The sequence below is a fragment of the Silurus meridionalis genome, chromosome 18 (genome assembly GCF_014805685.1).
Source record: "Silurus meridionalis isolate SWU-2019-XX chromosome 18, ASM1480568v1, whole genome shotgun sequence".
In the NCBI taxonomy this organism is placed as follows: Eukaryota; Metazoa; Chordata; class Actinopteri; order Siluriformes; family Siluridae; genus Silurus; species Silurus meridionalis.
In genome coordinates this window covers 7,326,216-7,554,554 of record NC_060901.1, presented here as the reverse complement: position 1 = coordinate 7,554,554, position 228,339 = coordinate 7,326,216, and the positions used below count along the sequence as shown (strand labels likewise).

General features: G+C 37.1%; 6 protein-coding genes, 1 long non-coding RNA gene and 1 other non-coding gene across 27 annotated transcripts; 7 read left to right on the top strand and 1 right to left on the bottom strand.

Moving 5' to 3' along the window:
• Positions 1 to 48,714: 48,714 nt before the first annotated feature.
• Positions 48,715 to 64,003, bottom strand: LOC124401256. Of its 2 annotated transcripts, none has more exons than XR_006928550.1 (4): positions 63,966 to 64,003; positions 59,172 to 59,272; positions 51,239 to 51,338; positions 48,715 to 50,355 (listed from the first exon to the last, which is right to left on the bottom strand). It is a non-coding gene; the product is annotated as an uncharacterized LOC124401256 (long non-coding RNA). The 2 variants fall into 2 exon arrangements; XR_006928549.1 differs by lacking the exon at positions 63,966 to 64,003 and adding an exon at positions 60,661 to 60,803.
• Positions 64,004 to 64,099: 96 nt separating this feature from the next.
• Positions 64,100 to 94,967, top strand: sema3aa (sema domain, immunoglobulin domain (Ig), short basic domain, secreted, (semaphorin) 3Aa). The gene is made up of 17 exons (XM_046873405.1): positions 64,100 to 64,632; positions 74,463 to 74,623; positions 77,279 to 77,341; positions 82,314 to 82,433; positions 83,370 to 83,463; positions 83,555 to 83,674; positions 84,632 to 84,774; positions 85,236 to 85,350; positions 85,448 to 85,517; positions 86,335 to 86,479; positions 87,367 to 87,586; positions 88,066 to 88,157; positions 88,257 to 88,298; positions 88,399 to 88,556; positions 91,175 to 91,242; positions 91,330 to 91,475; positions 92,372 to 94,967. The coding sequence occupies exons 1-17, from the start codon at positions 64,521 to 64,523 to the stop codon at positions 93,050 to 93,052; spliced, it is 2,550 nt and encodes an 849-aa protein (XP_046729361.1). The 5' UTR covers positions 64,100 to 64,520; the 3' UTR covers positions 93,053 to 94,967.
• An 11,050-nt stretch (positions 94,968 to 106,017) lies between these two features.
• pcloa (piccolo presynaptic cytomatrix protein a) lies at positions 106,018 to 169,328 on the top strand. 18 transcript variants are annotated; one of them, XM_046873004.1, is made up of 27 exons: positions 106,018 to 106,222; positions 115,737 to 116,298; positions 120,161 to 121,072; positions 132,138 to 132,467; positions 134,764 to 138,976; positions 139,279 to 140,822; positions 141,514 to 143,572; positions 145,281 to 145,349; positions 146,737 to 146,813; positions 146,973 to 147,048; positions 148,450 to 148,596; positions 150,938 to 151,046; positions 151,156 to 151,220; positions 152,540 to 152,739; positions 152,833 to 152,883; positions 153,003 to 153,133; positions 154,530 to 154,556; positions 154,907 to 155,000; positions 157,448 to 157,519; positions 157,606 to 157,837; positions 158,852 to 159,040; positions 160,211 to 160,372; positions 162,259 to 162,400; positions 162,620 to 162,678; positions 163,796 to 163,930; positions 164,431 to 164,576; positions 165,871 to 169,328. In XM_046873004.1, exons 2-27 carry the CDS (start codon positions 115,921 to 115,923, stop codon positions 166,012 to 166,014), a joined length of 11,763 nt encoding a protein of 3,920 aa, XP_046728960.1. In that variant the 5' UTR covers positions 106,018 to 106,222; positions 115,737 to 115,920; the 3' UTR covers positions 166,015 to 169,328. The 18 variants fall into 18 exon arrangements, with proteins under 18 accessions (XP_046728960.1, XP_046728952.1, XP_046728950.1 ...); XM_046872996.1 differs by lacking the exon at positions 106,018 to 106,222 and adding an exon at positions 111,326 to 111,820 and having other exon boundaries at positions 141,517 to 143,572; positions 148,471 to 148,596; XM_046872994.1 differs by lacking the exon at positions 106,018 to 106,222 and adding an exon at positions 111,326 to 111,820 and having other exon boundaries at positions 141,517 to 143,572.
• Positions 169,329 to 171,787: 2,459 nt separating this feature from the next.
• ankrd16 (ankyrin repeat domain 16) lies at positions 171,788 to 177,650 on the top strand. The gene is made up of 7 exons (XM_046874391.1): positions 171,788 to 172,282; positions 173,890 to 174,110; positions 174,840 to 174,882; positions 176,005 to 176,113; positions 176,242 to 176,403; positions 176,487 to 176,565; positions 177,399 to 177,650. The coding sequence occupies exons 1-7, from the start codon at positions 171,948 to 171,950 to the stop codon at positions 177,560 to 177,562; spliced, it is 1,113 nt and encodes a 370-aa protein (XP_046730347.1). The 5' UTR covers positions 171,788 to 171,947; the 3' UTR covers positions 177,563 to 177,650.
• Positions 172,682 to 172,767, top strand: trnay-gua. Its single transcript is given in 2 exon segments — positions 172,682 to 172,718; positions 172,732 to 172,767. It is a non-coding gene; the product is annotated as a tRNA-Tyr (tRNA).
• Positions 177,651 to 178,645: 995 nt separating the features above from the next.
• gdi2 (GDP dissociation inhibitor 2) lies at positions 178,646 to 189,858 on the top strand. The gene is made up of 11 exons (XM_046873428.1): positions 178,646 to 178,802; positions 183,738 to 183,845; positions 184,453 to 184,552; positions 184,855 to 184,989; positions 185,642 to 185,840; positions 185,964 to 186,095; positions 186,189 to 186,288; positions 187,038 to 187,209; positions 187,293 to 187,437; positions 187,545 to 187,599; positions 188,300 to 189,858. Exons 1-11 carry the CDS (start codon positions 178,758 to 178,760, stop codon positions 188,453 to 188,455), a joined length of 1,347 nt encoding a protein of 448 aa, XP_046729384.1. The 5' UTR covers positions 178,646 to 178,757; the 3' UTR covers positions 188,456 to 189,858.
• A 2,558-nt stretch (positions 189,859 to 192,416) lies between these two features.
• On the top strand, positions 192,417 to 196,306 carry asb13a.1 (ankyrin repeat and SOCS box containing 13a, tandem duplicate 1). The gene is made up of 6 exons (XM_046873534.1): positions 192,417 to 192,657; positions 193,604 to 193,791; positions 193,929 to 194,085; positions 194,530 to 194,664; positions 195,290 to 195,481; positions 195,820 to 196,306. The coding sequence occupies exons 1-6, from the start codon at positions 192,618 to 192,620 to the stop codon at positions 195,945 to 195,947; spliced, it is 840 nt and encodes a 279-aa protein (XP_046729490.1). The 5' UTR covers positions 192,417 to 192,617; the 3' UTR covers positions 195,948 to 196,306.
• Positions 196,307 to 197,307: 1,001 nt separating this feature from the next.
• Positions 197,308 to 212,572, top strand: asb13a.2 (ankyrin repeat and SOCS box containing 13a, tandem duplicate 2). Of its 2 annotated transcripts, none has more exons than XM_046873536.1 (6): positions 197,308 to 197,450; positions 198,918 to 199,105; positions 200,175 to 200,331; positions 200,434 to 200,568; positions 200,834 to 201,025; positions 202,446 to 202,471. In XM_046873536.1, the coding sequence occupies exons 1-6, from the start codon at positions 197,408 to 197,410 to the stop codon at positions 202,454 to 202,456; spliced, it is 726 nt and encodes a 241-aa protein (XP_046729492.1). In that variant the 5' UTR covers positions 197,308 to 197,407; the 3' UTR covers positions 202,457 to 202,471. The 2 variants fall into 2 exon arrangements, with proteins under 2 accessions (XP_046729492.1, XP_046729491.1); XM_046873535.1 differs by lacking the exon at positions 202,446 to 202,471 and adding an exon at positions 207,711 to 212,572 and having other exon boundaries at positions 197,309 to 197,450.
• Positions 212,573 to 228,339: the final 15,767 nt, after the last annotated feature.

The following is a 228,339-nucleotide window of genomic DNA, read 5'->3' as shown; positions in this document are numbered from 1 at the left end:
CCTTTTCCTCTTTCACAAGATTAAATCGTTTAAAAAAAAAAAACGTATCCAGACAGTGTGAAAGAAAGACAGAGAGCGGCGAGAGGGAGATGGGAAAGCTGTGACAGGGTCCAAGGTGAGAACAAACCTGGAAAAACTGCCATCCTGCCAAACTTTTTTTCAATCTGAGGTTTTTAGAGAGCAGCTATTCTGTATCATCAGGAGCATCTCTCATACAGTCTTATAGTTCCTCTAGCATTGATAGTGACAGATAAATAAAACACTGTTCTGACCCCTCATTTATTAGGAGATGAGATGGTACTGCTGTTGCTATGGACACGCTGTTGCTAAAGGATTTAGCCATTCATTTTTGCCTTCTAAAAAGTAATGGAGGTTTTGAGGCTACATATTGACATGTAAGTTATATTCATTCATCTCATTTCATCTCATTTATTTTGAATTCATTTCTGAATAGACCTGCCGCAAAAGCCTACATGCAAAAAAATCGTTATTTTTATTTTTGCCGTGAGAGCGGTGATTATGCCTGCTCAGCTTGCAGAAATAAAGGTCTTATATTTCTTTAATTACCAACTGAACTACTCACTGTAGTAGTTTCATCTTGCGCCTAAAATAAAGTCTCGTAATCCAGCACAAGCTGCCTTAAACTTAGCATCAAGGAAAATTGCGGTGGCATTTGAAACCGTTTCTCATCCAAAGGTCACAATCTTTTGCTTTAAGCCCTCAACCAATGACATCTATGTATTAAATTTTGAGTGTTTGCCAGAGAGGTCATCAGATGTTATACAAGCAGCTATAGGTCAGTGTCAAAGAAACGAATCCCAATTATGCTTCGATTCAACTTCAGCACCCAAGTGCAATGCGAGACTGCCCTCGAACCCCCTCCTTCACACTCCAACAGTTTCACACAGTTCCCGGCATGACGGTATTCAATGGAGTGTTTGTACAGTGATGTCAGATTGTTTGAGCGTCAAATGCTCTCTCGTTTTGTTCCTGTTTATAAGATATCACATGTTTGAGCACAAACGGTTCTGTTGCTCGTTATTTATATCTCAGCAGTGCGCAATGCTGTTATGCACAAATAAACGCACACACACGCATTCAATTTGTTTGATTGAGTCTTTTTTTTCTTCCTCTCATGCGGTTGCTGTCTTGTCACACAGAGTTGCAATTCTCTGCTTTGTGCTGGTCGGTATCCATGCTTCCTCTGTCTGCATTTGACTGCAGGAATGACCGCCTTCATAATACCCCTCATATTTTCCCACTCATACCCCTGCTGCTGTATGTATGAAAAATGGACTGTCTTTCTGGCTCGCTCTCACTTGCGCACACACACACACACACAAGTCCTCAAAACCTGCTATCCTGTAGTCCAGTGGGGCATGAGCCAGCAGCCCCAGAAAAAAATCTGTTTGGCCTCATGGAGATTAATGTGTAGAAAGAGTGGGATGACATTTATGGGGGTAGCAGAAACAGAAAGAGAGAGGGCACATGGGTACTACAGTCTATCAATTCATAGCCTCTTCTCCATGAAACTCTCGGAGGAGTAAGACGAGATGCTTTGCTGTGGTGTCGGAAATAACTTCCCTTTTGTTCCAGTGCAAGTCTGCGGTCAATACTATCGACGAGGAACTTCGAGAGGGAATCAAGCGTTAACGTCAGCGTAATCGAGTTATTCGTCTTTTTAACCGCTTGTATCGCATCCATGTCACACACTTAATTGGCTCAGCATCCGATATTTCCTATAGTCTGCATATCCTTTCTCCTGTTTAATAAAGTGAGGGGCCTCCAATTATAAGCAAGCCTTTTCAGGAAGATAAATAGGAGCAGGCTGTGTGAAAGGCCACTTGTTTGGTGTGTGCAGTCCTGGGGTGATGGGGGTTATCAATGCAAGCTAAATTACAATAATTATATGCTAATTAAAGGAGTTCATAATGTCCAATGTCCAATGTTCACAGTTGGGCCCCTTTTATAAAGGCGCTCAGAGAGGTGGACTAATGCAGTTATAGATAACTCACAATGCAAAGGAAAATTCCAAATGCTCCCAGTCCCATGGTTTGTTTGCCAAAAAACCTGGTCATGGTGAAACTTTGGTACATGAGGAAAAGTAATAACATAAGCAAGCTAGCATCAATACAAACAAAGGGGAATAAACAGGTTTCGGATTATTTAGTATATTGTGCTTATATACAAGACATAATTGAAAATGCTTGTCCAGCAGGCGTCTAAGAGTAAAAAAAGTAAAACAAAATACTAGTGCTAACATGAAGCCTGCTTGTCCAGGACACCCATGGCAAGAAAATAATTTGTATGTATTATTTTTATTTCTTTTTTAATATTCTAATCACTTTCTGGTGAAAAGAGACACTTGAACTTGCAACCTTCTCATATGGGATATTTGCACCTTATAAAACCTTTGCAAAATGTGTCAGATTAAAAATTGCTTCACAAAGAATTGAAAATTAAGAATGAAAAAAATGTTTCCCAGCTATTCAGGTTCATTTGCCTGTTCTGCCATTACAGACAACTTCCTTGAAGTGATGCCAGTAATCCACACTATTCAGTGAACCTCCTGTCAGTGCAAATCAGTAACCTATACAGAATATAATGCACCTCAATGGCTATCAGTCTTGGACTGGTTTCCTCTGCAGCACTGGAATTCATTAAGGTATAAAAGAACAAGGTGATCCCACATCAGCCGTAGCCTGCTTCAGAGGGTTTCATGCAAACAATCCCAGAGGACATTTCTGGAGTATATTGCTTAGCTTTTGGAAGCAACTGTTGCAGGAAATGTTCTGTTCTTTATTGTTGCCTTGAGTGCCTTGATAGTCATGTGCTGCACATATCAGATTGATAGGATTTTTCCTATTCAGAATATTTTTGCCATTGTGCCTTGAATAGATTTTTTTTTTAAATCATCCACAAATTATACATATTTTCCCACAGATTCTGTGACACCAAACTAGTTACACTTCACTTCACATTTATGGTGAGGAGCAGAGTAGCTTGAAATCTTTTAAGAGCAAGAAATTATGGGAAATACTAATACATGTCAACTTCCCCAGTCTGTTAAACCAGAATCCCCCTCACTTCCCCTTTCCTTACTCATGTGGGACGTGTGCAGACCTCATAAACTGCTGCATGCTGTAAATATTCAGAAAGATCTTGATAAATAGGAACTTAAAACTCTCGGGCAGATGTTATGACCAAGAACGGATGGTCACTTTGACTGGGCGAAGACAGAAAGTCGATATTGATTTGGTTCTGGCAGAAAAGGACACCTTGCACAGGGACCGTACTGGAGCATAGATGCGCTCTTGTTTCATTTGACAGTTGGGGGTTGTCAGGTTTTTAGTCCTGTCCAGACCTTGTTCAGGTTGTAAAGGGAGAGAAAGGAGATCCATGGGGGCTGGAGCAGAGACATTTGGACAGGCTGTGCTGCTTAATAAGGCCACAGGGAGGTGGAGACATGAAGCATCGCTCATACACTTGCAGCAAGCTGGCAAGAAATAACAAGCACCTTGACATCCACATAGCTGTTAAAGTGATGCATAGCTTTTATTTAAATAAAAATGCTGTTTTATTTACTATTTGCATTTAAAATAATACTATAATAATATAGTACTATAATACTAGACAAACTACCTATGCATATTTTACACACACAGATACTTCTTTACATTAGGAATCTGCATCGACCCAAACTTCCTCTGCAGGACTTTGCACATGCCATTCTATGATGGCACACTCCATGGCACATTGCAAACTCCACACTTTATACATGCACACATTACTTATTTTTTATTACATATAGGTTTTTTTTGTTTTTCTTATGTTATGAAATTATATGACAGTCTGATTGGAGGAATCACAGTGTGGGAATTTCATTGTATGATATAACAGACTGAAGATATGACAATAAAGTCATGAATCATGATTCAAGATTACAAGATTTTTATTTGTCACAAACAGTTATATGCAGAATACAACTTGCATTGAATTTATTTTAGTTATTTATAGTTATTATTAGTTATTAATTATTGTTCTAGTATCTAATATTAAGTTACTTATCAGTCATGTAAAAAACAATAGCGTTTGTATGCTATACTATATATATATATATATATATATATATATATATATATATATATATATATATATATATATATATATATATATATATTCTGCATGATCTCTATCATCTCATCATGTATAAAACAACAATACAACATTAATAATTATTAATTTTCTGTTTCATCCATACACCAATTTTGTCTTGGTTTTAAACATACTTTTTTGAGAAACGCAAAAACAAAAAAAATCGAATTCAGAAGCTGCAAGTACACTTTTATAATGCATTTCTTATCACAGTCTGTTCAGTGCCGCCGTGTCAGCACCCTCATCTATAAACAGCTGACACTGCTGTACTGAACAGACTGCAATAATGCAATCAATTTAAAAAATGTGTGGGGAAGAATAATTAATTTTTTCAGTTTTCCAGAATTTCCCATTTTCTAGTTGGACTAAAAAAATACAATTCGGGACATGGAGCTGTGTTACAAAGCTGCTATTTGCTTTCTTTAGGCTTTTGCTATTGTCTCAGTATTTAGTATTTATTTTATTTTTTTCCTTGGTGTGCATGAGTCTTGGTCATTAAACAAATGGTCTTCCCTACATTTTTTAAAAATAGATTTATATGTTTAAGGCAATTTAAAATGCAATATAACCAAAAAGCATGCTTTGATTTAATGTGAGTCATGGGTTATTTAGAAGATACTCTCTTTCAGTATGCAAATAGTATTAATAAATGTGATTAATATTCAAATTACTGAAGCCATTTTGTCCTGCATACCTAAAGTACCATAGGCAGCAAAAAATCCATACTCCATAGTTGTTTCCACAAGCTATTTCTCATAATATAGGCACACAACAGATGTCTTCCTCAGCATTGGTGTGTAGGAATTAGACGGGCGCTATGCTAATGAAATGCCATTATCTGAGCGAGCGTGTGAGGCAGGAGAACTGTGGCTTTCTGAGTGCTTCACTTTAGCGCTTGTCAGATGCACTCATGCTGTCACTTTCCATCCAATTTCACACACATAATGGTAGGAGGGTGCTTAATAACAGGCAAACACTTTAAAATCATTTTGCTCTTTTATTTTCTCCAGGGATTTCTCCATGGACACAGGACATAAGGAGGTCATACTCATTACACCAAATCACTGTGTTTAAAGGAATACTCAACAATTTTTAACCTAATCTCTACCCATTACATATGAAGCATAATGTTATACATCAAACAAGAATTCTGATATATTTCACTGCACTAAGAAATGAACAAAAAAATATTTTTAATGGAAACTCTAAAGGATAGCTGTTGGTACAAAATGTTTAAATTATGTAATTATATGTCACAAAGCATGATAAGAAAGCACAATTACTGTGTACTGTACACATATAAAGCTTTATAAAGCATATAAAGCATTATTGTTTTTTTTTGTGTTCTTTTCTCTGAATGATCGAAATCAATCAAAAGTATAAATCAATATAGATGCTGTTTTAACAACACACTGTACATATAGGACATTGTTCATTAAGACATGTTTTTAAACATTCTTTTGCAAGGCAGATGAAAATTCTGAACTTATAAGGACGCAGCATGGTACTTGTTCTGACTCTTTGTGCTACTTAATAACTTCACCTTTAGTGTCAGAGCACGACATTAAAGTAGGACATGGGCTTATAGGTCCCGTGGGCTGCTGTAACGAGCGGACTGACCTTGAGATGGTTTGTAAGAGTTTGGCATAGTTTGCAGTGTGTGTATATGTGTGTGTGTGTGTGTATGTGTGTGTGTGTGTGTGTGTGTGTGTGTGTGTGTCTCTTTGTTCAGGTATATATGCTGAATCGACATAGTAGTGTCAGACATCGATCCTCTGCACTGTGTAACACACACACACACACATACACACACACACACACACACACTTACCCACACAGAGAGATGATATGCTTGGAGCAGCAGCAGGACCAAAATCGCTGAGATAGAGGTAGTGCTCACTGATCTGTGTAAAATCTATTGGTTAAGACTGCATGATCTGTGTGTATCCACAAAGTCAATATTCAGCTCTTTTTTCCCTGTGTGTGTGTGTGTGTGTGTGTGTGTGTGTGTGTGTGTGTGTGTGTGTGTGTGTGTGTGTGTGTGTGTGCTCTGTATTTACTTTTAGTATTCACTAAAACAAGCCCAAACCACCAAAACATGTTTTCATAGTGTCTCTTTTAGAACTAGACTTAAAAGGTGTATGTTTGAGTTACTGTCAAGTTCATGACCTTCCATATAAACAGAAATGTGTGTGTTTTTAACATTAATGTACCTGCTCATGTAAAGAACCAGGCCATTACCATTGCATTTCAAGCAGCTCTCACATCCCTTAACTCTCAGTACCCTTTTTCTATGAATGTAACACAATTACACACATGCGCACGCACACACACACACACACACACACACACACACACACACACACACACACACACACACACACACACACACAGAGCCTCTCACCACATGATATGGAGTCATTTTCTCCTGTTAGGCAGTAATTACCTCAGATAAGGGGCAATTAGGGGTGGTATTTGGTAATGACCAACACTGGATGTGTTTAATTACAGACCCCTCCAGTGCAGTGTCTGATTCCTGTAATGGAGACTCACCTTCATATAATAGCGCTAAGAGACCCACAGGGTGAGAAAAGAAGCCAAGAGAGGCAGAGCAAGCACGACAGAGTGAACAGATTGGCAACAAAATCAGGTGCCAGCATTTTTCCGCTTCACGTTTTCAATCCCGGGTCATGACCTAAGTGCTGATATGGGAATACGCTGCGATGTGCAGGGCAAAGGACAAAGGTTAGCACACAGGGGGAAGGAACCGGAGCTGAGGCGCAGGCTTGGAAAGATGACCCCTGTTCGCATGCCGTCTCTCAACGACACCTGAAATAGGCAGGAAAATCCCGCCAGGCATAAACATGGTAATCTAACAGCTCTGCTCAATCCCTCTCTATTAATAAATCATCACCCTACTATCAGCACCCAGGCTAAATAAAATCATTAAGCCACGGTATCTCGCTACACTATCTTGCCTTAGCGCTGCCGCCAAAGTGTCTGCTTTCCTGATTTCTATCCGGGTGCACTTGTCCTGGTTTAAGTACTCCATGTCCACTCTTTAACACTTCCATCTCTTATTACATGCTGGTTTTCAGGCTGACGGAGGGGCTTATTAAGAGGTTCCAGTGTAGACTGTACATCTCATATTCATGTTGACAGTAAAACCGATAACTTAACACTGAACATCTGATGAAGCCATTGGTAAGGACCAAGCACATGTGATGACTGGCCCTGACCTGCCACCCACATGACCCCTGACCTTGTTTCCCAAGTTTCAGGCTCCATTTTTAGATGCTGTTTGTAGACGTTCCCAAGGAAGCCTACTGTAGAAGTATGTGTCCTTTGCAGGGCTTTGAAGCTTTTAACATACAATGATGAACGATGACATATCAAAAGTGACTTTTTGGAAAATAATGATAACATCCAAGTTAAAAAAAAAGTTTTAAATATTGTTAGTGAATGTACAACAGGGAGATTTTTATATAATATTAAACATTCATCTGTAAAACTTTATACGGTTGCTGGTTTTATTCTGAAATTTTAAATATACTATCTTTGTAATTTGGAAGTTGCAGATAAAATCTGGGTATATCCTGGCTGCTTGTACTAATGGAGAAACATCTGTTCTTTATTTGCTATTATCAAAAACCATATCACTCGAAAGTGCACAAGACACTTCAGGATGTCACAACTATTTTAACTTTTCAAATTTAGAATTTTCATAATTTAAGTTCATGTAATATTAAGTTTTTCTGCAAATACTGCTCATGTATGCTTTGCATTTACAAAAGATTTTCTCTATGTAGTTCAGGTTCTGTAATATTTTCAAGATAAATTAATTAACAACTGTTGTGAAAATTCAGAAATGATGTCTTTGCATCGGATAATCTCTAAAATATAGTTGATTTTTAAAAATAATTATTTTACAGAAGGAAGCAAATTTACAGGGCTTGAAACAGGGTTTTAAGTTTAAGATTAGACACAAATGTTTTAATAATCATTCACAATCTCATATTTAAAACTACTGTCCTAAAGAAAATTACTATAGTCATTGTTGCTAATGAGTTTCTATTTTATTTTGTTGTGTTTTGTGCTTGTGGTTGGTGTAACTAACACTTGTAGTCTGGAAAGTTTAAGATTCTCCTTCTGTCACATGCTCTTTCCATACCTTCAGCCTTTGTCTTTAAATTACCATTGCCTCATTGAAACAAAGCAACTCTTAATCTCCATCACCTAGATCTTTTCCCTCCCATTCTTTGCTGCCTCGCTCATTACCATTCATTAATACCTGTCATAATTCTGACAGTCCTGTTGCACTTTTCCTTTTTGAAAAGCTATAATTCCTCCTGTCTCTTGCTTGCTCGCCCTCTCCCAGCAAACATACAGTCAGAGGCAGGGGCATGTGTTCTTGATAGCATCTTCAAGTGCATGAATTACAGTCATTGCTCCACATGTGACATGTAATTATTCTTCAGGCGCATTGGCACATGTGGCAGATGCTGTGGCATGATGCCAGAGTTTGATTTGAAGCAGGAGCATGACACACACACCACACATACCGGCCCTTCCTGCACATGATGAACTGTTGACAATAGGGCTTATTTCCTGACCGCCAGTCGACACAGTGGACACGACTTCACAACCACATGCACGGCTTCTTGACAGCCTCGTTTAACTTTTATTGTGCTGGTTTATACGCCAGGGTTAAAGGCTTTCAGTATGTCAGGCACTGGATGGCAATTATACGAGTGTAAAATGAGGAGGCTACAAAGATCAGGGACAGTACTATTTATAGCTGATAGTACAGTCCAACACCCTGAGGGCTGACAGAAGGAGGCCTTACACCTTCCACACACACACACACACACACACACACACACACACACACACACACGCACACACATATACACACACAGTCATTGCGTTGTCACCTCTGACTCAGTGGTGAAGCCAGAAAGTAATTTAAGAGGGTGATAAAGATATATGATATATAAAATCAATGCATAATCTATAAAGTTTTGGTTGGATGCCAAACAGAACAATTTGTTCAGTATTTATTTTTTTTAAAAATTTGCTTGCCTTATATCATACTATATGGACAAAAGTTTTGACCTGTTTCTTACTGCCATATGTGGTTCATATTCAATATTCTGCAGTGTCAACATCCCTATTTTCAATATAAGCAATTGTATATTGTCCATGTAAATTTTTTTGTACAAAAGTTCAGATTCCTCATTACTAATCTCTTCTATTGAAAAGAAGTTTCAGACAACACTATGATTAATTTGTCCTAAAATTAATGTCATCTGTTTGCATATCACTACACACCCCAGAATTCCACATAGCCTACAAATATGACTGCAAATTATATTACAGTATGCAAACTGTCTAAAGTTCACACTCACCAAATTACTGATTACACATCTGGACACACTCACACCTTGCACATATTGCAATGTGTAAGGACTTGATATCAAGCCTCTGATTTCTGTTTGCCTTACTTTTGAAAATATAGTTCTGGTTTTCTCATTTGTGTTATTTTGTTTTGACATGTTATTTGTGCATTGCCTGACCCTCAAGTTTCTCTGATTGCATCTCTGTCATGTTTGCTACAATAACTAAGACCACCTGCACCTGCATCCTCAACTTTTTCCTAAAAGAATCATAAGGTTTTTCACAAGCTTGTAAACTTCGGTAAAAACTGTCAGTAAAGCAAAACGCAAAAATGCAAAATAGACCCATTTTCTGTAGTGCTTTCAGACCTCACTATATTTGCATCTGACCTACCATTCCTACTATAGCTAATTTCTGGTAGCTACTATATAATGTGATAAAAAATATTTATCTGGTTAAATAGAGAAACATTAAAAATACAACACTGGAAAAAAGAAAATGGACAACACTGTACTACTGATTAATAGTTGTAATGAATGCTTTAGTCTGTAACTATTTAAAAATTCTTCAAATATTTAATCGCTTCTCTGTCTTTTCCAGACCATCATAATACATCTCCACTGTTCACGCTGTTCATGTTTTTTCCTTATTATTTGTGAATGCTAAGTCCCCACTTTACATTTGCATGTGTGGCTTGGGGAGGGGAGTGTCCTTTTTTTTATGTCATGTTACCTGGCATTTATCGCTATGGTTGCACGGTCTCCACGGAAACAAAGCATACCAGATTTAGTGTTCTGGAATCCATCTCTAAAGAATTACACACATATATTAGGACAAAAGAAAAATGGTCCATTGTGTCTCTGCTTTTTTTCTTCCAATTAGGGTCTGAGAAAAAAACCTTCACTGAGCAAAATTTGACATCGCAGTTTTCACCCTTTAGCACAAAAAAAAACACAAAAAAAAAAAACCATTAAATTGTACATCAAAATTGAATCAATTGAACATTAAATCTGGAAGTGTTAGTGCAAATGTTTTCTATTTTTGTTAAACAAATGTAACAAAATCACATTCTAATTCAATTAAACACCAGTGCCACTAATGAAGAAAAATGTCCCTATAAAATAATGATAACAGGATAAAAAAAAAAAAAACCTGAATAAGGCTAACTGCTAATAGACCGAAATATTGTATAATACATTTAAATAATTCAGTAAAATAATTACAAATAAAATTAATTAAATTAATATACATGTACATTTTCTATGATTCTATAATCTAAAAAATATCTAACTTCAAGCAGTTAAGATTTGCTGATGCACCATTTTACTATCACTGTTACATTAAAATCTAATACACTTAATAAAATATAATTAAAAAAATTTATACTAGTAATAAATATTAAATAATAGACAGAATAAAGCTTATAGGGACAAATAAATGATCTGTAAAATAAAAATAACATAAAAAATAACCTTATATATATATATATATAGAATATAACCATTGAATCATTGGTTCTTGGTGACAGGACAAGCTGCATATTTGTCATATTGGTGACTGAACAGCTGTTATAAGATAAGAGATAAAATAAATTAACTTGCTTCACAGACCTTCCACAACAATAAAGTCAAAAAGAAAAGAATTCAAAACATGATGATGTTTCTTTTGCCAACTGTTATCTACCAATTGCTAGCTAATTGTTTTATTTTACTTTAATGCAGGCATGAATAAATGGCCAGATACAAAGATATAAAATATCTGTCCATTTGCTGGTCAATAATTCATTCATTCATTCATTCATTCATTCATTCATTCATTCATCTCTAATAACTGCCTGTCATGGTCATAGTGGTTTAGGGTTTTTTTAGTTTTCCTATACTAGTATACATATATTTGGAGCACCAAACAGATACAGATGGACAATGTGTCATTTTGTTTCACACATTTTGCTTTTACTTATGAAATATATCAATTCATAGTTTAACTGTATTGCTCTGTTTGCACCAGAGTGTGATATGTACACTTATCTGTTTTGTACAGCATACAGAACATGCCAAGTTAAGTGAAGATGACTGATTATATTTTATTGTTATAATTACTTAATACTTTGGTATATGTAATACACACTTACAACTCCATAATATCTGTTTTATTTTTGTAAGTTGTCAAATGTTGTAACATATTTGTGTTTTTTAGTGACAGGACAAGAAACATATTTGTCATACTACTTGCTGGTGAGTGAATAGTTATAATCTAAGGGAGAACAGAAAAAAAACTTGCAGATGTTCCAAAGGAAAGGAAAGAAAAAAAAAGGATTTAAAACATGCCTTTTTTAATTGTTATCTTCCTATTGCTAGCATAAAACAATGGTTAAAGTTAAAAGGATTAGATATAATTTATTTTCTATCTCTCTCTCTCTCTCTCTCTCTCTCTCTCTCTCTCTCTCTCTCTGAATAAACAAAAGAAAATTATCTAATCTAATCTCCTATCAAGATTAATTAGGCACAAGGACAATTTTCTATTCTTTACTCTTGACCTTGTCTTTTAGATTTCCTTAGTGTGCATTATCATTATTTGAGAAATCTGTTAACGCTGAAGTTTGCACGGTCTGGGACTGTCATCAAGTTCTTCTGACTGACAGCAATGACATCTCAGATACGGAGAAAAGTTTGAAACTTGGTTTCAAATGTAGATCTGGAACGTCACCTAATAGCACAGTGTAATAGAGTTGGTCATGGTATCCCCAGCCACTGAATGTCCTGGGTCTAATTAGCTCCAATGTGCAGATCGTTGGACTTGTAGATGTCATGACTATCCCTATTTAAAGCCTCTGAGCAAAGTGTGAGACTGCAGAACAGATCGCTTCTGCTTACTGCTGCCTTCTCAGTAAAGCATATGCCTTAACTCATTGACCAGATGACAAATTAGGACGTTTTTGCAGTTCCTACATGCAGCCACTGGTTTCCGATATTTGAGATGAGAAGCTAGGTCTTTTTGAGTGCTGTCCTGCTTGGTTGGAAGTGTGTGGAATTAGAAAGACAGCTGACCCATGTGAAAGTGGTCCTGGGGGAGCCATTTGATGTTTTCGTCTGTGATCACTCAACCATTTGTGTCCACACATTGGTGTGTCCCGTTTGTTTCTGACTGTCTGGTGTGCGTGCACACACACACGCACGCACACACACACACACACACACACACACACACACACACATACACACACACACACACACACACACATATACATACACAGAGATGTAAAACACTATATTTGGGCAAACTGGGTGACTGTGAGGACATGATGACATAATATTTGGTCCTCAGAAAGGCTCTAAATACATGTCTATGTACTCAATCACACATACACAAGCACACACTTCCCACACTAACATCCTCTGAAGTAATAATGACTGTATTTAAAAAGTGTTAAAAGAAACACCACACAAACACACACACACACACACACACACACACACACACACACACACACACACACACACACACACAGACTGAATGCTTTAACACATGTTTATCTTTGCTGCTCAATTAGTTTCGCTGGGTGGGCATTCACAGGTACATGATGCAGAGTATGTATTTTTAATAGGTCTAGTTATTGGGGAGATACACTGGAGACAGACTTTTTGAACATTTGCTTGGCCTTTCTAAACAGGTGGAAATTTATCTTCTAATGAGCATGTCTTGCAATGTGACTGATACATTATTTAGATGCATGTAGACATTTAAAGATTTATTGTGCATTCAGAAATGGCTCCAAAGACATTTGGAAGTCATCCTACCTTTAAATTGCATGCCAAATCAACACAGATAAAAATAGCCTACAAAGAAATGTCCTTATTTTAACTACAGTGAAATCTAGCCTATTTCTATGTCAATTTAGAATTAACAGGTGCAAATATAGATGCAGTATGAATAAAAACTCTTTTTTTTGTTGTTTTCTTTTTCTTTTTTCTTTTTTGGAAAGCTTGGTTGAAAAAGAATCTGGTTAAGAGATATACAACAGAACTGAGATCCTGTGTGGCACAGCCAACAAAGTTGCACAAATAGGAGGTTTTATTTTACTTTAATGCAGGGATAAATAAAGTGAGTAACAGCCTGGTCATGGCAATAGTTTTTTAGACTATTGCATACCCAGGGTTGTAACTGTGATTGAGGAACTGCAGAGACCCGAGGAGTTTTATAGTAAGGCATAGTCTTACGGTTTATATTAATAAAGTTCTGGTTTAGACCATACCAACTTTGAGTTTAAATCTAATTTAAGATACAAATATTTGGAGCACTAAACAGATACAGATACACACTGTGCAATTTTGTAACATTCTAAAATATTTTTACTTATGAAACGTAAGTTCTTAGTCTAACTTTATTAACCGATTGTTGCACCAGTGTTTCAACTCCACACTTATCTGCTTTATATAAAGAGGATATAAGACGTCAGAAATGACAACATGAATGACATACTTGTTACACCTTTAATGTGATCTTCTACAAAAATCCTGAGAAAAAAAAATATATTTCATTATTATGAATACAAAAATCTACTACAGGTTGATTACAAGTCCATTGTACATCCAATAGGGTTTTTTTTATTACTAAGGAGGAATGAATAATTTAATGAATGAATGAATAAATGAATGAATGAATGAATGAATTATTTCATTAATGTTCATTAAAAGGATTGTGGATATTTTGTCCAGCAAATTAACAAAACACTTTACATTGTTATGTTGTAGTAGTCTAATTTAAACCATTATAACAATGACTAAGTAGTAACTAAGGATGAATAAACGAATGAATGAATTAATGTATGAATTAAACATTTTAATGTAAATGATTATAGACTTTTTTTGTCCAGCAAATGGACAAAAAACACTTTATGTTGTTTCTGTTTTTTAAACTGCAATTTTATAAGGGTGTGTAAACTTTTTAGATCCACTGTACAAAACATGTCTTAAGTGAAAAATGCCTTGCGACAAATCATCCTTTTTTTCATAATTACTTAGTACTTTGGTCTTTGTATTACACACTTCTCTCGTCAATACCTATAACCTTAGGGACTGTAAGAAAACTTTACCACACCATATAGTCTGTTTTATTACTCCTGTATAGTTCTATTTCAGTATAAACGCTGAGAACTGTAATAAAAGTCTACTCTGACTCTGTTAGTGGTTTGGTCTTTGGCCTGAAACAAGTCTGTACAGAACAGGTGGTTTGAATCACTTCTACAGTGTCCAGCGACACAACACATAAATCATTAGATCAGACTATATTTTCAATTTTATAAATTCATACAGCTCGACTGGTCCAGCACTGGGCTATCATCTGGAGTTGGAGGTTACATTGCTTCAGACAATACAGACATGTCCAGTTGGGTAAAATCATCGTCCTTGAACCAGTGGCAGATTTGTTTGACAATCCATTAAATAACATGCCTTTGTATTCGGTTACATGTAATCATCAGCCCCCTCCAACTAACCACTCGCTGACAAACTGCCCATCCTCAAAGGGATGCAAGACACTTATTGGTTGGCTTTCTGCCCCCTCTTTCATATTTTACCCCTCAGGTGGCTGTCGCTTTCTGTCTATCAGGTTTTGGCTCTGTTTCTGCCCAGTTTATGAAACACTGATTATGCCAGAATCTGTAATGATAAACAGCCAGGGAGATCCAGACTGAGCATTTGTTAGGGTTTCTCCCATGTGGATCAGATAGCAAAGCATGCTGGGTAATGGCTCTCAGATGGACCATATTTGTTTCAAAGGGAGCATGCTTTCAAGGATTCTGAACTACTTTCAAACAATGCAGTTAAGTCTGCTCTTTTTTTTTGGTACAGTGGTAGGAAACATTACTGACCTCACAGTTCTTTAGGACCTGCCTTTTGTGGAGGGATAACAAAAATGCATTTATCATTGATGCTCTAATGCATTAAGACATATTGTTATGTCTCTTTGGTGTTTTTGGGCAAGAGTTTTGCTAAAGCAGGAACTAAATCAAATTCTGTGGTACCTGGGACCCATTTGCTTGTCTGATGAGATAGTGGCAAGTAGTGTGAAATGAACCACCCAGAACACTTGAACACTTGAAACCAGCAGCTTTCATGGATCTGATAATAATTGAAGCTGATGTGACTGAATGTTTAGGAAGTCTGCTAATGACGCAGCATGGTTTCGATCTAAACGCAGACACAAGAAGCAAAGCTTTACTAAAACAATAGTGTAAATAATGTCCAGCTGATCAAACTACTCAGGACCTTGATATATATAAACATGTTCTAAGCTCACCCATCTGCATAGCAGTTTTTTAAGCCATGTTACATACAACATGATCATACAAATCTTGGAAAACACATGTCAAGCTTTAACAGCTTTGTGTAATTTACTGTGTGTAAGTTGGAACATATGCGTAGCTACAGAAATCAGTATTGACCGAAAAGAAAAGTTTACTTCATCAGTAAAAAGGATATTTGATTGTGTGAGTAAGGTTAGTAAACAAGCAAAATATGTTTGGATATTGTACAGATTCAGCTGTAAGTTCGATTTGCCAGTAAACATCCTGGCCTTCGGACAGGAACTTGCTGATTATAGCCTCTGAGTAATGAAAGTCTGGTCTGTGTTGTGTCTGATACAGAAACACTGTTTGTTCCAAGACTGTTAACACATTCCAAGAGGCCAGATGAATGGACATCCAAAAGAACCTCAACTTAATTATCAGTTCATAAATTCTTATGGTTTTATTATAGATTGCCAACACTGAGGTCTCACCTTCCTCACCTGAGGGGTTGTAGGGGATTTTTTCCCTGTGGTTATTTTATAATGTAGTTCTTTGAAAATTCCTCATGATTTATGAGTCAAACACATTGTTAATAATAGTAGTTAATTTGGACATTGACAGCAGCATCAATGGCTTTTTTCATGGCATCATGTTTCTAGCTAGAAATGCAACGAAATACAATATGCATTACAGTACATGCTATATTTTAGCCTGCTGTCTGTAGTCTGTTGTACCATTGTGAACTCTGTGTCAGCGCAAATCCGAAGTTTTATGTGCCACGTAATGTAGAAGTGGAAATCTCATGGAATTAATAAGCTTTATATTCAATGGTAATATATCTAGTTATTTACACTTATCTTCTGGTTATATTTACTAGACTACTACTTTAAAATACACTCTGAATGCCTCATGATGCTATACATTTCTGATCTAAAATGGTCATTATGTTTGTGCAAATTCTATTCTAAATAAAATAAAACCCAACTAAAACTAACAGAATTTTAATTAATCTAATTCAATCAATTAACCCACAATTTGCTAGCATTTATTTACAATAATGTATTGTTACTTATTCATATACATTGCCTATAATTTCTATTAATATACACATAACCAAGCCAAATACCAGCATGTTTTCAGGGTTTTAGAGAAAACTGAAGAATCCTGTGGATTTCCCACACAAGAAAGAACAAGTTAAACTTACACACCAGAAATGTGAGTGCACACAGAATTAAAAACCCAATACCCAGTGCTCATTTTATTGTAATCCTACAAAAGTATGCAGTCATGTTGATGTAGTAAGGAATCTTTGGACAGCACCACAGCAGCGCTGGTCACGTTGTAAAGGCCAGCGGGAAATCATGTGCTGTTTAAGTCAAGTGGAATGTCTTTTGGCAAGTGCTCCACCTCTTTTTGAGAGCCCCTGCTGGCTCGATGGTGCTCTTTTCACTCTCTTCAGTACCCGTGAAAACGTCTGGTCTGTTCTCCAAGGCTCCAATCTGATTAGGCAGGAGGGTGCTTTTTCAGATAAGCACTCCGTGCTACTTGTGGTTTTTAATTCAGAGCTCTTGACGAGCATTCAGATCATTTTGTTATAGTTGTAGAATAATTTCCACTCTAGTGGGAGCTTGCAGGTGTGGAGAAAAGATGTTTTTTTTGCCTGATTCCTCTTAACATGATTAAAGCAATCAGCACCTAGGAGGCCTAGGAAGAGTAAACATTGTTCCTATTTTAGAAGTGATTTTAATCTTCACCTAAAATGTGAAACAGTTTACTGCACTTCATTTATATTTTTTGTACATAGGACACAACTTAAACTTAAATATTGTAAAATCAGCTAGAGCGATGGAATGAGAAACTGAATGAATCATTAATTTTGCAGCTATTAGTAAGTGATTTCTTCTACGCAGCTAGCCAGAGATAATTACGCAGGTGGAACAAATAGCACATCCCTATCCAAAATAATTTAAACTTACTTAGACTGCTTTTGATTTGGATTATATTTTTTCCTGATTTCAGGAGTTAAACTTTGGGAAAATGCGGTACATACCAACAACTCTATTTTTGCCATTAAACTTTTATTTGGTCTCTCTTTTCATTCACATTGTGGTTGTGATGTAGTGAACCCACCAGTCACTGGAAGAATTGCCTAGTGCAGCAAACTGGTCTGTGTAATCAAGCCAAACAAATACAATATATTTATTTCATTTACATTTTTTCTACTGGATCCCATCAAAAACCCAGGTTTGGTAAAACTTCACCGTTTTTATCAGTGAAAAACAACTCTCATGGCATGAATCAACATGTTCATAAGACTGATGCCTAGGACATTTACAATTTCTCACCAGCATTTGCATTTTCTTTTTAGTTTTTGCTACAGTTATATTGAAGCAACATTAAAAGTTTGGTGTTTCTACTTTCAGTGCAAACAAAACTAAAATACACGGCTTATGTGAAAAAATCTGTAATGATTATGGGTTTTTGTGTTTTTTCTCCCTAGCCAGTTGGTTTTGCCTCTTAGTTATTAGTTTTAGAGAGAAATTTATGGTCTACACACAAAAATTGGTGCCACTATTGCACTGGGAGTAATAAAAAAAAAAAACAAAGCGAACACGCTACACAAAAACTATATATTTGATGTAGTAAACTATGAGGTAAATTACTTTTTTATTAATTCATACATTGTAATTTTTTAGTTATAATTTACCTAACCAATTTATGAGACTTTTGTTTTAAAATTCATGTCTAGTATGAATCAAATGGAAAGAGTATTTGCGTCACTAAAAGCGCTATATATAACAAGACCTTTTTCTCGCACACCTAAGCATTTATTGTGCCATTTGTATTATTGCCTACATGCAAATACAGCACTTCACTTTTTTGTTGGTGTTGATTTCATAATCCACTTCTTTGTTCTGTTTTACAAATGACAGTGTCCACTATGTTCTGTTTCTCTCACACACATACATGTACACAAATGGAAGCTTTGCTGATTTTCCGAGGCCATGGTGTTTTCTTCAACTGAGTGTGAAAGCCAAAGCTCTCGAGCAGAGTGCAGAGGGAATGCATTAGGAGAAATAAGCACAGATATTCAACATTGTGCACAATGTAAACTAAATAAAGGCCTGTTGGATGTGCTTCAGAGGATTGACCCACACCCTAATTATGTGTGTCCTGGCTATTGTTGAGAACAGGATTTCATTCTGAAATATTTTCACTGACCCATTAGACCTCTTTTCAGGTCTGTTTCCTTTCCTGTTTGTTTACGTGGACACATTATGTTGGTGTAATACTACAACTGTTTTTGATCATCTGGCTAGACTGTTGGGTAAAGCCCTGGTGTGAACAGGGTAGGCTGATTGAGTATGAAATGAGGCAATTCAGCCACAGGATATCAGGATGGTTTAATGGACATGTTTGAAACCCTCAGGGGCCAATTGTAAGGGGAGGGGTCACTTCAGGGTCATGTTTGCTCAGGGTGTTCAGGAGCGTGCCCGAATACTAATCCATTTTACACCTGGTTGAGCATGTGCAGCCCTGCATCTGGTTGTGATTGGGGTCTGACAGAGGCCAGTTCAATACTAGATTTATACAAATTTTATGTAAGAAAAAGCTCCAGGCTTGATCAAACTATACAAAATCTATGAAATCTGGATTTTCTGCTTGAGGCAGCTTTTGTTATCCAGATTTCCTCGACATCACAGGCTTTTGTCTTTAATACCCAAAGATGACATATTTATATTGGCACATCTACTGATTTAGCATTGAAGTGTGAGGCAAAAGGTATTTTAATTTTAACCACACTGTAGCTGGAAAAATATACAGTCATATCTCATTAAGTTTACAAGAGTGGTTACATTTATATCAGGCCATGCTGTTAGTAGAGAACAGAAAAAAACCCAAGTGAGACACCCACTGTGTGACAAAAGGAGAGAAGAGAGGTGAGAAAACCCACTTCTCAGAAGTCCACCCAATTCTGCAAATCATTCAATACAAGGTTTCTCCTTCCAGCTGCCATTTGGCACAATTAGGGAATGAAACACTATCCAAAATCATTGAACTATAACTCTTTAGTCATAACCAATTGTTGAAAAAAATGTCACTTAATCATAAAATTATGACCAGACCTCTAAAGCTTTTTATACTGTCCCCAAGATGACAACATTTCTTCATACTGCACTACTGTGTTGCATGCTAGGTTTAAAGTGACACTGTAGAATAATAATATGAACCAGGAATTTAAAACAAAGGCAGTCATATAGTATGGAAACAACTATTTAATATACCAGAATATATCAGCTTGTGCAGGAGTGAATGGACAGAACTATTTATCATAGAAATTGTAGTTACCGTACATTTCAAGTTCCATTCAACAAAGTGCCTTTAATTTGTATCATTGACACATTATAACTACATGCATATGCAATGCTTATGAGAAGCACCATTACAATTTGTAAGGTGTCATTGTGTGTGTTTGCACATTTGAATCTTATTGTCTGTTATTTAACATTTGTATACAGACTCACTGTTTGCTGCGCCTCTCATTTCTTGTTTTTCTCTGGTTTGTTCATGCTCGTTTTAACCTTGTTCCAAGTTTCAGGTTTTGCTTTTTGTTTCATTGTTGATTGTGTGTTTCGTTTTAATTGTGTTTGTTTTGTCCATGTGCACTTTATTAAATAGTTTACACTTGCATCCGCTTGCTTTGTATTATCATGACACAATGTAACTTGTTGAATATATGGTATTTAATTATAAAAAAATTCTGAATAAGCACACTTATTTAAAAAGTGTTTAGTCACCAGACGAACTGCTTCTTATTTAATCAGTATTATCTTTGCAGACAGATGCTGAGGCACTGTTTGCTCTATTATATTTAGTATTATATTATTTTTAATATTTGCACAAAAGATTTTTAAAAATCACAGTTTTGGTCTGTTTTCCAAAATTTTACCATAGCATCATCTGACACCTCCTCGAACCTGTCACACACATATTATTAGGGTATCGGGTTATGTACTTTTTGTGAGTTGGTTGAAGCACAAAGTAACTGGCTGTTAATAATTCAATTCAGTCAGACTGATGATGGCTGAAATTTCTGGATCAGCATCATCAATTCCAACACATGCAGTTTACTTTGGAAAGATCTCTAGTGTCTTACCGTGGGTAGGGCATGTGTAGACGCTCTGTCCGTACCTCTTTTGGAAACTGGAGGAAGCCATAAAACTAAATTTGGTGAGTTGAATGTTTTCTCTTCCAGGGATGCTTCCAAGTCAGTATAATGAAGTGGGGTTTAATGGAGGTAAATACTTTAGTGGTGACAGTTTCTCCTTGTGGACAATCATTTGAAAACTACTTTTACTTTCACTACTAATTATAATATTCATAATAGTAATAATAACAACATGAGAACATATACTTTTTTGACATCAGTCATGGATATAGAATCAATTTTGATTAGGCTGCTTTATAACGTGATACTTGTGTTCTATGAAAACAGGTTCGTTCAACATTTTTGTTCAACTTGTTTGTTTTACATTTTTTGAAGGAGTCAACAAATATAAGTTTTTAGAATCACAGCTTAACCTATACATGGGAAAGTGTTCAGAATCGGGGATGTTGTGTAGAGGGGTATAACAGCATGCTAAATATAACAATGTGAGGCTTCATGCAAAGCTACCACCCTTATTTTTTAAGACTATTTGATATGATTGTATGTTCTCTACATTTAAAAAAAAAAAAAAAAGTAAATATATTATTGTGACATTTGATCCATTCTGTAGAATGTGTTTTTGATGCATTGTAAATCAACTAACTGCAGGATTTTTTTACACCTGCACATTCTGTCACAAGAGGTATCCTGATTGGGAACATGAGAACATTGGGAAAGGTTTGTGATTGTTATAGTTGAAAAAAGTGATGACAGCTGAACTTGGCTCTGATGTGACTGCTGGAGTCTGAGGTGCTTGGACGTGCCAACCACACGCATCCTCTATCGAGGTGGTCTTGATTTGTGGGGATGATAGAGAGTGTGGTGAGATTTGGGGTGCACATGTGGTATATGAGAAAACTAGTGTGCAAAGTCTTTCCAAGTATCAAGTTTAATCTAAAAACAATGTGTTAAACTAAGAGCTGGTGTCAGTCCACCAGTTGAATTTTTATTTTGCATCCCAAAATGTTTTATTCATTCTATACCATGCCAAACAAGTCTGAGTCTGAATATTGAAAGTGTGTAATATTGCTACATTTAAGTAAAGTTGGAACATTGTGTAACAATCCCTTTTTGTTTCCCTCACAAGACGTCACAAATAATGCTAAATTCTATCAGGTTAGAGCATCTGCATCCAGGCCTCCCATGTTGAGACCTTTAACCTCACTTTTTTGGGAGTACACTGATGAGGAGCAATAGGGATCAGCAACAGATGCCAAATTCCACTTTCTAATTATCTTAGTAATGACTGTGTAGAATCCTCATCGCATCCTAAATTGAAAGTGAGTTAATTCAGCTTTCATCTGCTGTGAATTTAGAGGAGAAATCTGTGTAGTTAGGAAAATTATTCCTCTCCATGAACATTTTCCTTTTTCTTCTGTCAACCAGTTTTCCTTGTTTTTAATAAGCACAGATATTCTCACAGCAGGCACTGCATCGACTGGTGCTGCTTCCCCATGTCAAATTCACCAAGCCATTTTCTTATTTATTACTTCTCCGCAGTTCTCATTACTTCTCCACAGTTCCCTTAGATCAGCATAGGACATAGCCAGTGTTCTTATGTAATGAAAATATGTCTTTATTTAAGCCTGACTTTAATAGTGCCATTATACTGTATACATTATAATGCAGTTTTTATGAGTGTCTTCACCCTTTCCTCCTGTTTGCTCTAGGATTTCATTTTCATTTTTGCAGAGATGCCCTTTGCATTGCGGATGTAATTTCATGACTCTGTGCTGTTCGGAATTCTTTATTCATCTCGCCTGAGATGAAACGGGTTTATTATTACAACGGGGATGTAATATCAACCCATGTGTTTCCACTGGCCACGAATAATGGTCTGAGCCATGGTGTCATGCTCTCCTATACCACATGGATAAATGTAATGATGGTAAAAATCAAAATGCTTTCGATTTCCCATGGGTCTCAGTAGTGCCCTGGTTGTTTCCTGAAGTGCTAAGACTTAAAGCCTGTGTACAGTTGTTTATTGTGTTTAGGACATGCATTGCATCAGTGGTTCAGGGAAGCCTAGCAGTCCATGAACAAAGCTTTAGTAACACTGGAATAACCAGTGTATTATTTAAATCATTGAGTTCTTTTAGTTATTAGGTTGTTAAGTTGATCCAAATAAATAATAAAAATAAATAAATAAGAATCTCATAAATAATCCCAATCTGAACCTAATGTGAACCTGAATTTGAACAACCCAGTATTTATCAGTTAAATAGTATACTGGCTACAAAATGAGTCTTTGCTTTTAATGAAAAACTATCACCAGGCTGAAACCCCCAGGTTTTGGAACTCCTTGTAATCTATTTACTTTGTTTCTTCTGGCTATTTGCTTGGTGCGGATCAGCTTAGAAGTAAATTTCAGTAATCACAAGGTCACTCATGGAACTGTGGTACCTATAGATGTCTCATCAGGTCCAGATGTGCAGTGCAAGTCCTGTAGGTAGTTTTATCTCACTCGGAGGTCTGGTAATAGTTTGTTCACTTCCCTTGGCAATGGAAGGAGGACAAGGGAATAAGAGAGGATTTTTGAGCTTGAACAGAAAAAGAGGAAACGATTCTGTGAGAGACAGATGAGCTCTGTGCAGCTGTTGCATAGCATCACTTCACACTTACCTCACCCAGCAGCAAACCAGAGCGAAATGCATGAAACTTAACTTTACAGCATTCTCCATCAGTGTGTGTTCCTGTGTATATGTAAAGACACATTTTGGCAAGGGTATGTTCTCTGAGAGAGAGTCATCTGTTGCTCTGTGGCTTGGTTAATTAGAGGTACCTAGATAAAGCGAATTAATTAATTTTCTCACTCCTTCTCAGAATTAGTGACAGGAAGTGGCTTATCTCCTACATGAAGTATAGATAAATGATTTTGTCTTTCTGTTGTAATTGTTCTCAGCACAGTCATATTGTGCGCTAGAGATTACAATGAAGTCAAGGCTGAAAGACTTTAGATAACCGCCACTCACATATCCTCTAACCACTATCCTCCTGACACCTCAGCAGCTTTCTATCAATGTTCCCCCCCCACTCTCTTTCCTGTCTCATTTTTAATAATGCAGAACCTTACAGAAAACCATTCCAGCCAAGCTTTAGACCACATATGTGTAGGATTTTAATTTACAGTGCGGTTATGAACCGACCTCAAACCCCCATGTAGGCTCAGGAAGAAACATGCAGCTTTATACGGTCTTGACGATTCTGCTTTATTGGATCCATGCTGATCTGAAATATGCCTGGTGGTTTTCTGTCATTTGGCAGAGCACAGTGATGCACACTTCCGCCAAAAGGACCGGCCTGGTGGTTAATAAAACCGCAGTGTGAAGTGCAGATGGTGGCATGGCAGTTAAGTCGATTGACTTGTGAGACAGCGAGACAGATTTGAAAACTATCTCCTCAGTGCCGGTGTGGCCTAGGATGGGCTCCCTGATTGAATAATCGAAGATGCTCTTGGAGGAAATTAGAAAATCACTCTGCAAGAATTGGGTTATCTAAGTAGAAAATTACAGTATTGATTTTTGCTAAGCCCGTAGCACGGCCCGTGAGAGTGAATTCACTTTAGATGCATTCTCAGGCTGTCCGGATCGAATTGGCCAAGTCTACAGATTGTGTTCCTCCATTTTCTGTACCAAACCTAAAATGAGCCAGGCAGAACCCTGAAGAACCAGTCGTAGAGGAGTGTGTGTGTGTGTGTGTGTGTGTGTGTGTGTCTCATATCACTATGAAACCATCATCACACGTTCATGAAGATCTTAGCACCTCTCCCTGCTAAGGTTTCGAGACTTCAAAGACATTGTGGCATTCCTTTGTATTTGCCCATGTATGTTGACTGAACACCGTTCCCACCTCAGCATTCGGTGTCGTGTTCCTTGCTTTTACAACCACTCTGATGAGTCTATAATAAATGACAGAGCTGTATTTACCTTGTCAGGAGCTTTCCACTGAAGAGAATAAAAACGCCTGTGTTTGAATTTCTCCATGGTGACACCAATACTAGAGGCAGCCTGGATCTGTCACAGGAGATTATACCCAAGCGCAACTATGTTGGAGAAGGATGAAAAAGTTCTTTAACCTTCTTCTTACAGGGCATCGAGTTCAGCGCTCCTTATATAAAAACAAACATTTAGAATCTTGTGTAAATTTTCAATTTTTTCTTACCGAACATTACTTGCTATAATTCTCTATTACTTTAATTTTACCTTAAGTAAATACAAATGAAAGTTTTTTTTGTTTTATCCTCCAGCTCCTTAAAACCAGCCCTCTTTTATCATATGACAGGTACCAGTCGAGGAAAATGGAGAAGCTAGTTAACTACATCTTTAGACCTGCTTCTCATGCTGCATCACAGAATGGTACAATTCTTGAGGAAAGGGCTATCTATTCTCTTCTTCATACATGAGCTCACAGATGCTCCTAGTTGGACTTCAGGAGTCCAACTTGTGATCTCCTGATTATAGAGTGAATGCTGTGATGTTATGACCCTTGATAGACCAATTCCATGTTACTTGTATACATACAGTATATGTACGGTAATGTTTTATTTTTTTAGGGGTGTAGCTTAGTGGTAAAGATGGACTTCTGACCAGAAGGTTGTAAGTTTAAATCCCATTATGACTAAGCTGCAACTGCTGAGCCCTTGAATAAAACCCTTCACCCTTAACTGCTCAGTTGTATGGATGAGAAAATAAATCGCTCTGGATAGGGGGCGTCTGGCAAAATGCCTTAAATCGGTTGTCCTTTGCAAAAAAAATGTAAATAAAATGTTCTTGTACTCTTAACACATTAACACTTAACGCATTGTCACATTCAGAAATCATCAGAAATGTTATAATGGCAAAGACAAAACAATCTAATCTGAGATGACAAGAGCGAGAAATCATAACAAACTCAAAAGAGAACTCACTTTCTTCAGATAGTGGGATTATAAACCATTACAGCATCCAAATGTTAGAGTTTTAACACAGTACTAAGTTGCTGAAATGACATTTGTTCACTATGTGGAAATTTCCAGGTCTAAGTCCCAGGAGGAGTAGCAGTCTTAGTTCAGTTGCAAATCTACAGTGTACAGGTAAGGTATCAACAGTATCAACTGAAGTAGGGTTGAAACCTGAATGTGAGGTCATCCATAACAGAAGAAAATGAGTCATGAACAGTTGAAGTGTGTCAGGATCTCAAAAACAGATAAATAAAGGACTCATTTGTGAAGTCTTGTTTGCACATGGCTAAAACAGATTCGTCAACTGCACTTAATTCATCACTCGTGATTTTCATTGCAATAAATTGGTTTAATAGCATAAAAGCCAGTGAACCAGTTCTAGAATCACTGATCTACGAGGGAACTGAAGAGACACAGATGTGAAGTATTTGGCAGAAAATAAAAGAACATAAAAGTGAAAAACCAACAGAGGGAGTCAAGGAAGGATGGGAATAAAGCACTACAAAAATAGGATTGCAGACTGCTCTGAGTGGTAGGGGAAATAAATGTGAGGTGAATGAGGAAAGAGAGACAGCACAGTGGCAAAGAGGAGAGAAAAGGAGAGAAACAAGGGAGAGATGCATTTTTTAAATGCAGCGTTAGGTTTTGAGATCAATCCAGACAGACAGGAGGCCAATGCATTGCAATCAGCATGGTGAATGAAACGCAGCCACGGCTGCTGAGGCAGCATTAAAGCTGGCCTTCATCTACTCTCTACACCTTTGCCTCATCCTCTGGGCCACAGTTGCACTTACTTCATCTTCCACTCGCTGTTTTTTCCTTTTTAGAGTGCACGTACCATGTCCTCATGGTATTTATGAGTCAGACTTTAACAGACCATGATGGATGGATTTTGTTTGCAATTTTTGCCAATTCACAAAAAAATATACTGAGGTGTGCTCATGTATTCTATAAAATCCAAAAATAAAAGAAAAGTATAGCAGTTACATATAAATAAATGTATGATATACTGCTATGGTACATTTATATGAAACACTAAATGCTCTTATTTTTTCTTTTTTTATTATTATCAAATTGATTGCATTTAAAACTATTAATGTTGCATTTTTAACTAAAATATATTTTGAATAGTTTAATGTATATGAAATTATTATGTTTAATATCTAGAATATGATGTCATAATACAATTGCTAAAACAATAATAGAAATAACATAATGATGATAATGATGATGATGATGATGATGATGATTATTTACAGGGGAGTGTAAATAGATTCTAAATTATATATTATATTAAAAAAATAATAAAAAATGTTAGCAACATATTAGTATTATTCTACATAAATTCATAGAGAGTTAAGTCCTAATTAAAATAATTGTTTCTTTCTGAACTTTTCAAATCAAATTCCTTTTTTCTTCTGAAATATTCCAAGCTATTTATAATATATATAATATACTATAATATGTATATAATATATATATACATTTTGCAAGAATTTTTATCTTCTTTATGATGGAAAGAAATCATATAAAATATCAAAAATAATGTCGATAACTGATAATGATAGCCTTTTTTCTCTCTCCAGTAAATTCAAACATTGGCTTTTCCTTGATTTTTAGTACTCCATCCTTTTGTTGCTGTTTTTCAGGCTGTAATGTTTTTTACTTAGGACATCATTTACAATTCCGGATACTCTTTTGAAAAATGAGAAGTCAGACTCCCAACAGGAAGTACTACTGTAAAGTGACATTTTCTCAGCCATTCATTTTTAAAGAGCAAAATTAAACTATATCTGTAAAAGACCATGAAATCATTCTGCCAAAAAATATCCCCACAATGATACCATTAACCTCTCAACCAGCTTCCTGCTCATTCATTTCATGGGTGTTAGAGATGCTTAGAAATTGCAGCACAAAAACAGCCAGAGTTGCTCCTGAGTGTCATTCTGTTATTGTGGACTGCGTCATTTGCAGTTAAGTAGCCAAACGGTGTTAAATTTTACATTTTCCTTTCAGATGGAACAATTGTTCTGAGACCTGCTTGGCACTTTGTTTCCATTGAGAATGATTGTTTTTGGAATCCATTAACAAATACATACTAAAGGCACCCTTTATAAAGCATATAGTTATATTGTATAAAATTAAAAAATATTAAGAAAATTTTTGTATTTGGAATGTTTTTTATTGTTTATCTTTGTTCTAAATCATTTTAGAAGTAATATATTGTATTTGAGTGTAAACACCTATAGTCTGAATTAAAGGACAAATCCAGTTGCACAAACTTAAGAAAAAAGTGTCTCCACTTTATTAAGGAGTGGACAAAGATTTATCTAAATGTTTTTCAAAATGTGTATATTATAGAGTATTATTCTACAAAAATAAAATAAATATTCTGAGAAAATATTAATTGTGAAATTGCATGTAATAAAAAAAAAAAAGAAATGCACTGCTTTAATAGATAATATAGATATATAAACATGTGAAAAACAAACAAACAAATAAAGTTTAGGCATTCTCTGCAGTACTCCCCTATCTCAGGCACAGGCCATGGTTTTTAAAATGTACCCTCATTGAGCACAGAGTGTGTTGTGTACTGCAGGTCACATTCTCATTACAGAGAACCGTTCCGCACCAGAGACTCTAAAAGGACTCCGCCAGCTCCAGAGAACTCAGACACAATGACATTGATGTTAGTGGAACACAACCTCTGTTTTTTTTTGTACTATCAGGGTTAAAGAACATTTGTGTTTCATTTCCTTTTCCCCAGGCAGAGCAGCAACCACCAACAAAACATTTCACTGAGGGGAAATTAAATTTTTTTTTGTTTGTTGTTGTTGTTAGTTTGTTCAACTTAAAAAAAAATCTTTTAATTTGTTGTATATTTAAAGTTTGCAGATGTGAATGGTTTCTGATAATAACCGTGAATTCTTATTAATTCCCCACTCTTTGCAAATGTGTTGATCAAAACACGTCTAAACCTAAGTTAGACACCACACTGAGCCATGTTGTGCATTCTGCCTTTTTTCTCACCACGGTTGCAAATAGTAGTTATTTTCTTATCAACAAACATCAAACCATTTTTGTGTGAATATCCCAGAATTCTACACTGTGGAAACACAATGAAATCTACTATAAAAGCAATGACATGCTGCCAATCACTACACGGCATTTTATTCTATACACTCATACATCATTTTCACTAAAGCGATGTTTAAAGTCTGCTAGTTTCAAGTATTTTTGGAATGAATTGAAGTCAGCATCCTGAGCCACTGATTTAAACACAATCTGTTGATGACATCTGATTTGATTCTTTAAAGTCACTTGCTTCAGTAACTTCAATCAACCAGTTCCCTGCATAATAAACAAACCCGCTGATTTACACCTAATGAATTACAGCTCCTTTGCATGAAAAGGGAATAAAGACGACTAGTGCTGGTGCCCACAAACTAAATGATGCAGAGAGGCAAAGTGGTTGCGTCTTTACAGAGCGAGTTGTTGGCTCAGCAGTGTTCAATTTACTGCTCGAGGGTGTAATATGTCACAAAGCAATCTTTCAGCCAGTGGCTTGTAGCAAACATTGTTTAATGGAGGTCGATATTCTCCACTACTTACTGTATGATCTAGGGGCTGCATTTGCCCTTATGGCTATTACTGCCTTGAAATGGTCAATACATTACAGTAGCCAATACAGTGAGCGAGTCATTAATTCAGAATGGTCAGTGCAGAACTAAGTCTTAGGGGTATTTCTGAGGCTGTGCTATTTATTCAATGTTTTATACAAGGTCTGAGTAGGATTCATTTCTGTGTAATATTTCATACCAGGGTTCTGTCTACTAGCTGGAATACAAAACAGGGAATTTACACTGCCACTTTAATAGGAATACCTGTATCCCTTGCTCATGCATTCATTTATTAAATTCAGCATCTCATGTGGTAATAAATAAATGTATCCCAAAATATATTGATATACAAGATTCATATCTTGTATGTTAATATTAAGCATCAGCATGAGGAAACTGTGAAGTTCAGTGGCTTTAACCTTGCCATAGTTGGTGCCAGATGGGCTAGTTTGTATATTACCAGAACAAATCCAGTGAGCAGCAGTTCTGTGAACAAAAGCTTCTTGTTGATGATAGTGGTTAGAAGAAAATGCATTGAGCATTGGAGGGATCCCAAAAATAAAATCTCAAACTGTCTCATACACTCATACCAGTGTAACACACTCTCTTATTTGCTGAGAAATGATCCACCACACTATAAATATCTGGTCAGTAATCTGGTGGTGGGTCTTTTTTTCTTGTTTACTGTTGAATAGGGTTCAGATATAAGTAAATAGGTTCAGATATAAGTAAATAGGTTAAGAGATTAAGCACGATTGAACCAATGAAATGAACATTTCCACATTTTATAGTGTTACAAAATAAAATTTAAATGGAATAAATTTGGATAATAAATCAGGTGTTTAAACAAAATAGATGCATATCATACAAGACTGGGCAAAGAATATTCACCTCTCTTTGTGTAAAACCCTTAAACTAGTTGCAAGCCATTGATTGGAGTTAGCTAATAGCAAGTTGATTGGAGTCAGCCTGTGTGCACTTAAAGTGCAGTATCAATACACCTTTTCCTGGAACTAAAACCCTTCATCAAAACAGCATCATAAAGAACCAAGCTCCAAACAAAGATGTGGAAAAGTAGCAGTTAAAGTTTGCAGTGAATATTTATGCAAGGCCCTGTATACTGTTATATCAAGGTAAACTCAATTTCTCTTCTGTGACCAAACTTTAAACTTGTAATGTTAGATGTAATGTAATGTTAGTTGTCTGTGTGTGTGTGTGTGTGTGTGTGTGTGTGTGTGTGTGTGTGTGCGTGTGTGTGTTTTATTGGGAGAACTGTACTTCTTATAGCTTTCAGATACATCTGTATTTATTCATTTCTTTTCAACAATCTGGACTTCCATTCGAATAGTTTTGCCAATATGTCCTTCAGTATTTTGCTTCTTTAGTGTTTATCTGAACCTAATTGGTAGTGATTCACATTCTCAGCATTAGTGCTTATTTCTCCAACATCTGCCAATGTATTTGTGCAACTCCTGTGGGTTTGTAAAGCACATGCAGGAGCAATCGGCAGAGCAGACACCTGTCAATAAAACCTGATACTATATGCAGTGGGGGTAGGGAAGTGTAAGTGTGTGTGTGTGTGTGTGTGTGTGTGTGTGTGTGTGTGTGTGTGTGTATGCATGCACTTTATGGAGATGTTCTTAAAAGTAAACCCTACACTAATTCACACCTCTTGTTAAGCTGAACAAGACAATGGCGAGCTGAACTCTAACGCCACTGACACCACTCACGTTTGAGTATGTTTGACTATTATGTTATAATTTTTACCACCAGTATTGGTAGAATAATTGTAAACAATTGTGCTTGAGAAACCGGATGTCTGGCATCCTTCACTGAGTAAGGAATAAAATGGACAATGGCCAAAAAAGAATGGTGTAATATGAACCCAAAACATATTAGAGCAACATTTATTTAAAAAATATATATATATATATATTTTCCTAAAACTATATGTGCTTAACTGTTCTATTCCTCTCATCCCACAGCAATATTACAGTTATCAACTGTCAATTGTCAATTGTGTAATGATATAAAAAGATAGTCTTTATTGCTTAAAATGATGAGAAAAATTTTTCTGTGATTTATCCAAGCAGAGGTGGCATATTCATATATGAGTCTGAGAGAGGTATGTGCCTGATGATGGATGTTTTCCCATGAAGAGACTGGGCACAACTGTCAGGTGGAGACAGATCTGGACTCTCCCTTGTTAGTGTGATATGAACTCAGGATGTCACGTTGTGACAGTTTCCGCCAAGAGTTCTGCTGTGTCATGGCCTTGTGGTTATAAATATTCTCCTTCAGAAGGAAAAGGCGTCTTTTCTAGTCCTCCCCTTGGACCTCAGCTCATTTTCTGGTGTTCACCTTTCTGTCACCTCCACACATTTCTCATATATGTTTCTCTAATACTCTCTCTTTTCTTGTTTTTTTCCCTTTATCTTCTGCTTTTTCTTATTTTTTGTCCTTTTCTCTACATTTTGCCTGATATTCACATATTTTCTATTTGTGTGAATTTTACTTCACATTTTTGTTTTAGGGCTTGATGTGGCACAATCATAGGCCAGTATGTTGTCACTTTTTGAATTGAACAAAATGGCAAAAGAATTGTATTTTATAATTTAACATTATCTTTTTTTGCATTACATTATATTTAAAATTGTATTTGGCTACTTGTTTTCAGATTTTGTAATCAAGAGTCTTCAAGTAAACCTAAATGGCCTGTTTATTAGGTTTTCTCCTTACATAAAGTTCAATATAATGGTACAATAATGGCTTGTGTACTCCATGCATAGAATAATGTAATTTAACATTCATACACACAAAATGTTGGGCTCCCTTTTGTTGCATTTTCTCTGAGTATTGGTCCTTGGTCTTGTTTGCAGGTCAACAAACGTACAGTGTTCAGTAGTTCACTCTTAGAAGGATGAACTATGAACTACTTATGCCTGTTTTTTTTATTAACTGAATTTCAACAATAAATTTATATAGAGTTTTATTGATTCTGTCAGAGATCATGTAGTGTTATGTTACTGGTAACTGTCATTTCTCATTTCTCAAATGGACATGAACCTGAATGAATATAAACATTCCTTATTTGGGTCAGTTACTGAGCCATACTGTGCTGTTTGGCAGAAAAAAATTGGTTTATTCCACTTTGTCCACTTTCTTCACAGTTTACTATATTCTTCTTCTTCACCTTCTTTTATTGTTGTTTTGTTTCTGGTGACTTCTTTTCTACTACTAACAAACAAACAAACCAGAAATCCTCCTGCACCCCAGAATGTGTTGATGCCTCCTGTGCTATCAACATTTTACTCACTTACTCTCTAAATTGTACCTCACTAACATGTTTAAAAAACACATGCTGCTCCGAAATCAGCATCCATTTGCTGGCTGACCTCACTCTCATACACATCTGGCTTAGATTTCAAACCAACTCTTGTTTTCTACCTTCCCACACCACACAGTGGTCTTTTCCAACTTGATTTCCAAATAAAGCTATAATTTAAATACGATATGGCACTAAGAGAAACACTCAGTCATCTGGACGTTTATCATGAGTTGTGTGTGTGACATGACTTGCCAGTGGTTGAATGGGTGACACGCCCCGCTCGAGGCTACATATCTTTGAGAGATGAGAAATGGCAGGTTTACACACCTCTCAAGACTGCCATTTCGAGGTATGGGCAATTACCATCAATCACTGAGAATTCTATCAAGGAAGAAGTTTATGTCTTTACTTTTAAGGGCCTGAGGGAAATGTAGAAAGAGATGGATGGGTACGTTGGCCTTTGGGTGAAGGTGTGTGTGTCGGAGGAGCTTATTGGGTCAGGGAGGGGCTAAGTGATGTTTATGATTGGTTGACATGATGTCCTTGAAAGGCCAATAAATGCAGTCTTTGGCTGAAGTGAAGCATGAGGAGAGAGAGAGAGAGAGAGAGAGAGAGAGAGTGTGTGTGTGTGTTTCTGTAACTCCTGAGGGGCTGCTTACTACAACAGGACAGTTCTCTCCATCAGTGAGATCATTCCTTTTAATGTTTACAGTCAATATGCCCCAGGCTTCTGTTTAGCCCTTAAGCCAAAGGCCAATGACCCCCATTTCTCCTCACCTCTACCTTACATAAGGGTAATATGTCTAACTCATACACACCATCTTGCTCTGTCTTTTGCAGCTTACACACATTCACACACACGGCTACATAAAGATAAGTTACTTAAGCAAAAGTCTAAATCTTCCTCCAGATCCTTTTCAGAAGAGGCTACATTCCAGAAACAGGAGGTGTTGAGTAATTAGCAAGCAAGTTCTGAGGTTAGAGGTCAAATGTTTGCTCTAATATTATGATCCCCAGGCCTCTATATATATATATATATATATATATATATATATATATATATATATATATATATATATATATATATATATTTTTTTTTTTTTTTTTTTTTACTCAAGAAATCTCAAACACTAGGGGCATCCCTTGACTGCTAATGTTTAGGCTTGTACACTTGTAGCCTCTGACTGGCATACATTTACATTTGTCATGAAGGCAAGATAGACAGATTTAGTATATATTCTGTCCACATAGGGTAGAAAAATTGTTTTAAAAATAGTGCATTCTTACAAGACCTCGATTATGGATTCAGATACAGAGAAACAGTGATAATGATAGGGGCATATTCATGAAAATAATGTATTATTTAGAGTCCTTTTCTGTACCATGCAAATTATAATTTGGCTAAAAAAATGTGAAACAGTTTCTGTTAACTAAATGAAGAATGTACAATGAAGCTAAATGCTTAAATTAAGGTTTCTTTCCTTTAGATATTACGAAAATATGAACATTCAAATAGTGTTTGCACAGTAAAGGTCATTCTGGGCCATTTTGACAGCCATAAAACTTATTAATCTTTCTCTCCTGGTAAAGTTATTTTGGAGTTTGTGAGGGTTCAGGTGTGTGTGTGTGTGTGTGTGTGTGTGTGTGTCCTGGATCTGTGCCTCTGTGCTCTGTCTTTTGCCTCTGTGTTCTTGTAGCAGAGACAGCTGAATAAATGGTTTATTTAAATAAAACTCATACATAAGTTCCACTGAGCTAAAGCCACATTACTCAAACTTTCCCCAACTCCATGTCCTGCTGTCTCTCTTTGTGCCCTTGTTACAAAATATTGTATCCTCTATAAAGTACCAGTAGCTCAATTCTGCACTCCCTTTTTTATACAAACAGAGCCACTGTTAAAAATTCTCGGAACCTGTGATCAAGGTGTTTTGCACTTTCCATTTCTGATATTTTTTCCCTCTTTTTTTGCAGTACATGTTTTAGCCGCATTTACATTTTCATGAGGTGGTCTTGTGTACAAGCTGCTGTACTGCGTTGTACTGCTTAGTCTGGTAAGAACGTTTCAGTGCTGCATTGATCTGCTGTCTGCCACTGCATTGCTGCATTGCTCTGATTTGTGTGTCAGTGTACAGAGGATGCATCAAATCATTTCCACAATTACAGTCATTTTACCAACAGGTAATGTGTCAATGGGAAATGTATCAAGAATGCTAGAATATTTTAGAAGCTAATTGGTAAGGACCGCTGTATACATAGTACACAAGATAGCTACAGCACGTATTGGGCTTTCATTTGGTAGACCAACTGTGCACATTTAAAAAGCCTAACGTGCATGAGCATTGTGCCATAAAAGCATAAAGAGCAGGGGAATTAGAGTAAAGCGTTGGACTAACAAATCTGTGAATGGCTGCCATTGTGTGTAATGTGATACAGAAGAAAAATAAAGATGACAAGAATAGAAGCCACTACAGAAAATTAATAAATAAATAAAAAACAACAACAAACTACTGCAATATGTGTTTTAAAGGGACATTTGCAGAACTAACCACATTTTTATAATCTTGCTGTCCAGCAGAAATAGCTGAAATGAATATTGTTGTGCAATATTGTTGTGTGTGATTATATCATTGCCACTGTGCATTGTGCCAAAGTGCATTGATGCATATGTGAAACGTGACAACATACTTGTCACTGTAGTCCTAAGGCGTGTATAAATCCCATCACAAGGGTACTTACAGCTGTCATAAATGATTACAGAACAATAATGAAGGATTTACTTCAAGTCCATTTTTGGTTGTTATTGGTGTTTGACATTAGATTCAAATTCAGTGTCAAATAATAGATAGATCTTGTGATTATATCACAAGATCTCACTGATGACATAATATGTAATTATTTGCAAACTTAGAACTAATAGTTTGTGACGCCTGCCCTGAAGAAAATACCAAAACGGAGTCTCTTAGCAGCATGATCATGGGTCCAAATCATAAAAAATGCTTGATTTATATGGACCTTTTTGACAAATAAAACTTTTTAGGACCCTAATTGTACTTTTGAATGCTTGGGTGTGTATCCATTATACTAATTTGTGCAGGCAAACAACCATCAGTGTTTAAAATGCTACGAGACATAGTAATGAATAATTTGACTTGTGTGCAACCTTATATTTACACCCCAGGGAAACAGAGCATGGTGAAAGTAAATTGTAAGCTGTGTTGTATTTGTCACTGTTTGTCTGTTTATAAATTAATAAACTAAATAACTGCTTACAATTATTTTTTATAATTTTAATGGGATGTTTATTAACTCTGTATTCTTTTTAATAACATTTCTAAAAGCATCAATAAATGTCGGGAGGGAGGGGGCACACTGCAGTCTATGTTGAAAGTTATAAACTAATAATAATAATAATAATAATAATAATGTGATAAACATTTACCCCTAAATAAAGATCCACTTTGTTAGTACACATTACTAATTATACCACACAAGTATATTCTTTAAATTTACACCAAATTTTTTCACTTTCTACTTTTGGTTCTACAAACAGATTCACAGCTAGACTCCATGGTGAGTGCATTTTAAAAGCATTAAACCTTATTAGTCCCTTACCATGATTAGGCATTTAAGTGAATGGGTTTCTGAGCTGTGTTTTATGGAGGTCGGGCCCACACACACAGTAGGAGAACAGATCTTTGAGTGATTGGTGTACTTCATTAAGAGCAGAAGAAGAGAGTGAGCCTCAGGAGACACATACCACTCTCTTTGATGGATGACTATATCATTCGCAACAGACTACTTTTACTGTCATGGACATCTGCTTTAATAACAAGCGAGGGAAAGAGAAACAGAAAAGCACATAGAGTTAGAGAGGAAAAAGAGAGCAAAAGAAAATAGAAAGACAGACCGAGTAGAGAGGTGTCAGATGGAAAATAGTCTTGCTGAATGACCTACAGCTCTTGTGGAGATGGGAGGTAGGGCGAAACAAAACAAAAACAGAACAAGGAGAGTTTTAAGGGCAATGTAGTTTTGAGGCCATAGATGTGTTAAAAGCTAGTGAAGCGTTTCCTAATTAGCTGGAAGTAGTTGATGAGTATTTCTTTTTTCTTACACTGAACTCACATGACTTCTATCTTTTGAGAAGTCAGTGGAGTAGCACAAATGAGTCAAGAGGAGAGCAGTGTAAAATCTTGTAATATCTAACTTGCATGTTTCTTGTAGTATCCTGTAGTCTTCATAACTATTGTTGCTTGTTGGTATGCACTGTCTGATTAGCTCCACTAGGAAACAGAATTCGCTATAAATGTAGCTGTATATAGCTAACTTGTAAACTTGTTTGATTTAAATGCTCAGTTTAGTATGAGCTTTATTGGCATATTAGCTGTAGAAGTGTTTTTACATTTGTAGCATTTTGCAAATATTCTCCAGAGTGAGTAAAAGAAGCACTTTTGTTGTCTTCTATCAAAAACATATTCTCCTGCTAGTTAAATAGGTCAGAGTCTAAGAATGCCATTTAGAAAAAAAAACCTGTTAGTACAGCAGGAAAAATAGGAAAATGAAATTAAATGCAAATTCAAAAGGGTGAAACTAATTCGACTTGCTCAAAATATTTTCCAGAGGTACCAACAATCTCTACTACTTCATTTTGAGCTTAATGTTCCTTTATAAAGTCTCTGTACATGTTATACGGTTGTATACAGTATGATAGATTAAAAATGAAACCTCACGTATAATTTTTCTTCTATTTTTGAATGTGTCAGCTAGTAAATTGCAAAAAGGAACAAATTGCAGGTAGAATCTGAAGCTGTTAGTGTGGAACTGAAGAAAGATCAGACCGCAAACACACACAATTAAACTTGTCCATGAAATCTAAACTGTCTATGACTGCATTTTTAGAAGCATTACCAAATGCTACACCTTTTGCTTACAGAAAGGAAGAAGAGAACCTGCAGCAAAACTCTGAATCTGTTTTAAAGTACGTGACTGAGTCTGTGCTTCATGGTGTGCGACTCCAGGGATCGATAAAGAGAGGTTGTGTTACCAGACTCTGGTGGTTTGACAGGAAAAGGGGATTTATTTAAGCTCTAACCCTTGCTGCTGGCTTTTCATAAATAAAAGGTCAAAGACTCAATACTTCCACCGTGTCAGTAATACAAAGCCCTGGCATTCCTTTATACCCTGGCTGAACAGCAACGGTGGCAATCATTCTCTGATGAACATTTGGATGCGCACATAAGGGACATGTCCATTGATCAAGCTGATGATGAGTTGGGGGATAAAGCTGCATTAGAATGACCAATAATTGTTTGTGTTTGGATCTGTCTGGGTATTGATCAGAAAGAGATTCCATGCTAATACATGACTGAATTGATTCTGCATCGGAATTGAACCATGGGAATGTGTGAAGGTCAGCTGAGCTTACTTCTTAGTCTGGTTGTGTACTTTTATGCACCACTGTATGGTCCATATGCGCATGTGTGTGGCTGAGAGTGCAAAAATTCCAACCTAATTTCCCCCTCATTAGGTTCGGTGGTCTCATTTTTTGCCCCAATCCCACAGTAAATAAACTCAGGGTGGTAGATTCTCACCACATAGGGCTTGGCTCCGACCCCCGGGAAATAGCTCACTGAGACACACCATCAAATGTCCCATTCACCACTATTAAAATGGAAGCAAACAAGTAGAAACTTTAACCATAAGGAAGTAATGTTGCTCTCCCCATAAGAATATAAACTGTCAAAGATGTGGTGAACCTCACGCATCCCAAATAAACATTCCTGACATCTCCTCTGCAAGATGGCAAGCTATGCAAGTCCTGGAACAATAATGAGAGTGGGAAGAGACATAAACAGTTCAGGACAGAAGAAGAAGGGTGAGAATGAAGGACCAGTGCAATGAGAAAATCTGAGATATGTGGACAAGAATGTCTAAAATATATTTTTAATGTTTAAGTAAAGCAGGAGAATTTAAGCATTTTTTTTTTTTTGTGAGGACCCAAAATCTATATACAGCCTTCACCATACTTTTGGGATAAAATTTTTGCGGGCTCTTTTGAGAACTCAGGTGCTTACAATTCTTTTTTAAATGTATTTCCCAAATCATAGCCACGTTGCAATGGAATGCAGTCATATCCAGAGTGTATCCCTGCCTCAGGCTGATTATTCCAGGCATAGGCTCCAGCTCTACTGCAAATCCTACTGTGGAAAAAAAATAAACATAAATTATTGAATGAATCACTTTGGGGTTTTCTGAAAAAACAATGATCCATGTATATTTTATATTTATATTAAAATCAGTATTATCTTTATGACATTTTGAGATCTATGTCACTTAATAGCAATCATTTGGCCCTTTCTAATGAACTTCTATGTATAATATTTTCTGAAAGAAATCTGTTGATTTTTATTCAAAGAAGTCATTTTAAATATCATTTTACTTTCTTGCCTTTATCTCAGAATCAGGAAGTAGCACGTTTTCCTATAAAGGTCTGGGGTCATGGTTAATAGAATAAGCCCCTTAAAAATGTTATTACTATGGAGTTTTTATTATGGAAGCTGACCTTCTAATCGTCATCCTAGTCCACATAAGTCAGAAGCCGATAGCCATCGCATGCCGGTGACATAATTCCACATTAGTAGTGATGAACTGGGCTTGGTGACAAGTAGATAAATTCAGCAAGTTTGAATACTTAGGGCTGTCTTGTGATTTCTAAAATATTGTGACAGTTGTTAGAAATTGGCTGACCGTCACCCTTGTGGGATTCGAAGAATAATATGAACATCAATTGAATTAGCATGGCGGTTTTAGTGTCAGGTGATGAAAAACCACACTGGGAGAAGCTGACTTGTGTTTTCTCTCTCTGTGTGCCTGGCCCCTAGCAGAGTTCATGTTGTATTTAAGCCATATTAATGTCCAGAGGCTTGACCTCTTGCACCTGTGTGTGGGGAAAAATGGTTTCTCTCTCCCTTTCTCTCTCTCTCTCTCTCTCTCTCTCTCTCTCTTCTCTCACTCTCACACCTGCAGTAAAGGGGCTTGGTGGGAGTCATAGCGGATCACATGTCTCCCCATCTGAGCGGCAGTAAAATAAAAATGAGGTGCAATTTCCGGAGCTTCAATTAGCAGAAAATTGGTCTTCTATGTTCTAAGCCACTCCCCAAGACCTGCAGAAGGGTAATGTGTGTGTGTGTGTGTGTGTGTGTGTGTGTGTGTGTCTGAGTGAAATGGAATTCACAAGACCTGATAAAATAAAAGAAAATAAAGAGCTAAAACACAAAACAAATATACAACAAAATTCATGGTAAAATAAATTCTGAATAAAACTATATAAATATTTTAAAGGGTGACATTTTATTCATTTCTTTTTCAATGGTTTTAACAAAACAAGTCACATTTTTCTGATCAAGTTTTAAGTTTATAGTGCTCTACTCTACTGGATTTATACTGTTTTCTAAAATACTAAATTAATTTGCCTTATTCTAATATTTTATTCTATAAATATTTGATTATAGTCTGCCTTATACCAGCAACCTTTGCTGTATTGTAGAAGCTTCTAGAAGATCAGATATTTAACAGCCTCAGTAAGATTCAACTGAACTCCCATGGAGATTAATGTACATACCAGTCATTACATTGCTTTGTGGGTAATCTGCTTGATGTGCAATTTCCAATTAACTCAAACCGAACTGGAAAAAAAGGACATCAATACCATTGATGGGTCAACTTCAGCAGACCTTGGAGCTCAGGACAATGTTGGGTCTGCACCAAAATGTATCAATAGTGTCTGATGGACACAGCAGTAATACTTTGTTACAGATGATAATCTGCAGAACAGCTCAGCAGCAATGTTCTACTTTGTTCATTCAGAAATGAAGTTAAAATAAAAACGATTGTAGGAAACCTGGACTTGGGTTTTATGATTATATAATTGTAAAGATTTTGTTATAAATCAGATGGAGATTTCATCAAATAACTGTTCGCTAAGCAATAATCATAGAAGGAATTCATGGAATTATAATTAATCATGTTTAAACGTAAATACATTTAGCAGTACTATATATTTATCTCTGGATTAAGCATACCCACTGACAAATGCAGAGCACTTATGGATTCCTCCATTTGTCTATCTGAGAGAACAAAACTGAGTGGTTCCTGATAAATTAAAGGGTTTCTTGTAGAATCCCTTTAAATTTCCAAGAAACTTAAACTAAGGAGTATAATGTTATTAAAAATTGATTTTCACATATAGCTACTAGTTCAACAACCTTCAACAAATGTGTTCCAAAGTTGCTGTTCAGTGCTTTTCATGGGTTAGTCATTAGTCAGGTTATACCACTACACACAACTAAATCAGTTTATATGTATGTCTTTGGCATGCCTTTCTTACACAGCCTGCTTTACATCACATGATAACATTTCAGTGGGAATGAGGTCAAAACCTGGCCACTGAAACATGACATTTCTTCCATCTTCACTCTGTTGTTGATTTATTTGTGCATATTGGAACACTTATGTTATGTTGCATGACCAAACCTCATTTAAGTCTCCCAAAAAGAGAGAATGATATACAGCTACACACAATTTCAAAAATGGGTCTTTGAATACTGAAACATGCAGCAGTTTGGAAAAGACTATCTCTAAACCCGAAGTGACAGCTTATCTCATGAATGATGACTTTTTTGAGATTTACTGAAACAGACAACATTTTATGCAATTTGCCATTTCTTATAAATATGGCTTTATAGTTTAATAGGTACGTGCAATCCTAGCTCTCAAAAAGACTTTATCTAAATTAAGTTTTTGTTCATACTTATGACATACTCATATACAGAACAGTATCCTTTTAACCTAGAGATTACTTTGAATTCTGTTTTTATTTATGTCCACCCATTTTCTGCAGAAGCCAGATTAATCAGATTGATTGATGCCATAATCAAAACATGGTCATTTTCTTTAATCGCAATATGAAATTAAAGGATTTTCATTGAATATGTGACATGGGGAACAGGATATGCAGTGATTTGTTACAAAATTTTGTGAAAATTCTATTAACATCCTTTTATACAATGTGACAAGTTGAATTCTTATGAGAGCTGATTTGCTGCAATATAGACATCTTGTTCATGTACTAGGTTTTTTTGCACAGCCTGAAGGCCTGGGTGTGGATGAGCCTGTAACCTGTTATTCCGTCAACCGACTGACTGATGGCCCTCAGTGATTGATAGAGGAGACCAATCAGGACAGTCTGTCAGCACCTTATTGTCCTCTCTCCCTCTGCACACAATGATAAAAACCAGCTTGCTCATATATAACCTCTTTCTGTGTCTCTGTCATTGTTAACTCTGTTTGTCTATGTCTCGTTCCTTCCAGCTCGCTCAGTGTCTTGGATCCATCTTCTTCTTCTCACTTCTTTCATTCACTAATTTCTTTCTGTGTCATTTCTTTTCTTTCAACCTGCTGTTATTTCCCTATCCACCCTCTCTCTTATCCTCTCTCTCATGTTGATAAGAAGCAGCTTGTCCAAATGTGAGATCTTTCAGCTCCCTGTGTCTCTTCTATTGGCTTGGCGTGTTATGATAAGCCCCAGGCACAGCAAACATGACATTTTGACCCTCACTTTTTTGCCCTTTGTCCATTATGGGGTTTTAAGGTGAACCAGTGACCCCTGTTCAAATGCTACTGAAGGACTTTGTGGTGAGGACGATTTCAGCAGGGATACCTTTCCGGCAAAAGCATCAGTCATTGAAGCAGCATGCACACGATGAGCTAATTGCACGAAAACAAGAAAGAATGTACTTTAGGCAATTTTTTTAAACGGTGAGCATTTACCCGCAATTAGTTACTATTTACTGTTTGCCGCACAAACCGTGAAGAAAGGTTTAACTGTGGTGGTTTCATTTTATTCTGTCAAAATCACTTAATGTGTACAAATCTAATAAAAAGAAAAATCAAGTTTGGAAGAAAGTAGCAGAGATTCTTAATATTTCTAGTGTACCTTTAGCTTGCTTAATTAATGTGATGACAATTTTCATACTTATGAGCATCTTTTAAATAGTGGCATTTTGAACTGATTTTGTTGTTGAAATAATAGAAAACATTTTAAAAACATAATAATTGTACAAAGACAAAAATGCAACATAGCATTACCCAATGGGTTTTTTGTTTTGTTTTGTTATGCTATTTTGTTGATTATTAGGCTCCATTCCTACATTCAGGTCTCTGTGATAATTAAAAAATGTAAAGAAAATGAACTTGTGCACTGGAATTTCATTTAAACCTGTTTTTTGAGTCCCTTATGGGTTCTTTCCAGGTATTCAGCTTCCTCCTAAATCCCAATCCATGTTGTTCAGTGAATTGGCTTTAATATATTGCCTCTACATGTGTGGTGCAATGGAATCCATTCCATGGATAGACTGGGATAAACTACTGATCTACTGCAACCCTTATTAGGATAAAGTGGTGACTGAAGATGATCTGATATTTATTGCACTTTCAATGTTTCTAATATATTTATTAATATATATTAGAAAACTTAGAAGTGCAATAAATATCAGATCATACAACATAAGTAAATGTGAAACAAGTCAAATATACAGTAGGCCTGGGCTTCTTTGGAAAATTACCAATTGTTGGCTTTTGCTGTCTAGAAAAATCAATAACACCGAAAAGATAACTTTGACTCTCTGTACTGTACCAACCACAAACAATATGCCTAATTTGTAACAAAACAAAAAAAAAGGAGCATGCATAAGTTTTACACAAAATACTCTTGAAAATCCAATTAGTTCAGAAAAACACACATCCTGTAAGAGCTTCCAAGTTTGTGTAGATTTTAATTTATGGAGACTCAATTAAAGCTTAAATTAAAGCTTGATTGAACAAATTATATAAATTCAAATGTACTATGTATACACAAGTTATTATGGCAAGTTTAAAAGCCTAATTTATTACAATCTTACCATTATTTATCAGTCACTTGTTCCGTTTTCTGTGTTCACTACAACTTAATGAGCTAATGTATCTTGCGTGTTTAATTCGATCTTTGGAAACTTTTATACACCACTTTACAAACAGATTGCTAAATGAGATGCCTATTCTTTTTATATATATATATATATATATATATATATATATATATATATATATATATATATATATATATATATATATATATATATATATATATAAATTTATGCTTTATTTAAGGAACCATGTACTGGAATTCCACTACTCCTACTGTAAACAAGCTATCATTATTGACCCGTGGCTCAAGCTTCTGGAACGGTGATTTTTGAAGAGTAGTATAATGTTCAGGTTGCCTAGTGGGGGGTAGACTGAAAGACTGGCGCTGTGGCCCCCATGTGTGGCTCAAGATGATGTATGGCTTACCGTCTGCCAGGCTGCGACACCACATCAAAGGACAATGAAGTGTTTATATGAGCTGATTTGGGCTTTATTAATGTCAGGCCCTCCACAGCCACATGGGTCTCCTCTGGAAGCTGCCACACACATATCCATACATACACACTCACTTCACGCAAACATTCACACAAGCACTCACACACACTGACTTGATATCTAGGTCTTGCAAACCATGTGCTGCCCTAAAAGGTCAAATTGATCCAAAAGGGTCATTGTTTAAAGGGTCAGGTTATTTTTCCTGATTCTCCATGCATTCTGGGTGATATAAAACAGAGCCCCGGTACTTTCTAATAGCAGAATTAGTGCCAAGGGACATTTTGTTGCTTTTAGAAACCTGGATTCCACATTAGCCTTCAAGTGGATATGAAGTGCTGCAGAATGCACTCAGCTGAGATAAAATCAGCATTCATGCATGACTCCATGTTTGGTCTGTGAAGCATAAAAATTATCTTGCACAATAGAAAATCTTCAAGAAGGTCTGTTGTTAATGCTTCTGTGGTATATTATTATTTCTGGAAACGGAGTTAGATTTCACACTTGGGTGTATCCTCATCTGAGAATGTAGTGCTTATAATAATCCTGAGCTATTTCTTTGTGGGTGATCTCCATGGCTGCCATGAGCCTGGACCTCTAGAGGTTAACAGCTCCACACCATTAGTTGCAGCACACTGGAACATGGCCATCTGAGCTACGGATCATTGTGTTTCTATCTCAGCCACAAAAACAGGCAGACTGGAGGGAGGAGGGATTGAATGAGTGTGGAAGCATGTGTGTGTTTTCTAGCTGAGGTGAGAAGGAAAGGGTTGCCTGAAGTGCTTGAATTGGGGGAAAGTTAGTATCTTTCGTGAACAAATTTTTGAATGATGGAAGCTGCAATCTTTCTGGTGTCCAAACCTATGTATTTAGGACATCAGGAAATCCAACTTTTGTACAAAAAGAGACAATAATATTTTAAATACAAGGTCACTAGATTTGGTTTTTTTTGTTTTAAGAAATACATGGTTGGCCATTTGCAGTGTCTTTTAAAATCTAGTGGTCTTTGTTCACATATAACACATTTCACAAGTAAATTGATGGGTTGGACAACTAGCCAAGAGAAGAGAATAAATGCAATTGAATCAAAATATTATTATTTATTTATTTTATATATATATATATATATATATATATATATATATATATATATATATATATATATATATATATATATATATGATTTAATTCATATCATTTATATATTTTTTTTACCAAACATAGTGTATTTTTACAATTTTAACAAAAGTAAACAATAATCCTTAGTGTGGTGTTAAAATCTTTCCATGCTTTTTTTAAATAGATCTCACTTCTAAATTATTTTGATTGGATTTCATTTCATTTCATTTCATTCATTGGGTCAGGGAAAATAGAAGGACAACTAGCCAGAGAGTAGAAAATGAGAAGGGTAAAGAAGTGAAAAATATGATGATCAACCTGAAAAGTCGTGGTGTAGGCTTGTGGTTATTCAGTAATCAGGTTATAGGGACAGGTTACACATTACAATAAATCTCGGAGATCATTCAAGTTCACCTGCATACAGTATCTGCTCAGCAGTGACTATCGACTGGTAATGTTTGACGCTTTCTTTTAAATGAACAGGGAATGTTATTAGATATCGGTGCATTAGCGCGGTACGATATTGGCATACCCAAACACATTATAGTTATTGAGTGGAGTTGGACTGTATGGCAGTTCTACATTCATTACAGTGAGGGGAGAAAGGGTCAGCTCAGTCGAAGACACATTATGCTGATTGAGCATGGGTGGGGGTGCACGTGACATATCTAAACACATTATGGTAGAAAGGAGATGGCAGGCTTAAACACTATGTTAATGGAGATGGAAAAGGGGCAAGCAAGGTCAAAACACACTCTGCTTTGCCTCAACAAAGTTATCCAGTTAGCAGTGCCTTCCTAAAACTCTTCCCTACTAGCTGAATTTTGACAGGGCTTACCTTGCACAAACAAACAAGTTCATGCACCGTTAAACTTGTGTCCTTCACCTGGTTTTTGTTAACTGACGGAAAAGAAGAAAGGCTTTTTTTATTGGGCTATGTATGTGTGAGCAGCTCATTTAATCTTAAATTTAATTTGAACTGCTGAATGATTTATTACATAGTAGCCATTCTACATACTCATAAAGGATAATGAACACTCTTTGTATTCAACATGAATGTCAATGGCTCAGGGGGTTAACTGTAACAATTCTTTATTTATCTCGAAGATCACTGAGTATCCCAAACATTTTACCAGGAATTCAGCCTTCAGCTTATTCAGTTAAACTAATATGGAAGGTATGTAAGACTGAACCTGTCTTGGGTGTTTATAGCAGGTTGAAACAACAAGAGATAAAAAATAAAAAAAAACTAACAATTGGATTTGTTTAGCATGTCCTCTCTTATAGCTACACTTGAGAAAATCTTTTCTTTTCAATTAGCCTGGTTGACTTGCATGGTTAATTAAGTCCTCAGGTTGACAGGTTGTCGGATTTCTCCAAGCCTCTTATGAAGGGCTTAGGGCTGTGGGCCAGGCCGAGACGGATTGGGTGCAGCTGGGGTTAGATTAGTTGGAGGGCTCAGGGCCTGGAACTGGTCTTTTAGTGGGGCTCCCTGAATGTTTGGCATGGGCAGCTTGAGCTAATCTTTCACCCTATAAACCACCTCCCAGTAAGACCAGAGAGCTTCAGACCTCCGATTAGGCGAGGCTGGGTTTACAGGTGGCTGAAATGTTGTGATATGTATTCCTTCCTGTCTATGTGTATTTGCTTCAGTGCCAATAATATCACAACAACAGTTTTGCTTTCTTTTCTTTTATACTCTTTCCTTTGCTTTTGCTCTATGGCTTTTGTGATCATCCTCAACTTAGTCTCATCCTTTGACAGTCATTATAGAGAGGAGATGTTGACTCAGGGTGGTTTCCTATACACGCTATGTTAGACAAGCAGGTGTGCTGTCTTAAAGCTATAACTGTATTAACATAAACGTGTTTTATTAGACGTAGTAAATGCTGTATAGGTAATGGGGCAGGCCCGGCCCAGCCCTTGTATTGCAGTTGCTGAGACATTTTTCCTTGACAGATGTTGTTTTAATGTAATCCTACCATGTACAAATCTGAGGCTTTGCTAATCTGAAAGGAATTACCTGAAGTAGGAAAACTTGTCCTCGACACAACAAGCGTTTACAATGAACAGCTTGTTTGGGGTTCTTAAAACCTATTTAAGAGATTACGAGTGAACACACAAAATTCCACCACCATGTTCTTCCAAAACACACTTTTCATGTTGAAACTTGATCATCTCATTTCGTCTTAGGAAAAGAGCTTGTGGGAGAAGAAAACTGTTGTAAATCTGCCTCAAAACATTGCACTTTTATTATTATGGTTTCAATAGTTAAAAGTGGGTTTCGAAAATGCTGCTGAGCCAGGCTTTACATCCTCAGTTTGGTTTACAGCCAATTTATATTACATTATTGGCATTCTTCCCATTATCCTATTCTACAAGGTTTTCATAAAATTCAATACTAACTAAAAATGTTGTTTATCGTAGCGTGATCATTGAGGATGTCTTAGATCAAAATCCCTCATTACAGCACTGAGAGTTGTATGAACCCAGCCATTAAAAGAACTGCAAAGCAAAGGACAGGGTAATCTAAAATTAAACTGTTTCCCTAACAAACTTGCTACACCACAGGTCAAGCAAGAAAACTGTAATATCTTAGGTAATTTGTCTTTTTACAAACACTGGTGCACATACACATCCTTTTATCAGCAGTGTCTTCTTTAATGACGGCATGCTGGTTGAGTTTCACCGCCTTAGGTTGCTACTGTCATTAGAGACACAGACATACCTTACATGCCTCCTGCTCTCTGTCTCACTCTCCTAAAAACAAAACAACAGCAAAAAAAATAAATCCTGACCCGGATGCTGCTTTGTAAACACGTGAGATAAGATGATGAAATGAAGCAGATGTCAAAAACCTGTGTGTTTTGTAATATTCAGACAAAGTGGACAGGGGAAGCATGGAATGCACTTTGGGTGCAGTTAAGATTCGTCCGTCTCAGGGTTCACTCGCACAGGTGATTGATGTGGCTTTCTTGCCCCAAGCACCTTCATTACAGCATCTTATTTTACAATCAGTAGGGACTCACATCAAAGTGGCGTCCCACATGCAAAATGCCATCTGAAGTCAATTAATCCAGTAAAATAATGGCTATAAAGAACTGAAGGCTCTGTGTCATTGTAAATATTTTTAGGACGGAACCGAGTATTGTAATAACCTTAGTCTTTGTGGTTGTATTATGTGCAACAAATGAAGTTGAAGAGTCACGATTTAAGGATTCAAAAACTTTATGGTCGTATTCACAAGCATTTTTAGTGTGCACATGCTCATGGATGCTTGTCAAAAATTTTTAACATTACATGGAGTTGTTTTGGTCATGTACAATATAATCCTATTTAAAGACTGTATAGACTCTATAGGCTTGTAGTTTAACATATTCCATTATCTTATTTCGGAATTAAAAAAATATAGACAATCAAAATATGAATTAATGGTCAAATTGATGGTCCTTTTCAGGTATTCATATGAACTGAAAGACTTTGTTGTAGCTCCAGTACCATTTATTATAACCAATATACAGTGGTGCTTGAAAGTTTATAAAACCTTACTAAATATAACCCTATATAAACCCAATTATACAAATGAGACATAAATATTACACTTGGTCATTTATTTATTGAGAAACACAAACAAACAATCTAATTTTACACAACTGTAAGTGGCAAAAGTATGAACAAATGGCATTTCACACAAATAACTAAGCACCACTGTAACTAATCAGAGATATCATTGATGATTAGCTTTTTGCAATGTCTGGTTTATAAAGTATTTATAATTGAAAGAGATTTAACACTGCAATATACTGTACTATATGAACCCAGGAGTTGCTTTTGTAAGGAAAAAAATGTTTTTGCTCCCTCAGACAAAAATTACGATTACTCTTTTGTGCTATCTCTTCATTACAAGCGCTTCCACTTTGTGGCACAAAGAACTACGAACTTGTTCATACTGTGATATACTGCATATATAAGGCAGTGTGCATATTATTAAATGTATTTTTATCTCTGTTTTAAATTCTGAGCTTAATGCTTATTTTGCAGCATGAAGCGTTACAATTATGTATTATGCTGTATTTAGAAAAGAAAATCATGTTTTCTTTGGCTGTTAGCAACTGCAATATAGCTGAATTGACTATTCAGTGCTTTATCAAAATGTATAGTTATAGAGCAATATATAATTCAGATTAATATCAATTTAATGTGATTAATTTCTGTTTTACTCGATGCTTGCAAATATGTGCTACATCGTATCAAAAATGACTGTCACGAGTTCAAGAAATGTTCACTATTTAGAAACAAAAAAAAATGTAAAAGCCTATTTTGTACTATTACTACACACTATAGTTTGTTATTTTAATGTGACACAGGCAGTATATTATATTCACACCCTAGTACTTATTAAATAAACAATTCTTGCATAAAACACAAGGCGATATGTACAGTATATGTATATATTTGTATAAAATGTTATAAATATATTTGTACAGCATCATATATAGTAAATATCTATAATGCTATATACAGTTGAATACATTGATTGAAAAAACTAAATAACAACTTTTGCACAAATCTCTAAATGTAAAAGTATATAAAGTTTAATAAATACACACTGGCTCTTAATATTATACACAGATGTTGTCTCTTATACCATTTAATACTATAAAAATATGAAATATGCCATGTTGGTGTGTACAGACATGTCACTGTCAAGTCAAAACTAATGGCTACTCTGTGAATAAAATGCTGCAATTTTCATGTGTGCTCTTGCCAGCTGTTGAATGGAGCCCTTCTTTGTTTGGCTAACATAAACTGTATAATGGCTCCAAGAGGTCCCAGATGGATGGAATGACACTGTGGAATGAATAAAAAAATATCAATTTTTTAACAAGTCAGCAAACCCGCTGTGACACACACCAACTATAGTGCACTTTTCATTGCAATTACCACCCACGATTGATGGCAGGATAGCAAATCAATGTTCCCTTCACTCTGATCACTGACTACTTCTCTTGTACAATGTGATGCATTAGTTTAATAAAGGAAATAGCAGCTGTTTTGCATTTATGCTCATATACTATAATTGGTGCTGAGGGAACTTTAATTAAATGAATCCGTGATCAAGAACTTGCAAATTATTCACAATTGAAGGATGTGGAAGGAAATTAAATTTAGTAATGCTTTTTAGTTAGCACATGATTATAAATCATGATAAATGTACTGTTTTAATTCCATAATTCTTATTACAATACTATAAATCTTATCATTCTTAATTAGCAACCTATTTTTTTAATTATTTTTTTCGTAAGCATTTCAAGTCTGGAGGCACCCAAACTCTACTTTATCTGCTTACTGCTTCCTGCTTTGTCTCATTTGTGCACAAGGATTTAGCATTTCATTTAAGGCATTTAAAAGAATGTATTGATAAAAAAAAAAAACAATGCAGCCAGAACTGTATTTAGAAGCAAGCATGCTATCATTGTTAACATTGTTTTCTAATAAGTGGTTTGAATATTAATAGCCCCATGGCAGCCACTCTTCTAAAAGGACTTTGTATAAACAAGTTAATTGGCCTTAGGGAATATTCAAAATAAATAGCTAAATATAAGTTAGTTTTTTATTAAATGGCTGTGCATTATATCACTAAAACCTGTCAGTTATGCTGGATATGCAGTGTTCACAGTGAATTTGTGATATTTAATTATTTATGAATGCAAATAATTTACCCTTCCATTACCTTAAAGATGAGGACATAATCATTTTTTCCACTGCATAATTTTACTGTGAATGGCTCTTGAGGTTGGCGTTGTTCCTGTGTGGGTTTCACATGTCCAGCACTGGAGATTAAATTTGAAATAATTAGAGCAGATTTTTTCCAGTTGCACAATTCCAGACTTTTACACTGGTGTGAGGCACAGGTGGGAAACCTGTGAACTTGTGAAAAAAAAGTGTTTTTGATGCAGACAGATTCAGAAACTACACCTGACTGTCTGGGCACTATGTGGTTTTAATAGATACTGAGACAGAGCATGATGCCTGTTCTTACCTGATTGTGATTATGATTCTAATTAATCCCAAAGCCTACCTCTATAGCTCTCCAAGTCCTTAGTGTAGGATTGTATATAAGGAAAGAGATGACAGATTTCACCTACATCATATGGAAAGTAGATTAGGATAACAAATCAGGTTACAGATTTATGCTTCTGATAAACCAGTGAGCCTGGTTTTAATATTGAGATATCACTTTCCATATAGTCCGTGCATTTTAAATGAAAATAGATAACCTATACAGAGTAATTATGGGGTTATTAATGATAATTAAAGCAGTTTAATGCAAATAAATCCCAGATATGTCCTCACATACAAGGAAACATGCCATCCTGTGGTTACAGCTGCATCTCTTCTCCATAGCAAATTAGTCAGTGAGTCATCGTTGTGCCATTGCACATTAATGGATTTCTCACAGGAAATGTTCAATGTGCAACAGAAAGCATAGCTTGATATTTTCCACACACCTATATATTTAATCAGATGTCCCCAATTCATTCCGTCCTGCAATTTTAGGAAATGTGTAAGTGTGTCCACATGTCTTGTATTTTATTTTAAAAAAACTGTATACAGACTATGCTCTACTATACTTATTTACTATACTTTTATACTATACTTATAGTCTATACTATATTTAGAATCAGGGGTTGAAGTAACAATCACATGAATTCTTAATAACCGAATACCCAGTTCACTGTAACATTATTTATGGTATAATTCAATAATTAAATTCAGTGCTTTAATTGTTTTTCTTAAATAAATTATTTAACTTTAGCTTCATCTACATAGTTAAAGAAGACCATTTGATCCCAGAAGACTATCAGCCAACAGTACAATTTCTAAATAAACAAATCTCCAATCTCAATAAAGCAGTGTCCTGACAAAAGTCTGCATCGGTGCAAAATACTTGGTCAGAAGCAGCAGTGTCTGAGACAGTGGAATAAGGATGAATATTTCCAATTCATCTCATATATGCTTCCAAAGATCTGCAAATTGTGAGTTAAAACACTGTTCAACATCCTACCTGTGAAAACATGTACGAAATGCCAAAAGCTAATTCGCTGAGCTCGACGAGTTAGCAGATCTTTTGAAATGTTATGGTATGGAATATTTGTATTTAAGTTTGGTGATAATTATCTGTTGTATATATCTTAGTACACCTACAGCCCAGATGTAATAATCAGATTAATAGCTGACTGTGTAGCTAGAAATATTAAAATTTACCACCTTTGATCAAGGAATTATTTAAATTTAGCCAAGTAATGCCTTATATTTTTATTGTGTTAACATTTTAGAGATGTTTGCTTTAGTATTGCTTACTTAACATAACAAAATTGATCAAAATTGCATTCTTCAAACAATGGATATTTTTGGATTAGCTGTTACCAATTGTATACAAGTTATTTCACCAGTATAACGTATACTCTCACTTACAGTTAGATTTTTCTTGGTCGCTACTTTCTACTTTTACACAAGTAGATAGTTACAGTAAATTTTCAATTTCAAATTTTTTCAATTTTTTTACTGTTTGTGTAACCTGCTGCAGCTGTAACATAATAATTTCCCTCACGGTATCAATAAAGTTTGTCTGAAAAGTATAAAAAGTAAACAAGTATCTATTATTGAAAACCAGAGATTCCACTGATAGACTGAGTACATGCAGTAAAAGGGTTTAACTACAAATCCCCAAGTTTCAAAAATCCCTTCTCAACCGCACAAGTGAGCACCTCCCTCCTAACCCCCCTCCAAACCCCCCACCCCCTCAGCTCTTTCTGGATATTATTTTTTCAGATTTCCCTGTACAGCAGTAACCTTACTGCTAGCGGATAGTTCTTAAACATTTCCAAAGTGTGTAAATTTTTAATGGTGGTCCAAGCCGGCCTGCAGCATCAGTGTGTCAGTTTTCCGAGCTCTGAAGTGCTGAGTGCTTAACAATAGTAATATATATACCTGCAGAACCTAGAGAGTAAACTCACAGCAGTTTTCTAAAGTTTCTCATGTAATAAATTCACCCCAGATTCTGGGTTAGTGTTCAGTTTCTCCACTTGATTTTTTACCTTTAGGAAAACAGAGGAGGGAATGAGAGCCAATAGTTAGGAACAGCCTTGAGAATGTTTTCTTTAAAATGGGCAGAAATGGCTTGTGAACCCTAACTAATCTAAGCTTATACAGATACTGTATTTCCTTCTCTCTGTCCAGTCCAATGTATTAGGTACGTTTTTAATGGCTGATTGGGCTGAGGAAGAGATAAAGAAAACAAAAAATATTTTATACTGTGGTCAGTTTCACATATGTACTGGTCTGTTCAAGATCTACATTCAGTCATTGCTGTTCTGTTAAGGGCTACTATATCCAATAATCAAATTTGTCAAAAAGGACAAATATTAACCAGTGACTTATTTAGAAAGTTAAGTACTAGTTTAGATTCTCTGCACACCATCTGAATACTGTTGTGAACTAGTCTATGAATTGATTCTTACCAATATATCAAAATATTCTATATGTTATGTTTTTTATAAAGAATAAAACATGACATATTTTTTTTTATTCATGCTTACCCACCCCGAAGGTAGATGTTCCAAAAACAGCATAACCTAAGTGATTTATTCTTATTCAAATAAAAACACCACTAACATGTTTGTATTTATTAAAGAAGCACAATATTTTAAGATTCATTTATGCTTATGTTTAATGTGCTTGTAATATGGCTGGTAATTCTACAGTAGATATTGTCAGCTATTTGTAAAACCAAAAAATAGTGTTTAATCTTGATTTAATTTAAGAGGCTAATTTATTATTATTAAGCCAATGTCCTTTTCCAGAGTGACTTACACATGTGCAATTTCAGACTTCCAGGAAAACGTATTATCTTGCTAGATAAATAGGTCAGGATTTTAAAATATGATTGAGCTAAAACAATGGTACAGGAACTTAGTACAGCAATAAAGGAAAACACAAGGTAATTTAACTACTATCTATTAATTACAAAATAAGAAAAAAATTTAGCCCTACATATTACTGAGAAGCTAGCGAATGCTTTTAAACCTTCTAGGCTGAACTGTAGTAGCAAGTATCTGACTGATTGTTCACATTATTTACCTCGCTGCATTAACGGAGCTGCTGTTAAGCGTGTACCCAGCTTTAAGTTTCTTGGAGTCCACATTCCTGAGTATCTCACCTGGTCTCTAAACTCTATCCTTATCAGAAACACTCAAAAGTGACTGTATTTCCTGAGGAGACTTAAAAAAAAAGTCCCAACTGTCCTATAGGATACTGGAGAACTTTTACCGCTGTACCTTTGAAGGCACCTTCACTAACTGCATCTCAGTGTGGTACAGCTGCTGCACTGCTTCAGACCATAAAGCCTTTCAGACTGTGGTTAAAACTGCCCATCGAATCAGTGGCACTCAGCTACCCACCTTGGAGGACATTTACAAAAAACACTGTCTGCAAAGGGTGCAGGGCATTATCAAAGATATCTTTCACCCTGACCATGGACTGTTCACCCTTCTCCCATCGGTTACAGGTGCTACAGGTGCCTCAGAGCCGCACAAACAGGCTAACGAATAGCTATTTTCCTGTGGCTGTTACTGCACTAAACAGCTGATAATCATACAATTTCTGGGGTTTTTTTAATTTAGATTTTTTGCACTGCTTATCCACTATGCATTTTTGCACCATCCATAACTTGTTTATCACCGCACTACTGTATATTTCACCCATATTTATTCTGTATATACTGTAATATACAACATTCATACTTGTACATCATATATCATGTAATTTGAGCACGTTATCTCCCAACATCTATGAACAATATTTGCACAGTCTCTTCTTTATAACTAAATACACATATATTGTTACATACCGCACCTTATGTACATTATTTACCTTCACCCTTGTACATATGGACTCCATACCCTTATTTATCACACTGCAATTTATTTATTGTAAGTAGGCCACTTATGCACTTATCATTAGATGCTAACTGCATTTCATTGGCTCTGTACATGTACCTTGCACAATAACAATAAAATGTAATGTAATGTAATGTAATCTATTATAGTATTTTTCATGGCATTTTAAGCTCTGAATGGCTTACCTACGCTGTATCACCCATCTCAGGCACTTCCCTCGGTCGAGGCAGGCCTACACTTAGTCCTGAGGATCTGTCATGGCTCAGCCAATGAAATATTTTACTGGCATTACCCATAAATTGTTAAATATTGTTTCAAAGAACATTAGAACCCTAAATCACTGACTGTTTTTTTTTTAAATAGTCTTGGGGCTTGTTCTGTTAATGTCTTCATGATTCATAGTACACAGGTTGGCGTAGAGACTTGCAATGCATATATTTGTGATTTACACATTGTGGGTCTTGAATGTTTTGGTTTTTATTTATTTTTTATAAATACCTTGCTTTTCATCTATTCTTTAATAGAATTAAATAAAGATAATAATTATGATAACGAAATAACGATAGTGATTATTGTATTTCCCTATATACATTATAATATAAATCTATTATATAGATATAAAACTAAAATATATATAATTATGCCAATAACTGACTTTTCACAGAAAATTTGTCTGTAAATCAAAATAAAACGAGTGAAAGAGTGATTTGCATTGTTACAAAGGAAATCATGTTTCTCAAATTGAACCCTAGATATATGTACCTTTGTCTTCACTTGTTTGAACTCCACTGTATGTAAAGTGCCTTGGCATTTGAATTATCTTTCTAAGGTTTCCTGAAAGAACTCCTGCTTTGTTCTTAGCAGAGCCTTTCTAAATCTCAAAACAAGTCCATAATGCATTGAATGCTATCATTAACCCAAGCCCCAGGATACACTGCACTTGATTTGATTAAGTTACATTTTAATTACACAGGCTAAGTGAGAAAGTTAAATCTCTTTGCCTGTTCCTCTGAGGTCCCATTCACCTTGATAGGGAAGGGGGAAGGCAGATTTTCTGCAAGCCTAAGCTTCCTGATTGGGTTACACAGAGAGAATAATGAGTGCTTTTCTGTTGTCTCAGCCGATCTCGAGTTAAGCTCTTGAGAGCGGGCATTCAATGACGACGTTCTACATTTACATATACATGAGATTTAAAAATAAAGGGGGCCTTTTGGCACTTGGATTAGTTCAGCCTCCTCAGATGGCCAGGCTACCTTTCTGCATCACTAATGCTTCATAGTGGAGCTTGATCCGACAATAAACTTCACGGCCTTTGATCAGGAGTTTAGAGTCAGAATGTCCATTGTAGTGTTAAGTGATGGTATTTGGTTGTCGTTAGAGAGAATCCTGCTTCCTAGAATGCTTTTTTGTCAAGATTGTCATATCAGATGATGCGGATTGCACATTTTTATACATTTATTTCACACAGCGTTTACAAGCGATTTGGGTCCATTATGGATGTTGTTCGCAGCTGTTGTGTCTGTTTATTCGGCTAACTAGCAACCCAAAATGTCACAATCAAGTAGAAGCAGGTGTGCAGATGGAAGTTCAGTCCCACACATGCTGTGTAAAAGTGCTAGAAAATCTCTGAACTCCGGAGAACTCATCCTTTAAGCATCTCCTACTTCTCCATTGATGCCACGTCACCTGCTAGGCAAGTCCTGTCAAGATACTGTCACATTTACTGAATCACACAGAAGGTTTTTTTTCTGTTTGCCCTCACAGTGACTCTGTCGTGAAACTAAAATAAAGCGCTGACTCACTGCCAGAATAGATGCATCTGCAAAAGAGACACTGAGGGAATAAAATGGATGGAAACAAATTGCAGACAGATAAATTAATCTGCGCTCGAGGCAATCCATCCTCAGCTGCTGTTTACACAAAAACAACGGTTCTGTCCCGAAGCTAGAGTTGTTTATACGGTTGATTGCATGTTTATTGCTATGTGATTTCTTTTGCCCTGATTCATTGTTTAAATATGCCTGGAAGGGGATTTAAAGACTGAGTTTGAACTGGGGTGGTGGGTGAAAGGGGATTATTAAATCTTCGTTCTGCACATAATGAGGGCTTGACCCTTTTTATAAAACGGATATTGACCTCTGACCTGTGTGCAATTGATGAAATGGGGGTTCGAGGACACTAGTTTTTCCTTTGTATAAAAGGACATGTGGTGCAGAGAAAATCTAACATTCCATAACATTTTCAGAAGCCCAGAATATAAGTTCCTTTTGTTTTCAAAGGCACATTTAACCAATTCACCTATAATTCTTGCAAAGCATGACTTTGGGTAATTTCACAATTATGCTACCATTTGCGTCTCGTGTATATTACATTTCCATGAAATGTTTTAAGCAAGTAAAGTGTCCACAGCAACTGTGCAGTTTTTAGGTAAATATCTTCATACAGTGATTAAAAACCCCTACATCATTTAGGAAATCATATTTTTGTTTGTCTAACCTAAATATCACTAACTTTCCTTGAAATGTAATTATTAGCATACCTCAAAAATTTATTTATCGCTATATTTATATATGTAATTATCTGTTTTGCAGTAAACTGTAGCCTGAGATGGGATTTTGAATTGCTACATACATGTTTTTTAGGCATATTGTTGAAGGGCTAAATGACACCACAAAAAAAAAAATTGGTATAAGTTAAATGAGCTCCAGTTTAATGAGATAGCAATGTTTAGCTAGAACATGTTTAGAGGAATTTCTGAATCTCTCTGTTTGAGCTGTAGTGTTGTTTGAGCTTTTAAGATGCTGCTTCATTATATTCACAACACAGCCAGGGCTCATTTTCAGTACCATCTCTGGTGATATATATATATATATATATATATATATATATATATATATATATATATATATATATATATATAGTCATAGTTGAGCTAACAAGAGCAGACACAAGTGCAGAATGAACGCTAGCACTGATTTGTGCTACAGGCAGCTACAAACACAGCACACATGGCAGGATTTGGACAGTGAATGTAATATGTGCCTGGAGAGCATGTAGGCCATGTCAAAGAGACATCTAGCTATTTCTAGGTGACATGATTGTCTTGTAGGTATCATGGAAATGCTTAATGATCAACATTATTGGCACATAGTGGGCATGCATTGCCTCTACTAGTACGGTGCAAAGTTTGAGTCCTTTAAGCTTATAGTCTTTACCAGACTGCACACATTCACACGGTGGAGGTTTGCGCGTTTCACAACTAGGCCTTCAGTGGTGTCCTACCTGAATCAATCCACCTTAATACCATCATGATGATGCCACAACTATAGAAAACATAAATATGCATCGCAAACAGGTATCTTATACAGCGAGAATGAGAATGACATTACTAAAGCAAGAAACCCCGTGAACACAATTCAACAAGTCTCATTTCACTGCGGCCACAGCTGTGCCATCCATATATATCATCTTTATCAGAAAAATCAATATTAAACTCATAAAATGACAAAAATATTATCCACCCAGGTTTTCTGTGCATTTTTGTAGTACCTTTTTTTTCTCCTTAAGCCCCTGAGATTATGGTTTTTCTGAAATTTAAAATGAAAGCAAATTGTGTTTTTGTTCAAATTTTCCAGGATACAAAACGAAAAAGTAGAAATGGTTCATGAAAAAGCTTAATAACTGTTTTGAACTGTTTTGACTGACCTTTTTTTTTACAATGTCCAGGGTTTCTTGACAAGTCTGTCTTGAAAATGGCCTTGCAAGTATATCCGTGACCAAATTAATTTCTTCTCCTTTGTCAGCCACTGAGGAATGAAAAAAAAACAACTACTGCTAAGTATTATATATTATTATGTCTCTGACTAGTGCACTCTCTAAACATTCAATCAAAGAATGTGAAAATGCTTAGGTTAATGTACGCCTGCTAGATGGCCCTGGTGTCTCTAATTCTAAATCTAAATAATTGTAGACAGAAATGGCAAAAATGCACACATCCTTCACTTAAGTAGAAGTACAGATACTCATATTTTAAAATACTCGAGTAAAAGTTGAACTACTGACTATACTTTTTTTAATCAAGAAGAAGTAAAGAAGTTTGAGCTCTGACATGTAAAAAGTACCCTTTACTACTACCTGTTTTAGTGTCACGCTGATAATTAGATGTCACGACATATTAATATAAGGGTTGGCAATTGATTAAAATATTGAATCATTATTAATCTCATGATGGTCATGAGTTAACTCACGATTAATTACAACATAATTGCACAATTTATCTGTTCTAAATGTTCCTTCAATTTACACTTTTCAATTTTTTTATACTCTAATCAGCATGGGCATGGACAATTATTGATGTTTTATGCAAATGCAGGGTTTATTATTCATGAAACCAAACTCAACATAGAGCATGAAGACTAAATATTGTTGGAAATGTTTTAAAGTAATTATGGTGTTTTAATTTCCGTAAATCGTCAGGACACCAAACGGAACCTTTGCTATGTTTCCACACGGACGGTTAATGAGGTGATACTAGAGAAACTGCACCTTTTATAACTTTCATTCTAATTACATAATCAGAGACTATTTGTATTTGTTATGTGAATTGGTTTATTTAAACATAGACGTTTCGAGCTTTCTATACATATATTTATTATGTCTGTGAGGCAAATATTCACTGAGATTCAGGGTGTTTTATTTGTGTCTGTGAAGAGAGGAGAGAGAGACGGCAGAAAGCGCACCCTGTCTGTTTTTTTTATTTTACAAAGCACAAAATTTTTTTGTTATTATGAGTGTGTACAAATAAAAGTAGACCCTTTACATAATCGGATGATGTATTGCTCTTATCTGTACAATCAATAACGACACAAAAATGCCACAAAACGCGCCTGTGCGTTTGTCGACCCCCAAAGGGAAAATTTTGTAAAGGTGGAGCTTATTTTTCTTTTTTTTATATATATATATATATATATATATATAAGCAAAAAAGAGACATTGTGAATAAACGTGTTGCACTGAAGATTTAAATTTTGCTTCAGATTTATTTATTTATTTATTTATATTTTCATAGAAAATTGTCAAACAGAAATGCATTGGATTAATCGCGCGTTAATAAAACCAGTGCCGTTATAATGTACTAGCATTTTGACAGTCTTAATTGATATATTAATACAAAACTAATTTAAAATGTTGTTACCTAATAAATGTATCCAGGCTGAACAACCACCATATAGAACACAAGCAGAGACAAGAAGACGATGATCATGTGATCGGGAATGTCTCTGTTGATGTCGCTGATTCCCTCTGTCTCATCCACATCAACCCCATACTTCTTGTTGCCTTCTGACTGCTCATTGTGAGCTTCATAAACTAGTCTACATAAGTTCTGTGTGAGAGCCAGGAAATGATTAAAAAAGCCTGCACAATGACAGGAAATAGGTTGATGGTCTGAAAACGGCTCGCAACGAGAATGAAAAAAATTGACATTTCACCAAATAGATTAAAACTAAAGTAACAAGCCTGTTTTGAAAATGTAAGAAGTAGAAAGTTTAGACATTTGTGTGAAAATTCAATGAGTAAAAGTAAAAAGTTGTCTGAAAAATATTTAGTGAAGTAAAGTACTGATACCAGAAAAATCTACTTGAGTACAGTAATAAAGTATTAGTACTTCGTTACTTTCCAAATCTGGTTATTGCAACCATTTCATTGTCATGAAATTTGAGGAATATTTAAAGCTAAACACTAAAGGCGTCCACACTTAATTAAAAAACCTCATGGAAGATTTCTCTGACCCTGGCAACAAATAATGGCTGAAATATGACTAAATAGAAAATCTAACAGAAACATACACTATTTGAAGCAGCACAACCAAAAGAAAAGCTATAAAATAAAGAGAATAGACTGTTAAAGTAAATATTTTGACATTCATATTTAAGTCAGTAATTCACATCAATAAAGATTCCAATTATGATTCCTATTCCATAAAGATTCCTATTATAAAAGTTTTCATATCACCTTCTTATTATATTTTCTCATAGTCTGATATTGACTAAATGATGAGGCAGTGTTGTTCATCTGACTAAGAATTTTGTCTTTCCATGTAGTTGTCAGAGGTGTTTTTTTTTTCTAGCTAAAGCTATTGCCTCTATATTATTTTATTATATCTATTGACTATATATTATTTATTATGACACTATGTATCGTGTGAAAATTTGTATCAGATATCATCCTAGTTGGTTGGCCTGCCAATTATCCAAAAAGAAATATGTTTGAAAATCTTTGCAATAGTCTATTCTCTTCATTTCATAGCTTTTCTCTTGGTTGTGCTGCTTCCAGTGGTGTATCTTATAGTTTCTATCCAATCATATTTCAGCCATCACTGTATAAGTTACTTTTAGATTCCTATTAATATTCCCAATTGGTGTAAAAAAAGTGTCTTCTTGAAAACATGGCAGGGCCACAGAAATGAGGTACTGCTATGAAGGTGATTTTATCAAGTCTCTGTGTTCTTCTTCATCTCTGACACTCACACACACAAACACACACATTACACTGGAGTATTTGTCGAGTGAGCAGGCTGTAAAGGCAGAGCTCTCATCATCACGTAAAGAGACGAGTGTGTTGTCTGGTGCCAACCAAATCTAACACCTCTCTCTCTTTTGGCGCTTGTCTTTTTTTACCCACTTGTCTTTCCTCTTCTTGTCTTTTTCCTATTACACAGCCCTTATCCTAGTGTGTGTGTTGATATCTGCTGATTCAGTAAGCAAAGTGGCCTGACCTGTGGGGGCGATTAGATATTACAATGACGTCCTACCCGAACAGGAATTGCTCCTCCCCTCCCTAAACAGGAAATGGATAATGGAGGACCTTGACCAAAGCGGAACTGATGATAATGATGAGAATAAAGCATCACTCTCTTCCAAACAAACCACCCCTCACTGACACATACACACACACACACACACACACACAAACACACACACACACATACTGACACATACATCATGATAAAGGGTGTATCAGAGTTTGAGGATGTGATGAGGATATTTGAGGATGTTAGGATGTAGTTTTAGCTCTTATACTGTAAAAGGGCAGAAGGGTGGATTTCTGGATCTCCTCCGAGGTGTGTGTGTATGTGTGTCCCCATTTGTGTGTGTATGCAAAGTTGGTCTGAAAACATGACCTTGTATGTTCATATGAATTTGTTATATTTGTTTTCTCTAACACACACATACACATACACATCCTGTCAGTCACACAGCTCTATTGGCACAGCTCTGACTGCCCCTGTCTGTATCTTGTTTCGGGCGCTATTTTTACTGCCCAGCCGCTGAAAGGCCTCGAGATTCAGTGTGTCAGTATCCTCGCTCCTTTTAGTTCCACACTGCCACGTCTTTATTTATTAAGACATCATTCATTCTCAGAGCGCCGATCCTGGACCTGCTTCTGCAAAGAGGTTAGTCAGGAACATAGGCCTCGTGCTTAGCCAAAAGACTCGGCTATGTTTGATCAATGCTGTTCAGGCTGCTCTTAACCTCACTATTGTTCTAGGAAGTTTGGCAGGGAAAGAGGGTTTTTGGAGGTGTTGATGTACACGGCCTGCCTCTCATCTCATCGCATCGCATCTCCCTTCGACACTTCATTTGGATTTTGTGTAAACAACCATAACGAGAGTTTGGAGCCGGAGGTTATCAGATGTTTGTGGACATGCTCACGCAAGCAGGAGGTATACATATGTGCACCAATGAAGAGGATCTACTCGTCATGCTAAAAGGGAAGGAAGGAAGGAAGGAAGGAAGGAAGGAAGGAAGGAAGGAAGGAAGGAAGGAAGGAAATATATGTAGTCAGGAAGAAACAAAATATAAGGCAAAAAATGACATAAAAAAGTTGTAACAAATGAATAACAATTCAGGCTAAAACAAAACGTAGGCTAAGAAAACACAAGAAGTGCCAAAATACACATAAACAAATAAGTCAGGACAAAAAAATGCAGTGCTGGAAGTGTTTTTAGTGTGCAATAGATAGACAGACAGACAGACAGACAGACAGACAGACAGACAGACAGACAGACAGACAGACAGATCGATTAAATATCAACAGCCCGAAAGAAAGAAAGAAAGAAAGAAAGAAAGAAAGAAAGAAAGAAAGAAAGAAAGAAAGAAAGAAAGAAAGAATAAAATCACAGAACAAGAAAGAAAGAAAGAAAGAAAGAAAGAAAGAAAGAAAGAAAGAAAGAAAGAAAGAAAGAAAGAAAGAATAAAATCACAGAACAAGAAAGAAAGAAAGAAAGAAAGAAAGAAAGAAAGAAAGAAAGAAAGAAAGAAAGAAAGAAAGGAATAAATGATAAACACTACAAAGAAAGAAATTCTCAATTCTTTTAAGGAAATGAAAAAATTCTATTAGAAATGAAGTGTAATAAATAAAGTGGATGTTCGGAATAAAAGCTACAGTCAGAGACAGACTAACCCAGTAGAAGTATTTGAAACAGAGAGAGCGTCAGACCTGTGCAGAGAGGTTCCTTTGCTTCACTCGTTTACCCCCTCCTCCACCTTCAGCTGCGCTCCCTCCTTTCTCTCCTCCCCTCCCCTCCGCTCTTGTGGATGGTGTAGTTCTCTGCCTTTCCCTCTCAGTCTGCCCGTGCAGTGGACAGGATCAGAAGTGTGTGTTAGAGTGTGTGTGAGTGAGCGAGTGAGTGAGTGAGTGTGAAGCGTGGCTCTTGCAGGATCCATGACAAAGTCTTCGGTCCCTGGACACCGATTCACACTCAGCGCATTTCAGAACCAAAGAGGAATACACCTTCAACCCTAACACACCTCACACCCCCTTATCCTCCCTCCACCTTCCCAACCACATGGAGCCATGTGAGCTCCTGCCTGCCTCACTGGGAATTTGACTCGGATTGCCTCCTGCAGAGACGTTCACAGCTCTGGATCTGCCTCGGGGCGCAGAGAGAGGACAGGAGCCACTGCATAGATCTTCACCCAGGAAGGAAGTACTTGTCCCCAGGTGCTGTGGGCCAGGACCCCCCCGTGGGCTGGAGACCAGCGCTCCAGCACCATGGATTACCTGCTTGGGATTGTAGTCCTGCTGGGCTTGGCGGCTCTGCCCGGGAGAGTGGCCCTGCAGAACCCCAAGAAGAATGTTCCACGTCTGCGGCTCTCTTACAAGGGTGAGTTTTGGGTGAATGTTGCCTATTAGAACTTACAAACAAATTCAGACATATGTATGTATGTATGTATGTATGTATGTATGTATGTATCTATCTATCTATCTATCTATCTATCTATCTATCTATCTATCTATCTATCTATCTATCTATCTATCGACATCATTTTCTCTGCTTGCTGACTGTACAACTCAGCCATTCTGTATATTTTTACCTCTCTGATTTAACCAGCTCCACTCTGTCTCTCTACTCTTTCATTTCTGTCTATTTTCTCTCTGCCTGTCTCTCGCTCTCTCTCTCTCTCGCCCTCTCTCTTTCTCTTACTCTCTTTTGCTCTCTTGCTGGAGTATGATCGTCTATTCTCATTTCGCTCTGACAGATTGTTTCCATATGTTCCGGGAGGTCGCAGGGAAATTTAGCTGTATGCATTGGCCTGTGTTAGGATTTCTTCTCAGGTTTGAACTCTGTGCCCAGTCCCTTGTTTTATACCTGCCATGCATAACTAAATGATGTCTCCTGCTTGATCAGTTATCCAGTGCTTTGGCGTTAAATGGTTAAGTTTAGGCTTAAAAAAAACAAGTCACACAGATTCATGTGCCTACATGCACTGGTGTGGAAGTGCCCTCATACCCTCATAAGCTCTCATGCATCTCTGTTAATGCAGTGTAGTATGAGAAACCTGACATGAAAGGTAGCGGTGGAGAGGAACATTATTCTTGGGACAGAGCGCTATTTTGCATGGAGACTGTGGAGAACCCAAAAACTAGCACAACATCTTCTGTGTGCCAGCCCCTTTCATCTTGAATAGAAATAGGCACCAGCATTTTTGCCATATTTTTGGCCGTTTCTCTTTTATTGTCAGCTAGGCAGGCCGCTGCGGTTCTTTGTCCAGACACATGGCCAAAAGTATATGACTCGACATAGGGTGGCAATCTCTCTCTCTCTCTCTCTCTCTCTCTCTCTCTCTCTCTCTCTCTCTTTTTCTCGCTCTCTCTCTTGCGCTCTTTTTCTTTTCTTTTTCATTCTTAGTTATTTTTTAACAGATCACGTTAGAACGTATACTTCTTTCAGCACTGGTGTTGATTGTAAGGTTGGTGTGAAACCTAGATTGACTCCAGTATGAGCTATTAAAACACCCTCTCATTACTTTTATGGATAGCACAAGTTATTTTGATCCCCCGAGTCTGTCATCTGAAGTGCGCACGAAAATGTGATGGTGTGAGAAATCACACACATGCGTGCCGAGATTTTCACAGAGAGTACTAGTGAATATACAGAAAACTTTACTGTAGCAGACCTGGAATGTGGTCGGGATCTGCACTTCAGCATGTGTTTTTTTCCAGGGGAAAAAAATTGCTGTAAGGATTTAATATGAAAAAGGTGCATGTCCACCTGTAGCCAATAACATGTTTCTTAGAGCAGAATACCACTACTGGGATGGCCTAGGATTGTGGGAATATGTGTGCTTTCTAATGAACAAGAAAATAAAAATAAATAACCCTTGTCTGCTGCCTTACTTGTCATTCATCTTTGACATAACACAGGCGATGAATTTAATTGACAAATAACTTCACATGTTAGGAATCCAAAAGGACTATGTGGATGAGGGTGACATGCGAACACACACACACACACACACACACACACACGCTCAAATCAGTGGCGTGTTTGGAACAAAGATACCCAGTCTGTGAGAAAGTGGACAAGACAGAATGTGTCTGAATTAGAGTGAGAAAGAGAGAGAGAGAGAGAGAGAGAGAGAGAGAGAGAGAGAGAGAGAGAGAGAGAGAGAGAGAGAGAGAGAGAGAGAGAGAGCGAGAGAGAGAGAGAGAGAGAGACAGTGGATCGGATGTTTTTTTGGCGAGTGAGATGTGAAGGTAGAGCCAAGCTAAGATAATTAGACACCTGGCCACAGTGATAGAGTTATGTGTATTTGTATGTGTGTGTGTGTGTGTGTGTGTGTGTGTGTGTGTGTGTGTGTTATTGAGTGGTCCACAGGTGTTTGATGGCTCTTTTGATGCCTCAGAGAGTGACAGATCGGCATTCACACCCACACACTGTCTAAGTGCCAGTGAGAGAGACGGATGGAGGGATGGAGAGAGAAAGAGAGAGTGGCTTAATGAAAGGAGCCGGCAGACAGTAGTTGGCCAGACGAGGCTGGTCGTTAAGTGAAGTGTCATTCATTCGCACTCCCCCTGTGAATACAGCATAGTAATTAAGCCAAATAAATGTGCCGAGCCACTCTCGAGGGACACGCTCTTAAACAAGCGCGAGGAGAACACGCTCTCTCGGGAGGGCTGATCTATTTTTCTTCGCAGACACATACAAACTACGCAGATTTATCATGGCTTGTATCATCAGTGACAGCCAGTAACGGCAGTGCTCCCCAGGGGAAGGCCTGTCAAACAGTTTCTGAGATTGTGCTTGTTGAGCGATGGCCAGGTGATGGATACTCTCTTCTCTGTCTGCTGGCCCTGTAATTATCCCACCAGCCTTTTCTTTTTTTCCCTGTTCTTCCTGTTGACTGGGGCTGAAAATTGCTCCTGTCAACATTATTGTAGCATTGTTTCACACAATTGTGCATGGTGCACCTCTCGCACTCCTACATTAAAACCTCACCCTGGGGTTTGTGTTTTGGTACTTTGCACAGGTAAAAGGTTTTTCCCTTCCAACCTGTGTTGCCTTCACATAAGTAGAGCAGCTCCACTTGTATGCTCTTCTCTCCATAGCTGGCTCTCACTTAGTGCAAATGAAAACAGTGCCCCCTGCAGGCAGCAGCATGTGTGCACAGCCCAGTGAGACGGTTTATTTAACAGGGCAACCCCGTCGCCGAGGCCTGGCCAACTAGCATGCGCGGAGGAGTTTAAAGAGCTTGTGAAAGAACCTGATAATTACTCACTGTGAAGTAATTATGCAGAGCCTCCCATCTCATTACCCTGGCCAGCACCATCCTGGGATTGATTGGGATGGCGCTGGAACGATGAGCCTCTGTTAGTCATCAGAATTCAGCCAAAATCCTTTGAAATAGACACTGGGTGCAGTCTGGACATGGTCTGTGATATCAACTGCTCTCTTGTTGACAAAGGAAGTGCCGGATGGCACCAGCCCAGACTTTAGGGATGGAAGCGATTATACAAGGAGGCATTTGTGTTGTTCTCTATTTCTCCCAATTCTCTTTTGCTCTCTCACACACACTCTCTTTTCTGAACTGTTCACTCTGTCCCAGCCTTCACCACTAAACCACAGCAGTTAACAATATCAGTTCAGTCTGTCTTCCTTTCTAAGACTCTTGCTCATTTTATCTCAGTTGAAGTGTTTGTTTGTTCTACATTATCTGCATAATAGAAGAAAAGTCTCTCGATAGCCCACCATCCACTTTGTAATTCATAGTTCCACAAAAGGAATGTTGCTGCCTTACAGCTCCAGGGTCTTGGGTTTAATCCTGGGTTGGGTTACAGTCTTTGTGGAGTTTCTGCATCTCTGTGGGTTTCTTCCTACTGCCCAAAAACATACTGATAGGTAGACTACTGGTTTCACTGCAACCCTGACCTGTATAAAGAACTTTGTGAAGATGAATGAATGAATGAATTATAAGTTCACAATCCAACTATAGTGTACATATTAATTTTATTTAATAACTTAAATTGGTTTTCATCTACAAGCAAATCTTTGTTATATAAAGAAGTACAGGTATGTTTTGAATTTAAATTTTACCAATCATGGAAAGTTTGACAACCTTGAATGTGGCATCCTGTGAGCTTTGCATCTCAAACCCTTGCTCTTCCCTCACCCACTTAATTATTTTTGGTCTGACCTCCAGTTTTGCCATTTGTAGAAATATAGCATGCCGTTTTTGCCGAATGTTTTGAGTAGTTTTTCGAGACACCTTGATAATTCTGTTTCAAAATTTTCAACAATGCATTTGAAATTTTATTGCAATATTCTCCTTTCTTTTTTATTTAAAAGTAAAAAAATGTACCTCACCCCAACAAGTTCATCTAGTAAATCATTTTTCTTTAAAGACAACTGATGACTTGGCGAACAGGTGGGTTTGGTGAAGGAGGGACTTAAAAGAAAGACTGGTCAGGTTTTTTTTTACTGCAATCACAATTCACCTCAGGCAGACAGCAGGAAACTCTCAAATTACAAATGACTCCTTAGATTAAAAATGCAACCTTGTGCTTTCAGTTAGTTAGGTAGGTAGGTAGGTAGGTAGGTAGGTAGCTAGCTAGCTAGCTAGCTAGATAGATAGATAGATAGGCAGAGAGGCAGAGAGGCAGTCAGGCAGAGCTAATGATACTTCTCTTGGTTTAGGAAGTGGACTGGAGTTTATGTGTATGTGTTTTTTGCATTTGTGCAGAGCATTAGCATGCTCCTTTAAAGATCTCATCTTCGGTCTTGACCTTTTCATTGAACTGTGTGATGTTCAGTTCAAACGTATCAGCCCCTATTTGGCTTAATTATATAATTTGCTCCATAAGGCAGACATAGAGATGATATAGCTGGTAGTGTGTATTAGTATGTACACCTGTGTTTCATGTGTTGATGATCGGGTTACAGACTGGACATTGGGTGCAGTGTGGCAGGAAATAGTGCACCTGTCTGGGAATATCAATATCCATAGAAAAGCACTTTGGGAGTATTGAATGTCACAAGGCTTGTGTGTGTTTGTGTGAATATGTCCTAAGTAAGAAACTTTTAGCTTCATCTTAGTGAGAAAAACCTATGGCCTCTCTCTCATTCTTTTCCAAACACAGATTTTTCTTCCTGTAGCATCCATTGGTGATATTAATGATGTCCTGCACTCTCTCTCTCCATGAGTCAGTGTGTAATCTAGGACACTAGGGAGGAGAGTTAAGTTCTGTCTCAGCAGTGTCTGGCTACATGCTCTGTGGCCAGAGGCGTGCTTCGAGCAGTCTCTGCGGTTTCCCTGGCATGTCCAGGGCACATTCAGGAGTAATTAAACACTTCCACACTCTCTCCAAGCAGGAGCGCCTCGGGATAACATGCCAGTACTGTTTCACAGCCGTAAAGAGAGGCTGAGACAGAATTCTGTTCAGCAAGGAATTGAGGATTTTTAGACACACTAATGAAGGTGTATGCAAGCAGAGGAATGCATACACACATATAGACTAATTATTTTTGGTACAGCCTTTGGATCCACTGTTGATTTTGCCATAAATTAGTTTGGTGTCTTGTTTCAGAATCCAGCCACATTTGGAATTCTATACTTTTTGGATACATTGTATAGAACAATAGCTTTCTTGTGTGAAATGCAACATGTGAGTACATGAACGCTATGCACTACATGTGAAAAAAATGTGTGAGGGTGCGTTACCCCGTGCTATTCTCTAAAACTGTATAACAGAAGTAAAGTTATGTGAGTTAGTATTTTACCCAGAATCCATGGAGGCTGCACTCAACTGTATTTACCTCCAGGTAAATAGACCCTAAGCTTTACCTCACTGATTGCACTGTTGCCTCGAGTAATCTTTCCAAAGCCATAAATCACTCCAACTCGTACACAGTGCCTTTTGGGGGCTATCTGCTATGCTGATTATGTTTCCTATTGGTGTCATTGGGAATCGAATGACTCTGCGGGTGTCTGCTTCCGCTCAACTGCCTGTCCTGATCTGTCAATCAAATCACCCTCGTAGCCTAGCGTACAGCTTCGTTACCGAGGTTACTGACACAAACCTGCAGCCAGAGCATGATATACGAAGAGTGGTTTAAGCAAAAACAGGGTCTAAGCCAAGCCTAGTGAAGCAAAATGCAAGTTTTAGAGCGACAGTCAAACCAGCATGTTCAGCAAAGGTCCAAGTTTCCGAAAGCTTAGTGAACTCTGGCATTGAACAAACACTGAACAAAACCGCACCACACACTTTGCCTGCTGAGCGCTGGAGAGGATGTGAGTGAGCTGTCTGGCAGTGAGGCTGGGGCTAAAACCGGGTCAGGGGCTGACGCGTGGTTTGAAGTAGGCTATTGTTCTGACTTAAATAAATAGGTAGCGCCCAAAACCATCTGAAATACTGTTTTGCTTTTTATTCTTTTTTCATCTTTCTCTCTCTTTCTCATCAATGAATGGCCAGTGGCAGACTATTCAGACCTCAGACACAGAGGAGCCCAAAAACATACAGCACACAACTGCAAAATGGACTGTTTTGACTGAATGAAAATGTCCTACAATAATCGTGTGTGTAATAGCACTTGTCTGTTTTGTTCTTTCAAATATTAACAATATTAGTAAAATAATACAGTTGTAGGAAGTAGGAACCTTCTGTTTCAAGCTAAATGGATCAATGTTTCGATATTGTTGCAGTGGTAGAAATCATAACTAGCTATAAAGTTATTATTTTTATGATAACTTAATTACTATTGTTTTATGTTTAATGCACACCTTGCAAAAAAAAAAAACAAGTAGATCTAGAAATAAATAAATAAATATTATATATATATATATATATATATATATATATATATATATATATATATATACACAATGTATATACAATTTTAATTAATTAAAGTTTTTTAATGAATGAAAATGTGTTTTGTGTCGGTAAGTCTTTAGTGGTTACATTACAGCAAATTATGCTTCAGACTAATTGATTGGCTTTGCAGACTTTATTTACCCACTGTGACACCACGACCTTTTCAGAGAGCCATATAATTATTGACACAATTTCATGACATGCTATTTGTAAAAGTTATACAAGAGTCTGCTTGAAGCAGTTAATGGTGAGTAAACATGAAAGTAGGCTGTTATTTGCTGTGATTGCTAACAAAAAGTACCAGAATTTATAGCAAAAGCTGGCAGCTAAGTTGATCAGACACCAGATAATTTGTGGTTGATTGATTTGCATTGTGTTAATTTCCTTTTTTGGCTGAACAATTATTATCTTAAAATCATTTTATACCAATAAAGGTATATTCCAAAAGTGTCTGTGTGTGTGTGTGTGTGTGTGTGTGTGTGTGTGTGTGTGTGTGTGTGTGTGTGTGTGTGTGAGGCTATGTTTAATCACAACCCATTTACAGGCCATCTCTTGCGATGACCTTTTAGGAAAAAAATGCCTTCTTTCTGAAGTTCAAGCAGCAGTCACACTCTCACGCTCTTTAGGCTTAGAAACTCACGAAGCTGACAGATCTTGTGCCAGAAAGGTGTAAGGCAGATGATGGAAGGGAGGCAGAGGGAAGGAGAATAAGAAAAAGAGGACGCAATACACATTACATGTCTTAGTTAAATGAATAGTAATGAAAATGGCTGAGTTTGTAAAAAAAGAATAGAACAAGAAAAAATACATTGTTCATAAATACTCTACAATGCTTTTTTTATTTGTTGCCAGATCTAATGTGATTAATTAATCTTGAATTATCTGTCAAAACAAGGTCTTTCTCAAAAAACTGTTACTTTTTTCTCAGATCAGCGATAGTCATCTAATAGATAGATAGATAAATATAACATTGACATTGCACAGTATTAGTAATCATAATTGATCAGATTAACTTACATATTTATACCGATATATTCCAGAAAGATAGGAAAAGTATATTAGATTCTACTCAGATGTCTGGAGGCAGTTCCTGTTGCTAGTTTAAAATTGCATTTCATAATAAAGGCTGTGTGGTTTTTCTGAAAGAATTTAATTTAATAACAGTGTAGTTTAATAATTTGATAATGTCATGGTCCAGTGTGTTTGTGCTGTGTTATTTATAAATGTAAAAATATGGTTTAAATTTGAAGCTCAGTAATCAGAGTTCAGTTTGGACTTTTAATGATGATGTGATCAGTATTTAATCATCAGTTATTATTAACAGTCATAGTTAGCTAGTGGCTTTGCAGAAAAAAAAAGTAAGACTCAAAGTATTTACTTGTAGTTCTTAGTCGTAGGAGTAACATAAGTATTAAAGAAGATCTACTCCATCGTTCATGCTTAGTTCCTGGATAGTAACCTATGAATTATGGAATGATATTATAAAGCCTTCTGGCTATCCAAGGTCAAATCTTCCTGTAGACAGACATACAAGACTTGATGACTTCTAAACCAAGATGTAGGTCTATTAGGAAAATGTTCAAGGTAATCTATTTCATTTCAATCACACTAGAATAAAAAATGTATTAAACAGTATTTCTTTCACTCTTGAGCAACTGTTCATGTTTCTGATTTCATTCAATGAAGTTTTTTCTTCTTCCTCCTTTTGTTTTATTTTATTATTCCCTGTAATGTTTCTAATCCCTGTGTATGACACCATTTGAGTTTTATTTGGGAGATCATCATGGTTTCTATTTACTCAAGAACATTTAAACAAATGTTTGTTCAACTATGAGATGGATCATTTGGGGCCTGTACAAACCCATTCCAGCTCTGTAACCACACGAAATACATTTGGGATGTTTCTGTATTGTATGTACAACCCGCTTAATGGCTACTGCCACATATACCGTCTAGTCAAAAGGCTTATTCCAGCTTTTGTTCTGTGATGTACTCACAATTGTCCCACAGTCCCTATGGGAGCATTTACTTAACCGGTGATAGATGAGCTCTCACTTTCTCTCGCTCTCTCAATCTCGTTCAATCACTCTCTTCCTCTCTTTCCTTTTCTCCAAGCTCGCAGATGTCCAGAATCAAATGCAGATGGCTACTACAGCAGCACGTCGATCTGAGCTCTAGAGACTCACTGCAGGCTCTACGTGTCACTGATCATTATGATTCATAGACAGTCTGTGCTGAGCGCTGTCCAAGCATTGCAGAAATGTTCGTCTCTTTCGGAATAGGCAGAAATGCCAGGAACGGACCTAGTGGGGAATTTTTCACAGTCTGGCAATGATTACAGAGAGCCTGGCTTTCCTTAACTTCACCTCATTTACCTTTCCTGCACCTCATTCTCCACCTCTCTTGCTCTGCCTTTCTTTGTCTTTGTGCTTTGGTAACCTTAGTGTCTCTAAGAGTAAACCAGAGTGTAGTTTAGTTTCACTAAATTAACTTGTTCTTATTCAAATATGTACAAATTCCAATGATGTGGTCAGATTTAATTTAAATTTACGTGAAGAAAGTCTGAATATATATTTCTATAAAGTCTGTGCTATATATAGTGGACAGAACTACCAAACTTAGAAATGTTTCTCTTGTGAATGTAGTTTAGCTACAAGCAAAGTTTGGCAGTTTCAATCTGATCCCATTGCAACTGCAGAGGCATCACACACATTTGGCGGCTAGTGTCTGATTACAAAATATATTCAACTAAGCTCATGCCCATTTCCCTTCAGAGCAAAGCTTTTGATCAAAGTCTGACATTTACATTTAAGCCTGAAGAAATCATACTTAAGTAGCTAGGGTTTCAACGTCTTTTGGCTGATTGACTGAAACAAAGTAAAGTTAAAAAGTAAAAAAAAAGATAGATAGATAGATAGATAGATAGATAGATAGATAGATAGATAGATAGATAGATAGATAGATAGATAGATAGATAGATAGACTTAGAAAACTAGACAAGTACATTGTGAGGAAGTGACTGAAGCTTTCATTCATACAAGTCATTGTGCAACATTGTATGTTCACAGTTCAGGATCATTCTTCATCCATGTATTTGGTTTATAATAATAGGTAAGAGATTCAGACAATGGCATGCAGGGGCACATTTTGAGTCCTGCAATTTTTCCACAATGCCTTTAAGAATCAAAAATCTAATCACTAAAAAACTTTTAAAACTCACATAAAATAAGAAATGCTGAAGAAAGATGATGTGGATATAAAACTTCGGTCAAGTTATTAAAGAGTCAACGATATTGTCCATCAACTAATTTGTCTTTCTCTCTTTCTTTTTCTTCATCACAGAAATGTTGGATTCCAGTAATTTGGTGACTTTCTCTGGAATAACAAACAGTTCGGGTTATGATACATTTCTAATGGATGAGGAGCGAGGGAGGCTACTAGTAGGAGCAGAGGACCATATCTTCTCTTTAGACCTCGTCAACATTAACAGAGACCTCAAACAGGTAATAACCACACACATACACACAACCACAACCATACACACACACACACACACACACACACACAGAAAATGAGAATGAAAATGCTTCTTTGGCTTACCGCTGTTAAAATAATATTGTATAGTAAATAATAGTATTGGTATTGAATGATTTGGGTTTTACAATAAATTGCATTGCGTTCAAGCTAATGAGCATTTGGTATTCCAAAACCTCTGTGAAGAATGCTTAATTATATATTACTTCTGAAATCATCACTAGTCATGCAAAAGTTGTGTATACAACCTCATTTTTGTGCACTGGGATATCTTTATAATTGCCAAAGATTTGTACCACACCACCAAACTGGTATGGGTTCACCACTTTGTCTAGAGCAGCATAGTAATTCAAATACGAGTCTGTCATTTCATTGTAGCAAATCGTGACATTGGTAAAACCCAAAACAGGCAGGGAGAGTTCAGAAGAACTCACAATTTGAACTTTATGACATGTGTATTCAATCAGCCAAGACATGAATAGGGTCTAAAGTCCAGAATGTTTGCTCAAAAATTTCATAGATGATGTTTCATTTGGCAAAAAATTTTGAGCTGGTTATTACTACCCGGGTTCGATCCCTGGTCAGGGAACCAACCCCAGCCACCCTCAGTGCCGGTCCCAAGCCCGGATAAATGAGGAGGGTTGCGTTAGGAAGGGCATGCAGCGTAAAAACATGTGCCAAATTAAACATGCAGATCATAAATACAGATGATCCGCTGTGGCGACCCCTAACGGGAGAAGCCGAAATAAAAAAATTTTATTACTACTGTACAAATGTAAATCTAAATCAAATCTAAATCTTGCAGCTTTCTACTTTTTTTATATATAAAATAAAAACAAATGATTATTAATCAAACCGTATGCTTTCGGAAGTAACTATATTTAAACTATTTGCTAATATCTACTTTGAATATTAATTAATTATTTTTTTTAAGAACGTCATAATTTTTATCAATTTATAGTCAAATTAAATGGGGTGGAATGTCATGAAACAAGTTCCTGTTATTGCAATACTAATACTTACAATACAGGGGCTATAAATGGCCATTTCTTCACCAGCCTCTCTTTCTTGTTTCTCTTGAAGTTAATAAAGTTGTTCTAAATATTTTCAATGTGTAATGGTGTAGATTTTGGATTGTACAACACTTTCATTATATAAAAGTAGTTTAATTATTTTTTGCTAAAAAAAAAAGAAAACATCAGCCACCATTCAGGTTTTGGGAATATGGATATGAGGAAGAATGCTAGGTTGACTTAACTAACAGATTTGGTTTACAAAATGATACAATAGTCTTTAGGCAATATCCAGGTAAGTTCAAAAGAAAGGAGTAGGTAGACATTCATAGACGTCCATATCATGAGTTTAAACCCTGGATTACCACAGCTCTTTCTCTTGCTTATCAGTCCAGCTCCTTCTTTCTTTTGCTTATCAGTTCCATGTTTTTCCGCAGCCTCTTTTTTTTCAACTCCATCTGTACTCAGGGAGATCTGCATTCCATCATTCTCTTTCCTTCTTTCTTTTCCATCTCTTAGGGTTTTATTGATTAACTTTCTCACATTATTTTCTGTCTCTTTGTGTATTGAGAGTCTGTTAGTCTGCATTACAAGTCCATTAGTTGACTGAAATAGGTTTCAAGTAATTACTTTAGTGTTTAAACTAGTAGTGTACAGATGATCACCATGGCACGTTTGACCTTTCGTTGAACTGATTAATTTATAGAGCAAGGACGTACTGTAGCACTTGGAAATTCAAATATGTTGGATCTGTTTTTGTTGTATCCAAATGCTACCAGAAAAAAAACAGGCTAGTTCCACTTGATATATAAAGTACTTCATCATGCACTTCATCAGCATCATGACATGATGGATCCAGAGCTTAAAAACTGTGCTTGGTATTCACATCTAGGGCCAAATTAGCATAGTTGCTTCACCTACTAGCATGTTTTAGGGGATGCAAAGAAACCAAACAGTCGCCTTTAAGCATTCTATTAATTAATGTTCTAGTCAAAACCTTTACTGTTCTTCTCTCATAAAAATTCTTGTTTGTTGTAATTATATCTACATGACAGATACTGTAGAACTATGATGTTGACATTAGGGTTAAAAAAAATTTTTTTTTAGGAGTGTTCCAATTACCTTTTGACACAGTTGTTATTTTTTGCAATATTTTTAAAGAGCAAGCTGCATTTCACTGTCTCTTTCTTTATTACGTCATATTTTCGCAGGCCCAAATGACTATTACTTGCTTTTGTGTGAGCTAAAATTTAATGTTATGCATAAGCTGTGTTATGCATCCTTTCTCTTCATTTAATTATAGACTTCTGTAATGTCAGTATCCTTATTTATGTGAGAAAATAATTACGCTTGAGGATAAAAGATCTTGTTAATGTACGTGATAAATTATCACGGTTTTTGTATGTGTGTTTGTGTGTTTATTATCTGCACTCCTGAGATTTGTTCATTGGTACATCCCACTGGATCTTTTTAATTTATTTGCCACAGATGGTGGCAGCAGAAGGTGGCAGATAACTAATCTTAATTTTTTACAGCCTGCATCATGTAGTAGTCAGTCATTTGCAGTTCTTTGTGTTAGTGGTTTACATATTCACATGCTCTGTCTTGCAGATTGCCTGGCCAGCCACACCTTCAAAACGAGACGAGTGCAAGTGGGCAGGAAAAGACCTCGGAGTAAGTAGCTGTGTGGTGTATACAACAGAAAAACCGCAGGCAGGCGTACAGTATGTAGAGCCTGTGATTTACCCCGATGACATCACTGTGTATTAACGTTGTATTTACTGTATGTGTAAGTTCCCGGTTGGTACCTGATATGCATTTGACACAAGAATGTCAAGAATGGGAATTCTTGCTGTCTTTGTTGTGTGTCTGCTCTGTCGGTCCTGCCGGACGTTTATTTACCCAGAGTGCCGTGTTTGGCAGCCAAGCCAGAACGCTTGGGGCCTACCCTTGATCACTGACAGTTTATTTACTCAACCAGCAAATCGAGCATTCTCTTGCTTTCTGTTTGTGTGTGTGTCCATTTGTGTGTATGTGTGTGGGTGTACATGTGTGTGTGTTCATGTGTAGTGTGTAGTATCTAATGCCAATTTCACGCATGGGTTCCTTTGTAGTGAAATGAGGGGCACCAGGGGGGCATAATCATCAGCGATAACACATGCCACCTGCTCCACAAACACACACACACACACTTGCGCACGTTCACAAGTTAATCATGCACCTAATGAGAAAATGTTCATACTTGCGTTTCAGAGATATGCATATGCACTGTAGTTTTAAATTCCAGCCCGGACACATTAAGCCTAATGCATGCAGTGAAACTATTCTGGAAAGAAATATGTTGCAAGTAAATGAGAATATTTGATTAGAACATTACTAAGCTATTTCCTTTTCTGTAGTCAGGAGTCTCTTGATTCTCATTTTTAGCTCAAAGCTAGAGAGAGCTGACCTAAATGTCCTTTTTTGTGGAAAACTCAACACTTTTGAGAGTGAAATCTACCAAGAATGGCAGTTTATTAAATGTCTACTTCTTGTACAAATGCAGTTTCTGTCATCCCGATTCCCATCTCTTTTTTAGCTTCCTATTGTTACGTCCCTGGATAGTTCATTCGAATCTGTTGCACACACTGATATCTCTCAAATGGCACTTGTCTTCTTTTCTATGTGGACAATTTCCCTATTGCTTTTAAATTCATTTAACGTTCATCCAGTGGGAACATAATACACTATGTTTGGGGGGAAAAAAAGATTTTCAAACATCTTTATCATGTACATTTGGTTTCAGAATAATTGACATCCTTTATGGTGATAAATGGCAAAACCATCTGACATTTGTAACTTAATATTTAGTCACAAATACACTTCCAAAGATCCTGAGATTCCAGATGATGCCAAAGTCACCTGCAAAGAACAAAAATTGCCATTTTCTCTCCCTTTCCTGCTCCTTGTCAATCTGAAGGACACTAGCCAATCATCAATGTCTGTGAGCTTGTGTATGTAGAAGAGGGCAGATAACACATTCCTTCCAGTGTTGTACATTTCTCTGTAGTTGTGTAGTGACTTCAAATATCTTGGAGGAAGAAAACTTGGCATCAACCGCTGTGGCTATTGTAAAAATAGATTGAAGTATGTTGTATTTCTTAAAAACCATTTATGTTTTTATTTAAAAGCCTTCATCAGAGATTATTTCTGTTAGAAGCTATGGAATATTTACCCTTATAAATCACAAGAATGATGATGTTTACCCCGTACTGGTTCTAATTTTTTGATCAGATTTGAGAATTTAACAGCACTTTAGTATAACAATTTGATTTTCAATGCCATTTCCCTCCTTCATTGACATTGCGGGCGTATTGTGTACGTGTGATTATGCAGTAATTAGTCATTATTAAAAGCCTACTAGGTGGTTCTCATTGTGTGTTGGAGGTTTTGTGTGTTTAGAGAGCAGCAGGGAGCTCCAACAGAACAGCTCACTGAGCCTGAATCCCACCCCTGAGTGCTGTCTGGCAAAGCACACGTGGGCTGAGCCTTTCACACAATAACAGCTACAGGAAATTTCAAACACGTCAGTCAACACCTAAACAAGTCGTGTGTTTATGTGTCCAGAATAAATTTGAAAGGAATGTATACACACATTTGTATCATTTTGTAAAGGAGAGCTAAAAATTCTCAGGCGTTTTGTGATGTTTTGTGGCATTTCCTAAACTGATGAAGGAAAATCAGGAGGTAAAAAGCAAATTATACTCTGTATGTGACTGTAGATATTGCTAAAGGCACACTAATGAGCACTGTTAATGCCTAGTTTGGTTGAATACAGTTGGCAGAGCTGTTAAAGTCAGGGTTAAGAAGCACAAATAAATGTCTGATGGTTTGTGGTTTGTCTGACTGTATATAAATGGTACCTTTTAGGGTGACTTTTTAATCTAAGAGCTAAAAGAGTACTGTTAGTCCTAATGATGTCTGGAAACTGATTTTAATACGCAGTTTCTGTACCTCAAAGGTGGAGGAATCAATAATTTATAGCACAATGACACGTTGAATTGCAGCTATAACACAGGTTATATTAATGCATTCAATTTAATGAATACCTTAATACATGAGAAGTGAATCTAATATTCTAAATTTTTTAATCATGACTATGCACAAGACTCATGAACATTATGAACAAAATGGTGATTGTGTGAAAAAGATTATACACTTTTGTGTCGCCTTTATTTTTTTTAATAAGCAATGCAAATGTGTAGTCCGCATCGCACTAGCCTGTTATTGGTTATGTTCCTGTGTTTATTCCTTACATGATTGTAATCGGTTGTTATAAACCAATGAAGCATAAAATTGGCAAAAGTTACCATTTATATAATATATATCTGTATCTAAATGTCATATCTATAGACATTTTTAGACAAGAATGTTCTTGCGAACCATTAGCATCCCTTTCACAGCCTTGTTCTCATTTACAATCCAGTGGTTGGGGATCTGGAGATGGCTGGAAATGACTGGAAAAGTGGTAAAGGATGAGACCAAAAGAGGAAAAACATATATACTGTACATACAAACATAAATACACAAGCTGTTATAAAACTTAAAAAAAAAATAGCAAAAATACCAGGAATCTTTATCTTTATTCTGGGTCTTTGTGAAAATATTAGAAAATGTGTAAAATTATACTAAAATTATATATATAAATATTTGTTTATTGGGTACATCACTTTAAAGGAAATATGTTTAAGTCTTTTTTTACTGTTTTATTTGTTTCATTTTGGGTTTTTTTTTTCTTGGGGACATAAAGCATGTGTGTATATTTGCTGAGTGGAAAACCTTAGAACTGCCAGTGACTCTGTTAACATTGTTAGCGTGTTACTGAACTCTGCGATCACACCAATTTACATTTTACAGCTTTTTTTTGCACTTTTTCATACTGCCTTTTTGGCATGCTGTGTATGTTTCAGCTACTCAGAGGATTTTGTCCATATATTGCCTACTTTTACTTTCCATATCCATTCTTGTTCTCACCCCATATATAAAAAAGGAGAGAAGGATAATGGTGAGAAAGAAATAAAAAGAGGCAGATGGCAACATCACTAAATTAGATTTCTGTCAACTTCCTCCATAGACATCACACACCACACACCACACACCACAACAGCCGGAATTATTGTTGTTTATACAGATGGGTTGTACTTTTTTATTTAACAAGACAGGTTTGTATATGGTATGTGGATGTGTGTTTGTGTGTGAATATGTTTCTTTGACCTTGTACACAAAATAATGTATACCCCTGTTCCTATGACTGTGTATGGACATGTGTTAAGCACACATCATTACATGTATAATCATCGGGGTTTGTGTGTTTCCTGTGTTAAATGGGTGTTTGCACTGCGTAATGCGTGTTTATTATTGTGGAATCCATCGTTCATGTATCTGTTAATTAAATGAGCCTTGAAGCCATACGAGGACTAAACAATCACACGCACACGTTAGTTTCTTCTCCGACTCATGTATACCACAACGGGATTATCCACATGTGCTGTCGATTTAAGTCTCATCAAATCCAGATCCACGCAAATGCGAGTGACTAAGACGGCTCGAATGGGTTGAAATTAATCAGTTCCTCTGTGGGAATTTACAAACATTTTTTAAGAACATTTCAATCTAAAATATTAGGTAGAGGACACAAAACTTTTTGTGCTGTTAGGTATAAACTGTGTTAAACCATCTGCTTATTACTATGTGTTATAACTAGGGCCGTCAATCAATACAATTTTTAAATCGCATGATTGTCGTTAGTTAACTCGCGATTAATTGCAAATTAATCGCACATTTTTATCTGTTCTAAATGTACCACCTTAAATGAATATTTTTCAAGTTTTTAATACTCTAATCAACATGGGCATGGATAAATATGGATGCTGTATGTAAATGTATGTTTATTATTAGTGAAACCAAACTCAACATAGAGCAGGAAAACAAAATATTCTTGTAAATCTTTTAAAGTAATGATGGTGTTTTAAATGACGTAAATCATCAGGACACCAAACAGAACTTTTGCTATGTTTCCACACGGATGGTTTTAATTGCCGGATGTGCTCACTATGGCGGATTTTGGGGTTCGATTTGAGAATTGGCGCATCAGTAAAACAAAGGAGGGTTTTTTTTACTAACTTTTTTTATGATTAAATGTGTGTTGTGTTAAAGGTTTTAATTTCGTCTCATATTTATTTATTAATATTTGTAATAAAAATGGTCAAACAGAAATGTGCGCTGCATTAATTGCGCGTTAATAAAATTAGTGCCGTTACAATGAATTTGAGTTAATGTGTTATATAACTATTAATAACATACTTACAGATCAACCACTTATTGAGGATGAATATTAAATTTTTATAATTGAGTTTACACAACCCTCCCCTTTTTTGGAATGGAGGAAAGCAAAATGTATATATATATATATATATATATATATATATATATATATATGTATGTGTGTATATATTTGCAAATAAAATTAAACGTCCTGCCAACAGACAGCAGTCCAAATCCTAATGCACAAACCTGTACATTAATGCAAAACTATAATGTAAAATTAGGTCACATCATGTACAAATGAAATGGGTTGTTCACAATCAGTGTTCTATGTCTTTTTCAGAAAGAGTGCTCGAACTTTGTGCGGGTGCTGCAATCTTACAACCAAACACACTTATACGTGTGTGGCACGGGCGCGTTTCATCCGATATGTGCCTATTTGGAGATAGGCAAAAGAGCAGAGGTATATATATTTATACATTTCCACACACTTACACAAACATGTAACCTGCAGAGCTGCAATATTTGATCAATAATCTTTTGAACAAGCTATTTTATCTTCACTGCTTCTCATGTGACACATCTCCCAGACATTTTGCCTCTATAAGAATAAGGATTAATTATTCAGAGGATATAATCTCAGGCTAACACTTCCACTGACGCTTCGTGAATGATTTCACCAGTGAAGTGCAAAATGAGGGGGGGCACATTTGTTGAGAGAGTGATTCATACAGTATGTGAAGAGTGAGTTAGTTCCTTCTCTAGAGAAATAGCTGTGCCTGATATTTGGTAATTTTGCCAGATTTTTTGGGCTGGGAGGCATTTTGAGTAAGTTTTATACACAGCTGGATGTTTAAATTACTGAAAAAAATAGGGTATATTGTATAGTAACTTACATATTCTGTATAAACTTGACAAAACTTTGTGAACACCTGAAAATAAGAACAAGAATTTTACACATTTAGTCCCATTTTCTGTTATAATAAGCTCTACTCTTTGGGGAAGATGGATATGGTTTGAGTTTGGGTCTACCACATCTGCATATTTGTGTCTAAAGACAAAAAGTTTGTGTGCCGTGTGTGTTTGGGTGTGTGGGTATTTTTTGCCAAATAGCATTGCATTCCAAAGTGTTCCTCTCCTCTTACACCACAGCAATTTGTCAATTTTTTTTATTTATTTAACAGTTGCACAAATTTTCTTTAACAATGCACAACAGCTTTCACCACATCATTGATTATATAGATTTTAATACTACCCAACAGGACAGCCTAGTTTAACTTAGAAATGAGAACCACAGACAAAAAAGTTGTAACAGAGGTTAAAAAAAACGAATGTAAATCCCAAAAAATACACATTATTCTGGTACTTTTTATTTCTAAATGTTTGTCATATTTTACAGGACAATATTTTTAGGCTAGATATGTCCCACTATGAGAATGGCAGAGGGAAAAGCCCCTATGACCCGAAGATGCTGTCATCCTCTCTCCTGATTGGTGGGTTTCCACAAAATGCTTCTGATATTCTTGATAATTGATAGATTAATATATCTTGAAAGCCAACACTGTTTTTCTCCATACTCTATAGATGGGGAATTATATTCTGGAACTTCGGCAGACTTTATGGGAAGAGACTTTGCCATTTTCCGAACCCTCGGTGCTCATCACCCGATTCGGACAGAGCAACACGATTCCAGATGGCTGAATGGTAAGGCAGACCATGTGTTTAAAAGAGACAGCTGATGAGTGAGAGGAGAAATAGTAGGAGGTTGGTGTGTGTATGTGTGAATGTCTGCAGATGAGATCAATTGCTGGTGAATGTTTCCTCTGACAGATCATCTGAATTAGTAGGGACTTAAAAGACACAAAAGGTCATTTTGTCTTTAAGGGGTGGCATCATTTTTTTTCCCCAGGATACTAATCCCCCTCTCATCTGGCCCTGTTATCAGTTCTTATTTCAGCCATCAAATACCCAGGCCCTGGGTCACCATCACTGCCATAAACACTGCCATATTGTCCTGAGAAAAGATGCTTTTGTGAAAGTATTCTTCGCACCCCGATCCCAGTCATCTGTTGCCAGGGATACATCAGATCTCACCTTTATTGTGCTTCATTGAATGCTGTCTTTCCATCACAAAAGAGCCAGTGCCTTTCACAGGATTAGTCCAATGGCCATTCTATCAAGCCCTTATCAACAGACACACGGTCTCTTCACAAAACTAATGCTCTGCATTCAGGAGCTATTGGCTGTTTGAATCAAAGAAGCTTTCTGTCTCTTTTTTTTTGGTTTGTTTTTCAAAGAAAAGCTCTTAACCAGGCTTTCAGGATTCAGATTTTTACAATGTTCTAATCAGACTGTTATATTTCTATGTTCTATGTCATTAATACATTTGCTAAGGTAAAGTTTCGGCCTCTAGAAATATTTGTGCCTCTTTAAAATATTAATATTCAACTGAGCCACTGAGGTTCGGAAACTCTGGGTTGGTCTTTTTTAAATACATTTACTGGTACGGATTTACATTTTATGTTTTATGACTTTGTCCATCATTTAAATGTGGTTTCATTATGTGGTCCAAGCATCCAAGATTTATCCAATGCTTGAGTTGAGATAGTTATAATGATACAAATGTTGAATATCCAATATTCCTTGGTATGTCTTTGCCAGATCCCAGGTTTGTCGGAATTCACCTCATCCCAGAGAGCGATAACCCAGAAGATGACAAAATCTTCCTGTTCTTCAAAGAGAACGCGATGGACGGAGAACACACAGGCAAAGCCACCATTTCCAGAATAGCACAACTGTGTAAGGTAACAATACACATAACTCTACACCTTAACCTAAGTAAAACATTATGAGAAATCTCTGAGCTCTTGGCTCCCAAGTGGGGAGTAAAATGTTCACCATATTGTTTGAATCTGTCCACAAATTTCCTGTTCTTTCTGGGGGGAGGGATGGCATAATCTCCCCCCTGAAAATCACAGCAACATTAGCCATATGTGGGTGTCTGTAAGCTCATGAATGTGAAAGAGGGTGAATAGCACTTTACTCCAAATGTGTTAAACTGCCATGTGATGCAGCATGCGCAGCAGTTGGACAAGATGTGAAGGTTGGCTTAGTCTTTGCATTTATCCTTTCCAGTTAGTTACGATGAGTTAGCTACTGGATTGGAAATAGCAGGGAAAGACCAAATTGCAGTAAAGAAATAACTTCATTCATTATATGTGTGTCTGTATATATAGGGTATGTTTTGTGTCTGTGTGTTATCCAGAACGACGAGGGAGGACACAGGAGTCTGGTGAACAAATGGACAACGTTTCTAAAAGCCAAACTGACCTGTTCTGTCCCAGGGCTCAACGGCATTGACACACACTTCGATGAGCTCCGTAAGTGGGTGTTCATTTTTACACTCAAAAGATCTACACAACATAAAATTATTCCATATCGAAGTGGAATGAAGTTTGCAATGTCCTACCCTTGCAGAGGATGTCTTTTTAATGAGCGCCAAAGACCCGAAGAACCCGGTGGTCTATGCGGTCTTCACTACTTCCAGGTAAAAGCAATTACTCAACTTTTCTCTTTTTCTTTTACCTTGCTAAATACATGCATGTCAGATGTGCACTATGAAGCAGCTCAGCTCTTCAGGCATGCTGAAGGAAAGTCTCCTTTATTCCACAAGTCCTATTTACTGTATCTGCAGCCTCATCAGCAGCGTCTGGAGGAAATGCGATTAAAATGGGAAGCCAAGTGGAACAAAAGCAGATAAACTAGTTACACCACAGGGCCAGACTTTGAGGATAATGGATGAGCAAGCAGCACTTTCACACATATTACCTGTGTGCATGTTTATGCAAGCGAGATATGAGGACAAGAGCAAGCACATCATGATTAATTACTGTCAAGCAGCAAGAAGAGTAGTGCGGTCGCCAGAGCGAACTCAGCACTCCCGCCTGCATATCTAATGTATTCAAAGAACACGGCCCTCAAAAATTCAATTACCAGCTTTGAGGAATTAGACCGCTTTAATTGGCTTTTTAAGTGCTCTGTTCTAGAGATGAACAGAAGTGCATTCTGGGAGACTGGCATTTAATATTACTACTTAATGAACCTCTGGGACTATAGCACTGGATCAATGTTTTATCTGAGTGTGTGTGGGTATATGTGTGTATACATGTCTATGACCTTGACTGCATAGAAAAGGATCAGTATATTTTTATCTGAATTGATTTTGTGTGGCTAATGAACCTTTTATGAATAAATTCAACTTGCTTTCATTTCTGATTAATCCTAGTAGTTGCAAAGATCTTGTCTTTTGTTTTGTCTGTTTTATTGTCAAACTTAACTAAATTTTTTTTTGTTCTATTGCACAGTAACATCTTTCGTGGGTCTGCGATCTGTATGTACAGCATGGCTGATATCAGGAGGGTGTTTTTGGGCCCCTATGCTCACAGAGATGGTCCAAATTACCAGTGGGTGCCCTTCCAGGGCAGGGTACCATATCCCCGTCCTGGCACAGTGAGTTCCTGCATGTATTTAACCCTAGTGCTGCTGAATTCTCCATTTTGATTGGCCAGAAAGTGTTCAGACACTTGTTTAAATATATTAACGTTTCTAAAGAAACAATAACTAATGTGCGGATTTGAAGATGATCCACAAATAGCTTTAAAAAAGTATGTATATATGAGTGATATTGTCAGATATTCTGAGAGCAGATATCTATTTGACATTCCTGGAAGTCTCCAGTATCAGCATTTGGAAAAAGGTCCGAGATAAAGCTATTTTGTTGTCTTTCTTACTCAGGAAAGTCTTCCTGAAAGGAAAATTTGCACTTTGAATTTTTAGTAGCTTAGCAAGCTAAATGATTTTTTATTTATTAACTTTAAAAGTGAGAAAAAGAGCCTGCTCCGGGAACAGGCACAATGTTATATTTATTATATGTTCACACAAATGCTAGACAAGAGCATCCCCAGTATCAACAGCCTAAATATCCATGAAGTCCATTAAGAAACTTAAGAAATTAGAGGAAGGATTTGGACTTTAATTATTATACAGCCTACTAAAGTTGCTCAGGACCACAGGTTGCATGAACAGTCTTGCATTTATGTGCTCATCACTGAACCGCACACCTCAACAATAATGGACCTGTGACTAATGGGCATTGGGTGCCACCTAGAAGAGGATGGTTTCTTCCTCATGCCATCTCAGGGAGTTTTCCATTCCACAGTTTAAAATGATAAGGAACAAACTTATAGACACTAAACGTATACATTATTTTATACAACATTATACTGTAACAACTTTATCTCTGTAAAGCTGCTTTGAGACAATGTCTATTGTTAAGAGTGCTATACAATTTTTTTTTATTATTGAAGTAACCTGATTACCTTTTCCACCTTTCACAGTGCCCCAGTAAAACTTTTGGTGGTTTTGACACCACCAAAGACCTTCCAGATGATGTTATTACATTTGCCCGTCTGCACCCTGCAATGTATAACCCAGTCCAACCAGTTGGGGGACGACCCATTGTGGTCCGTACCGATGCAGAGTACCAGTTCACCCAGCTAGTTGTGGACCGTGTGGAGGCTGAGGATGGGCAGTATGATGTCATGTTCATAGGAACAGGCGAGTAACTATTCACATGAAATATAACTTATTGTCGGACCAATCATACAGTTATACAGTATGTTATGACCCATTTGCTGTAAATTCTCAAATAAGTTCTGGTGCAACCAGTAATTGGTTGTGTTAGTGAGCTGCACTATTTTCATGTTATGTGATTCTAATACTAGAAGGCTCCAAATTATGTTAGAGAACATGCCTATACAAAGAGTATCATAAAGACCAAAAAGCTACCAAAGAAATCTGGTACAACATCATTGGAAAGGTATTTAAACAGGGTGTGGCTACCGACCAGGTGAAGTGGTGATTTGTCAGAGAAACAACAAAGAATCCAAAGATACTTCTGCACATATTGCTTTCACCACCATGCTTCACTTTTCTGAATGGTACAATCGGCTGTTCTGATCACCACTAAAAAACAGTTGGTGGTTAGTGGTGGTTGTGACTTTCTAGTAATTGTATGTATGTATATGTATATATAGATATGGGGACAGTACTGAAGGTGGTGACCATCCCCAGAGAGAGTTGGCACGACTTGGAAGAGGTGGTGCTGGAAGAGATGACCGTCTTTAGGGTATGCTTCTCAACAGAGACACAGTTACATTTCCGTAATATACAATATTCAAAATATCAAGTGAAAATGACCAAACTCAGAGTAGATTTTTCTCTGTAGGAACCCACTGCTATCACTGCTATGGAACTGTCCACTAAACAAGTAAGTCTACATATGAGAGCTGGCTAAAAGTAGTTTGCATGCGGTTCATAGATTTTAAACTTTGGTCCAAACTCATTGGTTTGTCCTTGCGTTTCAACAGCAACAGCTATACCTGGGTTCAGCAATGGGAATATCACAAATGCCACTGCATCGCTGTGAGGTGTATGGCAAAGCGTGTGCTGAATGCTGTTTAGCAAGAGATCCATACTGCGCCTGGGATGGCACTGAGTGTTCCAGATACTTCCCCACTGCTAAGAGGTCAGGACTTGCATTCAGACCTACTTACAGTTGAGTGCAAAGCATTGCATACCCTTTGGGTAAAATGAATCAGACAGTAAAAATTTGTACACAGATGATTTGTTTTCACATCCATACAAGAAACAAGCATCTATCTGTACAGTCTATCCAATAAACCAGTTTGGAAATATACCAACATATACCAAGAGCATTAATTCAGTCTTTCGCAGAATGACCACTACACATCATTCCACATGTACTCATAAGCCAAACAGTACAAACTCTTTCCCTAAATATGCACATTATGCCCTATATTTCCATACTACCAACCTTACATTATGCCCCATATTTCCACTGCCAACCTAAGAGTCCATTTCTGCAGTTTTTAAATATAATCTACCACCTACATTGCTCATACCACAGGATAAATGATCCACACATTCCAGTAAAAAATTGAAGACACACACAGAGTTCTTTTGGCTCTTTATCCCAAGCACATATCTTCCTTTCTGTAAAGTATACACCTCTTTTCGTCCTGTAGTGTGGATACCACATGCAGCCATGATATTAAGGCATTTCCTCTTTGGCAAATGTGGGCATGGAGACGCCCTGCTCATCAAATACTACAGAAATATTTCGTTTCATCAGTCCAGAAATGAAGATCAGACTTCTCAGGCTTTACACTTGTCCTCTTATACATTGTGAAATGTGAGAAGTGTAAGAAGAAGGCAGATTTATAAAGTGATATATTCAGAAATAGAGATGCAACAAATGGGGAAAGAGAGGGGACTTGACAGAAACCAAACATTTCCAGCTCTTATTATTAAAATATAATAATTTAGGTGGGTAAAAGAAAAAATGCTATACACAATGTTTAGATATTTAGAGGTAACAGATAATGTGCTAGAGATTTACTGAAGGAGGAGGGAAACATGGGTGGATCTCGCTCTTTATTGGGTGCCACTTTTCCTTCTTACTAGCTTCTTATTTTAACTTTTTTCAGTGGACCTCTCGTTAAAGTCTTCCTTCACACATTAACGATATTGATATGGAAAGTTTGATTGATAGTAGATGAGAATCATTATTATTGCAGACAGGGATCTATGTAGCTCTTAGAAACATCCAAAGCAGAGATTTGTTTTATGAACTATTCAAATATTAAGCTCATTGAATCGTTGCTGAGTTATTGAGAGTTGAGCTGAGACCATTAAATCCAAGCCATCCATCTAACAGATTAATAATTGTAGGAAATTAAACATTAATACAACTTTGATAATGGTAGAATGTGATTTCCATGAGTGTAACAAAATGAGAAAAAAAACATTACAAACCTCCTGGCTATGCTTCAGAGACCGCACTCTAAGAACCACTGCCTTAAATAATTCAAATAAGAAATAATGAATATCATCCTCACACTGCATGAGCATGTCACATTTTTCAGTTTAATTGTACCGATCATGCTGTGATTTTATTTTCCATATTCCCTCACCCCACCTCCCCCGAAATTAATTCCTAGATATGCTACTGGTCTAATCTCTGGATTTTGCATGAATTGCTGTTTGAGTCTTCCTTGTGTATTATCAGTTACATGAAAAAACAATCCAGGAGGTATCCAGTTATTTATTTAGTTCAGGAACTCCTTGTAGTTTGTAAGCATTTTTAAAATATGAAGGGACACAAGACTGTGTGAGACCATGTTCTCCAGTGTGTGGCAGCACAAAAATAGCACAAAACTGCAATAAATGGGCAAACTTCTTCGTAGACCAGTCACAAGACTGAAAAAGGCTTCCAGGACGGCAAGTTCCCATTTTAACTGGACATCAGAAGGGACTGCAGAGTGGAGGCCCGTAATGAATCAATGGAAAGTCTCCCAGCCGTGAGTCATTTTGCTGTGTGCACCAACTGGCCTTCCAGAATTGTGTGTCTATGTTTGTGCCAGTGAATCTTTTCTTTCCCTGGCTGAGATTAAGTAGTGTGCGTTGTTGAAGTAGATTTTTTTTAGATTAGTGCAACAGTGCACTCTAGTGGTGATGGAAAATGTGATCCAAGTACTGGAACCTTGTAGATCAACCACATGTCTGCTGAATGCTCGGTTCTGAAGGTCTAAAGGTGCTGATAAATTATCTATAACAGCAGTTTTGAGGTTTCAGCTGCTGTACCCTTGTTCTAATATATTATAGACTTGTATGGCATGTTTGTATGCTGACATTTTCAGTGTGGAGATGTTTGTTTGGCATTTTGGAAGTTTCCAGTCTCATTTTTGTGCAACCTACAAAGATACAGCCAGAACTTTGGAAATCAAGTTCTGATTTGTCTGTTACACGACAAGCTGGGTTTTGTGTGTTTTATTGAAAATTACAAATAGAGATTGGTGTGGGAACGACTGTTTTTGGCTGCTATTACACAAGGAGTGAAAGGAACTTGCTTGTTTTGTGACTATAAATGGAAAAAATGTGTGGTGAATCATTCTTTAATATACTGAAAATAAATGATTAGCATACGCACAGTTCTGTTGCGTGCCAACTTACTGTTTGCTTATTTGGTAACTACTATAAATTTCTCAGAAATTACAGTGAAAGTAATTGAAACCATACGCAAACGTTTGCAGACTTAATATCATAATTTATCTTCTTCTGCAGGAGAACAAGGCGTCAAGACATCAGAAATGGAGATCCTCTGTCCCAGTGCTCTGATCTGCAACATAATGGTAGTCATTTACACATTTGCACAAAAAAAAAATTTTTTTTTAAATGCATGACTGAATGTGCATGTGTTTCTGGCCTGTTTGTTGTAGATGACCTGGAGGGATTTAGCAGTGTAGAAGAGAGGAACGTTTATGGGGTGGAAAACAGCAGTATGTTCCTTGAGTGCAGCTCTAAATCTCAGAGAGCTCTCATCTACTGGCAGCTCCAGAAACCCAATGAGGAGCGAAAGCTTGAGGTATCACTTTCACACACATTCATAGGCGATCCATGATTTATGTAAATAATTATTTTTAAAGGTTTACTATATACATATTTTGTTTTTGTTTGTTGGTGGTGCCAAGCAGACTGGGTTGAGTAATTCAGAAATTGCTTTTCAGATTTCCACACATAGCAAATCTTTACATGGAAATGTGCAAACAATTCCAGCACTGATTAGTATTTAATAATGTCAGTATTCATCCAAATTAACAATAGAAATAAGAAAAACAGATAAATAGCCAACTTTGCCTCATATATGTTGGTAGATGCTAGAAGAAACTCTGCAATTCCACTTAGCATCAACTGTTATACTAAAAGTGTGAGTTCAAATTATTTTTTTGTAATATTTTGCTAATATATTGTTTTTTTAATTGAAGCTTTAACTGAAGAGAGTTATAACTTATTAATTTACTCTATAACTAGTAATTTAGTTATATGTCTTAATGACTTTAAAATGGCTGATATAAGGATATACACACACACACACACACACACACACACACACACACACACACACACAGCTGTGTTGCTCTTACTGATAGTAATCTCAAACAGTGCCCCCCTCACCTTGAAATAGTAATGATGATAATTTAATAAATCTCCGTTTACATCCCTCCCTTCTCAGTGAACCTTTACACAACCTTTTACCCCTTGGATGAACCTAAACCCCTCAACCCAACAGGCAGAATCAGGTCTACTTACAGAAATGAGCTTACAATAATTCATTAAATTACACAACAGTGCTTAAACTAAAGATTTGTATACAACCTTTATAGCTCACTGTAAAGAGTAACCCATAAGCAACTGTGTTTAATATGTTTCTTTGTTGTTTTATGAACTTCTGAATTTGTATGTCTGACCTTTCTGTTTCAGATTAAGTTGGATGAGAGGGTGAGTCACACCGAGCGTGGTCTGTTGATCCGCAGCCTAACACAAGCTGACACCGGAGTGTATCATTGTCATGCTGTGGAGCATGGCTTCATCCAGCCGATCCTGCGTCTCACAATGCAGGTCATCCCATCTCAGCGTGTTGGAGAGCTGCTCCTGCGGACCAGTGCTGCAGAGCGTGACTCATCTGTCAAACAAAAGATTTGGTACCGAGACTTCCTTAGTCTGCTGGAGCACCCAGAACTCAACAGTGTGGATGAGTTCTGTGAGCACGTCTGGAAAAAGGAACGCAAGCAACGTGGTAAGAAAGGTCCAAAAGCAGGCGCCGGGCTTGCTCAGGCACAGAAGAGCAGCCAGAATCTCCAGATTTCACCTCAGGTTCAAAATGATGGCCCAAAAGCAACAAATGTGCCGAGTTTGCCGAAAATGCAGAGAAGCCAAGTCCCACAAGGGACCACCAGCACGAACAACCAGAACCCCAAGCCGAGTCCAAGCACCACCTTGAAACTAACAAGTGCTCAGGCAAACCAGAATCAGGGAAAGAGGAGCAACTCAGCAGCCCGAAGAACACCAGCCAGCACAGCCAAATGGAAACAGCTCCAAGAGAATAAGAGGGGGCGCAACCGGCGCACCCACGAGCAACAGAGACCACCACGCAGTGTGTGAGACAAGCATACAAACACACATACATCAAACCCATCCATTCACACATCCCAACATCGATTCAGCAGCATTCAACATGTGTATGTTCCAAACGAAAGCACACATTTCCATTTGACTATTTGGAGAAATATTTCACCGCCTTACCAGAGGAAACACAATAACAGTGACATAACAACGAAAAAATGAATCGGTTATGTGTATAGTTGTGGACTGGTACAGTTTCCTGTACATAGAAATGTTTCTAGAGTATGTGAATCCCCTAAGACTCTTTTCTTGAGAAAGTGGGAAATGCCATTTTCAAAACTGCTTCCTCTGCTGAAACATCTGCTCCGGAGTGGTGAAAACGCTTCCATGAAAACCAAGATGATTCAGGAATCAAAACAGAAAGTAAATAATTATTTACTCAAATTCTTTATGGAGGATTGGACCTGTTACTATTGTTCTGGAGCAGACAACGTGGGCCACCTTCCAGGCTCAAAGATAATAAAAAAAACCCTGCAAAATTGGAGTGTCATCACTCCGATTCACAATGAGAGTGTTATAGAAATAACAATAGAGGACACTGTATAGGAAAATACCTGACTATCCATGCATACAAGGCGTGGTTGGCCAAAACTTAGGCATGTGTTGCTACCAGCCCGTCTGACCCTTGTAACCCTTTGACTTAAATGTTAGTCTGATTATTTGTTGTATATTCATAATCAACCTGTCAGCCAAATGGACTAAGAAATCAAAAGTTGTGAAAACTATTTGCCCTAAAGTACAGAATTCAAGTATGTTGTGCATGATGTTTAATTGAATATCTTTTTTTCCCTGAATTAAGTTTTAAATTACAGGGGGTCAATTTTGACATTTTCATTTAATTGAAAATAAAAAGAAAATGTCTTGTGCCAACAGTTGCATCAAGGGTGCTATGTTTGGTTATTGCCACATCATCATTAAAAAAAAAATGTTTTTTTAATTTTTTAAGTTATTTTTTATGCCTCATACGATTGTGCTCTTGCAGTCTATGTTGTAGCTTAGGCTGAAAGTGTAAATATATACAGTCAGACATCACATGACTATTTATTGCTGATTTTTAAAGGGTAACAGTTATTTTTGATATTGTAATGTTTTGAGCTCAAATGTAAACAAAGGTGACTGAAATATGATAAAGCACATGGATGGACCAATAACCTTAGCCTTTTTTTTTTTTTGTTATTTTTTTTTTTTTGTTAACTACTTTTAAGAACCCAAAATCAAGCAAAAAATTGTTTCTTTTTGTTTTAAAATGCCTTTTTTTCTTTCTTTTACTGACCTCTATGTCCCTTTTTACTCTTCACATTTTCTCTGTAATGCCCCCAAACGAACATGTCTATATTTCTGTAGTTGTATGAATGACTCAATCATGAAATTGCAAGATATTATGGATCTATGAACAAATTGTAAGAATGCTGTTAGATGTGAGACTCCTGTAGAAATGTGTAGGCATTTGACTGACAGCCACTGAGTACAAACCGCATGTGCATTCGAACCCTAGTGTATCTCCTTTACTGTCAGTGTTTTGTGTGTGAAAACTTCCTTTCCATTAATATAAAAGATGTGAATATTTTTTGGTTCATTTTAATAAGATGATAATAATAATAATTATAATAATAATAATAATAATAATAATAATAATAATAATAATAATAATAATAATAATAATAAGCAGCCCCCTTTTGTGCATTATAAAAGCTGTAATCTTTTGTACAAATACTCTCCCAGAACTGTACAATGTGTCAATGCAATACAGAGCGCTCCTAGTGTTTCTTGCTTCAGACGTGTTTTGTCTGGTGGGAATGGAGAATCTGAAGGGGACAGAATTACTGTCTTATAACTGTCACTGGGTGTTTCTGGCATGTTTTTGGTCTAAATAAATATTTCCTCTATCATTATACGTTGGTCTTTAATGTTTATATGTTGCCAGATTTCTTGCTTTTGTTCCTGACGTTCTTACTGTGGTAAGGCCTAGTATAGCTAGTCAGTTACACATCATCTGGTGGTTACGTCTACATACGTGTTGACCTGAGCATGTTCTCTTCTACTTCTACAGATAGACTGTAAAGTTTAATAATAACTTTAAAACAAATGCTGATTTAGACCCAGATACTGTATACACTGACATTTAGTGGTAATGATGACCAGAAATAAAAAGGTGGTTATACACCTATTGGCCAACCCAAGTGTTTCCTGCCACATGCTGATGCTGCATACAAGTTATAGTAAAAAGATGTTTTTGCCCACCAATAAGATTATGTTTGAATTTTTGCACTTGTATTAGCATGCTGTCAGTCAGTCAAGTCAAGTCAAGCTTTTATTGTCATTTCTATAATATATAGCTGACGCAGTACACAGAGTCCTGAGACGACATTCCTCCAGAACATGGTGCTACAGTAAACAGCATAGAGCTACATCACACACATAAAGCTACATAACAGATCACAGAGCAAAGACTAAAGTAAGTGACCTCGCCACATAAAGTGCACCGTGTGCAACCGAGTGAAAACAGTGCAGACAGAATGCAAGACAGTGTGGGACAGATATCCAAAATACAGTACAGTAATGTACAGTAGAGTACAGTAACAGTAATGTGCAAAAGAGGACTATAAACAAGAGTGTATTTGTAAACATAAACACAATGTTGTGCAAAAACAGCAGTAACAGCAGGCGAGAGGTGCAAAACACCATGTAAACAGTATAATATGATTAAATATAAATATAATATAAATATAATATGGGTGGTGGAATTGATTGAGATGAGAACTGATTGTGTGTTGAGTTTAGGTTGTACAGTTCAGTAACATACAATTGAGTGTGTGTGTGTGTGTGTGTGTGTGTGTGTGTGTGTGTGTGTGTGTGTGTGTGTGTGTGTGTGTGTGTGTGTACAGTTTTGTGTTAAGGAGCCTGATGGCGTGAGGGGAAAAAACTGTTGCACAGTCTGGATGTGAGGCCAGAATGCTTTAGAACCTCTTTCCTGATGGTAGGAGAGTCACTTTCAAGGCTGGGGTCACTATCAAGAGATAATTTGAAAGAAAGCATTGATATCAAACGAAACAATGGTAAGTTCAGCCAGAATGGGGCTATCATCAATCTTGGATGTATACTTTGTCAGATGCACTGCAGTGTAATCCACAGTTGCATTGTCACAGCTGCACATTTAACCAATACATCCTGGCTCACTCTCAACTTCCCCCAGTCTTGCTGAGAGACAACCGTTACTAGAATCTCTTCCTTTTCAGGGAGAAGACTGAAAGGCTCGCCCTGAAGGAGCACACAAATGTGAGCTGGACCACATCACATCATGGCTGAAACACTGAAATTTATTTTAGTCTGAGGTGCAACACACTCATCCATACTGCTGGACCTTTCACCACCAGCATGCCTGTCAAACATGTCTGTCAAGACGGCTTGTCTAGCAAACAAGTTCAGGTTTATGCAAATTAACACGACAGTCATCAAGAGTCAGATAACTCTTTGTAAACAACCTTTTTTTGTCCAAGTAATTTTGCATGTGTGTGGACTGTACAGACCTTGGCCCTGCAAGAGCCCTAAAGCAGCCTGTATACACATTTTAAACAGCCTGAGAAACATCATTCCGTTTATATGTAGGAGCCATCTGTGTTCCAAATCAAGTAGAATCACTACTTTAATTACATTTGGAAGATAAGTTATTTAGGGAAAAAGTCTTAAAAATAGAGTGGGTACTGTTTCTCTTTTTTTTTTTTTGCAATCAAACATATTTTGAAAAGAACACTGTCAGTCTGGGTCATGTACTGTTGTATTCTGCTATATATCTGTTGCCTGGTTTTATGGTGGTGTATTTTTTTGTAGCAACTGCACTAGCAGTCAGTATAACCAAATGGTGTAGGTCTTGCACCTTTGGGCTGATGGTCAACAGTAAAACTGTAACTGATACCCATGAAAGTTAGCATTGTGGCGTAGGGTGACAAAAGATAGGACAAACACTGGTGTGCAACCAAACAGAGGGGTCAAGGATTAAGAGACATGCTGGTATTAGCTGGTCCTCAGCGTCATTATTAGATGTTAACATTGAAGTCTGTCAACCAGTGCATTAAAATTTTTCCTTTCACCTGATGCTGGCAGCAGACTTCTCTCTTACCTTCAATCACAGCAAACAACCTTGGGGTAACTGTTGACAATCAAATTGGACAGACCTTCTCTTCTCACTCATGTCAATTTCTCTTTTTCAACATCAGGAGCATTTGTCCATTTCTATCCAAAAATGTACTATAATATCTTAAGTCTAAACTAGGATGGCAACTGGCTACTAGCAGGTCTGTAGCTACTTTGGATAATCTAATATATAAAACATATTCTGGGTTGTTTAACGTTTTTTGTTTATGTTTAACGCTTTTTGTTTATAATTCCATACGTGTTCTTTCATCGTTGGGATGTTTTCAGTATTAATGTACAAAGTAACATTAAATATATAGCAAATAAATAGCATCCACAACTCTGTGTATATATATATATATATATATATATATATATATATATATATATATATATATATATATATATATATATATATGCATTGTAAAGTTTGTAAATGCCATTTCATTTCACATTTAATCAGTGGCAGGACATGCATTTGGTACCTTCAGTGGGGACTTACCTGACTTAATCAATCTCTTAATACCACCACTATCACGTCATGATTATAGAAACCATTAATACAATACAAAAACGCAATATAACAATGCATTACAGAGAGAGACGCATTTCACATAATGAGGGTGAAAACCATTTTACTAAAGCAAGAAACCCAGTTAAGACTCCAAAACTCTACACTATCACCACAACTGTGCACCTACATCATCTGGAGCAGTTCAGAATCAATATCTAATGATGTCTAATTACATGACAAAAACATACAAATTTAATTAAAATACAACCTACTCACCAGAGATGCATACTCATATTTTGCACCACTCCTCAGAAGTCAGTGGTACCACTCGTTTTCACTGGTCTGGAAGTGGTGAACAAACCCTTACCCGGGCTGAGACAAGCTAGCTAGCTTCAGGGTTGGCCGACCTCCTCATGATGTCTAGCTTTTATTGAAAATGTATGTCTGAGACCAAATCAATTTCTCTTCCTTTGTAGGCATAAAAAGGTCTAACTCAGATGTATTAATGTGTGCAAAGCACTACACACATGTTTTGCTACTCGAACTTGGCTGTAACAATTTCCCTCTGACCAACCAGTCAGAGATCAACCCATGTCCCTCCTCTGCACATGTCCAAACCATCTCAATCTCAACTTTCTCACCTTGTCTTCAAAACATTCTACATGCGATATCCCTCTAATAAACTGGTTTCTAATCCTGTCCATCCTCCTTACTCCCAATGAAAACCTCAACATCTTCAACTCTGCTACCTCCAGCTCCACCTCCTGTCTTTTACTCAATGCCACTGTCTCTAAACCATACAACATTGCAGGTCTCACCACAGTCCTATAAACCTGCTTTTCCACTCTTGCAGATACTCTTCTATCACAAATCACTCCTGCTATCACTCTTCTCCACCCACTCCACCCTGCCTGCACTCTTTACTTCACTTCTCTACTTCTCTACTTCACTTCTTTATGCAGTTTAACCTCCACCTTGAACCAGTCTGTCTTTCCTACTGCACACTTCACTGCTGTCACATTGTCCTCATGCATATCCTGCACCACCCTCACATACTTCTCTAATACACCTGAGTTCCTCATACAATACCACACCTCCTCTCTCGGCACCCTGTCGTACGCTTTCTCTAAATCCTAAAACACACAATGCAACTCCTTTTGACCTTCTCTATACTTCTCCATCAACATTCTCAAACAATTTCAAGAAACAAATATTAGAATTTAGGTTGTAAATGTAGGTCAGTGCATCTGATAGTGTTTAGGCCAGAAGAGAAGGATTTGCTGCCATTGTCGATAGAGCCATGAAAAAGCGTTAAAAGTCCCATAGAGATATACTCCCACCTAGTGGTTATTAATAAAATTACAGGGATCTTTAATTATACCATATGGTGGTGGTTTGTATAGAGAAGGTCAGGAGACGTTGCATATTGTGTTTGTGGATTTAGAGAAAGCGTATGACAGGGTGGAGAGAGAAGTTGTGGTATTGTATGAGGAAGTCAGGTGTGTCAGAGAAGTATGTGACAGTGGTGCAGGACATGTATGAGGACAGCAGTGAAGTGTGCATTAGGAACAACAGACTGGTTCAGGGTGGAGAAGAGTGGAAGGAGTGATTGGTGATAGTAGGGTATCTGCAAGAGTAAAAGGGAATGTTTATAGGACTGTGTTGAGACCTGCTAATTTGTATGGTTCAGAGACAGTGGCATTGAGTAAAAGACAGGAGGTGAAGCTGGAGGTAGCAGAGCTGAAGATGGACAGGAGGATGGACAGGATTAGAAATGAGTTTATTAGAGGGAAAGCGCATGTAAGGCGTTTTGGAGACAAGATGAGGAGGCGAGATTGAGATGGTTTGGACATGTGCAGAGGAGGGACATGGGGTATGTCGGTAGGAGAATGCTGAGGATGGAGACACCAGGAAAGAGGAAAAGAGGAAGGCCAAGGAGGAGGTTTATGGATGTGGTGAGGGAAGACATGCAGGTAGTTGGGTTGAAAGAGGCAGATGTAGAGAACAAGGGGTATGGAGACGGATGATTCGCTGTGGCGACCCTTAATGGGAGAAGCCGAAAGAAGAAGAAGAAAAAGAAGTAGAAAAATAAGTAGAAAAAGAAGAAGAAAAGAAGAAGAAGAAGAAGAAAAGAAGAAGAAGACAAAGAAAAAGACAAAGAAGAAGGTGGTGGTGATAGTGATTCAATTTGGCCACCCTTTTTCAACCCAACCTTTTCAACTAATAAAATTATTTAGTTATGTTTTATTTGTGTGTTTGGAGTCTGAAGTGTAACCCATCAGTTCCAGTACAGATATGCATTGGTTCATTTTCAGTTTTTATATTTGAATTAATTTCCAAGGCAAGTAAATAAATAAATAGGGAGAAAGAGAGAGAGCGAGAGAGAGAGATGATGATGATGATGATGATGATGATGATTGCATGGCCAGTGCTGATTCTTGACCTCGGTCTCAGTTAAATTAACATAAAAAACTAAACGTCTCCTCGGCGATGGTGCAATAACTCGACTTCACCACTAAGTGGCAGACAACGACTTGGAATATGTATTAGTGCCTTTCCAATGAATCACCCTCTGTTTTACTGTTCCACATTGTGTAGTGTTCCAGCTTGTTACTGAAATGTTCTTTATAAAGGTATATCATACATCTGTACAAAACAGCCCATTGGTATTCCACATTCATTAAATCATTTAACAGGTGTATAGATAGATAGATAGATAGATAGATAGATAGATAGATAGATAGATAGATAGATAGATAGATAGATAGATAGATAGATAGATGATAGAGTACTTTATTAAATTCAAAAGGAAAATTGCATTGGAATATTTTGCTCATCTGTTCTTTGTTTGTTTGTTTGTTTGTTTGTTTGTTTGTTTGTTTGTTTTACCTTGACATATAATGTATATCAAATAGTATTTCCAATTTTGTTTTATTTCTCATTCCAGATTGTAATACTACAAAAAAAAACTGTTCTTATTTAATATTTTAATAAATACTTATATAAGACACTGCAAATGTTATGTAAATTCTATACCTATTATGATGCATAATATATTGTTTGTATCATTGGCTGTTTGCAATACTGAAACTTTAAAATGAGCTTTTCTCATTTTCATTGCGCTTGAGTGTCATGGTTTTCTGAGGATGTTCTGATATATTGTGGAATTTTTGCTGAAAAATCACCATTAACAAATATATACACATCCATTCACATCATGGTGTGATCTTTATGCAAATTTTCTCAAAGAATGCAGCTCTTGTGTATGACACAGAGAGTAAAGCAGCATATGCCTGTGTGGTGTGTACATTTGTCATGTGTGATGTGTGTAAGTCCTTTCATGAGTACATGCTGTACGTGTGCGTGAATGTGTCAACTCACGAATCAAAATGCATGTCAGTCTCTCTGACTCACACTGCAGCCCAGAGGATTGTGAGTGAAGGGATAAACTAAGCAAACAAGTAGATTCAGGTCAGACTGAAGAAAAGCAAACCTGCCCCCCGCCCTCTCTCTCTCTCTCTCTCTCTCTCTCTCTCTCTCTCTCTCTCTCTTTCTTTCCTCTCTGTCTCATGCCATCTCTCTTACCTTGACTTTCTCGATCCATCTCTCTGCTTCCAGCTAAAGTAAATACAGATGGATTATAATTGCTGACCAGGCCAGACAATGTTTTTTTGCTGACATACAATTATTTTTAGTGTTCATTGCCCAAACTTGACAGCATGCAAGCACACACATACACTAACACACATACACTTACACACATTCACACACTTGACTGCACAACATGTCTGTTAAACACCTCATAATTACAGACCCCAGGTGGCTAGACATGCCATGTAACCATAGTAACGTTACTATGGGATGATGGCCTGACGGATGGATTCAGGAAAGCAGCTACATATCTGGGGCAGAGTGGTAGTCACGTCACAGCTCCAGAATCCTGCCTTTTAAGCTTGAGTTACTGTCAGTGTAGAATTTTACATTTTTAGATACACGTGGGTTTATTTGAGGTCTTCAGGTTTTCTCCCACCTCACAAAAACATGTGGGTAGAAGGGTTAATGACTGAATTTTTCCTGATTTGTGACAAGGAGTATGTGTGATGGCTTGCAATGGGTTGCCTCAAACTTAATGTTCACCAAATAAACCCACTGTAATATTGACCAGGTTAAAGCAATTACTGAAGATGAAAGAGTGAATTAGTTTCATATGTGAATTTTCACTGGCCACTTTGAAGGGAACACCTGTGCATATGTTCATTTAAGAAATAATCAAATTTGTCAGTAATGTGGCAGCAGCACTGTACATTATATCATGCAGCTCCATTAACATTAACTAAGAGCATTAAATATTAGTTTTGGAAAAATTTTGACTGGTTGTCAGTGTTAAATATGTTCGATTTGTGTTTTTATTTTCACTGTTATTTATTCCACATTTTTATTAGACTCACGTTCTTGTGCTAACCTCATATGACCACAATGATTTCTTCTGTTATTGCAGCTCATCCACCTTGGGTTACAACATCTGCATTCTGGGATCCTTTTTTGTGCAGCACACTTGTGAAGATCATTTACTTGTATCACGACAGGCTTCCTGTCAGCTTGAAACAGTCTGGCCATTTTCCTCTGTCATTAATAAGACATTTTTGCCCACCAAACCCCAAGCTCACACAATGTCTCTATGTTTTTTTCACTGTTCTGTGTAAACTCTAGGGACTCTTGTGTGTGTAAATCCCACTGCTGATCTACACTGATGTGTATGACACATAATCCACAACACAATTATCTCTCTTCCTCTGTCCTAGCCCATATTTTTTTTCTTTGCCTTATATTCCTTACACTTTTGAAATGATGTTTTATATGGCTCTACATCTACTTTTTCCTTTTTGTTTTAAGTAGAGTATTAATAGTAATGAGAGATTATTAAGTGCCTGCTTTATGTCCATTATTGTCTCCAAAACTATTCTGTAGAAGCAATTTGTAGATGTACATTTTCCATATCATTTTAAACACTATTATCAGATCCAGTGTGTTCTAACTGCTAGGTAGCTTTTTAGGTAGAATGCATTTATATCCAGCATTTACACAATCCTGAGATAAAAATTGGCCCAGTCAGAAGTCAGTTGCCAACTGAGGTTTTTCTTTTGGCTGAAATGCTTTGCAAGTATCTTTATCAGTAAGGGCAAAAAAACTCACAGCTGACATGGCTTCACTAACATTTAGCTTTAGTTAGTGATATTGATTACTCTAAAAGCTGTCCCAAATGTAATATTTGCCACAGATCTATTAATATGCTGGTGAGACATAACCCAGCCTTTAGGGTTGCACGAGCCAGTGCACTCTTAGTGCCGGTCCCAAACCAGGATAAATGGGGAGGGTTGTATTAGGAAGGGCATCCAGCATGTGCCAAATCAAATATGCGGATCACAAACCAGAATTTAATACCGGATCGGTTGAGGCCCAGGTTACCAACGACCTCCACAGGTATTGTTAGCCAACAGGGTACCAGTGGGTCATGGGGTATATCGGTAGAAGAATGCTGAGAATGGAACCGTCACGAAGGAGGAAAAGAGGAAGGCCAAGGAGCAGTTTTATAGATGCGGTGAGGGAAGACATGCAGGTAGTTGGTTTAAAAGAGGCAGATGTAGAGTAGCATGAAGACGGATGATCCACCGTGGCAAACCATAACGGGATCAGCCAGAAGAAGAAGAAGAATACGCTGGTGAGACATACAGTACCTTCAAAGAGTGCAATAAATACATTAAATAAATGAGATTATACAAAGATACTCAACAAAAGATACTTACTTTAACAGAAAATCACCCCCTAAGTGCAGCATAAGAGATGCAACTAGAACTGTACAAAAAAGTCTCTGCTACTAAATTATGAATTTTCTCATAGAAATAGCCTCCAATTTTGGCTTGTTGGATAACATTACATGACAATGTACTGCAAAATGTATGATTGTTACCGATAGAGATGGCAAAAGTACACACATCACTTAAGTAGAAGTACTCATGTTTAAAAAATACTCTGGTAAAAGTTGAAGTACTGACTATACTTTTTTACTCAAGTTAAAGTAAAGAAGTTTGGGCTTTGACATGTACTTAAGTAAAAAGTAGCCATTACTACTACCTGCTTTAGTGTCATGCTGGTAACGAGACATATTAATATTAGGGCTGACGATCGATTAAAATATTTAATTGTGATTAATCTCATAATGGTCATGAGTTAACTCACGATTAATCACAACATAATCGCACATTTTATCTGTTCTAAATGTACCTTAAATGAAAACTTTCCACTTTTTTAATACTCTAATCAACATGGGCATGGACAATTATTGATGCTTTATGCAAATGCATGTTCATTATTAATGAAACCAAACTCAACATAGAGCATAAAGACAAAATATTCTTGCAAATATTTTAAAGTAATTATGGTGTTTTGAATTACGTTAATCATCAGGACACCAAACGGAACGTTTGCTGTGTTTCCACACGGACGGTTAATGAAGGGATACCGGGGAAACGGCACCTCTTATTACTTTCAAATCGATTACATAATCAGAGACTATTTGTATTCGATGTGAATTGGTTTTAAAACTTAGACTTTTCGAGCTTTCTATACATACATTTATTATGTCTGTGAGGCAAATATTCACTGAGATTCAGGGTGTTTTATTTGTGTCTGTAAAGAGAAGAGAGAGAGACGGCAGAAAGCGCACCCTGTCTGTTTTCTTTATCTTACAAACGCACAGTGTTTTGTTTTTATTATGAGAGTGTACAAATAAAAGTAGACCCTTTACATATTCGGATGATGTATTGCTCTTATCTGTACAATACAGTAGTTTATGTTCGTTTGGGCGTTATGAGGGGAAAAAATGCTACAAAACGGTGCGTTTGTCGACCCCCAAAGGGATAATTGTGTTAATTATGGCGGATTTTGGTGCTGATTTGAGACTTGGCGCATCAGTAAAACAAATGTTTACTGATTAAAAACAATTTTTCGTTTTCCTGTAAAAATTAGCATTTTGACAGCTTTAATTGATATATTAATACAAAACGAATTTAAAATGTTACCTAATAAATGTATACAGGCTGAACAACCACCATATAGAACACAAGCAGAGAAAAGATAATGATGATGATCATGAATGTCTCTCTTCTCAGTCATGATTACATCACTGACTCCCTCTATCTCATCTACATTAACCCCAGACTTCTTGTTGCCTTCTGACTGGTCATTGTGAGCTTCATAAACTAGTCTATGTCTGTGGTGTGTGAGAGCCAGGAAATGGTACACCAGTGGTAGATTGAAAAAGCCGCACAATGACAGGAAATAGGCTGATTGTTTGAAAACGGCTCGCAATGGGAAGGAAACAAATTGACATTTCACCAAATAGATTAAAACTAAAGTAACGAGCCTGTTTTGAAAATGTAAGGAGTAGAAAGTACAGATATTTGTGTAAAAATGTAATAAGTGAAAGTAAAAAGTTGTCCAATTGTGATACTGATACCAGAAAAGCTACTTGAGTACTGTAACAAAGTATTTGTACTTTGTTACTTCCCACCTCTGGTTAACGAAATAAAGAAGAAGTGAGGAAACTTACATGTTGTTTCAATAAAATAATAATAATAATAATAATAATAATAATAATAATAATAATAATAAATTGAATTTTTGGCATTAACATAATTTGAGCCTTATTACCAAGTAAGATTAACAAATTAAGGCTAATCTACAGCATTTGAATCAAGTGTTTGTGATGGGGTCAGAGACTGAAAAAGAGAGCTAGTTCTGACTAATGCTCTATTCCTGTTTCTTCTGATCTAATATTAAAAACAAAACCTCTCCATCTGGGAAACCTAACTGTTGTGTTAAAAAAGTTGCTGAGGATGTTGCCTTCACCTGTAAAATAAGGTGGCATTAAACATTTCCTTTTTATAATTAAATAATTATTACTAGTTGTCCAAACAGTTTATTGTAACTCTGTTTGTTAAGAATATGTATGTATTTTAACCATGACCTAAGGTGTGTGTGTGTGTGTGTGTGTGTGTGTGTGTGTGTGTGTGTGTGTGTGTGTGTGTGTCAGAGAGAGAGAGAGAGAGAGAGAGAGAGAAAGAGAGAGAGAAGAGTCTGAGGACAAGTGCTTTTTCTGTCCACCTTTCCTTGACTCTCTTATTGGCTGCCAGATCTCAGGAAAGAAGCTTAGGCCTGGGTGAATTATAAGGAGGTGTGGCCTATTGCTAAGGTGAACTGCCACCTGGAAGAAGAGACACACACCTCACTATCCCTTTAAGAGACTATTTTTGCCAAGCGTTCTTCAGTTGTCATCAGCAGCAGAGCGGGACGTTAAGGCTGGAATCAGCAGCATGGAACTGGAGGGTGTGCGAGGATCAGGAGAAAACACTACAAATGAAACACCAGATCTGGAAAGCTAGGCTGATGGAAACTTCTCCATGTACAGTTATGCATATATGGAAGAGTCCCTGAACATTGTAAAGGTATGTGATCAGAAAGTATTACATTTTGTATACTTCTCAGTATATGCTTTTTCTTCTAACATAGTCTTGTATGTTGTGTTTCTATACATAGATATACTGTATTTGATTGTTGTTGATATATATTCAGTTTGTATGCACCGTAAGTACTGATGTTATATTTATGGTGAGACATAAACAGAAATACTGCAGAATGCTCCAGAACTTTTTAATGCTAGTTTGTTTGTGTTAGTGTTCCACAAATGACTTAGACACTTAGTGTTAAGATTGGACTATTGTAATTCATTGTCCACCTCACGCAATATTCAGGCTATAGTGGTGCATATTCAAATTTTAATGAAGGTCATGGTGTGTGTGATCAGGTGTCAGGCTTCGGTTACACACTTCTCATGAAGTGAACTGTATGCACTCACGCATGCATACACCAAATATGTCAGACACACATATATGTGGTAACTGCGGTTGCCTTTTTCATCAGGCAATTCAGTGTTCAACTTTTCACTTCATAAACACTATAGTAGTAGTATTGCACTATTGAGATGGATAGAAATATGCAGTACAAACGGACACCATGGATTAGGTTCTGTGATAGTATTCCTTGTGCTAACAGCAGATAATGCTAATGGCCAGCTTAGCCTGATGTTAATACATTTAGACCTCTTTAACTGATTGGCTGAGGGCTTTCTTGCTCTCTAACAGAGATAAGGCCCAGTGGGATGTTCTCAACCCGGACACAGAAAGTACAACTTAACCCTTGAGCTTTAAAAAAGCAATATCCTCAATCATCCATCTGATAAGTATGGTAAATGGAGTTACATTTACTTTTGGTGACATTTTTTCATCAAAGGTGTGTCAATTGAGATGCATCTGCTGCTTTCAGTGGGTTTGTAAGACATGTGTTCATGCTTGACTGAATGTGCAGATGACATTCAGTTTGTCTGCATGTCAGCAACATTCATGCATCATGCAAAAATTGAATCCTTTCAGAGAAACATATATTCTTTCAAGAGAGTTCTGGAGAGTCTGGCTTAAATATGGCTGCTGTGGCCATGAACTTTTCACAGATGCAAAATTTTTAATAACATGTTACACATGGATAGTGTTTAACCAATCACGGCTATATGACACCTACATAAGCCCTTTGTGACAATTAAAATACCTTCATAAATATTAATAACAGATTATTTTAGTAGGTGTCTGGTGTCATAAAGACTGCATAGATCATCCTGAGGCTCCCTCGTGAAATTTTCCAACACGACATGAACAACAGACTCTAGAGAGTGTGCGTATAAACACTCTCATGGAGTTATCATGGAACTGGCACAAGTGTTCATTACAATTGAATAAATAATACGATTTTTGTGAGACAACTGAATTCTTGATTTTGGTGGTCAAAAGGACAAAAACCTACAATAGTTTGAGTTATAAGAGTTATAATTCTGATATGTTTCTATAGTGACAAAGTACATCATCCATGAACATGTTTTATATTATTTCATGAACATTTATTGCATCTGTAATTAATGATATTGTAAAGTTGCCTGTAAGGTGACATTTAACATCTCCGGTCTACAGTCTCAAAGTAATACATTACAGCTTCTATGATGTATAAATAGTAACAGAAACTAACTAATTATAATTTTAAAAAATAGTGTAATATACAATTTCCAGTTGGTAATCGATCATGCCAGCACATCATTGGCTATGCACCATTGTGCTTTACTTACTGTCACAAGGTTGGATACACCTAGTCTTTTATCATTTTTGAAACCCATGCACGCTCCTATGGTTTCAATTTAACAAACTTGGTAAAATGCAGAAACACACAAGAATTGGGCAGTGAATGACTGGAAGTAGGTTCTGTGGATGGATAAGTCCACAATATTTAAAATGTTTTACTTTAACAGAAGAACAGAGAAGAGGAGAGAAGATTTTAAGAGACTGTCTCACAACCACAGTCAAACATTGAGGTGGATATTTAATGGTGTGGGGTTGTTTTGGAGAAGGGAAGGTTGGCGACTTCTGGGTGAAAGGAAAACTAGAATAACATAGAAAAGAATAGCCTTATTTGTCACATATACAGTACAGACCAAAAGTTTGGACACACCTTCTCATTCAAAGAGTTTTCTTTATTTTCATGACTATGAAAATTGTAGATTCACACTGAAGGCATCAGAACTATGAATTAACACGTGGAATTATATATGGAATTATATACATAACAAAAAAGTGTGAAACAACTGAAAAATGTCATATTCTAGGTTCTTCAAAGTAGCCACCTTTTGCTGTGATTACTGCTTTGCACACTCTTGGCATTCTCTTGATGAGCTTCAAGAGGTAGTCACCTGAAATGGTCTTCCAGCAGTCTTGAAGGAGTTCCCCGAGAGATGCTTGGCACTTGTTGGCCCTTTTGCCTTCACTCTGCGGTCCAGCTCACCCCTAAACCATCTCGATTGGGTTCAGGTCCGGTGACTGTGGAGGCCAGGTCATCTGGCACAGCACCCCATCACTCTCCTTCTTGGTCAAATAGCCCTTGATGCCTTCAGTGTGACTCTACAATTTTCATAGTCATGAAAATAAAGAAAACTCTTTGAATGAGAAGGTGTGTCCAAACTTTTGGTCTGTACTGTACATTTGGGTACCTGTATGTAGTGATATCCCTTGGTTAGTAAATATCCCACAGCCATTAGTGTAGATTGCAATTCTATGGCCATTGCGAGGAAAGTTAGTTTGAGATGTGTAGACTTTCAGGCTTCTCCATAGACACAATCTGTTCTGCACTGAAAATCAATGAGTTAAAACTTTAAATCATAATGCTTTTATTTTAATGGGAGGACCAGTACACCTTATGCGGTTATCTTATCAGTCAATTGTGTGATCTCAGTGTTCTCAGTAAGCTGCAGTTCTCTGGACAGAAATGCCTCTTTGATGAGATAGGTCAATAAAGAATGGGAAAAGTGGTTCAAGCTGAAAGAAAGCCCAAAGTGTCTCGTATAACCACTCAGTACAACTGTGGTTAGCAGAAGAGCACATCGGGTTCCACTTCTGTCAGCCAGAACAGAAAGCTGTGGCTGTAGTGGGCACTGGTCTTCCCAAAAACTGGACAATTGAAAACTTTACTGATTAAAGCCTTTTGGTGTGGTGGTGTATTTTACATCATTGTCTTGCTGCATATCTTTGTATGTTGATAGACAGAATTTTTCTGTAGACTTCTGAAGTCATTGAGTTGTTACTATTGTACTGTAGTGATTTATTATTTCAGAAGCTGCCAGGCAATAATTACACTGCCTCCTCCATGATTAATCCATGAGTTGTAGGTTTTGGATCATGCACAGATAGATTTTTTTTTTCACACTTTTGTTAGAACTTTGTTAGGCTCCAGAACTGTTCATTGCTATATTTTAGTATAACATCTGATGCTTACTGCTGATAAGTGGATTGCTTCTTGTGGTACGACTTCTTTAATTCTTTATCTTTAGTTCTCACTCTCGAGTGTTCTGTATTGTTTAAATATTTATAATCACACTCTTGATGTCACCCAAATTAGTATGGGTTCCCCTTTTGAGTCTGGTTCCTCTCAAGTTTTCTTCCTCATGTCATCTAAGGGAGTTTTTCCTTGCCACAGTCTGCTCATCAGGGATAAATACACACCATTCACCTTAACTCCTAAAATTCTGTAAAGCTGCTTAGAGACAATGTATGTTGTGAAAAGTGCTATAGAAATAAACTTGACTTGACTTGAATTATATTTCTGTTAGGAAAGTCTTCTGCAAACAGTGAATTGTGATACCTTCACACCTGATGATGATGTTCCTATCAGCTGCTGTTGTTTCCTTGGCTGACATGTTAGAGATCTGGTTGTCAAACCAGACTATAGTAGTTGCTTTCTTTTTTAAAACATTACAAATTGTTATATCGGTTATGTTCATTGCTTGTGCAATGGCTTTAGGTAATTTTCTCTACTTTTTTTTAACTTCCACGTTTGCTTTTCTTCAGTCAGCTCTCTGTTCTTCATGTTGGTTTAGTAATGTTTTTAATAAACGCACTGACACCATTTAGATATAGAAGTTCTAATTGTAACTTTATATATTAAACATTCGACATCAAGGTATGTGTAGTACATTTTGTACCTGTGACTAGAGGTTTGTTGCATTGATGTTAAGGCTAATTAAATTATTTTAAAGAATTGTAAAATATTACTCATAATAATATTAGTAATGATTACTAATAATGAAAATAATAAAAAAGACAGATTTAGAATTTAATATCTCCCTCAATATCATCTCTCTTGTGACTTCACCACAATCTTTGGAGTCTATCCTCCTCTACGTCATCCACTCTTTTGTAGATGTGGCCATATGGAATTTAAGGACTGGAGGAGCATACTGAGTGGGATTTGTATGCCTGTGAGTAGATGTAGTCACGAGCGTGCAATCTCTGTGGCTGTTTGGTGATTGAAACTATTGAGATGTGACTCACTCTTCAAACCTTATGAGCGATGACAAAGGGTGTGTGCAAGTTACAACTTTGAGAATGCTCCTCAGTGTTCTACCTAACATGCATTTCCCATATTCGGGTGAATGTTATCCAGGAAACAGTATAGGTGAGATGTTAAGAATTAAGCGTGTTGCTCAAGGATCCAACAGTGAAAGTGGGATTTGAACTGAAAACCTTTGATCAGAGGATTACTGAGCTGGCATTTCCCATTAACGCATAATTAGATGCACAGTTTAGTGGGAAAAGGGCATTTTTAAATGCATAATTATCTGAAATGAAAATATTTTGTTAGATTTTTAAATTGTGTAAACATTAATCAAGTTAGTCATAGAATATAGAATGTTCTACATTATACCCTATTCTATCCTATCCTATCCTATCCTATCCTATCCTATCCTATCCTATCCTATCCTATCCTATTCAGATTTATTAACCTATTTTAATAAGGTGTGGCGGTGGCAATTTAATGAGGCACCTCGCCAGATTTAAACTGATAATACCCTATAATGAAGAAAAACACTAGGTAGGCAGTAGCTAATTAAGACATTATTTATTTACTCTGGACACAGCATTTTGGAAGATTACAGTATGCGACTTGTTTGGGGTGGGTGTGGGTAGGGGGTGCTGGGTATAACGCAGCTGGTCGCCTTTAATTTCTCTTCTCCATCGCGAGGGCTCGCCATGGTTGGCGCATGCGCACTGCAGTCATAGGGAGGCAAGGACCAGCAGAGAGGCAGCGCAGAGTGGCAGCGCTCTCGGTACCAAAAATACACAAAAAAAATACCACAAAAGCACGCAGAGATGCGCGTTATTGAACCGTGATCTCGGACGACGAGCCGGGCGCATACGGCTGTGACGACGGTGTAACATGCCGTGGAGAGCCGACCTCACAGTCTTCTACCGACCTGTGAATCCGGATCTCTGAAAGGGAAAGTATCTCCAGGAAGGGAAAGAGGGTTCGATCATGGGGAACGAGGCGAGCATGGAGGGTGGCGACGGCGCATTGGCCGCCGGGGAGCTCACTGGACCAGAGGAGGAGCTCAGCCGCCTGAGCGAGGAGGAGCGGAGGAAGCTCGTGAGCACCATGGCAGAGGCGCAGGCCAGGCGAGTTGTTTATTCCGGGTGGGAGGGCGTTATAGGTGTTGGAGGGATGCGCAGCTCTACTACGCCCGACCGTGTGTATGTATGTGCGCGTGCGTAAATATGTGTGTTTGTGATTTGTGCGTTGTTTTTGCACGGGCTTTCTGCAGGTTGGCATCTCACGACAGGGCAAACCCAGCACACACACACACACTCACACACATATACAATTTATAAATGCATAATCCCAATCTGCCAACAGACTACTGCACCAAAACCCCAAAAATGTTTAGGTTCTTTATGATTATCTGTTTAGTCCACTTTGCGCCTTTAGATCCCAAACATCTTGCCCACAAACAGAAAGCATAGCAAGGAAGGAGTGCCCCTGCTTCGCACCTAAAATAAACCACACACACACCTTTCCAAGATTCGACTGGATCAAACGCTCCATTTCCCCCAGAATTCATCACATACTCGTATTCTGGTGCAAAAAAATGCACATTATCTTTTTAAATCTGTGACACCTTTCCTTTCTTCCCCCCACTCCCCCCCCCCCGATTATTTGTCGATTTGGAGGTGATTGGCCTTCGCTTTCTCCGTGTTACACACAGCCCCTTTTTTACGGGCTGGGTGAGTGATGTCATACGCTGCTTTGGAAACCACTGGCTTGGAATAAGACGCAAAACGACAAAACAAAAATATCACATCTAATGCAAAAAAAGAGAGAGTGATTTAAACTGTGATGCCACCAAAAGGCCTTTTCAGTATGAAAAATGATCCTGTATTTTGGAGAATTGTGTTGAGAGAGAAAAGAAGGGGAGGGGATATAAATGTTAAAAACTCTATATATAGCACGGCGAGCAGGAATCAGGAATGCCGTGACGCGCGATGGCGCTCTCTTTTCTCTCTCTCTCTCTCTCTCTCTCTCTCTCTCTCTCTCTCTCTCACCCTCTCACTCTCTTTCTCTCTAAAGGATGTATAGTGTAGTGTTACATCTGAGGGCGGTGAGGATCGAAGGTTATAAGGCAGCAACGATGACTGAGAGCAGCCTGTGATGCTTGGAAGGTTGCTCTCCATGGTGCTGAAAATCTTTCCTATGATTTGTGGAGAACTCTAAATCAGTGCACATGCTAAGTCTCAGAGAGAGACAGTGTCAGAAATTATGCAAATAGAAATTAATTAATTAAAATGTATATAAAAAATGTGATGTCCTTTTTTTTTTATAATTTTGCTGTTTGCTTGCTTCAAATTACAAAATATAATTTTGCAGTGCTACACTCAGTGCAAAGGCTTTCCTTTAGATTTTGGAATGTGGCTGTGGAAAATTGTGCCCATTCAGACACAAGAGTATTAGTGAACTCAGGCACTGACTTTGGGTGAGGAGGCTTGTTGCGTAGTCGGCATTCCAGTTCATCCAAAAAGTATTCCTTGGGATTGAGGGCAGGGCTGATTGCAGGGTGATTACGCTCATCTACTCCAACCTTAGGAAACCCTGTTTTTTAATGTACTGTCTTACATTAACTTTACTTTACTTTTTGATGAAATCATTGAAAAGATGAATATTTAAAAATTAAGATATTTAAAAGGAGCTCAATAATCATTTTTAAGTCTTTTCTTTAAAACACATACAATAAATACGCTTTGCCAAATAAGAGGTGCTCATAAACTTTCTAAATGAAACAGTTTGATAAAACCCAGATTTCTTAGTGTTGGTATATATTTTGCATCCTTAAACTTCTGATGGTGGCATGTTATAAGAAATTAGCTGGCTTCTGTTTTTTAATGCATGGTTTGTCCCATCAACACAATGCATGTTTACATGATTTAATATATCATGTAAAAAGCATATTTAATCCGGTCCACCACAAATCAATGAATTAAGGTACACACAAGTTTGACTTAGTATATTTTATGTTTGCAGCATCTATATGTAGATGTTAGATGTAATATATACTATTTTGTTAGCAAATATCTTTGGTGCAAAATCATTTCCATAAGTGATTTTCTGTCAAAGTGAGAAAGCATTAGTATTTTACAGTGTCATGCAGCATAATTTTACAAAGATCACTGTGGATTCAGATCACATAATGGTTCTTAGGGGTGAAATGTTGCACATAACTGCATTAAAAGTGCATATCACTGTGCCTGAATGAGGTATTGGTCAGAAGGAAGTATCTATTGATTTGAAGTGACAGTTAAGACCATCCAACTGCTGAACTAATCATTTGGCATATGTTTAAGTAGTTTTATACAAACTCTGGGCTGATATTTTTATAACAGTGTATGGCGCCATATACCGGGGCAGATTATATGTAAGGAATAAACACCTATAAGGATATTTGTTAAAAGAAATAATCAGTAATGAAATAAAGAGCTGTATAGAAGAGATGCTATTAATTATTATCTAATAAGAAACACTACAACATGTTTTTTTATGCCACAGCACACGAAAATATCCAGTGTGGTAGAGACTGGAGTCTTGGGTTTCTCTGAAGCAGAGCAAATATAGTCATGGCCAAAAATATCGGCACCCTTGCAATTCTGTCAGAAAATTGTTACAGTTGCAAATGTTTTGGTACTCACGCTTTTTTTAATTTTTAATTTTTTACTTTTTTTTTAAGCATTGGAACAACGTAAAAACCAGAGAAGAAAAGTCAAATCTGATGCAATTCCACACATAACCCCAAAAATGCACTGGACAAAATTATTGGCACCCTTTACTTAATATTTGGTAGCACCCCCTTTGGAAAAATAACTGAAATGTATTGCTTCCTGTAACCATGAATGAGTTTCTTACTCCTCTCTACTGGAATTTTGGACTACTCTTTTGCAAACTGCTCCAGTCATTCAGATTTGAAGGATGCCTTCTTCCATCTGGTGTTTTGAGAGCTCTTCACAGGTGTTCTATGGGCTTCAAATCTGTACTCATTGCTGGCAGCTTTCTGACACTGGTCACTACATTTCACCCCAATCTTCTTTGGTAATCAACAGATTTCATGATACTTTTCACACAGTCAAGGTATCCAGTGCCAGAAGCAGCAAAGCAACCCCAAAACATCTTTGAACCTCCACCACGTTTGTCTGTGGGGGCTGTTTTCTTTTCTTTTCTATTTTTCTTTTCTTTTCTTTTCTTTTTCTGTAAATAGTTCCATAATGTCCTTTACCAAAAATCTTTACTTTTGTCTCATCTGTCCAAAGTAAATTTTCCCAGAAGGATTGTGGTTTTGTCACATAAGTTTAAGCAAACTCCAATCTTGTTTTTTTTATGCCTTTGTGTCAGCAGTAGTCTCCTTCTAGGTCTCCAACCATAGCAGCTTTTCATTCATATGGTGACGGATAGTGTGAGCTGACACTGCTGTACCCTGTGTTTGCAGATCAGCATGAATTTGTTTAGAAGTTAATCAGGGTTCTTTATCCACCATTTGAAAAGTCCTTCGTTGTAATTTTTCATTAATTTTGCTCTTTAGTCCATGTCCAGGGAAGTTTGCTACAGTGCCATGGGCTGTAAACCTCTTAATGATATTGTGCACAGTGGACGCAGGAACATTAACATCTCTGGAGATGGACTTGTAGCCTTGAGATTGTCCAAATTTGCAATTGGAACAATTTTCTTAGAGAATTGCAAGGGTGCAAAGTATTTTTGACCATGATTGTATAAGTATTTTTTAGGTGATGATTAAAGCCTTTGTTTGTTTGGGTTGTTGATGTAGAATGTTTAATCCAAGAAATGCTTGTATTTTCAATAAACTTTACTTTGTCATGCAGTGTCTAGTATAGATGCTGGTTCATATGGTCTGCCATTAGTAATCAATAAGTCTGGATCATTTGTCCACATTAGGTCTAAATTTGTTTAAATATTTTATTTAGGTTTATGCAATAACCCACCAATCTCAATTCTTACCAGTGAACATTAATTTACCACTTATTTGTTTACTTACAGGTCTTCAGAGCATCAGCCATCTGGAGGAAGAGGTTCGGGGGGCCTCAGTAAGAGTCGAACAGTAGACGCGTTTGGAGAGGGTCCTCCTTGCAAGCCAAAGCCAGGCCGCAGTCCTTCATCCCTGAGCCTTCTTGAGTCCCGCTTTCGGCAAGAGCCCAAAGACCCTGAGCAGCCTCGCACCGGCATGTTCTCCTCATCGTTTCTGAGTGGGGTTTCTTCAGCTGTCTCCTCTGCCAGCATTCCTAAATTCAGCCTTTTTGGTGACGATGAAGATGTTGCAGCCAAACAGGGGCAGAAACCCCCTGGCCCACAGCAGGGTTCATCCAAAGGACAAGGACCACCAGGGCAGAAGCAAGGAGCTGTTCCACAGGGGCCTGGAGGAAAGCCTGCTGGTGGAAAGCCTGCTAGTGGAACTGGAAAGCCTGGTGGACAACTATGTCCTCTATGTAATACCACTGAGCTGAACGTGCAGGCCAAAGACCAGCCCCCCAACTACAGCACCTGCACACAATGCAAACAACAGGTGTGCAGTCTCTGTGGATTTAGTCCTCCTGACTCAGAGGTAAGATTCACACATGAACCCTAATAAAGAAATAAATGAACCAAGACACCAAAGTCTAGACTTAATTGATAGTATAATATACTGCATGAATAATTATAAAGGATCCTTTTGTGCACCTAGTATAGTGTTCAGTTTTATTCTTAGTGTTTCTGCTTTATTTTGAAATGTTTTAATTTTTACATTTTTCTTCTTTATCAAGCATGTTCTTCAAAAAACTAAATATTTTAAACATCCATAATAATGAATATAGTTATGTAAATGACCAGAACATCATCCTTATCCATACCAACTCCAACTCAAATTATCCCACAAAAACTAAAATGGATAGAGAAATAAAAAAAAGAAAAGAAAAAGAAAATGAAATAAAAAAATGGGTGGGGGTTTGAGGGAGTCTATGATGAAGGTATGGTCTCAACAAAGGAAAGCATAGGATTCCAGATTTTATAAAATAGGTTAACATTATTTTAAATTTTATATTTGTCACGAAGGAAATGGAAATCAAAGATCCACATTTCTTTATGGCTGTTATTGTTTTTAAAGCTTGGAAGCATTTGATTATTAGAAATGCTTACCAGGATTTATGAAGCTACCACCTGTATTGTTCTCCTTTAGTCAGAGGTAAAAGTGACTGTGGACTGCAGGGGGAGATTATTGTGGTGATTCATATCATCCTCACAGGAAGTGCACTTTAGAAAATTCTTCTAATGCACTTATTTTTAAATCTGGTCAAAAATATCAAGTCACTTGAAATAATGTTTATATATATATTGTATCTCACAAAATTGAGTACACCACACACATTTCAGCAACTATTTTATTATATCTTCTGAGAAAAGAAATTAATTGCCTTTGCCATATAACTAATTTGTTTGGCTGATTTTCCCGGTCTCTTGTGGATAGCGACTTATATAGGGAATAAGATAACTTATAGGGAATTGTTTATATGGAGTTTTATGTTGAAATAATGAAATTTATTAATAAAAATATAATTATTAATTATAAAATGATGTAAAATGTTAATGCAGTAGAGTATATACTGAGTGTATACATAAAATATTATTTTTGTTTATCGTGTTTTTTTGTTGATCGCTGGCGGATTTGGAATGTAACTTGGTCAAAATAACTGGGTTCAGATCTGGAGACATACTTGTCCATTCCATCACCTTCACCTTCACCTTCAGCAGGGCAGTTGTCATCTTAGCGGTGTGTTTGTGGCTGTTTTAATGCTGAAAACCTGCTGTTTGACCCAGTTTCTGAAGGGAGAGCATCATGTTCTGCTTTAGAATGTCACAGTACATGTTGGAGTCCATGTTTCACTCAGCTCCCCAGTACCAGCAGCACTCCTGCAGCCCCAGACCATGATGCTACCACCATGCTTGACTGTAGGCAAGACACAATTTTCTTGGTACTCCTTACCATGGCGTTACTACAAATGCTGGACACCATCTGAGCCAAACAAGTTTAGTTTTATCAGACAACAGGACATGGTTCCAGTAATTCATGCTTTTGGACAGGTTGTCTTTAGCAAACTTCTTGCAGGCTTTCTTGTGAGCCAGCTTCAGAAGTGGCTTCCTTCTGGGACGACGGCCATGCAAACTTGTTGCAGTGTGTGGCGTATGTTCTGAGCACTGACAAGCTGACTTTTTTGCTTCTACAACCTCTAAAACAATGCTGGTAGCACTCATGTGTTTGTTTATTTTTTAAGCCAGATTCTGCACCCGACGCACAGCATGAGGACTCAATTTCTTTGATCAACCCTTGCGAGGGAACCCAACCTTTGTATGACCTCAACCACTGTACTGTAACTCAGTTTCAGGGTGTTACTGATCTGCTAATAGCCTCGGACATCTTTTGGAGAGCAACAATTCTAATTCTCAAATCCTCTGAGAGTTATTTGCCATGAGGTGCCATGTTGAACATACAGTTGACAGAGTACAAAGAATTGTACTCAAAGCATACAATTTTAATTGCTAATAAAAGACTCACAAATTTTGTATGGTTCTGTCAAGCAGACAAAAACATGAACATGATAAATAGGTAATGTGGCTTTGCATGGCTAAGTGATGTACAGCTGTTATAACTCAGGGTGTACTTACTTTTTTGCCAACAATTTAGACAATAATGGTTGTATGTTGAGTTATTATTAGAGGACAGAAAATCTGTACTACTATACTACTATACTCTCAAATTTAATTTCTATTTAGTATTGGAGTGTCCGTGGACTATGATGTTTGCGGATGATATTGTGATTTGTGGTGAGAGTAGGGAGCAGGTGGAGAAGAGCCTGGAGAGGTGGAGGTACGTGCTGGAGAAGAGGGGAATGAAAGTCAGTAGGAGTAAGACAGAGTACATGTGTGTGACTGAGAGGGAGGGCAGTGGAGTGGTATGGTTGCAGGGAGAAGAGGTGTAGAAGGTAGATGAGTTTAGGTACCTGGGGTCAACAGTGCAATGTAATGGAGAGTGCAGGCAGGGTGGAGTGGGTGGAGTAGAGTGTCGGGATTGATTTGTGATTGAAGGGTACCTGCGAGAGTAAAATGGAAAGTTTATAGGACTTTGGTGAGACCTGCGATGTTGTATGGTTTAGAGACAGTGACATTGAATAAACGACAGGAGGTGGAGCTGGAGGTAGCAGAGCTGAAGATGTTGAGGTTTTCGTTGGGAGTGACGACGATGGACAGGATTAGAAATTAGTTTATAAGAGGGACAGCGCATGTAGGATGTTTTGAAAACAAGGTGAGGGAGGCGCGATTGAGATGGTTTGGACATGTGCAGAGGAGGAAAATGGGGTATATCGATAGAAGAATGCTGAGGATGGAGCCGCCAGGAAAAAGGAAAAGAGGAAGGCCAAGGAGGAGGTTTATGGATGTGGTGAAGGAAGACATGCAGGCAGTTGGGTTGAAAGAGGCAGATGTAGAGGACAGGGAGGTATGGAGACGGATGATCCGCTGTGGTGACCCCTACTGAGAGAAGCCGATAGAAGAAGAAGAAAAAGAAGACGAAGAAGAAGACGAGTATTGTCCCTTGAGAAGATATACTAAAATGGTTGCTGAAATGCGAGGGGTGTACTCACTTTTGTGAGATATGATATAAATAAATATATGTATGTGTGTGTGTGTGTATAGTGAGAGAGTACAGTACATTGTCTACAGTATGTCATCATTATTGTCATATTATGTCATTATTATTATAATAAACATGCTCATAAAACATTATTAAGGATTACAGTTATACAATATAAAAATAGGTTGCATTATATTATTAACTGTCCAAATAAACAGTGTTTATGTGTGCAAAAACAGAGGCTCTGGTTTAGTCTGCAGCATATAATGCTTTGGCTTCTTCAAGTGTATTTCAGTGTTTATTAATATATAACACATAAATCATGTGTCATGCCATTCATTGTTTGACTGATCTGAACTTTTCTTTTAGACTTCTTTTAAATGTAAATTAAATTTTATTTGGAAATAAAAACGTATGCCATAATGCCTCGTAACATGCAGTATAGATGTAACAGCGGACCCTGTGCATTAGCATGCAAAATGTTCTTATAAACAGATATTATAACGCATTATTTAGGCTGACATTTTGCTTCCATACAAGCATGACCTTGATAATGTTAATAAGTTTACACTGTTATATTGCACCTCATCTAGAATAACACTCTATTAGCCCTATGAATACCTAACCCCTGGACTTATGCTCCACCGATTGGAAATGCAATCTTCCGTGCATTATAGTTTAATGAGGGGAAATTTAAACAGGCTCTGTTCATAAAATTGCTTATAGTTGTTGTGTATGGGTTTTGTTTCTATTATGTTTTTAGATGCCCTTATCTGTTACTGTTTTTGATTTTTTTTCACAGGGTAAAGAGTGGCTATGTCTAAACTGCCAAATGCAAAGAGCAATGGGGGGAATGGAGCCTCCGGGCCCTCCAATGATGAAACCCAAGCAGAGCTCGGCTCCTCCATCCCCACAGAAGAAGGAACCACCAGCTGGGGTGCACTCAAAGGATGAACCAGGGAAGAAGCCTTCAATGCTGACCAAACAGCAAAGCATATCAGATACAAAAGGAGCCACTCCTCCACCAACTCCCAAAGAGAAGACTCCTGGTCCAGGGGCACAACAGGAAGCTCAACCTGGACTAAAAGGTGGACAGAAGCCCCCTCCACTTCAGAAAGCTGATCAAAGTCCAGTGGGTAGTCCCCAGCCATCCCCTGTAAAAAAGCAAGAAGGAGGTGGCTTTTTTGGAGGCTTTGGTCTTGGAGGGTTGACAGACACGAAAAAAGGCCCTGCAGAGTCAGTTACTGGGAAATTATTCAGTGGTTTCGGAAGCTCATCCAAACCACAAGGTGGCACTGCACCCAAGTCACCTGTGGCCACTTCTCAGGCAACTGAGGGTGTGTCTGGAAAGAGGTTTGGGTTTGGTTCATCAATCCTTAGCTCAGCCACCAACTTAATTACTGGGGAAGAACCAAAGTCTCCTCCAGGGTCATCGCCTGGCTCCCCATTTGACTCTGGAGCAAAATCTACTCCAGGTTCTTCTAAAGAGCCTGCTTCTCCTAAACCTGGGTCTACTGATGGAAAGTCTTTAGCAGATAAACCCATCTCAGAGGCTGCAAAAACAGTAGCTCCTCAGCCCATAACCAACTGTCCACTCTGTAAAATAGAACTGAACATGGGATCAGGGGATGTACCCAATTACAGCACCTGTACAGAGTGCCAGAAATATGTGTGCAACCTTTGTGGTTTCAACCCCATGCCACATCTCTCAGAGGTAAGTGGTATTTTGCTGTCAAATTTCTAACAGTCTGTGTAAATCAAGTACTTTGAAAAGGCAACAATATGCTTAAATTTCTCATGAGATAATGAGTCTAATACCAGCTTTTAGTTATTTTATTTTACCAGTCACTGACAATTAATGCATATTGAAAAATCCTTAACAGCTTGCCCAGCAGGACAACCAAATAAACCCATAATGGGGACGAATGGGAATTTTTTGTGTAAATCTAATCCGAGTCGTTCGTTCTTTTCTCAAGGGACTCCCATATACACAATGTATATATAAATTATTGGAGCTATAGTCAAAGGTCAAAGGTCATGTATGTAGACATGTTGGCGGATCTGGTAATTGAAAATGTAAAATTTTTATTAAATTTCTGAGTAAAAAGCAACAAAATGAAATAAACAATTAAAAAAATTCATCATTTAGATGAATGAGATTTAAAGGACCAAGCCACTAAAATGGTCCGATCTTTCCATCACCACATTAGACACACTCTAGTTTTATTTCGTGTTCGAGGTCAGTTTTTAAGAAATCTCCACCCTTGCTCCATACTCTTGAATAAAAAATGAAGTCACAAAGCACATCTGCTAGTGTTTATTGGGCTAGCATGTACCGAGCTTTTCAGCCTTCTTTTGCTCAGACTTGCTTGTTGTAATCCTAAACTATTTCAGGTGTGCTAATCTGATTTGCACTAATCATGAACATCCTCCAATACCTCACATGGCCAATACTGCCTGGTTACTTGTGACTGCTACCACTGCTCTCAGTGTAGTTCTTAGTCGAGGTATCTTAAAGTGTGCCATTGACGTAATGTAGTGTATGTTTGTGGTGAGGGTTACAGCTTCTAATATGCTTCCATTTAACTAAAAAGATTGAAAGGGTCCTTTATTAGATTGCTGGCTTCTAATATGGAATATACTGTTGTAAAGGCATTGCTAATTATAGGAATAGACTGATTATCATTTTAGACATATCTCCTTCCCCCTGGCTAAGTGCTGAACAGATTGTGTATGTGAATTTGTTGTTGATGTGCTTTCATAGAAGCAAGAGTGTTTGATACATTGGTTAATTGGCAATGATGCATATTGGCAATGATTCATTAATAGTTGTACAATATAACACAGTTGGCAATACGTGCACATAAGAAAAAAACATTTGCTACTTTTTGGTACGTTTGTGTTATAAAGCGCCTGCATGTGCATATGTCTCTGTGTACATGTTTTTGTTTGTAATCCTTTTATGCTAACAGGATTTAACGTGTATCAGAAGGCCTAGAGGTTTTATGAGAGCGGAACATTTGTTAATCTGGCCGTATTTGTTTTATACTGCGATGACAAGATTTACCTTTAGCCCTGCTTGCTTTTCCCTTTTGTCTCATTTTCTTCACTTTGTCTACCCAGAGGCCCCACTCTTCCTCTCCTTTGGGGTTTTCCCTTAATAGAACTGTAATGCCTTACAAAACCTTTTCCTTTTTTATACTCTGTGTTGATAAACTGTATCTGATTACATAATAAGAACATTCAGAGAATTGCCTTTATTCTGAGATAACAGCATTATTTATACTCCTCTCTTACCATTTTAACTGCTTGTCTACTGCTAGTTTTTGAGCTAAGTGTTTTAAGATGCTCCCTCAGCTGAACAGGCTGTGCTCTTGTGCAAGGCTGAGCAGCCTAATGGCTCGTTCAGACGCGTTTTAGTGCCTCGCCCCCTTGATGGAGGGAGCGTGTGCCAAATGCATGCCTTCACTGCTGCTGTTCCTCCATGGCGACAGCGCATAGCAACGCTGCCATGTCCCCATAGTAGTCAGTTATGAAACACAGTTCAGACAACCATTGCATAACAGGAAAGCACATTAGAAGCGAGTGCTGGTCTCTTTCTGATAAACAGAGAATGCTTTTTTCGACTACCGCACTTCTGCAATTTACATTCAATTCTATATCTGCAGACTTGGTCCAACATTCACACTACACTATAATATTTTGCCAGTACAGTAATCCCTATTTATCACGGTGGTTATGTTCCATAACCACCTGCGATAAACAGAAAAAAACGCGATTAACAAAAGCCACCCCAAAAAATGCAATGTATACAGTACTGTACTGGATTAAAATGTTACTTTATTTTATAATTAATAATTATATTTTTATTAATACATTTCATTATTTCAGCATAAATCTCCATAAAACTATTCCCTATAAGTTTTTTGGTCTATTGTGCTATCCGTGAGAAAAATCAGCAAAGCAAATTAGCTATGTGGCAAATGCAATTCCGCAATAAACTGGTGGTGCGAGATTCTGTATGGTAAAATGCACAGTAAACAACTGTTATGAACACGATTACAGTAAAGTACTGTAATACATTAGATAAGATAAAATATCAGTATATTTGTCTGATGCAGGGTACATCTTAATTGCTAGAGAAAGCACTTTTGTACGTCGCTCTGGATATGCCGCAAATGTAAATGTACATTTGAGATGAAGATTGTCTAGCTCAAGGACCCTGAGTAGATTGTGGGGCTACGACATGTCTACACAACTTTTTGCTCTGTTACTCAAAGACCTAGCCACTAAGCCACCACAGCTCCCCATTTGCATGCATCTCTTTGGGTTGTTTTTTCAATCGAGCCTAACTAACTAGTAGCCAGTCAGCGGATCAGGTGTCATTGCTACAATGAGTGTTGATGGATGATTTCACAGCAGGACCATGGTTTAGATGCCTCTCCCAGGGTGTTTTAGCCATCTGCTCCTGGCTTTAAATCAGGATCAGGCCACCTAATGTCTTGCATCTCTTTCATTTCCTTGTACTATCACTCACACTAAAGAATTTATCTTACTTCTACAAGAACTCGTCTCTCCTTACTATTATTTTTTTTATTAGCTTTACAGCATCAAAATGATTAGCAAACCAGGATAAGTACTTACTAGCTAAACGTTTCTACCTAGCTAACTAACACATTATGTGCTCTTTTAAATAGGTAACGCATACAGGTAGCATTAGCGACGTAAAATACTAATAAAGAACTAGACCTATAGACTGTATTCAAAAAGAACAGCTGAAAGGTTGGGGTTACATAGCTAGCTTATTGCTGAGTCCTGTTGTCAAAAGGTTTGCTACTTATTTAGCATACATACACTATATGGACTAAAGTTGGATGCCTGACCATGTGCTTTTTGAACATCGCATTCTACTTTTAGTGCTATCTGCTGTTATAAGTTTCTAAGAAGATAGTCCACTAGATTTAGCCACAGGTGCGGTTGTAGGTTGAGCACACCTGGGATGCAGCCAGCATTACGATTCATCCCAATGGGGTTTAGTAGGGTTAATTTGGAGCTCTATAGTTGGCTACTCAAGATCTTACACTCCAAAGATAAATAACTTATTTGTGCACAGGGGCACTGTCTTGCTGGAACAGGTTCAGGTACTTGAAAACCATATTCTTATACATTAATATTGTAGGCTTATTTTATAAGGCCCTTTAGAAATACAGAGGTAAGATTGCAATACAACTGAACAACTAAAGTAGCTTTAATTTTTATGATCTATTTTATCCATATTTAATCTGTTAGATACAATAAAATATACTCTTGCACTCAAGTACTTTGAAGCCTCTGTTTTCGTTTATTAGTACACAACCTTGTCCACATGCCCAGCAATTTACTTCAGATATTGTGTCTTTTTTTGGTGTCTTTCTCCGTTCTGATGCTTCCAACTTGATGATTCCACCCACATTCCCATCCACTGTGACCCATCCGCCTCCTGTTCAGGGCTGCCTGGTTCTCTATAGGCATTCTCGCATATGGAGTGTTTAGTCACTCTGAATCAAACACTGGTTCATATACCCACTCTCTGTGGTTTGTTAGAGGCAGGTGTAATCACACTCTGGTGTGAACTAAAATACCCAGTCTGAGAGAGGAGTGAGACCCTGATTCAGACGAACTACAGGAAGTGAGTCAAGTATGCCAAACTGACATGTGACGCAAGGAACCGATCTGGATCGCTGCAATAGCATGGTGTATTCTGGATGTCAGAGTAGTTAAAGACAAATAATTAAGCTGCGGATGAGTCATGATCTTGATTTTACAGGTCTGCTGTAAAGAGTTCCTATTATGACCTTAAAATGAAATATTTTCCAATAACAGCGCTTAATAATAAGATGCATATATTTAATGTTTATTAAACAGCAGCAATTCTTATAGAATACAGCATCATATTTTAATCCATTTAAAGTTCTTATTTCACATTAAAGTTATATTTCATATAGCAGACAACCAAGTCTCAGTGAAAATATTCATTAAACATTTGATCAACATATCAGATCTTCCCTTCATATCCTGCATCCATATTTACTGTTAAATAATGCTGATACTGGAGACTCTTTCCAAAAATGCTGAATGGATGTCCGACAACTACACAACATGAACAATCCCACACACACACACACACACACACACACACACACACACTATATCTATATATTTATCTATATGTGCATGTGTTTATTTGGAGCATCCATGATACATAATCCGTGTACTAAAAAAAAGTAAAATTTATATGAATAAGTGAATGGAAATCAACCAGTGATTCGACATGCATATCAAATCGAAATCTATAAAGAATTCTAGAAAAATCAAAAATAATCAAGGATTTAGAAGTTGTGGTATAAATAGCATTTCAGCATTATCATATACCCCAATCCTTTTACACATCCTACACACTGTGGTACAGTAGATACAGTAGTGCCTTTTCACAGAGAGAGAGAGGCACATCTGTCCTGAACAATTTCTGTGCACTCATTGCAGACAATTGTAGTGAAATTGAAAGAAACCTCAAATGAACAGATTATGAATGCAAATTGAGAGGATATTTCACATTTGTCTGTCTTGCTGATACTGAGTGCTGAGACTTTAACCTTCTTTCATTCTCAAGCTGCTCAAGAGCTGCTCTGTCTGTCTGAATGCGTGAGCTCCGTTCCCATAGCTACGGTCAAGTTTCTCCTTCTGTCAGTTTGGCGACTTTATGTAATGTGTACACACATTTGTGGACATCTCTTTCTGAAACTGTCCAAACGCCGTATCTATCGCCATGGCTATCAGCCCATCTGTCTGGTAAACAAATAATGTTTGTTTAGTCTGTCTCTGGTTTTAACCCTATTACGATTTTGTTCAGATTGAGAAATTCATTTATATAGTCCAAGATTAGTTGTGTGTGGATGGTTGGAGTCATCAGATGGCTGTCTAAATTGATCAAAAAAGCCAACACAATAAGTATAATTATCATTGACAGGTTTATGCTTTTCCCACAGAATTATTGGACAGGACTATTAAAACAATCAAATCAGCATTTAAGTCTTTAAGTCTTGTATTGCTGTATAAAATTAGATCCAATTCCTAACTCATCGCAAATATACACTATCTCTGAAAACCTGTAGATTTTTCAACGTACACTTGAAATGGTCTTTTCTCCCTACTTGATCCCATTCTTAACATTAGCTGTGAATATTCCTTCCTGCATGTAAAATGTTGTATGTCAAAAATAAATTCTTATTTAAGACTGCATAGAAGATAAACTTTGATTATAATGCTGCTTTGTTGCTTAAAGTTCATTTGGAAATGCTAATCATGACAATAGCCTTTAACTGTGGTGTCTAGGCATATTTTAATGTTTGCTATTCTGTTGGTTTTATTGGCCATTGAGCTACTTTTGTCAACAGAGCTGTTGATTAATTCCAACCATGCAGTGGGATGTTATTTTATAACCTTATAAGCCATTTTAAAAAGCATCATAGGCCTATATTTCAATCCTTTATAGCACTATTGTTTTATTTCATCTGCCATTCTCCGAGTGTCTCTGAGTGAATGATGAGAGAGCATTCTAGGAGTTTGGACATCTTTGAGTTGCTGAGTTTTTATTATGTGTAGTTAAAGTGTGTTGGTGAGACTGTATGCATTAAATTTATTCTCAAAAGCCACTTTGAGTCCTGACACTCCTGCCCACCATGTGTCATCCTTTGTCTGATGTTTTGAAACCAGCCATATTTTTAAGGTGCATGTGCGTGAGAGAGACAGAGACAGAGACACAGAGAGAGTGAGAAAGATGTTTGAGAGATTTTTTTGACTTACAGTGATGATTAAATAGTTTCAGGGATTATTATTATTATTATTATTATTATTATTATTATTATTATTATTATATTGATTTTTTTTAATTGGGCAAATTGTAGATCTGTACCAGTATGAGTTAAAATCCACTTTAGCTTTGCTTGTAGATTGTAGAGAGCTGTCAGTGATTTATCCAGTCAAGCATCAAGTGCCCCCTCAACACGTGCTCTCCCACCAGGGATGCACTGTGGTGCCAAACAAATTCTAACAGGAAGTCGCTGCCTTACTGAGACCTACCACGGTTTGATAATAAGGCAAGGAAGACAGGAGGGGGAGCGGATGTGACAAGTGAATAGAAAAGCACGGGGGACTGAAGAAAAATAAGAGATTAAAATGAATTTGGAAGGTTGGTAAAAAATGAGAACCTGACAGTGAGGCTGTCTTGCATTAAACCTTTTTGATTCTTTTTATTTATATTTTTTTAAACAAAACTTTCCACATCATTACTTCAAAATCATTAAACCAACAACAACAACTTCCATTTCAAAATATTTCAGCTTTTGCTGTCAAATTTGGCTTTTTGTAGCTCTATTCTGTCATGTCATGTTTTCCTGTGTTTTTGTTTTTCATCCATCTTTGTAAGTAGTCAGTGTGTCTTGTAATTGGTGTACTGTCTTTTATTGAGTGCACACAGTACCCTGCTTTAATGTTTGAAATTGCGATCTTTAAGCTTTATATAAAACTTTAAACCATATATAACTCAAATATGAGCGTCTTCATTCTTAAAAATATTTAGTCAAATGGTGTTTATTAATAACATTAGCTCAAACAGTTGTTCTGATTTTAAGGCAAGTAGCAGATTTATATTAATGTACCGTATTTTTCGGACTATAAGCCGCTACTTTTTCCCCCAAGCTTTGAAACCCACGGCTTAAACAATGAGGCGGCTAATATATGTTTTTTTCCGGGGGTTTTCCCGGTTGCACAAACGTTAAGCCAAAAAACTGAGCCCCAAACATTAGACCAATGAAACTGCCGAACGGGTTCAGGTGAACCAATGAAACTCTTTATATTAAATCAGATGCGCTCCCACTGAATCTGGCCGCACCACATCATAAATATGAATGAGGTTCCTCTGACGTTTTACCTGCCGCTCAATTGGACTGTCTACAGGAAGTGCGAATCATTCGTCACGCTGAAAGCAACCGGGCATGAATAAACGCACTTCACCTGTGTTCTGAGCTGCATGGCATCGGGAGAAAAGCTTCACCGATGGTGATTTTTAAACACACGACGATGCCAAAAGAAAAACTCCCAAAAGAAATTGTTGTGAAAGGAAGGAGGAAGACAGCGAACAATGACTTTCTTGGTAGTTTAGATACAAGCTGTGTAACAGACACTGTGTATATATATATATACATACATACAACAAATTTCACCAACAGATTTAGTTCATAATGCAGAACCATAACAGGGAACAGAGCTTGTGGTCCATAGGGAATGCATTGGTGAGCAGAAGCCTGCCACAGTGCCAGGGCTGAGGGTAAATTTAGCTCCTATTCCCACATTTGCTGCCAGACTTCACACTCGCACACGCATGCGCGTGGGGTATACATACACACACACACACACACACACACATACACTCTTGTTCCCATTTTTTCTTTTGACAGAAATCTCTTCCTGGGAGTGAACACATCTGCCCTTCTTCACTTCTGTCAAACATCTAAGAATACAACTAAGAAACCGCATGCGCACTTTTCTTCACACTAATGTTGTGTTCGAGCTTTTCTTCTGTTTCACGATATGAACATTTTACTCCGTGTGCTCCTTCTGACATCAGCTCAACTTAATGTTTTGAATCCTTCTACTATTAAAGTTCAATAGCTCAGGATGGCATTTTCTAGCCATTTAAATCCAAATTGACTGTCGATTCCAGCTCGCTAAATAAAAATTCCCTCAGAGGTTTGCTTCAAATGGCTGACTTCCTGAACGGTTCCATGTAAAGAGCTTTTTATCACTTTATTTCATGCATACAATTTCTCAGAATCTCTTGTTCCAAGCAAGTGCTAAATGTGGGAAATAAATGTCTCCTGTAATCAAAGACATCATTGACTTCAGGCTGTTAAAAGAGAGAGGAAATAAGAGACCGTAACTAACTGTTATTATTGCTGCTTTTTCAGTGTTTGCCTCAGTGTCAAAGGATAAGTTTATGGAATTGATGATTATATTTATTGTATATTCTGGATGATATTAAAAGCCACCTGGTATTTGTGCAAACTGTTGGTTAGCAAATATTCTGTAATATATGTAAACAATCTTTGATATCTTGCTTTAATTCTGAAGTCATAAGTTTGAGTTTGTTAATTAAAAGCATGTAAAAAAATTAAGTCAGATCAGGGTTCTTAAAGTTAATGAAAAGAGAAAATCACATTTTTACATCATGTTTTGGTTGATCTTTTCCTGAAAGTAGATTTATGAACCATTATGTATACCCAGGTAAAGTCAAGCAGCACCAAATGTGTTGACAGGTGATTCAGAATGATTCTTTTGTATAAGTTCAGCAAAAACTTACGCTTCATAGGCACTTTAAGTCTCATTTCATGGATGTGTGCTACTATGCCCAAGCTTCTAGTCTTATAGTATCTATGTGACACACACACACACACACACACACACACACACACACACACACACACACACACACTTATATCCTCTGACATTCACCCCTCCCTCTCAATCTCTGTGCCTTCACCTCTCTGCAATATTTTAAAACTTTTGCACTTAGTCTTCTTGCTTTTATTATTATTATTATTATTATTATTATTATTATTATTATTATTATTACAATTTTTGGCCATTTTCCGCATGCTGCCTCCTTCAGTGTTAAAAATATTCAGTGGTTAGTTTAGGAGGAATGTGCTGAAAACTATTCTGGCATTAAAGAAGTACCACAAAAAATTTGATGTGTCACAATTCCTTAATTTTGTTTAGAAATTTTAATAGATATGATAGAAGGGTAACTGAAACAGTGAAAGGGAAAGATTCTAAGACTTTGGTGAGACCTGCAATGTTGTATGTTTTAGAGAGAGTGGCATTGACAAAAAGAAAGGAGGCGGAGCTGGAGGTAGCAGAGTTAAAGATGCTGCGATTTTCATTGGAAGTGACGAGGATGGACAGGATTAGAAATGAGTTTATTAGAGGGATCATGCAGGTAGGATGTTTTGGAGACAATGTGAGAGAGGGGCAATTGGGATGGTCATGTACAGCGAAGTGACATGGGGTATATCAGTAGAAGAATCCTGAAGATGGAGCAGCCAGGCAGGTGGACAAGAGGAAGTCCAAGGAGGAGGTTTATAAATGTGGTAAGGAAAGACATGCAGGTGGTTGGTTTAAAATGTAGAATGTAGATGTAGAAGACATAGCAATATGGAGACGGATGATCTGCTGTGGCAACGGGAGCAGCCAAAATAATATTAATACTAATCACAATTTAGGTATCTATATATTCATTTGTTTTGGTTCAAGTATTTACTTATTTCTTTGAGGTTCCCTGTTGGTCTAGTGGTTAGGCTGCGGCGCTTTCACCGCTGCGGCCCGGGTTCAATCCCCGGTCAGGGAACCAACCCCAGCCACTTTCAGTGCCGGTCCTAAGCCCGGATAAATTGGGGAGGGTTGTGTTAAGAAGGGCATCCGGCGTAAAAACATGTGCCAAATCAAACATGCGGAGGATCTGCTGTGGCGACCCCTAACGGGAGAAGCCGAAAGATTTACTTATCTCTTTGAATTGGCTGTGAAATAATTGTTTCTACAAGTACCCCTGCTGTGACACAGGAATCCCAGGCATCCTCAATTTAGATTATATTGTAGAGGAGAATAACAGGGACGCTGAGCATAGTACAGCTCATCTTTTCAACAATCAAATGTGAGAGCGCAAACTCAGGATTTATGTAAGCCACTGGAGTGTGATGCTTCATGGGACAATGGCTTTATTTGGACTGTGAAATATATATATTTTTCATTGCTGTTTCTAGTCACATGCTGGGTGCCTTGCTTGCACTATAACATTATTCATGAAATGTCATGAAAAGTAAATTGTTATTATGAACTGATTTTGTGTTACAGGTTTGTCTTAATTATGCTATGCTGAACTGCAAAAGCTTGTTCCAAAGTGATCTAAAAGATTGAATCAAGCTCTGTATAGACAACTGCAGGCTGCAGCTCTTTTATTGAGTCGGCAGTTTGTTTGCTGACAGGTTTAATCGTCTCTAAATACAGGCATTAAGTCATTATGCTGGAAGTTCTCTCCAAAACAATCAGCTGTCCACTGTGGTAGTCGACAAGCACAGTATGTGTTAGAAAATTCTTTTGAAGCATCAGATGTTGTGGCTGCTTTCTTTTTTTTTTTTTCAGAAGGAGGGAATCCATGATGAAATAATAATGGTATCACAATAAATTGTGCCATGTTCATCATTGTTCATAGTATTTAATGGATAACATCCACCTTTTTAGAATAGCCATGGATTCTGTTTGAAATGTACTTGTAGTGAATTTGAAGATTGTAGATAGCATAGTACTCATTTTACATTTTTCATTCCTCTTCAATGTTAAATAATTTATTATTAAATGTATTGAGTACAAAAATATTATTATATATGATTAAATACCATACAATTATGTTTCTGGTATTTTGTTAGCAAACCTATATGTCATGATGCATATCATCTTAGAATTCCTTGATGATTGTAATATAATATTTTTTTCCATTATTGTATGTCCCCATGTCCTAAGGATTGGCAAAAATCTTTGTTGAATATGAAATGCACTATGCCTTAATGCCTTAGCTGTAATACAACAGTTTACTTGTTAATCAAGTATTCTTTTTTTTCGTGCCATGCCTCATGGCAAGCTTAACATCTGTGTTACTCATACCTGTTTATTTGCTTATTGTCTTACAGAAAGAGTGGCTCTGCCTAAACTGCCAGACCCAAAGGGCTCTCTCTGGACAACTTGGGGACATGCCACCTCCACCTTCTCCTTCAAAGATGCCAGCTAAATCGCAACCTACTCCTCCCTCTTCCCCAGCCAGAGCTGCCTCCACAACCCCTTCACCCTCTGCTCCTACTGTCACTGCTCCCCCAACCAAAGCGCTCACCCGGACCCCTAGTGTAACTCAGGCTCCAGCTGACAAGTCTGAGCATGACTCAGCCACAGCTGATGCTAAGCATTTATTAGAGTCAGCTGCAATGAAACAGGATGAGGGACTGGCAGTAGTGGAGAGCACAAAGGTAGTTCCTGAGCCAAACAAAGAGCAAACACTTGACACTGCATATGAAAACACAACTGTGAAATTCACTTCACCTGAGCAGACCATCAGTGTTGCTGTCCCTCCTGCTGACATTATCCTGAGAGATATAGCAGATGCTAGGGAGACAGATGCCAAACAGTGTGGAATAGTAGAACAAACTGAGCCTAAAACTCAGAATGAAAAGGGAGAAGAAAGTGAGCCTGAGCAGCATGAACCAGTAGAGAATGTTTCACCTTCTAATCATATTAATATTGCAGAACCAAAGGAAAGTAATAATAAGTACTCCAGCGAGGTCACAGTACTTGATAACCAGGAAGAGATTAGGCTAGACAGATTACAAGTGACCAAATCAAAATTAAAAGACATGAACATTATCGCTTCAGATGGAAACAGTGAAAAGGCTCATCGCACAAGTAATCATGGAACTAATGTGGTTTCACTAGCTGAAAGTTCAACAAAGAAACTTGCTTCACTGGCCATTATGCAGACTAATGCAGAAGCTTTATCAGATAGTTCATATAGGGTGACAGAAAACAAAACAGTTGTTAATATAGGACATGATTCAACCAATAATCTGAAAAGTTTTTTCACACCAGAAAAACCATTACACCCTGTTCAGATAGTTATTCGCAAAGATGAGGTTAAAAATGAGATTGTGCCTGACAATCATTTTGATGCAAAACACATATTTGCTCACACCTCTAAGCATCCCAACATTACAAAATGGGAATTTGTAGAGGATGAGTATGAGGTAGAAATTAAAACAGGGAATAGCTCTCCCTCTGGAAATCCATGTGTAGATTCAGTTAGGGCTGAGGCTGAGAATCATAGGATAGAGGACAGATATTTTGATCTGGCAGAAGAGAAACAGTCAGGAAGAAAATCTAAAGTTGAACAAGAGCCAATAGCACAAGCTACAGCATACAAGAGCTCAGAAGAAACTCAAGCTCCTCCTGCTGAAACACCAGAATGTGCCAGCTTTGCCTTCCCATTTCCCAATGAGCTGATAAAATCAGAACTAAAAACAAAACATGACATTTTAGATGAAATACCACATGCTCCATGTCTTACAACATCGGATGTCCCTTCATGTACATACTCTGTTATAGCAAACACTGATGAAAATACTCATTCATTTGAAATGTTTCCAGCAGGTAATATCATACAAATTATTGACAGTACTACAATAGAAAAAGAACAAAATGAGGACGTAGAAGACACAAAATCAGAGTCTTCTGACAGAATACATGATCATACCTCTAAGCCCAATGTTTTCAAATTAGAAAAGATTGCACTTGATACTTGCACAAACATAGAAGCAATATCCCACATAGATGAGGAATGTCTGTCCTCTCAAATGAGAGAGGTTATGTTGTCAGTGGATACACAGTCTGTGTTTGAGCCCTCACTAGAACCTGCACTAAGAAGAGAAAGTGTAGATAGCGAACAGCACTCTGAGAAAGCGAAGAAAACTGGTAAGCTAGATCACAATTGCATAATACCAGAAATGTCATCTTCTTCGTTAACTGAAGCTGAAAATGTGCTAAATGTTTCAAAGGAAAAAACAGTGAAAACTAACAATGACAGTGTGGAGATTAAAAGTGTGTGGTTAAAAGGCACGATTCACTATCTGCAATAAGAGATCAGGAATTTCCTAGGAGTAGAAACAATTCAGTGCCTGAGAACAAAACAATCAACCAAACCACAGACACAGCCTCAAGAAATATTCCAGAACCGTCTACTATACAGGTTGTTTTATCAGACCAGAGAACACAAGAACCTCCATTGCCCGCAGTTGACTTACATGACAACATACAATTAAAAACACAAATTAAGTCTAATTTGCAACAAGATGTACCACTAATACAATTTTTAGATTCCTTTTACCAAAATCCTAAAATGGTTAGAGGTGAACAGAGAGTAAAACCTGACTCACAACCTATTAAAGAATTCATAAACACACAATCTAATAGTTACAACAGAATCTATGCTTTAGATCCTGTAGAAAATCCCATCCTTCCAATTCCTGTAGCTATTAAACAAAACATAGAAATATTATCTGGGGAAGTACAATCTCCAGGGACTCAAGGGAAAAATCAAGATGGAACAAACCCATTGATAAACCCTATTGTTATTGAGAAGTTGGGACAGGTAATTGTATGTAAATCCGTTAAAGAAAACTCCTAGCATTTAGATGAGCTGTAGAACCACTATTAAAGCATCATTCTAAATTCTGATCTCCATTGTAATTAGTGCATTTTATTTTTCTCTTGCAGAAAACAGAAGATGCTACAAGGTCTGTGGAAGACAAAGAGCTTCTGAAGGAACCTACTAAAAAAGACAGCGTCAGCCAAGAATACAGCCCTACCAGTCCTTCAGATTTAGCCAAGTTAGAGACTTCTGTTCTTCCAATACTTGAAGGTCAAACCACAGCCTCTATAGAACAATCACAAATCGAGTTAGACAGTACCAAGTGCCAACTGGAAGTGTCCCCAGTGGAGTCTCCAGAACTCACTTCAGAGGAAGACAGGCAGAGTAGTGATGCCATAGAGTCTAAAAAAGAGAAGAAAAAGCTGCTTGTCCCAATAGAGCTTAAACAAAACATTCTGGAGGACAGTAGTGAGGGAGAATCTTCACCTCTCAGTGAGAGGGAAAGTAAACCAGGTGAAGAAAGAGATATAGGACTAAATGATGCAGTGTCGACAGAAAAAGAGATTATGGCTCTAAGCACACCTGAAGATGTATCACCATCTGTTGAGGAAAAACATACTAAAGAAAAAAATATTGATCAGGAAAACAAACCACTAGAAGAAGATATCAAGAAGAATGATTCAAGAAAGGCAAGGGGCCTGGTAAAACACCGTAGTATTAACCCTGAGGAGATAGACCACACAAGTATAAATTCTGTGACTAAAATTGAGGAACCAAGTAAAAGGGAGCAGACCTGTAAAGAAAATGGTGCTGGTATTCGCCATTTCAAAACCATCGAACTCAACACTGTAGCCACTGTCCGTCAGACTTCAGATGATGGTGAACCTGAGAGCCTTACAGATTCTCCGGATGATAGGTCTAGGGGGGAAGGCTCTTCAAGCTTACATGCGTCTAGCTTTACTCCAGGCACCTCTCCAACCTCACTATCCTCTCTTGATGAAGACAGTGATAGCAGCAGCCCAAGCCATATTAAGAGCAGTAGTGAGGGCAAACAGCACAGGAAAGCAAAGCACCGGCAGCCAGGACAAATGCTACCCACTATTGAAGATTCATCTGAAGAAGAAGAGCTTCGTGAGGAAGAAGAGCTCCTGAAAGAACAGGAGAAGCATTCCAGTAAGAAATCAAAGAAAGATAAAGAAGAAATACGAGCACAGAGAAGGAGAGAAAGACCAAAGACTCCCCCAAGCAACCTTTCACCAATTGAAGATGCGTCTCCAACTGAAGAGCAGCGTCAGGAAGCAGAGATGGAGGAAATCCGTAGATCCTCCTGTTCAGATTTTTCCCCAAGCATGGAATCTGAGCCAGAAGGTTTTGAGATTCTTCCAGAAAAGATCGCTGCTGTTCAAAAAGTCTATCATCTGCCAACATCTGTGTCTTTGTACTCTCCAACAGATGAACAATATGCTAATAAGCAATCCAAGGAAACCACAGAAAAACAACCTTCGCAGACTTCTTATGAAGCTTATCAGGAAATAGTGCTTAGAAAATCTTCATCAACAGACGATATTCCACCTGGAAAAGAATCTTTATATGGTGGAATGTTAATTGAAGATTATGCCTATGAGTCCCTGGTTGAAGATGCACATGTAGGGAAAGAACCAGATAAGATTTCTGTTCCAGAAAAAGCAAAAAAGCTGAGATCACCAGATGAAGTTTATGAGGACATGATGCAGATAAAGAAAGAGATGTTACTTAAAGAGCAACAGCTGCAAAAAGATAACACTGTAAGAGAATTTCACACAACAGACACAACTAAAGATGGTGTATTTTCTAGTGCCAGAGACACACCTGACACAAGACAGGACACAGTCTCCACAAGCATTTCTGGCCAGTTTGGGAAGGATGGGAAACCACTGTTAAATGCAGAAGAAGCCTATATGGAACTTATGAAGAAGCAGAGAGCAGTTCTAACACCAGGCACTAGTCCAACACAACAAATTTCTGATTTGAGTGCCCGGGCACATGATATACAAGTTACTACTACTGAAAAAACAGAGATTTTCCCTCAGAGACGAATTCTTCCTATACCAGATCTTACAGTGACTCAGTGTTCTTCTGGTGAAGAGGAATCCGGTGAAGAGAGCACCGTAGATCAAAATCGGGATAATAAAACAGTTTCAGGTTTTACATCAACTTCTACACATGCTGTAGTGACTGAGCCAACAACATTTGCTGTCAATTTATCTCAGGAAAAAACAACCGGTTCTTCAGCTTCAAAGCAAGCTTCAGGGCCTGTTGCTGATCCCATTTCATCAAGGGCAGAATCACCATCACAGAAGGTGTCATCACAGGCTCCCATGACTGAACCAACAGACCAGCCAAGTGTTGTTAATTTGTCAAAGTCTTCAGCCTTGACTCAAGTGAATGCCTCACCTGCTCCGACTCCCAGTATAGTTCCTAGACCTGTTCCAGTTACATCACCTTTACCTACTGTACCACAATACACTCCAATAGCACCTAGTGTAATATCAACTGCTCCACCTGTCCCACCCAAACCAGCAGTTCTACGCAGAGGTGTGTCTCAGGAAAAAACTGACATTCCTGCTCCCCCTCCCTTACCTCCACCTACGCTACCTAAGCCTGCTGTTTATCCCAAAAAGGTTCCACCTCAGGTTCCACAAAGAACAGCTCTGTCTGGTATACCAAGTACATGTCCAATTGCACAGGTGAGACAAAGTATGGCACCAAATTTCAAACCACATGTTCCTCCTCCAGTCCCTCCAAAGCCATCCACAATCCCTGCAGGCCTGACATTCAGCCACAGACAAATGGAGGCAGTCAAGCCACCCATAGCTCCAAAACCCATGTCAAGTGCTCAACCACTTTCTACCATTTATTCTCCAGTGAGACCAAGCATACTCCCAAGCACTGAAGAAGTTGCTTTAAATTTGAGTCCTGCATCTGAGATCAGAACAGGGCCCGCATCACCGATAAAAACCCCTACATCTCCTAGGTTGGGAAAGTCATTATATGATACCTATGTGGTTATTACTTTACCATCCCAGCCTGGTTCACCTATAGAAGGTGTGACAACCCAAGCCCGAACAAGTTCTGGTCCCTTATCACCTAGTAAACAGTCTCATTTACAGTTTGATTTTCAGGCCCAGCCACAAACACAATTGCCACCACAGACGCAAACAAATATGGTACCATTAGCTTTGACAAGTGATCCAGGAAACGTAATTTCTAACATGAGTCATGTCAATGAAGCAGTTTCAGCTTCACAGCCCTCATCTGTAATTCCAACTGTTGGTGTCCAAGTTGTAACTAATGAAGTCCAAAGAACAACAGTGTCTGTTGTGCATGGACAAACACCACCTCCAACACCAAGAGCTACTGGAATAATAGCGGTCCAAGGAGATATAAACTTCCAACCATTAGAAGTACAGAATGGACATGCTTATCATTCCGGGGTGATTGTTGATCTGCGTGCTCCAAAAGCAGATGTAGATATACGTATGAAAGGAGTAGATCTGTCCTCATCGGAGACCCAGCGGCAGTGTTTCATTGCCGATGGTCGGCAGCAAAGTGCAGTCCACTCATCTATAATGAACTTGAGCACTGACACTTCATCAGTATCTGTGGTAACTGACAGCATGACCATCCTTACTTGCACAGATACTATAGCATATGCCAACAATAATGTTTCCCAAGTCACTTCAATGCCTCTACAACTAACAACGTCTAAATCATTTGAACCTCTTTCCCAAATAATTTATCGCCCTGTTGATTCTCAGCCAGAAAAACCAATCAATCTCTCCACAACTTTAGGCAAAACACATTCTGTTTCTGCACCTACAGCCTCGACAATGGTAAATAATGGTGTTAGCACAAGTATTCCACCTCAACTGGAAATTTGTGTATCTGGTGCAATTGACCTCACAGCTGGTAAGCCAGTACAGACTATGGTGTCTGTAGATGGGTCATCTTTAGAGGTGGTTACAACAGTCATCTCAGAGGATGATAGCAAGCCAGTAGATCTAACAGCAGGAAGAAAGGCAGTGTGTTGTGATGTAGTGTACAAGCTTCCATTTGCTGGTAGCTGTGCCACTCAGCAATCATCAGCACCACTGCCAGAGGATCGTTTTGGCTACAGAGATGACCACTACCAATATGATCGCTCACCCTATGGCATGAGAGGACTTGGAGGAATCAAGCCTTCCATGTCGGACACAAATTTGGCAGAAGCTGGTCTCTTCCTGTACAAAAGTAAAAATAGGTTTGACTACAATGGAGAAGTGGATGGTGCTGTAGATCTTTCATCTGGAAAAATGTCAGGTCAGTGCGATGTTGCAGCTATTTCTCAGCGATGTCATTTTGAGTTGCAGTTACTCCTTCCCATCTGAGACTTTTATTTTTTAATTTCAAAGCATGTAATTTTTTTTGGGTGGGGGGGATTTTGCATGCTTGCATTTTTCCTTTTACATTTTGTGTGTCTCTGCATGCCACTCTATACGCTTTGCATTTTCCAAACTCTTGCAAAAACTTTGAATGAAAAAAGCATGGCTTGGCTTTCTGTCTATTCCAAAACTTGGTGTAAACCTGGTCTAATTATTATTTAAAATATGAATTTTTAACAGGTGAAGCTGTAGACTACTCAAGCAAAGCTACAGGGGCATTTACCGGAGTTACAATCCCCCAGTACTCCCAAGCCAGAATAACGGCTGTTGGATCTCATTTTGGAAGTACTAGTGTTTTGAGATCTTCAAATGGTGTGGTTTACTCCTCTGTAGCAGCTCCTAATCCTTCTACATATGCTATAACTACCCAACCTGGATCTATTTTCAGTACAACATACAACTCCTTGTCAGGCATGCATACTAGTGATACAATGCCATCACTGTCAAATCTGCAAAATCAACCCCTCACTAGATCACATAGTTTCCTTTCCACTGTTGCTGTGACTACAGCTGAGGAGCAGGATGACATGCCTTTGAACCTGGAGATAAATTCTTCAAAAAATATTTTCTCTGCTGGTCGAACAGAGATAGCTCCAACGATAACCACAGCTGCATCACTGGACTACACAGATGCCTCACTTGAGGCAATTGCGGCATCATTAGAAGCTCTCTCCTCACCCATGCTTCCAGGTGATGAAAAGTATCAGATGGAACGTGAGCTTCTTGAGCTGGAGAAGATAAAACAGCAACGTCTTGCTGAGGAACTAGAGTGGGAAAGGCAAGAGATCCAGCGCTTTCGGGAGCAGGAGCAACTTCTAGTTCAGAAAGAGCTTGAAGAGCTACAGGTCATGAAACAACAGATCCTGTGTCAACAAGAGGAAGAGAGACAAGCTCACCTCATGATGCAAAAAGAGACATATGCTCAGCAACAGGAGCAATTGGAACAGATTCAAAGGCTTCAGGAGCAGCTGAGGCTACAACTAGAGGAGCAAAAGTACAGACAAATGTATCCAGAGGAGATTCATGAGCAGAGCCTTGGTCATATTGTGGGGACAGACAAAAAGATGGACAGTGGTTGTCAGACTGATGAAGAAGACAATACAGAGAAAGCTTACTCTGCTGGGAGAAAAAAGAAAACTACGAAAAAAAGTGTAGATAGCTGTGTACAAACAGATGATGAAGATCAAGATGAGTGGGAAGTTTCAACTCGTGGCAGACGTAGCAAACCACGAGGTGGTAAATACAGTATTGGTGATAGCTGTGGAGTTTCAGTGCAGGCCCTTACAGAAATTTCTGTACAGACAGATTCCGCTGGAACACTTAGAGGGCACACTGTGCAAACCGACACTAGGGTTGATTTTCCTAACTCTGACAGACCTTCTTCTCCCAAGAGACGCCCCACCCCTTTAGAAATAAGCCAGTCACCACTTCTCAAAACAGATAGCTCCTCTCTACAAGTTTCTCCCATTCCTCCTAAATCCCCCAAAGTCCTTTATTCACCAATATCTCCTTGTATGTCCCCTAGTAAATCCCTTGAATTTGTGTCCTATGAGAAATCGAGTGGAGACACCAGCCCACAGAGAATATGTTCTGCAGATCCATCCAAAGTGGTTCCTAGTAGTCCAAGGGCAAAAGTTTTACAGCGATCACTATCTGACCCAAAACCTATGAGTCCTACATCAGAAGAAAGAGCTGCCAACTTCCAGTTTTCTGAGGGTTATACTGTGAGTACACCTTTTTTTTGCATTTGATATTTAAGATACTACTCCTAATAAACAACTCTAAGATGTATAATGAAAAACTCTAAGATGCATAAAACAGAGTGGTATAAATTATCGATCATACTTATCTTGTGCTATACCTGTATTTAATTAATGGTTTATTATTGTTATTTCTGTCAGTTTACTTTCACTATTACATTTCGTTTATTGCTTTTGCACTCGTTTAAGAATGGTTCTAAAAAATATAATAGCCAATATGAAATTTTGCATTTGTCACATTTCCCTCCTGATAAAACACTAATGAAAAAAACTCACTGATACAACAGAACAAAAACTCCAGAGTCCATATATGTCTTTTTGAAGTGGTCTGCTGTTGCTCTCTACTAAACTTTATGCAGTGTTTGTTGTTTGTGTTTTGAATTTTAAAGATAATTAAAATACTATTAGATGGGTTCAAAGTTTTAAGATTAATTTAAAAGCTAAAGTTAATGATAAAACCCACATAAAAGTTTTTAGTAACATAAATCAGGTAGAGTCTTGTTTTATCATACATTTCACTTGTTAAACAGATGCTAAAAACATCATGAAAAATGGTTTGCACTTCAGGGAGCCAGGCACTGAAAATATCAAAATGTTGAAATGTTGAAAAGTTATCATTTTTACATGTACGGTAAATAATATTTTTTTCTTTTAGCAGGGTAAAGGCTCTCCAAGTAGCACTCCCACTGGCACACAAAAGAAAGTAAAGCGAACCCTTCCTAACCCACCTTCAGAGGAGGAGGCTGCCAATGGTGGCCAAGCAGCATATAGCACTGCATCTGCCCGCCGTCGTCTTTGTCGCAGCTCCAACATGGCAAGGGCAAAAATCTTGCAGGATATTGATCGTGAACTGGATCTGGTAGAACGGGAATCCTCTAAACTTCGCAAAAAACAGGCTGAATTGGATGAGGAAGAGAAAGAGATTGATGCTAAATTGCGCTATCTGGAGATGGGCATCAACAGAAGAAAAGATGCTTTGCTTAAGGAAAGAGAGAAAAGGGAAAGAGCATATCTGCAAAGTGTTGCAGAGGACCGTGATTATATGTCTGACAGTGAAGTGAGCAATATCCGAGAAACAAGAAGAAGTGATGGTAGAGAGGACGCAAGTGGACTTGTACTTGAAAGACCTCACACCGCTCCACAATCCGAATTAGATGAGTTTGTTCCACCACAGACGAAATATGAGTATGGCAAGTACTCCCAGTATCATTACCCACAGTATCAGCAGTCCTTGTACCAGACTCAACAACCCTATCAGTCCCAATCCATCTATTCTTCTGTGCCCTCTCTTACTGCTTCACAGCAGCAAAGTTACCACCAGATGCTACTACTACAGCAAAAAGCAAGACAACAAGCTACACTTTTGTCTGAACTGGATGCCACCAAAGTGTCTACTAATTATGAAAACTCCTCTTATTTGGCAGGGAAGTATGGCAATCATCTAGAACTGCATGGACTGGAAGACCGTGGAGGCAGCATAGCAGGAAGTCCCATGTCCAATGTTTCTGCAGACTCTTTCTATGACTTAGATCAACATCACCAAACACCCAGAAGTTATCTTCTTCTAGAGGATGCAACTGAGCTCACCAAAAGCCCATCTGGTCTCTCATCCACCAGTTATGGAATTGCTGAGAGGGAACTTGCCAAAGCAGAGCGCCTACTGAGATGCACAGCAGCAGATGTTGGCACTGATTATCTTGGCAGCTCCTCAAGACTTCATTCCTATGGAAAGACTCAAGATGATGAAGACTCAATGGAAGAACCATATGAACTGAAGCTTCTTAAGCAGCAATTAAAGCAAGAATTTAGGAGGAGCACAGGAGGGACTGAGAGCTTAGAACAGTTGGCTAGCCTCTCACACCACTATACTCCGAGCACAAGTGTAACAAGTGCAGGCTATAGGGCTTTCCCTAAGACTGAAAAGTACAGCATTAGTAGATTAACCTTGGAAAAGCAGGCAGCCAAACAGCTTCCAACATCTATGCTCTACCAGAAACACAAAAGTACCAGCAACATTGGAAAATACTCTATCCAGGACAGTAGAAATTTAGACACAGATTATAGCAGCTACTTGGGATCTAGCGGTGCCTCGCCAAGATCGAGCAGATTATTACAGGATGAGATCACTTTTGGGCTTCGTAAGAACATTGCTGATCAGCAGAAGTACCTGGGCTCAAATCTAGGGGTTAGTTTGGCTGGTTCACTTAACTTAGGCCAGAGTTTAAACTTGAGTTCAGGGGTAAGGGCATCCCTGGGAGAGGACTCTGTTTATCCAAGTGGGACCCGCTCCCGGCCTTCCTCTAGGCCTTCCTCCATGTATGGCCTGGACCTGTCCATCAAAAGAGACATCTCTAGCTCCTCCTTGAGGCTCAAATCAGAGGGTGACCCTTCCTCAGAGACTTCTGCCTATCAGACACCATCAGGTAGGACAAAGCCTACCAGCTTGCCTATCGGTCAGAGTGGGCGTGGGCGAATCCCAATTGTGGCACAAAACTCTGAGGAAGAGAGCCCACTGAGTCCGGTGGGTCAGCCGATGGGTATGGCACGGGCATCTGCAGGTCCGCTCCCACCTATATCCGCCGACTCCCGTGACCAGTTTGGGTCATGTCTCTCCCTTCAGGATCCCCAACAGCAGCATCTCAGGGAGGACCCTACTAGAGGATGCAGCTACATGCTCATTGATGACCTACAGGGCACAATGTCTGATAGTGAAGGTAATTTTGCTCTCCTTCTGCTACGATACCAGTTACTTTCCATTTGCTTAATTTTATTTTGTCTGCCATTTGCTCTTCCTTTTTCTGAATATTATTTAAAGTGCCTACGTAAATGCCTTAATCAGTTACCTGTGTTGTGATGATAAAGTACTCTGTCAGTATCCTTTCTTTCTGTTTTTATACATTTTATATTTTTTTGTTTATTTATAAATATGAATGCTTAATTTCTTTATGTCTGCTAGCTGTCTAATGTGTTCCCTATTTAGTTTACGTTTTTAATCTCTATTTAATTCATTTGTACTTGAGGAAAAATGCATGTAAAAAAGCATTCATTATGCAACTCTAAGAGGATTTGTTGTCTAGACTCTTAATCTTCTGTTAATATTCTATTCAAGGTTGTCTAGTAGATTATTTTTGGTAACAGAGGCACAAATGCTGCATTGTAGTTCATAAATAATATGTACATTTGAGATATTTGAAGTGTGTCTATAATGTTTAGCAGTTCTGTCACTATTACCTATCAGAAGTGGAAGTTGAGGCTAGCAAATATTGTTAGAACAAGTAGATAAAAATCTATACAGTAAATCAGATATATCATGTAAAACAAATAGTTGATATGAATAGATGATGATGATGATGATGATAATTACATTATTATTATTATTATTATTATTATTATTATTATTATTATTATTATTATTATCTATATACCAATGAAAGCAAAGAAATCCCAGGCAACCACCAGGCCCAAATATCTCATAGATAGATGGTTTATATTCTTATTTTTAAACCAGGCCTAACTGCTAAGAAATATTGTAATAACAAATAGAAATGTAACATGGTATCTGTAGTACTGCAAAATGTTGATAGATGTTTTCTTTCTGTAGATATCTACTAACTATTAACTGATTACATCTAACTACTTTCTAAATCTCATGGCTCAGGGTCTCCACATAGAGGCTGTCGATCGACTGTAAGTAAAATCAATATAAAAATGAATACAGGAAGAAGACTTTTGAATTTACACCCCATTCAGGGAAATAGAGTATTGATTGGTGAGCATGAAAATGACTATTTCCCAAAGGACATAAGAGCCCACAAAAATAAACAAAACATTAGTACGTTAAGCTTTACTTATGCTGGCCTTAGACTTTGTTAATGTTAGCTGTATTATTGAACAGCTGTGCCTGTTTTATTGAATAATAAGATTTTCCTTGTATCTTTTATTTCCAATAATTGTATTACTTGTTAATGTCTGAAAATATAGACATGTGCTTCATTTTACAACAGTCCTCTTAGTGATGTTTGTTGTATTTTTTAAATGATCTAAGTTATTATTTCTTGATTTTGTGCATGTTTTCTGATCTTGCAATACTAAATAAATGAATTTTCATTTTATTTTTGTGAATAAAGGTTTTTGCTTGCTTGCATGATGGTCTTCACACTTCTGCATGCCATGCTTTTCTTATACGTATACTCTCAATGCTTGCTTTGCTTTCATTCGCATTTTTTATTAATGTATAAACTGTCAATGATGCCATGTGCACAATATACTACACCAATGATTACATTGTTTGTAAGTTAACATCGTTAAAAACACGGTGATTTCATTTCATTTTTTTTTTTTTCTGGTCTCCAAACATTTTAAGCATATGATGAATACATCATATGTTTCATATGGAAGTAAATACATTTGCCTTGGTTACAGCACTAAGTGAATCCATGGTGGGTCTGAACAGAGATGATCCAGGAAACACACTTGAAAATGTCACAGACGGTAGAGTATGACCACCTTAGCTTTCAGTTCCCCATCCCTCCTTCCCAACACCCACCATTTACCTGCCCTTTAACACCTAGTAATAAGCCTACCCACTGTACCATGACCACCCGACTCCCAATCACCCATAAGCCCATGATACACTGTATTGACTGAAAATTCATCTCCATGACAACATATGGGGAATGTATGATAAGCACACATTAATACTGTATGTGCAATAGTGGATCAATACATTTTTATTGCATGCTTTGCTCTTTAGGCATTACATCAGTTTTCTAAGTAGGCTACTAAACTAACACTTAAGTCTAAAAAAGTCACATCTGTTTATATCTGTCATTTATATTAAGATTTCTTAATGAGAAAAATACAATACATTATATAACATCATTTCACATACAGCATGTTTAAAAGATATAATAAATATATTTAATGTAAATCCCTAGACTGATGGATTTATTGTAAATCTATCTTCATTTTCATATCATAATTCGTTTGAGTGTTATTCTACCGGATCAGGTTGGTACATACTGTACGATATGTATCATATGCAAATTTTTTTCTGTTTAGTTCATGATAAAGCCAACTCCAGAATTATTGGAACCCTAAAAGAAAAGAGGCAAAATTAATAAATGAAGTATATGAATGGTATATTTGTTTATTCAAGCAAAATACTAATTAATATATTTTTTTCCCCCTTTTTTGTTTTATATTTTTAGATTGGCATATGTGGATAGTGCATTTGTTGTTGGTTTTCAGGGCATAGTTTTAAGTTTTTTTTGTTAGTTTCATATTATTCTTTTTTTTTTTTTTTTTTTGCAGTCCACACTAATGTGGACAGATAATAGTTACAGGTTCATTATTTTTTCCAGCTAAGATTTAGCCTCCTGGCGAAAGCAAAGTTTTGGCTAAATCCTAAATGTACATAGCAGAATTCTTGCTATCAGTTATTACAGAATTATTTGGATTATCTTCTACCCTTGCCTGGAAAACCTGCAATGTTGACATCTTTATACAATATTTTGGGTTTTTTCTTTACTTTTACTGAGACAGCAGTACAGCTCTGACTTTACTGTCATGATCTCTTCTATGTGACTTAAAACACTGCACAGAATTAGACAAGGACTTGTGCTTATTTGAGAAATTTGGAAGTTTTACTGGCATAAAAACCAAGGATATTCCTCAATGCACGATACCCTGTGTACCTGTGTGCATGTTTGGAAAACGCAAGATTAATAGTACCTTGACTGGAGTTTTTGCACAATGCACCTGCCTCCAGTGTTTATATTTGTCCCATGTGTCTGGAAAAAAAAAATTGCTAGGGTTCTGAATTATAAACTGGTGAGCAGTGTTTAATAGGGTTGATTCTAATCTGATTTTTCTGAAGCTTACCATCTCCGTCGGGAGGAGACTGACTGGTTTGACAAGCCACGAGATGATGGTCCGGGACTGGACAGGAGACAGGTGAAGAATGACTCCAGCATACACTGTTTGTTCCTCTATAATGGGCAGAACATGTGAATGCAGTTAGATATTCATGACATAGTGCTAGTCACAATGGTTTAGTTGTAAAAACTAGGCATCTGTGTGTGAAACTGTCTGTGCTTGTATTCTATGTTGCAGATTAAGTCCCAGCAGTATCCATTTTCTTATGCAAGGATAAAGCTACAGAGGGATCCAAAAGATCGCAGTGTGTCAGGTAAATAAATGAGTATTGTATATTCTATTTTAACATCACAAGCAGAAATGAGAAACACTAATGTAAATGTGAGCTTTTATTATTTAACAATTTACTGTATATATGTATAAATGTGTATATAAAAAATTAAGAAAGTCAAAGCAACAAATGTATATTCATATGTACAGTAATTAACCACTCTACTACTCTATTCACAATAAGAAAAATATTAATCTATAAAAACTGTAGATCACAAATGAATAAGTCAAGTTAAATATATGCTTTAAAAACACATGGACTATACTGTTTCAGGAGATCAGCAAAATATGCTGGAAATAAATTATGTAGAGCTTGAAATATGATATACAGTCCATTTGACTGACTGGCAGCCAATATAGAGTAAAATATAGTGAAAATATAACTTTTTTTTAAAGAACATTTTGAACCAGATTAGGCTTACATGTAGAAAAAACCTGACCGAAATGAATGAGTAGAACTTCAGATTGACTACTCTCAGACTTATAATGTAAGTTATAATGTAAGTTATAGACTTATATTGTAAGAAATCTAAAAAAAATGCTAACTGTTTTATAGTAAAGCATGTCTTAGAACCAATTCATGTCTTTTCCAGTTTCCTATGAGCATCTTCTTCCGCCAGTAATTAGTCCATCATACAGACTTTCAGCAATGTAAATTCTTTACCCAATACAATTCAAGTCTTTTGTGCTTTTGTTTCTTTCATAAATGGTGGAGTGGTGTGAGTATTAGCGCATTATTCAGTACATGTCTGGATATTGGAACTGGGCAGATACAGTATTTCAAGGCATGGTCATGAGTTGGCACATTTCCTCTTTCATTAGTCATCAACGCACTGAATAGCATGTAACAGACAAGACAGATTATTTGCATAATTATATAACGTTATTAAAAAAAATGTGCACAATTTATGCACTACATTTAAGATGGGTGATGGTAAAGTACAAATGTAACTGAAGCTTTTACTTATTAAGAATGTGTAAATACTGTATAACCAGGCAAAAATATGCTTGAGTGAAAGTCAAATTAGTTGCACTGAAGTTTCTCTGATAATCTGAAATGATAATACAATGCTAAAGAATTAAGTTAAAGCCATTACTGTTTGAAGATTTGGGTATGAAAGTAAGGAATAAGCATTTTCTCCTTTTTCAATTAGGTAAGGGTAAATGTATTTTTACAACATTCAACTATAAATACGTCGTTATAATAAATAGTTTAGCAATAAAGTATAGTTTTTGTGATTGTGTTAATGGCAGAGTTTAGAACTAAAAATCTTAAAATAAACTGAAGTGTAAGTCTTAATTGTCTTTAATTACTTATTACATATTGCACATCAGTAATCAATATACTATATGTACATTAAAATGGCATGCCTTTTAATTTAAGGACTTTGCAATGGGCCTGCAGGCAACGGACTGGGTATCCGTATAATCGGTGGTAAAGAAGTTCCAGGCAGTGATGGAGAGATAGGAGCATATGTGGCCAAAGTGTTACCTGGGGGAGCAGCAGAACAGTCTGGAAAGATTGTGGAAGGTAAGGCTTTAAAGGGAGAGAGCATTTTTAGCGCTTTTCTTTTGTTTTATTGATCAACAACTTTAAAAACTTTGTACTGTGAACCTTCACAGAAAAGATCAGCCATTTGACATTAAACATGGTTTGACGCAATGTTTGAATGAGGAGTACAGGAAAAAGAAATAAATAGACCTGTATCTGCACAGTGATTCGTCACCTTCAGGCAGCAGGAATGACTCATTCGTAAAGTGAAGGATTATAAAAAGATAGATCAAGCCAGGAATAAACTTAAGTAGAGGCTATTGTCAAACTGTGTTTTTTATGCAATGGCATGCGCTTTCCTAACTTTACTGTGGCTTTAAGTAACAGACAGATGTTTATCTCATGCACGAATAGGCCCATAGTTTTGACATTTCTAAAATAAAAACCCTTAATTTCTAAAATTACTTGTAACTGTCAAATGTTGAAGTTCATGGCTTCAGTCTGTAGCCACTTAATTCAGATTGTTCACTAAAGATGACAGCACGGTAGACAGCTGTGCACTAATAGTCAAATGTTTGGACATACCTACCAATTAGCTTTTTCCTTAAAATTTCTAAATTTCCTAACTTTTCTAATAATTTGTGGAACCATTAAAATTACAAAATAACACATCTGTGACATATAAGGTGCAATTGAGATGTTCCTGAATCCCTTTGCTTAATCATTCTTGGCATTCTTTCAAACAGCTTGATAAGACATTTACCTGTTGATGCTTTTCCAACTGTCTTGAAAGGTGCATTACATCACAGCTTGTAATACAATTTGTAATAATGCATGCAAAGAAATTTGATAATAAGCATGAATTCACATTGTGGATCAAAACAGTTATAAGCAAGCAGGGAAAGTAAGAAAGCCACGATTAATCATGCAATGGTGAATGTGTTCAGTGCAGCATGTAGCTGCCTATGAGTTGTCTGAAAGCATGATTTATTAGCTTGAATAGATCAATAGATTTCCTGAAGTTTTGATTAAATCATAGTCATCCATTTTTAGTGCCATAGCTCAGCTCTGCTTGCTATTCACATCAGTCAAAGGTACCAGAGCTGCATGGCTTGGACTTTTTAAGATGGTAAAATTTATGGTTGAGCCATTATTCTTGAATTGGAATCTTAGGAATGAACTCTTGTAGGTTGTTTTATGTGTTGTAAATTCTGCAACCTTTATTGATCACAGTTGTAGCTGACAGGGTATACTAATGATGTGCCTTTCTCCTGGCACAAGATTGCACACAGGGGAAGTGTAAATTAGGACTGCTTTGGCTTTGTCTATTGTGATGCATCCTGTAGCAGGAGAGAGGGAAAGAAATTACCCAGCACTGTCTCTATCTGTGTTTGAGCTTTTTTATGAGGCCTGGACAAACAGCTGGGCTTTTTTACTGGCCGCCTGGAGTCTCCACTTCTACTAATGCCACTCATCATTCTGTTGTTATTTCAGTCTGTTCTCTGTTTTAATAATGTCTTTGTATTTCTGTCCATCCTATTATGCTTCCTAATATTGTATTTTTTTTTCTCTTTTTTTTCTTAAGATAAGAGATTAGAGGTAGAACAGGTTTGGTCATGTTTATAACTGCCAAGTAATAAAAATGCCTATTCTGGACAACTCTATATTATCATGACTATTTTAAACTCCAACCACTTATCAATCTGGTCATACTGTAAGAAGGATGAAATAAGAAATCTTTATAACATACATATCAATTGCTTTAAAAAATTGCATTATTCACTTCAGCATCATGCCTAGAGCAAAAATGAAATGTAATCTTTGGCCATAACATTTGCCTCCTCTCTGCATGAGCTCCTTCTCGGTATACCACATTCCACCTGTGTAGCAAATGTCAAATGTTTCAGCGCTGTGTGTGAGCGTTGGAGGTGCGAGGAGTCGGCATGGATACTAAAGTGCGCAGACCGGATGCTACACACTAAGGATAAGCAGAAAACGACAGCGCTAAAGAAGTGTGAACAGGACATTCATTTGAGTGATAGCATGTGTTAAGTTTGTGAACAGTAACCACGTCATGCGCTGATTCTGCAGGCTCGCCAACGCTCTATCGCAGGGTAGGAGCGCTCCGGCGTACAAAGAGGGCTTACCTGGCCTATCTCAAGACTCGTTTTCACCTGTGTAAGTGCTCCGAGTTGGAGCCTGCGTTTGAGGTTGGAGGTTGCTGTGGCCTGTACTGAATGCTTGCATCTCTTCACTGAGTGAATTTGTGTGTGCAGTGCCCTAGGTTTTTTTTTTTTTTTTACATGGAGTGATGCAGTGTTGTTTTTTTAAGCAATGAATGCTGTGTGTTTAAACTAATTGCATGCATTTCTATGTGTAGGAATGCAGGTCCTGGAATGGAATGGCATCTCTTTGTCTAGTAAAACCTATGAGGAGGTTCAGGCACTGGTCAGTCAGCAATGTTCGGAAGCGGAGCTCTGTGTTAGACTGTAAGTATCAGAGTTTTTAATATAGACTCATCTATGCTGATGTATCAGTGTCTCATGAGTCAGGTTTTCAGACTGAACACTGTTTCTTGTCTCATTCATTTATCGTTAGGGATCTGAACATGCTGTCAGACTCAGAGGGCTCCCACTTAGACCTTCATGAGCCGACTAAAGCAGGTAATAGTCTTTGTGTTTTTCCTAGTTGTGAAGACTTTTACAGTCAGTAGACACTAAGCATATTCACTGTTACATATTCCAATGTGTGGTATAAAGCAGTATACAAGAAAAAATGCAATGGACCAGAACACAAAACTAGAAAATATGTTTTGATGCACAGATCATACAAAGAAAATGAGGCATGGACTAAATGATAACACTGCACAGAGTAACAATACAAAGACTCTGTAATGAAAAAAGACACACAGAGGACATGAAAAAACTTTTTCAGAATTAATATAAAAACAATCAAGCAACAAGCCAATAAGTAGACAGAGACCCTTACATGTTTGTTGCCAGTGGAACTTTTGAAACAAATGGAAGAACAGTACTTTCATTATCGGAATATTCCCATGATTTTTCCACCTGTAATCTCTCCATCAAATACTAAACACCCACATCAGTCCTGTACTGTTCACAGTACTGTACATCAACACATCCCTGTAATCAGGAAATGACAAAAGTGCTTTTTTCAAAATCTTGAAACATAACCTGGTAGAAATCTCATACAAATACAAACATTTCATGTGATCATGTGATTATGTAACACACATTTAAAATAAACATTAAACATGGGACAGATACAACAAATTACATGTCTGTTGTTCATTAAACTAAAATGTACTTACAGTTAATTAGCTTTTGTGGCATCCTTTTTTTTTCTGGCAGAAACCACATACTGTAGTCTTATATCTCATAGTACTGAGCTCTATAGCTTCACATAACAGATCATGAAATTGAGCTACAAAAAATGCTTAATGAGCACCAGCAACCGTTTTATATTCACTTCAAATCTTTATGGGGGTTTTTCTGTAACACCAGACATTGTCACAATCTTAAAATAATCCAGATGTAGATTTAGATCTCTAATGAGGCAAGTCAGTGAAGATAAAACTCTTGAGACAACATAAGGAAGAAACCTTGAGATGACACAAAAGGAAGGTTCCTCTTTGTACTGAGACTAGATTGTGAGATTATAACTGATTACAGTATACAGGTAAAGAAGAGAAAATTACAAACATCAGAATATGTTATTGATCCCATAGGGAAATTGTTTGATGTTAGGCATGTATACACAGAGTCCTAGGTTGATCACAGCAGCAGGCAAGTACAAATCTACAATATTGTGGTGAGATTATTCCCTGAAGCATAAATGAGAGCAGAGTTTAGATAAGTTTGTGTAATGCTGACATATTACATTGTCAGTTCCAAAGAATACAATAACCATGTAGAGTATGTATGAACAGATCTCCTTTGTGCTCTTTCAATGCTGTCTGCAGAACGGCCACCACGTTCTCCAGGTGTTGACCCCAAGCAACTGGCAGCAGAGCTCCAAAAGGTATCCCAGCAGCAGGCACCCAGCTCCACAGCCTCTTCTCTGACGGCTCTGGACAAATCCTCGGCTTCAGGAGCTTCCAGCTCTGTGCCAAGTCCCGGGCAGCCAGCTTCACCTTCCGTTAGCAAGAAACGCCACAGCAAGGTGCTTATACACATATATACACACACTGCTGTTACAGTTGCTGTTATGTTACACATTCATGGGCTCATATCTTTTTTTTTATCTTTCGACTAGACTTTAGAAGCTGCAAAGACCCAGTCCCACCCAATCACAGGAGAGATTCAGGTAAAACTCTGATTAATATTTAAGCCTGTTCATTTGTCTCCATGATTGTAAAACACTGGGTTGAAATTGTATTTGCCACGCTTACTGTGCCTTTTCTCACACCTCACCTGGCTTTGTAGCTTCAAATCAATTATGACAAGCAGCTGGGCAACCTCATTGTTCATGTTCTCCAAGCGCGGAATCTGGCACCACGGGACAACAATGGCTACTCCGACCCCTTTGTCAAAGTCTACTTGCTGCCTGGAAGAGGGTAAGCAAATTGCAAAACAGTTTGTTCTGTGTATTACTTGCTCTCAGGCAGAAATTGTTAGTTATTCGATGTGTAAAGTATAGTTTAGTGCAGTTTGCATCCTCTGATGGTCTTAAATTTAAAAAAAAAGTACATCAAATTGATTGCAAAATGTTTCAAATGAAATTTTGAGATTGCAACAAGACAACAGTACAAAACTGAAAAATATGTGGGTGTATGGCCTGTGGAGGGCTGTGAATAATGGTGAGAGGAGAGTTCAATAGCTATTCAGAAGGTATGAAAGAGACTGAAAGCAGTAAGAAGTGGAAAAGTTGCATACTTGTAATAATATCACTTAATATAATAATAAAGTTAATTAAATGTTTGAATCTGATTGGTTAGTAGGTGTTGATCATATATTTTTTGTAATTATTATTACAGAACAAAGTGAGACCTGTAAGGGAAGGACTGCTTATATCTGCTATAACTTATATGAGAAAAATAACAAATGACACGTCATAATTTTTTATGAGTTAAGGATGCAAGTGTTTTTTAGATCACTATGGTATTAGACTAATAAAACACTTTTGGTGTGCTTTTATTGGAAAATAATTACATTTAAAGTGTAACTGGATTAATTTCTTATAACAGCACACCCCATTGTGTTATTTTACACACTCAACATATTATTTATGTAAATTCAATCTTTTTTTTCAGCATTTTATCATGTCTATATGCAAAATGTAATAACTATATCTTACACTGTCTGTCTTACCGTTGATAAAAGTTTGATAGGTTATGGGGATTCTTGTGTGTAATTACAAATAGCACTCAATCAGCGAAGAACAATTTAAAAGCCTATTATTTTATAATGTACCCAATAGTGTGTGTCTTGTTCTATGTGTGTGTGTGTGTGTGTGTGTTTGAGAGATAGAGAGCAAAGATTATAGAAAAATCAATATGTCTGTTTGAATTGAGAGTTCAGTTATTGTGTAGCTGTGTGTTTGGCGGTGTGTTATATGCTTGTGTTAGGCCTATGACCAGCTTTTACAGACCAATATTGAGCCTGCAGATTACAGCAATGCTAATGCTATGCTCCACCTGGGCATGAATGCATGGGCTCTTGCATAGGCATCGGTGCACATAACACACTTGCACATACACTCACATATATATACACATAATACACAATTATTCACATGCATAGAGTTGCAAAGAATTTCAGCAATTTAAACACAGCCTTTGCATGGACCATGCCAGCCACACGCTACACTGTTTCGCTCATTCATTTTCTCTGCTTCTCTCTGGGCTTACACACATACAGACTACAGCACACTCACTGACAAACACGCTGTCATACATCAACACATGCCTTATGGATTGTTGTCTGTTTCTGCTGCATGCCGGATCCCCACAGTCAGGTCATGGTTGTGCAGAATGCCAGGTATGTTTTTCTGTCCTACCATCAGATATTTTCTCAGTCCCATACACCTATAGATACAGCACATCTGAATGGCTCGATGAAGTAGCTTTGGATTGTTCAGCCGTACGTTGCTTTTCTTTGCTGTTGTTCTTTTTTTGTGTGTTTTTAAGATCAGTAGACTTTTGTTCTTTTTCATATTTCAGAAATGTCACTGTACATGAAGTATAGGTCACTGTAGGCTCATATTGTGCCTCAGGCTGTGCATTGTTTATTTATCTGATGTGTTATAGTCCAAATGTAAATCTAGCACAGTTTTTGGTGCTTGGTTTGTACTCTGGACTGACCCCTTGTGGTGTGTCATTTGCTTGCAGCGCTGAGAACAAAAGAAGATCTAAACATGCTCAAAAGAGCTTGAACCCTGAGTGGAATCAAACTGTTATCTACAAGAACATCCACCTGGAACAGGTAAACTTACACTGGTCCGCAGCAATCCTATCCTAATATTTGACCAATTTAGTGATATGAATTCCTGTTGGGGTAAACTTAGTATCCTAGCTTTCTATAAAAATAAACATAGTTGCTCAGAATGCATTATAAATGACATATTGCACCCATATAGTTGTGCTTAATAATATATTTTTTTCTAAGATGACAACTATTTAACATCCATGGAATGAGTCTTTAGTACTTTGTAAGGGGGTCGATATGTTTTCAGCCACAGGACAGAGAAGTTTGGATTACCTAACAAGTACAAAACATGTACTTGGTTTTATTCTGTAACATGGCAAGATGCACTGCCTTGTATTATTAACTTCACAAGTTGGTGAGGGAGCAACAGTTAGATTGTATGTGATTACATAAATAACTAGTTTCGAGCCTGTTGTATAGCATTAAATGTAACTAGAAACAGATAAAAAGTGTAATATTTTGTAAATAAATAAATGAAAAATTGCAATCAATAAAAAATAGTTGTGGTATACATGGTATGAAGCTTTTTGACATGCTGTTTTAGAAAAATAATTCACTTCCATTCGGCACCAATAACTCTCTTCATCACTGTTAGGCTGCTTTGAGACAATGTTCAGTGTTAAAAGTGCTATACAAATAAAAAATAATTGCATAGAATTGAATTAAATAACTTCACCACCTCAGCATTTCCTATGACAGCATAATCCACTGGGTGTTATTCCTCACATAGTGCAACTTCTGTATTATAACATGCAGTATATTATGTAAAATATTTAAGTTTATATTACATGTATATAAAGTTATAATGTTTACACCTTTAGTATCTGTTGTGATCTTGCACTGTAAATGTTGCATGTCCATGTTTTGATCTTGTTACCAGTGTGTGTTAAAGATAAGATAAGATAAGATAAGTAGCTTGATGCTAATTGTGTCCACTTTTTTTGCTAAAATTGGTTTTAGATCTTAATTGCATATATTATCTTATGTAAGTACTCCACAATAAGCTTTAGGGTTTGTAAATGCAAAGAAATAGAAGAGTTCAAGCTGAAGAGTTAAAGGGTTTGGTTTCTTTTCGAAGAATCTGCCTGAAAAAAGACACAAGATTCTATAAAAGCCAGACTTAAAATGAAATACCCTTTTGTGAAATAAAAAAATCTGCAGCCCACAGCATTAGTGAGGTCTCAATTAGAAAAGAGCTCTTCAGAGAGAATCGCAGGCTTGAGTGTAAACCAGGACCAGACTCCAGGCTCCCAGAAGTGCTTTAGCGTAATTAAGTCCAAAAAGCTCCTTCGGTCTCCTCAGCTTTTGAAGGCAAATAATGACAGCCCTGACTGATGCAGTGATGCTGGACTGCTGAGGCGAGGCAAAGAGAAATTAATTGAAAGAGAACAGAAGGCAGAGAAGTGTGTAGAGTTGACTTTTTAAGCACACCATCTGGATTTCTTAGATGTAGTGCTAGTTGTATTGTTAGTGATTGCCATTATTAATTTTTTGGCCAAAAATGTGGACAGGGTTTCTGATCAATAATGAAGCTGAGCATCAAAACTGGGAATCCATTTGATTTAACAAAAGGGTGAACATTGAGCAAGAGTGCTTCCTGTGGCATTGTGGAATATTTAATCATGATTGATCACATGATTGTCATGAGTTACAATTAATCACAAATTAATAGCACATTTTTATCTGTTTTAAATAAATCTTAGATTAACACTTTTCAAGTTTCTCTAATCAACATGGTCATGGACAAATATGGACGCTTTAAGCAAATGTATGTTTTTTATTAGTGAAACCAAATTCAATATAGAGCATGAACACAAAATATTCTTGTAAATGTTTTAAAGTAATTATGGGGTTTTAAAATACGTAATTTATCAGGACACCAAAAGGAACTTGTGCTATGTTTCTACACGGACGGTTTTAATTGCCGGACTTCTGCTTTTTGGTGCTTTTTGGGTGCTTTATTTGAGACTTGGCGCCTCAGTAAAACAAATGTTTATTGATTAAAAATATTTTTTCGGTGGAGTTTATTATTATTTCTTTCTGAGTAAAGAAAGGATGACATAAATAAATGTGTGTTGCGTTAAAGGTTTTAATTTTACTTCTTTTATATATATTTTTATTTTTTAATTAAAATGGTCAAACAGAAACGCATTAATCATATCAATAAAATGTTTGCGTTAATGTGTTATTCACACATCAACACATATTTATCAGCTCTAATTTATATTTATTTTTTATTAATTTATTTAAGCCATACTCAGTTTAGGTTTAAATTCGGTCACAGGTACAAATATACTGTTGATATCTGAAACACTAAACAGATACAGACTGTGGCATTGGATAAAAATTCTAAAAGCATTTTAAAATATATTTCAGTTAATAAGATAAATGTGTTTAATATATAAATCTGACGTACTCTGTTCTTTGTGCATGCATGTATTTAGCTGAGGAAGAAGACATTAGAGGTCAGTGTATGGGACTATGACAAGTCATCCTCCAATGACTTCCTGGGAGAGGTGGGAAATCAGCCATTTTACACACACACATAAGCACACGCAAACAAACTCAGTGCAGTGTAATCAGGTTCTATGAATTCCTATAGGTGCTGATAGACCTGTCCAACACATCACAGCTGGATAACGTACCACGCTGGTTGCCGCTGAAGGAGCAGTGTGAAGGAGAACACCACCGGCGCGCACACACAGGCCAGGGACGCTCACCCAAAGTGGCCAGCGGACACTCAACCAAAACATCTGGGCACAGCAGTCAGGATTCCCCGAAATCTTCTGTCATCAAGAGCCGCAGCCATGGCATCTTCCCCGATCCTGCCAAGGGTATGTTCTTCTTGGTATTCATCTTGAATGCTGGATTTTTGCTCTTTCCTGCCTGTCTTCCTTTTTTTTTTTTCTCTTCATCTTAACCACTTAGACTTTAATCTCTCGATTTTGCTGTCCTTGCTATTCTCGTTCTTTTGTCTGTGTCCTCTGTCCCTCCATTCCTCTTTGAATGTGCGTCCAGCCAATATGACTCACTTATCATAGCTTTGGCTTCATACACTTTCCATATGCACAGCAAAACCCAAATGCTGAATTTAAAAAGTGTAGAGAGTTGCTTTAAAAGTCATACCCTCAAACTAAATATGTATGAATGCAAGAGATTTTTGAATTAACAAGAAACTGACTGGCATTCCTGCCCTGATTTGTTGGATCAACATCATTGTGGTGTTGAACCCAGTTATTGGTTAATTTTCCGTAACGGAAGCTCTGACAGTAGTAATGGCTGCAAGTCAAACTAATAATATATATTATTGTCCTTATTAAACAGATTATTATCACATCATCTTTTAGTATCATTAATAACAACTTGCACAGAGACTTATATGGTGGACTTTTCACAATAATCTAGGGCTAATATTAAACCGAATATGCTGTGATTATAAAAAAAATAAAACACCAAAGACCATGGCAGATCTGAGCAAACATTTATTTACATAACTGTATTTTATTGACAAATTGCTTATCCCTCATTTATAAATTTGCAGTGTATAAATAAGTTCAGGTGCATATGAAATTCAACACTGCGGATTTCACTGTGCATGAGTTTAGCTCATAATATAACTACACTCTCCAGCTCTCTATCTTAACCTTCCCATATGCAGTGTGACCAATTTGTAAATAAAATGGTCCCTGAACATTAAACATCATAATAACTATATAAAATGAAACATCAATAAACAGTGTTAAATAAATAATCCATGCTTAATGGTAGCTCAGTATCAGAAACTCTTCAGGCAAGTCGAGGAAAAAGCAGAAAACAGGAAGCTCAGCATCATATTCTGGTTGTTTTAGATACACAGGTTCCCACTATTGAGAAATCTCACAGTAGCCCCAGCACGTCGAAGCCGTCTCCCTCCGAGGGCCAAGCCCGCTCCCATGGAACCTCACGCGCTCACAGCAAAAGTGGCGCATCCCGGGCACACCCTGAAGACACCATGGCAACAGCTGAAGCTGCCAGTGAACAGCATCGCCTCCAACCAAGTAAACGACGCAAATAAAGCCCCCACAGCATGGCTGCCTTCACACTCATCTGCTCTTCCTTCTGTTCCTTTTTTTTTTTTTTTTTTTTGCTGCCTGTTTATTTTGGTTTTTTTGTTTGGGTTTTTTTTAAATGTTTTTTGGATTATCTTTCCCTTGTTCTGGTCCCCTTGTGGTCATAGTTTGTTCACCTCACCGCTTCCTTTGTTCTGCCCTGTGTGTTGGAGACACTTCAGTACTCTGCACGCATACACACATGCACGCTCGCTTGCGATAGCTCGTTCACTTAATAAATACTTATGCACAGCTTAGGTGCTCCTTTAATGATCCATTGAGTATTAGAGACGTGACACAAAATAAAGTATTAACCTTTAAAAAAGACGGAACATCATCAACCCAGATCCAACTGTATATCTTACCATTAATACATTAAAGCTTTAAAGCTGAAGTACAAACTAAAACAAACAAAAATAAATAAAATAACATAGCATGATATGAACAAGTTGCTTGCTAAACTACTGAGAGTCAGAATGTTATCCGTGACAGAGAATCTGTCAAGTGTATCCTGGTAAGCTTTTTGGGAATAACTTTATGAGCAGAGCTGATTGCTACAGCAACTCCAACACAAGAATAGCTGTGTTTAGCCCTATTATTGTCCAATTAGGTTTATCCACAGCTGCAAAGGGACCCTTCATTGCCAGCAATAAGGAAGTTTTTTTTTCGCTGCCAAATAATCCCAGACTTCTGCTGACTCCTCCATTATCCGATCCTTTCTTTTTTATTGTCCCAATGGGTCGTGTTCCAAATGACCCAGCTTTTTCTGCCGTTCTGTGAACCAACAAGCCGGTTATGCATGTGGCCTCTGCCCTGCAACCACCCTGCCTATCCTTTCTGTTTTGCCTCCCAATCCTGTGGCTAATGCTGGCCCACAATGCACCTCAGTGGACCCGCTAGGCCCCCTACTTGCCCCCTCGGCCAGAGAGGGCATACACTGTGGCTGCATGTGACTATAAAGTATAGTAAAAAAGCTGGTGGTTTCCATGTTGTACAGAGTTTATACTCTGAGTCTCCATCTCGTTGCCCTTTCCCTAACTTCCCTTGTACCCTTCCTCGTCCCTTTCCCTCCAATGTTTTGGGTTTTTTTACATGACCTCACTCCCCAACCTTACCAAGCCCAAACTGGCTGCCTCTCCCTGAGGCAACACAGGCACAGCGTAGCAGGTGTGCTCACCATACAGACAGCCCTGTCCAACACACCAGGCAATGAGATCACTGACGGCCATCACCTGACCCTCCGAAAATCCATGTCGGAAGAAAGGCCTCAGCGGGATCGAGGTGAGAGAGAGCGAGAGAGAGCGAGACTGAAAGGATGCTGGATTACTAACGCACATCTACAGAGAGATGAAGAGGGCTAGCCACACAGATAATTCATGCAGCAAGACTCAGGCTTCTTCCACACTCCATCAACATGCTTCACTAAAACCAGATGGATAAAAATGTATTATATGGTCACATGACCCAATACCACATCTACAATAGAGGTCATGTAAGTTAGTTCCTGGTGTTAGTGAAGCACTTGGAGCCAATGTTGAGGAGTGTGTTCAGAGAAGGCTGTGTGCATGAATTATGTGTCAAAAACCAAAAGTCATGCATTTCACTCCACACCATCACTCATCACTCAACGAGCAAGGTACAACAGCTCTGTGAGACTTAATACGCAAATTAAAACTCACATTTTCCCAAACAATATAAACGACCACTAATCACAATTTAAATAGAAATAAACATCATACCAGAATTATCCAGGCTACACCAACAAGTAGCTAATACACTTACTAATGAATGATTACTTCTGTGTGTAAATGCTTCTTCTGCTGTTCTGTGCTGTCTGCTTTGCATATCTGTGTTCTTCAGAGTTCTATGTCAACAGCTGATGTCTTAAACGCTGCTTAACTGTAGTTTGTAGCGCATGTGTGTATGTACACCACTGCTAAAAGTGTGGAGTATTTTGTGACACTGTAGAATACAATGATATACAGGTGTTCATTCATTTTACGTAACAGCAGCCCAGACAATCGTGCCGGGTTCAGTCATTCAAATCCCAGGTTTACCTTAATGTACTTGTTCTATGTTTAGGGTTAAAAAAATGAGTGTGTGATTTTTGATATAATGAAGTGCATTTGTTGTCTCATTAGGAAAAGAGTGTTATGCATACACTCCACACTCTCAAATGGACCAAGCACCCTATAAAATAATTAACAATGTGGTGATCTGCATCACACCAACCCATCTATAATTATTTTCCTGTGAAATCACAACATTTACTTAATAAAATACTTTAACTATTTATTCCATATATATACTATATAAAAGTACACCGAATGTATCACTGATGTAGAAATAACTGTGACACAAAATGGATCCTAATGTGTCGTTCTTTAACAACAACAAAAAATTCAGTCATTGGTAGGTTGCCATGGTATAAGCAGAAATAAAATTTTGACACTCAGAGTCAGTCAGACATTGATTATTTTCTTTTCCTGTCTTGGCCTCTGGATATTAATATCACTGTAAAGTTATCTGCAATGCTGTCTATAGCTGTCACGATCTTGTGGACCCACCTGCTGATCTAGATAGCAATTTATACATAATTATAATCCTTTTAAAAGTTTCTTTGTACAAATAAGATGCAGACATTTCTCAACTTTGTCTAAAGAGAGAGCAAGTTATAGAGTATATCACTGAAAAAACATTTTTACAATTTTGTCAAACAATTTTAGCAGTATCGTATACGTGTTTGTGTGTGCACATGTCTGTGTCTGTTAGATTGTTCATACTGCATGCAGTATACAGTACTGGGCAAAAATTATACATTTTGTCTTAATTATTCCTCTTTATTGTAAATAATATACACATTTTACATTTACAAATTTTTAGAATTAAATGATGATGTACCTAATATATTTATAATTCATGCAGTTTACTCATTTCCAGTGCTTATTCAGCCACTTTTCATTAAATTTCAGATGTTTGCACAGTACTGTAGTTTTTAAAAGCACGTGGACAGAAAGTGTGGCAGATCTTCGAGGCCATGCCTGTTTCCTATTCCAAAACAAGTTTTAACTCCTGTGTTGCTGGGTAATGAAGCCTCTAGGCCAGTGGTAGTTCTCCATTCTGCAAAGACAAAATAGTTTAACTCACATAGTACACTTTTGAAACAGTGTCCCGCAGCCATAGATCTGCTGATGCTCCTGTTACTGCAGCCTCATTGGACAGCGGTCTGAGTGGCAGCGCCTTCAGCCTATTGGAAGAAGAAGGAGAGGAAAACGGAGTGGACAGCGCCATCTTCCAAGTTCCGAGATTGTACGTTTACATTATTTTTTATGGTATTCTCAATTAAACAGCAGCATCTAAAATTTAGTGTGATAAGTTATAATATACAAAACATGATTAAACATATTGTAGTTACAGTAGAAACAAAATATTTGTGTGTTTAAACTTTGATTACTAATATTTGATAGTTCTGGTTTTAATTTGCATAACTTTTGTATCAAAACTATTTTGATCTTTGACTTTTTACAGTAGCGGAAAGATTCCAAATGGAACCGATGTTGTAAAGTCAATACATGGAGAAACAGACGGTAAGCATTTGTGTTTAAACTGTAATGTCCAGAACTATTTTATAAGTAATATATCATACACTAAGTCATATATCATACATTAAAATAATTTCGTGTGTGCAATATTGTACATATTAAAAAATACATCTATATCCAGATTTCTAGAACATTGTTAAAACTTTGTATATATTATATAGAACTGAGTTTCAATAAATTCATTGACACAACATTCTTCTTTAATTGGTTAAACAAATTCTTGGTAAATATAATTAAAAATGGCGGATCCATATATTGGTGATAATCAATAAGGGCATTAAAATTTTGATATAATTTCATGAATGTTAAATTTTATGCAATGTTAGGTAGCATTCAAAGAGTTTTGGTCATTGATGTTTTACTTGAATAATCTATCTACTTCCACATATTCATAAACCATACCTTTAAAAAAAAAATCACATTTTAAATACAGTGGTGAATATTAAGAAGTGGTAGGTGGCATGTGTGGGTGGGAACATTCAAGCTCGCTGTATATTTTCATCTAAGCACTGATTTCAGATGCTGAATGTGATTAATTCATTCAGGCAAAAACAAACACACATGACATGTATCTGTTTTATCATATATAACTGTTTTAGGTCTATATTTCACCCATTAGTGAAAACTGTCCACTATTGAGCCTCCACTGTTATGATATTACCTTAACTAATTTTCAATTAGTGCAAATGTGTTGCTAAGGTTTTAAAACATTGTGCACGGCTTGAAGAGTAATTTAAAACTGATCTTCGAAATCGTTAGTCATAGGGTCTGAGAGCAGGTAGACACCAGGTCAAAAAAAACGAGAACGATAAGCAGGAAGAAAGGCACTGGTTCAAACTTAACAGGAAAAAATGTACTAACTATGGAATGAGACTAAGACATGATAAGGTGACACATGAACAGGTATTAGGTAACAGACAGAACAGAGATGACAGGACAGAGACAAAGACAGGACTGGATCCAAATCAACAGCACCATGATAAAACATAAACAAGTAAAAAAAACGGCAGCCCTCTGTCTCACTGAAGTAATGAAACGACTTGTGACTATGTGTCAAACGACTATGTGTTTGCTGCATGCTTACTGTGTTGTGCGTTTTTAGGTAAAACCCAGGTAATGGGGGAGATAAAAATCGCTCTGAAGAAGGAGATGAAGACTGAGGGAGAACACCTGGTATTGGAGATCCTTCAGTGCAGAAACATCACATACAAATTTAAGACTCCTGACCACCTGCCAGGTATCTTGATTATGGGGATTCACAAGGGGAAGATTGTTATACTTAGATTACTATAGCACTTGATCATTACAGCAAGAATTAAAGAATCAGTATTTTGGGGATGGGCGGTTGCACACGGACAAAAACACACTTTTTAAACTTGAGATTTTCAAATAGAGGAATGTCTATCATGCAGTTGCATAATCTCATTTATTCTCTACTCGTCCTTGCTTACATCTCTCTGCTTCTCTTTTCTCTTATTGCGTCTATCTTTTTCTCACTGCTTACTGCTCCTTTCTTCTTGTTTTCTGTCTTTTTCTCACATCATTGTTGCAGTTCTCTTTATTTATTCCTGTCCTTTCTCACCTTTTTCCTTTTTCTTAATTTCTTTTAATCTGTCTTTGTCTTTCTGACACCGGTTTATCTTTTCTCCTTTTATTCTGCCTTTCATTCTTTTCAGGAGAAACTTTTACAAAGTAAATCATATATACACGCACTGCTGCTGTGTTTTTTATAAACAGACATGTATGTAAAGCTCTACGTGGTGAACGTAGCCACTCAGAAGAGGATAATTAAGAAGAAAACTCGGGTGTGCCGCCACGACCGTGAGCCCTCCTTCAACGAAACATTCCGTTTCTGCATGAACCCCACTGGACATTCCATTCAGGTGACGTGCACATTCAGTCAACAGCATCCTCACCTTCATTATCACCTTCATCACCTTTTATTATCCTCATACCTGCGCTAGAAAGACAAGTGCAGTTAGAGTGGCTTGATTAGCTGCGAATCAGCAAATTAAGTTTCCCCTTGAAGTGTGTTGCTAATTTAAAGCACTTTAGGCCACCACAGGGGTTGTGGGCCGACCAGCGGCTCCTAACATCACTGTGTTCAGGTCAGAACGACCCATTTCAAATTATTATTGAGAAATCCAATATGTCCACTATGAGCATTTATTTAGTTGGATAATATGATCTAAATATGAAAGCTTGTTTTCATTACAGAGATTAAGTTCATTCCTATAAACAGTGGGTGATTTTTAATGCTTTTTACATTAAGGTTCTTATAACAAGCCATGATTGTCAGCTATTACTTGTTGGTAATGTTTAAAAAGAATGAAGTACATTAATACAAATGTAAGTACACCTGCAGTGAGATGATGTCCTCCAACCAGAATTTTAACTCTGTAATAATTGGTACTGACTTATTAACTTTTGTTTGGATTTTATTTCATTTAACAGCTAATAATTATTTATTCATTAAGATCCTGGGTCACATTGGTCATTGGGGATTCATTGATTTCAGTGTTGATCTTTTTGTAATTATTTGGTTTATTAAAAGTATTTAACAGTAAATAGAATAGTCTGTTGCTTTGTAAATGTTACTGTGCCTTGCACAAATATTTACAATTTAGTCAAATATATATTGTCAAAGAAAGACAAAGACGAAATATCTATTAGCCTATTGATCGATCATCAATACATTTGCATTAAAGGCATTTGGCTGATGCTGTTATCGAGAACAACTGACATTGATCTCATTTATATAACTCAGTAGCTATGGGGTTAAGGGCCTTGCTCAGGGGCCCAGGAGTAGCGGCTTGGTGTGGCTGGGATTTGAGCTCATGGCCTTTAGATCCAAAGTCCAATGCCTTAATCACTAAGCTTCAACCTCCATTATAGAATACAGAGGAGCAACAGTACACTCATTTTAATTTAGTTTTTCTGGGAAGAGCTTTTGTGTGCCTCCTTCCATAAATATTGTTATTTTCGCTAACTATTAACATGTTGATACTAAATGATGCATCTGGACAAAAGTTGGAGGATTATGACAATTGATGGCAACGAATGGTAAATGGTAATGAAATTTAGTTTCAGGGAAATATTCTACAACATGGATATTCATAGCTGTAGTACCGAACACAACACAATCCACTTATCAGTTCCTCTTTATTTTTTATGCAGCTCTTCCTGGTATCAAACGGAGGCAAGTTTGTGAAGAAGACCCTGATCGGTGAGGCCTACGTGTGGCTGGACAAGGTGGACCTGCGGAAGCGAGTGGTCAGCTGGCACAAGCTACTGGCCACCACAGCTCAGATCCAATCCTAGAGGGAGCAGGACAGAGCACTGTAGATTTATGTCCCCACCACACACACACACACACACACACACACACACACACACACACACACACTGAGAGTGGTAATGTGTCTGAGAGATTATGCTAATCTACACTGGTGTGAGCAGGAACCGGGAGCAGGAAGTGTGCTGCTTACGTTTTTCCTGCATCACATGCATGGGGTAAAAGTTTGGCCTTAAGCAGGAAGTAGATAAAAAAGGAAAAGGGTTTTAAAGAGCTGATTTCCATACATTTGGTCACATACACTAACACACACATATGCACACACAAACACATACAAACACCCTGCCACAAGGCTCGCTCGTCTGTGTGCGTCTGTGTGTGTGTGTGCACATACTTGTATCAACATAAACAGTCACTGGGCCGCAAAAGACTGGATGAAAATGAATATGTTACATTAGTTTTCTGACATTGCAGGTTTCTTTTGGACATCTCACTGCCAAGTTCAGGTTTTGGAGCGCCACACATAGAGAAATTATGTATCAATAAACTTGAAGTATATCACTCTTAGAAGGATTTAATTATGCTTGTTTGAAGAAAGCTAGTTGAGATCTATTATTATATTATTTTTGTATGATATATTTAGAGTCATTATTAGTCACATTAATTACTTTGTTCTCTTTGTCTGTCTGTCTGTCTTTCTCTCTTTCACTTTGTGTCTTTCTCTCAGATGTTACATTGTGTTGAAAAAATATATCATATTAGTAGATTTAAAGCTATATTTTGAAAATGTTTTATAGATATACATGGATGAAATCTGATTCATGTGATGTAGAAATAAGTTTGGCTGGTATCTACTCCTTGCACAGAAATAGCACTGATGTTCTTGTGACATTTTATCAGAATTTGGCTGAGGAAGAAATGAAGCGGTCTGTGGAGATGAGGCTGGTCTGGTTTTAAATCCAAATTATTATCTACTGGAGAAAATCCTCTTGCTTCATCTATGGCATAAACCTGCTTAGAGAATTAGCCAGATCTAATCGAACCGGATTTCTAATCGGCTCCACTCTTTATCTCTATAGATGAATGTTGCCATAGGATGTTATAACCATTCAGGTATATAAAAACAAAAAAAGTTGTGAAGTCCAGCACTGTTCTCATAGATGTTTTGCACTTTGTCTCTAGCATGTCTTGAATGTAATGTTCCATAGTGATAAGATTATTTAGAGATGGCAGGCAGGTAGGAAAAGTTTCCCAGTCGAGTGTTGCCATGCCTATTCCTGTAATCCCACTTTCCCAAATAGTCAATTAATCAGAAAATGGTGATCTTAAATCATAAAATAAAGAGTATCGGGACAATGTTTAGGTTGGTGCTTTTAAAGATCTAGAATGGAAAAAAAATCCTTAAAACAGTCAAGGAATTTTTAAGCCATGGTTCTCAAATGGGCAAAAATTCTCAAAAATCCTGTGAGGCACAGCAAGGGGTCTTTTTTTCTACAGTTTGTAAGAAAACGCAATCCGTCATTATTGAGTTGGATTTATTAATGAGTTCTTTTAGATATTAGGCTGTTAGTTAAATCGAATGTCAGTAACATCAACTCAAATACAGGTCTATAAATAAGTCATTTATAATTATAATATCATTATTTAATAGCTATAATAAAAATTGGTTGTAAGTGGAATTTAAAAAAAAACGTAATAATTAAATATATTGTTAAAATAATATTCAACACATTTTGGTAATGTGCCTAATATTATACAGTTCAAATAAATATGTACTGAATGAGTCTGCTTGGCAAACATTCACATAAGTCAAGTCAAGATAAGGACAGGGTCTGTTTTGTTTACTGGATATCGAGCAAGTTATACTCAGTGTCTTTTAATTATTTTCTGAATATCTGTTGCCATACTCTGAATGCAAAAGCATGCACTCATAATGTGCCATGTGAAAGGTTTTTCTTTTTTCTTTTTTTACTTTATCTTTCACAATCGTGATTGATGATGCCATAGTCATTATAATCATTAACCTGGATATATCAATAACAGACTCATCAGTTCATATGGTACAGGAATACACACATGAAGGCCTGGTTATGGGCGAGCTTGGAATCTGTGCCATACTTTGGCCATATCTACAGGATGTAAGCAATTCTATGCAACCTAAACGCATCTGGTATATCAAGTATTTATGTGTCAGAGAAAGCATTATGAATAAGAACTCTTTTTTATATTTTTCTATGCTTTTATGAATGCTTATTTGTTTTTGTTTGTTTTGTTTAGTTTTTATTTATGATTTTTTTATGCATGTTTTACAGCTATGAGATTTTATGTTATGCTGCACTCATTTAAAGAGAAAACACATCAAACCTTTACATCCCATCCAAGAGCTAGTTTTGATTAAAGATCGTCTGTACATACGTTAACCTAAATATCGACATGCCGTGTGGTGGCTGCTGTACACTGTGTTTACAACAGGTCTCGTGAGTCCCTTTCGCATTTAAACATAGTCTCGTCAACGAGCTTCTCGCCCATGTCATGTAGGAAATATTTTGTATTAGCGTACACTTGCGTACAAACGTTATGCACCATAACAATAGCTGCTCCTGTTAACAATAGTCCATGCATATGTTTTTTTTCTCTGATCAGATATTAATATTCATATCTAAACATGCTCCTGCTTCTAAGAGTAAGTGCATGTTTTCCCCACTTCACCACTGACATAGGACAACAAACAAACAAAAATAGTATTTCTTATCCTGTAAATAAAACAAGCTTTCTTTTATACACATAGGATCTTTTGTTAATTTTTCCAATTCAGTACAAAGCATGTGTGAAGCAAACAGCGGAGTAAGAGAGATACTCTTGACACTCTTAAACACATGCGCTAAGTGGAAGGATAATGTCCACGCTTGCCTGTGACCAGACCAAACCGACCCAACCTGCACAACAGACACAGAATTCAACTGTGTTAGGAAACTTGACCCTGTTCACGCTGGTAGTATCAGGACACCTGTGATGTACTCACTTTGGATGTTGCATGTTTCGATGGTGATTTGTTCATACTATTTTTGTGTCCAGATTCTGCTCTACATAAAGAAAGGCAACGTGACTATGGGGGAAAAAATAACTGAAAATTGTATGTATGCTGACTGTACAAAGATATGCTTGTAAAATCTGTCTGGTTTTCCACTCACTGTAAACTGGGGAAAAAAAAAAAAATCAACTAATGTCATGGTTTTTGTGGTTGTACACAAACGGTATTGATAAATTATGCAAATTGTGCTGTACAAAAGGCTGTTGCCCTAAATAGTCTAAATATTAAATAATATATGTAAAATTCTCACAGAGCTTGAGTCTTGTTTAAATCAGTTGTTTGTACTGCTGGATTTTGTTAGACAAATAAAGTATGCAAGGATATATAGAAATTAGTGCAAAAGTTAGAGCAAATCTTTAGACCAATCAATTCTAGTTAGATTTAAAGACAGACAGACAGACAGACAGATAGATAGATGTTATCACAAATCTGAAGATACACAATTGTATAGAATGTCTTTGAAAGGGAAATTTTCCCTTCACTTCGAAATTAGAGTCTCAAACCTGTTTCAGCATGACAATGTCCCCTGTACACAAAGCAAACTCCATGAAGAAATGGTTTGCATGGGTTGGAGTGGAAGATAGATAGCTATAGACACTGCAATCCAAGGCCTCCTCACCTCACCTACATAAGTACATGACTTTCCTAAGACACTTGTGTCTGAATGAGGACAAATCTCCACAAACACATCTTCCCAGAAGAGTGGAGGGTATTATAAGGCACATTTAGACTAAATTTGGAAAGGGATTCTCAAAAAGCACATGGCATTCTTATGACCAGGTGTCTGCAAACTTTTAACAACATAGTATAGTATAGTATAGTATAGTATAGTATAGTATAGTATAGTATAGTTAAATAGATGCAAAAGCTCCCAAAGGTGGCCTTAAGTGATGGCCTTATGAGATGTGTAGAAAGGCATCAAACGTAAGCTTCTCTAAGCTTCATCCTACAAAAACTAGAATAGAATACAGACTGAATATACAACATACTGTGTGTGTTTTAATCATTATCATGAATTTATGACAGTGAATTTCTCTGGTTCTGGCTTTGATTCAAAACAGTACACTGCAGCAAAAGCAAACATACAACTGGATGCACTTGAGCTCTAAATTCATGCTTATTATCTGTCCATTAATTTATTGTTCAGACCATTAAATGCTTATTATTTTGCAACTTTGGGGTTGGCTTATTTATTTTGCCCGTTAATGCATATAAATACTTATTTCTTCAATTCAGACGTTATACAAATTATTAAACCCACAGCCTTTTGTTCCCCTGTTGATAATAATAATAATAATAATAATAGTGGTTGTGGTCTCAGATGATCAAGAAAAAAAATAAAATAAAATAAAAGTATGACTATGGTGAACTAAGGTTAACCAGAACTCTACATAGCATGTTGACACACTCTGAACACACTTTTATACCCTTGTTTCATATTTTTAATGCAACTTTAAAATCATTTTAAATCCACCAATCATTAATCCTCATAACTGTGGGTCATCAGGATCCACAGGATTCTCCAATACTCAATAATAATTCGCTTAAATAAGTCAACTTAGTCAATAAGACAAAACATCCATGTGTAATATGTTCATGTGTAATGGAAGCCCATCATTTAAAAAAATTAGGTACAATATTGATTCCATAAAAAGGGATCAGTAGTATTCTAACTGAACAGGAGCAAATATTTACAGCTGTAAACACATCATCCCATGTTAAACTCAGTGTCTTTTAGCTATTTTCTGAATCTCTGAATGCAGAAGCATACATCCTACACATTTAAAAAGTAATCACAATGTTACCAGTGTCAGGCCTTGCCTTTCACACATAGGCTTTCAGTGGTGTCCTACCTGAATCAATCCACTTCTTAATACCATCATGACACCATGGCTACAGAAACCATCAATATAATACAGAAACGCAGTATGTATAACAAGACAGGTATCTCTATAAGTGAGAATAAATGCCATTACTAAAGCAAGAAACGTAATTAACACCATGCAACAAGTCTCCTTTGCAAAATGCAAAAGTATAAATGGTTCATGAAAAAGCTTAACAACTGTTTTAAACTGTTTTGGCTGATCTTTCCTCGCAATGAATATGAAAGCTATGAATGTCCAGCTTTTCGTGAAAAGTGCATCTGGAAAATGGCCTTGTAAGTATATCTACAACCAAATCAATGTCTTCTCCTCTGTCAGCAATTGTGGAATGGAAAAAAAACAGCTATACGGTAAGCATTTCTATATTTTGCTAGCTCTGACTGGTGTGCTCTCTGATCATATAATCAAAGGACGTGAAAATGCCAATGTTACTGTACGCCTGCTAGATGGCCCCTGTGTCACTAACTCGAAATCTGATTGGTTAAAGCAGCAGATTCATCGTCATGCATTAGAAGCTAAAGGCGCCACACTGTTGATTCTGAAGGCCTAAAGGCAGATTCCTTTGATTCTGGCAACACATGATGACTGAATTATGATTAAACCGAAACTCTACCATAAACATACACTACTGAAAGCTGCACACCCAATAAAAAGCTATTAAAGTAATAGAATGCGCTAATAATTTAATACATATTCATAAAAAAATAAAACATAGGTCAGTATGTAAAAAACAAACGACGAACAACAACAAAAAACAAAATAAAATAAAGTATAACGTCATCACAGAGGACTCTTCATTCTCCCAACCCTACTGGTTTATTGTGAGAAGAGATTTGAGGCCATTTTTTCTCACCCCTGTGGGAGGTTGCTTGCTGCTAGCTTCACTTATAGATACGCAAAATATATATATAAAAAAAATCCAAGCAGAAAACTTGTGTTTATTTTAATTATAATAACGTTTTAGTCTTAAGTCTTCAACTCTAAAATGGCGGATGAGAACATATTCAAGCTCTTAATCAAATTGACTCAGGAAGGACATCTGTGTCAGATTAGAACGCAAATAGAGCAAGCGAGTGAAATTAAATCCTTTATAAATGCACATTTAGGCAAATCAGGAGACACTCTGCTGCATTATGCTGCCCGACATGGACATTTGGACATTGTAAAGTATTTCGTTGAGGATTTAAACGTGGATATTGAGTTATACAATAATGATTACAAGCGAGCTTTACATGAAGCTGCTTCCATGAGTCACGACCAATGTGTTCGCTACCTTATCGACAATGGAGCAAAAGTTGACTGCCTAAAAAAGGCAGACTGGTAAGTTAATCCTTGTAGAGATTTTCCAACGCTGTATAAACCTGGTTTCTTTATTACTTTACGTCTACTAGCGATAGGAATTCGACTCGCAAGTTTCCAGCGAGTCGAATCATTTTGGCTCAGCTCAATTAAAAGAATCGACTCTTGAACCGCAATTTTCAAACGGGACAAAATTGCCGATATTATGACCTGATGTCGTTCTTTTTTTTCCATTAAACAAAGAATAGATTAAAAAAAGTTTTAGTTTGAAGTACGTTGTCAGAGGAACTACTATGTAGATATATATAAAAAAAAAAACAATTACGAGTCATTTCTTAATCGATAATTTATATGCTTCGAATCATGTAAATGACTCATTTAAAGTGTCAAATTGGCTGAATTCAGGAATAGTTGTCATGCCCTTCGATAGCTCAGTTGGTAGAGCGGAGGACTGTAGAGGAAAAGCTGACATCCTTAGGTCGCTGGTTCGAATCCGGCTCGAAGGAGGCGTTGATTTTTGCCTTATATTTTAATAAGTGCCACTGTTAATAAAACCCATTCAGCGAGAAAATTATTATTATTAATTATTATTAATATCAACACCAATCACTGTAATCCTAATTAAAACACAGTGTTGCTGCATTTTAAAATCCTTAATATTTTCTGTAAAATATATCAGCTGAAGCAGAGAGGAGCTGAAACTGAAACCATGGCGTGGTTCACCCAGGGCATCATCACAAACATACTGTTGATCATCAGTTCATCATCAAGCAAAACATTTAGAGAGAAGTACATGATGGAAGAAACACACACACACACACACACACACACACACACACACACGTGGCCTTGTTTGCACGCTTTTTTTGAAGTTGTTGAAAATATAGTTCATGATATTTAATTTTATAATAATCAGTGTTTGACTCATTAATAAAAAAAAAGAAACATTATAGTGTTTTAGTTGATTAAGCAAAAGTCTGTAATAAAAATGACAATAAGACAACAAAAATGACAATTATAGCCATAATAAATAATAGTACTTGGGTACTTAAGTACATTTGAAGGGAAATAGTTTTGTACTTTTACTCAAGTAAAATTTTAATGGCAGCACTTTTACTCAACTTCTACTTTTACTTTACTCAAGTACATGCTTTTTGTACTTCTTCCACCACTGCCTAATTATAACATGGTGTTGCTGAATTATTATTCTATAACATACTTGACTTGTGATGATAATAATGCATGAAATGAAATATTGAAATGTTTTCATTATGTGTTTCTATCATGTATTACAAATCAGTAAGTGATCAATGTGTGTCATGTGCGTTTTCAGTATCAAGACAAATGAATTGTTTTTGTATTATGAAAAAGAAAACAGAAAAGGCTGGTGGGGGAAGCTAATATTTTTTGCTACTGTAACATCAGAGATAACAAAAAGTTGTTTTGTGGCCTCTTTACAATTTTAGGTATAACAATAAACATAAAAATATGTCATTTCTTTGCTCAGTAAGAATTTAACTTGCTGGCAAATTGTTATAACAGGAATGGAAGACTTTGAGACATTGTGTTATTGGTAAATGATCGATATATACAAACCTAGAATTTTATTTAAAACATTTTAATTTCAGGACCCCTCTTATGATGGCCTGCACACGCTGTAATCTCGAGGTTATCAGAGTGCTTCTGGACCATGGTGCTGATCCGACCTTGCAGAATAAAGATGGCTGGAACTCGTTCCACATTGCATGCAGAGAGGGCGATCCAGCTGTCATAGAGCACCTTCTGCACAGCAGGCCAGATGTGTGGAGGACAGAGAGCAAGACACGCCGGACTCCTCTACATACTGCTGGTATTGCAGTAGTGGTTGTGTGTCTCATGCAGCAGACAATCCATTCTGAACTAAGAGAAAATAAATAGACATAGATTTGGATATCACAGTCCCTGCCAAGTTTCATCATTCTATTGGGGGAAATAAACAGTTATGTGAATTTAGTTGCAATGTCAGGAAAAAACTACACAATGTAACTCTGTCAACCCCACTGATTCAGCTGAGGATGGAGGATACAGGAGGTGAGGGGAAGGAAAGATTGAAACTATGCCAGGCCTTATAAGTATTTAACCCCGTCCCTAAAGTTCAACTTAATCCTCGCTACGGTCAGGACAAATAAGGTCAGCTTGGTCTCTCTGCAGTCTGGCAATCTACTGAAGAAAGAGAACACATAGATACAATGAATGTACACGATCAACACCTGATTGTTCTTGGTGATTTATCCTCTGCTTCAGCTGGGACTTGATCATCTCCCTGCTGCTATAGTGTCCAATACTGTGTATACCTCCATAAATCAGTATTGAGGAAATAATTCTTAATGTCAGCCAATGCTTATTGGAATACTCCTTTATAATGTTTAGGCAGGTATAAAATGAAGATCATGAAGCATTTGATTTGATGCGGTTACCCTATGATCTAGTGTGATTAATTATGATTACTCTTAAATAAAAATAAAACTACCACCTGCATTGTAAAACTTGCCTAATAAATGTAATATGCTAACCATTTTTTAATAACTTTTTGTTATAGCTATTCACGGCTGTCTGGAAGTTGTCAAGATTCTTCTTGAGAGGTCAGTGGCTTATAGTGAATATTCCCTTCAGCATGAGGTGTTTTAAGGTTGCACAATACAGATGGTCCCAGAATTACGATGGTTCGACTTATGATTTTTTGATCTTATGATGACGATAGCGACACGACAAAATTGTTTTGCGTGCCAGGCAAACGTCAAGTCAAGTCAGGTTAAGTTTTTTTATAGCGCTTTTCACAACAGACATTGTCTCAAAGCAGCTTTACAGAAATCAACAGTCAAGGTGAACGGTGTGCATTTATCCCTGATGAGCAGCCGTGGCGACTGTGACAAGGAAAAACTCCCTTAGATGATATGAGGAAGAAACCTTGAGAGGAACCAGACTCAAAAGGGGAACCCATCATCATTTGGGTGACATCAAGAATTTGCTCATAAATCTTTCAACAAACAAAACACTGGAGATTGAGAACTAACATGAGTACTGGAGTATAAGATTATAAGTAATGATCTTCTACAGTCTTCTACAGTCTTTATGGTTATAAAACTAGGAGCTACTGAGCTCAACATTTGTGATCATCACAGATCAGCACCAGCTTCTCCATGCCAGAGCCTTTAAACACTCCAGGAGGTCCAATGTCAAAACTCCACACATGTAGTGGGATCCATTTGGCACTGGTACGTCCCTAGATGCACGTAGCAGCGTATGCTCCACCCTTCACTCGTGAACCAGCACTTAACGCTCTTCAACACGCCCCCTGCCACATACATCTATACTGTATAGTTTATACAGTAGGATACTGTAAATTGCTCTGTTTTGCTAAATTAATGTACTGTTATTCGTGCAATTATTAACAAATTACAATATACTATCCCATAGTGATCACCAATCTTTAAGACTCCTGGATAGACTAGGCTATGTCTCGACTACCTGTATAGACAAATTAATATATATTGTGATAACACTGCTACCAAAAAGGCCTATTGTAAGGAATAAAAAATGTCTCTACTATCAGAGCGGCTATCAGAGCGGCCATTACTTGTGATTTAAATTTGTGTGACAATTGAATGTAACATACAGTTAGGTTTTGTGTTTTGGTTTGTATCTCCCTTCATTGTGTTTGAAAACTAAAGCGAAAACCAACAGAATTCATTTGTCTTATCCAGATGTGATTATAAGCCTGATGAGAAAGACAGCTGTGGAGTAACACCATTCATGGATGCTGTAAGAAATGGACATCTGGGTGTAGCCAAGCTGCTGCTGGAGAAGCACCAAGTAATGCACAATATGACTGGTAAATATAGCTGAGCCTTAATTACTTAATAATATAGTTTGTTAAATGTGTGTGTGTGTGTGTGTGTGTGTGTGTGTGTGTGTGTGTGTGTGTGTGTTTTTCAAAACAGGCCTGTCCAACTGCTGTAGATATTCTGGGAGCACAGCCACTACACCAGGCCTCTGTAACAGCCCAAGATGAGGCACTGCATTTCCTCATACATGAGCTTAGCGTTGATGTTAATGTGAGAGCCACAGCATTGGAGCTGTCAGCGCTTCATTACGCAGCTAAGGTCTGAAATAATGGACAGATTTCTATATGAAATGGAAATATTTACAATGTCTATCTCACCCTCTGGTCTGGTGTATTTTTCAGGAAGGTCACACAAACACCATAAAAGCCCTGCTGCAGTTAGGTGCCGATCTTCACGCTAGGGATAAGAAAGGACGGTCAGGTATAAAGTTTTCACACTTAGGTTGTTTGGTAATTATAATTGTTAATTGTTATACTTGTTCGGTAATCTTATCTTAAATTATTAAAAATTTGCCAGCTTTTTCTTCCAATTGTATTGTTTTTCTCTATTTGGTCTTTCCTCTTCTTTTTATTTTTTTATCCCATGTTTTCTGTTCCTCTTTTGGTGCCAAATTTTGATAAGGTTTGGATTTGTTTTAATTTTCATCCACACGTGCATAATATTTAGTTTTCTTTCTCTTCCTTTTTCAGTTGTATTTCAATTTTCTGAATCTGAAGAAATGTGTCGGGATGTGCTAGATACTTCTGGTTTTAATGGAGTTTGATCACTGTTTGTCATGCAAATTTATTTTCTTTAGTTCACAGGGATATTAAACCAGCTTAGAGAAAAAGAAATGAATTCATTTTGGTTTTTAAGGACATGAACAGTCTGGTGTTTAATTTAGGCTGTCACAGTTTATCATTCAGAAGGACAACACTGGAAGTGAAACTTGCTTTACCATGAGAACACAAGTACTTAGTATCTTTCATGTGCTCAGCATGCAAACATTCATACAACTGTGTTCCTACTGACAACAAGCTAAATCCTGGTTCAGCTTGATCATTGAGTTCTGGACCACCAGATAACCAGATGTCTGTGAATAAAGGCATTAAGTCATAAGTCCAAGCAGCATAGCCTTCTACAACTATGTTGAGTCCTATAAGCTTTTATTTACTTTTGCTGATAAGTTTGCAGAGAAGGTTTGAATTTCATACATGTATGTGCAAAGTGGTTATTGTTGGACTTTAAATCATTCTCTGTTCTTTAATCCCCAGCTTTACACATGGCATGCATCGGGCAGCATGCGATCACAGCGAGGACCCTGCTGCAGCTTGGACTCGCAGACACAGCAGACAGTACAGGCACTAGAGCCAGACAGCACGCCAAGAAACCAGACGTAACCAAAGTGTTCGAGACGACTGAGGAACCAGAGCTTTAACAAAAAGCTATCCAGATAAATCATGTTAAATTATAGTTATCATTTGTGCGAATGTATTTGAAATAAACCGAACACTTTTGTGTGGAAATGTTTGTTTCTGTACCTTTTATTAAACTACCACCTGTTTAAGTTGGGGTGAAGCAAAAAACCAGTGACGTCAAAATCATTCTCATACCCCCGTCCCTGAGTCTAATCAACACGATTATACATTTTTTTTTTTTTTTGCAGAAAAAGTACAAAGAAACTGTAACTGGGAGTAATGCAGAATATGGGTAGAGATCCTATATATTACCGATATTCAGTTGTTTGTTAGAGAAGTAAAGAAAAGAGTGCAGGCAGGGTGGAGTGGGTGAAGAAGAGTGATAGCAGAAGTGATTTGTGATAGAAGAGTATCTGCAAGAGTGAAAGGGAAAGTTTATAGGACTGTGGTGAGACCTGCGATGTTGTATGGTTTAGATACAGTGGCAGTAAAAGACAGGAGGTGGAGCTGGAGGTAGCAGAGCTGAAGATGTTAAGGTTTTCATTGGGAGTGACGATGATGGACAGGATTAGAAATGAGTAAATTAGAGGGACAGCGCATGTAGGACATTTTGGAGACAAGGTGAGAGAGGTGAGGTTGAGATGGTTTGGACATGTGCAGAGGAGGGACATGGGGTATGAGGTAGGAGAATGCTGAAGATGGAGCCACCAGGAAGGCGGAAAAGAAGACCAGGAAGAGTATGGACAGGGAGTATGGAGACAGATGATCCGCTGTGACGACACCTAATGGGGGAAGCTGAAAAAAGATTCATTAGTTTGCTCTGCATGGAAAATCCGGGGTCATGTTATGAGACTAATATCTTCTCATAGAAATGATGTATGCAGGCAGCACAGCTTTGGCTGCAGAGGCTAGTTGAATTGTGTTTAATGGGTTTCTTGTTTTGGCAATGGCATTTATTCTCGCTGCAGTAGATACCTGGGTTTTAATAAACTGCGTTTTTCTATAATGTTGATGGTTTCTATAGCCGTGGACATCACAGAAGGCCCCTTCCACATGCACGCGCACGCACGCGCGCGCACGCAGGCCCCTCCCATGCCGGTCATCCAGTCTGTTTGACGTTCCCCAGCTTCTTTCATTTCCAGCTTTGGCGCTGATCTCCATTTTCTTCTTCAGGCCCGACACATAGCAACAGCGGATTACACTCGTGCTGCAAAAATGAATGAAGAATACGACGTTATCGTTTTGGGAACTGGACTTACGGTATTCATACATTTTCATAAAAAAACAAAAAAACAAACTAGTTTCTGCACTTTTCTGCAATTAGTTTGTCTTTGTACCAAAATGGCTAAGCCTGAATCCTCAGCTAGCTGCTTAGCTCGCTAGTTAACTCGTATTTTTTATCATTATAATACATTGCACGCCCACTATCTATGGTTTTCTTAATGATTTGTTGGTTGTGCAATGTTTATATGATTAATAAAGAGCAGGTTGGCATATGGGGCGTTTTTTTTTTCTTGCTAACTTGGTTGCTTTTTTAGTGACTTCGCCTTGCTAAGTTGCGACAACCGTATGCTTAGCCTCTGTTTTTCCGGTTTGCTAGCTGATTTTTTTTATTCACTTGACGACTGTAATAAATGTTTGCATATATATTGCAAACAACTATATATATTGCATCTTTGCAATATATATTTATATATAATAAAAAGATTCCAATATGGGAAATACTTTTTGAATTAGTAAGATAATAGGGCTAGGTATTAATTATTAATATAGTGAGCTGTTTAGGTAGCTGATTAGCTTTGTAATGTTTTCCTGCGCTACCCAGATTGCACGCATGACTACATTTAAGTCGTAAAGAAATATTTTTTTTGTTGTTGTTAGTTTTATTGTTTGATATATAATTAGCGTTTGGGGTGAACAAGTACACACGAAGTAGCTCGCGCATGTCAAGTGTGTATTAGCTAGATTAGCTAACCTTTTCGCCTCCGTCGCCTTTATTTCATACAGCTAACAAATTTTATTAAAGAAGATTGATTTCTCAGGTTCCATTGATTTATTTGGAGTTATGTCACTGCAGGGTTGATAGCGGAAACCAAATGAATTGTTTAATAAGCTTTAGTAAACAGCCGCACCCTCATTTTTATCGAGGCTGGACTCCTCATCCACACTTGTTTAGGAATCCACGTCGTCTTGTGTGTGTCTGAAATTGAAATGACAGAAACCTAATTTCCGACTTCATAAAACATCAAGCTTGGCCAGAAAATACTTTGCAGCCTGATATAGACCGGATATGTCGTCATCATCATCATCATCATCATCAGTGCCCTGCTCAGGATGATCTGCAGTGCATGCCTGGAACACTGTGTCTGAAATGGGAGTACACCCTCTTAATGAGAATAAGTGCACCAGACATACCGTTTAGACTAACCAGTTCCTCTACCAACATATTTCTGAGGTGGAATGAAACCAGAGAACCCAGAGGAAACCTAGACGGTGTGCACCACAGTGCTGCCCTCGTGATGTGGAGTAGATGTTTCTGATCCAACGTTTCATAATGTTTTTGATATCTGTGCACTAACCGTTCGGTTGTTATAAGATGGCAGGCGGCTAATCTTTATGAATAGATCACAGGTGAATTTGCAGGCACATGTTATATTGCAAGGTGTTATCAGTGGAATAGTCTGCTACACAACTACTACATACACTACACAAGTACAGCTTTACATGCATCTGTTTTTAGTGTTTAGAGGCTACTACGTTTCCTGCAAGTTTAGATCTCACGTGCAAGATAGGCCGTGTCAAATCAGTCCATATCACATTACATTAGATCTGAGTGGGCACCGTGTCAAATTGGATGTGATGCGATTTAACCATTTTAAGTCATTATCGATTTTTTAAATCATGCTTAGTATCAGAGTTTTGCAGTGCTGTGTGTGTGTGTGTGTGTTTGCTTTACTGTTAGGTTGGGTAGAAATTCCTGTCAGGTTCATATGGGGTTTGAGTTTTGCACTGAAAAATAAGATTTATTTTTACTTTTTTTTTTTTTGCTCATGCACAGGAACACAACATATGGTTTAAACAAACTCACAAAAAAACAACCCTGATTTGCTCTTTATTATAATAGAAACAGCATGAACAGACATCAGATGCTCATATAATAATAATAATAATAATAATAAAGACATAGCCTTGTTAGTTGATTGCATGTTCCATTGTTGCCGTTTTGAATCTGAATGTGCGAATGACAAAAGCCTGAGTGATATTCAGGAAAGAGGAAGTTGGGAATGAAGCGTTTGCTCTAGGTGCTCTGTTTAGTAGTCTCAGTAGTACTCGGAAAGAGGCACAGCCATGTAACGACAAGGAACCGAAAGTGTGACACGTATTTGGTTCTGCAAAGTAGAATCTGTGATGCATTGACTTCAGCCTGGTTTGTTTACTAAGCACGAATAAATTCAATTAAACTCGCAGTCTAATTACATTGTTATTTAAGGGAATATTTTGGCTGTTGTTTGTTTTTTTTCTTCAGTGTTTCCCGAAAAGCCCTTTCAGTGTGTTCATTCCTGTATCGACTCTTAGTTTCTCCTCTTTTGCAAAATTCAATCTGAAGTGATTGGCGCTTGTGGATCATACAAATGTATAACAGAATGCCGTTTGTCTGTAACTCCAGTGAGTGGGATGAACTGAGTCATCACCGAAGAAAGTCTGAGGCGAGTGTTGAGCTGTTCAAGAAAAAAAACGACAGAGAAACGGCATTTTTTCGAACCGGCAAGCCTTGGCAGAATTGTGACAGCATGCTGACATTTAGGACTGGCTGACAGTCAGACAGGCACATATCTGAGGCTCAGCAGGCAGCCAGCACCATCAAAAGGGGTGTCAAAATGTCAGTCTACCTGAGACAGCATCACATTTTTCTTCTTCACATGACTAAAAACGGCAGGCGTGTATCGAATGGACTCGTGATTTATATTTTAACTGCAGTTCAGTTAACATTTAACTTCTCCAGAAACAAAAGCACCACTGCAAGAAGGTTCCTCCTGCATAACATTATCTCCTTGTACACATGATCCCTCCATGTCTAGGACACCAGAGCTTGTTTTATTATAGGGATTGTAATCCATAAAGTGTTGGACATGAGCCTGTAGTGTGCCCTTTTCTGTCTTTAGAAGAAAATGTGTTTTAATGTGGTTCGAATGCAGAACGGTTTTATTAGCCCTTTTAAATGAGTGATTTAACAATTAAAACTATAACTTGATGCCTTTTATTAATTTTTTTATATAACCTCGAGAGAAAACATTATGCAAATAACACGTGATAAGAAATAACTAAAAATTACAGCTCAATAGGACAATATTAAGTAATTAAATTATTATTTTTTAATCATAGACATGTAACCTAAACATGTATTTAAACTGTAGTTGTAACTGTGCTCTATCTAAATTGAACATTCTGTTCCAGTAGAGTATTTAATGCAGGTGCACTTGTACATTCTGATGCTTTTAGGGAAGAAAAACGTACAAAATGATCACAACAGATGTAAGACAGAGGTGTAATATGCATGTGTAATCACTGACTGTGATCTAAACCCGTGTCTCGCATGACACATTATGTAGCAGATTCTTAAATTATGTATGCAAGTATGTAATACCTGATGTAATGGCTACTAAACAGAATTTACACAAAGCACCTCAACATATCCACTAGTATTACGCTGCTGGAACAGAACATTATCAGGGATTATATGTAAACATGAAATGTTTAACATATTATTGTTGCAAATCAGTAACAGAAATGTAAACAATATTGCACTAGGGTATATTTTGCTGAATTTTTCACTGTGAACACTGGTAAGACTAAAGTTATGCAAATACACGATTTCTGAGACACACCTTTGGTTTTTGCCTGTTGAATCTTAAATAAAGCATCCATTTCAAATCGTCCTACATTGATTTTCTAATTCTGTGTAATGGAGCACATTGCTTTAGATTGGAGTTACACTTTAAGCCCGCTTCATAGACACAAAGATCGATATTTATTTGAAACTTTGTAATTGCAGCTGCATTGCATTTCTAGGCACAAAGAACAGAAAAGAGAGCAAGCAATTATAAATGAGTACTTGTGGTGGTGGAGGCTGGTGGTGTGTTCAAGGGCGTAGCTGTATTTTAGGATGAGGAATTGGCCTGTATTCATGGGATTGGGGCTTGGGATCTTCTGGTAGGGAATGAAACCAAGAACAACATGCACTTCTATTCCAAAGTGGAGTTCAGTCTGCTTTTTCTCTGATGGACCGCTGTAGCAGCATTTCTCTCAGGCCTTTTTTATCTAGAAACGCTTGAATTTAGCATTTTTAAGCAGCGCTCAGAGCTGCGGCCTTGCTCATTTCCTTTTTAGAGGAATCATCTGGCTCTCGTTTGCATACCAGCCGTGCGTCTGAATATGACTGAAGTTAGCAAGCAGGTATGTTGTGACAATCCGCACACTCCGTATAAAGTCCGCTTCATCACATGATCTCTATAACTAGTTAATCGCATTATGGGTTCAGGAGGCGGGTAAGCATGGGCGCTTTTGTTTTTTCCCTACTTTATTTTTTATTTTTTATATAACTTATTTGACTTCTTGTGGTCATCCAGATGTGAGCCATAAAAGGAGGGATTGAATAATTATGTGCCAATGCTGTAACACCTCTAAAAAGAATTGTACTTCACTATGCTTTTCCAAAGGCTCTGCTTTTGGACACTACACGTTTCTTTAACAGTCAAATAGTAAGATCCCCCGGACCTGACCAATTCTGAGTACCAGCTTATGGTATGGCAGTTTAAAGTATAGAAATGTGAGTAATGCTATGCAATAGAGCGCTTTAACTGTTTGTTCAGGACTCTGAGGGTTGTTTTAGGACGCTTGGGCAGGCGTGATTGAGATGTTTGTGCGCTTGAATGCCATTGGAAGAGATCTGATTGCAAAAGATAATCCAAACATGGCTGATCCAAAGTCACACAAGACAGGCGTAGTACTCATAATTTTCACACATTTTTCCTTGGTAAATGCAGCCCTGATATAGATGAGCATCACTGTGTATAAGCTCCTTTCCTCTCACCTTTTCTCAGAATATGCTGCTCTGTCTGTTTACCGGTGTGTGTGTGTGTGTGTGTGTGTGTGTGTGTGTAAACATGGTGTTCTTGGGATTTGTGTTTCACACAGGAATGCATCCTGTCAGGGATCATGTCTGTGAAGGGAAAGAAGGTCCTGCACATGGACAGGAACTCTTACTACGGAGGAGAGAGTGCTTCCATTACCCCTCTGGAGGATGTAAGTCCATCAGCGTGATCAAAAACATTTAAAGGCAACTTGCATGTTATCCAAAGTGTTACATGGTACCCTTATAGATTGTCCCTGGTTGTATTGTACACAACCTCCAAATGAATTTTTCCTTTTCTGTAAACACAATTCGATTTAAGGCGTTTTTTTAATGAACTTTTGCAACCTCTACTCTCAAAGAGCACCATATTCTATGAAGGACAAATTTATTATGATTTGCATTTGTTGTCTTCAGAGGTATAGTTTAGCCTAAAGTGAGAAATTAAAAAGAAGCTGGTGAGAGACTTTTATCTTCTATGATAATAGGAGCTAATTTGTCTTGCAGACATCGCACAGTGATTCTAACTATAAATGCATAAAACAGCATGCCAGTGTTTAATAAAAAATCAATGTAATTAACATTGACACTGACCACTGATGTATACAAGGAACAATACTTTAAGACTTGATAAAAGTGTAAGATTCCTCACCGCACTGATTATTTCCCTAAATAATAAACTATAATTTTGTATGAGTGGGTTTTTAGTATTCCTAGCTTTCTTCTGAAATAAATTATTAATGTAAGCAATGATTATAAAGCGCTTCCTTCCTCTTTCAGCTGTACAAGCGCTTCAGCTTGCCCGGTTCCCCTCCTGAGTCCATGGGGAAAGGTCGTGACTGGAACGTGGACCTCATCCCCAAGTTCCTCATGGCAAACGGTAAGAACAACGCAATGTCAAAGAATTATAGCAATAGCCGAAAAAGAAAATGCATTCATGATCTGTATATTGTCTGGCAAATGCTTCAAGCTTTAATTCTCTGCTGATTCTGTTGCCTAGCAATCAGTTGTAATATAACACTTGTGATATCTCACTAATACTCACGCCTCAGACACACGATCATACTAATGTCCAAGTGATGAAATGGAAATGGTAATTTTTTAATAATGTTTCTGTAACATTGATCATTCATCTTATTAATGTATTAGAAAGGTTTATTTGGTTTTGTGTGTGTGTTTTAGGTCAGCTTGTGCGCATGCTGCTCATCACCCAGGTGACACGTTACCTGGATTTCAAAGTGATCGAGGGCAGCTTCGTCTACAAGAAGGGCAACATTTACAAAGTGCCCTCCACCGAGACCGAGGCTCTAGCGTCCAGTATGTTGTTCTGTTGATCTGGAGTCACCTAATCAAAGTTATTTCTTTAATCTTTGTGAATGTAGACAGAATATTTTGGTATAAGATTGGACATCATGTATGTCTGCTACTTTTGTTTGTGTTTGTTTTTCGTCTAGAGAGTAGGGTTCTTAAAAATTACTTTTTTCATATTCAGCAGGTCTTATAGTAACCTAATGTCTATGAAACTATGAAAACATAGTTACACAACTTTATTCTTAAGGAATATTTTAAATAAATCGTATATCATTTATGCATACTTTTCTCTACCACTAAAATATATAATTAACATATCTTGAATGTTTTACACACAGAAAATACACTTTTGCTTCTCTACGAGAAAAAAAAATTTTTTTTTTTGTCTACAATAGTTATGTAATTTATTTATTATAATAATTATTATAATATTTTGTGTGTGTGTGTTTTTATGTTATCGTCAAACACAGGGATTTCTTGAAGCTGGTTTCCGAAAGTTTAAAATGTGTTACTTCCCCTTTTTTTTGTACTCGGGAGACTGCATTGCGGTTATAATTATATTGTTTTAAGTAAAGAACACTGCAGTTCCTCTACACTCTTAATTAGCAGGTGTTCTTTTATTCCATCTCACTCATTTCAATACAATACTTTTCACTAGGCCTGATGGGGCTGTTCGAGAAGAGAAGGTTCCGGAAGTTCCTGGTTTTCGTAGCCAACTTTGACGAGAACGATCCCAAAACGATGGAAGGTGTAGATCCCAAAAAGACCACCATGCGTGAGGTTTACAAGAAGTTCGACCTGGGGCAGGATGTGATTGACTTCACAGGCCATGCCATTGCTCTCTACCGCACAGACGAGTGAGTTGCCTTTGCACACTGATATCTCACTCCCTACACAGTGAATGAGTGGATAACAGGAAGCTGGATGTTTTCTTTTGATGGTATGTTGCGATGATTCTTTCTTCCTCGCTGTCTCTCTAGTTATCTGGATCAGCCCTGCCTAGACTCAATAAATAGGATTAAGTTGTACAGTGAGTCCTTGGCGAGATATGGGAAGAGCCCCTATCTTTACCCACTGTATGGTCTGGGAGAACTGCCTCAGGGCTTTGCCAGGTCAGCCTCTCATCTATCATATACAAAGAGGTTTTAGATTGGTGCTTTTGGAAGCCGTATAGCAATGTGAAAATATCTTTGTACGTTTTACAGATTAAGCGCCATCTATGGAGGAACCTACATGCTCAACAAGCCCATCGAAGAGATCATTGTAGAGAACGGCAAAATAGTGGGCGTCAAATCTGAGGGAGAGGTGAGGAATTAATTCTGAAAAGCACTAGAGTTTCCATGACTTATTTAAAAAGGTAATCAACTTTTTCTTACTGTCCAAGTCCACCCAAAATTGATTTAGAGAATCGATTAATCTTTTTTATAAGTGCAGTTAAAGTCTGAGACTTACCTCGTTCTCGTTCTGAACCACTTAAACTAGCACTTATTTTCCCTGTTTATTATATGTATTTAAAATAATTCTCCCAAATGAGTTTGAGTTTGATGGTATCCTTAGTCTGCAACCCAGTTTTAATATTTTCATCAATGGAGACTTCAAAGCACTTTTTAATCTGGATAAGGGCGTCTGCTAAATTTCCTAAATGTGAAGTTAACGTTGTAGCACAGGCTGCAAATACCTGTGTATGGTGTACGGTATCTTAAAATGCACTCATGCAGAAAGCTGATATAGAACCAAGCTTGTGTTGGTGAAACAGAATCGTACTTGTATAAAGAATGAATAGCGAGGAGCTCTGCATGGAATGCACTCCATTGGCACTTTAAAAAGATTTTATATATATTTTTATCAAATTTGGCCATTACAGAAGTATTTGCTCTCAAGTGATTAACAGACGCCTGAACCTGCACCTGTATATTAACATATCTCTGGATTATTACGTGTGCAGCATTTTTGTTTTTGTTCATTGTAGTTTATACAAATCTGAACAATTTATATACTGTTTCTATAGAGGAAATTGTAAAGTTTAAAACCTGTACGTCTTTGTGTGTGTTCAGATTGCCCGCTGTAAACAGTTGATTTGCGACCCCAGCTACATCACAGACCGGGCCAAAGTCGTTGGCAAGGTGATCAGAGCCATCTGCATCTTAAACCATCCTATTAAAAACACCTCAGACTCCAACTCCTGCCAGATCATCATCCCTCAGAACCAGGTCAACAGGAAGCACGGTAAGGCTACACAGGAAGTGAAGGTCATATAATCATTCATGCATCTCTTGCATTTGACTAATTTACAATGTTCTTGGTTGTAGATATCTACGTGTGCATGATCTCTTATGCACACAACGTGGCAGCACAGGGTAAATACATCGCAATCGCAAGCACCACTGTGGAGACTAACGACCCTGAGAAGGAAATTAAACCAGCTTTGGACCTGCTGGAGCCTATCGAGCAGAAGTATGTGTTTTATATGTGATTTTAATATACTGAAATATTATAATATATGATGAGAGAAAATAGTAAATGTTTCCGTTTTTTAATTTCTCTTGTTTGTGTTTCCACAGATTTGTGAGCATCAGTGATCTCTATGCTCCAACCGACTTGGGAACTGAAAGCCAGGTTAGAGTGTTAGAAATTTAATTTGGGCTTTAAACGGATTAAACATCATTATTTAATTTTGATTTTATAAAATTATTGTATGCCAGTTTACTCTTCTTTTAGTAGTAAAAATTTAATATGTTCTATAGGTCTATAGAGCCGGGGAATTTTAAATTAAATTGATAAACATTGAGTTATATAAATGTTCTTCCTAGCAAAGTTTGAATAGGCAACTCGCATTACTGAATGAAAGCAGTAGTTTTCTTTTAATGCTTAACTTTTTAATCATTAGATTGTGGCTTTAAGTGGACACATTACACCAAATTGGATAGTTTGGTTCACAAAAGTGGTTCACATTAGTTTTGACTAGTGCCATTGACTCTGCAATGATTAGCCACATTTATTTACAATTTGATGTAAGAGGATAAGCAAATACGTCTCTGTACATTCTTTAAATAGTTTATTTTCAACAGTAAAAATTCTGATAAATTGCCATTTGGCAGGTTTCAGGTATGATGAGCTGCTTAAAAAAAAAAAAAAGAATACATATAGTTGCCAGGGTTTGTCATTAAACTGTTGTTTTGTGTTGGTTTATGCATCAAATGGCAGTATTTTATTTACCGAAAAAAATTACTGCTAAATTATACTGCTTGGCCACTCTTTACCAGTTAGCAACTCCTGCTAGTTAAATAAACTGTCTATAATCTTTCTTTAACCCCAGATCTTTATCTCTCGTGCCTACGATGCCACAACCCACTTTGAGACCACCTGTGATGACATCAAAGATATCTACAAACGTATGACCGGCACAGACTTTGACTTTGCTGAAATGGAACGCAAGAAGAATGACATCTTTGGTGAAGGGGGTGACCAGTAACTGAGCTCTTAACATTGTTGAATATCAGATATTCAGAGGATGGTAATCTTTAAAGGAAAAAATTAAATTTTGGGGGGGGGGGTGGTAACCAAAATGGTCTAGTTGATTATATCAAATGTTTTTTTTTTTGTTTTTTTTTTTTTCTTTCCAGAAAGGAATTTCATGTATACAATTACAGATTTAGCATTTACAAGGGGAGATGGGCCAGGCGGTCTGCTTTGTATAATCAGGTTTATGAGACATATTGCACTGATTGTTGGTTGAAGTCCTGTATCCAGTTGCCATCATTGTGTTTTTTACCCTGTTCACACAGGGAGGGCATTTTGTCCAAAGATGCCAAATCATCAAATGTACTCAAATGATATAAAGGCACAAGAAACCGAATGAATTAAAAACAAAGAAGCAGAAGTATTTTTTATAATTATGTATGAAAACTTACAGATCCCCTCTCAAACAGGGGTGTAAAGTTTGCTTGATTTTAAGCTGCAATTACCAGCTTTTAATGCCAACCTCATTAAGATTCAGTACATTGTATTCATACAGATTGGTGCTTTTACTAGTTACTGCACTGTAGCTAGCAATATGTCCAAACCTTGCTTTGCAAAAGGAGGGGATGTGTCAAAAACACCAAATTTATATAACTTCTTTCTTTAACAATACTTATCCAAACTCTGATGATATAAACATTTATACAAATGAGGAATATCTATACATACATAACATAAATTAAATAACTGTTAATAGGGACCGGAGTTTTGGGGAGTTTGCAGCTTTTGCCTTTACATCTCTGTTTAGAGGCAGTGTGTGATTCTTGGGCCACCAGTCATGCATACATCATATGTTAACAGAAAAGATACTTAACATTTATCTCCAACATTTTTTGCACATTTTAGTTTGTGTGATAATTTTTACCTTCCAAATGCCTCTAGGGTCTGTATTTGCATCCATGTTGAAAAATTAGCAATAACAGTGCCAAGAGTGATTTTTGAAGAGCTAACTTTTGCTCTGTATTGTTTCATTAAAAGCGGTTTTTCAGTCATTCTACACCCCGCAGAAGCCTTTTGGAGGTAATTTTTTAAACACTAAAGTGTACACAAAATGTATTTGATGAAGATTTCTGACTTTTCTTTGAAGTTAGTCTATGAAGCTGCTTGAACACTGTGCTCTTATTACAGCAGCAGAGAGAAAGAGCTCCTTAAAAACATGAGAAACGTGGCCTAGATTTCCTTTATATCTCTTTTTGCTTTAAAAGGACCAAATGTCTACTGCAGTATTGACCTGGCAGGGGCCCTGTGCAAAATGTCCTCAGTGTTTTAATGAATGGGAGAACTGTGCTGAGCAGATGGAGCTCATGATTTCTGTACTGCTAAAGTAAAAACATTAAGTAAAAACGTGAGATCATAGTTTGTTTTTTGTTTTTTTTTCTTCAGAATGGGAGATCAATTTGTTCATTTAAAAATCACTGCAAATCTAAAATGTAAACACTGAAACTTTCTTTTCGACCTAACAGAGGATTGTATTTTAAGCATTGAATTAGCAAGTTTGGGGACACCTAACCATCATGCCCACCTGTGCATGTTGCACGACTCATTTCAGAGTATGTATACCTGCTCCACTCTTCTGATGAGGCTTTTCAAAATCCACTAGATTTTAAAACATAGCTGTGGGGATTTACAGTGAGGAAAATAAGTATTTGAACACCCTGCTATTTTGCAAGTTCTGCCACTTAGATATCATGGAGGGGTCTGAAATTGTCATCGTAGGTGCATGTCCACTGTAAGAGAGATAATCTAAAAAAAAAAAAATCCAGAAATCACAATATATGATTTTTAAACTATTTATTTGTATGATACAGCTGCAAATAAGTATTTGAACACCTGTCTATCAGCTAGAATTCTGACCCTCAAAGACCTGTTAGTCTGCCTTTAAAATGTTCACCTCCACTACATTTATTATCCTAAATTAGATGCACCTGTTTGAGGTTGTTAGCTGCATAAAGACACCTGTCCACCCCATACAATCAGTAAGAATCCAACTACTAACATGGCCAAGACCAAAGAGCTGTCCAAAGACACTCTAGAGACAAAATTGTACACCTCCACAAGGCTGGAAAGGGCTACGGGGAAATTGCCAAGCAGCTTGGTGAAAAAAGGTTCACTGTTGGAGCAATCATTAGAAAATGGAAGAAGCTAAACATGACTGTTAATCTCCCTCAGACTGGGGCTCCATGCAAGATCTCACCTCGTGGGGTTTCAATGATCCTAAGGAAGGTGAGAAATCAGCCCAGAACTACACGGGAGGAGCTGGTCAATGACCTGAAAAGAGCTGGGACCACCGTTTCCAAGGTTACTGTTGGTAATACACTAAGAGGTCATGGTTTAAAATCATGCATGGCATGGAAGGTTCCCCTGCTTAAACCAGCACATATCCAGGCACGTCTTAAGTTTGCAAAAGACCATTTGGATGATCCAGAGGAGTCATGGGAGAAAGTCATGTAAGGCTCTGTAAGAAGCATATCAAGGTTCTGGCATGGCCTAGCCAGTCTCCAGACCTTAACCCAATAGAGAATCTTTGGCGGGAGCTCAAACTCCGTGTTTCTCAGCGACAGGCCAGAAACCTGACTGATCTAGAGAAGATCTGTGTGGAGGAGTGGGCCAAAATCCCTCCTGCAGTGTGTGCAAACCTGGTGAAAAACTACAGGAAACATTTGACCTCTGTAATTGCAAACAAAGGCTACTGTACCAAATATTAACATTGACTTTCTCAGGTGTTCAAATACTTATTTGCAGCTGTATCATACAAATAAATAGTTAAAAAATCATACATTGTGATTTCTGGATTTTTTTTTTTTTTTTAGATTATGTCTCTCACAGTGGACATGCACCTACGATGACAATTTCAGACCCCTCCATGATTTCTAAGTGGGAGAACTTGCAAAATAGCAGGGTGTTCAAATACTTATTTTCCTCACTGTATGTTCAGGTCCAGTAGTGATTCTGGATAAGGAGGTCTGAGGTGCAGTCAACATGTTCAGGTTAACATTCCAATTCTTCTACTTCAACCTAAAAAACAATGTTTTCATAGACTTTGCTAGATTTGTCCAGGTAACAGTACTGAGTAAATATGAACTAAAATGTGCATTAGATTATAATGGAGATGCATCTGTGCATTAGTGCAAAAATCTGATTTTTTAAAAGTATTTTAATTACATTTTATATTTAAAATAAAAAGTACTGTTTTTGTAGGTTCCAATACCATTAAAATTAATGCAGAAAAGAAAACATTAGTTTAGAACAAGACTTGCACCAAGAAACACTAGAAATGGAAATTAAAACAGTTTTCCACTGCTGTAGTCTCATGAGTCCAAATCTTTAACAAAGCCTTGTCTTTGTTAGATAAAGGGTGAATGAATGGTTCCTGAATGTGAAGCATGGAGGAGGAGGTGTGTTTGCTGGTGACTCTGTTCTTGACAGCCAAATTTGAGGGCACACTTAACTAGCATGACTACAACAGTATTTTGCTGTGGCCTGCTATCCATTCGGGTTTGCACTTACTGGTACAGTCGTTTGTTTTCCAATAGGACGATTACCCTAAAACACTAGGTTATGAAAGAGATATTTTATCCAAGATGGAGTGTGATAGAGTGCTGCATCAGCTGATCTGGCCTCCACAATCTAAATCCAATTGAGATAGTTTGGAAGAGTTGGACTTTTGTGTGAAGGAAAATCAGCTCTAGGAGCTTCTCAGGATCGTTGGAAAGCCATTCCAGGTAAATTCCTCATTAGAGCCAAAAGTGTGCAAAGCTGTCATATATATATATATATATCAGTAAAAACCTAAAACGAAAGTGACCACAGAACTCTCCATCGTCTGATTATACTAAGTTGTAGCAGACTTTTATTATGATGTAAGAATTTTATTTTTTTAAGTAATATATGAAATAAAAAAGAAGACAGCTAACTTTAAGAAGCCACAACTCCCATGACCTGATTTGTAATCTCACATTATTTTTATTGACTAAACTATTTATATGCGTGCTGATTGAGGGGGGGAAAAAAATGAAAGAGTATTTATGGCAGTTCATGTTGGGACTAAACCATTCAGATGGGGGCGATGGACTGTACCATTGTGACCGATAACGCCGCACTTTATAATAATAAACATGGATTCGCCTGCAGTGAGAGCGGGTTTTGAAGATATCGGTGAGTCACGAGGTGTTAAAAGTCGAAACTATTAATTTTAGTAGAAGACAACGTTAATTATCCATCACAAAATATTTAAGTAATAAAGTAAAAGAAGTAAGGACATGCATCTCCATTCATACTGCCTCATAGACTGATAAATGAATATATATATATATAGCACATTTCAAGCACATTTTATTCTTAGGCTTATGTTCAGGGCAAAACATTAATAATCCTGCAAACATTTGTTGATTTAAATGTATTTGTGAGGTTAATGTCTGCATCTGAGTCATTTGATTTGATTGACTGAACCTCATTCATGAAGCTGGTTATAAGCATGAACAAGTGTTTATATGAGAGATTTGCCATTTATAAAAAGTCTGTAAATTAGAGAACTGTTTGTATCCTACTCATACTCCTGGGAGTGTTCAGATTGAATGCAGATGAAGACTCATTTATGTAAACTTCAAATTGATGGACTTTTAATTCTGGATGGATTTATATCATTCTTTGAAACTTTTGACAAATTGAAAATGTTCAGTTTCGCTTTTGCAGATGTTTAAACACATTATTACTAATTGATTAATAAAAGAGGCCTACACTACATAATTCCAAGGATTGCATTAAGGTGCTGTAAGTAGTCTCAAATCATTGTCTAAAGTTTATTAAATAGAATAGTTTTTTGTGCAGTCACTTTTGTTGCATGTCTGAACGAAGCTAGCACATTCTCACTGTTTGGTTTAGAAGTTCTGCAAAAAAGGTTATTCAACTCCAGAACAGAATAAGAAGATTACAAATGCAATAGAAATCTAAAATGTTACAGTCCTGTATACATTTTAGTCCACAATTTCTTCTGCCGATGCTATCTACATTTACTCTTTTTCCACTATACGTGTCAGTACCCCAATTTTGAATTCTGCAATAAAATAATGCATCATGAGGTCTCCAAAAAAATGTCCTATAGGCTTCTGGTCTGAGCGGACACCGGTGCATGAGGCTGCATCATTAGGACAGGTTGAGAATCTCCAGGTTCTGGTTGAAAGTGGTGCATCAGTAAACGCAGCGACAGTAGACAACATGACCCCGCTGCATGACGCCTGCATACAGAATCACCCAGAGTGCGTTCGAGTGCTTCTGAACGCTGGCGCACAGGTGACGTCTACTCTGCTCAGTCTTAACTTTGTATTATGGTGTAATAATAAAGTGAACATTTCACAATCGTAATAGAACGTAAAGGTTTTACACTATTACGTTTTTTTCCTTCTAACACTTTCAGTGTTGTGTTTAAGGTGGATGTACGGACCATTCATGGTAGCACTCCTCTGTGCCATGCGTGTGCTTCAGGCAGTGTGGAGAGTGTGAGACTGCTGCTGGAGCATGGAGCTTCAGTGAATCCCTCTCTCACAGCCCTCACTGCGTCTCCACTGCATGAGGCCTGCATACAAGGTGAGACTGGTACAGAGAGCAGTGTGTTGATCAAACTGGGATTTGTTCAGCATCTCTTTACATTTTTTTTTGCCATTTGTCAGATGCCCTTATACAGAGCGACCTACACACCTGAGCAGTTGAGGGTTAAGTGCTCAGGGCTCAAGGGTCTAGGTCCTGACTTCTGGTCAAAATGTTGTGAGTTCAAGTCCCAGAACTGCCAAGCTGCTGCTCCTAGACTCTAGGAGCAGCAGCTTGGCAGTTCTGGGACTTGAACTCACAACATTTTGACCAGAAGTCTAATGTTTTAACCACTGAATTGCTTTTGCTCACTTTTGTAACTCAAACAAACCCATATCCTGTCATAATTGTAACCATGAGGACAGTTCTGATATCTGCACACACACTTATTAATCACATAATAGCACATAGAGGTATTTGGTTGATAGCACATTTTGGGTGCAGGTAATCCAGAATGTGTGAAGCTGATTATATCGAACGGAGCCCTGCTGGAGGCTTTTGATATTCACTTTGGGATGCCGCTGCACGCCGCGTGTTCTAAAGCACATCTGGAATGTGCCTTACAGCTGCTCAATGCAGGTGAGAAAGGGAAAAAAAAAACTGCTCCTGACTGTTACCACATTCATACTCCATATAATCTCAGGTTGATTATAAAATGCTTAAGAAGTTGTTCATGTCAGAGGTTTCCTGTAAGGAGATATATATTTCACATTTATGGAAGGAGCCTCCAGTGTCAACGCTTTGGAAAATAATTTTCTGTACTTCATGACTGAGGACTTATTTTTTAATATATGCTGTTTTTTTTCTTATTAAGAGAAAGAAATTACGGGAATGGCTTTAAATAGCTTATATAGAGTAAGTGTTAACAGGGACTTGCTTTAGGGACTTTAAAACAAAGCAGCTATCTATTTAAACCTATCCTTTTTATATCTAAAAAGGTCACTGTTAACAAATTACTCTGGTATAAGGAGAATAAAACACTTTGAGGCATGCTGTTTAAAGATCATCTTCAAACTATTCTTTCCCTGAAAACGCAAACCTTGTCATTTTTAATTCCTAATTTCATCTAGAGGTGTAACAGTAATGACATGATCAGCCTATTATACCATTTTATAAAGAGAAGGACACTAGGATTAGTATAAATAAATGTCTAAACTGATTTGTATTTCTTTTTTTAATTGAACATTGTATATATGTTTTAAAGGTGCACGAGTGAATGCCACAAAGTTCCACGAGACAGCTCTGCACCATGCGGCGAGATCCGGTCGGACCGACCTTATTGAGCTACTGGTGGAGTTTGGTGGAGACATTAATGTCAGGGACAACATGGGACGCAAACCAATAGATTACACTCTTCCAGGATCTTCATCTCACAAATGTCTACAACACTATGAGAGTGAGAATACAATAAAAAAAGGCTTTCAAGAAATACTTATTTAAAAAATTACCTAATCTCTATGTACCCCATGTATTGCATATGTATTAAACAATGTCATATTTCTTTATATTGAAAAAAATAATTCCTGTTTATAAAAAACCTCAGTTATAATGGAAATCTAGGGGCAGTTGCTGGGACAGACATTAGGATGTTAAACTATAAAAAATGAAGTGCCCTTAATTATAATTGCCGCACATGATAATCACACAAAGATGATTAATTGCAGATTTTATATGAACAGAGATTAGTTACAAAAAATGGAATATGAGTTGTTTATGTTGTGTGTGTTGCTGCAGGTTGTCCTTTGTCTCTAAAGGAGCTCAGTCGTATCACTCTAAGGCATGGCCTGGGAACCAGAGCGCTGCAGGTCATCACCAAACTAGACATCTCGCAACGCATCATCAGTTACCTTTCTTACAAATAATACAGCAAAACAATCATATGCATGGTTACTGTGTTACTGTGAAAATGGTAAAAGAAAAACTTGGTTAGGAGGTTCGGGGGACGGAGTGATTCATTATGCATTGTGCTGTCATCAACTGCTGGTTGTCTTCAAATATGCTGGAAATATTTTGCATTGTCTTGTGGTTCTTTGATCAAAGGGTTTAATATAAAAGGCAACCATTTGATCCTAATTTGCAGAAGACATATACTACAAGTCCAGCTTTCTGTTTGTTTCTTCAGAAATGAAAGTCTTCTGCCTCCGGTAACAGATAAATGATTGGGACGTAAACTCTGTGGGTAAAATATAAATTGTGATATAAAAAGATGATTTTAAAAGTACAAATCTTTACTTCTTATTTACCCCTTTTTAATTTTTTTTTTTTTAACCATTACGACTAGAGTATGTTAGAATTTTTAGTGCAAAAAATTACCCGTTTGTCATATAAATGTGGACGTTCAGCTCACAGGTCATTCATCTGGCCATCTTTTAAGTAATTTAAGATATTCATGAGACACATTTACACAAAAAATCAGAAGAGACTGAAACCATTTTGTGCAGGGTTTTTACTGGAAAACTGTCAAATCAGCGATTCAGTTTGTAGATAAAATGTCGAATAATTATTATGTTCAATATTGTGTGCCATTGCAGAGCTATTTAACCGGCAGTTAAAGTTAGCTTATAATGAAAATTATTTTTTTTTATTTATAGTTTTAATTTATAGTTTAGATAACATGGTTCTTTTTTGTTTTTTTCCATCATTTTTGTTTATATTTGATAAAAATGTTTCCAATTTCTTTATAATTATTATTTTACAATTATATTACTATAGTAATAATATAGTATTATAATTACTTTATTATTATAGGTGTCTGCTAACAGTGGCTTCGTTTTCTGGGTTGTTATTGGTTATTTTTTAGGTATATCTATCTATCTATCGATCTATCTATCGATCTATCTATCTATCGATGGATAGATAGATAGATAGATAGATAGATAGATAGATAGATAGATAGATAGATAGATAGATAGATAGATAGATAGATAGATAGATAGCACAAGCACACCATGACCATTTCCTTGTACATGCAACCCATCATACTACAAAATGAAGCTGATTCTGAAATAAATATATTATACACAAGCACACACAAGCATTTCAAACCTATGACTTGGTGGAGCATTTAATATGTGAGCTGATTATGTTTTAGATAATTATCAAATTTTGAAGTGTTTTTTTTACCTTTACTTTATGATACTGTAGTATCAGTAGACATTTCCGCAGTGTAGTTTGAGCTATTGGACTACATTTCCCATACTTCCGGGGAAAAAGCCTGGACAACAACACGATCACGTGACCCCCACAGCACGTCTGTAAACACGGTGTGTTTCTGCGGCTTTACAACTTGCATAGGTCCATTTGATATCTATACACGTAAAAGATGGCGGTGGACGCAGGAACGCCGTATTTCTTCGGTGATATCGGTAAAGGCTAAAGCATACATAATCGATTTACCGGGGAACGATATCAGCAGTTGCTGTTTCCTTGTGTTACAGCGGGCCGTGTTTATCCGAAGGGGTTTAAACACTGATTGCATGTGCACACACAAGGCTGAAACATGTGGTTTTTAATCTTCATATGAATACAGATTTAATTTTTAGTCACTTGTAAATAATCTAACCTTGACCTAGAGACCTACTTTTACTATATAATTCTTAAATAAATTCTCATGCAGACAGCTGCATCTGGAAAATATTCATTCATTTATTTATTTACCTTTATCCTGGGCTGAATGGTTGTCAATGCTCAGAACACACTCATACACACACATACAGTACCAGTCAAAAGTTTGGACGCACCTTCTCGTTCAGTGGTTTTCCTTCATTTTTATATCATTTTCAAAGTTGTACTTTAATACTAAAGACATCCAAACTACGAAATAACAAATGGAATTATGTCATAAACAAACAAACAAACAAAATCATATATATTGGCACACTCAAGGCATTCTTGCATCAGATTCCTGAGGTAGTCACCTGGAATGGTTTTCATGTGTGATTTGTGATTTCAGGATGATATGCCTGGTCAAGTGTTCATCTGTGACATTTCTTGTCTTCATGATGAGCATTAGACCATGAGTACAGAGTTAATAGCCGTATTAGTGCTACTACAACTACTGCAAAAATCCATATTTTTGTAAAGAACACTTAGCTAAGTAAAGAGAAACGACAGACTTGTTACTTCAAGAAGGTCAGGTTTCCAAAACTATCAAATGCTACGATGAAACGGACCTTCCCAGGATCAGAAAACCAAGGTCGTGAGTCAAGCCTGCATAGTTGAATTGTGGCAATGGAACCATTACTTTGGAAGAAACTTGCTTTGGCCTAGAAACATGAGGAATGCTTCAGTGGATCACTGGGATTAGTGGAAAACTTTTGTATAGGTTTAAATTTGAGATTTTTGGTTCCTACTGTGATGTCTTTTTTTTTTTTTTAGATAGAGAGGGTGGTTGGACAGCTCTAGACCAGAGTGTGAAGCCAACAAGTAGATCAAGATTTTTGGAGAACAAGTTCAGGTCACTACCTCATTGAGGCTGACTGAGAGGATGCCTAGTAAACAATAAAAAATAATGAAAAAAACAATGAATAAGATGGTTTGTCCAAACATATAAATGGTAATGTGTACACACACACACACACACACACACACACACACACACACACACACTTTTCAACACACTCAGGGTAAACTTCAACTAAACAGTCCACCTACTAACATGTTTTTGCTAGAGAAGAACCTAGAGAAAACCCAGACAAACATGAGGAGAACATGCACACAGTAATCTAAGATCCAAACAGGAACTTTTAGACCTTTAAGGGCATGTGGTACCTGTACATTAGTTGCTGTTCTGGCAGTGTAACTGTTTTACACTCTGTCTGTATGTGGATTAGGCTTCTGGTCAGAGAGGACAGAAGTCCACAAGGCTGCGTATCAAGGGCAGGTGTCCCATCTGCAGAGCCTGATCCAGAGTGGAGCATCAGTGAATATTGTAGCTGTTGATTCCATCACTCCTCTCCATGAAGCAGCTATCCGAGGACAGACACAGTGTGTGAGGCTGCTACTGGATGCTGGAGCCCAGGTAAAGGTCACGCACACACACACACACACACACGCACACACACGCACACACAGACATCTCCAGATTTAGCCTCTACATGTTGATCTCATCAAAAAAGAATCAGATTTTTAACGTTTGCCATATTTGCTTTTTATGTACATAGTCTTTGTGCTATAAAATAATATAAAGTTGACTTTTGTCTGACTTAGAGAGAGAAAGAGACAAAAAGGGAATCCGGTAAGAAAAAGACTTGTGTATGCAAGTGATAATAGAACTTGTTTTCCAGTTGTTTGACAATATATAAAAATGAAAGTACATCATTCTTGGAAATTAGAAAATTATATTCATTGGTAAACTGCTGTTGTATAGGAGGAATAAAATCATTTGAACAGTGTTTTTTAATTGTTTTTTTTTTTTTAATGTATCACACTGCATTACATCTCACCTTTTTAGTGTGTTTGTGTGATTTTGTATTTTTGCTGATGCATTTAAATGTGTTTCTGAATCATCACACAAGTGAGTGCAAATGCTGTTCTTTCTTTAAAGTCTGAATTGGAAGAAAAGCAAGGGAGAAAATTGATTAATAACCTATTAATCAACCGATAGTTTTTAAAATGGATACTGGATTAAAAACAAACACAACATTAAATGTAAAATAATGTTGAACTTTATTACAAAAATAAAAAGACAATACTTGAAATGCGCTAAATGAAATAAAAAAAAATAAATAAATAAAATATATATATATATATATATATATATATATATATATATAGAGAGAGAGAGAGAGAGAGAGAGAGAGAGAGAGAGAGTAAATAAGACATGCATTCAAACTAAAACATAAAGGTAACACTTCAAGTGAATAAAAACATTTACAGCCAAAAAGAATAAAATACCCTTTAAATAAACAGCATGTGGTGTCAGTGAGTTGCCTCTAGAGGCCGCTCTCGTACTGTATGACGCAACCCGGAAAAACAATTTGTTTGGATCTTTGTTGATAATTCTAGCAATCAATTATCGTTATTATCGCAATCAATTATCGACCAATGATTCGGTCCAGCGCTAATAATGCGTTTGCATTGCTTTGCAGGTAGATGCGAGGAACGTGGACGGCAGCACTCCTTTGTGCGAGGCCTGTTCTGCTGGAAGCTCTGAATGTGTACAGCTGCTCCTCGAGTATGGAGCAATGGTTAACCCCGCCCTGACCTCTCGCACCACCTCTCCACTGCATGAGGCCTGCTTGGGAGGTGAGGATCAGAGTTACCATATTTTCCCATGCCGGTAGAATAAGATTTGCAGTGTGGTGATCATGACATCTGTGTAAATGTGTGTATTGCTTATATTTAAAGGAAACGCTGATTGCGTAAAGCTCATGATAGCAAAGGGGGCAAGTCTGGAAGCCTATGATCTGTACAACGGCACTCCTCTTCATGTAGCCTGCTCTACCCAAAACCTCGAGTGTGTCAAGGTGATACTCAATGCAGGTAGAATCACAAAAAAGGTGTATTTAAAATCATGATGCTTTCCCTTCTACAAGCACCACAATGCTCTCTTTCTTTTTTATTTGGAACTTAACTTGTAGCAGTGCATTTTAGGATTTCAAGCATATTCCCTATTGTAATTTTCTATTTTTTACATAATACATTTTACATAATATATTTCTGTCAATAGGAGAACTGTTTCAGAAATTCAGAAATATTTTTCGGATGTCATTTTAATCAAATGTTTTCTCTTGCATGTTTGTGTAAGGAGCGAAAGTGAATGCTGTCCGGCTGCACGAGACAGCGCTACACCACGCCGCGAAGGCCAACAACGTCGAAATGATCGAGCTGCTGGTGGAGTTCGGGGCAAACATCTACGCCAAAGACAAACACGAGAGGAAGCCTGTTGACTACACCAAGCCCGAGACACCAGCTGCTCTGTGTCTGCGGCTTTACGAGAGTGAGTAACACATCGCTTTAATGTTCAAGAAGTGAAAAGTAAAAAAAAAAAAGCTGTATTTTATGCATTCTTAATGGGTTAAATCCCATTTTGATGTGCATTAGGTCAAGGGTTTAAACCAGAGGTGCAGAAGTAATATTTTGCAAAAAAAAAACAGTGGCACACTTAACAACCAATTGCTTATTTCTGAGCCCCTGGGTCAAAATTGCACTTTGGCATATGTGTGTGTTCATATAAAGCCTTACATGGCAATTTAATAGGAACAATTGTGCCAAACATTTGTGCATTTACCAATCATGTGGCAACAGAACAATACACAAATTCCATGCAGATACAAGTCACAAGCTTCAGGTAATATTCACCAATGGTGGGCCGTGCATGTGGTGCCTGGGCCTTTAGTGGGGATTTACCTGACTTAATCCACCTCTTAATCCCACAGAGAGGCATTTCACATATGGAGGTTGAATACTCTTTCCCGGGCTGAGACAAGCTAGATAGCTTCAGGGTTTCCCGACCTCTGTATATAAGACTGAAGAAAGAACATTACTTATATTCTTACATTCCAGTGCTCATGTTAGTTCTCACTCTCCAGTGTTCTGTATTGTTTAAAGACTATAATCACACTCTTGATGTCACCCAAAAGAGAATGGGTTCCCCTTTTGAGTCTGATTTCTCTCAGGGTTTCTTCCTCATGACTAAGGGAGTTTTTCCTTGCCACAGTCGCTGCTCATCAGGGATAAATGCACACCATTCACCCTAACTGTTAATTTTCGTAAAGCTGCTTTGAGACAATGTCTGTTGTGAAAAGCGCTATAGACATAAACTTGACTTGACTCTCCTCATGATGTCTAGCTTTTCCTGAAAATGGATTTTTAAGTATGTCCAAGACATGTTTTGCCAGCCAAACTTGACTGTAACAGTTTCCATCTGACCAACCAATCGGAGGACAGAAAAATGCTGACACTTTTCCCTGTGAGGTGAAATTGAAATCTGATTGGTTAAAGAAACATTTATTTTTAATAGAGACTAAGAATAAAAAGGCCAGTACTACTGACTTTGAAGGCCCTGGTCAGATTAGATTGACATGGCAGCACATAGAGGCTGAAATCTGATTGGACAAGAAATCTAACATCCACAATTTCATGGAACAAATATTACAATTTAGGTTGTAAATGTAGGTCAGTGCTTCTGATATTGTTTAGGCCAGCAGAGAAGGCTTTACTGGCCCTGACCTCCCTCCACTGATATTCACATAAAGCACCAGAACAGTCTATAGATTAGGTGCATTAAAAAGATTTAAAAAAAAATCCTCCACAAAGCATCAGTTCTGCAAGCTTAGAAAGCACATGTTAAACTTTAAAGTTGATTGGTAACAAGATCAAAACACTACATCTGGTTTCACTTGTGTTTCACTGCACAGGCGCACTCTAACTGGACAGTTTGAAAGAAAGACAGTAAAGGAGCAGGTGATTATCTGATCACATATCATTAACCATATCATTATAGTTTCTTCATATGATCAAGGTGTGCCAGCAAAAAATAAATACCCTCCACCTTTCCCCTTTCAACTTGAGGTGGTATCAAAAAGTTTCCAAACTAGCACACCACAGATCTGAACGCTTTCACCGAATGTCCTCTCTCAGAAGCCTCAAAACCTGGCACTAGAACTTGCTATTGACTCTCTGGCCCCTGTGAATGAGTTCTCGATGCACAATGCTGCGAATGTCATAGAATAAAGATGATGAGCATGAGATTGTCCAGGTGCGGACCTGTCTCGCTTTTTTCTGCGTGGAGCTGATGGGCTCTTCCACAGCGTTGTTCAAATCACATGCGAGGATCGTCTGGACTGTTCCATATGATACACTGACAATAGCAGCAATGTTGTGGATTGTTTACTGATGATCATCATGTAGAAGTTGCCAAATGTTTTGGACATTTTCAGGGGTTGAGCTCGCTGAAGGGTTTCCTGATCTCTCGTCGTCTTCTTCCGCTCTTAAAGCGCGAGTGCCACTCAAAACACCTTAAACGTCGCATTGCAATGCTGACCCTGTGGCAGATTTGCTTAGTCTCACACAGAATTTTACATTTGCTTTTTGTTCTAAACGTGCTAACGTTGTAACGCAGATGGAATAGCAGCAGTTGCACAGCTCCCAATGTACTCAGGACGATGTCTTTTGGACTTTTGAAGGTCGGTGCTTCCTGTGACTGTGAATGCAATCACAGGTGCTGCCATCTGATGGAGTGTTACCAATCTATTCTCGAAACTTTTTTTTTTATACCACATTGTGTATATACACACATCCATTTACCCAAATCATCTCTCAAATATTTGACAGCAAATATTTTTAATTAGAATCAGCAATTCAGAACATTGCCATGAGGTGGCACTCTTGCTTTAATTATCAAACGTTTTTTTATACGTTCTCTATGATATGACTGAATGATAACTGATAATAAATGAGCAAAATTAATATAAATAAAAACTGAAACTGATTGACAAGTAGTCTTCATTTTTCTTCCCTATGTTTTATGGCTTATTGCACGAGTAAACAGTAGCTGCTACTCTTGACTGTGTGCTGTACAGAAAACAAAAACATGCAGAGTCTCCCAGAAACATGCGTGATGTGTATTTGTGCAGCAGTTCTTGTTTAAAGGGTTTGCTTGATGTTTGTAGTGACTGGTAATCCAGCATGTAGCCTTGGTGCTAAATGGGATGTTTTGATATAGAGCAGGAATAAACAGAATGAGGATGGAGAACAGCTGGTGGAATGTCTCTCACCGCTGTCTCGTGAGGTCCTGTGGCAGCCATATCTTAGCAGCACATGCCCCAAAACATTATTAAAAAATGTAAACTGTCTCAGGCAGGTTCTGTGTTCTGGTAATGTTTTTATGAGCGTGTCTAAACATGTGTGACATTTTAATTCATGGCCTGCTAATGGAAGTGGAGATAATAGTCTGTGATGGATGAGGCTCAAAACTGTGGCATTGGCCACCCAGATTTAACATATTATGTATTCCTTTTTCCCTGACCCAGTGCAAACTGGCTGAAGATTAGTTTTTTTTAATAAATATATATATTTATTTACCATGTGCATATGGACATGATGGATACATAAGTATGGTACTTTATAATAAGCAGTTAATTTCCATATTTCTTTTGCCGATACAGCTCAGTCCCACTTTCTTGCTTCCTACTGCCCCACAAGAACATGGGTTATAATTTCACACGTCAAAGCTCTTCACTGCCAGGAACAACTAAAGCCGATGCCATTAGCATCTCGATGCATAGCCAACAATACGATACTCTAAAGATTCAGTGCGATCCGATTTCGATTCGATTCAACACAATGCAATTCAATGCAGTACAAAGCAATTAAAAAATATAATTCTATGCAATTCAATATGAAACAGATAGTTTGCTTTTATTTCCTTGGTTCAGACAGACAACTAATTATACATTTAATTAAGTGCATTCTGACTTTTAACGCATCTGTCTTTCACAAACAGGCCTTTGTAGTTAAAAAGAAAAAAGATTGAATGTATTCACATATTCTCATATTCACATAGCAGCAGTGGTGCTGAGAGAATGTGCTTAAGAAACAGTTTAGCAAAGAGAAATCAATCTAGATATAAAATATCAGTCAGAAATTATTAGTAACTTTTTAAATAATAAATGTATAGTGCATCTACATGCATGTGTATACAGTGGTGTGAAAAAGTGTTTGCCCCTTTCCTGATTCCTCATTTTTTTGCATGTTTGTCACACTTTAATGTTTTAGATAATCAAACTAATTTAACTATTAGTAAAATAACACAAGTAAACACAACATGCAGTTTTTAAATGAAGGTTTTTATTATTATAAAAACAAAATCCAAAACTACATGGCCTTGTGTGAAAAAATGTTTGCCCCCCTGTTAAAACTGTGGTTTATCACACCTGAGTTGAATTTCTCTCGCCACACCCAGGCCTGATTACTGCCACACCTGTTTACCATCAAGACATCTCTTAAATAGGACCTGCCTGACAAAGTGAAGTAGACCAAAAGATCCTCAAAAACTAGACATCATGCTGAGATCCAAAGAAATTCAGAAACAAATGAGATAGAAAGTAATTGAGATCTATCAGTCTGGCAAAGGTTATGAAGCCATTTCTAAAGCTTTGAGATTCCAGCAAACCACAATGAGAGCCATTATTCACAAATGGCAAAAACATGGAACAGTGGAGAACCTTCCCAGGAGTGGCCGGCCGACCAAAATTACCCCCAACAGCACAGCAACGACTCATCCAAGAGGTCACAAAAGACTCCACAACATCCAAAGAACTGCAGGGCCTCACTTGCCTCAGTTAAAGTCAATATTCATGACTCCATCATGAGAAAGAGACTCGGCAAAAATGGTCTGCATGGCAGAGTTCCAAGACGAAAACCGCTGCTGAGCAAAAAGAACATAAAGGCTCATCTCAGTTTTGCCAGAAAACATCTTGATACTCTGTGTACTGATGAGACAAAAGTTGAACTTTTTGGAAGGTGTGTGTGTGATTACGTTTGGTGTAAAAGTAACACTGCATTTCAGAAAAAGAATACTATATCAACAGTAAAATATGGTGGTGGTAGTGTGATGGTTTGGGGCTGTTTTGCTGCTTCAGGACCTGGAAGACTTGCTGTGATCAATGGAACCATGATTTCTGCAGTTTACCAAAAAATTTTTAAGGAGAATGTCCGGCCATCTGTTCGTGACCTCAAGCTGAAGTGAACTTGGGTTCTGCAGCAGGTCAATGATCCAAAACACACCAGTAAGTCCACCTCTGAATGGCTGAAGAAAAACAAAATGAAGACTTTGAAGTGGCCTAGTGAAACTCATGACCTGAATCCTATTGGGATGCTGTGGCATGACCTTAAAATGGCGGTTCATGCTCAAAAACCCTCCAATGTGGCTAAATTACAACAATTCTGCAAGGATGAGTGTGTGGTAGTAATGGCGAGTCGAGGCGAGAGCAATACGAGTTTCTCAAAGTGGAAATAGGCTCATTATTTCACTTTAGTTGAGTATAAAGACAAAAACTTTTAAGTCAAATGTAAGCTGTTTCTTTCTGGTTCAAAGCTCGTATCTACTGCGATAAACAGCAACTCCAATCTGTTGAAGCTGCTCCAGGACCTCCATGCCTGAGGAGCTTGAATCTAATCCGGTGTTCTACATTATTGATAGTTTTCATACTTTAGCTGTGAAAGGAAAATTTTTAAGAGATCAACACAACAGCTGAAGCCACTTTGTTTTTATTGTGAATATATTATTCAGCTTGTTTTGTTATTTATTTCAGAAATCCTTGTGATATATTCAGTTTGTGCTGGTTTGACTTTAATAAAATAGTGTTTAAAAATTACTGTGTTTAAGTCAGTTTTGTGTTTGTAGACCATAACGTATAAAGGGCATTAATGGGAACATTAAAGAAGGTTCTTTAAAAAAGTAACTAAAAAGTTACTTTTAAAAAAGGCCAAAAAAGACAAAGAAAAAAGCAATATTTTAAACAGGTTTTTTAATTATCAAATAGATTTACAGTTTAATGTCACAAAGTAGACAAACTATTAGATTAAAAAAATTTTAAAAAAACTTTTTTTACATTGTCTGTGTCAGAGATTGAACCCACAACCTTGTGGGGATCTGCTGATAGATAAACCACTGAATTAACACATTGAGCTATTCTCTCTCATTTGTGCAAGCAGTCAATAAGCCTAATGAACCAACATGGCTTCTTTTCCATACTTCGACTACCATGTAACTTATTAAAAGAAGGCCAAACCATTCTTTCAAAAAAGACAATAAAAAAAAGCAATCTTTTAAACAGGTCTTTTTAAGTATCAAATAGATTTACAGTTTAATGTCACAAAGTAGACAAACTATTAGATAAAAAGAAATAAAATTTACAAATTTTTTACCTTGCTTGTGTCGGGGGTTGAACCCACAACCTTGTGGGGACCTGCTGATAGATAAACCACTAACTTAACACATTGAGCTATTCTCTCCAATTTGTGCAAGCAGTCAATAAGCCTAATGAACCAACATGGCTTCTTTTCCATACTTCACTACCGTGTAACTCATATTAAAAGAAGGCCAAACCATTCTTTCAAAAAAGACAAAGAAAAAAGCAATCTTTTTAACAGGTCTTTTTAAGTATCAAATAGATTTACAGTTTAATGTCACAAAGTATACAAACCATTAGATAAAAAATAACTTTTTTTTACCTTGTCTGTGTGGGGACCTGCTGATAGATAAACCAATGCCTTAACACATTGAGCTATTCTCTCCCGTTTGCAAAAGCAGTCAATAAGCCTAATGAACCAACATGGCTTCTTTTCCATACTTCACTACCATGTAACTCATTAACAGTAACGCATTACTTTTTGGTGTAAGTAATCAACAAAGTAACGGAGTTACTTTTTGAATGAAGTAACGAGTAACTGTAACTAGTTACTATTTTTTAGTAACGAGCACAACACTGCTCATAAGTCATTCATGTGGATTTTTACTTAAACAAAGGTGTGTAAACATATGTATAAGACAACCCTAAGGTAGAACGAACGAACGGCGAGTAGCAGGTGTAATGAGATGTTTCACATTAATACCTTCCCACTTGCTTCAGCTGCTGTGTGTGTGTGTGTGTGTGTGTGTGTGTGTGTGTTCCTTGCAGGTTGTCCTCTCTCTCTGCAGCAGCTTAGTCGTATCAGACTGAGGCATGTCCTGGGCACTAGAGCGCTGCAGATCATCACCAAACTCAACCTACCCAATTTCATCATTCGCTACCTCTCATATCTGTGAGATACACACACACACACACACACACACACACACACACACACACACACACACACACACACACACCACCACCACCACATGCTCCCTCAGGGCTGGAACAACTCAGAGCTTCAGTATGAGCTTTATATATCTCACATTTCTTACCTGTTAATATATCCATATATTTATTATTTGAATATTATTTATAAAAGTTGGGATGCACTTTCTTGCTTATGGTACATCTTGATTTTTGACTGATCAATTAAAGCATTAGCCTTTGTAAATATCAGAGCAAAGCACTTGGGACATCCTCAGTACTGTTTAGTAAAGAAAGCCAGAGGATGTAGAAGTATGAGATTCTACCAGCTGTCTGCACTCAGGAACTTCTCTGAACGCAACACGCGAGACTCTGAAGTGGCAGTACATTAGTTACCTTGACTACAGCTGTGTAGCGTGAACAACATTCAACCAGCCTGAAGCGGATTCAGGCAGCTTCATCTGAAACACTTTCCAAACGGAGTCTGCAGACCTGACAACTTGTTGTAGCACGGAATCCACAGACATTCTGTAGAGCATAACTAGACCTGCTTCATTTTATAAGCTGGCCTTTGAACGTAACAGTAAGGGGACAAAAATCATTTATATACCTATTATGAAGCCAGTTATATTTTGCACTGACTTTTAACTTACTTAGCCACATTAATACAACTCGCAGGTACAGCAGGAAGAACTCTATTGTATAAGGGGAATACCATCTCCTAATTACAGACAGAAACTACTCAAAATACTTATTTTTTTACTTATGATTATTATTATTGGCGCGTTCAGTGGGAGGAATCTTCATTCTCTGGTAACTGCAGCATCCTTGTCCTAAGAAATGAATACGGTACCAAGTCTGTGACTCACCAAAACACACTTTGTCACAAATCACGTGTGTACTCTTTTACACAGTTACCGCATACTGTTTTACCAATCATGCATAGATTCTAAAATTCTGAAATGTCTTATATCATTCAATTCTCCCATATAAGTTTTCAATGGAAGAAACAGATCCTGACAACTGTCATGATGCTGTGATTTCTATGTAACATTTCATGCTTTGATTTTTGTCTCATTATTGTCAAGAGAAAAGAAAAAAAAACAAGCTTGTGAAAGATTCATTATTTGTGGCTGCTAAAATAGATTTAGCCATTCTATAAATGTTCTAAGGAACGAACATTCGAAACAATTATTAATAGATAAGAGTATGTTGCACTTGAGTCAATCAAATGTGTTTGCCATTAACTGCATTATAAGAGGAATACAACTTTCAGAATGTGTAACACTTCTCCCATTTAACAACACTCCACAGCTGAGTATATCGTGCTTGTGCTGTTTACAGTAATAAAACAAGTAATGTGCCAGTGATATCATTAGAATGAAAAATCCTATTACTAACATGTGCTCAATTTATTGTTGTGTCTGTATCAACTTAACATTATTGACTAGCCCCTATCGCTATTAGCACATAGCATTTTACACACTCACTTGGATTATTTTGCTCAGTTTATGTTCTTAAATATTCTCCCACTTGTGTCACAATTTCAATTTATTGTTGAATATTGTTGAACATTTTAGAATATTAGTTAAAATATTATGTGCATGTGTATTTGTGCATGTGCTCTTTTCTAGTGCCAGTTGTAGTGCTAAATTAGCACTTTCCAAGTTTGTAGAATTCGAGTTATATTTATATTAAGTTTGTAATCTTGCGTACCAGTGTAGATTTATTCATTACTAGAGACTCAAAGCACTTTTGTACGTCGCTCTGGATAAGGGCGTCTGCTAAATGCCACAAATGTAATGTAAATGTTGTAGTTAGTGCCTGTTATACAAGGGTCTTTAAACATTTTAAATTTGTGATTGTGCCATAATGATCTATTATGGGTCATTACTGACCAAGATTAAAGGAGCAGTCACGTCAGATTTACGCCTCACCATTTTATCTGCTTGGGTGAAGTGAAAACAAGGCAATTATAGCTGTAGTGCTACCATGTAATGATTCGAAGGTAGCGGTGTAGCTTGTTTGAAGTTATAAATTTGAAGTGATGATAATCAGTTCTAAATACTGTCGGAGGCAAGAATTCGTTTTTGCTAAGAAATAGACATTAATTGTTTTTTTTTTTTGTTTTGTTTTTTTACTTGTGTGCCAACTCATAATTAGTCAGTGTTCGACCTCACCATTTTCTTGGAGAAATAGTATTTATTATTTTAATAATTTTGTGTTATTAAATAATATTTAATACAACAAAATAATAAATGCATTTAATATTATAGTAAATTATATCAAATATTATATATAATATATTAAATAGTATATTTAAAATTAGATGTTAATTCAATAAAGGATAAATGAGTGGCTTTGTTTATTTATCATTTTTATCAATTTTACATCTTATGTTTAAAAGGCCTGAGTATTGATGAATTTATTGATTTAAGAATCAGTCTGGTTTGCTTAAGGTCTCGTCTGTCGACTATTGACTGTCTCGTCTTGGTATTTTAATTGCTTTTATAATTTAATCAGTTTTCCACACTTGTAAAGGTCGTTCTATGATTCCAATCTCATCTACAAATGTCCTTTTCCCCTTTTTTTCATAAACATCTTGAAAATAGTCTATAAATAACTAACTGCACAGAAATAGCACAGGGAGAAAACTTGTCCTCGTTTGGTTTTGACTGGAGAAAATGAGTTATTTCCTTTTCTGGCCTGATCTGCAGGCCCAGGAGAGAACATGGCACACTGGCACTTTTCTAAACAGATGTGAGAAGTGGGCTCAATATAAATTTAAGTCTTCAGGGTAAAGGTTTTTCTCTGTGAATACATTTTATTTATTATTTTTTAAGTCTTAGAGATAAAAAGCAGAGGCTGGCAAGGAAATGACTGTTTATAGCTGTTCTAACATAAGCAATGACAGAAACTGGTTTGTTTCATAGATGTTCCACAGCATTACCTTTGACTATAAACAGATCAATATTGTTGGAATGTTGTTGTGGTATAAAAAAACTATAAAATTGTGTATAAATACATAAAACAGCAGAAATAGCCCTAATTCTCCTCAATTAGCTTTCAAGGAGACAAATAAAAATTATTTTCCTGTTCAGTTCTGATCTGCAAACTTACAAGGAAATAACAAGGTGTGATTATCTGAGCTTCTCAAGGTGTAATGGTAGGTAGATAGAGCTCTTGCGGTAATGAATGTCCCAGACGTTGGTCAGTGCCAAAACTATTAGCACCTTTTAAAAAAAAAGATCTGTATTGAGTGGTGGTTAAAGATTAAAAGAGGACATTATTGGTAACACGACGACAAAGCCAGGTGGAGAGAATAAATAGCTGTTTTGTGACCTTTTTTTTTTCTCCCTCATGCTGCTTTTTCTCTAGCAAATATCTGGCCATACTTATCTACACTATGTGAACAAAAGTATTGGGAAGCCTGTATAGAATATCATTGGGTTTAACTTTTCCGTTTACAAACTAGGAGACCCGAACCTGTTCCAGCATGACAATGCACTTTATGCTCTGCACAAATCCAGCTCCATAAACATAGAGTGAACATGGGTTGGCCTGCTATAGAGCTCTAACTTCAACCCTATTAAACACCTGTAGGATGAATGTAAACATTGACTTCACTCCAGGCCTCATCATCTCACCTACATCAGTACCTGACTTTACTAACACCCTTGTGTCTGAATGAGCACAAATCTCCACAAGCACACTCCTGAATCTAGTGGAACATCCTCCCAGAAGAGTGGAGATTACTATAACCGCAAATGGGGACTATATGTAAAATGGAATGTTTAAAAAGCACATACAAGTCTTATGGTCAGGTGTCCACAAACATGTCCATATAGTGTATATCGATGTGGGATGTATATAAAAATTCTCTGATATGTGGTAATAAATTTGAACTTGCCTGTTTGTATTAAGATCATGTCTAGTAGACACAGTATGGATGTATGTAACTTTAGGGTTAAAAACACTTCTATTCTGTACATTTCTTAATATTCGAACTATTGATTTACTACATCTTATCTGATTGTATTAAAGCCAAATGTTCTTTCTGGTTCACATATTCTCAACATCCTTTCAATACTTGCATGTCCACAGAGTACTTCTGCAGCACGCTCTTATAAAACAGTCAAAAATAGTCAGCAGGCCAGAAATAGCTCCACTCCCAGAATATTTGCTCTGAGTGAACTTTTTTGGGGGAGCGTATTATGTTTTTCCTCTTGTGCTAAAGCTGAGGTTCAGCAAGGCCAACGCACTTTAATTACTAAACAGGCCAGAGAACTGACAGAAGAATGCAACTGTTCTAACACAGCTAACCCTCCACAGGAATGACTCTTACCAACACTGATTTGCAGCTATGGTTGGAATTTTTTCTTTTTCATCTTTGTGATTAAACCTTTAAAGGACTGACATTGTTTTCTGCATCATTCTGGCTACTTGTATAATAAATAGAGCACAGTATTAGTATAGAGCACAGGAGCCAGGTCTGGTATTGCTGCTGCCCTGCTATAAGGAAGAAATCTGTTATATATGTTCATTTATTTAATGCACAGCTGTAAAAATCATTGCTGGGCTATAAACAGCTGTATTACATAATGCTGATGTGATGTTTAGAAAATAGTCACTGTACATTATGCACACTTTGTAAATAATTATGAAATGTTTGTATGATGGTTGTCAATCTTTAAGAAAATAAAGAAAATGATCCTTAAAAATGCCATTTTTTAACACTGGGTTTAACTTCATAAGATGGTCTCAATGTCTTTACATGTATGAGGAAATGTGCAGTAGGAACAACAGACTGGTTCAAGGTGGAGGTTGAACTGCATCAAGGATCGGCTCTGAGCCCTTTCCCGTTTGCAGTGGTCATAGACAGGTTGACGGACGAGGACAGACAGGATTCTCCGTGGACAATGATGTTTGCGGCTGATATTGTGATTTGTGGTGAGAGTAGGGAGCAGGTTGAAAACAGCCTGGAGAGGTGGAGGTATGCTGGAGAGAAGGGAAATGAAAGTCAGTAGGAATAAGACAGAGTACATGTGTGTGAATGAGAGGGAGGGCAGTGGAGTGGTGCAGTTGCAGGGAGAAGGTGGAGGAGTTCAGGTACATGGGATCAACAGTCCAAAGTAATGAAGAGTGTGTTAGAGAAGTGAAGAAAAGAGTGCAGGCGTGGTGCAGTGGGTGGAGAAGATTGTTTTCAATGATTTTCATTGGGAATGACGAGGATGGACAGGATTAGAAACAAGTTTATTAGATGGACAGTGCATGTATGACGTTTTGAGAGGTTCCATTGAGATGGTTTGGACATGTGCAGAGGAGGGACATGGGGTATATCGGTAGGGGAATGCTGAGGATGAAGCCACCAGGAAGAAGGAAAAGAAGAAGGCCAAAAAGAAGGTTTATGGATGTGGTGAAGGAGGACATGCAGGTAGTTGGTTTGAAAGAGGCACGTGAGGAGCGAAGGATGGTCCATATAATCCGGTCTAACACACAAGCTCCTGTAGCTCAAATTACTGAAGAAGTTAATGCTGTTAATGCTAGATGGGTCAGGACTGTTTTGGCAGCAAAAGGGGACTAACACAACATTAGGCAGGTGGTCATAATGTTATGTCCAATCATCGTATATCTTAATAGAGCTAATCTTGTGCATGGGGTGTTGTCATTCTTAAACTGATTTGGATCTTCTAGTTAAAGTGTTTTACTGATGTGTAAAGTCTTAAATCAAGCACCAAAATCCGCCATGATGCACACATCTGGCATTTAAAACCGTCCGTGTGGAAACATAGCAAAGGTTCTATTTGGTGTCCTGATTATTTATGCAATTTAAAACACTATAATTACTTTAAAACATGTACAATAATATTTTGACTTCATGCTATGTTGAGTACAGTTTCACTAATAATAAACATACGTTTGCATAAAGCATCGTCCATGCCCATGTTGATTAGAGCATTAAAAACTTAAAAAGTATTAATTAAAGGAACATTTAGGACAGACTAAAATGTGTGATTGTTGCAATTAATCATTACAATAATGTGGTTAATCGCATTTAAATATTTTAACTAATTGACAGCCCTATTATATGTGTGTGTGTGTGTGTGTGTGTGTGTGTGTGTGTGTGTGTTATGTGTATATAGGTATGTACTGTATGTAGACACAAACATGCCAGGAGGATCAGTTATATAAAACACTTTGTGCTGAACCTCAGAAAACTTCACTTAAATGTAAAAGTCACCTTTTTGGTTCTACTGCCCAATTAATTTTATCATCACCACCACTAGGGGGAAGCAGAGTTGTTGCTTTCCTTTTATATAAGCTGCTAATTGTTTGACTGGGATGTTACCAAACGATATTAGACCCAGTTTTTCTTAACAAAAAACAAATTCCCTTCTTTGGATATTTTCTTTTAGTGTGCATGGCAGCTTTTAATTCTAGCTTACTCTTCTTCTTTTTTTTTTGGCTGCTCCCGTTAGGGGGTCGCCACAGCAGCTCATCCCCATATTACCCTGTCTTCTACATCTGCCTCTTTCAAAACAACTGCCTGCATGTCTTCCTAAGTCTAGCCTACCCTGAGAAACCAAGTAGCTGGTCAATGTACAGTTGGAATTTTCCAGACCCAGGCTCTGAAAAAGTCCTGTGGACCATCGGGTAACCTCGGGTTACTTTCTTGCTGTTCTGCGTAAGAGTGTTGTACCCCCACAGCGTCATCACTATCTAACCTAGAAGAGGCATATTCAATTTTTATTTAGCAATATGAACTCTGCCTTTCTTATATACACCTTCAAGCACAGCAGTAACTATATAATTTAACAGGATCCAGAACGGTAACCCTTCATTTAAACAGATGCCTTTTGATACATTTGTTATTCATAACCTATTCATAAGAATGCTTGAGGATCCCTGTAAGACTTGTGAATTCATGCATGAATTTCTGCACGTTTGACATTGTTGCTAATAGCACAGTACTGAGGCTTAGATTATGTTCTATTAAATATCCACCTGTATGTATGGAGTCTGATAAATTTACAATAAAATCAACTCAAATGAAAGAATTAGGTTTGCATTTATGTACCACTTTTACATCACCTAAAATATCTTTACAAAGCCCATGTGTTATCCCAGTAAACAGGAAATTAAATGGATTTTCAGCAGAAAAGGCTTCATTTTATTCAGGAATGTTAGTATAGTAAAAACAAACTAAGAAATACAAAGATCAAAACCCTTCTGCATTGATTTATAAAAGCTGAGGTGCCCATTGGAAACAGCTGGCAAGTATTCTTTTTTTTTTTTTTGCTTTCTCAGCCTTAACAGCTGTCTGACCAAACAAACAATTCACCTGGCAGAGAAGTCAATTCACCGAAGGACAAAGCAAACAGGGTGTAAAAGTTGTGCATTTGTTTCCAATAGTGATTACTTATGTGTCAAACTTGTCTAGGTGAATTTTGACACCTGAATTGGCAAACCTAGGTTTTGGTAATGAAGAACTGGACTGGAACTGTGAATTCTTTGGTTAAAAATAAAATAAAAATTGTATATATTAATAATGGGATAACCAAAATGTACAATAATCTTCAATGCAACATGTCAAGTATAATTATATGAGAATAAATTATAAAATGTAATTAAATGTAACATGAAACAGATCATATCACCAGGTTTTTAAATGAACTGAAAGCCTTAAGATGACAATCAATATTTAAAATGTACGGATTTGTTAAACATGTAATTTGTTCATGTAATAATGACTGGATGCAAGTGACAGTTACATACAGTGCCCTTTATGTATATTATCACACTTGCACCCCTTTGCAGCAATGAAAGCTGTGAAAAATGTCTTTATTGTTAAACCTTTAGTTTTTTTTGTTTAAACAATTTAGAAAAAAAAACTTTTTTGTCATGAATATCAAACAGTTGCAAACACAACAGTTTTCTTTGAAAAGAGTTGCATGGCACAATTGTTGGTATCTTCTTAGTCAGTACATTGTGCTGCTTCCCTTTACCAAATAACAGTTTTGAGTCTTCTCACATAATGTCCCGATGAGGTTAAAGAATACTTGGCAAAAGATCTGAGAACATTCCTCCTTAAGAAATTGCAGATCTTTTGCATTTCAAGCTCTATGCTGGAGGACTTTGCTTTTTAGTTCACCCCATAGGTTTTCATAGGATGTCCATGGCAGAATGTATAAATAATATACATAAGATGTGAAAAAAAACACTTTCTTGTACAGTTCTCTGTGTAGATTTTGTATGGCGTGTTTGCTTATCTGGCTAGTTAGTTAGTTGGTCACAAAAAAGAGGTATAATGACTGATTATTTCATAACTAACAAGCAAAATAAACACTATTTTGGAAAAGTTGGTATTTATTAAAATGTTTAATGGTGTTATCACTGTAAAAGATGTATACAATGCATATGAAGGCTAAAATGTAAAAAGAAGGGGAACATCCACAATAATGTTAAAGGTTTCAGCACTTAGTAGATCATTCTTTTTTCAGTGTTTTCATAAAATGGCATTAGTTTGAGATGTTTGCTTTTTTTTATTAGGGTTTATGTATTCTGGCTGCATTTATGTGTTTGCACAGAGAAGTAAATAAGGAGGTTTAAAAAAAATTCTTAAAATCACTTAGATGTTCCAAGTTGTGTCTCCACAGAAACATTTAAGCTTTCTCTTCAATTATATTGAATTCAGAGAACGTATAAAGCAACATCTCTTCGCTCGAGACTAAACCTTCAAGACCTAAGACTTATGTCTTGCCTCTGGTTAGAAAAACATCTCTCTAGTCTCCAGACTTGTTTAAATCTCTCTGACGAATTAAGGAAGGAAGCACGTTTTCCAGGTATTTGGAGTCAGGATGCCTCAGGTCACCAGGAGAGATTTCAGGAGCATTTAGGGAAGAGAAGATGGGATCTTCCTGAAAGGGAAGATAAAGTGGATTTCAGTTCTGCAATGTTCTGCTTCCTGGCTTTAGTGCTGTGCAACTCCCCAGCACAAAGCTCCCCCAGTCTGTCCAATGAGAACCAGATGTTCCTAACTACTGCTGTGCAAGGAGTCACGTTTAAAAGGTTTGCTGCAAAGAAAAAAAAAGCATTTCAGTGCATGCTTACTGTTTTCGGCATTTATGTTTATACAACAATGTTGCAGTATTACGGAATATAATAGATCAGGGGGTGTTATTATTATATAATAATATATACTATAATATTATATCATTCTTTTCTTTTAATAGTATCTTATGTTTGTTCTGGTTAAAGAGTCAAATGTAATTCAAAATAAAAGTGTATTGTAAAGCAACCATTCATCGGTATTGTTTCTAAACTCTACAAAGAGGATTGTATGGCAGACAGTCCTCATATATTTATCCAATAATTTGCATTTGTTGGTATGGTGAAATGTCTTAGTTGGCTAGTGTACACTATGATTGACAAGTAAATGAAGGGATGCCATCTTTTCCACATAGACAGTAACAGATCATTGTGCCATTGTCTAACTCTCAATCTAGTATTGATAGTATACATTTTCTGTTACCTCACTCAGAAGTGGCAGGCTCTCTGTTTATTTCTTCTTGATGTGTTAACAAGGCAACTGCACAGAATTGTTAAATGACCATCCCCTTACAGAAACCATACCATTTTAAATGCATCTTAAATCTCTTCAATGTGGCACATCCACACTATATGTGTAATTTATTGCTATAGAAACCATTATATATATGATTGTTAATATAATCCTTGCAGTCGGATCTAATATTGGAGGTGCTGTCACATCTTTTGACCAGTCAGAATCAAGAAATGAGCACTGCTGTGGTCTAAATGTTTATTAATGCATCTGTATCAAGAGACAAGATTTGTCTGTTTAAATAAAGTCAGCCAAACTGTCTCCATCCCAGACAATAGAGAATCTTACTGGTGATGTCTAGCCAATGCTACATATATACACAAAGACACACACACACACACACACACACACACACACACACACACACACACACACACAGTAAGCAAAACAAATGATCTTAGCATCTGTAGTGCTCTGGCTACTCCACCATCCCCAATGGAGGACCCTCACTCTTACTTTCTCGCTGAGGTCGGCAATAATCATGTTAACATTTTATGCAGAGCTTTGCAAATACAAACTTTATGAGTTCTCTCTGTCTCATTTCTCTCTGTCCCAATTTTCATTTATTGCACAAATTATTTAGCACAAATTGCAAAACAGTCACTTTAACACTGGACTGGTGTGTATATATATATATATATAAATAAATATATATAAATAAATATATATATATATTGAATATATATATATATATATATATATATATATATATATATATATATATATATATATATATATATATGAAATATACCGTATTTTTCGGACTATAAGCCGCTACTTTTTTCCCACGTTTTGAACCCCGCGGCTTAAACAACGAAGCGGATAATTTATTAATTTTTCCTGGGTTTTTCCCGGTTTCACAAACTTAAAGCCAAAAAACTGAACCCCATAACATTAGACCAATGAAATTTCCGAACGGAAACGAAAAAACGCACCTCACCTGCACGGCATCGGAAGAAAAACTTCCATCAGATGATTTTTAAACGCACGACGATGCCAAAAGATAAACTCCTGAGAGAAATAGTTGTGAAAGGAAGGAGGAAGCCAGTGAACAATGACTTTCTTGATAGGCTACTGTTTAGATACAAGCCGTTGTAACGCGTTGAGTCAGGGTGAAGGGAGAGCTCGCTAACTCCAGTTGCAACAGAAATCATATAAGCACAGACAGGTTTCCAAACTCGTGCTTTTTTATTTTTCTTGGCAACAGCGTTACCGGTTAGTCAAAGAAACTTAGAACTAAACATTAGAAAATAATGACATAATCCTCGTCTTGAACACACGCACTAATAGCGGAAAAATGCAGTGGCATGCTATTCCCAAAATACCGCTGTATATATATATATATATATATATATATATATATATATATATATATATATATATATATATATATATATATATATATAATACTTTATTTTTATTTATTGTATTTTTTATATTCTATTTTTATGTACATGTTGGTCAGTTGTAGCATGCATATACTCTGCATGAATGTGTATGTGACAATGTGTCAAATAAAATTTGATTTGATTTGAGTTAAACTTTTCGAACAGTTTTATATACAAGTCCAATCAGATCTTAGAATATTTTTTGCAAAGAATTTAAAGCTTGATCCTTAAAGCTACATTTTTCCTTTTATCTTTTGTAGAAATTTTATTTTATCCCCACTTACATTTTTCCGGTTTCTGAATAAATTTGGATATATGAGGTAGAAGAGCATTACATTGCACAATCACACTGTCCAATGACAAAAGACAGAAGAAGGGACTGGGACACTTACTAAGGTATTTAATTTACAGATTTCAACAAAAAGTATATTATATACAAAAGGAATTTTCTTCATATTTAGCTGTTAGTGATGATGATAAAGCTGATACTGTTGTTTAGCATGGTCAATAACTAATTCTAAGACAAACTGAATACCATAGCCTGTGATTTTAATTGGTTTTCATCAAACCATTCAGGGAGCCCTGACCTCCTTTGGCACTTGCCATCCCACATTTATTATTGGGTTTTACCAGCTATATAGTATCACAGAAAAGTCAAATTGCATACTGTTAAACAATACTCAATACTCAAAATATCAGTTAATGTTGTCATATTACTTCATATGACACAAATGTCTTCTGAAAACTTGTCTTTTTTCTTTTTTTTTTGCCTTTATAGCTATATACAAATGCATTGTTATAAGTTTTGAATTTTGTTAGTTATAATATTTCCTCCAGGTTCCAGTTTCTTAGTATTGTTCAAGCCATTTTAATTAGAAAAACATCTAATGCAGGCAGTTTGATATGATAGTGTAAGTTGTTTGTTATGAGTGTGTTGGTAAGTGTTTGGTGGTAAGTGTATTCTGGATGAACTTATTTGTGCAGTGACATGAATGAAGAGGTTTGACAAATGGCTCTAGAAAACACTTGACCATTGATAATATGGACAGAAGTGCATGCATATTTGTCTTGCTATTCTAATGAGTACCTCCCACTGACCTAGTTATTAATGCAGCTAATTCATGCTAAGCCTACACATCTATAATTCATGCTAAGCCTACAACCTAGACCTAACCTAAGCTCTTTGTTTTGTAAGCAAAAAATGCTGTTTTGTTTGAGGAGTTTTCTTCATGAAGACAAGCCACATCTCTGCAAAATTTTTATGGAAACATTTTGTCCTCATCAAGATATAAAAACCTGTCCCCACAAACACACACTCATCTGTTTGCATCTTAAGCTCAGCTACTAGTTAAAAATAGCTCTGAACTTTGCAGAGGGTTACCTTCACTATTGTGATGAATTGAACATGCTATTATTCTCGATTGAAGCACAAGTAACCTTGTACATATTGTACATTCTTGGGCTGAAGTATGCAAGTGAACATGTAAACATGCATTCACACTTTTGCACTCAGCTCTCTGGTGTATCTAAACCACCTCAGTTCTTTTTCATGTGGTGTCCTCTCTGGCAGAGACGCAGTGCCGGCTTGGGAATGTAGAATTCTTCTAGTGCATATGTAACCATGTGGCGGCCCAAACTGTGTGTCCCAGACAGGATTTGGTTTTCCTGGGATGCCACATCTTCCTTTGAGCTCAGTCAGCATGAACTTCTGTCACAAATTTCCAGCACGGTGAAAACAAGAACAGAATGTGCTTCAGGTAGTTCATCTCCACAGGCATTAATTAGATTTTTATCCACACTAGTAATGACATGGTGTAATCAAAAGCTGACAGGTTAAATGGCTTTGTTCTAGATGTGTTTATGCTACTTATTCCCCTGCAGCAAGATTTCTGTCTACACGGTTTGAAGTTTGTCCTGTGGAACCAAGTCATAAAGAATGGTTATGAAACCACTGATTTGTAATCATGTTTTGTGGTCTGTTATGAAACAAAGGGAGGATAAGAAGTTGCATGGCTTTAGGTTGTGAAATAAAGTTTTGTGTGAAAAGGTGCACTGACTTGATGTTCACAAACATGCAGAATGATCTAAAATGTTTAGATTTTGTTCATATTTCTAAATCTAACCTTTAAATGTGAAACATTTGGATCATTTCTTGACATGAAGATAAGGTGTAAGCCTTTAAATGAGTTTCTGAAATTTATCACAGTTGTTTTATGTGGTATACAATCAAGACGGATCCATAATGGGATTTTAAAACATTACAAATACATATATTCTGCTCACGCTGCCAGTCAAACAATTTCAGTTTGCCATAATTCCAAACTGAACAATGAGATTTTCATCGTAAAACTGAGATCCCAAACTTTATTTGTAAGGCTGATCCTTAGATTTAGTTTGTAAGAAAAACATTTCTCAATTATAGTCTTAAATATTATTAGTATGGATAAAACGCTTGTTCCTATTGACTGAAACCAATATTTGCAGTGAAGATCTAGGATGTGAGACCAATTAGTGGTTCACAAGTTTTTATAATGCAACTATAGTGGGGATTAGATAAAAATGTCTAGCTCTTATATGGTTACATTCTGCACTAACTAGTGTGAGACTTTAAGCATAACATGGAACTCTCAACATTATACTTTTTTTTCTGTAAAATACATTATTTTTATAATATATACTTGTTAAAGTAAATATTTTCAGACACAATTGCATGTTATGACATTTTGTTTCTGCGATACACTGTTGTACTTCCAATCTTTTGTTCCAGATAGGTATCTAGGAAATACTATTTTCCTTCAGTGTAAGTATAAAATCTTTCATTAACTGCATACTTCTTTTCTTAGCACATGCTTCCTCTGGCTTCATCACTCTCCCAGGCCTCATTAAAGGTATGATTTAATTGTGCTAAAGGAAACTGTGTCTGCATTGTTAAAGTGGTGTTCTGTGTGTTTTTGAAGAATATCATCAGGTGTGATTATGTGTTAAAATCAGTTGAATACAGAATGTGCTTTAAAAATTTTACAATTTCATTCAGGTTCAGTTAAATACTATAAGCAGTGAGGTGTATGTTAGTTCAAGCTAATAGGCCTATTTATCCATCTATCTACAAAAATATTGGGCCACCTGAATTTCCAGCCATATCTCCATCAGCACACTCCAAAATCTAGTGGAACATCTTCAGAAGCACATGCCAATTTTATACTCAGCTGTTCAATTTTTTTTACCCCAAGTACTTCAATTAAAACAATTAATAGCCTCACTGTTAAAGCCATAAATATATTGACCACCACCTTTTGTAATGTGTGTCTAGATAGGCTCTCATTTTACACTTTATTGGCTGTAGAAGACTAGTGGACATTAGGTCAGAAGGCTTTTGCGGTTTTCCCCACATTTTGGTCTGCTGATTGCTTTTAGCTACAGAAGTAATGTAATATACAATTTTTAAGTTTTACTGAGCAAAATATTAGAAATTATTTATAGTACTCTGCTTAATTGTATGGTAATGAGTGCAAGCCAAAATTCTGCTGAGTGGACAGGCTTTAAGATTTTGAAGAAATTCTTACTTAAACTGAAAGTTAATTTGATTGAGTGGCTGAACAGCTGTTTCCTGTGTGTTTCCAACAATTGTTGAGATGCAGTAGAGTAAATATTTGTCGCAAGAGTTTGACCAAAGTTTCACAAAATGAAACACAAAACGTCATTCATAAATGGAGCTTGTCCAGTTGGAATTTCTCACAGGAGTTTTCCTGGTTAGGTAAAAGTGGGAATTTTTTACAAATAAAAGTAATTTTAGTCAAGTATTGGTTTTCCAAATCTACAACAAAACATTCCTGCGTAAGAACATGACATCTTGATGTCCATCTGTTATTAATCGCGTAGCCATGAGCTGTTTATTATCAAACTAACTCTCCTGTATGGTTGTTTATATGTGTGTATATGTATGTGTGTTTATTTTGAACAGATTTTGCTTAGTTGAGGTTTTGCCAAAGCATCCTGCAATGGAAATTCCAGCTCTTATTGAATGCATTCCTCTCTTTCCAGCTCAATATCTGTCTCCATCACTCACACATTTCATAATAGTAGACGTTCTTTGCAGGGGGGACCTGTACACTAATGTGTGTAAAATATACTCATGTTCTTTGCATTTATGTGTGTAATTTAGTTACAGGACACTTAAATGCTTAATAAAACAAATAATAATGAGTGTCTTAATTATACTTAATTCCACTGCCTGGCTGAACTCTTAATGGACAGAAGGTGTTACATTTTTTTTTAAAGAAAAGTAGTTTTGGCAGTAGTGCTAGCTGCCTGACATATGTTTTTTTATTACATTCATTATTACATTCATTCCTTTTTATAGTAATTAACTTGCATAGGAAATTTGCACATGGATGCTGCGCAACAATGGATTTAAAAGAAAAAACTTTTTTTTCTTTGTCATTTTTAATCATTTTTTATTATTATTATTTTCTGTCATGAGACACTAGATTAGTTTTTTAAGGAGTCAGGAGGCTTTCTGACACCAGGAAATCTTGAGAACAGTGAACTTTGTGTGGTTTTTTTCTTATTAACTTATTTTAAAAAGATCTGGCATATCTTAACTTATAACAAGACCTAACATGTTGTATCTGCAACATTTAGCATAAATAAATTAAACTATAAATAAAGTTTACAAAAAGAATGCCATCTTGCTTTCCCCCTAGCATTGGGACATGCTGTTACAGAAACTATTTTTGTGTCGTAGCACAAATGTTTACCAATTATTATATATTTTTTCATGTTTTTGTCAGATGAATCTAATTAATCACATAAATGTTCATTAATCTTTTGCATGCATGTGCATTTGTCACAGGAATTCTTGTGTGTTTGCTGACAGTCAGAATGTATGCATTGTTATACATTTGAACATGATGTTGAGCTACTCATGCACCATCTACCTGGTGTTTTTTTTTTTTGTTGTTGTTTTTTTTTTTTTGCAAGCCTCACACATTCCCAAAAATCCATTCCTAATGACTATTGCTGCGTTCAGATTTCTAATACTTGCAACCACATACCACATTCAGTGCAATTACTGAATAATTTATAGTAGCCACTAGATGCCATGCTTTTAAATGGAAATAAATGCAATAATTATCCAGAGGTTTGGGGTTTAGGCACTTTGGCACACATGATGCTGAATGTGTGCACATAAAAGTGACACTCTGGCACAAGTCAGAAATCAGAACTGTAATTATTGTAACTCTGAATGGTTTTATGCACTTCAGTATTCCCAAAGGGGAAATTGTATATCCTAATTTAGAAGGTGGCTCGGGTTAAAGCACAGGGTCAGTCTTTATAAAGATTAAGTGTTTTGCTTAGGGGCTTAACAATGGCCATTAGAAAGAAATAGTTTAAATTTAATTGCACAGACTATATTTATTTTAAACATAGGAAAATATTTTTGTTTAGTACACTTTCTATTCTAATATGAAATACTTAACTAAAAATTTCTGTAACTAAAGTTTAATATTTTAATTAGTTCTTTGTGACATCGACAATCAACTGATTTAAAAAACACAGCCAGCCCCAGCACTGTCAAAAGCTCAATTCTGACTGGGGTCAGTAGATGTTGATAATTTTTTTTAGATTAAAGACCACTCACTGCTTCAGAGAATAGTTCCACAAGAAACAATATAAAAATCAACAAGGTTACCATGAAGATGGATTTGGACTGTAATTAATATAAAAAGGCTGCTACAGTGGCTTAGGACTCCAATCATTATAACAAGTTCTACACTTGAGTCTCCATCAGTGAAATTTTGATAACCTCAACAATGATGGAATTGAATTGATGCAATAATGAATTGAGATTTGGTGTCACCCAGATGAAGCCAGGCTCCAAGGTTTCTTCCTTATCACCACTGGCTTGGTCAATAGGTATAAACTTATTTATAAATTAAATATTTATATTAGTAATCTATTTATTTCTCTAAAGCTGTTTTGAAACAATGCTCAATTTTAAAAGCTCTATACAAATAAAAGGAAATTGATTTAAATTCTATGTCTAAGAAAGTATTTGAGTGACTGACCAACACACCCAAATGTACTTGTTAAAAAACTGCGGTTCTTCTTTTTGCTTTTAATATAACCTCCAGTCTTCTGGGAAGGTGTTCCTCAAACTTTGTAAAAGTTGTGGTGATTTGTGTTATTTTCTTTAGGAAGAAAACAATATTGTACTTCTGTCTGTGTTCCAGTTCATCCTAAAAGTGTTTGGTGGGGTTGAGGCTCTGTGCACCTACATTTCTACAATCCGACTTCGGCAGACTATGTTTTCATGAATCTCACTTTTTTGTTTGCACTCTTTGTTCTAGTGTATTAAAAAAAATTATAAATTTCATGCAAAGAAATTCTAGACAATGATGTGTCTCTAGAATTATGGCAATAGTTTGGTGACCACATCTTATGATCAGATATTGCAAAACCTTTGCCTATATAGACTCTTTAATGTATGTATACACTAATTGTATGTATAAAAGTTTGAAAACTGCACACATTTACCTTTTTCTGTCTTAGACATTAAAGGTAAGATAAACATTCTGGGAAATCTATTGGTGTTATCAGGTTTATTTTAATTCAGCAATTGTACATTTTTCACAAAGAGAGTATAGAATCATAGAGCTGGTACAATTTTTTTAAATACACACTGTTATATTTAAACCTATAATGTCAATTGATTATTTTCTCTAAACCTAAAGTGAGTAAGGATGAAGTGAGTTTGATTTGATCTACAGGTCAGTTCTTCTGCCCTTTTCTTCAAAGCTTGACCTCCGTCATTATATTAATGTTGCATTTGTTTTACACTACTAAAATAAACTATATAGAGATCTTGGCTTCTTGGAATTCACATAGTGTGTGTTTGGTGATGCCAAGGATATCTGTGCATGAGATTGCACAAGTGTGAGATGCAGTAGGAATGTAAGAAATGTGGGCACATGCCATGCTGCACTCCAGGTCATCACTGATGATGAAGCAGGCAGCTGGGAAGTAACTACAGATACCACACACAGACCAGTTAAATATACTGCAAGTTAACATTAGAACTAAAAAGGCCCAGTAATGCATATAGAAGAGGTTATGGTTAAGAACACAATGCCTTATATTTTCATCATGCTCTTTAATTGATATTGTGATATTGTGGTGTTTTTGAAAGGATACTCTCATTTAAGCACTAGCAATAAACACGTTTTTCATTCATATAAAAGTCTTCAGTAGAGAGGAGTCTTTTTGGTTTCTTGGTAGCAAGACAGGCTGTGATTTTGTGTCTTATGACAACATTTATTATAGTTATAAATGGATAAGAAGTATGTTGATTCTTAGTAAAAAAAAACAACATTTGTACAAACACTATTGTTGTATGAAATGAATAAAACCGTATGAAACATGCAGTTGTTGTAAAATTATTTATTTTGGCATGGCAGCAGTAATTCAGGCCATAAAACAATACCTCACACAGATTCTCTTTTCCTAATGACTCACTGCTAAGTGTTGTATTAGTTTTGTACTTTCTTATATCTTATACTAATACATTCCACCCATTGTGAACTGACTCCAGTCTGGGGTTCATACCAGTGTTTTAAATTTCCAATTCCATTCCACTGCATGGTTGTACAATAATGTAGTGAATTAAGGCTGAAAGAATAATTAGAGGAACAAATGATAGAAAGAGTAACACCAGTCTAGATGGTGTTAGATATTTTCCTACAATCTATAAACTTTCACCATTTTTGTTAATCCTAGTTTAATTATTTTTTATTTATTCCTTTCTATTAAAGCATATTAACCAATAATTACTATGACTGTATTACTATCTGAAACCAGAAAGGAGAGGAATGGTATTTAGTTAGGTCTTATTATGACGAAAAGGCTCCAGCTTGAGAGAATCTTCTAATGTGGAGAAACTGGAAAACGAAAAACTTGTTAGTTACAGTAAGGTATTAACAAATTCCTTACTAAATCAATCACATGTTCCAAAATCAATAAACATTCAATTGCCATTAATAAAGACACACAGTTCAGGCTGGTGTGTGAAATTCTGGTAAGGCCATGTCTGAAAGACCATATGACTTTTTTTTGGACACAGCAGAGGCTTGCGTAATGTCTGGGCTCTTTTGCTTTGTGGTTAAGAAAGGAAGTCTATATACATTTATACATATTCACTGACAAGTAATGTATGTTTCATGACTTTGAGAGAAATTGTGGCTGTATAAAGGACTGATATGAGATACTTGATTTTCTGGGCAGATTCAGAGTCTGGTGTCTAATAAAAAGGTCCAAGTGTACAGGAAAAAAAAACGAATATGCAAAGGTTTCTGCCATCATAGTGTCGTAGTACAGCCAACTGGCAGCCTTAAATGTCAGTGTGAGTTTTTATGAGTAGATCCTGCTTTTTAGAATGGAGGCCCAGTGTGAACGTATAAAAGGGCTGTTGAAATGCACATGACAGGCTGTCGCTGATCATCAACAGCTCTTGTGAGTGTGGGCAGCTGTATTGTTTACTTTGTCTTTGTGTCTGGGTATAAATGTGTGACACAAACACACACAAACACACAATGATAATGATGACAGCCATGGTTCAAATAGGGTAAGTGTCAGGGGGTGATTTTGAAACAGAGAGCCAGGTGGACCTTCACGGGGTTTTTTTAAAACAAAATAATGATTGACAAGCCGAAGGTCTTGTGTTGAATGTGAAGGTCAGGATCCGTAAGGGATCATTGAGGCGAAGGTTCCTAAATAAAAAATGCTCTATTGTGTTTCGTTGGGATGTAGTGGGTGATTTTCAAAGAAGAACTTGTGTAAATAATGTCACATGCAAACTATGGGAAGGAAACTGTATGTAAATTGGGGTTTTGCAAATGCTAATTGTTGTTGATAGCTGGAATTAGTTCAGAGAGATTTAAAGATCCAACACATTGACACGTTCCATATATATGCAGAGGTACCAACATTCATGGTTTAGCTGTAGCATTTATGATTTGTTTTTTACTTCTCTTACTCAATTCACTGAATGGAAAGATATTAATTTCTGTCCACAGGGTCATGGGTGGGTAAAAGGCAGACGCCGTATATGATTTTTAACTCTCTGCGCAAAGTTGGTCAAGAAGTCAACTTCCAATTCGACCCAATTAATGCTTCACAACATTGCAAAGGGAGTCAGTGGTGCCATGCTGTCTACCATTAAATACAAAAACTATAAATAATTACTGGCACCAATATAATATAAATGACCTTTAGCCTGTAAATTCATGAACCTCAGTGTTGTAAGCTCATAAAAATTATGAAGGCAGCTTGGTTATTAATTATAGTGGTCACATTAAACTTTTTTCTCACTGTTTTCTTACTGTTGGTGCACATCTGGAAAAAAGAGATCTGATATAAGATTAGGTTTCTGTGGTAAAATTATTTTTTCTTTCTGCCTGTAGGAATATTCCTGATATTTAAT

What these genes read in the sequence shown, in the direction of transcription:
- sema3aa (XM_046873405.1), top strand. Translation starts at nt 64,521, where the DNA reads ATGGATTACCTGCTTGGGATTGTAGTCCTGCTGGGCTTGGCGGCTCTG. An exon ending in TGTCATGTTCATAGGAACAG is followed by an intron (nt 87,587 to 88,065) that starts GCGAGTAACTAT and finishes ATGTATATATAG; the next exon opens with ATATGGGGACAGTACTGAAG. An exon ending in AAGAGATGACCGTCTTTAGG is followed by an intron (nt 88,158 to 88,256) that starts GTATGCTTCTCA and finishes TTTTCTCTGTAG; the next exon opens with GAACCCACTGCTATCACTGC.
- asb13a.2 (XM_046873535.1), top strand. Translation starts at nt 197,408, where the DNA reads ATGGCGGTGGACGCAGGAACGCCGTATTTCTTCGGTGATATCG. An exon ending in TACTGGATGCTGGAGCCCAG is followed by an intron (nt 199,106 to 200,174) that starts GTAAAGGTCACG and finishes ATTGCTTTGCAG; the next exon opens with GTAGATGCGAGGAACGTGGA. An exon ending in GCATGAGGCCTGCTTGGGAG is followed by an intron (nt 200,332 to 200,433) that starts GTGAGGATCAGA and finishes TTATATTTAAAG; the next exon opens with GAAACGCTGATTGCGTAAAG.
- pcloa (XM_046872993.1), top strand. Translation starts at nt 111,681, where the DNA reads ATGGGGAACGAGGCGAGCATGGAGGGTGGCGACGGCGCATTGGCCGCC. An exon ending in CCATGCCACATCTCTCAGAG is followed by an intron (nt 121,073 to 132,137) that starts GTAAGTGGTATT and finishes ATTGTCTTACAG; the next exon opens with AAAGAGTGGCTCTGCCTAAA. An exon ending in CCAATGACTTCCTGGGAGAG is followed by an intron (nt 157,520 to 157,605) that starts GTGGGAAATCAG and finishes GAATTCCTATAG; the next exon opens with GTGCTGATAGACCTGTCCAA.
- gdi2 (XM_046873428.1), top strand. Translation starts at nt 178,758, where the DNA reads ATGAATGAAGAATACGACGTTATCGTTTTGGGAACTGGACTTACG. An exon ending in TTTTGGGAACTGGACTTACG is followed by an intron (nt 178,803 to 183,737) that starts GTATTCATACAT and finishes TGTTTCACACAG; the next exon opens with GAATGCATCCTGTCAGGGAT. An exon ending in CCATTACCCCTCTGGAGGAT is followed by an intron (nt 183,846 to 184,452) that starts GTAAGTCCATCA and finishes TTCCTCTTTCAG; the next exon opens with CTGTACAAGCGCTTCAGCTT.
- asb13a.1 (XM_046873534.1), top strand. Translation starts at nt 192,618, where the DNA reads ATGGATTCGCCTGCAGTGAGAGCGGGTTTTGAAGATATCG. An exon ending in TTCTGAACGCTGGCGCACAG is followed by an intron (nt 193,792 to 193,928) that starts GTGACGTCTACT and finishes GTTGTGTTTAAG; the next exon opens with GTGGATGTACGGACCATTCA. An exon ending in CTTACAGCTGCTCAATGCAG is followed by an intron (nt 194,665 to 195,289) that starts GTGAGAAAGGGA and finishes TATGTTTTAAAG; the next exon opens with GTGCACGAGTGAATGCCACA.
- ankrd16 (XM_046874391.1), top strand. Translation starts at nt 171,948, where the DNA reads ATGGCGGATGAGAACATATTCAAGCTCTTAATCAAATTGACTCAGGAA. An exon ending in CGCTTCATTACGCAGCTAAG is followed by an intron (nt 176,404 to 176,486) that starts GTCTGAAATAAT and finishes TGTATTTTTCAG; the next exon opens with GAAGGTCACACAAACACCAT. An exon ending in GGATAAGAAAGGACGGTCAG is followed by an intron (nt 176,566 to 177,398) that starts GTATAAAGTTTT and finishes TTTAATCCCCAG; the next exon opens with CTTTACACATGGCATGCATC.